The following is a 257,752-nucleotide window of genomic DNA, read 5'->3' on the forward strand; positions in this document are numbered from 1 at the left end:
TGCACCCATTTAAGACAGCAAACTAAAAAAACTAAATGTTGTGTATCTTCTGACTGCTCCACCTACCAGCTGTTCCCTGTCTCTCTCCCTCTCCTTGGGCCTCCCTATTCCGAGACACAACAATATTGAAATTAGACCAGTTAATAACCCTCCGGTGGCCTCTAAGTGTTCAAGTGAAAGGCAGAGTCACACATTTCTCACTTTAAATCAAAAGCTAGAAATGATTAAGTTTAGTGAGGAAGACATGTCAAAACCCAAGACAGGCTGAAGGCTGGGCCTCTTGTGCCAGTTAGCCAAGTTGTGAATGCAAAGGCAAAGCTCTTGAAGGAAATTGAAAGTGCTACTCCAGTGAACACACAAATGATAAGAAAGTGAAACATACTTATTCTGATATGGAGAAACTTTTAGTGGTCTGGATAGAAGATCAAACCAGCCACAACATTCCCTTAAGCCAAAGCCTAATCCAGAGCAAGGCCCTAACCGTCTTCAATTCTATGAAAGCTGAGAGAAGTGAGGAAGCTGCAGAAGAAAAGTTTGAAGCTAGCAGAGGTTGGTTCAGGAGGTTTAAGGAAAGAAATCATCTCCATAATATAAAAGTGCAAGGGGAAGCAGCAAGTGCTGATGTAGAAGCTACAGCAAGTTATCCAGATCTAGCTAATTCATGAAGGTGGCTACACCAAACAACAGATTTTCAATGTAAATGAAACAGTCTTATATTGGAAGAAGATGCCATTTAGGACTTCCATAGCTAGAGAGGAGAAATCAATGCCTAGTTTCAGAGCTCTCTTGCTGGGGCTAATGCATCTGGTGGCTTTATGGTGAAACCAATGTTCATTTACCATTCTGAAAATCCTAGGGTCCTTAAGAATTATGCTAGATCTACTCTGCCTGTGCTCTGCAAATGGAACAATAAAGCCTGGATGACAGCACAGCTACTTACTACATGGTTTCCTGAATATTTTAGGCCCACTGTTGAAATCAACTGCTATTAAAAAAAATAGATTCCTTTCAAAATATTATTATTCATTGACAATGCACGTGGTCACCCAAGAACTCTGAGGGAGATGTACAATGAGATTAATGCTTTTTTCATGCCTGCTAACACAACATCCATTCTGCAGTCCATGGATCAAGGGGTAATTTTGACTCTCAAGTGTTAGTACTTAAGAAATACATTTTGGATTTTGTTAGGCATAGTTGATTTTAACTAAACAAGAGAAACCTGGTAATATCTATTAAAATTAAAATTCAGATAGAAAAAGAGGATTACATTTTGTAAGGCTATAGCTGCCATAGATAGTGATTCCTCTGATGGATCTGGGCGAAGTCAGTTGAAAACCCTCTGAATTGGAAAGGATTCACCATTCTAGATGCCATTAAGAACATTCATGATTCATGGGAAGAGGTCAAACTATCAATATTAACGGGAGTTTGGAAGAAGTTGATCCCAACCCTCACAGGTGACTTTGAGGGGTTCAAGACTTTCATGGAGGAAACAAAAAAAAAAGGTGTGGGACTTCCCTGGCAGTCCAGTGGTTAAGACTCTGCGCTTCCAATGCAGGGGGCGGGGGTTCGAGCCCTGGTTGGGGAACTAAGATCCCACATCCCATGCAGGGCAGCCAAAAAAAAAAAAAAAATTAAGTTATATATGTTGTTCTTTCAGACATAATGCTATTGCACACTTACTATAGTATAACGTAAACATAACTTTTTTTTTTTTCATTTGTGCGGTACGCGGGCCTCTCACTGTTGTGGCCTCTCCCATTGCGGAGCACAGGCTCCGGATGCGCAGGCTCAGCGGCCATGGCTCACGGGCCCAGCCGCTCTGCGGCATGTGGGATCTTCTCGGACCGGGGCACGAACCCGTGTCCCCTGCATCAGCAGGCGGACTCTCAACCACTGCGCCACCAGGGAAGCCCCGTAAACATAACTTTTATATGCACTGGGAAACCAGAGAAATTCGTGTGACTTTATTATCATATTCGCTTTATTGCAGTGGTCTGGAACCAAACTTGCAATGTCTCCAGGGTATGCCTGTATACATCTTAGCACCTTTGGCATTTTTGTCCAAATAGACTTTGACAAATAAAGTATGAATATAACCCTTTTCATCTTCATTTCTCCAAATGCAGAATCACCTTCATTTTCCTCTATAACATACAATGTTTCTGCTTCAACTGCTGAAAGAATTCCTTCATTCTGACCTTCAAATATGTAGAGAATTTTACAAGTCCCTGTGGGGGGGAATATGTTCCTTGTCATCGAATTTATTATTAAAAGTCATGACCAGACCTGCACCTCACTCTCCTGACTTTGCTCCTCTGTGTAACTGGTGTCTGTATTCTTCCAGTCTTGTGCACAGTTATTTGGGACTGAGATTTTTATGCATTACACTCTGTTGTCAGGCCTCTTCACTTGGTGCTGAGAGCCTGCCTTCAACCTCAGCTAGCCAGACTTCAAGGTTCTGGGCCTCTCGTCACAGTTTTCCTACGTATATGTATATATGTATATGAAACTCTCTCTCTCTCTCTCTCTCTCTCTCTCTCTCTCTCTATATATATATATATATATATATAGTTAATTTGTGACCCAAACTGGCTGGATCTCCCATTTGAGGATTCATTAGACAGTCACTCTTCATCTTTGTTATACCATCTCTGATCCATTTCCATCTGGATTTCTTTATTTAATTCATTGACTTTCTTTATATAGCTTTTTCCTTCTTTGTTGAGATGAAAGATTGCTGAAACCCTCTGGTGTTGCCCCCCACCACCACGCTTTAGGTTTTTAAAGTGAATTTGGGGTTTGAAGATCATGAACTCATTGAAGCAATGAGTACCCTTTACTGTGTGGGAAACATTTATTTTTATGAACAGCCATAACTTTCCTTTGGATTTGCTATCAGATTTGACCTCTGTTTTGTCTACTCTGGAATTTTAAACACGATGATCAGACACAGTACACTTCATTGGCTGAGTGTCTTCCTCAGATGTCTCCAGGAGGCTCAAACTCTGACTTGAAAGTTTCTGTTACCAACTATGACATTTATCTGATCATTGATTCAGCTGACTTAACTATGGTATCCAAGCATTTCCCACTGATTACTATTGCCTGTTGATCAACATCTGCATGTCTTCATTGATCCTCCAATTCTCACTGTCCTTCTTTCTTCCATCTCTTGTATTTTCTGAAGGATGTTGGATATATGAGGATGGTAATATGCATGCAGGTCCTGGTCCAGTTTCTTGAAGACTTGGTGAGTAATCTGCTTTGCTGTCCTCTGCTATTGGTGATACTTTTGAGTTTGTTGGTGTGCCTTTTCAACACCTACCTTTTAAACACTCATGTCAGCGTGATTTTTTTTTTTCCAAAATACTGCTGTGTTCTGTCAGTCTTTTGGAATCTCACACATACCGTCGTTTACTTGATTTACGTTGCTTCCAGCAAGTGTCTATCGGTGGCTCTCTTTTGTGCATCACGAAAAGTGCGATATCCACTCCTGCTCTGGTCTTGAACACAGCCCGCTAACTCCACGGTGACCTGTGAGGTCAAGTTCTCCAAGGTAAATGCATGGTTGCCCAGCGTGACCGCTCATTTCGCTCACAGGGTGGGAAGGAACGCTTTACATGACGAATATACTTGTATTCTTCCTCCTTCCAGTTCTTTTTAGGTTGGTATTTCTTCAAAAGATTCCTGAGTTGCTTTGTAAAGCTGAGTTCAGTCTGTCGTTTCCCTGACAAATGTGATGTATTTCTCAAGAATACCAACTCCTCACTGCTTGTGTTTTCCTAAGTCGAACGGATCCCCGAGCTCGGTGCCCCAGTCCGGGCGCAGGGGCGGTTAGAGGCTCCCCGCGGCGGGCGCGTCGCCCGCATCCTGCTGGGTCTCCCCCACGGCCCCCCCGCCCCGCTCCGGGTAGATCCGCACTAAGATCGCTCCACCCACCGCCCGCCGTGGCCTCTTGTGTGCTTTAGCTTGTAAATGACCCGGATGTTCTCCCGAGTCCGGAAGCGCGCGCTCAAGCTTTGTCCGGGCGAATGGCGCACGGGCCCGGAGGGAAAGACCGAGGGGTACGGACGTCGCCTGTCAACGCTACCCTGGCCCTGGACCTAGCAGGATGGAGCGCTCCAGAGGGAGGTCCGACGAGTCTCTGGGATGCAGCATCCTGGGAGGAGCCCGGAGGTCCAAGAGGCCCTCTCATGTAAGAAAGGAGTTGGCCCGTGGGTGGTCCCAGAGCGCTTCTGGTAACAGGGCCCCTGGAACACTATTGGGTCTTCCCGCTGGCACCTCAAGCCAGACTTACCTCTGCCTCCTCATTCCATTCTCTCTCGACCACCCATAAACCAGACTGTACCGCCCAACCTGCTCGCCCTCTTCTGGTAGAGGTGGACCAAAGCCAAAGCCAAGCATAAAATGGAATGCCATCATCTGAGAATTAACTTCAGAGATAATTAACGTCAGTAATCTGATGTTTTATGGTTAAAAATTCAACTAAAAAACTTAAAATTATATACTGGGTTGTACAGACAACATCTCAGATGTGTCAGGCTTAGATCGTTCCTGTGGTCCTTATATTACACATTTGTGGAATGAAAAAAATGTTTATGTTCATGTCATGCTATTGCATCATTATCATTAACTTTAATTCACGACGGAGATTTTTCAGTAAAATTTTCTAGAAGGAACTTTGTTCCTAGGATTCATAGCTTGAATAGACATTTTAAAAACCCTTTGTTTTTTGCTAAAAATTAGTTGGCAGACTATAAGCTATCTTTTGTTTAAAATTTTAGCTTCCTCAAAAAGCCAGAAAAAGAACTACAAAATTAACCAAATAAAGAACACGGAAGGAAATGATAACCATAAAAGCATAAATTAATGAGGTAGGAAACAAAAGATAGTGAAAATAATAAATCAAAATGCTGGTTCTTTTGGAAAAAATTAACAAGATCAACAAACCAGTAGCTAAACTAATTGAGAAAAAAGGGAAGAAAGCACAAAAATACAAAATATAAAGGGGCATAGGGGAATTAACCATTGAAACAGAGGAAACTAAAAAAATATATGAGACTACTTTGTACAACTTTATGCAAATAAATTTCAAACTACAGATGAAATCAATAATTTCAGAGGAGAATACAGTTTCCCAAAATTGACCCTCATGGAGAGAGAAAACATTAACAGACCAATCTCCATAAAATAATAGAGAAATTTATCAAATAAATACACCATATATAGGAGAATTCTATCAAATCCTTAAACACCAGACAAGCCTAATACTACACAAATTATTCCAGGAACTAAAAGATGAAAGGAAATAGCCAAATCCTTTTGCAAAGCAAGTATATCAATTAATATAAATTAATTAATAAAATTAAACCTGTTTTAAAAATCCTAAGGGATCCACAAAGAACTATTAGAACTAGTAAATGAGTTCAGCAAGGTTGCAGGATACAAGATCAATATACAAAAATCAATTGTACTTCTATACACTGACAGTGAATAATCTGAAAATAAAATTAGAACAATTCCACATACAATAGCATAAAAAGAATAAAATACTTAAGAATAAATTTCCCAAAATGAGTTTAGGATTTGTACACTGAAAACCACAAAACATTATTGAAAGAAACTGAAGAAGTTCTAAACAAATGGAAAGACACCATGGATTAGAATATTGTTAAGATGGCAATACTCTCCAAATTGATCTATAGATGCAACACAATCTCTATCAGAATTCCAGCTGCCTTTTTTTGCAGAAATTGACGAGCTGATTCTAAAATTCATATGGAAATATAAGGGGCCTAGATTAGCCAAAACAGTATTGAAAAATAAGTTGGAGAATTTGTACTTCCCAATTTCAAAACTTACTACAAGGCTACAGTAATCAAGACAATGAGGTACTGGTATAAGGATAGAAATAGAGATTAATGGAATAGAATTGAAAGTTCAGAAACAAACCTTTACATTTATGGTCATTTGATTTTCAGCAAAGGTGCCAAGACAATTCAAGGTGGAAAGAATAGTCTTTTCAACAAATATCGCTGGGACAACTGGATATCCAGATGTACAATAATAAAGTTGGACCCCTTCCTCACCCTGTACAGAAAAATTAATTCAAAATCTATCATAGACCTAAGTGTAAGAGCTAAAATTATAAAACTCTTAGAAGAAAACATGGAAGTAAATTTCTGTGACCTTAGGTTAGACAAAGCCTTCTGATATATGACACTAAATGCAAGTGAGAAAAGAAAAATAAATTGGAATCCATCAAAATGAAAAACTTTTGTGCTTCAAAGACACCATCAAGAAAGTGAAAATACAATTCAAAAGTGGGAGAAAAAAGTTGTAAATAAAGGACCTGGACCTATGTCTCACACCATACACAAGAAAAATATGCAAACGATCAGAGGTCTAAATGTTAAAGATATAATCACACAAGTAGTAGAAGAAAGCTTATATAAAGAATTCATACAACCCAACAATAAATACAGATAACCCAATTTAAAACTAGGCAAAAGATTTGAATATCTCCAAAGAAGATACACAAATTGCCAAAAGCACATGAAAAGATTCTCAGCAGAATTAGCCATTAAGAAAATGAATATCAAAACTACCATGAAATTGCACTTCACACCCACTAGCATTGCTAGAATAAAAAACATGAACAATAACAAGTTTGGAGAGAATGTGGAGACATTGGAACTCTTATACATGCTGGTGGTGCAGCTGCTTTGGAAAACTGTCTGACAGTTTCTCAAACAGTTAAACATAGAGTTACCATATGACCCAGCAATTCCACTCCTAGGTATCTACCCAAGAGAAGTAAAAACATATGTGGACACAAAATCTTGTACATGAATGTTCATAGCTTTGTTCATAAGAGCTAAAAAGTAGAAACAATACAAATGTCCATCAACTGATGAATGGGTAAACAAAATGTGGTATATTTATACAATGGAATACTATTAAGCCATAAAAATGAATGAAGTACTAATACATGCGACAATGTGAATGAACCTTGAAATCATTCTATCAAGTGAAAGAAGCCAGACACACAGATTATATGATTCCATTTACATGAAAATTCCTGAGTAGACAAATTCTTAGAAAAAGAGAGTAGATAGGGTTAGGGATAAGATGTGACTGCTAATGGGTATGGAGTTTCTTTCTGAGGTGATGAAAATATTCTGGAATTATATACTGTTGATCCACACACACTTTATGAATATACTAAAAACCACTGAATTGTACACTTTAAAAGGGTGAGCCTTACTCTTTGTGAGTTATATCTCAGTAAAGCTGTTAACTTTTATAACCCATGTAAAAGTGGAGGTAAGGGAATAAGAAAGAAATCTATAAATTGATAAGGAATTATTTCCAGTTTATGTTGTTAAGATATAAAAGTGCAATCAACTGGAAGCAACCCAAATGTCCATGAACCAGTAGAGGGATAAACAAATTTTTCTAGCCACACAACAAAATAGTACACAACAATAATAAGGAAAAGAACAAGTAGTACTTTTAACAACAGTTATGAATCTCACTTTCATTATGCTAAGTGAAAGAGGCCAGATGATACAAAGGGCTAAATACTGTCTGATTCCATTTCTATGATAGTCTAGAAAAGGTAAAATAATAGAGAGAGGAATTAAATCTGTGTTTGCCAGAGGCTGGGAGTGGAAGAAGAAGATTGACTGCAAAGGGACAGGGAACTTATTGGGGTGCTGGACATGTTCTGTATCTTGATTTTGGTGGTGGTTACCTAGTTTGATAGCATCAATCAAACTGTACACTTAAAAGGAGTGAATATATCATACTTCAATAAACCTTCCTTTTAAAAAAACACAAAAGTTTGAAAGTATATTTCATATGCTGGCTTTTGTGTAAGTAAGGGAAATAAAAGTCTATATTGTGTCTGCTTATTTTTGTAAAAGGAAAGATTGGAAAGATAAACCAGAAATTTAATGAAACTGGCTTACCTAGAGGGGCTAGGTGGGAATGGAGAGAGAGGAAGAGAGAAAAGAATGAGACTTTTCTGAATACATCTTTTTCATATAGTGTTGACTTTTTAACTGTTAATATTTTACATATTCAAAAAATAAATCGATGAGGATGGGGAAAATACTTAACATTTAAAAATGAACCTAGTTGAAAGTCAAATTGATAACAAACTCATTTATACAGAAGAAAAAAATATGATTAGTTCAAGTAACTTTGAACACCGTCCTTTTAATTGGACATATTCTGAGAATAAGAAAAAATCTACAAAGAAATCTTGACTTTTACTTGATATTTTTGTTGTTGGTAGTGGTATAAGTGTAACAACTCTGAAACTATTTTGTGTGTATTGTAGGATTGAGCAAATGACTAAATACATCAATAATGTTGGGAGTGAATGTTTTCACTGTGGAAAAAGAGATATTGAGAGAGAGAATTAGCCCCTGACAGCTGGGAGCTGACCTGGCACCGGAGGTAGGCTGTGGTGTTTATTAAAAGTAAAAATTTCACAGAACACCAACGTCAGGGAAGGCCACTCTGTGATGGTGATGGATCCAAATAAAAAGAGGGCCACCTCATAATCGTGTCCAAACACAGACAAAAACTTGAACATTGTTTAAAACCACAAAAATGGCCTAACCCTGTGATTGGTAGCCTTGTTCCCATGCTTCTCTCTTTCTAGAAAAGAATTAAGATACCTGCCCATAGAGTTAGCCCTGCCTCCTTACAGCCATATCCAGAGCAATGTGCACTCCCTCAAACCTTCCTCCATAATCACCCAACACAAGCCCAAATCCTGCTAAGTCCTTTCTGACACCCTCCCCCTGGGACGTCGCATGGCTCCTCAAGTTGAGCAGTTTCCCTGTTGCAACAGGTCATAAATCTAACTTCGTTTAACTGTAGGTGTGCTCCTGGTGGCCTTTAGCTGATGAAGGAAATTTACAATACAGATGTGGAACACAGAATGGAGAGGAAAAGCCCTGTGGTGTTAGAGGGGAATTAGGGTTATCTATTTGAGCTCATGATTTTTTAAAAAAATCTGTTCATGTATCTCCTAAATCTGTCAACTGAAAGGGCTGGGAAGCGATACTCCAAGTAGCACTGGACATGACTATCTCGCAGATTTTGATTTCTAAATATTTTCCATTTTAAAAGAACCAGGGCTTCTTGGAGAAATGGCTGATTCCAGGACTGGGGCAGGGAAAGTGTGAGATAAGCCTGGAATATATTGTGTGACAGAAAACAAGAAAACACTTGAATGATGAGCACATATCAAAGGTCACAGGCATGAGCTTGAGGGGCTGCCACTGGTTAAAGTAGAGACAACTTGTGTATCAAAAATGAATAGTTTAAAAACATGCAATTATAAATAAGAATCTACGAGTTCATAGTACTACTAATATTACTATGAATAATACAAAAGGAGGGAGAAGGACAAGTGCTTTTTTAAAATAGAAGAATGCCAACCAATAAATGTAGGAATTATAACATTGGAAAATTACCATTTTTGTAACAACCATGGTTAATAGTTGATTCGCACAAGAATCAATGGAGGACTTCCCTGGTGGCACAGTGGTTAAGAATCCGCCTGCCAATGCAGAGGACACAGGTTCGAGCCCTGGTCCGGGAAGATCTCACATGCCGCAGAGCAACAAAGCCCATGTGCCCCAGCTACTGAGCCTGTGCTCTAGAGCCCACAAGCCACAACTACTGAGCCCGCGTGCCACAACTACTGAAGCCCGCGCGCCTAGAGTCCGTGCTCCACAACAAGAGAAGCCACCCCAATGAGAAGCCCGCGCACTGCAGCAAACAGTAGCCTCCGCTCACCACAACTAGAGAAAGCCTGCGTGCAGCAATGAAGACCCAACGCAGCCAAAAAAAAAAAAAAAAGGCAAAGTGCAGCAGAGATTCATAAAAGTGTCTTTTCACAATGAATTCCAGAAATTGCAATTATGTCTGTCTTTTTTTTTCAAGACTGATTCTAGTGGGTTTGATTTGTCTCCAAGTTAAAAGTTTTAAACATACAATTCAAAGTGGCCACACAGAATGATGGAATTGAAATAATATGTCTATTTCTTCATCCTTACATTTTATTGTGGGGACTGTATTTCAAATGTACAATTTAAAGCAGGGTATGGCGGGAGGGAGTAATTAGAGGCATTAAGGAGCTAAAAGCCAGAACCAAAGATTCAGAACCTTTACAAATTCACTCTTAAAACATGGCGGCTAATGAAATGTGAACTTAAAATATACAGTGGAATATTATTTGGCCTTAAAAAGCAGTGAAGGGCTTCCCTGGTGGTGCAGTGGTTGAGAGTCCGCCTGCCGATGCAGGGGACACGGGTTCGTGCTCCGGTCCGGGAAGATCCCACATGCCGCAGAGCGGCGGAGCCCGTGAGCCATGGCCGCTGAGCCTGCGCGTCCGGAGCCTGTGCTCCACAACGGGAGAGGCCACAACAGTGAGAGACCCGCGTACGGCGGAAAAAAAAAAAAAAAAAAAAGGAGTGAAATTTTGACACATTCTATTCCATGGATGGATCTTGAAGACATTAATGCAAAGTGAATTAAGCCAGACGCAGAAGGACAACTATTGTATGATTCCACTTCTATGAGGTACCTAGGTAGTCAAATTCATAGAGAGGGAAAGTAAAAAGATGGTTGCCAGGGGCCGGGAGGGGAGGATGAGGAGTTATTGCTTAGTGGGCACAGAGTTTTTGTTTGGGATGATGAAAAAGTTCTGGGGATGGATGGTGGAGACTGCACAACAATGTGAATGTAATTAATGACACTGAACTGTAAACGTGTAAATAGTTAAAATAGTAAACTTTATTTGATGTACATTTTACAATAAAAAATAAATTGGAAAAATTGCTAAGTAAACAGAAACCAAGGGGAAAACTCACTTTAACCCAAATAATAGTAATAATTAAAAAAAAAAAAAGCATGCTGCTGAGTCTGCGTGTCAGGGGCTGACTTGGTACTAATTTACCTGCAGAATGTAATGTTTATTAAAGAGTAATTTTTAAATGTGCTAATCTGCAGGGAGATCAGCTTGGTGCTTTGTGACCACCTAGAGGGGTGGGATAGGGAGATTGGGAGGGAGATGCAAGAGGGAAGAGATATGGGGATATATGTATATGTACAGCTGATTCACTTTGTTATACAGCAGAAACTGACACACCATTGTAAAGCAATTATACTCCAATAAAGATGTTAAAAAAAAACATGAAATGTTAACATCAAAAAAAATAATTTAAAAAAAAGTGCTAATCTGAAGGTTCTTTATTGTTAAAACAGTAACCACAACAACTGTTAGACCCACAACGTGGGCTCCTTGGGGAGGCCATCTGCAAGCGCCCGCTGAAAGCAAAGACCCAGCCTGGGGACTCCAGGCCGCCTATGACGTGAAGTTTCTCCACCGCGCTTCTCAGTGCTCACCCAGCAGACAAAACACACGTTAATGCAATTAAAGTGTCAATTCCAGCAATAAAAAGAAACGAGCTATCAAGCCACGAAAACACATGAGGAAACTCAAATGAATATTGTAAGTGAAAGAAGCCAATCCGAAAAGGCTGCACGCTGTGGGATTCCAACTATATGACATTCTGGAAAAGGCAGAACTATGGAGGCAGTGAAAAAAGATCAGTGTTGGCAGGGGTTGGAGGGGAGGAAGGGATGAACAAGGTGGCACACAGGATTTTTAAGGCAGTGAAACTATTCCGTAGGATGCTGCAATGGTGGATACATGTCATCACACGTTTGTTAAAACCCGTAGAGTGTACAATACAAAGAGTGATCCCTAATGTAAACTATAGACTTTGGTTCATTATTTTGTATCAATATTGACTCACCTATCATAACAAATGTACCACACTAATGCAAGATGTTAGTAATAGGGGAAATTGGGGAGGATGGGGTGGGTATAGGGGAACTCTCTACTTACTAATAAATTTTTCTGTAAACCTAAAACTGCCCTACAAATAAAGTTTATTAATTTAAAACAAAGCATTATTTCACTTTTCCTTTTTTGTACATTAATATTTACCTCATTTATTGCCTTAGCAATGACATTGTTTAGAATTGCCAATGCATAGGGACAGTAAAAACCAGCCGGACATTTTAGTCTCCAGTGAGGTCCTCTGCTCTGAACTGCTTGGATGTCTGGGCCTGGCGGTGTGTGCCCAGCACCCAGCACAGTAGTTGCTGAGAGCAAGGCGTTCGGTGCTGGCTATGGACTGAGTGGATCTGAGACTTGTGGGCTGTGGGCCTACAGCTTTTGCTCAGGGTTCCGAATGTAAACATGGCTGAAGAGTTGAAATGTTTTTGCAGAAGTGATTCCTCAGCCAATGAGGAGGAGGTTAATCTCCAGAACTTGGACTTCTTGATCAAATGAGCCTGCAATGCCTTGAAGGTAGCAATTCCACCTGACCTCATTCAGAACATTTTTCTTCCCATAGACCTTTTTTTTTTTTTGCGCGGTACGAGGGCCTCTCACTGTTGTGGCCTCTCCCGTTGCGGAGCACAGGCTCTGGACGCGCAGGCTCAGCGGCCATGGCTCACGGGCTCCGCCGCTCCGCGGCATGTGGGATCTTCCCGGACCTGGGCACGAACCTGTGTCCCCTGCATCGGCAGGCGGACTCTCAACCACTGCGCCACCAGGGAAGCCCTTCCCATAGACCTTTGATTACTGATTCAGAACCGTTTATTCTGTGTCCTTTATTGGGAACTCCGTATTTTTTTTTTTTACATCTTTATTGGGGTATAATTGCTTTATAATGGTATGTTAGTTTCTGCTTTATAACAAAATGAATCAGTTATACATATACATATGTTCCCATATCTCTTCCCTCTTGCGTCTCCCTCCCTCCCACCCTCCCTATCCCACCCCTCCAGGCGGTCACAAAGCACCGAGCTGATCTCCCTGTGCTATGCGGCTGCTTCCCACTAGCTATCTATTTTACGTTTGGTAGTGTATATATGTCCATGCCTCTCTCTCGCTTTGTCACAGCTTACCCTTCCCCCTCTCCACATCCTCAAGTCCATTCTCTAGTAGGACTGTGTCTTTATTCCTGTCTTACCCCTAGGTTCTTCATGACATTTTTTTTTCTTAAATTCCATATATATGCGTTAGCATACGGTATTTGTCTTTCTCTTTCTGACTTACTTCACTCTGTATGACAAACTCTAGGTCTACTCACCTCATTACAAATAGCTCAATTTCATTTCTTTTTATGGTTGAGTAATATTCCATTGTATATATGTGCCACATCTTCTCTATCCATTCATCTGTGGATGGACACTTAGGTTGCTTCCATGTCCTGGCTATTGTAAATAGAGCTGCAGTGAACATTTTGATACATAACTCTTTTTGAATTATGGTTTTCTCAGGGTATATGCCCAATAGTGGGATTGCTGGGTCATATGGTAGTTCTATTTGTAGTTTTTTAAGGAACCTCCATACTGTTCTCCATAGTGGCTGTACCAATTCACATTCCTACCAGTAGTGCAAGAGTGTTCCCTTTTCTCTACACCCTCTCCAGCATTTATTGTTTCTAGATTTTTTGATGATGGTCATTCTGACTGGTGTGAGATGAATGTAGTTTTGATTTGCATTTCTCTAATGATTAATGATGTTGGGAATTCTGTATTTTCAAGAGGCATTTCATTGCTCTGTTCTCATAGTCTTTTATGGGCTTGTGCATCTCCCTATGTAATCTTTTGTGTTAAATAGCTGTTTCCTGATATACCTTAGTTATTCTGTTCTCAGCATATCAGTCGTGCTTTCAGCATCGATACTATTTAGTCTATTATCGAGGAATCTTGCTTTTGTTGAGTGAGATATTCTTTTTATTTATCTATTCATTTATTTATTTATTATTGAAGTGTAGTTGATGTACAATATTATATAAGTTACAGGTTACAGTACAGTGATTCACAATTTTTAAAGGTTATACTCCATTTATAGCTATTATAAAATATTGGCTATATTCCTTGTGTTGTACAATATACACTTGTAGCTTTTTTCTTTTGAGAACAGATTGCAATCACTGTCTAACCTTCTGTATTTCTTGCAAAGGATTCATTGCTAGTCTCTGAATTAATGTTTGAGGTTCTTTGTGCAGTAAAAGTTTTTCTTTGGTTTCAGAAAACTCGACTTCCTGTTTATTCATACTTCCTTGTTGATCTTTTTGTTCTTATTGATAATTTATTTGGAGTAGTTTTATAGTTTATGTAAATATTTTAATGGATTTTAAAAGGAGTGAGTTCTTGGGGGTATTATTTGCACTACCATTAGCCTGAGAGCACTTTCATATGTGAGAAGCCACCTGGCCGGGGTGGGGGAAGGCACTGAGGAGATCATAGGACAAGGACACCGAATGGGCTGTGAACTGGGGCCATGTCCTGCAGGGCCTTCGGACGGAGTTAGGGAGTTGCACCTTACCCTGTGAGCTGTGCCAAATGGAGAGCAGTGAGGAGTATTACCGGGAAATAGTATCATCCTCTTTGGTTTAAGGAAGATTATCTAGGTAAGGAGATCAGCTTTGGTGAGGTGAGCAGAGAGACAAAATGGGGGCTAGAATGCAGACTTTCCAATATTGTTACTTTTGAAAAGCTCTAAAAAGCACAAGTCTTCCTGCAGAGTCTTGTACTCATAGACCTGCAGGCTGCCAGCCATACCTTAAGCTCAGCTTGTGGGTAGATTCCTGCCAGTGAGAACAATGTGTATCCCTTGGATGCATGGCTCTTAAGGTGCAGAAGAAGCAGGGGTATATTTGGACAGGGCTCAGGCTTCGGTGTCAGACACACCTGGTTTGAGTCCGGATTCTGCCACTTCCTAGATGATGGTCATAGGCAAGTCACTTAATCTTTCAGAAAGTTCTCATTTTTAGACCAAAGTATGAGAGGCCTCTTCCCTGGGCCCCTGGCTTTAGAAGGTCCTGCTGTGGTCCTCTCCTGCCCACAGGGAATCTATGCCAATGATCAAGGCCCACATGTTAGTCTATGTGAATGGTGCCCCCCAGACTTGTGCAGTGCACATCCTGTGCAACTGCCCAGTGTGGACTGCTAATAATAGTGAAAAGAGGAGACAGGATTGAGGACACTAAGGGGGTAAAATCCAGCCTTGGCTGGTGTCAGGATGTGACCAGTAGAATGATTGGGCCATCAACAGCCAGAGGAAAATACGGCAGAGACTTGAGAGGTCAATTTTAGGTGTGTTAAGACTTTGGCCCTGCCAAACAGCCATCCAGAGCTATCCAGCAGCCCAAACTCATGAGGGTCTCAGGGCTTGACACAGCTTTGGAAATCACTGGCATCAGGGTCATGGTTGAGGCCTGGTGGCTGAGCAAGGCCTCTGAGGGAAAGCCTATAGGTCATGGTGAGGATTGAGCCTATTCTCCTGGGGGGCATATGTGTTTAATGGACATGAGGGCAAAAAGGGGCCATGAGAAGAGCAGAGGGCTTTAAGGTTCTGGGATAATGGGACGTCACTGGTGGTACATCCCAGGAGTAGAGGGTTTTGAGAGATCAGTGAAGACAGAATCATTTGCCTAGAAGACAGTTCTTTCTGGAGGAACAAAGACACAGTGAGTGAGTAGTGTGGATGTTGAAGCCAGGAGGTTGTCTACACCTGCAGAAACGTGGTGGTGATAGGAAGCAGGGAGAAAGGCGGTGAGCTTGAGGGCAGAGCAGGATCAGGCCGACAGTCCTGAGAGCACGGTGAGGGGAGGAGCTGCAGAAAGAGGATAGTTGATGAGGCATGTCAGAGGGGAAGCAAAGGGTGCAAATCAAGAGAAAATGTCCGGGGGGAGGGGAGTAGTCCCAAGGAGTAGGAGTCAATGTGTGCGAAGAAAAGAGACAAAATAGGGAAGATGTTTGAAGGGTAGGGAAGGGGTATTGGGCCTGGGTTTGGGCTTGCTGGCAGAGGAAGAGAGCAGGTATCTGTCAAGGCTTCTGCAGGTGGGAGTCAGGGTAGCATTGGAAGCATCTAGATTTTTTTTTTTTTTAAGGAGATGTTGGGGGTAGGAGTTTATTAATTCATTCATTTTTGGCTGTGTTGGGTCTTCGTTTCTGTGCGAGGGCTTTCTCTAGTTGCGGCAAGCGGGGGCCACTCTTCATCGCGGCGCGCGGGCCTCTCACTATCGCGGCCTCTCTTGTTGCGGAGCACAGGCTCCAGACACGCAGGCTCAGTAGTTGTGGCTCACGGGCCTAGTTGCTCCGTGGCATGTGGGATCTTCCCAGACCAGGGCTCAAACCTGTGTCCCTTGCATTGGCAGGCAGACTCCCAACCACTGCGCCACCAGGGAAGCCCTGGATCTAGATTTTGATGAAGCTTTGATTATGTCTTCTATGGTGTCTTCTATGTGTGGTCCTCTTGTGTCTTCTGTGGTGTGCTTGTATCTCTGACGGGAACGTGCACTGTTACATGTGTTTAATGTATTTCAGCTGATCCCCCGCTCCCTAAGGGTATCAATTCATTTCTTCTTACAGGACAATGAGTGCCTGTTATTTTCAGAGTACAATGGGAGACATAAAATGACTAACAGCTCTCCTAGGTTAAGCAGCCTACAAGAGCATCAGCAGAACTTGTGATAAGGTTGTTGAACAAGTTTGCATAGCTAGCTATGTAGGGTTAAACAATATGGACAAAATTAAGATTCAACACTGGCAGGGAGGATGGGTTCAACAGCCCATTTAGGATGGTTAAGGTTCAAGTGCCGTGTGTAGAAGTAAAAACACAAGATGAATTGCATAAAGGCTGGAGCTCGGGAGCCTGACTTGGCAGTCGTTCACATAAGAGGTCGCTCTGTGGTCCATAACTGAGTCTTGGACTCTTTAGTGACTTAAAGCTTTGTATATGCCCAGAGTGATAACGATAGCTTCTATACCTGCCACATCTCAGATGGCTGGTACTTTTACTCCTCTAGTATTTCTTCTTGATCCTCATATCCATATTATGTGGTGTTATTAGCCTGCTTTACAGACAAAGAAAAGGACACAGGGAGATGAAACAGCTCATCTCACGTCACACAACTGGGAAGTGAGGGAGCCATGTTCTTTCCACTGAGCCACACAGCCCTCAGCGTAACTCAGCTGCTTAAAAAGCTAATAAACTTTGGTGTGTGTTAATAAAAATGGCGTGTCCAGGTTGTGGGACTCCGTGGTGTCTGTGTGCTTGGTTTAGGCCAGCCAGATCCCATCTGGGACATTGGTCATTTCTAGAGATCCCACTGTAATGAAGGATGCTCTAGGTGTGAACAGGGATATGGTGGGGGTAGTATAGGGTCACAAGAAGGTTCAGGGAATTAAGGGTGCAGTCATGTGGCTCAGAGGGATGAATTGAGATGCTTCTTGGAGTACAAAGAAATTTAGTGGAAATATGATGGAGGCAGATTTAGATTAGTTCAGTTTATAACTGCAACAAGTTGGAATCTTAGAGTTCAATAGTAATGTGTGAATGAGTAAATCCACACAATGAAATACTAGGCAACTCTTTAAAAAGATGTACAGTTGACCCTTGAACAACACGGGTTTGAGCTGCACAGGTTCACTTATACGCCGATTTTTTTTTTTTTAATCTTTAAAAATTTATTTTTGGCTGCACTGGGTCTTCGTTGCTGCACATGGGCTTTCTCTAGTTGGGGCGAGTGGGGGCTACTCTTCATTGCAGTGCTCCGGCTTCTCATTTCGGTGGCTTCTCTTGTTGCAGAGCACGGGCTCTCGGCACGTGGCCTCAGTAGTTGTGGCACCCAGGCTTAGTTGCTCTGTGGTATGTGGGATCCTCCCGGACCAGGGATCGAACGCATGTCCCCTGCATTGGCAGGTGGATTCTTAACCACTGCACCATCAGGGAAGTCCCAATGCAGATCGTTTTCAATAGTAGATACTACAGTCCTACAGGATCCAAGTTGGTTGAGTGGGTAGACGTGGAACCTCAGATACCAAGGAGCTGCAGATACAGAGGGTGGACTAGTAATTAATCTGGGGCTCTTTGTGCAGAGGGTTGGTGCGCCTAACCACCGCGTTGTTCAAGCGTCAACTATAGTTCTGTATTAGTTCTGTATTACTGATACTTGAAGATATGTTCAGTGAAAAAAGATCACAACATGGTATTATTGTTTTATTCCATTAAAAATATATATATATATACACACACATATGGTTATATTTAAATAGTCAGAAAATGTTTGTGACCAATAATATGTGGTTCTCTTGTAGTGGGATTTCAAATAATTTTTTATAACTCCTGTCTTCTAATTTTTCTATATTTAATACGGAATTTGTATAAGAAGAGATGAAAGCATATTTATATTACCCAGTAGTGAGTCAGTCCCTGCCGAAGCAGTAATCTCCTAGCCCCTCACCTCAGGGTCTGGAAATGGGGCCAACACAACAGGGGCTGGGAAAGGGGACACTAGGTCTCTTTCAACTCAAAGATGTCAAGTGGAAAGCAGGTTACCAGACACAGTGTGACCCCGCTTTCATAAAACACACGAACATCTGTGAGAAGCTCTGGTGACCCTGGTGTGCCCAGGCATTTCCAGAGGGTTCCTTTGCAACTGAAACAGAGAAGAAAACCCCCAAGGCTGTCATCTGGCACCCCTATTGCAATGATGGGGTTTTCACGCAAATGTCCTCAGAGAGGAGCTTTCCTGTCTAGTGACCTAACGGGATACTGGCATCAACTGGAGAGAGTAATGGACTGCGGGGTTGGCTGTCCCTCAGAGATGCTGAATGCATTTTAGTCCGATGCTTCAAGCAGAAGGGATGGTTTCTCCTCCTCCCATTTGCCCTTCTGTCTTTTCCTTTCTTCAACTTATAGTTCCCTTTTCAGCCATCAACAGAATTGGCAATCTGAATGAAAAGGGGTAGCCCCAGGCATGGGACCTTATGGGAAAGCTCATCTCTCCAAAGATAGGCCCTTCATACTGGATGTGCTGCTGAGGCCATCAGAATGGAGCAGGATGCAACAATCCTTAGCAAACAGTACATCAGAAGTGAACAGTCTTAATGGGGGCGGGGGGTGGGAGTCTCCAAACTGAATGGAAAGAGGGGACAAAAAGATCAAAGGGGAAAAACAAACAAAAGGAGAAACAGATGAGTAAAAGGCCACATCTACTTTCCCCCTTTATAGCAGCTTTAACAGCTTCCAGTCTTTGAACATCACCTTATGCGGGAGGTGGAAGGGGAACAGGCTATTAGTCAGGGCTTCCTTTGTGTACCTACAACCTGCAGGGGGAGGGTGGGATTACAGGGAATCTTAAATACCGCAATCTGGGCCCAATTCAAGGGGGTGGGTGGGGTGGGGGAAGAAGCCACACAGAATTTGAGTGCAAAAAATAAATATAAAATTTATTAAAACACCCACAATATTTTAAAGATACCAGGAGTAATACAGTTCACAAACCCAGTTGTTTGTGTAAATTATAATAAAATACAAATCAAAAAAGGATACATACTTGCAATTTCTAGGCACCCTAAATTAAATCTGCTGAAACACTGGGGGAGAAGGGAAGGCAAGGAGGGTAGCTCAGGAGGCAAACCAATAAAGTGGGAGGAAAAAATATTAACAAAAAAGTAAAAATTATACAAAATAAAATTATCAGCATAAATTTACTGTACTAAGAATATCTACAGTTTAATAATACACATCCTATTGCCTTGAGACATTGCAAAAATCTACCATTCATCCATCAACCCCAGATAAACTTCATTTCAAGTAGCCACAGTTACAAAGTCAAGACGGAATATTCAAGTATGGTTGTTAAGTTCACCTCCATTGGAAGCCAAGTAACCAAACAGGAATTCAAAGAGAGAAGAAATAAAACACACCAAAAAGCTACAGGGGTTCTAAATGAAGTCTAATGCATTAATATGCCACAATATGACCTGTCCTTGTTTCTTTTTTTTAAAAATTAGAATACGTGAAAAAGAAATTACATCGCTCCTGTTTTTCTCCTCCTTTTTCCCCTCAAAAGAAAAAAAAGTACTGGAACCAAGAAAATTTGGATGTTCAAATGAGCCAAACAGTATTTTTTAAATCCTCACGTGAATAATGATGAGTTATCCCTGAATGACAGGTAGTCAAAATGAGAAAAGAGCGCAAACAATACCACTACAAAAAGCATCCCTGATATCAGAATAGAAGCAAACAAGGAAGTAGGCCAATTCTCACTGATTCTTAGGCAAAAAGCAACTTTAGACTTTGCATTTCTGTGCTGCAGTCTCTGCTCAGGGAAGAAGCCTATTGCTTTGCTCTTGTCGGCAGCTCTGCAGAAGGAAGGGCTGGGAGTGCCAAGACAGGGGCCTCACACATGGAAAAACTCTTTGCACATGTGGGTGTGGGACTGTATAACCTATGTTGGGGGTATGCACCCCCAAAAATGTTCATTTTGGTCCAGGGTATGTTGAAGCTGGCCATGTACTACAGCAGATGCAACTGGCTAATAAAACTAGGTTTTGAGGGAGTCATTTCAAATGACAGCAACGATGACTGAAAAAGCTCAATGAGATGGGCATGGGAAATTCACATTTTATTCAAAAGCAAAAAAAGGAAATGAAATAAAGTCAACCACAGTCCTTCCTTTAGGCATTCTGCCATTTTAACTGAAGAATGAAACACAAAATGACCCCAGATTCTTCAAGGTCAGGTATGTCACCAAATGGACCACCTGTATGTATCAGACCCTCACGGAATCTACTTTACCAAAGTTGTCACGATGTCCCGTTGTTGAGGTATTTAAAAAAATTATTGTGACAGTGGATGACACAAAATGGAGCTTCCTGTTGAGTTTTTAAAATATCAACTTTTGTGGACCCAAGAAGAAATTTAGAATAGCACCAACTAAAAAGAGCCTCAGTGGCACTGAGTGAGCAAAGAAAGCTCCTTCCTTTAAGTTTGAACATGAGGGGTTCCCAATGAGAAGCAGAAGCATTGCTGGGGCAAAGGCTGTGGGGAGCAAAGGAATGAGACCCCCGCCCACCATGGTCCTGGCCAGTGCTAGGTGAGGAAGGAGGCCCATCTGGCCCACCTTGGTATGCAGAGCACCTTTGGAACCCTCAGAGACATCTACTTGGCACCCTGGACTGCAGGAGGAAAACGTGTGTTGGCTATGAGAATGCCTGCCACGTTAGAAGAGGCAGGAGTACCCAACTCCCCTTCCTCCAAAAAAAAAAAAAGAAAAAAGAAAAGCCCTTCACACCTCCTTTCTTATCAGGCCTAAGAGGACAGATGTGAAACGAGAGCACCCCGCCACCTCCAAGCCAGGAAGGCCCATTCCCCTGTCGTAGTAAGGGGGCTGGCTGCCTTCGAGACTTGCCTTTCTATTTGGCCAGCAAGGGAAGAATAAAACAAAACAGAAAAACTGCTCAGAGCAGGTTCTAGCACGTAAACAGAGGTCTAAGGAGACAGCACCAAAAGGGGGGAGGGGGGGAGAAGCCAAGAGAGACTGGAGCCCACCTTGTTTTTGGTTGGTTGTGGTTTCAGAACCTTGATAGCACCTCAGCAGGACAGGATCAGGGACAGTCACATTAAAACACCATAGCACCATTTTATTTATACTATTTCAATTCATAAAAATGCTTCCTAGTCCATAAAACACACTTCAGTAACAAAAGGAAAGAGAGATTGGTTGAGGCACGTCAGGGCTATCATTTTAATTTTCCACAGCACTGCCTTGGTGTGAGATCTGGCGGTGGTTAACTTCATGAAGCCTGGCCGGGTTCTCTCAGTGGAATCAGGTTACCATCTACTTACTCACTGTCACCCGTCCTCGCACACCCACTGCTGTCTGGTACAAAGCAATTAAGATCTGCTCTTTCTTTCCTTACTTTAGCACTTTAAAAGTCCCTTGTTCTGCAAACTACTGTTTCCAAAAGAGGCTGGTGAAAGGACCAAGAGGGGTGGGTATGATCTCTTTCCATGCATACCTGTCATCTCAGTGAGACAGCAAAGCAGTACCCACGAAGCCAGAGCGTGGGAAACCTAGGCCCTGCCAAAAAACACACCAAACAACAACAAAAACAAGAAACCTCAAAATCCATGAAACACCTTACTCAAGATTTCTGATGGTTAGATAACGGTTTCTTGAGCTAGCACCAGTTATTTTGCGAGAACCTGCCGCAAAGCGATTTTTATTTTAAAAACCTCTTAGCACAAAACTTTGCAAGTACTTTCCTTGCAAGCAAAAGGCAGGGAAAACAGAAGAAAAGAAGAACCAAATGTCTGCACTGCATGTGGATGGCGTCTGTGGACAGGGCACACTGGGGGATGACTCTTAAGACTCCATCATTTCCGCTGCTATACTATTATTAAAACTTGATCATGTTGTTAGGTTCTTTAGTTGCAATGGCTTTATTTTTCTTCTCATGATAAAAATGTCTGTTAATCATCTTTAGGACTTAAAAAATGATAGTGCCAGTAAAAAATAAAAATTTGATTTTTCTCTTTAAGAAACCTTCAGCAGCAAGGGGGGGCGATAAAGAGCTGTGCATAGTTACTTTTTAAACATACGTCTAAAGCATGCTAATTTAATGACTGAGATTTGAGGTAGGTTATACATGTAGTGTGTAAAAATCAGCATGGGCTTGAGCATGGCAACAGCACCACCTAATTTCTGAAACACCGTTCTGAAGGGCATGGGGACGTCCAATGGAGACTGCCTCTTGACTCGCTTCTCAGCAGTCTATTTGCTGATCTAGAATTTATGAACCGAAGGCTGTTTGGGCTGGGGGGACAGACATCACATGCTTTTAGCTTGTATTGGTTTCTTCTTTCATCTAATGGCTTTGCTACCAAAGGGGGATGAGGGGAAGAGTCTATTTAACACACATCAAGGAGATTCATACATGCCAAGCATCAGAATCACCTGGGTTACACTCAGGACCTTCCAAACCAACAGCCAACCTGGGGCTTTCCCGGGTCATACAGACGGTCACATTCTCCAAATGTTTTGTAAAATATTGTATTTCTTGCTTAAGATAATTTAAAATGAAGTTTTCAAGGCACCCCCGCATCTACCTAAGCACGGAGTCAAATGAGACCTGCATAAAAGTACTGATGCGATAAGCAAAATAGCATTTAAAGGACCCAACTTTTCCTCAAAACTAGAAAATCAGCATGCTCATTAAAGACTCTGCTTCCTTTAGCTTGTCAAACTGAAGGTCAGAGGTTTTCCTATAAATCTGAGTTCTGAATAATTCGAAATCCTGATAAGCTCTTGGGTATTTATTTCAAAAGCAATAATATTTCATTTTTGTCCTGTAAAATAAATGCAACTTTACAGAATATGGTAAAAGTGAAGGATAGACAAAGCACGTTAAATATTCAGCTACTATTTACAATTTCTCCCACAATTACATGTTAAAACATACTTTTTTTCAAGTTGCTGTTTAAATCTAGGCAAAAGTGCTTAAAAAAATTTTTTTTTTTCACTATTTACAGTTAAAACCAGACCACATAAATGCTCAGGACATCTCACAGCGACTCTCCGCCAGTGCTTCTGGAACAGTTACAGTAAACACCCAGCGGGTCAATTCTCAGCTCTTACACAAGGCACCTGGAAGCTCAGGAACTTGCCTTTAGCATCATCATCTGATTGTTAAACTCATTTTATGAAGACCCACATCTGAATAAAACTGCTCAATAAATATCTGATGTTTATCTCAGGGCTTGGCTGTCATTCACTGTGGGGCCACATTCCCCTCTGTGTCCTTAGGAAGCCTCCCACTCACCACACACATCCACATGGGTAGCTGGATATAATTTCTGCTAATACCACAGGAAAAACAGACACTCCAAGAAGTCTGACTTGCTGTCAACGCATGTTGCTTCCACCCGTCAGGCCCAACCTCTCTCAACGATGTTGAAAAAATTAAGCACCACATTCTCATTTCAAAGAACTGAATGAATGCACCAGAATTTTAGAACGGGCATGTTCGAGTGGGTGGAGAGGGGAGGAAGGAAAGGAGAAAATGACCAAATAGAGAAATGGCACCAATTAGGGAGGACAATCATAGCGACCTGCTGAAAACGTTTGACTCTTGCATTTTAAAATCATTAAGTGTAGGCCCCACTCCCCAGATGATAGCATGGAGGGGGTGGGCTCAGGTATGAGGCATGCACCATTGTCCGATGTGAAATCCAGGGATAAGGAGATGCGTTACTGCTGTCACACTGCTGTGCGGAGCTCCTGCAGACACAGCCTGCCCGAGTCAAGGAAGTCCCAGCACAACACTACAGCACCGCTGGCTTTTCACAGCTTGGGTTCAACTTCCTGTTTTTAAAGATACAGTAGCCCTTTTCGGTATCAGCACAGACTTTGGGGCATTTTTTAAAACAAAAATCTGCCACTAAGACGAATTCCTTCGGCCAGTATTCGTTGGCTAGTCAGCTCGGCGGAAGAGGCTCCTGAGAGCCTCTGGATTCCAGCGCCATCCCGAGGTGCTGCCGAGGGGACCACGGTATCACGTGACTTGATAGCTAAGGGACAGAGAGGATTCAGTGTGGAGACTAGCAAGCTTGAAGCTGTCTACTTCCAACCTGGTTTCTGGGAAAATCTATGCCAGCATCTCAGGTGCCTGGCCTGGGGTGCACCTGCCCCCATCCCTGACTCCAAGCCGGGGACTGGAAAAGGGACCCCAGCTGTTTTCCTACAGATTCTCCCATCCTACCGGAGAGGACAGAAGCTGTCCTGAGGGCTCCCTCCCCTGAAGGGAAGGCATGTCTGTCAGGAGGGATGCAGTGGGTGGCTACAACCTGCACTTGGCTCATGAGGGGCCGATGGCTGAGAGAACCTTGTCAGCTCCCAAGAGGGCCAGGCTCACCAGGCCCAGCACAACTGGGCAGGAATGAGTGCTTCTGGCCTTTCCTGCCGATCCTTTACCATTACAATTGTCACTTTTAAAAAAATCCAATAAATACACATTTTAAATGGAATTTAAAACTACTCCTTTGTGAAAGGACACTATAAACTTTCTTTCCATTATTGTGATATACAAGGATAGAGTTTTAAAAACAAGAGAAAATAAAAGGTCCCCCCAAACAAGGGAGGAAAAAAACCAACGTGGAGATATAAATATTAAGATCACGAAAAAATCACCCGACAGCCGTAGTTTCTTCTTCAAAGTGCTGGGGAATTGGGGGGAAGGGAGGGGCGGGTCAGTTCTGAGGTTTGGACCATAAATACATATATATGCGTATCTATATATGTATATATAGATAAAAAGACTTCTGCACCCCCAACCCGCCCCCAGGTGTGAGGGCGAAAGCACCACAGAGGCAGCTCGGGCCTGGCCCGACGCTGAGGTACGCTGGCTCCCTGGCACCCTGGCGCCTAGATCCAGCGGCTGTAGGGGCCCGTGACCTTCGTGTAGGCGTACGAGGACACGGTGACTGCTGAGTCCGTGGGCACGGCCAGCGCCTGCCGGGTGGGGACAAGCCCCTTCTTTTCCTTATGTTGGGGCTCGGGGACCATGGCACCCCCCCACTTGCGCTTCTTCCCATACAGCTTGGCCTCCTGCTGGCCCAGGCCCAGCCGGGCGGCCTCCTCCTGTCTCGCCCGCGCCCTCTCGGCCAGCTGCTTCATCTTGGCCTCCCAGAGGGCCAGCCCGTGATTGGGCTGGTTGAGGTTCTTGTGCTGGTAGAAGACCAGCGAAATGCGGGTGGGGTGGCAGCGGTTGGGTTTCTTGAGGGGTGTGGTGGCGTGCAGCTCCCGCCGGGCACACTCGATGAGGATGGAGCCGTGAGCGGGGGCCACGGCCACGCCGCCGATATTCTCGTCCAGGAAGTTGTGTTCACTGTCGGACCACAGCTCCTCCTCTGCCTCCTCTGCCCCAGCAGCGCCGCCGCCTCCGCCGCCCTTCTCCTCCTTGACTGTGCCCTTGCTGGGGGGCTCCTCCGCCGTCCCCTCCTCCAGGCCGAAGGGATCCCACAGCTTCTCCTCGGTCTTCAGGGCCCCAAATAGCTTCTCAGTGGGGCCCAGGGGCATGCCAAAGGACTGCCAGGCTTTGTCCAGCTGGCTCACCCCCGGGGTTGGAATCCTTCCCTCCTCCCCTTTCAGGGGGCTCCACAGCTTGTCTTGGAATCTGGGACCACCTTTCAGGGCAGAGTTGAAATCCCCGGCTCCTACCGCCCATGGCTTCTCAGTTAGGCTGGGCCCAGCCAAGGCCGAGGCGCTGTTCGCAAACTTGCAGTGGCTCCACGGCTTGCCCCGCAGCCGTCCTCCGGGCTGCGGGGCTGGCTGCTGTCCCTCGCCAGGGAATAACCCCCATTGATGCTGTCCATCTGGGAAGTGGGAAGGGGCCAGGCAGCCAGCCCCCAAAGAACCAAGCTTATCGGGGACAACAGCAGGGCTCTCTGCAGGAGGGAACACACCCCAGCTGCCACCCACACTGTGAGTCCTCTTGGGGGACACGCTCGGGCCTCCTGAGTACTGTCCCCATAGGTGATTGGGTCCCCCATTCTGAGACGCCTCAGGCAAAGGCATTTTGCCCATCTTGCCGGGCTCTCTGGGTACAGATTCGGTGTGGACCAGTGGATCTACTGGCTCTTGCTTGATGGATCTGTTGTAGCAACTGGAGCTCTGTACAAAGGGAGAGGGGTCCCTGGACACTGGGTGGAGCTGGGGGGCCTTTGGAAGCAGGTACTCCTTGGGGCCTGGGTAAGCAGGCTGCTGGTGGTGTGGAGCAGGGTGGTGGGTGTCTGTGGGAACAGCCTGGCCAGGCAGCTCGGCAAACTCAGCACCACCGTAGGCTGGGCTCAGGCTGTTGTGCAGAGCGTGGAGGTCTGGCTTCTTCTCAAAACTGCTGTTGCTGCCACTGTGCCCCCAGGTGCTAGGACCCAGGAACTGAGAGGGGAAGACGGGGTTACTGGATGGAAAGCCATAGTAGCCAAATGATGGAAGCGCGTACTTGGAGTGGAAGCCGTTGACGGAGGCCAGGCCGGGCTGTGCATAGTAGGAGTGGTAGGAGTACACGCTGTTCACGCTGTACGGGTCGGAGGGCCGGCAACTGCCCAGCACCGAGTAGCTCTCCACCACTGCGTTGCCGCTGTACTTGAAGGAGCTGAAGTGGTTCTGTGGCTCTACCTTGAGGGAGGGCTTCAGGCTTTGCCGGGACAATCCACCCTTCAGAGACAGGCCTGAGGAAGACAGGAGGCAAGACAGAGAAGAAGCACAGAGAAGCACAGAGACGGACGCTCCCTCTTGCCAAGAGGTTTCCTCCGCTGGGCGGGCGAGACGAGTGAGGCTGGACTTGCTCCCAGTGCAGCGCAGCGTGGCCCGGCCCCACGGAAGCCCCAGAAGAGCAGCCGGCAGTGCCCAGGGCTCCGGTGTTGTCATTCTTCCCGACTCTAGCGAACTCAACCCGGCCTCACTGAAGCCCCCTTGTGCCAGCCACTGCAGGGACGAGGGCCGCCCCACACCCGAAAACCCTGCTGCAGACCACACGCCTGCCGCCTCGGTACTTTCCGCAGCGAGGAGAGCCGGTGAGCCGGGGGGACGCCCAGCTGCCCTCTGGGAAGACAGGGAGACCGCCTTCATTTGGCTCCCAGGTGCCTCCCATCTGGCCTGGTTTCCCGGGGCTGCTGCAGCTATGGCGCTGACTGACAAAATTAAGACAATTGATGGTCCAGGTGGCTGAGAGACCCCAGTACTTTTCTGTATGGAATTCTACCTCAAGGCAGGAAGAGTGGTGGTAAGGGAGCCGTCCAGGGCCCCCCACCCAACAGTGCCCGTGCCACCCCCGCCGGGCACCCTCTCCCCACACACCTGGGTCAGTGGGGATGCCAGCCAGCTCCAGGGCCTCCTGCTTGATCTTCTCAGGAGTGCTCAGCTTCTCCTTCTGAACCTTCTTCTTCTCGGCTGCCGCCTTCCTGGCTTCCAGCTGCCGCTGGCGGCAGGACTTGGCGGGCTCCGGCAGGCGCCGGACCTCGCGGGGGAAGGCGGTGAGCACCTGGATGGCCCCGCTGCCCACCTTGGCGTTCTGGTTCTCCTCACTGCCAAACTCATCCGTGTTGGCCATCTTGTACAAGGGGAGTACGTGCAGCTGCTCATCCTCGGGAATCTTGCCCACGCAGCGATTGTCTTCCTTGGTCAGGGTGCAGACCTGCCCCAAACATAGAGACGGGGAGGGTGCTTGGGCTTGGGGTAGCCAGACACTGCGCGGGAGGGGCTGAGCGTCCCGCACACAAGGCCGCCCCTTCCCCACGCCGTCCCAGCCCCAGCTATCCACTATTACTTTCCGGAGCATCTAAAAAGCGCATTTGTCTAGCTTTACAGAGTAACGGTATCACCAGCGTTTAGAGTCTGCTCGACAGTTTTCAAAGCACATCCGTTCACTTTGTCTAACAAGGCTCTGGGGGGATAAGATGACCGGCTCAGGGTCACAAGGCCAGAAAGGGGCCAGGTCACGACTGGGAGATGTGCTCTGCCCTCCACTGCCATCATTGCCATTACATGTCAGCACACAGATCTCGGACCTTCCACCATTACCCTCCTTGCCTTCAACACTCAGCCTCCTTTTGCCCTTAAAATTGAAAATTATATATGCTGGTTGTAGAAAATTTAGGCCAGCACAAAGGACATAAAAATTATCTCCATAATCCCACCAACTAGAAATAACCCTTGCATATACTTGGTCATATACACACTCACTTTTTTTTTTTTAGACTTTAATGTTATTTATTTAATGTTATTAAGAACACACTCACTTTTTAATAATTAAATAGGATCATTTATATTATGCATACAGTTTTAGAATAACTTTTTTTTCTTAACACAGTATATTTTCTTACATGTTAAGTATGCTTCCCCAATATGATTTAAGAGCCACACAATATTATTCCACTGTATCAATGTGTTAATTTAACTAATCCTTCATGACCACTTAAACCTGTTTCCCTATCATAAATAATACTTTTATCCTTTTCACTGGATTTTCTAAGATACTTAATTCCTTAGAATAAAAGCCGTAAGGGAGGACTGCCACATGTTGCCAAACTGCGCTCCAAAATGATGATCGCCAGTGTTTCGCTTACCCTGGCAGAATGAGTTTCAATTTTCCTATACTTTTGCTGATACTTTTGCTATTAATTTCTTTAAAACTTTCGCCTGTTATCAAAATGTACCTCGTCGTTGGTATGTGTTTCTCTGATTATTAATAAGGTTTGATTGATTTTTTTTCTCATTTACGTTTTACTCTTATATTGACTATATTTTATTTTCTGTATTCCTGATGTTCTGGCATTTGGGGCCTTGATCCTGGAGGGACCGTCCCTCCCCTAAGACTAGCTAATTCCTATAGATAGCAAATGATCCCCTGCCAGTGCAACTCTGATACACAAACCAACCAACCCAGAGTTCCCACCCCCAACCATCTCCTTTATAAAACTCTCACACACCAGGCAAATATTCTCTCTGCCTTAAATCACCCCAGGGCTAGGTATTGACAACTAGGGACCACCTCTATAGCCCAGAGCCCGCAGAAATTATTCAAACTCTCCACCCTCAACTTATTCAGCTTACTTATCCTACCTTGCCCATTCCTTTCCACGAAATCCCCAGGAAAGCTCTGGGCTATTCTCTCCCCTCTCTGCCTCCTGACAAACCCTGCTGCTGCCCAGTGAGCTGCCAAATGAGGACTCCAGGGCTGTAAGTGTCCTCATCCTGGGGCCACTGCACAAAGCTGTGCTGAGGACGCCCTCCCTGTGGTCTCTAGAGGAGTCCAAAAGCACTGACTGCCATCCACAGGAGACTGGTCGATAAGTGGCGGCACAGCCACACACACAGCCTTAGAACGTGCTGCCTATATCCACTGACCAGCAAGCTGTCCACCACATATTCTTGGGTTCAGAAAAGCAAGATCATGGAACAGCACATACACATAGTGTGTAAGATGTATACAACTGTGCACACACACACATTCAGGTGTCTGAATGGACGGCCATCACGATGCTAACACAGGTTACCTATGAGATAACAGGCGTTTTTGCTTTATACTTGCTCGTAGTATTAAAATTATTTTTTACAATAAATAATTGTTTAATTAGAACAAAAAATATTATTCATTTTTGGAAAAAACTTATTTTTCACTCCAAACTCCGGAAGCTCTGGGATCCAAATAACCTCACTGTGCTCCTACCTCTTGGTGCCCCACCCTCCTTCCTTGCCCCCTCTCCTAATCCTGGAGGGCCCTTCCTTCTTTCTCTGTATTTTAGCTAGAAACCCTCACAATACAGTGTAGACAGAAGCCTGCCCCATCTTGCTTCTCAGTCTTGGACATGGAAAAGGAGGACAAGGTGGAGAAATGAAATCCTAGGGTTGGGCCATTCATCCCCTTGGGGACACAAGCTATACCGACTCTGGGAGCCCCCTTTCAGTTGAATATGCCCGTGCCCTTGCCTCTTCCACAGCCCCCCTGGGAGCCCTGTCTCCTAGGACCTAGTTAAAAAGCAGAGAAGACAGCCACATTACCCCTTCCAGGGTGCCCCCACCCAAGCCCAAACCTCCTCTCTTTTCCATCTGCACTCACTCTTCTGGGGCCAGCATCCAGGCTCATGGCCCTAACTATAAACTCAGTGCTCTCCACTGGCTATGAACTCAGTGCTCCCCAGTCTCAAATTCATTTCTCCAGACCCTCCCTCTCCCCTGCCTACTCTACATCTCCACCTGGACATCTAGCAGGCATCTCAAAATAGAATTATTGTTTTTCACCCCAAAACTGGTCTCTCCTGGTATTCTACATCTCAGTAAACACCAACACTTGCCTAGTTGCTCAAGCAACTCACACATCCTAGGTCCACCCCAACAGCAATTACTCTCAGCTACGCCTTCAAAATCAACCCACAACCTGTCCAAGTACTCCCCACACCCCATCCTCACTCCTGCCCAAGCCCTGTCACCTCTGGCCTGGACAAGTGTCCCAGCCTCCTACCTGGCCTGCTTGCTCTGATTCTCCCCCACCCACCCCTACCCCAACATATTTTATTCTCCATCTGCAGGAGCAAGAGAGTGCTTCTGACTTTATAAATGAGATCTCAGGGCTTCCCATCACACTTAGAGCACAACCCACAGCCCTCCCAGCCTCCCATGCTCCCTGCGACCTCACCCCTGCCTGCCCCTCTAATCTCACTCCTCCGAGCCTTTGCCTGCGCTGGTCCTTCGGCCTGGAGCACCCCACCCTCACGCATTCAGTCCCTTACTTCCGCATCTCTGCTCAGGTGCCCCTCCTCATACAGGCCTCTCTCCATGTCATCTAAAATAGCATGTGCTGTCATTTCATCCCTTACCCTACTTCATCTTCTCCTCACAGCCTTCCTTGCTACTGGACATTATATCACATTTTTAGGCAGCACTCTGTCCGGTTTATTCCCCGGCATCTAGAGCAGTACCTGAGGCACAATAAACATTTGCTCAATGCATGAATCAAAAGGTTGTTTGGACTTAAATCCTAGTGCTCAGAGAGACCTGGAGCACACTTTAGAGAACTGGGAGACACTGGGTGCCCAAGAGGCTGCATTCTGCAGCACCCAAGCCAGCCTTGCCCCTGCATTTCCCAGAAAAGTGGGCAGGAGCAGGTAGTCTGGCAGGGACCCTCCCTGCCTTGAGCCCACCTATCTGCAGAGAACAGGTGTGCGCCCTCCCAGGATCGTCTCTCAGGTGGGGCTGTGACAGGTCACAGGCTTCCTTACCACCGTGCACCCGTTGTAGAGGTTATGCTGGTCCTTGTGGGCGTGGGCACAGAAGTCCATGCAGGCCGTGACCCCTGAGAAGGGCCGCCCTTCCTTCAGCCCCAGGCGGCAGTCAATCGCTATTTCCTCATTGGTCACCTGTGTGGATGGCCAAGGACAGCTGCTCGAGTGACCTGAGGTGAGTGGCCCTGATTCGGCATGGGGGAGGCCAGGTCTTAGAGGGAAGGAGGGAGGAAGGAGGTTAAGGACCACAGCCATCTTGTACTTGGGCTGTAGGAGGGAGGTTTTCTGGCTGAAGTCCCTATAAGGGGTTACTTCCTTCTGGGTTATCTCAAGTCCCTCTCACCTCGTCTATGGGGTGCAGCAGTGACAGGTGAGAGAAACTCAAGCCTCCCCAGTAGAAACCAGAGCAGAGGAGGTGGAGGATTATTAAGGGGAGAGAGACAAAGACCAAGGATACAGGAGAGACAGCCTGGGATGTGGTCGGCTTGGTGTAAACAAGGGATCTTAACAAAGACCTTAACAAAGATCACTGCTCTAGCTCTGGCTGGGCTTTTCCCGTAAGGAACCCACTCCGCTGTTCCCCCACTTCAGGGAGCCTGGGCAGAGATGTGGGTGACATGTGGGCACAGAACAGCCCAAGACTCAGTACCTGGTTCTGATAGGCCTGGGGGGCCAGCCGCTTATACAGGGGAGCAACTTCGGTGGCCAGGTCCTGGAAACTCTTCCGGAGCACTTCTTCCTGTGGACAGAAGAACAGTCACACACCTCCAGGGCAGCCCTGCCTGGCAAACTCTGCACATGGGAAATTGACCTCCATTCTAGAACCACTGTCGGGGTGCCACTGGGAAGGCAGGAAGTAAGGTGCTATCAGGTATCTTTATGGTGTTCCCTCTGGGAGGGGTGCCAGGTCTGTTTTAATGCTGGAGACGCTGAAGCTCACCAGGAAAGACACTGCCTGAGGGTCTGGTCACCCTGACTACTAAGCACCTGTTCTGCCAGGCTCCAGCCCAGTGCTGCTCAGAACACCTAGAACAGGTTCCTGCTCTTGCTAAGCACTTGCTCAACACCCTAGGTCAGAGGTGCGGGATGGCAGGCACGTACAAGCACGAGCGGCAGGCGTGGGTCCTTCTTGCAGTGGTCCAGACAGGTAAATAAAGGCAGGGAGAGGTGGGTGAGGCCCGTGCTAGAAATCCCACAGCCAGCTAGGCTCAGCGCCCATCACCAGCCAGGTACACGGCCAGACCACAATGTTCTGTCCTTTAGACCCGCACCATCTCATGTGTTTAGCCACAAGCCATGTGTGGCTATTGAAATATAAATTCATTTTAATTAAAATTAAATAAAATTTTTTTTAAAATTAAGAAGTTTCAATTAATTTTTTTAAATTTAAAAATTTAAAAAAATTCAGCCCCTCCACTGCACTGGCCACGTTTCAAATGCTCAGTGGCTACATGTGGCTCCCGTGGCTGTGTTTTCTACAGAGAACATTTCCATCATCACAGAACGTTCCACTGGATAGCGCTGCCCTCGACAGAGCAGCAGCCCTCAGACTGGCAGAGAGTTTAAGGTATCTGCAGCCTCTCTCTGGCTCTCTGAGGGTAACAAGTTGGGCTATGGGGGCTCCTAGCCAGCCTTGAGCACAGGCATGGAGAGTTTATGGAGAAGAAAGAAGAGGAAGAGGGAAGAAAAAAGGTACCAAACTCACAGAATTAGAAATGGAAGGGTGAGACCAATGGCTCAGCTGTCTGTCCAGCAGGGCGGCCAGAGTTGCCAGCCAGCCTCACTGCACCTCCCTGGCTGCCTTCCAGACGCTGCCACCAGCATAGTGGGCCGGAAGCCAGCACAACACGGGGGTGAGGCTTGTGAGCTCTGGGGAAACACAGGCCAGGGTTTAAATGCTGACTTCATCATCACTGTCACATGGCCCTGGGCAAACCATTTGCCTCACGTGTAAAGGGAGCAGTAACAGGGCCTAGATCCTCAGGCTGTCATGAGATTAACTGAGACACCTGTGAGGTGCTGGGCGGAGTACCCAGCACTTAGTGCACAGGAAATGGTAGCTGATGGAACAGGGAAAGTATTTGTGAGAAATTAAAGCCATTATTTTCATTCATGGTAATTCCTAGTTCCTGGTGGCACTGGGACTCCTCCATTCATTGAAGCAACTGCATTTGCTGCTTCTGGGGGAGGCCAGGCACTGCCATAAGTAAAAGTCTAGTGTCAAATCAGACTCTTAGACTAGGTCGTGTAATAGTCAGAAAGCTGGGCTTTGAGGGGAAAAAAGGGGTTCTAAATTTGGACGTGCTTCCTTTTATTTCTGAAAAGCAAAGCTTGGAAGTCTGAGCATAGAAATTTACATGTGGTGTAAAAAAAATGTGCCCCAGGAGAGTCCCTGTCTCCTGGAAAATGGGGAAGCCCTTCTGGTAAAAGGAGCTTGGAGAGGTTTGGAAGGTAGAGGCTGGGATCAAGGTATTGCCTGGATCCAGTACCCCTCTCACAGTAGCAGAGGCAGAAGGCAGGGAGGCTGGAGGAGACATGACAGAGAGACCACTCAGGCCTATGCCTGCTTTGCATCTGGACTCCAAGTGGAGACCCCCTTGGGATGGCCCTCATAACCAGGGCAACAGAGAAGTGGCAGAGTGGGAGGTGACCTGACCTGACGCTTCTGGTTCCCAGCCTAAGCTCGGCCTGCAGAGGAGACCCTGAGGCCCCTTGTGCTGCTGTCACTGGGTTGGGGAGGAGCTCTGGTGGGCGGGAGGAGGCCTCAGGCCTAGTGGCCATACCATGTGGATGCCAGACCAGTGCCCGAGGACCGTGCCAGGCCCCCAGCAAGGAGACACCAAGGACCTAGACAACTGGACAAGTGCACAGAGATGTGGGCCCAGCAGCCAGGCAGGATGAGGGACACCTCGGGACATCCAGCATCGGCCAGAAGGTGGCCTGAGGGCCAGTGGCCCCTCTTTGTGCCACACGTCACACCCAGAAAGATGTCTTGAGAAGAATGGAGGGGAGAAATAACCCTTTAAGCGGGTCAAGTTCTAATGAGGAATCTGAACATTTACCTTAAAGAGACTTTTCTAAACTGCAAGAGTCTGAGGTACCTGTAATTGGTAAGTCTAATTTTTCACTCATCGTATTCCTCCACACTACACCCCACATACCTTATTTCACTGCAAGATAAGGTCAGTTCAAAAAAAAGAAAGGAAGTTCCATTTTCTACACATCTGAGTCACAGTATGCTAATCCTACATCCCACCGGGACTACTAAAGGCAGTAGGTGGAACAGGGTGAGTGGGAGGGTCTCATGCTCCCTGTGGGGCTGTGCTCACCTCTTTGGGGTTGTCCCCCGCGAGGCGGAACTTGCGAGGAGTCTTGCTCCGAGCATATTTGCAGCCATTGAAGTACATGCTCCAGGAACAACCGAAGGAGAACGAGGCACCACAGGTATTTGGGTCTTTGCCTTGGCAAGCGCAGGTACGGCTGCAACATATATCACATGTTAGGCATACGAGGCACATTTTTAGTTCTGGAATTTTCCCCCTTCCTCGGGGGGAGGCCCTGTTGAGGCCTGGCATCCACTGGCCTCCCAGTGACGGCCATGACATCCTTCCCTGACCTCAGCTCCTTTCCCAAATCTCTACCCTTGTGGGCAGGGAATCAGCTCCGAGCAGCCTGTTTGGCTCCCACCCGAGCCTGAAGTCTGAGAGTGTGCTGCGGGGAGAAGCACACGGGCTGTTTGAGATGGCTGGGGAGGATCTAATCAAAAACCCAATAACGTTTACACTTTGCCTTAACTTTAATATCCTGACCAGCTCCAACACAGACCACACAAACGGGAAGAATGTGAACCACAGAGTTTGAACATGCCTGCTTCTTGCAGGCCCAGGTGCTGACAGGCCTTTAAACCAATGAACACTGACTTTACCATCCAACACTTAATAAAATCCAGAAACAACCCAAATGCCCTCCAACTGGGGAATGAATAAACAAATCGTGACACACCCACACAGTGGAATACTGCTCAGTGGTGAAAAGGAACGAGCTACTGATACACACATCCATAGATGAAACTCAGAACACTGTGCTCAGGGCAAGAAGCAAGACTCAGGAGGCTACATGATGTATGGTTCCATTCATATGACATTCTCGTAAAGGCAACCCTACAGGGACAGGAAATAAGATTTTTTTTTTTTCCCCCTTCGGTACGCGGGCCTCTCACTGTTGTGGCCTCTCCCGTTGTGGAGCACAGGGTCTGGACGCACAGGCCCAGGGGCCATGGCTCATGGGCCCAGCCGCTCCGCGGCATGTGGGATCCTCCCGGACCGGGGCACGAACCCGTGTCCCCTGCATCGGCAGGCGGACTCCCAACCACTGCACCACCAGGGAAGCCCCAGGAAATAAGATTTGTGTTTGCCAGGGGTGGGGAGAAGCGCCTGGCTATAAAAGGGCACGGTGGAGTCTGAGGGGTGATGCAACTCTTCTATATCTTCATTGTGGCAGTGGCTACATGACCGTAAACATCTGTCAAATTCTTCAAACTGTACACCTCAAAGGATGAATTTTACTCTAAGTAAAAATATCTTAATTTAAAAAATGGGGGAGGGGACCCTATAAGGGTAGGTCTTGTGAGTACCACTGATGCCTTATATTAGCGGGGCACTCACACTTTTCCACACTTGTTACCACTATTAGAGCCTCAGAGTCAACCTGGGGCGGAAAGCAAAGCTAAGCTGAGTCAAGAGAGCCTCCCCAGCCAGGGCCAGACCCCAGGCCAGATCCGTAGGTAAGCATTCTTTCCACCACAGTCCTAACTTGGCAGGACACACAGGGCCCTGACCCCACTGCCCCACCCCTGCCCACTGGGACCGTCCACATACTCATCGTTGAGGCCACATCTCCGGCTGGTGGGGTTCCCGTACTTCCGGAGGGTATCGGTGAGCTCCTGGTAGAGGGTGTCTCCGAGGCTTCGGGGGATGCCCTCCCAGGCCAGGATGAGGATGACGATCACGGCATTCTGGCAGTGGTGGCCTGCCCGGTGCCGCACCAGGCAGAGCAGCTTCTCTTCCAGCGTGTGCCTGCGGATCACCTGCAGGGAGGTGGGGCGGGGGTGCTGTGAATCACAGGAGCCGGGCACCCATGATCCTCTGCATGGATGCCACACCCCCTCACCTCTGCCCAACAGACCTGCGGGCGCAGATCTTTAGGGCAGTGTACCAGGGGCGTCACGCCTCGGCGACAGCAACCACACAGGCTAAAGGACCATTATAATTAGGGAAAGAAAAACATTAAATAGCAAAATAAAAAAACAATTACTACAAAACCTGAGTCATTGGTGATGTATATAGACTTAGGGATAAGAATATCAAGTTGGCCAAAAAGTTCCTTCGGGTTTTAAGTAAAAATAAAAGACATTTTTTATTTTCACCAAGAACTTTATTGAACCATATATTCACCCTTTTGTTCCACTACCTTCTGCCATTTTTCAGGCAACTTCATAATTCCATCTTCCTGAAACTTTTTCTTTTTGAGCAAAGAACTGTTCCAGGTGCCTTTTACAGTCTTCCAGGGAACTGAAATTGTTTCCATTAAGAGAATTTTGTAAAGACCTAAATAAATGGAAATCCGAAGGTGCCATGTCTGGTGAATATGGCAGATGAACCAGAACTTCACAGCCAAGCTGTAACAGGTTTTGCCTGGTCATCAAAGAAACACGCGGTCTTTCATTACCCGTATGGAAGATTATGCGTTTTCTGTTAACTAATTCTGGTCGCTTTTCATCAAGCGCTGCTTTCAGTCGGTCTAATTGGGAGCAGTACTTGGAATTAATCGTTTGGTTTTCAAGAAGGAGCTCATAAGAGAGGACTCCCTTCCAATCCCACCACATACACAACATCACCTTCCTTGGATGAAGACTGGCCTTTGGTGTGGTTGGTGGTGATTCACTTCGCTTGCCCCACGATCTCGTCCATTCCACATTATTGTACAGTATCCACTTTTCATCGCCCGTCACAATTTGTTTTGAAAACAGAATGTTTTCATTAAGTTTGAGTAGAGAATCGCACGTGGAAATACGGTCAGGAAGGTTTTTTTCGCTTAACTTACGTGGGATCCAAACATCAAAGCGATTCACGTAACCAAGCTGGTGCAGATGATTTTCAGCGCTTGATTTGGACATTCTGAGTATGTCGGCTATCTCCCGCGTGGTATAACGTTGATTGTTCTCAATTAATATCTCGATTTGATTCGCTATCAACTTCCACAGGTCCACCCGACTGTGGAGCACTGTCCAGCAAGAAATCTGCACGGAACTTCACAAGCCACTTTTGACACATGCGATCAGTCACACCACCTTCTCCATACACCACACAAATCATTTTTTGCGTTTTTACCTTTCTTGAAATAATAAATCATAATATGCCAAAAATGTTGTTTTTCCTTCCATCTTCAATATTAAAATGTCTACACAAAAATTCACCAATTTTGATGTTTTTTTTTTAATGCACTCTGATATGACAGCTGTCACAATCCAATCCAATTGTTTCGAATGAAGTTAAAGACAACTAAACGCTACTAGAGCCAACTGACGGAAAAAGCCGAACGAACCTTTTGGCCAACCCAAAACATAGATAAAATTATAAGCCAAAACATATTCAGAGATTTTTTATGTTGTCCTAAAACATCTGCAGAGAAAACGGTGCATATCTGTATGTTTTTAGTTAAAAAGCAAGGGTCTTGATGCTGTGGAAACCAGTTTTTGGTAGTTCCTCAAAAATTTAAACAAATATAACCAGGCACAACTAAGAATACACCCAAGGGAATTGAGAGTAGGGATTTGGACAGGTACTTGTACCCCCATGGCCAGAGCAGCATTACCTAGCAATAGCCAAAAGGCAGAAACAGCCCAAATGTCCGTCAACTGACGAATGGATGAACAAAACGTGGCACGTCCATTCAATGGAATATTACTCAACCTTAAACAGGAACGAAGGTCTGACTCATGCTACAACATGAGTGAACCCTGAGAACACTATGCTAAGTGAAGCAAGCCAGACACAAAAGGACAAATACTGTATGATTCCACTTACGTGAGGTACCTGTACGTGTTAAATTCATAGAGACAGAAAGTAGAATGGTGGTTACCAGGGGCTGGGATGGCGGAGAGAGAGGGTTTGGGGAGTTATTGTTTAATGGGTATAGAGTTTCAGTATGGGATGATGAAAAAGTTTTGGAAATAGACTGTGGTGATGGTTGCATAACAATGTGAATGTAATTGATGCCACTGAATTGTACACTTAAAAATGGTTAAAATGCCAAATTTTATGTTATGTATATTTTAACACAATTTAAAAAAAATAATAATACCAAAACCCATTGAACTATATACTTTAAATGAGTGAATTGTATGGTGTGTGAATTATATCTCAATAAGGCTATTTAAAAACAAAAAAGCGGGCTTCCCTGGTGGCGCAGTGGTTGGGAGTCCACCTGCCGATGCAGGGGACATGGGTTCATGCCCCGGTCTGGGAGGATCACACATGCTGCGGAGCGGCTGGGCCCGTGAGCCATGGCCACTAAGCCTGTGCGTCCGGAGCCTGTGCTCCGCAACGAGAGAGGCCACAACAGTGAGAGGCCCGCGTACCGCAAAAAAAAAATTAAAATAAAAACAAAACAAAACAAAAAAGCACAGGCCTTGGGCATTGCTCTCCTCTTCACTCATTCCCTAAACACCGTCCTGGCTCACACAAAGATGTGTCAAGGCAAAGGGTCCAGGAGTGGGGGATGAGGTGGCTGAATCTCCCCCCAAAATCCCAGGGAATTCTGTGACTCGATAAGATGTGGGGACCTGTGAAGAGGGGAGACTGGGAAGGGCTCTGAGTAGCAGGAGGAGGGACAACGACTCGAGGCGGGGCTTCTACAAAGGACTATAAGCAGGGGGCTCACTTATATACATAACTACATGTTTTAGCAAGGGGCGCAGATAGTCGGGAGAGGGGTGAAATGGGGAGACCACTGACGTAACACAAGCAAAACAGATGAAGTCGGAACTAGAACAATGGGGGGAATGAAACAGGAAAAGGAATGGATTCTAGAGACCTTTAGAAGAAAGGGAACTTTGGGACCACCTGACTATAGGAGCTGAGGGACAGGGAAAAGTCTTAAATCACTTCCACATTTCGTGGCGCAGAAAAGTGGGTGAGTGTGGGCCGTGTTTCCTGGCAGGTTAGCAGGGAGCATGCTGAGGCCAGAGGCACTCTGGAACACTGGAGTGGCTATTCTAAGCAGCCCCAACAGAATGGGTGTGGACCTCAGGAGATGTCTGGGCTGGAGACAGACTTGGTCATGAGTACGTCAGTGCAGGGAGATGCTGAGAGAGCCACCGGGCAGGAAATACCAATAAGGAAAGCAGGCCAGATGTACAACTGAAGAGTTGGGGGTGGGGGTGGGGGTGGGAAGCCAGACCTCTCTCCATCAACCATTGCCTGGTGGGAACTCCAGCCGAGTGTACCTACCTCTTCCAGTTTTGCAAGAAGAAAACAGAAATCCAGATTTTCACATGAACTCTCTCCTTTTAAACACAGGAACACCAAATTCAATTTTTAAAATTGTAGTAAAATATATGTAACTTAGAATTTAGCATTTTAAGTGTACAGCTCAGTAGCATTAAGTATATTCACGCTGTTGTGCAAAGTATCACCAGAACTTTTTCCATCTCCAGAACTTTTTATTTTCCCAAACAGAAACTCTACACCCATTTAACCCTAACTCTCCATTCTCCCCTGCCCACAGCCCATGGTAACAACCATCCTGCTTTCTGACTCTATTAACCTGACTACTCTGGGTACCTCACAGAAGTGGAATCATACAGCATTTGTCCTTTAATAACTGGCTTTATTTCACTTAGCATAATGTCCTTAAGTTTCATCCATGATGCAGCACGTATCAGAATTTGCTTCAAAAATTTAAAGGACACCTTGTATGCTACACAAAACATATAACTGGGCCAAGAGTTCCTGTTTTGAGCCACAGCAATAATGGTGTCCCCCACCCTCACCCTTTGTGGAAGCACTGATTACATCATTATTTATAAAATTGTTTTTGTGGCTCAGTAAATACATGAACATGCCATTAATCATATCCCTGTGTGACTGGCCTACTGCAGACTGAGCCGGGCATTTCATGGGCATCTGCACACATCGTAGGTACTAGGGTTTCTGAGACACTACTGTCCACCTCTGCTCACTGCCTGGGCAGTGCATCGACTAATTGCACTCATGTGCAACACACGTTCAGAGCACACAGAGACACCCGACCTGTCAAAGTCGAGATTGAGGTCACGCCCTTTGGGTTTCCCAAGTGACAAACACATAAAGGTGCCTAGGCATGAGCAGACAGCCCTGTGGCACCCTCACAGGTCTCTGGGTACACTCAAAAAAGCTATAACAAAGCGGAGCTCCCTATCCACACTCTAGGAAGGAACCCAGCAGGGTGAAATACACAAAGTGCGAAAGTCAAAGGCCAACGTAAGGTGTGAACAAACCAACACTCGAGCACGGCAACGCAGACTGTTCACACGCCATCACAGGACTGTAAACAGATCACCTAGACTCTGGGCAGGAATTCCCTGAGCGCTGAACCTAGAACAGCACCAGGCAGAAACTCAAGTCTATTCCCCCATAACTCTCACCCTCGGTACTTAGTTCCAACTACTGGGGTTCCCCAGCAAGTCTATTCTACCATGCCCCTGAAGGGTCTTCAAATATCCGCCTTCTGACCTGTTACCTTTACAGGCTGGCGAAGCAGTATCTCTATGATTCTTCTACCGAAAGCCCATTTTTCCCATGTGCAGTGTTTGCTTCTGGCTGCCTCTGTTTATTCTGAGCCTTTGGAATGCTCCGTGGGTCACCCCCTTACTCCCATGCTTGGTGACTTCCATACTTTGTACAGGCCACCTTAAAATCAGAGACTACCAGCAGGCTCTCTGGGTAGTCCCCATTGCCTTCTTAGATCATTCTCTCAACACACATTTGCTGGACATCCATGAGGCACCTCAGCTTTGTCCCCCAAGATCCTAGCCGGTTAAGTCTAGAGCTTGTCGGGTACACTGCTTGTAATGAAGGTATTGGTTGGGGGTTCAGGCTGCAAACACAGACATGAACCCCAGTTGGAAAGAAGACCCAGGCTCTAGACATGGGACAGGGGAAGTGGGGAGAGCCACAGAAGGCACTGTCCACCACAGGCAGCTGGATGCTCCCAGTCCCCCGTGGCCAGGGACCACTTCCTGCACTCTTGATGCCATGCCGCCACCAAGGATAATCTGTCCTTCTTAGCATTTGTGGGTCACTTCCCCAGGGGTGGGGGGCAGGGAAAGGGAACACCTGCCTCTCCTCTAACTTCCAAGGAGGTGGAACTCTAGATGAGCTCTACAACCAAAATACATAGGGTATTTGGTGGCTGTGTAGGCAAAAAATAAGAGAAGTCCACCACACTATGAGAGATGGTTATAAAAGAGGAAAAAAAAAAACCCCACAACTCAGCACGGCCTTTTTCTTGCCACTGTAACAGTTCTATGATCTACCACTCTTCTCATAAAAAAATTTTCTTTCCTCTCTCCTTTTATCTTCACTCATCAGATACAGAATTTCCTCACCTCTCTGTCACTATGTATTCCCTTCTATCTAAGCTTTTCTTTCAAAGCTGGCATCCCCCACCAGACTTGGTGATACCCACAAGTTATTCCAACCTTTGGACAAAGCACTGTGCTACATGTGTCCCGCTCTGGGCATTTGTCCACAGACTCTGGAGGACCAAAGTTCTGAGGACCAAGTTCCTCCCCCATCATTCTGCTTTCCTCTCACAGCCCCAGAAACTGATCTCACGCTTTACCTGGGCAACTGCCTCCTCAGCCCTCAGCAGAGACATACAAGTGCTGGTCAAGAGCTAAAGCTTGACCATGGGTGTCCGGGGACTGGAAATGCATGTTCTCATCCTCAACACCATCCACATAGCCAGGTGTTTTCTTTCTTTAAGGTGCTGTTTCTGAAGCCGAGAAGTCCCTCTCTCTACCTGCGCCCCAAGGATCTTCAGTTTCTTGCCCAAGACTTTGGAATTCCTCAACAACTGCCTGAATTAGCAGGAGAGAGGGACAATGCCATTTCTCTGACAGGTTCTCTGGGGGGTAACACCCCACCCTGCTCAGCCGCAGACATAGTCAACCTCCCACTGTAATGACCGTCTTTCACAAGGGTGGGGACAACATGCTTCTACATACCTGTGAATACTCTTTAAGTATTCCAAATTTTTCCAGATAATTCTTCACTGTCTGAAAACGGCTACAAACGGATATGTGGTAGTTCAGGTTCAGACACCTTTTATTTTCGTTAAACATAAAGGTGCAAAGGCATGTGGTACAGACCAGATAAAAACAGGCATGTGTGCAGACGGACAGAGGATGACAAAGGTCATCTTACCACCATCCCTCACCCAAAGTGAGCCGTGTGTATGTTCACCCAGCCTTTTTGCCTTTGTCAACATGATTCTCCTCACCAGGAATGCTGCTACCTTCTCCTGGCCCATTTAGTATGGCCCCACGCATATCCACCTTCTCTGGGAAACTGCCTGAACACTCCTCCTGCCAGTCATGTCCCTTTTGCCCCTGAACTCTACAGCACCAAGTCTGCCTCTCAGTGTTAAAGCTCGATTATTCAAGTCTCCATGATCTTACTTCCTGTGTCTCTACATCATAAGCAGCTTGAACACAGGGATGGAGCCTTCTATGTTCCATGCGTATTCTCCCTACCAAGCACTGAGCAAACAGCTACCTGATAACCTTGCTGCTGCTCTGGGCACTGGTTCCACAGGGCTCTATGAGGACTGGAAGGGCAAGGTCAGAAAACTTTGGGTGAAACTGGGGTCTGAGTCATTGACCTCCCCTCTGCCAAGACACACAGGCTGCCTTATAGCAAACAGTGGCTCAGAAGTAAAACAGAAGCAACGCTGTCCCTGCCCCTGCCCAGAGGCTTAGTTCTTGTGGACAGGAGACAGGAACACCTGCAGCTCCAGGGCACACAAAGCGGGCAGAGGAGTCACAGGGACCGTGGTGGGGCTCAGCCTTGAGCAAGATGACATCTCCAGCTTCCGCTTCTCCTCCCTCCCTCTGCAGCCCTGAACCACAGGGGCAGTACGAGCTGAGCGTAATGACCAGAGCAGTTCCAAGGCCAGCCTTGGACATCAGAGGCTGGCATTTAAACAAAGTGAGGACTAACAGCTGAGGCTGGGGGAAGATGACCCTAACCAGCACCAGATGCTGGCTCACAGCTCCCTGGACAGTGCACACGCCTGCCCTCCACTCCCCGGCCCAGCTTGGGCTGTGGAGCTTTGATACGTACCCACTTTGCGATGGGACAGCCACGTGAGCTCTTCCCTTCCTTCCCCGTGTAGATGACCTTCTCGATACGGATGGCTTTCCCCTTCTCTCCGTACCTGGAGAGGGAGACAGAAGGCACCATTAGCACAGCTGAAGCCCAAAGGAGAGCAAGTCTTGGTAAGAAGGCAAGCCTCAGTGTGTTTCAGCTAGGGTTTCTAGTTACTGTGGGGCAATAGAGAAGGAAGAGAAAGATTTAAATGTTTATTCCGTGTGAAAGCCTCTGCGGACACAACTCCACTTACAGACTCCCAGGGCCTCTGGTCCACCCGGCTCCGCTCTGTCCCAGGGCAGAAGGTCTCTGATTATTACCTCTGAGCACTCAAACCCAAGGCTCAACACAGGCATTTGTATCCAGCCCTGTTAGCAGAGTTAGTTATTTATAAATTCAGTAAAATGCAACAGACAAAACAAATGGGGAAACCTTATTATTCTCTTTCAACAATCCCCGACTGACATTTGAACAGATGAGGGCAAGATAGCTGAGGCCAGGGGGAAGTGACCCTACCCAGTACAAACTGGCTCTGAGATTCCCTTGGACAGTAAACACGTCTGGTTCCTGCATACACCCCTGCCCTGGCCCATACATGTGTGCACACACTCAGGGATTCACCACATTCAGAGGTGATGAAACTGTGGCCCCCAGAGCTGAACTGACCTGCCCAAGACCACACAGCTACCTGGGGGCAGTGGTGGTTAAAGTGCAGCCTTGGAGGTCAGAGAGCTGGGGCTTGAGTGCCAGCGCAGCACTTCCTTGTTACAGGACCATGGCCAAATGACTGAACTTCTCTAAGCCTCAGTTTCCTCATCTGTAAAATGGATATAAAAATGGTTCCTGTCTCCTAGGCTTGGGAAAAGATCAAATGAGATAATCCACAGGGAGTGCCTTAAAGTACTCTGAAGTTCCTGGCATGAGGGAAGAGCCCAGTAAATATTAATTATTCTTAATACTGTAAACATCCATCTTGCTGAATTGTCTTATTTTTAATAGCTTTTTAGTTTCAAGTACAATAATATTATCGTCTACAAGTACTGGTTATTTGCCACCTCCTCCTTTCCACTTTCCATGCCTCTATTTCCATCTCTTTTGTGTCTGTACTGGCCAGCCCCTTCCAAAGCACTAGCAGGCATCTTTGCTTATTTCTTGACTTTACTGGAAATGTTTCTAACTACTCATCCCTGGGCATGAAGCTCGCTGACTTTGGGACAGAGATAGAGACTCCCTTACTTTGAAGGGCTCTACTAAGGGTTTCCTGTTCTAAGGATTTTTTTCTTTTCTTTTCGTTTTTTTTGCTGCATTGGGTCTTCGTTGCTGCGCGCGGGCTTTGTCTAGTTGCGGTGAGCGGGGGCTACTCTTTGTTGCGGTGTGCCGGCTTCTCGTTGCGGTGGCTTCTCTTCTTGCAGAGCACGGGCTCTAGGCACGCGGGCTTCAGTAGTTGTGGCACGTGGCTCAGTAGTTGTGCACGGGCTTAGTTACTCCGCGGCATGTGGGATCTTCCCGGACCAGGGCTAGAACCCATGTCCCCTGCAATGGCAGGCGGATTCTTAACCACTGCACCACCAGGGAAGTCCTTGTTCTAAGGATTTTTAATCAAGAATCGATCAATTTTATCAAATACATTTTTAGCAACTAAGGACACAGATGATTGAATGGTTTTTTTCCTTTGGTCAATTAACAAGGTATGCTATTTTAACAGACTGTCTAAAGCAAACAATCCTTATATTTCTGTAATAAATCCAATTTGGTCACAGCATATTTTAATATACTATTTAATAGAGGATAATGTTATCATAGCTACTACATATTCTGTTTTACATATTCTTTATATAAATACATATATAGTTACACATAATTCTTTATCTCATCCACTCTACTTCTAGGAATCTCTACCTCAGACATAACTGTACAAATACACCAAGATTTAGGAAAAAGATATTCATTGTTGCATCTACAAGAGAAAATTTAGAAAGAACTTAAATATCCAGTATAGGACTGGCTAAATAAAACATAATAAAACAAATGTCCATGCAATGGAAAACCATGTAGTTGTCAAAAAGGATTCTACAGAACTGTATGTACTGACACGAAAGAAATTAAGTGGGGTGGGGGGTAATAGCTACAAACATGGGGATAGTATGCTTGACCCCATTTTGTTCAAAATTTCTCTATATACATATGTGTCTCTTCACAAATGCTTAGAAAAAATAGTAACGTATGCGTCAAACTTTAAAAAAATTTTTTTTCTTCTAAGAAGGATAATTATTAGAGAGCTTTATTCACTCTAGACTTTTAAAAAACAGACTTTTATAGACATGTTTTATTTTTGTAATTGGAAAAGAAAACAAATATTTAAAAAAATGCTTCTGGGCTTCCCTGGTGGCACAGTGGTTGAGAGTCCGCCTGCCGATGCAGGGGACACGGGTTCGTGCCCCGGTCCGGGAGGATCCCACATGCTGCGGAGTGGCTGGGCCCGTGAGCCATGGCCGCTGAGCCCGTGCGTCCGGAGCCTGTGCTCTGCAACGGGAGAGGCCACAACAGTGAGAGGCCCTTGTACCGAAAAAAAAAAAAAAAAAAAAAAAAAAAAGTGCTGATCTAAGGTTTCTCTGAGTTCAATGTTCTCTATTTCACTCAAGACCTCAGGAATGAGGTGAAAAGCTGATAAGTGCCACATTAAAATTCTAAGGCTACGTTAGTCCCTTATAGAATGTGTTTGGAGACAGGACTCTGGGGAGTTTATATAGCGTGGTCTGGCTCAAGAGGAAAAGACCAGATAGTGCTGCTTTTGTTTGGTTCCTGGAGAACTTTCAGCTCCACAAGCATCTATCAGGAGCGCAGAGCCTGGACACTCAGTGTGTCCTGGGGTCGCTGTGGGAAGAACCACCTGAGGTGACCATACTGTTCGCACTGGAACGGACAGGATATCGTGTTCCCCACAGGAGGGTGAGCTGAGGACACAGACCAGGGCTTTCTGACCAAGACCTTTCCCACCGTCTCATCCTTGTGAGAAATGCTTCCTGTAGTGAACTTCATATTTGAGAGCAAATAAAAGGGCCAAGCACTGTCTGATCAGTTAGAATTTTTTTTTTTTTTTTTTTAACCAGAACCATCTCTGTGTTTAAAGACAACCAACCAACTCTGGATTTAGTTCTTTTTTCTTAAATGTCTTACTTTCCGGCCTATCATTAAGAGGCTAGGATACAGGTGAACTCCTAGACCCTACACTAAGTCTGGAAGGGTAGGCTGAAACCTTATTCTAAAGGGTAACTTCATCGTCTTAGCCAGTGATTCTCAAAGGTGGTGCTGGGACCAGCATCCCCTGGGAACTTGGGAGGAATGCAGACTCTCGGGTCCCATCCCAGACCTGCTGGGTCAGAAGCCCTGGGGTGGGGCCCAGCGATCTGCGCTTTCACAAGTCCTCCAGAGACCTGAAGCATGCTCAAGCTTGATAACCGCTGATCTAAAGTTGTGATTCTTCAGGGTTACCTTTATCACACATTAATAAGACCAGTTCCCCCCACACTCAGAGGATTTGCTGGCACGGTGTTGGTGCTTTCATTCCTAGCATGAACATTTAATGAACTCCTAGGCTGCAGAGAATCCCCTTTCCAGTTAGAGGACACGTGGCCCTGTGCAGCAGGCCATTCTCAGATATGGGTTTGAACACCTGACTCCAATTATTTATGACAACAAGGACCTGGGTACCCAGGAGGTATGGAACCCATTAACAAATCTGATAATATTTTAGGACTTGCTTTCAACCTCCTCCTTTCACAGTCTTTCCCAGATAAACTAAAAGCACCAACATCCCCTGGATTTCAGTTTTCTTCCCTCTTTGCCTTGGCCAACTCCTGGCAGTGGAGTGGTCCTGCAGAGTAAGGGTTGGGCGGGAAGTCTAGAGAAAGAGACAGCCTGGACCATTCACAAACTAGACCCCCCTCCAGGTGATTTTCAGCAATCATTCATTCCCCTCCTGTTCCAGAAGGAGCTTAAAAAGATGTCTATGTGATAAAAATAACAGGTGATGAAATCAGAGTAAAGGGGGAAACAGATAGACATGATGTTGTTATGCAAAATGCAGATGGTGGGATCTTGTGCATATTTTTAAGAGATGAGCCTAGAACATTTCATCACATGAGAAATCAAGGAAGCTAATGAAGACTCCTTAGGGTCATGTCAAAAGGACTCAGGAGTGAACCTGAATAGGCTCCCACAGGCCAAAGATGAGAAATTACGTTCCTCCTAATGAGGATACACAAATCTGGCTCTAAGCTTACAAGCAGCCAACATAAAGATGGAAACACAATCTGTTCCATGATTTACAAGGCCCTTAAGATAAAAATAAACCAGTTGCTGAGGAAAAACACAAGTATTCCTGGTCTTGAGAGGAATTCCTCCCTTGGATCAGTTTCTGGAGAATCTACACTTGGCTGTTATTTTTAAAGCAATGACAAAAAAAAAAAAAAAGGACAAATCTCAACTTTATCATTATCTCTTAATCCTTATTTCAAAACATACTCTTCTATAACTAAAAGTTATTGAGAGAGCTGTCTAGAAATCTTGCAAAATTGCTACCAAAAAACAAACACACATAAAAACTATCCCAGATCAAACCTGTACATTTGACTCCCCTGCAGCCCTCAACCTGTAAACAATAGTGTCAAGATTCCTCACAAAAATCGCTGGCCAAAAAGAATGCTCAACATCATTAATCATTAGAGAAGTGCAAACCAAAACTACAATGAGGTATCATCTCACACTAGTCAGAATGGCCATCATCAAAAAACCTAGAAACAATAAATGCTGGAGAGGCTGTGGAGAAAAGGGAACCCTCTTGCACTGCTGGTGGGAACGTAAATTGATACAGCCACTATGGAGAACAGTACGGAGGTTCCTTAAAAAACTACAAATAGAATGACCATACGACCCAGCAATCCCACTACTGGGCATACACCCTGAGAAACCCATAATTCAAAGAGTCATGTACCACAATGTTCATTGCAGCTCTATTTACAATAGCCAGGACGTGGAAGCAACCTAAGTGTCCATCCACAGATGAATGGATAGAGAAGATGTGGTACATATATACAATGGAATATTACTCAGCCATAAAAAGAAACAAAATTGAGTCACTTGTAGTGAGGTGGATGGACCTAGAGTCTGTCATACAGAGTGAAGTAAGTCAGAAAGAGAAAAACAAATACCGTATGCTAACACATATATGGAATCTAAAAAAAAAAAAAAAAAAGGTAATGAAGAACCTAGGGGCAAGACGGGAATAGACACAGACCTACTAGAGAATGGACTTGAGGACACAGGGAGGGGGAAGGGTAAGCTGTGACAAAGTGAGAGAGTGGCATGGACATATATACACTACCAAACGTAAAATAGATAGCTAGTGGGAAGTAGCCGCATAGCACAGGGAGATCAGCTCGGTGCTTTGTGACCACCTAGAGGGGTGGGAGAGGGAAGAGGGAGAGGGAGGGAGACGCAAGAGGGAAGAGACATGGGGATATATGTATATGTATAGCTGATTCACTTTGTTATAAAGCAGAAAGTAACACACCACTGTAAAGCAATTATACTCCAATAAAGATGTTAAAAAAAAAAAAAAACTCGCTGGCCAAAATAATGCCCGCTCCAACCTCGAAGCTGTAACACATACACATGTGGGCACATGCAGGCGTGCGTGAATAACCCACACACTGTTGTAAATGTTTCATTCTCACCAACAATGTACTAGGGTTCCCTTTTCTCTACATCCTTGCCAACATTTGTTATTTGTAGACTTTTTGATGATTCTTATGGACTCAGAGGTGCTCTTTCAATCAGTCTTGAATTTACAGATTGGGTCCTGGATCAAATGCTTTTCTGATGGGCTTCTATGAACATAAATGTTTCCAGATGGTACACGATAAGTGTTTACAGCAGATCACTGTGCTCCATCCATCTTACCTTTTATTCATTCAGGGATATCACTACAGTTATTTAGTTCAAAATCATGTTCCCTGCTATATTAATGACAGTATTAGTTACCCTGGTCAGACAAAATCTGGTCCCCAAATCTGTAGAAATTCTAAGCTATAATTCTCAGCCCCCAGCCTTCCACACATCTGTATGTCTACGTATATGTATGAGCAAACATGTTTATGTCTTACATAATTTACGCCTTTGCTATTAAAATACTAATGTTTGTTATAAAAATGCAGTCAGTAAATGCAGATATGATGTAGACACCCTGTATGTAATATTTACTAGTAAGCACTATGTGCTTTCCAGACATCAATTCAGTTTATCCTCATAACTCTCCTCCAGTGTATGTACTTTTATTTTCTCCATTTTGCAGATAAGAAAACCGAGTCACAGAGAAGAAAAGCAACTTACCAAAGAACTCATCAGTAAGTGGAAGGGCCAGGACTGGACCTTAGTCTAGCTCCAGTGTCCATGTGCTCTCAATCACCAAGCTATTTTTACCTCTCTACACACTGGAACTCACAGTATTTAATAGCTACTGTGGACACGTACATAGATTTTAAAGTTTCTATCGGTACAAAACTGCTTAAAAAAGCAAAACAGAGCTGTCAAGTAAAAGCCCTATAGTCTTGAGTTCGAATTGGAAGTGTATATAAACTCAGTGTATGTATTTAATCACTAAACAGTAGCAAAACTAAAAAACCTACACATACCTCTTGGCTCTTTCTACTGAAATGGCCTAGAAAAATGAGCACCCCAGCACCCAGAGTCTGTTTTCTAAATATTTCTTCCCCCAATAAAAATACGAGAAATCAAGAACTAGGATCATGTCAAAAGGACTCAGGAGACAATGTGAATAGGTGCCCACTGGCCAAAGACGAGGCATACATTTCTCCTCTTGGTGGTACAAAACACCACCTAGGAAGTAATTTTGAAAGAAAGAAACAATCTGATTCTGATCAAGCCTTTAGATCTAACCAATTTACACGACACAGGGCAGAAGAACCTGTTAAACAATACCACAGGAAAGGTAGCAGCAAACTTCAGACCATGAGAAACTCTACAGGACATACAACTATTTAACCCCATTTCTTTAATAAAAACTGTTTCAAGAAAGAGTGAGATAAAAGGGGGTTATGGGGATCTGTAAAGGGCAGACCTATAGAAAAAAGAAACCCTGGGCCCTGGGGGTGAAAATCCCACATTCAACTTTTCAGTCTGTGTATCAGGGATTCCTTTCTGTAGGCTGTCTAGTATAAGGCAATGAAAACGAGAGGTGCTTAAAAGCCATATTCTGTTAACAACTTGCCCACTTCTCCTTGGACATCTGTGCATCACTCACCGCTCCTCCATGAGTTCCCGGATGGAGGCTACCGTGGGGCCAGATCCCAGATGAGTGTAATACGGACCTTCATCTTTCTCCACTATTTGTTCTGCAGAAATACAAAGTAAACATTATTTGGAGACATCAATTCATTAATATTAATTTAGGAAGGCAAACCATCAATAGGAAAATTAATGGCATAGTACAAAACAGGAAATTCAATGGCTTATACACATGTGGAAATATGTTCACCCCCATTAGAAATCAGGAAATACAAATTAAAATCACAATGAAACACCATTACACACAGACCAAATTGGCAAAAATTTAGAAATCTGATAAAACTATGCATTATCAAGACTGAGGCTTAACCACTCTGGAATTTAGTTTATCATTATACATAATCTAGACCAGAGGTCAGCAAACCACTCCACTCCTAGATACAGACCCAAACCAGCTGAAAACAAGGACTCAAACAACACCTGTATGCAGTGTTCATTGCAGCATTATTACAAGAGCCAAAAGGTGAAAACAACACAAGTGTCCATCAACAGATGAACAAAATGTGGTATATCCATACAGCAGAATATTATTCGACCATAAGAAGGATTTATTCTGATACGTGCTATAACACGGATGAACCTGGAAAATGTTAGGCTAAGTGAAATAAGCCAGACACAAGAGGACAAATATTGTATGATTCCACTTACAGGATATATCTAGAATAGGTAAATTCATAGAGGTAAAAATTAGATTAGAGGTTACCAACCGCTGGGAGGAGTGGGGAATGGGGACTTATTACTTAATAGGTAGAGTTTCTGTTTAGTGTTGAAACAGTTTTAGAAATAGTGGTGATGGCTGCACAATTGTGAATGTAATTAATGCCACTAAACTATACACTAAATAATGGTTAAAATGGCAAATTTTATATTATGTATGTTTTACCACAATTCAAAAAAGAGAAAGGAATAAGTACTGATACATGCTACAATGTGGGCGAACCTTCAAAAACATTACAATAAGTGAAAAAGTCAGACACAAAATATCACATATATCGCGTTATTCCATTCATATGAAATAATCCAGGATAGGTAAAGCCATAGAAGCAGAAAGCAGAATGATGGTTGCCAGAGGCTGGGAGGAGGGAGGAATGGAGAGTTACTACTTAATGGGTATAGGATTTTATTTTAGAATGATGAAAGTGTTTTGGAACTAGATAGAGGTGATTATTTCACAATATTGTGAATGTACTAAATGTCAGTGAATTGTACACTTTAAAATGATTAATTTGGGGGGGGGGACCTTCAAGATGGCAGATGAGTAAGACATGGAGATCACTTTCCTCCCAACAAATACATCAGAAATACATCTACACGTGGAACAACTCCTACAGAACACCTACTGAACGCTGGCAGAAGACCTCAGACCCCCCAAAAGGCAGGAAACTCCCCACATACCTGGGTAGGGCAAAAGGAAAAAGAAAAAACGAAGACAAAAGAATAGGGACAAAAGAACGTGCACCTCTGGGAGGGAGCTGGGAAGGAGGAAAAGTTTCCACACACTAGGAAGCCCCTTCACTGGAGGAGACAGGGTTAGGCGGAGGGAAGCTTTGGAGCCACGGAGGAAAGCGCAGTCACCGGGGTGCGGAGGGCAAAGCGGAGAGATTCCCGCACAGAGGATCGGTGCCGACCAGCACTCACCAGCCTGAGAGGCTTGTCTGCTCACCCGCAGGGGTGGGCGGGGGCTGGGAGCTGAGGCTCGGGGCTTCGGAGGTCAGACCCCAGGGAGAGGACTTGGTTGGGTTGGCTGCATGAACACAGCCTGAAGGGGGCTAGTGCGCCACAGTTAGCCGGGAGGGAGTTCGGGAAAAAGTCTGGACCTGCTGAAGAGGCAAGAGATCATCCTTTCAGCGTGCACGAGGAGAGAGCATTCCTCCCCAGTGTGCCCACAGAAAGGCAGAGCACCGCCTAAGCAAGCTCCAGAGACGGGCATGAGCCGCGGCTATCAGCTCAGACCCCACAGACAGGCATGAAACACTAAGGCTGCTGTTGCAGCCACCAAGAATCCCGTGTGCGAGCACAGGTCACTATCCACACACCCCCAGGAGCCTGTGCAGCCCGCCACTGCCAGGGTCCCGAGATACAGGGACAACTTCCCTGGGAGAACAGACGGCGCACCTCAGGCTGTTGCAATGTCACGCCGGTCTCTGCCGCTGGAGGCTCACCCTGCATTCCAGTTATGACTACTGTACCCCTCCCTCCCCCCGACCTGAGTGAGCAAGAGTGCCCTAATCAGCTGCTACTTTAACCCCCTCCTGTCTGGCCGGGAACAGATGCCTGAGCGTGACCTATACAGAGAGGTGGGCCAAAACCAAAGCTGAACCCCAGCAGCTGTGTGAACAAAGAAGAGAAAGGGAAATCTCTCTATGCAGCCCAAGGAGCAGCATATTAAATCCCCACAATCAACTTGATGAACCATGCCTCTGTGGAATACCTGACTAGACAACGAATGTTCCCAAAATCGAGGGAGCGGACTTTGGGAGCAACAGTAGACTTGGGGATTGCTGTTTGCAACTGATTTGTTTCTGATTTTTTTTTTTTTTTTTTTGCGGTGCACGGGCCTCTCACTGTTGTGGCCTCTGCCGTTGTGGAGCACAGGCTCCGGGTGCGCAGGCTCAGCGGCCATGGCTCACGGGCCCAGCCGCTCCATGGCATGTGGGATCTTCCCGGACCGGGGCACGAACCCGTGTCCCCTGCATCGGCGGGCGGACTCTTAACCACTGCGCCACCAGGGAAGCCCTGTTTCTGATTTTTATATTTATTTTAGTTTTTAGTGCTTGTTATCATTGGTGGATTTATTAGTTTGGTTGCTCTCTTCTTTTATTTTTATTAATTATTTTTTCATTTTATTATTGTATTAATTTATTTTTTTTTCTTCCTTTTTTCTTCTTCCTTTTCTTCTGAGCCGTGTGGCTGACAGGGTCTTGGTGCTCCAGCCGGGTGCCAAGCCTGAGCCACCGAGGTGGGAGAGCTAAGTCCAGGACATTGGACCACCAGAGACCTCTCGGCCCCATGTAATATCAATTGGTGAGAGCTCTCACAGAGATCTCCAGCTCAACACTAAGACCCAGCTCCACCCAACGGCCAGCAAGCTCCAGTGCTGGACGCCCCATACCAAACAACTAGCAAGAGAGGAACACAACCCCACCCATTAGCAGAGAGGCTGCCTAAAATCATACTAGGGTCACAGACACCCCAAAACGCACCACCAGACACAGCCCTGCCCACCAGAAAGACAAGATCCAGCCCCACCCACCAGAACACAGGCACCAGTCCCCACTACCAGGAAGCCTACACAAGCCACTGACCAAACCTCACTCACTGGGGGCAGACACCAAAAACAACGGGAACTACAAACTTGCAGCCTGCGAAAAGGAGACCCCAAACCCAGTAAGTTTAAAAAAATGAGAAGACAGAGAAATATGCAGATCAAGGAGCAAGGTAAAAACCCACCAGACCAAACAAATGAAGAGGAAATAGGCAGTCTACCTGAAAAAGAATTCAGAGTAATGATAGTAAAGATGATCCAAAATCTTGGAAATAGAATGGAGAAAATACAAGAAACGTTTAACAAGGACCTAGGAGAACTAAAAAGCAAACAAACAATGATGACCAACACAATAAATGCAATTTAAAATTCTCCAGAAGGCATCAATAGCAGAATAACTGAGGCAGAAAAACAGGTAAGTGACCTGGAAGATAAAACAGTGGAAATAACTACCACAGAGCAGAATAAAGAAAAAAGAATTGAGGACCGTCTCTGAGACCTCTGGGACATTAAATGTACCAACATTTGAATTACAGGGGTCCCAGAAGAAGAAGAGAAAAAGAAAGGGACTGAGAAAATATTTGAAGAGATTATAGTTGAAAACTTCCCTAATAGGGGAAAGGAAATAGTCAATCAAGTCCAAGAAGCACAGAGAGTCCCATATGGGATAAATCCAAGGAGAAACATGCCAAGACACATATTAATCAAAAACTAAAAACAAAGTTATTTAATTTAACAAAAATTAAATACAAAGAAAAACATTAAAACCAGCAAAAATATTAAAAGCAACAAATAACATACAAAGGAATCCCCATAAGGTTAACAGCTGATCTTTCAGCAGAAACTCTGCAAGCCAGAAGGGAGTGGCAGGACATATTTAAAGTGATGAAAGGGAAAAACCTACAACCAAGATTACTCTAGCCAGTAAGGATCTCATTCAGATTTGACAGAGAAATTAAAACCCTTACAGACAAGCAAAAGTTAAGAGAATTCAGCACCACCAAAGCAGCTTTACAACAAATGCTAAAGGAACTTCTCTAGGCAGGAAACACAAGAGAAGGAAAAGACCTACAAAAACAAACCAAACCAATTAAGAAAATGGTAATAGGAACATATATATCAATAATTACCTTAAATGTAAATGGATTAAATGCTCCAACAAAAGACACAAACTGGCTGAATGGATACAAAAACAAGACCCATATATATGCTGTCTACAAGAAACCCACGTCAGACCTAGGGACACATACAGACTGAAAGTGAGGGGATGGAAAAAGATACTCCATGCAAATGAAAAACAAAAGAAAGTTGGAGCAGCAATTCTTATATCAGACAAAATAGACTTTAAAATAAAGATTATCACAAGAGACAAAGAAGGACACTACATAATGATCAAGGGACCAATCCAAGAAGAAGATATAACAATTTTAAGTATTTATGCACCCAGCATAGGAGCACCTCAATACATAAGGCAAATGCTAACAGACATAAAAGGGGAACTCGACAGTAACACAATAATAGTATGGGACTTTAACACCCCACTTTCACCAAAAGACAGATCATCCAAAATGAAAATGAATAAGGAAACACAAGCTTTAAATGACACATTAGACGAGATGGATTTATCTGATATTTATAGGACATTCCATCCAAAAACAACAGAATACACTTTCTTCTCAAGTGCTCATGGAACATTTGCCAGGATAGGTCATATCTTGCGTCACAATCAAGCCTCAGTAAATTTAAGAAAATTGAAATTGTATCAAGTATCTTTTCCGATCACAACACTATGACACTAGATATCAATTACAGGAAAAAACTGTAAAAAATAAAAACACATGGAGGCTAAACAATACATTACTAAATAACCAAGAGATCACTGAAGAAATCAAAGAGGAAATCAAAAAATACCTAAAAAAAATGATAATAAAAACACGACGACTCAGAAAGAGAAAAACAAGTACCATATGCTAACACATATATATGGAATCTAAAAAAAAAAAAGGTTCTGAAGAACCCAGGGGCAGGACAGGAATAAAGATGCAGACCTACTAGAGAATGGACTTGAGGACACAGGGAGGGGGAAGGGTACGCTGGGACGAAGTGAGAGAATGGCATGAACATATATACACTACCAAATGTAAAATAGCTAGCTAGTGGGAAGCAGCTGCATAGCACAGGGAGATCAGCTCGGTGCTTTGTGACTACCTAGAGGGGAGGGATAGGGAGGGTGGGAGGGAGACGTAGAGGGAGGAGATATGGGGATATATGTATATGTATAGTTGATTCACTTTGTTATAGGGCAGAAACTAACACACCACTGTAAAGCAATTATACTCCAATAAAGGTGTTAAAAAACAAAACACGATGACCCAAAACGTATAGGATGCAGCAAAAGCAGTTCTAAGAGGAACTTTACAGCAATACAATCATATCTCAAGAAACAAGAAAAATCTCAAATAAACAACCTAACCTTACCCCTAAAGCAATCAGAGAAAGAAGAACAAAAATACCCCAAAGTTAGCAGAAGGAAAGAAATCATAAAGATCAGATCAAAAATAAATGAAAAAGAAATGAAGGAAACAATAGCAAAGATCAATAAAACTAAAAGCTGGTTCTTGGAGAAGATAAAATTGATAAACCATTAGCCAGACTCATCAAGAAAAAATGGGAGAAGACTCAAATCAATAGAATTAGAGGGGCTTCCGTGGTGGCACAGTGGTTGAGAGTCTGCCTGCCGACGCAGGGGACACAGGTTTGTGCCCCGGTCCAGGAAAATCCCACATGCCACGGAGCGGCTGGGCCCGTGAGCCATGGTTGCTGAGGCTGCGTGTCCAGAGCCTGTGCTCCGCAGCAGGAGAGGCCACAACAGTGAGAGGCCGGCGTACAGCAAAAAAAAAAAAAAAAAAAAAAAAGAATTAGAAAGCAAAAAGGAGAAGTAACAACTAACACTGCAGAAATACAAAGGATCATGAGCGATTATTACAAGCAACTATATATGCCAATAAAATGGACAACCTGGATGAAATGCACAAATTCTTAGAAAAGAACAACCTTCCGAGACTGAACCAGGAAGAAATAGAAAATGTAAACAGACCAATCACAAGCACTGAAATTGACACTGTGATTAAAAATCTGCCAAAAAGCAAAAGCCCAGGACCAGATGGCTTCACAGGTGAATTCTATCAAACATTTAGAGAAGAGCTAACACCTATCTTTCTCAAACTCTTCCAAAACATAGCAGAGAAACACTCCCAAACTCATTCTATGAGGCCACCATCACCCTGATACCAAAACCAGACAAAGATGTCACAAAGAAAGAAAACTAGAGGCCAGTATCACTGATGAACGTAAGATGAAAAAATCCTCAACAGATTATAGCAAACAGAATCCAAGAGCACATTAAAAATATCATACACCATGATGAAGTGGAGTTTACCCCAGGAATGCAAGGATTCTTCAATATACACAAATGAATGTGATACACCATATTAACAAACTGAAGGATAAAAACCATATGATCATCTTAATAGATGCAGAGAAAGCTTTCGACAAAGTTCAACACTGATTTATGATATAAACCCTGCAGAAAGTAGGCATGGAGGGAACTTACCTCAACATAATAAAGGCCATATATGACAAACCCACAGCCAACATCATTCTCAATAGTGAAAAACTGAAACCATTTCCTCTAAGATCAGGAACAAGACAAGGTTGTCCACTCTCACCACTATTATTCAACATAGTTTTGGAAGTTCTAGCCACAGCAATCAGAGAAGAAAAAGAAATAAAAGGAATCCAAATCGGAAAAGAAGTAAAGCTGTCACTGTTTGCAGATGACATGACACTGTACATAGAGAATCCTAAAGATGTTACCAGAAAACTACTAGAGCTAATCAATGAATTTGGTAAAGTAGCAGGATAGAAAATTAATGCACAGAAATCTCTGGCATTCCTATACACTAATGATGAAAAATCTGAAAGAGAAATTAAGAAAACATTCCCATTTACCACTGTAACAAAAAGAATAAAATACCTAGGAATAAACCTACCTAAGGAGACAAAAGACCTGTATACAGACAACTATAAGACACTGATGAAAGAAATTAAAGATGAAACAAACAGATGGAGAGATATACCATGTTCTTGGATTGGAAGAATCAACATTGTGAAAATGACTATACTACACAAAGCAATCTATAGGTTCAATGCAATCCCTACCAAACTACCAATGGCATTTTTCACAGAACGAGAAGAAAAAGTTTCACAATTTGTATGGAAACACAAAAGACCCTGAATAGCAAAGCAATCTTGAGAAAGAAAAACGGAGCTGGGGGAATCAGCCTCCCAGACTTCAGACTATACTACAAAGCAACAGTAATCAAGACAGTGTGGTACTGGCACAAAAACAGAAATATAGATCAAGGGAACAGGATAGAAAGCCCAGACATAAACCCACATACATATGGTCACCTTATCTTTGATAACGGAGGCAAGAATATACAATGGAGAAAAGACAGTGTCTTCAATAAGTGGTGCTGGGAAAACTGGACAGCTACATGTAAAAGAATGAAATTAGAACACTCCCTAATACCATACACAAAAATAAACTCAAAATGGATTAAAGACCTAATATAAGGTCAGACACTATCAAACTCTTAGAGGAAAACATAGGCAGGACACTCCTTGACATAAATCATAGCTAGGTCCCTTTTGATCCACCTCCTAGAGAAATGGAAATAAAAACAAACAAATGGGACCTAATGAAACTTAAAAGCTTTTGCACAGCAAAGGAAACCATAAATAAGACAAAAAGACAACCCTCAGAATGGGAGAAAATATTTGCAAACGAAGTGACTGACAAAGGATTAATCTCCAAAATATACAAGCAGCTCATGCAGCTCAATATCGAAAAAACAAACAACTCAATCCAAAACTGGTCAGAAGACCTAAATAGACATTTCTCCAAAGAAGATATACAGATTGCCAACAAACACATGAAAGGATGCTCAATATCACTAATCACTAGAGAAATGCAAATCAAAACCACAGTGAGGGGCCTGACTTCACTGGTGGCACGGTGGTTAAGAATCCACCTGCCAGTGCAGGGGACATGGGTTCAAACCCTGGTCCGGGAAGATCTCCCATGTCGTGGAGAGGCTATGCCCATGTGCTGCAACTACTGAAGCCGTGTGCCCTAGAGCCCGCAAGCTACAACTACTGAGCCCATGCACCGCAACTACTGAAGCCCGCACAACTAGAGCCTGTGCTCCACAACAAGAGAAGCCACTGCAATGAGAAGCCTGTGCGCCGCAACGAGTAGCCCCCACTCAATGCAACTAGAGAAAGCCTGTACGCAGCAACGAAGACCCAATGCAGCCAAAAATAAATAAATACATTTATAAAAACAAACACACAAACCACCATGAGGTATCACCTCACACCAGTCAGAATGGCCATCATCAAAAAATCTACAAACAATAATTGCTGGAGAGGGTGTGGAGAAAAGGGAACCCTCTTGCACTGTTGGTGGGAATGTAAATTGATACAGCCACTATGGAAAACAGTATGGAGGTTCCTTAAAGAAACTACAAATAGAACTACCATATGACCCAGCAATCCCACTACTGGGAACATACCCTGAGAAAACCATAATTCAAAACGAGTCATGTAACACAATTTTGACTGCAGCACTATTTACAATAGCCAGGACATGGAAGCAACTTAAGTGTCCATCCACAGATGAATGGATAAAGAAGATGTGGCAATATATACAATGGAATATTACTCAGCCATAAAAAGAAACAAAATTGAGTTATTTGTAGTGAGGTAGATGGACCTAGAGTCTGTCATACAGAGTGAAGTAAGTCAGAATGAGAAAAACAAATACCGTATGCTAACACATATATATGGAATCTAAGAAAAAAATCGTTCTGATGAACCTAGGGGCAGGACAGGAATAAAGACGCAGACGTAGAGAATGGACTTGAGGACACGGGGAGGGGGAAGGGTAAGCTGGGACAAAGTGACAGAGTGGCATGGACATATATACACTACCAAATGTAAAATAGATAGCTAGTGGGAAGCAGCCGCATAGCAGAGGGAGATCAGTTCGGTGCTTTGTGACCACCTAGAGGGGAGGAATAGGGAGGGTGGGAGGGAGACGCAAGAGGGAGGGGATATGGGGATATATGTATACATATAGCTGATTCACTTTGTTACAGAGCAGAAACTAAGACAACATTGTAAAGCAATTATACTCCAATAAAGATGTTAAAAATAAATAAATTTTATGTTATGTGAAGTTCTCCACAATTAAAAGAAACTATTGACTCACACAACAACATGGATGATTTTTAAATGAGTTTTTCTAAGTGAAAGAAATGAGACTCAAAAGACGATGTAATAGTAACTCTGGAAAATACTACATTAACTGGATACTATAAGGCTGCAAACGAAAAGAACTTTACACAAATACTGTACTACAGTGCGTAAATTTGTTTCATGTCTAGGGAGACATACAACTAAACGCGATGTGTTATCCTGCAATGGGTCCTATAACAGAAAAAGGACTTTAGTGGAAAAACCGACGAAATCCAAAGTCTATAGTTAATAGTATTGTGCCAACATTAACGTCTGTTTTAAATGCACCATAAATATGTAAGATGTTTATATTATGGGATGCTGGATAAAGGGCATACAGGGACTCTCTGTGCCAACTCTGCAAATCCTCTATAAATGTAAAATTATTTCATAGTAAAAAGTTAATAAAACGAACAAGCAAAAACAAGAAACTATGCAGGGGACCCTAATTTGCTGATCCTGTCCTAGAGGAAATCTTGGCCACATGCATCAAAAAATGTACAAGGATTTTCACAGCAACATATTTGCAGTAGTCAAAATGGGAAACAACCCATAATCCAGCAACAGTGGAATGGATAAATAAAACACAGTAGAATCATATAATGGCATATATCCAGCAATGAGAATTGACAAACTGCAACAAAATGGTTGAATACCATACCACCATAGTTAGTGAAAGAAGCACAGCACAGAATACAGTAAGATTATATCTAAATGACATTCAAAACCAGGTTCAACCAAACTATACTGTTTAGAGATCCATACATAGGTGGTAAAATTATTAAATTGAAATATAAAATATAAAAATATGATTTTTTGCCTACAGAAATGGCAATTTCATACAGCTCAATCTTTAAGAAATACAAGGAAATCATTGTCACAAGTCAAGAGAGTGGTCGCCTCTGGGGGACAGGAGAGGAATGTGATTGGGAAAGGTATACAGGGGACTTCTGGGGAACTGGAAAGGGCCTACTTTTTGATTTAGGTGATGGTTACACAGGTGTTCATTTTATAAATTTTCATTAAACTGTACATGAATGCTTTGTGTACTTGCCTATATACGGAGTTCACAATTTTTAAAAGGTAAAAAATTAATGTCATACCTGTTCTATGCAGAACATCATGCTCAGTTTTATGGGGAAAGCGAGAAGGACAAAACTAATTGGGGCTTTAAAAAGTGTATGGTCTAGTTGGGTAGATAAGACCCATATATAAGAAGATACCTTATAGCATTTCCAGTCAATGGGGAAAGATTAATTTTTCAATGCATGGTGTTGGAACAACTGAGGAAAAAATTTTGCTCCACACTTAATAACTTACCCCAAAATACATTCCAAGTGGTTGAAAGATTTAAATACAAAAAATTAAACTATACAAGTTCTAGAAGAAAAACAATGGATGAGTTTTTAAAAATAATCATAGAAGTGGGAAGGTCTTCTCTAAGTATAACATGAAATTCTGAAGCCAACACACACACACCAAAAACTCTGATAAATATAACTAGAGAAAAATTTATAGTAATAACTACCAAAAGTCAAGCCAAAAGACAAATACTGGGGAGAAATATCTGGAACTCACACCAGACAAACACTGTTTTCTTTAACAGATCAAGAACTCCTACAGCTAAATAAGGTCAATAATACAAGAGATAAATGAAAAAAAGATAAAACTGGTTCTTTGAAAGGGAATGAAAATGGGTCAAACATATGTAAAGGTACAATAAAGTACCAGTTTTACCCTTCAGATGAGTCACCATCAAAGTCTGATAACTCCTCCTGTTGGTGAGGGTACAGGAAAACAGGCAGTATGGAAAGTAATTTAGCAATATACTAAAATTACAAATGCCCAATCTGTTTGACTCAGTAATTTCAAAGAATGTCAAATTCTTCTAAGAATTTATTTTTAGGAATTTGGATATACTTGCATATGTACAAAGTGATATTGTATATACAAGAATACTCACTGCATCTTTTTTAAAATAAATTTATTTATTTAGTTTTGGCTGTGTTGGGTCTTCATTGCAGTGCACGGGCTTTCTCTAGTTGCGTCGAGCGGGGGCTACTCTTTGTTACGGTGCGCAGGCTTCTCATTGCGGTGGCTTCTCTTTGTTGTGGAGCACGGGCACTAGGCGCGCGGGCTTCAGTAGTTGTGGCACGCGGGCTCAGTAGCTGTGGCTCGCGGGCTTAGTTGCTCCTCGACACGTGGGATCTTCCTGGACCAGGGCTCAAACCCGTGTCCCCTGCATTGGCAGGCGGATTCTTAACCACTGCGCCACCAGGGAAGTCCCTCACTGCATCATTTTTAATGGCAAAATATCAGAAACTTAAATGTCCATAATACATTATGTATTATAAATACATTATAGCACAACCATATAATGGAATACTAAGCAGCTATCAAAAGGAGTTAGGCAGCTTCAGATATACTGACCAAAAAATAACCTCCGAGATATTTTAAGTGAGGAAACAAGCAAATTTCAGTATAGCATGTGTAATATGCTATAGTTAGTATACACACACAATCACATATACATTAGTATATACACACACATATGCAAGCCTAAAGGTGTATATGTCATTACCCACACTAAGAATAAGGGTAAGAGTAAGACTCATGTTGTGAAAATGAGTTCAGCTGTATTCCTAGTTTAAAACAAGCAAACAAAAGGTTGGCAATGGTATGTGCATCCCAGTAGATGAACTGATGCAAGTTGTCTATCACTTATGGTTTCTGCTCATGGAGACTCTTCATCCCCCCTTGTATTATTGTCATGGTCTCCTAACTGGTCTCAGCCCTCTGAGGTCATCCTACCTAATACCACCAGTTATACTTCCAAAACAGAAATCTGATCAGACCAGTTCCCACTGATGACTCCATGCTAGACAGAAGACAGAACCCAAATTCCAGAACACAGTCCACAAGGCCCCCGAGGAGCCATCTCTGCACACTGCCCAGCCTTGCATCCTGCGACAGCTACCACAGCTTCTTTTACACAGCCATGCAATACTCCTGTGTCTTGAAACACGTTTTCTCATTGACCACAGTGCTTTCATTTCTTTCCTTCTTTGGAAAAACTCATGTCATAAGGCCTAGTTTAAATGCCACCTTTTCTGTGAAACCCCACTGGACTTCTCCTTTTCCCTCTGGACTCCCACAGCACCTTTCATACAACAAAAATATCACATTTTTATTGTTACCATGTATCACATTTTTATTGTTACCATGTCACAGCAGAATGAACACAGATTTTACAGAGACCTGGGCAACTGTGATGAGTTACCTTCCCAGCCTCTCTAATCCTCACACCTTCTTGTGTAAAATACATAAAGGGCCAAGTGCAGTATTTGGTGTATAATATGAACTCAGTATGTAGCTGCTGTCTAGGCTCTGCCAAACAAATTGTATGATTGTGACCAAGTTACACAGCCCTTATGAGCTTTAGAGCAGTGAAAGTAATGTTTCTATATTTTAGATTTGTTGAGGATTAGATGATATGTAAGGTACCTAGCACAGTCCTCAACCTATCCATGCTTAAATGTTTTCATCCTTTTCAACTAAATGATTAAAAATTACTTGCTCCAAATATGCACTGTTTTGAACCATAAGACAGAGAGGATTATAGAAGGATGTATGTGAAGTGGGGGAGGGAAAGAGACCAAGGTTTGGGTAGGGAGAGAGAACGTAAGAATATGGGTGTTGGAAGTAGTGGTCTGAAATCTCTTTACAGGTGCTAGAATACTACAGCCTATATGGAAAATAGAACACAGGAATATGCCAGAGCTTCTGGGCTTTTTTCTAGTTTCTACCGTCTGGAGAAAAGTCAAAGTAATGGACTGACTGTAGGGTGTCACACTGGAACTAGAATATAATGTAGTTTTTGGTGATTACCTTCTGTCCCAAATCAGAAAAACTCAAAATTACAGTTAAAGGCAGAGAAAGGAGATTTTCAGAAGAAAATCTTGGCAACTCTATCCTAGCAGCTAGGGGAAAAGATATGAAGCTCCAAAACCAAGCTAACCTGAAAATTATAATAGATGGTCAAGCTCCTCTGGGAAGGCCACTAACACACAAAGGGCAGACACAGCTCCAAGTGTCAAGCAATACCAAAGTCATTCTCTCCCTTTTGCTGTTTACAAGGCATCCCAAGTAGTTGTTTAGAAGTCTTGTTTTTCTTAATTACATCCCTTTCCCTGATTATACATATATATATATACACACATATACACGCATTTCCCTTTCCTTGATTAGATGTCTGTACGGGGGAGAAGATATTCTATGGGAAGAAACTGGACTTACAGCCTAATATGCTTAGTTATAAAACTAGTAGACATTCCCAAATTTAATTCTCCTAATTTGTATATATATTTACATATATATGAGGATATATATCATTATATATATATCCTCATTTTATATATATATCTTTAGCGTGGCAATGGGCTTGTAGTTAGTTACAGTGCCAGACAGGTGACAATACTCTGCAAGGTTGGGGTAAGGTTCTATAGAATATAGTATATGCTCTGAATCAGTGACAAATATATGCTTCTGTTTTCCCATAGTAAAATGAGGTTTATTAACATTCTTAGTGCTGTCTAGTGCTATTAATCAAATCCAGTAGATGAGTTTACCCTATTTATACTTATTACTGTAACATGTACATGGTCTTCTGTCATTTTATATTTTCCATGTTTATGTTTCCTTGTTTTCTTTCCTTTTTTTTTTTTTTTTTTTTTTGCAGTATGCGGGCCTCTCACTGTTGCAGCCTCTCCCGTTGCGGAGCACAGGCTCCGGATGCGCAGGCTCAGCGGCCATGGCTCACGGGCCCAGCCGCTCCGCGGCATGTGGGATCTTCCCAGACCGGGGCACGAACCCGTGTCCCCTGCATCGGCAGGCGGACTCTCAACCACTGCGCCACCAGGGAAAGCCCTCTTTCCTATCTTTTTAAATAGATTTTGTATTTTCTTTTACTTCCCCCTGCCCCACCAATCTATAGTATGCTTTTAGTAATGCTAATGGTACTGTGGGAAAGAAAGAAGTCAGCTCCCTTATACAATTTCTCACACCTCTTCCCTCACTTTACCTCCTGCTTTTTGTTGGTATCCTTGTGAACATATTTCACCCCCCATTATAAAAGAGATATTTAATATAAAACAAAGTTCTAGTATAAATAAATACATTACCTTTTGTTTCAGAAAAATAATACATTTAGTGTTCACTGCCAGCCCCTTCACAGTACAGCTTCCCCGATCTGTTACTTATTTGATTCACCTCCAGAAAATTTAAGTTCTAATATATTTGGAAATGTTTTTATGAGGTCTTTACACATGGATGGCAACTTTATTGGGCATAGAATTCTTAAGCCAAACATTTTATCTCAATATCCCGAGAACTGCAATTCATATATCCAACAAAGAACTCACATTACTGATCAATAAGAAAAAGACAGAAACACAACAGAGAAATGGGAAAATGGCTTGAACTCTACCAAAGAGGACATATATTAGTGATCAGGGAAAGGTAAATTAAAGCCACAATGAGGTGTGATGATATACCTACCACAATGGCAGAAAGTCTTTTGATACCATTTGCTGGTTTAGATGTGGAGTACTGCTGGTGGGAGTTTAAACAGCTACAACCACTTTGGAAAACGGGCAGTACCTACTAAAAGCTGAACACATACAATTTCAGTCCTAGGTATACACCCAATAGAAGTATATAAGTGTGTACATACATGTACCAAGGGATGTATATAAGAACGTCTTATAGCAGCATGCTTCATAATAACCCCAAATTGGAAACGATCCAAAAGACCATCAACAATCTAATGGATAAATGGTGGTATATTCATATTATGAAATGGAATACTATATAGCAATGAGAATGCATGAACTACAAATATTGCTACACAACACAGATGAACCTCACAAATACAACACTGAACAAAAGAAGCCAGAATATAAAATACGTACATGTGAAGTTCAAGAACAGCCCAAACTGATCAACGTGGTTAGAAATTAGAATAGTACTTACCTTAGGACAGGAGTCAGTAGACTTTTTATGTTAAGGGCCAGATGACAAACGTTTAAGGCTTTGCAGGGAATGCAGTGTCTGTGGCAACTGTTCCTCTTTGCTAATGTAGAGCAAAAGCAGCCACAGACAGTACGTAAACAAATGAGGGTGATTGTGTTTCACTGAAACTTCGACATTGAAATCTGAACATCATATAATTTTCATGAGTCATGAAATACTATTCTTCTTTTGATTTTTAAAAACAATTTAAAAACCTAACAAACTTGTTTTTAGCTCACAGATGTTAACCAGACTTGGTCTGCAGGCCATACTTGGCTTTAGGGAGTCAGGTGTAAGTGACTGGGTGGGGGCATATGGAGGTTTCTGATGTGATGGTAAAGTTCTGTTTCTTGATCTAGATGTGGTTACACAAGTACATGCTTTTTGTAAAACTGTACAGGCATACGTCATTTTATCGTGTTTTGCAGATACTATGTTTTTTACAAACTGAAGGTTTCTGACAAACCTGCGATAAGCAAGTCTATCAGTGCAATTTTTCCAATAGCATTTGCTTCTCTTCGTGTCCCTGTGTCACGTTTTGGTAATTCTCACAATATTTCAAACTTTTTCATTATTATTGTATTTGTTATGGTACTCTGCGATCTTTGATGTTACTATTGCAAAAAAAACTACAACTCGCTGAAGTCTCAGATGATAGTTAGCATTTTTTAGCAATAAAGTATTTAAATTAAGGTACTTTTTTATTTTTTTTAAGATATAGTGCTATTATACCCCTAACAGACTACAGTATAGTGCAAACATAACTTTTACAAGCACTGGGAAACCAAAAATTCCATGGGACTCGCTTTAATGTGATATTCACTTTATTGCAGTGGTCTGGAACCAAACCCACAATATCTCCGAGGTATGCTTACAATTTATATACCTTCCAATATGTGTTTCAATTAAGAGAATGCTTTTAAAAAATTAAACATTAAAAATGTTTTTTTTAATTAATTTATTTATTTAGGCTGCGCCAGGCCTTAGCTGCAGCAGCTGTGGGATCTTCGTTGCGGCAGGCATGCGGGATCCAGCTTCCCAACCAGGGATTGAACCCAGGCCCCTGCAGTGGGAGCTCGGAGTCTTACCCACTGGACCATGAGGGAAGTCCCTAAGAGAATGTTTTTGAAAAGTATATCTTAAATGGTAAAAAAAAATAAAAAAAAAATTTAAAAATCCAAGTATGTATGACCAACTTAATTTTTGGTTAATTTATTTGTAGGGAATTCTTCATCCTTGGAATTCATCTTGAAGTTCATCCAGATTATTTGTCAATTTTTATTCATTTTCTTTCATTTAAAAAACATTTTCTATTTTATCTTTGACTCTTGCCTGTGTTCAATTTGTTTCATGATCTTTGCTGGAAACACCAGCAAATGTTCCCAATATTCCCGACAGAATGAATCTGTGGAGGATCCCTCCTGCCTCTCTTCTGTATCCCTTATCTCCACTCTGATTATGTTCATTTCTATTTTCTTCTTCTACTTTGGAGCAGTCTTTCAAGCCTGTCCTTCTTCCTCACTGATTGGCTTTTTCTGTAACTCTGATTCTGCTTTTTGCAGCTTCTAGTGCACTGTAAGTGCTTTGTGAAGTGGCACATTTCTGCAGTTTAATCCATACCTCTTGTGACTTCTTTGTCACTTTAATCTAGGACCTCATCTTTCATTTCTGGTTTCACAATGAACATTTTAGTCAACTTTCTTGAAGGTATAAATTAGTTGTTCAAACTCTTCTTGTATTTCCTAATGTAAGTCTTCACTTGAATATCCTATTTAATCCCTCTACTTTTCCCCACAGAATCTGAATGGGTTGCACGTTGAATTTTTTGTTTGTTTGCTTGTTAATTGGTCTTTCAATGGAGTTTAGCTCCCGGCTTTCTCCCCCTTGGCACTATTGACACTTTGGACTAGATAATTCTTTATTGGGGTGGTGGGGGGGGGCCCGGGGGGGCCGTCCTGTGCATTGTAGAATGTTTAACAGCATCCCTGGCCTCTGTCCACTAGATGCCAGTAGAACCACACTGGTGTGATAACCAAAAATGTCCTCAGACATTGCCAAATGTCTCCTGGGGTGAAGAGGGGTAAAAGAGCACTCAGTTGAAAGCCACGGGTCTAGACTCATTTGCCCAAAAGCAGAATGCGTAGAATCTCCCTATTCTTCTGTATTTACCTGGATACTACTCAAATTCTTCCCTTAGAAATTAAGCTTAGAGAATTAGATGTTGTGGAGGTTTCAATTATTAGTTCAAAAGTTCAGTGGCCTATGAGGATCTGGGGCTGGCTGTGGACAGCTGCAGCTGGGAAATGTCATCTCTACATGCCCTCTGTTTCTTGGAGCCAATGCCTCTCAATGTGTATGTACGTTCGTGTGTGGAGGCTTGGGCTGTGCTCTGTCCTGATGCTAAGATTTTGGTTTATTTCCTCATATGGGAGTGGGCTGGTCACTCTGACAAGACATCAAGTTGAAATAAAGCCCCATGGTTTGCAGAATTTTTGTTTGGTAGTTCAGCAAATATTTTCCTCTACACAATGGCCTTTGTTTGGTGCTGTTGGCCCTTGGCTGCAAAGCTGGCTCCTAAGATGGCTTCTCATATTCTCCAGCCAACCATCCTCACCCCAGACCTTAACCCCATCAGAAACTGGAGAAGAGCAGGAAAAGGAGACTTTCCAAAGTGCATGCTTGCTAGATGTGTGGTCTCCAGCCCACCTCTCCAAGTTGGGGAGTCCTTTTGAGCCTCCACTGTTGTTTTTCCTAACCCTGGGAGTTGTATATACCTCATGTCATCACTGTTTTCAATTCAAATTCATCTTTAGTTGGCAGACAGCACTTGGAATTCATAGTTTAAGACTGGGGCCATTTTCAAATTTCAGTTGATGAAATTTCCTCTTACATTTTTGTTTGTCTTGGTCCCTTTCACCAGGTTTCAGAAAAGGAGTATTTTGCTATCTTACTGTTAAGTCATCATTTTTCCTTTTAGTCCCCAGTGTACTATTTCTTCCTTTTCCACAGAGGTTAAGTGACAGGGCAAGGAAATGGCTTAACTCTTCCTAAAGTAAAATCTCTTTTACGTCTCTCTTTGAGCAGTGAGGGAAGTGACGTTTTTTTCCTAAAATACATAGTAGAAAGCTCTGGGGTAGAGCTCAGGAGAACAAGATCCAATTTTTGAGGAAATGCTGGTTATGTGGCTCTAGGTGCTTTTTTTTTCCCTGTGCACTTAATTTTATACTCAAAATAGAAAAATATGATCTGTTCCACTTTTGCACTAGGCTGGGGAGAGAATGAAATGTATCCTTTGTGCTATCAGCAAGAGATATTAAACACAAGAAACTACTCATTACTACCTAGCAGAAAGAGGGGTCCTTAATTTCTAAATGAACCTTCCACCTTCTCTACCACCTTTCTACACAGAGACTAGGGCACCCACACTTTCCCAGTGGGGAACCTCACAGCCAGGTATAGGTATAGGCTGAGGCATTTCTTTTCTTTATGACATTGATAAAAAGAGACGGTTGATAACTGGTGTACAGTTAATGCATAGGTGTCAAAATCACACAAAAGGTTTTACTGTACCCATCTTCTTTTTCCTATATAATGCTCCAGTTTCCTGATGTAATTTTAGTGGACGTAAAGCCAAACACCTTAAGTTTATATAACTAATTCCACTTGCATGAAAGTCAATAACTGACGGCTAGAACTTTGCCTCCTGGCAATCACAAATCCACACCCTGGGCAGGCAGATGGTTGGGCCCCACCCTGGATCAGGTGTGCCAGGTGAACTTTTTTAAAACTAAAATCTCAGGTCATCTGCCTGTGAGTTCATGGGCAGCATGCTGGGTCTGCTGGTAGCAGAAAGACTTTCATAACAATGGGCACACTCGGGCTTCCCTGGTGGCACAGTGGTGAAGAATCCGCCTGCCAATGCAGGGGACACAGGTTCGAGCCCTGGTCCAGGAAGATCCCACATGCCGCTGAGCACCTAAGCCCGTGCGCCACAACTACTGAGCCTGTGCTCTAGAGCCCGTGAGCCACAAGTACTGAGCCCGCGCACCACAACTACTGAGCCCACACACAATTACTGAAGCCCGCATGCCTAGAGCCTGTGCTCTGCAACAAGAGAAACCACCACAATGAGAAGCCTGCCCACCGCAATGAAGAGCGGCCCCCACTCGCCGCAACTAGAGAAAGCCCGCAAGCAGCAACGAAGTCCCAACGCAGCCAAAAATAAATAAATAAATAAGTTAATTAAAATAATAAAAAAAAAACAATGGGCACACTCACTGATGACAAAGATTAAAGGTAAGGAGATCATGCCCAAACCTATCTGACGTCTTTGTAGAATTTAATATGGAGGTAGAATAAGGCTGACCAGTTGACCAAAAAATATGTAGAGCACCACCATATGATCGGCACCAGTTTAGATGTTTTAGAAATACAACACTGAGTCCCTGTTCTTAAGGAACCTGGGATTTAACTGAAAAGACTAGTATGCATATAATAACAAATCACATGAGACCTTAAATATTGACCCTTCTTCAGTAGTGATGTTGTTGGCTCTCCCAAACTATCTCTTTGTTCTAACCTATCCTCTCCTCAGTTTCTTCCCACATCTCTTCCATACTTCCCTCATGGCCTCCTGTTTGAGATTCTCTACCCTAAAAGACAGTATCCTCCATTCTTTTTTTTTTTTTAATATTTATTTATTTGGTTGCACCGGGTCTTAGTTGCTGCAGGCAGGCTCCTTAGTTGCGGCATGCGAACTCCTAGTTGCAGCATGGGTGTGGGATCTAGTTCCCTGACCAGGGATCGAACCTGGGCCCCTTGCATTGGAGTACCATCCACTGCGCCACCAGGGAAGTCCCAGTATCCTCCATTCTTGATCTACATAGTCAGCCTGGTGAACTGTCTATAACTGAGACTTCAACTACCATCAGTTTGCTGAAGAACCTCCGATTCGCAGATCCAACTGGATGCACACCTGCTGGTCCCCCAGACATGTCAAAGTCATACACCCAAACCTGCTTCCCCGCCAGTATTTCAAATCTTGGTGAATGGCGCCACCATCTACCCAGTCATCCAACCTGGAACCTCAGGAGTCATCTGTGACTGCTTCTCCTTTACTCCTCCATTCAACAGGTCACTGAACCAGTTAGTTCTTTCTCTCATTCTTTCTTTTATCCACTCCTCCTCTCCTTCCTCCTACTCAATGTCATTCTTACTTCAGGCACACATAATTTCTTGCCTGTGCTTGCAAACTCTCTGCCTTTGGTATCATCCTCTCATGCCCTGAAACTCTCCTCTCCAGCCACTCCCAATCTTTCATCTAACACACCAGTCATACCAGAACTACTTGTATTTCTCCATGTTTTCTCGCCTACACGTCTTCATGTGGTTTTTCGTGTATTTTTCATCTCTATAATCTTCATGTCCCTTTGCCTAGAACACTCTACTTTCTCCCTATTAATCTATTAAACTTCTACTTATCCTTTAAAACTCACATAAGACATCGCTTCATCCAGGAAGTTCTTTCTGATACCCTCCTACCCAGAGTCTTATTCCCCACTTTATACTGGTATACAAATACTCTATTGCCAAAACAATATTTTAAAGACACGAAGTTCCTATTCATCTCAAACTGCATACAAAGGAGGAAAACACATTCTCATAAAAACTACAGGAAACAGACTTTACTGTAAACAGAGGTCAGTCTCTGTGTCCCCCTGTTCAGAACTGTGGCTCATACTGAAGTCACCCAGTGGGTGCTGCTATCAGCCACGTCTGCTGGGCAACATCCCTCCCTCACCCAAACTTTTACCATGCTTCAGGCAGGCAAAGGAGATGTTTTTCTTGTATTCACCTTTGGCTACTTCTTTAGGGCAGGATGAGCAACTGGATAAAAATACAGCATTCCTATGAAAACAACCTCTAAGATCTATGTCTCAGTTTATTGCTTCTGCTATGGTTAAATGTCTCCAGCTACCTGTGGACTGCTCCTCAGAGACATCAGGACAAGACTTGAAAGTTAACACAGACCTGTTTCCTTATCTATAAAATGATGAGCAGATGATCTCAAAGGATGCTCTTCCCACTAAAACATCATCTGGACTCATTCCCTGTCCTAAGCTGGCTCTCCCTGTGAATGTCCCCATTTCTGAGAATAGATAAAGTACATAAAGGGCGTAGCCAACAGGCATTGCAGTTCATCATCCTGCCTCTGACAGAAGTGTTACAGGAAGGCTAAGTGGTGGTTAGGGGAATCTCCAATGTGTGCCCCTACATATTAGGAATGTGCCAATACTCTCTTCTCCCAATAATTCAATGCAGAACTTCAACTTGTGCTGTTTTCTCAAGCCTGTACCTATCATACTACCTTTTGGAGTACAGCATTTCCTTTCATGTCTTTTAAATTTATTTCTTTGAAGCCTCAAGGGGTACCTTTAATTCTAGTATTTCAAGATTCAGAGAACAAGTAGATATGGATCCCATCCATACCTTCAGAACACCTGTAATCTTCATACAAGTGTAAGACAATGCTCTTGGTGTTTGGCAGTTTTTGGTTACCTGGTGATGCCCACATTGGCCAAAATTGCTTATTTGCCAAAAATCACCATGGAGCTTGAATATTAGGTTTCTTTTGCTATAAGACCTTTCCATGTTTTTATAAAGTTGTTTCCATACTTAAATTGCCTGTTATGAGCGCTTAATGGCATCTCCAAATTTCACTGTCGCTTCTACGGAAAATTCTTCATTATAGTGACCTACAATCTGCACCTTTCTATCTACCACTGTTGAGGGGCTGAGTTTCTGGAATATGAGATGGTTCCTAGCTAACATTAATCCCAGAGTGAACAAGCTTCGTTCCTAACCCTTGTCCCGCCCGAGCCTGAGTTCGCAAAGACAAGTTCATCAAACCAGTTGATGAAAGCACCTGTCCAGACGTGGAGGCTTTCCCTAACACAACCTCAACACCTCCAGAAACTGTTTCCAAGTGAATGCTTTCTTCTTTGGCCCTCTTCATGCCTAATACCACTGTTTTAGAAGGACTCATTTCTCAGCTAAACAACTTTAATCACAGTATGACATGGTGGTCCAGCTGCCTAGATTCAAATCTCACTTCTACCATCCGCTAGCTCTATGACTTGGGTAAATCACTGAATCTAATTTTGCTTTCTTCATCACTCAAATGGAACTACTGACAGTACCCGCCTCATATAGATGTTATAGAGGATTAAATGAGGTAGTGACTACAAAGCACTTGGTACAGTGCCTGGAATAGGGCAAGTGTTTCATATTCTATTACTATTGTTGTGGTGGTTATTGCTATTCTCAGTAGCTTCCTAAGTGGTCTGCCACAAGATTATCACTCTTCACTCTTCTGTGCTACTTCTAGGAGGAGGTACTTTCAAAAATATTTCTTGATTATAAAATACATATGTCATTAGAGAAAATTCAGAAAACGTAATGAGGGAAAAGTCACCCACAGTCTGAACAGTGATACAACCACTGGTGGTATATTTCCTTCTAGTCTTTTCTCTATTTTTTTTAACCTAGGTGAGCTGATCATTTAACTACTCTTTGTGTCTGCTGTTTTCACTTCAGTGTTTTCCCATAATTTAACATTTAACAACACAAGGGGGGTTTGCTTCTAATTCTTTGTTTACATTAGATAGCATACAAATATTTTATCTGTATTACATATAAATAAACTACAAATGGGAGCAACAGATGATTGGTGGTGGTGGCTCACCTTACCTCTTGCCCACTGTTCCCGCCATCCACCTGCCTGCCAAGGCAACAGGTTGCCAGCATGGCCACACTGGGTTTCTCTGATGCTGACAGTCTACTGCCTGTGCTTTTTGCTCACTAGCTGAGACTTGTCCCCTCTGCTAGGGGGCTCCTCTGGCCTAAGGAATTCAGGAGAACACTGAGGGTTTGGGTCCACTGTGTGCTAGTGGCCTTACCTCATGCGAGGTTGCTCATGTATGCTCCTAGACGGTGCTCATAAATTCCTCAGTCTGGAGTGGCTACCTACTCACCTCTCCCCATCTGTGTTCATTACAGTTTTCAAAACCCAGCTCTGAATAGTTTCCTAAGTAAAGCATTACCCTCCATGATGACAGCCAAGCCTGGTATTTCAGAGCACTCTGACAGTTCAACCACTTCCGTATGACAGCACAGACACCTGGCAGATACCCGCTGATTGGGCGACTGGATATTTCATTGTTTGTGTTGTCTCTTCAAGCAAACCACAAAGTCCTTCAAAGATGAACCGTTTCTCTTAATTTTTATCTTATTGGTCACTAGGACTGGGCTAGGTAAACAATAAATGACTGATGAATAAAGTAACAGCCAACACTTTTCTCCCTTCATAATACATATGTTTTTACACCTTTCTCTTGCTTTTTTGCACTTGATAGGCTTGGTAACAGCTAAGCACACTTACAGTTCTTCCTACATGCCAGTCACAGTCCTAAGGGCTTTATACATATTAACTAATTTAATCCTCAGATGAACCCTGGTGAAAGGGTACTATTAGCACTTTCATTTTAGGCATGAGGAAGTGATGGGATTAAAATTCAAATTAAATAAAAAAACTAGCTTGACCAAACATAATATCTATATAATTGAATTCCACAATTAAAATATTTATTACGCATCAACTATGTCCTCAGCCCTATAAAAGAATATTTCCTACCCCGGAGGGGGAGAAAGAGCAAATGAGGCCCTAAACACAGGAAGATAGGCCAGACACATAAAAACACAAAGAGAGAAAGTGGGGCCCCAATTCCTATGATCAGAACAAGTCTCTCCCAAATGGTGGGAAATTAGGGGCATTCAAAGTCACATCATTATTAAACCCGGTAACGAAGAGGGTCAGCCCTCGGTGGAAACCACAATCTCAGAGCATGTCTGTGAGCCTTTGGCAGGATGCTGCACATCTGTTCCCCCCAGAGAGAAGCACTGGGGCCAACTTTTCCTTGTTCCCCAAGTGATTCTTTGTCACTGGCCCCACTGTCTTGTACCCCAGGATTCTGGGGTAGCTGGAGCGGACAGGACAGCCCAGCTTCTCCTTACTGACTGGGGTACAACATCCCAACAAATCACACAATTGACCGGATATTAGTGTATTTAAACAAGCAGAGAAGACAGGCTTTTCATAAGACCTATTTGTGTGTCATAAAATCACAAGAATTCAACATGCTCAGCATCAGCATCGTGTGTTTTGCCAACATCTGCAACACACACATCTTTTATGGAATGCTTGGTAAGTAGCAGAGGACCACAGCTTAGAGTGGACCTGGAGTTTCCTGAGGCATCCACAACCTCCCTGGAGAGAGCTGACATCCCCAGGAACAGTCCTCAGAGGCCCGGGGCCCTACTTCTATTCCAGAAGACAAGGCTCAGAAACAGACCCAATTCCTCAGTGCTCTTACCCACACCATGGCTTCAACCATCACCTGAATGCTAACTACATCTAAACCCGTTAACTCAGAGCCCGACCTCCAATCTCTCAGCCCCTTCAAACTCAGTCGGTCCGAACAGAACTCGCCACTTCTCCACACGCGTGTTCTCAGTGCCCCCCACCACCAAGGCGGAGACCTGAGCGGTCTGCATCCCCATAGCCCCCCTCCTCAGAGGCCACTCACTCTGCAGCCTCTGCCCACCTACTCTTTCAGTACAGGCCCTTGTTATTTCTTGCCTGGCTCACAACAATACCTTTCTTACAGGCTCCCCCGCCAACCTTTCCTCCCCACCACAAGCCGGAATAGTCTTTCAGAAGCACAAGGTGATGACTGGTCATCACTTGCTTTAAAACCCTCAGGAGCTCACGATGTATTACCAGAGATCAAGTCAAACTCCCGACTGTGGCTCGCTGGGCCCCGCAAGATCTGGCCCCTGCCTGCCGCTCTAGCCACCTTTTGCTCATCTCCACACAGACTCCTCCCCTTTCGCTCCCCCAGAGCATAAGCCCTCTAAATTAGCATGACCCTGTCACAGCCACCAAGCCGTTGCCCAAGCTATTCCCTCTTCTCAGTATGTCTTCTTTCTACCCGACAGCCCCACCGGCCTCAGCACAAGCACCACCTCCCACGGGAAGGCTTCCACGATGCCTTCACCTCAATCTGTATGACAAAGCACCTCCACCGACACACAATACACCACACGGCATCACCATCAGTTTCCTTCAATGTCTTCTCCACTAGCCTGGAGCTCAATTCTGTGCCCATAGGCCCCGGTGCGGTGTCTGGCCCACAGTGAATGTTTTCCAGATAAAAAACAGTGCCTAGAAATCCAAGCCTGCCAGGTCACATCCCCTTGCCCTTCCCTGACACCCAGGAGGACTTACCTACGCAATCACAGGTGGGGAACTCGGCCTGGGCTCTCTTGGCAGGTGTGTCCAGCAGACTCTTGGTGGGTGTGTCCAGGTACTTAAGAGGTGACTCCAGGAAGCCACTGAGGGTGGGTGTGAGTGGGTTCTCGGCCTTGGTGGGTGTGGCCTCCTGGCCTCCCTCCTCTGAATGGAAGCAGGTGGTTGAGAGCACAGTCACAGCCCCTGAAGATTCGATCTTGATTTGCTTGGGAGAGCGGGTAGCAAAAGGGCTCTCGGGGGCTGGGAGACAGGTTGGCTGGTTCTCGGGGTCCTGAATGGGCACAGACTGGGGGCCAGGAAGCCCAAAGTTATCCCCAAATTCAGCCTCAAACTGCCGGATGAGCTCTTCCAGCTTGTCATCGGCAGGGGGAAGAGGGCCAGCGGAGCCTGGCTGCAGGGTTGCCATGGGGCTGGGAGACCTCATTTCCTGAGTAGGGGCCAGCAGGCTGTCCCCGGAGGGACTAGGTGCAAATAGCGCAAGAGAAGGTTCTGGGGGCAGGGGGACAGCAGAGCCCTGTGAGGCAGGAACGGGGGCAGGTGGATGTGCCTGCACGTCCTCAGAGGCTGGGGACCTCAGCCCTTCCAGGATGATTTGCCGCAGAGGTGGGAAGAGGGGCTGTGCTTCCCGTGGCCTGGACTTCTTGATGTGAATGGACTTCCGGACACTGGGCTTGATCCCAGGGCCAGCTTTGTCTGTTCCCACGAGACCTCCAGCTGGTGCCAGGGGCTTCCTTTTCTTCTCCTTGGGTGGTCTGTCGGATGGCTGTGAGGCAGGTGAGCTGGGTGGTGCCCACCAGCCGGGAGGAGGCTCTGAGGGAGGGGGGAGGGAGGCATCGTGGGCCTGTTCCAGGAAGAGACTGCGCTTATGGTGGAGGTGCTGCTGCAGGGCCGTCTGGGCCTTCTGGTGGGAATCGGGCTCTGAGGACGGTGTGGGGGCCTCCCTTTGGAGAATGGGGGATGGGGAGGAAGAGGGGACCTCGACCTTGACCTTGGGCTTGCTGGGCAGGGCCTCGGGCCGCTTGAATACTGACTGGATGTAATCACTGGCGCTGCCCAACAACTGCTCCAGTTCAGCCATGGGATCAGGGCTTGGGCGGGGCATGGGCCAAGAGCTCCGGGGAGTTGCTGGTGGGGTGTCAGTGCCCCAGGCTTCAGGAAACTCTGTTCTAGGAGTTGCTGTAGGGAAGGCAGGGCTATCAGGAGCAAAGGATGGGTGCTCTTCAGGAGGGACCACAGGCCATGACGGAGCCCGGAGGTAGGACTGGGGAGATCTGAAAGGGGCAGGAGGGGACAAGGCCTCAGGAAGGGGGCAAGAAGCCTGGGAGGTGGCATGAGAAGGTTGGGGGAGGGCAGAGGAGAGTTGTGTGAGGGCCTCAATGGCAATGGCGGTCTGCAGGCTGATGTTTTTTTCCTTGGCGATACTCAGGGCACTCTGGGACAGGGGCAGGCCCTCCGGAGGAGGAGGTATATGAGGGACCTCAGAGCTGAGGAGTGGCCTGGTGATTGGCACCAGAAGACCAGCCTCACCAGAAGGCAGAGTCCCTGGGAGCCTGGGCCGTTCCTCCCCTCCCTCCACAACCACAGACTTGATCTTCCCCTCCAGCCACTCGAGGTAGTCAGGGCATTCTGGGCCATCGCAGTTGCAGTTGGGTGGTTTCATGCCATGCCGAGCGAGGGCCAGGGCCGTCTGCAGCGTGTCAAGGTCTTCGCTGCCAGCAGAGCAGCTCTCGGGCCCTGACCGGGGTCCCCTGCTGTTGTTCCCAGCTTCGCGACTCATCTCACGGTTGAAGGTTTCATAGAGCCGGGTGCTAAGGGCTCCATAAGAGGACACAGCTTCGGCCACAGCCGAAAAGGCCACCAGATCGTGGGCATCTTCCAGGCGAGCAGTATGAGCTGGTCCTGGGGTCACGTCCCAGTCGGGCTTCTGCTCTGCTCGCCAAGGACCCCCAGTGCCCAGCAAACTGGGTCCAGCAGGTTCTCTAGCACCATTGACTGGCGCCCCTGAGGCGCTTAGCTGCCGTGAGTCCCCATCGTACACTGGCCCTGAGTCCATCTGACCTGGAACAGGTCCATCAACTGGGCTGAGCTCTGAGCCTGTCTGAAGAGAGAGAGAGGAGGAGGAACAAAAGGGGAAAAGATGAGCCACAGTATTTGAAAAGCACTGTCCTGCACCACACCACTCAGAGGCACAACTAACCCTGCTTTCCTTGCAAACCCTCCCTGTCTCTGATAGAGCTTGAACCTCAGCTCATCTTCTCGCACCTCATGGCTCAGCTGGCTGCACTGCAGAAACAGAGAGCAGGTCTTTAAGAGCTCCTAACGCAGAATTCTGAATGTTGCTCAGACCCTTTTTGAGCCGATGAAACTCCCCTGAAACCAGGCATTTGTTGAGGACACACAAAGAGGGCTTTAACTCACAATGACCAAAGTGACACCAGAACCTTTGTTTTTTGTCAGGAGGAAAAGAAAGCTAACTAAGCATCCGTGTAACAATGCACCAGAAGTGCGAAGGCTGTGTGTGAACGGGCAGGGAAGGAGCAGCTTGGACTAACGAATTCAGCCTGGACAAGGAATCAGTCATGGCTTCTCAGGGGAAGGAACCCACAGTTCTTTTCTCTGCCCATTACTGTCCTCGCTTAAGCTCAGAGAGCTGACAAGACAACATTCCCACCCAGCCCTAGGCCTGAGGAAACTCTGATCATCCAATACAGTGTGTGTTTAGCCCCACGCCAAGCCAGTCACGCCAATGACAAGTGAGGTGCTGCTTGGAAGAAGAGCCAAGCTTCCCAGGAACCACCATTATTCATCTAATGTCCACCCAAAGCACACTGAAGGGGGAGAGCACAAGAGGAAGTGGGCCCAGAGTCCAGTCCAGCAAGTTAAAAGGTAATACGAGGCAGATCTGAGTTTGCAAGAATTCATCCCACCGGAAAGGAAAGACCTTCCTTACAGTAGAATGCCAATGAAAAATACAGAAGGACATAGAAGGATTTAGAAACTCATCATGGATGCTACGAATAGCAGGTGAAAGCTTGATGAAGCACAGGATATATACATGGCCTCAAAACATCTCTTCAGGGCTTCCCTGGTGGCGCAGTGGTTGAGAGTCCGCCTGCTGATGCAGGGGACACGGGTTCGTGCCCTGGTCCGGGAAGATCCCACATGCCGCGGAGCGGCTGGGCCCGTGAGCCATGGCCGCTGGGCCTGCGCATCTGGAGCCTGTGCTTCGCAACGGGAGAGGCCACAACAGTGAGAGGCCCGCGTACCGCAAAAAAAAACCCAAAAAAACAACACGAAAGACATCTCTTCAAAAATAACTTAAATACAACAGCAACTTTATAGTGGAGAAATAAATCTGGCTGACACCACCTTTACCAAATGATCAAAGTTATCATCATCACCAATATTGGGAAAAAACCAACATCATGTGTCTCTTGATATGATAACATTGAGAAGGAGAATATAACATCACTCACACAGACGTGCAGCCAGAACATATAACCTTAAATCTAATCATAGGAAACGTCAGATAAACTGAAACTAAAGGGTATGCTAGAAAACACCTGGATTGTTCTCTCCAAAAATTTCAAAGACAAGAAAAACAAACATCTCTCCCAGCTGACACGAGACTAAAGAGACAGCAAAATGCATGCTCATGGGTTAGATCTTGGAGTGGGGGGAAATAGCTATAAAGTACATCATTGGGACAACTGATGAAATTTGAATATGGATGTGGATAAGATCATATCACATCAATCTCTGTGTTCTGGACATGGATGACTATACTATGGTTATGTAAAAGAATGTCCTTGTCCTTAGAACACATACACTGAAGCATTTAAGGATAAAGGGTATCTCCAACTTAATCTCAAATGGTTCAGGAAAAAAGTATATGCATATATAAAAATATATTCACATAGAGAAAATGATAAAGCAAATACGGCAAAATGTAAACAATTTTGGGTATACAGGAGTCCCAGGTACTCTTCTTTAACCTTTTCTATAAGTTTTTAAATTCTATCAAAATAAAAAGTTAAAAGAGAAATTAGGGGACTTCCCTGGTGGCACAGTGGTTAAGAATACGCCTGCCAATGCAGCAGACGTGGGTTCGATCCCTGGTCCGGAAAGATCCCACATGCAGCGGAGCAACTAAGCCCATGCGCCACAACTACTGAGCCTGCGCTCTAGAGCCTGCGAGCCACAACTACTGAAGCCCGCGCACCTAGAGCCCATGCTCCGCAACAAGAGAAGCCACTGCGATGAGAAGCCCGTGCACTGCAACTAAGAGTAGCCCCCGCTGGCCACAACTAGAGAAAGCCCGCGTGCAGCAACAAAGACCCAATGCAGCCAAAAATAAATAAACAAAACAAATAAATTTTTTAAAAAGACCTGTAAAAAAGAAATTAGCCCCTCAGGTAGAATATACAGTATATTAAACAGATGGTTAAATGATACTAGTCCCCAGATTGTCAAACGTGGCCATCATGGGCTCCAAAGCGGTAGCGGGGAGCTGGGATTTGGGACAGGCCTCTGGGAGATGAGCAGAGGCCCCAGCCTGTGGTTCCCATCTCATTCTCATCACTGCAATTCTGGCCACTAAGGACCCTCATGCTTTTCCAACATGCTTTTCTGAGCTTTGCACACGCAGTTCTCATTGCCTGGAATGCCCTTCCCAGCTTCTGTGAGGTCTCTTTGGCTTATCCCCTCAAGCATCAGCTCAATGTCACCTCCTCTCTGACCTGGTTCGCAGATTGACCGATGCTCCTTCCCCTAGGCTCCCACAGCACCTTAAACGTGCCTCTATTAGCACTTATCACCTGCCAAGCAGCTGCCTCCCCCCACCAGATGGTAGTTCCTTCAGCACAAGAGCCCAATCATAATGACTTCTGTGCCTCCTGCCCAGTCCACCGTCCGTCTGCCCCACAGGCCATGGAATACGCCAGCCTCTCCCTGATGCCGGTGGAAGACTACTATCTTTCAGAACTAGAAACTAGGAACAAACACCTTTCCTCCAGGAATGTGGCTGATCACCCAGTTCTCCCTTCCTTCCTTCTTCGAAACCTAAACTAACGTGGCTGCAAAGGCTACAAAATCTGAAGTGATCAAATTTTACATGTTTACATGTTTATGTATAAAAGACAGAAGAAGCAGGCATAAACAAGAAGAAACATGAGAGAGTAGCATGGATTTACAAAAACAGTGTCAGGAAGACTAATGCTGCATGAGCTGAGGCTTCCCCAAATGGTCAAGACAACTAAAAGGATTTTTTTTTTTTTCCTGCGGTACGCGGGCCTCTCACTGTTGCGGCCTCTCCCGTTACGGAGCACAGGCTCTGGACGCGCAGGCTCAGCGGCCATGGCTCACGGGCCCAGCCGCTCCGCGGCACGTGGGATCTTCCCGGACCGGGGCACGAACCCGTGTCCCCTGCATCGGCAGGCGGACTCTCAACCACTGCACCACCAGGGAAGCCCTAAAAGGATTTTTAAAAGTTATTTTTGGTGTGTGAGTAAGAAGAACAAGGAAGGGCTAGGCCCGCTCTTGTGCCTGTGAATCCCCTGGGAAGGAAAATGCTCTTCAGACCAAAGAGAAAAGAAAAGGAAGAGTAGATACAGATAAGAGGAAAGTGAAACCAAGCTGGGTGGGAGACTTTAAGAAACTCTAAATTCCAGTTTTCCCAGCCAAGGGATCCCACTGACACATTCCTCACACCTACCAGTGATCCTGGAAGAAACTTGCCGTCAGGAGAAGGTGCCAACAACAGGTGAGAAAAGAGCAAGTATCACCCCCAACTTTCGGAACACTGGGTGAGTTCAGTCCGTGTGAGAGCCCTGAGTGGGTAACCAAAGGGACCTCAAGGAGTCAGGTTCAATGAAGGCCATCAACCCATCAACACGCAACTAATCTTAGTGCTTTGTGTTGTGTGGTCACGGGACCAGGAGGTAAGGATGTCACAAACTCAAGGGCTGCAGGTCAAATCTGCCACAAAACAAATCTGTTTTGTTTGGCTTTTATGTTTGTTTTGCCAATGTTAAAAAAAAAAAATCAAATTTCACATGAAACCCAGATTTTCTTGAAGGTCCACACTCCTGCCCGGCAACCTCGTCTACAACTGAGCACTGACTACTGCTCCAGCTCACCCCCCGCCACATCATTTGCACTGCCTTCTTGAAACCCAGGCCAGGAGTCAGGGATTATTTATTAATTGCCTGAATTAATTATCACTTCATTCATTTGTATTCCTTGCCAAGGCCCTGGGTTTGCGAATCAGGTTGCAGACACTGAAGTTCCACAAGGCTGGCTGTGACCCCTTTGAGGGACAGCTATGGAAAATGACAGGCTGAATGGGCTGGCTCACCAATGGCTGAATGGCCATGCCCCGCTCAGAGTAAGAGTGGTGTATCGACTGCGGGGCGGGGGGGGGGGGGGTCTGTAGTGGCCTGCCACAGGGCTCTGTCCTCGGAACTGTCCTGTTCAACAGATTTATTAATAATGATAGTGAAGGCACACTTATTAAATAGAGAGATGTTGAAAACAGGAGGGATAAAACTACGTTAAGTGAAAGGACCAGGTGCCAAAAGGTCAAGAGGCAGGAGAGAAAAAGATCTAACAGGGTAAATAGGGTCCTAAGCCACATCTGTGCAAATTAAAGATGGAAGAAGCACATAACAATGGCAGCAGTGCACATGAAAATGTCTTAGAAATCAGGAGGGATAAAAGACTTACTGATGGGGGACTTCCCTGGTGGCACGGTGGTTAAGAATCTGCCTGCCAAGGCAGGGGACACGGGTTCGAGCCCTGGTCCGGGAAGATCCCACATGCCGCAGAGTAACTAAGCCCCGTGCACCACAACTGCTGAGCCTGTGCTCTGGAGTCCGCGTGCCACAGCTACTGAAGCCTGCGTGCCTAGAGCCCGTGCTCCGCAACGAGAAGCCACCACAATGAGAAGTCTGCGCGCAGCAACAAAGAGTAGCCCCTGCTCACCGCAACTAGAAAAAGCCCACGTGTAGCAACAAAGACCCAACACAGCCAGAAATTTAAAAAAAAAAAAACGACTTATTGATGGTATACGCAATATGATGTGATCTGACAGCTTCAAAAGGTCTTATTACTCAAGGTTTCTTCAAACTTTTTTTACTACAAACCACAGTAAGAAATACATTTTACACTGTGATCCATTATATTCTTATATATATGACAAGTTTGTAAAATAGTATTTCCCCTTACTAGATACACAAACCCCTCCCTCCCTCTTTCTTGCAGGTTGCAACAATGTAAGTTGATTTCACAGTCTACTAACAGGTCCCAACCCATTTGCAGTTGGACACACACAGATAGGAACTGACCGGAACAGGACAGGCAGCACAGGCAGCAACAGCCCTGCTCTGCCTGGCCAGTCCCTACCTGAACTTCCCTCTGGCAAAAAACTTCCCAGGCTTCCCTCTGGTGAAAAAGGAAGCAGGACAGTTCAAAACCATAAGAGGAACAGGTCCCTTTTGGTTCTGAAGAAGACAAAACTCAAGAAGACCTTTAAACATCTGAGGGCCTATCATTTGGGGAAAAAATTAAACTTGTTTCAGGTGGCCCCAAGAAGTGGAAGAAGAGAAGACTTAGGCTCAATTTAGGAAAAGTTTTAATACTGAGAGATACTAAAAAATACACTGAAATCCTGTCCCCCTACCAAGCAGGGGGTATTGAAAAGGAAACCGAGCAGTTATTTGATGATTACTGGCAAGGCGCAGGACGATGCTGGCGGAGGATGGAGGCTAGTCTAGGTGCTTGCAAAGTCCCAGCTAGACATGCCCCAACCCTAAAGCCCTCCACACTTTATATCCCTTACTTCTCACTCCCCTCTGGGCTGCAGCAAGCACCGCTCTGAGGGTGCTCCTTGAAGTTTGGTCTCCAGCTGCCTCTAGCCCCTGGAACACGCTACAGGCCCACTGAGAGCAGCCTGGATAAAACAGACCAAACTCCCCATCCCACCTCCAACAGCTCCGTCCCCGACTCCTATTCCCACGAGTGTCCCCAACCCCGACATCCTCCACGTCCTTCTAATGTGACCAGTCACCAGGTCCAAACAATTCTAAACGTGAGTGCCTCTCTGTTCTATCTCCTCCCTTTCCCTTCCTGCCCTCCTAATTGGGACCTTGGTGTGCGTACACACTTTTTAATTGTCCAACTTGACAGGAGCTCCCCAGCCCCCCACAGTCTTTTCTCCACCCTACGATCTGCCTGTGGATCACATCCCTCCCTCGAGACTCCCAGCGCCAACTTCACAACACTTCCTCATACGCCACCCTTGCTCAGCCTTCAGAATTTAATAAGAGTGCCCTCTGCACGCCCCCACTACTTGGCAGGTGTGGCAGAGTTTACTTTCCAAAGATGGACACCACAACCCCTCCACCCACATGCACTTCTCCCATGGAGAGGTGGGGTCTACGTTCCCTCCCTTTAAATCAGGGTGAGCTCGTCACAACGGTCAAAGTGCCATTGTCATGATTTTCAAAGCTAGATCATAAAAGATAATACAGCTTCTGCCTGATTCTTGGGGACACCCACTCTTGGTGCCCAGCTACCACACTGTGAGGAAACACAGGCCATGTGGAAAGGCCACGTGAAGGTGTCCGTGGACCTTTTCAGCTGAGGTGCCAGGCAACAGTGGGCATCAACCTGCCACACGAGTGAAGGAGCTCTGCAAGGATTCCAGCCCAGCTGTCCAGTTACCTCTAGCTTTTGAGACTTCCCAGCTGAGGCCCTACACATCAAGGAGCTGACACCAGCTACCCACACTATTTCCTTCCTGACTTCCAGGGCCAAAGACTCAATGAACATAATAAAATGATAGCTGTTTCATGCCACTAAATTTTGTGGTGGTTTCTTACCCTACAACAGACCAGACTGTATATTTCAGGAGCATCAAGAAGTTTATAAAGCAAAAGGCAAGAGACAGACCCATAAACAAACAAATGCCCTGGAGCATACTGGCACCATGAGAGCAGTCTACCCAGGGCCTGGGGCACAGGGGCCGCTTCTCTCTGGGAAGGTGGACGTGTCTGTCAAGAAAGGTTTCACCTTGAAGAAACCTTCAGGACGAGCCTTGGAAGATGGGTAGGTATTTTGGAGGAGGGGAAGGAGGAGGAATTCTAGATGGAGGGACTCACATAGGCAAAGGCACAGAATCATGAGAAGGCCCGGTAGGCCGGGGGAAGGGTGAGCTGCTGGGCACATCCTGAGCGTGAAGCGTGGGGAAGGCAGATGTGTGGCTCAGAGCATGAACACACAGGAGCAAATTTACGTTTCAGGAGGGGCGCTCAAATGACTTCACAGAGCACTGACTGCAGACTTCAAGGCTGGTGGCGTGAAGACCAGTTAGGAGGCTAATGCCACTGTCCAGATCAGTGATAATAAGGGCCTGAACTAAAACAACATCAGAGAGATGGGAATGAAGTGTGATTATGGAAGCAAATGATTAGATGTAGGGGGTGAGACAAGGAACAAAATAACCGCCTCCTGATAAAGTCCTCCTGGACCAGTCCTGCTCACCACAGGTCTGAACCAGATCCTACACGGTCACCACATACAGCCACCTTCAGCTGGGGAAACTTTTCTAAGAGAGGATGACCAGTTACACTATAAAAACTCCTAAGGGACAAGGCTTCCATCACATCTTCTGACAGAATCTGACAGAGGGCTCAGTATGTGCTCAAAATGGTCTGCTGCTTCTTCCTCTGGGGACCTACTGGTACAAGCCTCTTCACCCCTGGACTGTGAGAGGCTGCCAGCTGAAGCTCTGGGCAGAGTTTGCAGTCCTCCTCTCTAAGGCGCCTGTCACGGTGCACACACGTAGAGGTCTGCAAAGCTGCCAATGCCATCAGCAACTGATCTTGAACGACCTGCACCCCCATCTGCCTCCACAGAGAGGCCCACCAAAGGTGTCGGTGCCGCCCCTTCTCAGAGCCCCCTTCCAGGCACAGAACCCCACCCTGCCCTCACTGGGACCTGCACACTCAGTCTTACCAGGTCTCTTCTCTGCTTTCACTAGGAAAGCTCCAGCCCATCCCAGGCTTGGTGTGGACAGGTTGGGGGTATGCTCCCCTCACCAAGCGGTGGGCAGCAGGGGTTTGTCACTGGAAGACAGGCAGAGTAGATGCCCTTCTACAGCCAAGAGACCTAACCCCTCACCTACTTCATGAAGGGTTGGCATGTATGTACAGCATCGCCATCTGCAGAAGACTCCAGGTCTTCCTCCAGGGGCCCAGGAACCCTTCTGGAATTCGTCCCTGTACCCTGCTTGGTCAGGACTCCCAAGGTCCCACATCCCTCCTCCTCTACAGGCTGCTCCTTTCTAAGCTCCCCATCCCCACAGCTGGTCCCTCAGACAATCTGCAGTACCCAACAACAGCAACCGCCTGCCTCCCCACCCCAGGGGCTCCAGAGCCCCCTGGATGTCAGGCAAGGCTGAAGAAGTGTGGAACTCCACCCCCAAACACCTCATTTTATCCACAACACAATGAGAGGCGTGGAACTAACACCAGGTTTTCCGAGTCTTTCCTGACTCTCAGAATGCCAACACATGAAACCAGATCAGCAATCCTCTATGAAAGGGAAATGGAAGGAAGGCCGGAAGATAAAGGCTACTACTGTGAGAGATCAAAGTCCTCATTCACCATCCTTCTTAGGGCCTCTGGGAAAGGGGATATTAGAAGAGGCAGAGTCCCAGGGTCTGTCCTGCTGTTCAGCAGTTATACACCGTGTTGGAAGAAACATGTCCAAGAAGGTGTTTTTAGCCAGGATGAATAAGCCTGCAGGCAGGCTCCACAAAGGCCAGTGGCCAGGAGGCAGGGCCAATCTGCGGCACATCCTCTACAGAGGCATCTCCAAGAATGAATTCTCATGGGACTCCAGGATAAGAGTGGCTGCTCCCCAGCCGGCTGGCCAGCAAATCCCAACCCCGCACTTTCCCAGCTGCCCGCACCACCACCTCAGCTCCTCTGCTCCTCCAGCAGCTGTTCATCGGCTGCTTTCCAGCTCCATCCTTTTCCCCAGCCCTAGAGTTCAGCAGCCACCTCCGCATAAAACCAATTCCTTCCTTCCCTCCCCGAAATGGATGGCCCCACTCCACCCCCCAGTAGCACGGGGGTTGTATTTATGGCATTTTCTGTCTAGAGTTGATCAATTATTCATCTCTTCAGAGAATTCTCCCCTCCTGGGATTTATTGATGATACAAATCTATTAAGTAGGGAAAGAGACCTTTTTAGGGGAACCCTTTCAGAGGATGCACACATCTGCTTGTTTTTGCAGGAGTGAATGTGAGAGAGAGAGTGTGTGTGAGTGTGAGTGTGTATGTGTGTGTGTGTGAGTACACACGTTGGCTAACCCAGTCCCTTGTCTACACTCTCCACATCTGAGCTCTCTCTGTAGACGGCAAATCTCAGAAAGTTATACCTAACTTCTAGAGACTGTCATGTGTAGCAGTGGGTGTCCTTGTGTGAGTGGCAGGAGGTAATGTTTCATGTGGTTACTACGTACATACCAATAACATATTTTAAAATCTAACTTTTTTCCTACTACAGAATGAACAGATACAGCAAAGCTCAATGGTTGGGGTGATGCTCAGGAAGAAGCTGAAGCAAGGCCTAATTCCCTGAGGTCATCGTATCTGGCGGAAGCACAGGACTGTGACTGTTCATGCCCCCGATCTAAGAGTAATTAATGTGGTTTCGGGGAAGAAAGGAAAAGAAGAGAAGCGACTCGGAAAAGTCTCTACGTAACTATGATGCAGTATTCTTATGATAGGCCGAGTATCATGCTAATCACGGTACACTCATTAACCTTCTCCGGTCTCATAAACTCCCAGAAGGCAGAGGCTCACCTCCACAGATGAGGACACAGTATCAGATAGCAATCCAAAAGAGCAGACATTTTTAACCGCTCTCAATCTCACTTACGGAAACGCAAACAAAATAAATAAGACAACAGAAGAAATATTAAAATTATATGTGCCAAGGATTCTCCCCGAAGCATTCATGGTAAAGAATTACAAATAACCTAAGTGCCCCAACAATAGGTGAATGGTTTTAAAATGTTTCTTTTCATGAAAAGAGAATGCGGAATAAACGTAAGTAAAAAAATACTCAACTTCATTAGTAAACAGAAATATAAAATAAGACAGCTGTGAGAGTCCATTTTATATCCATTACAGAGAATTTAAGAGCAAGTATGTTTAGTGGAAATCTTGCCGCCACCACTTACTAGCTGTGTGACCTTGAACAAGTTAATTAACCTCTCTGTTCTTCATTTTTTAATCTGTATATCTGGGGTTAAAAGTTGACCTCTCTATGCCTCTGTTTCCTCATCTGTAAATCGAGGATTAATAACAGTACCTAACTTCACAGATGGTCATGAGGATTAAACAAATTAACATATGAAGAACACTTACAGGTACAAGCACCAAGAAAGGGTATTTTAGTTTGATACCAAGTGCTAGTGGGATTTAGCAGGAACTTTTTCTTATGAACCACTGGCAGAGGGCAAAACAACCATTTTGGAAAGGTCTGTGGTGCTATCTTTTAATGGTAAACATGCACATACCCTATGATTCTAGTCCTAGAGACACGCTGCATATGTGCATCAGGAAATGTGTACACAAATGTTCATAGCAGCATTACTCATAAAAACCAAATTGTGGAAATATTCTAAGTGCTTACCAACCACAGAATGGACAATGGAATATTATACAGCAGTGCAAATGAATGAACCATAGGAACATGAATGAATCTCAGAAACTACACTGAGTAAAAAAAAAAAGCAAGCCTCAAAAGACTGTATATAGTTGACCAATTCTAAAAAGCTCAAAAAAAAAAGCATATATAAAAGTATTGTGTAAGAATACAAACACATGTAATTAAAACTTTTTTAAAAAGGAAGGGAATGATAAACACAAAAGTCAAGGTAGTGGTTGCCTCTGGAGGTGAAGAAGGGGGACAGGGTTGGGGAAACATCCAGGGAGTTTCAGTGATGTTAGCAACATCCTAGCTGTTAATGCAGGTAGGGAGTTTACATGTGTTTATTATTATGCTTTATATTGCAGTATGTTTAACATATATGAAACACTACGTCAAGTATATGTTTCAAATAATACATAAGAAAAATTATAATATTCCATCAGTAGATATATGACTACTTAAAATGATAAAGAATGAAAACACAGGGAAATGTCTTCAATAAAAAAAGAAACTCAAGAATGTACTTACACTCATAAATAGATGCTTTCTGAGGGTTTTTATGACAGAGGAAGTGTTTACACTACTTGAAGTGGAAAAAAACAGGATTTGAATTATTGCCCAATTTAAGAATCCAATTCTGTTAACAATGCATGTCTGTGCACACAAAACAACAGGAGGAATTATGCAGAAATGTTAACAGTGCTCATCTCTGGGTAGCAGAGAATGGGTATATTCTCGTGTTCACAGTCTCCAGAATTTATTGTAGGTATTACATTTTTATTTAGGGGGGAAAGCTTAAGAATAGAGTACCTACAACACACCTGAAAACCCTGCACAAACTATACAGGCCTCTGAAGAAAAACTGGAGCCTCACGGAGAGGAATTCGTGGGTGCATTTTCTTCTTGCTATTTCTGTTGCGAGAGAGAGAGAGAGAGAGAGAGAGAGAGAGAGAGAGAGAGAGAGCGCGAGCGCGCGCGAGAGAGAGAGCGAGAAAGAGAGCGAGAGAGCGAGAGAGCGAGAGAGCAAGAGAGAGAGAGAGAGAGAGAGAGAGAGAGAGAGGGAGAGAGAGAGAGAGAGCGCGCGCTGAGCAGCCCTCTGGGAGGGAGACTGGGTCTGGCTGAGGCGGGGTGCCAAGCCCGAGATTCCCCACCCATGAGAAGTCCTCTGTAAGTCACTGTGCCCAGCACAGCCCTACCAGGCCGACCCCTGCAGCAACCCCTCGCCCCCCAAGCAGCTTGCTCCTCCCCACAGCGACCCCGGCGGGGGCGGGGTGGAGCCGAGCCCAGCCGGCTCTCCAGACGGAAGCCCCTGCCTCAAGCAGCAGCCCAGCACGAGGCCAGCGGGAGGAAATGGAGCCGACCACATCTGAGGCCTGGCGAAAGGAGCGGCAGCTGCCTCGGAGGCCGCCAGCGCACGAGAACCAGAGAACCAGAGAACCAGGTCAGGATGCAGAGGCGGCCCTTCAGCCAGACAGCGAGACAGCCCGTCTTCCCCAGCGCGCGCGCGCGCGCACACACACACACACACACACACACCCTGCACACACCCCCCACACACAGCGCCACAGCCACCGAGACCATCGCCCAAGCCACGCAGCGCGTGTCCCACAGCCAGAAAAGCCCCCATCAGTCCCCACCCCGGCCGCGCAAGCCCCCGGCTCCACCCACCCAGCTGCTCGTACTCAGTTCTTACCACCCACCTCCTACCCCCAAAGTCTGAAAAACTAAGGAAGTGAGAAACTTTGCCAACATCACAGTCCACTGACAGAGAGCCAATCCTTGACTAATAGCTCCATGCACTCTCCCTAAAGGTGCCCCAAACCCCATAAAACCTACGGGCAGTTCCGGTGTGTCAAAAGGACCAGCGCTAGAGGACGATGATGAGAGCACAGCTAACAGTTCTGAGTGCTGGGTACTGTCCTCTGCATTAAGAAAGCACTTTCATGTTTAAACAGAACCTTTTCAAGTCTTCCAACAACCCAACCCCCATTTTAGTGGATGAGCAACTGAGGCATGGAGAGGTTAACTAACTTACTCCAAAGGCTGGAAATGGGTGAGTGGCAAAGGCTAAATCTAACATGGGGCCGACAGTGGATGCCCATGGCCTCCTAGCTACCAGGGTTCTAGTCTTTCAGAGAATGAGTTCCCACATTTGCAGGAGAGTCTCAGTAACTATGGATTTCAGCCTCCTACTTGAACCCCTGTTGAGTGAGTTTGCCCTCATCCATTCCTTTCTCAAAGACTCGAGAGGACTTAAGTTTTTCTCATTCAAAGAAATGAATCTTTAAGCCAACACCCAAAAATCTGTAGGAAAAGTAACTTTTGACAGAGGAGGCTGGTGGAGGCCAGTCGTAAGACAGTCTTCACATAGTGGGCTAGGAAATGGAAAAAGGGGGAAGCTGACATTTAGGGAAGCCAGAAGGCAGGAAATTGGGGAGTGCAAACAAGTTCTATTTATCCTAAACCCCTGGAAAAAAATCACACAATACATCTCAGTGTAAAGTCTTGTTATCTGCAGTCACTGCAGGTCTGTTAGCCCAGATAACTGAAAGATGCCAGTAACCTGGGTTCTTGTACATGTTCATCTGAAAGTCCTGTCTTCAATGTTGGGAAAAAAGGGAAACAGGAACCTCAGCCTTTCCTCGTCCATTTTCTCCTTCCTGAGGTCAGGGGTGATGAGGAAGTCGGTAGGAATCCCCCTCCCTCTCTGTGGCAGACCCCCATTCTCCCACCCACCCCCACACCTCCTTCCCTAGGTTTTTGTGACGCTGCTGGATCCTGGTCCTCCTTTGTCCCCTCCACAGAGCTGCTCTCCACCCTTCCGCACTCACCCTCTCAGCCCTCCTGGAAACCTCACCTACACCCAAGGTTCCACTGCTCAGCCTGCACCAATAACCCAAAAGCTTCCTTTCTCCTGGACTGTTCCGCAAGCTCCTGCCCTGCTCTCCAAGCAGCACATGTTTCCACTTGGGTGCAACTTAAGTCCAACACACTTAAAACCTAATCCAGCACCTGTCCCCCTTTTCCAGCAACTCTTCCTCTGGACTTTCCTTTCTTAAAACTCATGTAAAGAGTCATTCTCTTGGGTATCCTGGCTCAAACCTTCGGTCACCTTTGAAGTCCTCCTCTTTGTTTCCCTATGCAAGCAGACCCTAGTCCTGTCAACTGCTCCTCTGGACAGTACTGCAGATCTGCCTTCTTTCAGTTCTCTCCTTACTTATCTCTCACAGGGACAATCAATCGTAGGAGGCTCCTTGACTGGCCAACCCACCTCTGCTTTTGCCCCAGCACATCACCCTCAGAATCAGATTCAATCCACTAAACCTTGAGCCCACATCCCCCAACTCCCAGGCCAGGGTGCCCACTAATTCACTACTTCAATCTTCTCTTTTGATACGACAGAAATAAACGAGTACATAAGCAAATAAATAGACAGATAAATGTATCAAGGGCAATAAAGACCTTTGCATCTCATAGTGCTGCTCCTGGAAACTTAAGTTTATAAATTTGCACTTCAAAAAATATTTTCTACACTTTAGTGAAAACTGAAAACTCAGGATGAGGGGAACAGTTTAGTAAATTATGATACAACTCAGTGGAATATCATACACCCATGAAAACCCAAAAATTATGAACACCAGGGAAAATATTGGGTGAAGTGGCAAGTAAACACCATACTGTATGGACTATGTAAAACCATGCATGCAAATGATAAAAGAGGGAAAGCAGGGTTTTTAAAGTGAAAATAGCTATAGTAGCCCCGAAGAACTATGAAATTTCACCTGCAGATGCTATCAGCACATTTTAACAATCATACATTTCATATATGAATATATAAAATTATGCATTCATTTATTTATCCCTCCAACAAATATGTACTGAGCACTTACTATCTGAGTGTCAGTTTTAGGCACTGCGGATACAGCAGTGACCGAGCAGTCCCTGCCTCATGGACAGACTTTTTAGATGTTTGGATTTGTCTTGGGTTCCATTCAAAGGTAAGTTCCTTCAGGGCAGAACACGTACCACTATCTCTAAAATGTGTGTAGCAGTATAAATCTGTCACGTACTCTGTGACTTTGAGTATGTGATGAAAGCAATGAAAACTGATATTAACTGTAAGTTTATCTCTAAGTGAAGCTGCCCTTGGTGTAATTACTGATAGAATATCAAAGGCATACTAAAACTCATTATAGAGCCAGGGAAAACCCTGGTAGATGACCCAAGAGAATACAGAAAGATCATAATAGAACGACAAGGACAGTAAAGAACAGTTGTAGAAGATACTGAGAGAGATGGAAGAAAAGAAACTTCTGTCATTGCAAAGTGAAAAATGAAGAGGTAGGGACCTCCAGGGTGGCGCAGTGGTTAAGAATCCGCCTGCCAATGCAGGGGACACGGGTTCGATCCCTGGTCCGGGAATATCCCACATGCTGTGGAGCAACTAAGCCCATGCACCACAACTATTGAGCCTGTGCTCTAGAGCCCGTGAGCCACAACTACTGAGCCCGCAAGCCACAACTACGGGGCCCGTGTGCCACAACTGCTGAAGCCCGCACGCCTAGAGCCCATGCTCTGCAACGAGAAGCCACCACAATGAGAAGCCTGCACAGCACAATGAAGAGTAGCCCCCACTCACCACAACTAGAGAAAGCCCGCGCACAGCAACAAAGACCCAACGCAGCCAAAAATAAATAAGTAAATTAATTTTTTTTAAAAAATGAAGAGGTAAAAACAAGAAATTCAAAACAAAACCAGAAACTCCCACTTCCCAGAGATGACCATAGTTTACATCTGGCACCTTTTTTCTCCTATGCAATGTACACAAAGTTGGGGTCACTGAGTATATCTGGGTTTTTTAAAATGATAACTTCTTCCCTACTGTATCATAAGTATTTTCCCATAGCGTTAACTCTTCTTCAAGAATTTCATTTCTAATAATCTTACTGCTTTCCCTGGCACATATATAGCACATGTACAGCCCCTGATGTTGAATATCTAGTTCTCTCACATTTTGCTACATTCCCATGACACATACTAACTGTCAGAGTAGTTTCTTTCCTCCTTCTCCCACCTCTATTTGGGCCTGTGATTCCTCTGAGGACAGGGATGGAATACTGGGCACTAAGTCAGGGCTCTGGTCCGCTAAATGGATGGATTCTAACAGCCCCAGAGGCTGTATATGTAACAACCTTGATAAGAACGGTAGGATTTCACTCACATTAGCACAAGGGTTTCATCTCATTTGGGTGACAACTTAGAAGGTATCTCTAGTCTGCCTTTGGGGAGGAATATTATGCAGCGATGAAATGGAATGAAGTACTGATACATGCTACAACATGGATGAACCCTGAAAACATTATGTTAAAGGAAAGAAGCCAGACACAAAAGGCCACATGTTATATGATTCCACTTACATGAAATGTCTAGGGACTTCCCTGGTGGTCCAGTGGTTAATAATCCGCCTTCCAATGCAGGGGACACAGGTTCAATCCCTGGTCGGGGAACTAAGATCGCACATGCCACGGGGCAACTAAACCCGTGTGCCACAACTAGAAAGAAGCCCGCACACCACAACTGCTGAGCCCACGTGCTCTAGAGCCTGTGCGCCACAACTGGAGAAGCCTGCATGCCACAACTAGAGAGTAGCCCTCAATGAAGAGCCTGCACACTGCAACGAAGACCCAGCATAGCCAAAATTTAAAAAAAACAACAACAATGTCCAAATTAGTCAAATTCATAGAGACAAAAACATTAGTGGTCGCCTAAGACTGAGGGGATTGGGGGAAACAAAAAGGGCGTGAATGCTAGTGGGTAAAGTTTCTTTTGGGGATAACAGAAATGTTCTTAAATAGGTAGTGCTGACAGTTGACCAACTCTGTGAATATACTAAAACCACTGAATTGTACACTTTAAATGGAGAAATTGTATGTTATGTGAATTAAATCTCAATAAAACTGAAATTTAAAAAAAAACCTTTAGAGAAAACCTTCATTTCTATCTCTGTAAGAAGCTTCAAGACAAAAGCAGAAAATGAATACTTGCTCCAGGAGGGGAGAGCTGAGCTGGTGAGCCCACCCCAAAGGTGGAGGGAAAAGGATGGAGGAATGACAGGAATATCGTAAAAAAACTCTTCTTAGTAACTCCCTCACATAAGTGTTTATCACTCCTCTTATTTCCTCATTGGGTTACAAATGAAAGTGAAAACAAGAGGCCTTATCTCAGGGAAAATAGTGGTAGTCAAGATGGGGAGACCACCTCCCACTCCACTGCCAAGTTTTGAAGGGAAAGACCCCTTAGGACAGCAGGGTTATAACTTCTGAGAGGAATGGCAATCAAGCTGGTGTGGCCATGAGCTCTGGGTTGAGGAAGAAAGAGATGAGCTCTGAAAATGCATATGCCAAGGTCCCCCAAACCAAGAACCATTGACATAAAACCTGCTGAGCAGCTGAACAGAGTCACAGATGAGTCAGACAAGAAATGTAGGATTGTTCAAAAGGTCCTTATTATTCTAAAAAAGGGCGGGGGAGAAGTTTGCAAGAGATTCAGTAAAATAACAAATAAGATAGAGAGTATGTATTAAGCAATTAGTATGCCCTTAAAAAGCTAAGTTTTTTAGTTGTTTTTGTTTGTTTGTTTTTGCGGTATGCGGGCCTCTCACTGTTGTGGCCTCTCCCGTTGCGGAGCACAGGCTCCGGACGCGCAGGCTCAGCGGCCATGGCTCACGGGCCCAGCCGCTCCGCGGCATGTGGGATCTTCCCGGACTGGGGCACGAACCCATGTCCCCTGCATTGGCAGGCGGATTCTTAACCACTGCGCCACCAGGGAAGCCCCAAAATATTTTTTAGAAGAGTTATGTTACTAGATGATCTCTAAGACTCTTCCAGTTTCTGTGAAAAGGTAACATTATCCGCATCTTACAGACGAGGAAGAGGAAACAGGGTGAGCACAGCTCCTCGGCAGCAGGAGGAAGGCTCTAGAACTCAGGTCTCTGATCAAGTCCTGCCCCGCCACCAGACCCCAAGTTCTCCCCACCGCTGAAGGACAGTGAGCCCCACACGCTACCCCAGGCACTGGATGAGAACTGCAGAGCAGAAGGCAAGTAAGAAATAGGACACCTGGGCAGTGTCAGGCTGGCTGTCGGGAGAATTGGAGAGCCTCAGGATGTGGGCTATTCCACTCCCCACCTAGACCCCTTCCCCCTACATGTACAGAGCACACCCCAGAGGGCTAACCTGAAGCTTTAGCAACACACACAAGCTCCAACAGAACACACAGGCTCATGTGGAGCACAGAATCACAGCCTGAGCTGACAAGCAGTACAGCCCTGGGAGGGCGGCCTTTGGCCCTCTCTGACCAAAAAGAACACAGCATCTGGAAATCTTAAGTCTCCTAAATAACTCTAGGGTCAAGAGGAAAAAAAAAATCAAAATCACAGTTACATTTATTTCCAATCTGTTTATGCTAGTTGTACTTGTTATGGTAAGTATGTACTTTAAACATCATTAATATATAATCTGATATGAATATAAAAATAGAGTTGTTTCTGTGGGAAAAAGGTCACAATCACAGATTTGAAGATTAATTAATACCAATGAAAACATCAGTTATTAACAGAGAAAAATTCATGCTTCTATAATACTTTTGTTAAGTAAGAAGGTAAACAGAGATTTCAATCCAAGAAGCTAGAAAATAAGAACTAAATAAAAGGCAGGAAAGAGAAATCAGTAAAGACAGAAACAGCTGATTAGAAAACAAAATGTAGTGGTATTTATAAATGACTCTAATAGATGGTTCACCAAAAGGCCAATAAAATAAGCAAACTTCTGTTGATGATTCTTAAAAGAAAACATAATAATTTACATTAGAAATGTAAAAAGAATATAACCATCATCAGTGATTAAGACATGAAGTACTTTACTAAAAAGTTTGAAAACATGGATGAAAGAATGATTTTCTAGGAAAGAGGTGGGAATATTAAAAATATTAATCAGGAAACAAGTAGAAATCTGTCAGAGAGCTACCCTCGAAAAAAGGCACCAGGCCCGGTACTTGTTTATTACATTATTTTTCTAGCTCATAAAAAATGCTGATCTTTCTTATTCTTTTTTCTTTTTTTAACATCTTTATTGGAGTATAATTGCTTTACAATGGTGTGTTAGTTTCTGCTTTATAACAAAGTGAATCAGCTATACATATACATATACCCCATATCTCCTCCTTCTTTGATCTTTCTTATTCTTTAATTATCCCACATCCCTGTGAGGTAAGCGCTATCTCTCTGTTTTATAGACAAGAACTCCAAGGGCTCAGAAGGGTCAAGGCACTGTCTCTCAATCACCCAGCCAGATGTGGCCACAGCCTGACATCTCCAGGAGAAGGCCCAGAAAATTCAGTGTTTTAAAATGCTCCTTAAGAACCTCTGTGATCAGCCAGGTTTGGAAACTTCTGGCCCTTACTACTTAAAGTGTGGTCCAGGGAATTCCCTGGCGGTCCAGTGGTTAGGACTCTGCGCTTTCACTGCCGAGGCCTGGGTTCAGTCCCTGGTCGGGGAACTAAGATCCTGCAAACCTCGCAGCAGGGCCAAATAAATAAATAATAAAGTGTGGTTCAATGAACATCAGCAGTAACATCACTAGAGAGCTTGTTAGAAATGCAGAATCTCAGGCCCCACTCCAGACCTGCTGAATTAGAAAATGTATTGTACAGAAATTTCCAGGTGATTTGGATGAACATTAAAATGTGAGACGCATAGGTCAGGCCTATATCTGTCTGACCTTGTCCAATTCCTTTTAAAATATGCAAAAGCAGTGATTGTTCTTCTTGGAAAAACCAAAAACCAAAAAAACTGATAAACTACTAGAACTAGATTTAATCATACAAACATGTAAAAAAAAAAAGTTTGGCAAAGTAAAACAAAAACATTAAAAAAGTAACACACACACACACAAAAAAAGTAACAGACATTTGTAATATTTGCCAAGGTACAACAAAGCATTAATACCACTAACACAAATATAAAGCTCTCTTATGAATTCATAAGAAAAATCACACAAAAGAAAAACAGGCAAAGCAAAACAATATATTCACAAAGAAGTGCAGATCACAACTAAATATAGCAATAAAAATTTTGCAAATCAAAACATTTTACACCAATTTTTATACCAATTAAACATAGCTTAGGGCTTCCCTGGTGGTGCAGTGGTTAAGAATCTGCCTGCCAAGGCAGGGGACCCGAGTTTGACCTCTGGTCCAGGAAGATAGCACATGCCGAGGAGCAACTAAGCCCGTGCGCCACAACTACTGAGCCTGCACTCTAGAGCCCATGAGCCACAACTACTGAGCCCACATGCCACAACTACTGAAGCCTGCACGCCTAGAGCCCCTGCTCCGCAACAAGAGAAGCCACCGCAATGAGAAGCCCACGCACTGCAACGAAGAGTAGCCCCCGCTCGACGCAACTAGAGAAAGCCCGTGCGCAGCAACAAAGACCCAACGCAGCCAAAAATAAATAAATTTATTTTAAAAAATAGCTTATAATAAACATGCATTATTTTTATAATCGGGGGTAAAAATCAATAAAGACTTTTAAATTTTAAAAAATATGACTGCTATAAAAAGATTATAAAATTTTAAAAGCTATAAAAATATTAACAGGAGTTCTGAGTGGTAAAATCACAGATGTTTTATTTTCTCTATTTGCATACCTGAACTTCCTGATTTTTCTACAATGAACTTGCATTCTTCGTAATAAACAACAAAAAAGTTAACAATTTCCTAGAGTTTGATATTATCTGAAATTTAATAGCTTTTACACTTAGTCTCTCTTGGTTTTTCACAAGTGTTTGCATAATGCCTTTCCACAAACCATCAGAGCACTTAAAGGCATGTCTTTTCTGTCCTCATCAAGCACTGGGAGCCCCAAATAAACAGAGCCCCTTTTACATTACTCCATAGACTGGCAGGTTTTCAAACGCCTGTGGACAGAGGAATTACCTGTAGGAAGCTGGCCGCAGATGCAGATTCCCAGGTCCCACCCCCAGATAGCAACGCTGTGTGTCTATGGAGGGGATTCAGACACAGTGGTCCTCAAACTACCCTTTGAGAATCCCCCTCCAATAACCCTATGGGAGTGAGGGTGAGTGCAGAAAAGCAGGAGGTCCCAGCTAGTTCAGAAACTGGGTGAACTGAGTGTCTTCCTGGTTGGCAGGGAACATCAGTCTCTTTCCACCCACCATGTGCACACGCAGGCTCCACCTGTCAGGGGTCAGTGGCCCTACTCCTGGAAGAGGGCGACAAGCAGGTATGGGTCGGGCCTAGGAAAAGGCTTTCTCCAACAGGTGAGCCAAAGCCCTGAGCAGCCCCACGTTGCAGCGTAACTGCCAGAATGCACTCTGCTCTGGGAGAAGCACTTGGACCAACTCCATGGGTTCACGGAGGCCCATCTGTCAAGAGTTTCTGCTCAGCACCCTGAGAAGGCAGCTCCTCCAGAGCTGGCAGAGATGCAGCTGGGGCTGCCACAAGGAGCTGGAGGACTCGTCATGGCCCCAGCAGGGCCCATGGCGACCTCCTCCACCCCAGCTGGGCACTGGAAGAAGGAGTAAGACTCGGATGGGGCAGGGGCCCAGAGCAGTGCTCCCGCCTCCTCCTTGGCCTCATGGGGGTACCCTGGGTTCCACCGTTTCCAGGGGTTTAAATGAACTAGCAGAAGAGCCAGAGAAAGAATTTCTATCTCTCCTCTGCCGCCCTGAGCATTGAAGGAGAGGGCGAGCACAGACCACAGGCTAAATGAGAACCATTCACTGCTGCAGTAAAACGCAACGCGGTGACACACTGAACCAGATGCACAAGGGTTGGGAAGTGGCTCACAGCCCACCTGTAATTGCTATTTTTTCACATGCACGAGCCAAGCTGGTTCCCTCCCCCACACCTTTTTTTTTTTTTTTTTTTTTTTGCTGGCTGCTTGGAGTTTATTTTCTACTTGGTGCAAGGCACAGGTTAGAGGGTGGTGCCGGGAAGGCTCTCCTGTGGCTTGGCCCCACCTTCTTTTTACACAGGCCAAGAGGCAGAAATCCCAACCTCTGCTTAACGGCAGCGGGGATTCTCGTGTCTCCAGGTCTGTAGACCCCATGCCCCAGGGATGAGGAGTCCCTCATTCATGGGTCCTGGTGGGTCCAGCCTTCCTAGGCAGCAGCAATCAGGGACCTGTGGTTATGGTAAGACCGGCAGGGCAGCAAGGCAGAGTGGCTTGCACTGGACAGTTCCACCAAGAAAATGTGCCTTCCATTCCCCAGTTACAAGTAAAAACTTAAAATGAAAACACAATGAGAAGGATTAGCACATTGACAGGAATAAACTTCACCTAGAAAGCCTGGCCGGGGGGGTGGGGGGGGGCGGGGGGCGGTCATAGACTCTGGAAGAGAACAGTAGAGAGAAGACACTACATTTGAGAAAGGAGACCAGCCACACAGACGCGGAGCCAATTTCACCAGTGGTCTTACAAGCTCTGCTTCCAGCCTTGATGAATCCTCATCCCCAAAGAGCAGTTGCAGATAAGTTTGTTTTATGCCGTCCTCAGGTATCTGGAAACCACGAGGGCAGCTCTCCCTATTACTTAGTGCTAATGAGGGTTAATGACCAGTGGGCATCAGCCCCAGGGTAATTATGAGGTATGGGTTCAGAGGGCTCCTCCCTGATATCGGCCTGTGGGAAAATGGCCCAGGACCTTCTTTTTACTGTGGGGACAGGGCAGGTGCCCCGTCTCTGTTACCCGCCTCACAGCTCCCAGGCTTGGCTGCCAGGGCTGCTTTAGATTCTGCTCCTCACGTTGGCCTAGGTTGTCACACTTTGAGGAGGTGAAGCTCATTGTCTCTGTCATCAATTTGATTCCACAGCATTTATTAAAAGGATTTACTGCATGCCAGGCTTTGTGCCAGGTACTAGGGAACGAAATTGAGCAAGATGAGCACCTCACCACGAGGAATTCATACCAGGCACTAAAGTATCACTGCATTGGTACAGACAGTGCATACAGGGAGTGAGGGAACAAGGGGCTGCTTGGCCATCACAGAGGAGCCGACAAAAACCAGAGCATTTCTCATATACCTGCAATAGCCGGCTAGAAAGTATAAAGGCAAAAACAACAACAGAATCTACAGTATCCAAGGAATAAGCTTAATGAGAAATGTATAAGACCATATGAAGAAAACTTTAAAAAACTTTGATGCACACAAAAAGACTAGAATAAACAGATACACTTCCTATTCCCTGGATAGGAAGACTCATTATAAAGCTGTCCATTCTCCCCCAAGTAATCTATAAATTCCATGTAATCCCAATTGAAAAATCCCAACATTTTTCACAGAACTTGACAAATTGTTTGTAAGCATATTTGGAAAAGGAAATCATTTGGCAAAAGAAAAGCCAAAGAAATGTTGTGGGAAAAAATGAGTTTGTTTTTGTTTAAACCAAATTGTTACATAAAAATTGCAGTAATTAAAACAATGAAATACTGACACAGAATCAGACAAATAATTCAATGGAACTGAAGAGAGGCCCTAAAACATTTGCTCATGAATATATGGGTATTTATAAAATGCTTAAGGTAGAATTATAAACCATTTGGGAAACTATAAATATTTAATAAACAGACTGGAGATAACAGTCTTTCTATTTGGGAAAAATCAATCCTTATCTTATTCCATATACAAAAATAAATCTCAGCTTAAAGAGATCTAAATATGTAAAATAAGACTATACTATAAAGTAAAAACTTGGGACTTCCCTGGTGGCGCAGTGGTTAAGAATCCACCTGCCAATGCAGGGACACGGGTTCCATCCCTGGTCCAGGAAGATCCCACATGCCTCGGAGGAACTAAGCCTGTGCACCACAGCTACTGAGCCTGCGCTCTAGAGCCCGTGCGCCACAACTGCTGAGCCCATGCACCACAACTACTTAAGCCCGCTCGCCTAAAGCCCGTGCTCCACAACAAGAGAAGCCACCGCAATGAGAAGCCCGCACACCGCAAGGAAGAGTAGCCCCCGCTCGCCAGCAACTAGAAAAAGCCCACGGACAGCAGTGAAGACCCACCGCAGACAAAAATTAATTAATTAACTTAAAAAACAAAGAGTTGCATGGTTCTCTTCTAAAAAAAAGTAAAAACTTGGATGTCAAAATACTGATGAATTCCAATTGTACAAAAATCAAATTCCATTTGACAGACACAGTGAAAGACAAATGAGAAGCCAAATTTTTTTTTCAAAATATAATAGAGGTTAATGCTGATAATATATTAAGAACTTTAATGGATCAATAAAAAGACAATCTAATTAAAGTAGGTAATGGACATAACAGGTAATACACAGAATAAGTGCAAAATGGTTAACATTTAAAACACTCTCAGGAATTCCCTGGTGGTCCAGTGGTTAAGACTCAGCACTTTCACTGTGGTGGCCTGGGTTCAATCCCTGGTCAGGGAACTAAGATCCCGCAAGCCGCACAGTGCAGCCAAAATAAATAAATACATAAAACATTCTCAAGTTCACTAATTAAATACACTAATATGATATATCTTTTTTCACCTACCAAATTGGCAAAAATTAAAAACTGGTAATTCCTCATTCAGTGTTAGTAGGAGAGCAAATTTGATAGATATTATCAAATTACCTTTTGGAGGGTAATTTGGTGGTGTCAATTAAAACTCCATTCATATGATTTTGCCCTATACAAACACCTGAACAAAGAACCCCCAAATATATGTACAAATATGTAAACTACTGCATCATTTATAATTGCAAGAAATTGTAACTATAAGTGTCCATCAATAAGGAAACAATTACAATTAACCCATAAAATGAAAGACTCCACAGCCATTTAGAAGGCTAAGATAAGTGTACCAACACTGAAAGATAGCCTCAACATATTATGAGCAAATAAAAGATTGCCCGATATGTATATGTATAACTGATTCACTTTGCTGTACAGCAGAAACTAACATTTTAAATCAACTATCCTCCAATAAACATTTTAAAAACAAATAAAACATACTGTATTTAAAAAAAAAAAAAAGATTACCCCAAAAAAGGTATGGTATGAACACATTACTGCAGGAAAGGCATTACGTTCATGTGCTCATTTTGGGGTCATGTACTCATTTTGGATTGTTAATAGAGATTATACTGGGATGGAGAAGATAAACGGATTTTCAGTTTTCAGTTTACATACTTTGATATTATTTTATTTCTTTAAATGGGCTTGTACTACTTTTATTTAAAGTCCCAAAATTTCTTTTCCACTTTGGAGAAAAATAGAAAACGAAAGAATAAAAATAATTTTGTCATCGGTCTCTAGGTTGAATTCGAAGTTCATCCCTTCTCTGTCCCCTGCCCATACCCTCCCCCTGGCCTTTAGTGTCCTCTAGGGAGTCAAGATAAAGGGTGAGAAACTCTACCCAGCAAGGTGCTGCACTGTCTTCCCTTAGTGTGACCCCTGGGCCAAGTCCTTCTCTGCTGGCTTGAACAAGTTCAGGCTGGCTACAGAGGCCTCCCCACACCACACCAGGCCCTGCTGCACCCAGAGAGGGGAGACTCTGCCTTCCTAATTGGAACCATTGTTGCCAGCACTCCGAGTTCTAGGAGGGAACACAGAAACGGATTTTCAGCGGAGCACAGGAGGAGATCGATGCCCACCCTGTTTCTTCTAGCACTATGGATCCCTCACTTGTCTTCTACTGTCCTCTCCATCTTAGGACATTATTCACAGCCTCAAGGACACCAACTGGGCCATAGCTTCTAGAGGTGCATGAAAGAACAGGGAGCAAGACTTGAACCTGCAGCCTAGGCCAGCTCAGCTGGGCCATGAGCTCTAGGTCAAATGTTTCTTTCTCTCTATCCTTAGCTTCTAGCTTCATTTTCTCCGGTGCTAATGTGTGAGGCTTTTCTAAATACTACTAAAACTTCAATTTGGGCTTAGGATATGCTCTGGTCCTAGTAATTCAAATTGATTTTGCTTGTTGGGTTTAAAAAAAAAGTTTTCCACAGGTCCCGTCTGCTAAGCTGGTAAGCTATTACTAGATCCCTTCCTAGGGGTTTGGAGACAAAGCCCCCAAAAGTAAGCAGGCACTGCATTGTCTGGCCTTGACATTTTTCCACATACAGGGATTCTCTACTAGGCCTGTGTTAGGAGGAATGGAGTCAGGCTACATCAGGACGTGGTATTTTCAGGTTGGGTAAGCCATCGGCATCTCCCCAAGAACTCCAACAGACATAAAATATCAAAACCTGGAGAAGGAGGCCACAGTATAACTTAGAGAAAAAGTCATATTTTTAAATGTGTTTGTGATCAAAGAAGAAAAAAGCAGACAAAGATAGAAAAAATAGAGTGTCCTGAGGATCCAACTGAGAATCTAGAAAAAGCACATACTGGGGACTTCCCTGGTGGCACAGTGGATAAGACTCTCTGCTCCCAATTTAGGGGGCCTGGGTTTGATCCCTTGTCGGGGAACTAGATACCACATGCATGCTGAAACTAAGAGTTAGCATGCCACAACTAAGGAGCCCAAATGCCGCAACTAAGGAGCTGGTGAGCCGCAACTAAGACCCAGTGCAACCAAATAAATAAATAAATAAATATTTTAAAGAAAGAAAAAGTACGCACCAAATAAACCTAAGAAAAAGACAATTAATAAAGATGAAAGCAGAAATTAATGCTTTAGAAAACAGAAAGCACAACTGACAAATCTGCTTTTATATCACATAAAACTGGCAAAGCTAAGGAAGGAAAAGAGACAAAATTAATATACAACATTAGAAATTAAGAAAGTGAAAAAATCAGATACTGAGGAAACTGAAAACCAATAACCATATATGCATTATGCTATCAATAATAAATCTGAAAACAGATCTCATGGAAAAGGCAAAGTAAGTGTTTTGTACCAACAGCCACAGGGGGAAAAACATCTGAAAGCTGCAAAGACCCATCCATCAAAAAAGGTACCAGGCTCAGACAGTTTCACCAGCAGATTTTTTTTTTTTCCCAAATCCTTAAGGAATAAAATGACTATTTAAACTGTTCCAGAGCATAAAGAAAGAATAAAAGTTTCACAATGCATTATATGGAGTTACCATTACTCTAATACCAACATCTGACAATAAAAACACAAAATGAAAATTATAGATCAATCTCACTCACAAATATAGATGCTAAACTCCCACATTAATAAATCAAATCAAAACAGCATGTTTAAAAAAATTCCCCATTACCGGGCTTCCCTGGTGGCACAGTGGTTGAGAGTCCGCCTGCCGATGCAGGGGACACGGGTTCGTGCCCCGGTCCGGGAAGATCCCACATGCCGCGGAGCAGCTGGGCCCGTGAGCCATGGCCACTGAGCCTGCGCGTCCGGAGCCTGTGCTCCGCAACGGGAGAGGCCACAACAGTGAGAGGCCCTTGTACCGCAAAAAAAAAAAAAAAAAAAAACTCCCCATTACCAACCATGGTATATTCCAGGAATGCAAAGATAGTTCAGTATTAAGAGTTGTATTAACACAGTTCACCTTATCAGTAGGTGAAGGAGAAATATCTTTTATCTTCAAACCATGTTAAAAAGACATCCCTGGCCTTGATTCCAGCTCCACCCCCTTATGAAACATGGGCCCTTGGTCATACTACTGTCCTGAATCTCAGTTTTCTTATCTGAAAGGTGGGGCTACCACCATCTGACTTGGAGCTGTCATGAGAACTATGAGAGAGAGAACTATGAAAACTTTGCCCCATGAGACACACACATGGTAAGTGCTCAACAGATAGCACTGCAGTGAGTTATTATGTAGGGAAAAGTGGGCTATAATGCAGCATGACTCCAATTTTATAAAGAACACGGAACAAGCATCCAGTGTGCATAGAATCGAGTGCAGAGGGATATTCCAGTTAAAAATGGTTAAACAGGTTGTGAGTTATGGACAAATTTCTTCCCTTCTATTTATTTCTATTTTCTAATTTTTCCAAGGAACATGTAGTATCTATACAATCAAAAAAGAGATTAAAAAGCCAAAAGATGTTACAGACTTTTGGATTTAGCCAAGATTGAGGACTGGCAAGCCTAAAGGCCAAGGTGGAAAAGGAAGTAAAGGGTAGACAGAATAGAGGGTAACACCAGGGAGGGGCTTGCAGGACTCCTCTGCCTTGCGCCCTATCACCTCGAAATCCACTCAGTTTCAGGAACACCCACACAGGCATGTAAAGGTGTTCCTGAGAGAGGACCAGCTGAAGTCCTCCAGGCCCAAAGCAAGCAAACACTGCTATACTAAGCATAGCTTCACCTACTTTGCCCAAATGCCTCAGAAATTCTGAACAATGGCAATGGGGTGAGGGTACTCATTTCTTGATCCAGGTGCTGGTTACACAGGTGTACTTACTTTGTGAAAACTCACCAAGCTGTACACAGTATGTGCTTTTATGGTGTGGATGCTATCCTTCAATGAAAGTTTTTTAAAATTAAAAGCTGAGAGGAGAACACTGAGTTTCTGTCATCAGCTACAGAATTTCCCTCTTAAATTCTGGTTTGAATATGAACTTATGGATCAGAACACTCAATCCAGTATTTTGCCTGACATGTCTCATTGTCTTAATAAATACAGGATCTGGAAAGATTTTCACTATAATTATCAATAGATGAGAAAAAAAATTCCAGGGCAAGCCAGGGATATAGGAGACACAGGGAAAGCCAAAATGAATGAGGGCAGTGGCTCTCAACCCTGAGTGCACATTTAAGTCACCTAGGGAGCTGTGAAAAATGCTGGGGCCTGGGCTCCACCCCAGACCAGTTACATCAGATTCTCTGGGTCTGAGGCCTAGACATTGATATTTTCTTTTTCAAAAGCTCCACAGACGATTCTAATATGCACTAAACTAGTTGAACCAGAGGGCCCGGCCGCTGGCAACTCTGGAGGCAAGCTGAAGCGTGGCCCCTGCGCATCCTGGTGGAGGCTGTGGAGGGGAGCAAGTATTTAGGGCTGAAGCGCCCTGCCACCCGCCCAGGTCTCCCTCCACATGCCGCTTCCCCAGACCTCAGCAGAGACCCCCACATGGAGGAGGCAGCCTCTGGAAAGTAAGGGGGAGGGGCTTCCCAGGGGCTGGACACCGAACCCTGGGCTCTGGCTCCCAGCTGGGTGTTCAGACTGCTCCAGATCACTTGTCAATACAGCCCCAAGGCATATACCACTCCAACCACACAACCCCAGAACTAAGCCCTAACTACTACCCAGGGTCCAAATGACACCACTGGGAACCCACAGCTGGAAAACAGGAACCAAGGAGAAGTAACAGTGGAAAAAAGGGCCACAGGGCAGAGGTCAGTGTATAGCTCAATCATCAGGTAGGACCTGACTCAGGGACAAGCGGTAGGGGCAGTGAAAAGGGGATGCCACGCAACCCACCTGCTGAGAGGTTCCAACACTCACCTCTGGGGCTCCCACACCCAGTCATCCTGCATCCATTCTACCTAGTTATGTGACTGGAACCCACAGGAGTGACCCCAACAGATGGCTCTCTCGGCCTGGCAGCCCTGCAGCGTTTTTACAAGCTCCTAGATAACTCTGACACAAGGAGTCCTTTGCCCATGCCCTGCAAAGCAGTGCTCTTGGAGGCCCTCTCTCTGCTCAGTCTACTTAGGGCTGAGCTCAAAGCACGAGGGGTGAGAATGGGGATGGGCTGAGGCTGTGAGAAGAGCATGTTAGGATGGAGAGCACAGGTGGAGAAGAGAAAGGAATCTGCAGTGCCAGGGAAAACAGGGTAGGCATCTCTTGAGCACAGCCTCCAGCACTCCACTGGAAATCCATTTCTGTATTCTCCCACTAGAGTTCTGGTACAGGGCAACAATGATCCTAACTGGGAAGGCACGGTCTCCTGGCTCTGGCTCCAGCACAGCCTGGTACAGTCAGGCAGCACCCTCTTCACACAGCCTGAACTTGTTCAAGCCACCAAATGGAGAAAGCTCAGAAGTCAAGGTACCCTGCCCAAGGCAATGGAACTTTAGTGTCTGGCAGGGCCCAAGTTCACTCTGGCAACTACAGGGGCCTGGCCTCTGCCTTAACTGTTCTCTTCCTCTAAGTCATGCAGCACACAAACACATACACACACACACACACACACACACACACAGTCCTGCCCCACAGGTTCTGACGATCCACCATGAGAACCTGAGACTTGCAGATATAAAAGGACAGACAGGAGGCATCCTTATCTACAGAGGCTGAGATGCAAGTAAAATCTTTTGAGGTATTCCAAGAGAATTCGGGGGCAGCAAGATCTCTACTCTTCCAAGTGGTGGCTCTGTCCCCAAGATTGAGACTACGGAAGACAGGGGTCAAAACAGAGACCCTCTGCTCTCCCAGAAGCAAAGTTCTAAAGTAATGCTGTTCAGGGAATGGCCCATAAACTGTTTATCACCAGTTCACCACAACATAAACACAGGAACCAAGAATAAGCCTTTAGAAACCAGCACTGCAAGTTGAACCTGCTGCTCTGTCCAAGTATACATTCGCTGGACCATCTCATCCAATGGCTAACAGATTGGTCTAGATGGTGCTGAACTCCTGAGGGGAGCCACACGTGGCTAGAGCTGCCAACTAGTTGTACAAAGTAGGACCTGTTTTGGTCTGCAATATTTTGGGAATTAGGAAAAAGGTCCTTCCCCCCTTTTAGTTTGAGAAAAACTAACTCTGGAGGCAACCCCTTCATTTTACAGAGGAGACTAAAGTCCAGGGACTGCCGCATGGCTAATGAAAGAACCCAAGAGTAGGAGAGTTGGGATTAGACAGGAAAAGAAACTGGACAACTGCACTTCTCATCCTCCTCTTCCCAGCCAGTAGCCTCATGGGCGCTCCTTAAAGCAGTAAGGGCTCCAGGACCCACACACTTCAAATGAGTAGAAGACAATTTCAGGTTCAAGGTAAACTGCCCAGGCACAGTATTTTCTTCCAGCTTTTCCTGAATCTCAAACCCAACACATCTAAAGCCAACACCTTCCTTTCAAAATTAAGCTATCAGGACTTCCCTGGTGGCGCAGTGGTTAAGAATCCGCCTGCCAATGCAGGGGACACGGGTTCGATCCCTGGTCCTGGAGGATCCCACATGCCGCGGAGCAACTAAGCCCGTGCGCCACAACCACTGAGCCTGCGCTCTGGAGCCCACGAGCCACAACTACTGAAGCCCGCGCGCCTAGAGCCTGTGCTCCGCAACAAAGAGAAGCCCCCACAATGAGAAGCCCACGCACCGCGACCAAGAGTAGCCCCCGCTCGCCTCAACTAGAGAAAGCCCGCGCGGAGCCACGAAGATCCAGTGCAGCCAAAAAAATTAAAATAAAATTTAAAAATTAAAACAAAACAAAGTTAAGCTATCGTCTCAGCAGGTCCATTTCTGACCCCCACTACGCTAATCTGTACTCGCCAGATCCTGGAAACACTAACTTATTGAACATACGGTTGGCATGTTGATGCTTCCTTCAAAGTCCTAGGAGGTCCACTAAGTCGACGATGAAAGCAGATGTAAAGAGCAGGGCTGGCTGGGGGTGAGAGGCTTGGTCTGCCCCGTGCCAGTTCACAACCACAGCACAAAGATCAAAAGCATTTACTGTATTTAAAAACAACAACGACAACACCTGCCAGTGATGGTTTTCGCGCTCAGTGTTACAGTTTTAGGCAACTTGGTCGATGTCTCTTACTTCTAGTGATATTGTGAACATCAAATCATAATTTCTCTTATTTTTCAGGACCTAGTACTATACCTGGAACGTGGTAAACACTCAGTAAATGCAGAAAGACAAAGGGAGGAAGAAAGGGAGATAAAGTGAATGGGAAGAGGATCACAGTTCTGGATAGCGTGATAATCTGTGGATTTTAACTGTCTCAGCCACCTCATCTCTATTTGCCCAAAGGCTTCCTAAACTAATCGATAAGGAAGCTATCTCCTCCTCAGAAGCTCCAGACAGGCTGGTAATGAGGGGGAGTCCTCAGCTGACTGCCAGATGCCAGAGTAGGAGAGAAAATGAGGCCAAAAGCCCAGGAGGTCAGGGTGGGAAAGACAAGATACCCAAAAGCTGAGCCAAACCAAGGCCTCCCAATACTCCCTGCCCCCATCCCCAGCCAGCCAAACCATCTGCTACAGCCTCGGGGGCATGGGAGGGGACTTGGCAAGACCACAATGATGGTTTCTAGCAGAAATGTCCATCTACAGCTGGAGGGAGCCCAGCACCTAGGTCCCTCCTCAGCCAGCCCAGCAAGGGGGCTAAGGAGCCATCACAGTGACCCCTGCAGGTAGCTCCAGGGCCTGCACCGTGGTGGGCAGGAAGGCTCTCCCTTCGGCTCACTCACCTACCTGTACTACAAAGTCTTCCCGCTCTCCCACAACATTAAAAAATGGCTGGGGTCACCAAGGAGGTGGAGCTGAGCTCTGGGACTCTAACTCTACCACTTCTTGTGCATGGTGAAGCCCTCTCTTTCCATTCTCAAACTCAACTCTGAAATCCTCTTGGTTGGTTCCTTTCCTACCATCGTCTGATATGCTCACCTGCTTCCATATCTCCCCAAGTTCACTACTGCTTGTAAACATACCTCAGAGAGAAAAGACTTCCTGCTGGACCCACACAGAGGGCTGGAGAGTGGGAAGAGCAGGCGAGAAAGAACTAGTAGGAGTGACCCACGGTGTGTGGCAAGTTGAGGATCACAGATCCTTGACAAAAGGAGCAGTGGCCCAAAGGAGAGACAGAAGGCAGAGATCCTGGGCACAGTTCCAAAACAGTTTCCACACATCCTCAGCCAGTGGAGGGTTCCCATGGGGCAGAGTATGGGAGCAGTGTGGGAGCCCAAGAGCAGGGCAGCCTGGTACTCTCGGCACTGGGCACTCACTCCTGTCCAGGCTGCGAAGAGGGAGGCAGTGGCAACAGCGTATGCTATGGCATGTTCCTCGGGGTATCGTGAGTAGACATGTAACACGCTAGACAGTAAATGACCACGTGCGTTCATCAAGCTCAACTCTATGCCTGTGACAGGCATGACGCACACCCTACATCATGAATATTCTTGAAACCCTGGCAGGACTCAGCACACAGTAGATGAGCACATTCCCGTTGGTTGCTGGATACCCTTCACCCAGGGGGCTTACCCATCCTGTGCCCATCCTGTGGGAACACAGACTGGGAGACCCCTTTGTCCTGTGTCCCAGAGTCTTTGCCTGATCTGAATGAGCTCACACGCCACACACATCTTCCTACACCACCACTTCCTGACGGAAGAGGATCTAGCAAAACTGCTCCACCAGAGTATGTGGGACACCACACTCAACTGGCCACCTAAGAAAACTATCTGGGGGGAAGGTGGCACCAGGAACAGGGGCTCAGATCCAAGTGCTTGCTGGCAGTGGCAACCTGGACCAAGAGGAGGCTAGGCTTTTCCAACAGACAACGATGAAAACGAGCACAAACACCTCAGAGCTTTAAAAACGCTGCCCGGGACTTCCCTGGTGGTCCAGTGGTTAGCAATCCACCTTCCAATGCAGGGGACGCAGGAACTGTGATCCCACATGCTGCGGGGCAACTAAGCCCGCGCTCTAGGGCCTGTGAGCTCTAGGGCCTACGCATCACAACTAGAGAGCCCGCGCACTGCAACGAAAGATCCCACGTGCCACAATGAAGATCCCGCGTGCCACAACTAAGACCTGACGCAGCCAAAATAAATACATTTTATAAAATAAATAAATAATAAAAACGCCACCAGCTCAGGCCCCACTCTGAGAAGGGGGAAGGAGGAAGACATGTTTGAAGGGCGTCCTCTGTTTTTCCAGGCAGCCCTGCTCCATGCCCACAACACTAAGGGTGGTGGTATTAAGCTGGGAGCTTCCATCAGGACGGCAGGGACAGCAGAATGCAGGCAGGGAGGAAAGGAGAACACACTTGGAAAGACCTGAAGAGAAGCCATCATTAGGCAGGAGGGGGTGCTTTCCGGAGTAAACAAACCTGCCAGCAGTCCTTCCTCCCAGCAGAGAGAGAAGCTCTGGCTGACAAGGCCAAAGACACAGAGGAGGGAGGGAGCTGCCCCTTCCCTGAGCCTACCTGTCCTCATCCCCTTGTCCTGCTTTCCCCAGGGTGGGGGGCAGAACAGGTGTACTCCATGATCTCCGTGTCCACAGCCCTCAACAGCACACAGGTGATTACAGCAGTGGGCGGCCAGAGGTGGAAGTGGAGGTGACACCTGGGGGTTTCACCGGAGAAGGGGTGTGGAGTGAGCTCACAGCTCTCTCCTCCCCACGCACAGCATCGCCAGTATCAACCACCTCTGCTTGCCTCAGGGGCCTACCACGGTCTTGTCCCAGGTGGTCACCCACTACTAGCGTCCTCATCAAGGTTTGCCCAGCTCCCCAGGAGAGCCAATGCCACCTGGCCCTTCTCCTTCTCCCAGAAGCAAATTTCTTGCCCTCCCCCAAGTACTTCCTTGATGTAAGTTCCTTTGGGAGGAAGCCAGGGAACCACCCCAGCTCCTGATCCACCCCGCAGCCTCACCCAGTAGCCCCCATCCCCTCTGGGAAGGCAGAGCCCCTCCCTGACAGCGTCCCCACCCAGGCAGTGAGGGTGGTACTTCCAGCGCCTCCAGGGAGCTTCCCGCAGTTTTCCCAGGAAGCCAGAGGAGGATTCCCAGGGAGAAAAATCTCAGAGCATCTGGGGACATGAGCAGCTCACCCACCTGCTACCCAAGCAACCAGATTCCCCCAGCTCCTCACAGGCTCCAGGGGCTGAAGGAGAAGACAGAGCTGAGGCAGGGGCAGGAATGGGCTCCCTCCTCCTAGAAGTCCCATCCAGTCCTGCCTTGCCTACCTGTCCCTACACTCCTTCCCCAGCCTCTCTTCTCTTGACTTGAGAGGCAGCCACACTGAGCTGCCTCTTGCTCTGTTTTCTCCACCCTGGGCCAGCAGAGGATACTGCTGAGTAATCCCAAACTCACGGCGGATCCCCAGCCCTGAAAACAGGGCAAAGCCCAAGGAAACCTACTGATCCTGGTCCTTGCCAACCAGGGAGGAACATCTGTGTTTCCTCGTAATGGCTTATATTCCACAGACTCTGCCCTGCCCCAAATACCCCAGCCCTGGCCCCGAGACAACCACACGGAGAAGCTCAGTGCCCCCTTCTCCACTTCCCACGCACCTGGTAACATTCCCTTCCAGTCCCCCAGACACCAAGCTGCACAGAGTAACAGCAGTCGACCGCCTGCAGGATTCCCAGTCATGATGTTGCATCAGCCCCCACCCTACCCAAAATATCCTCACCCCCACCACCTCCTCTCCTCCAGCCATCTCCATGGTGACAGCAGCATGACTAATGACACCCTATCAGCTTCAGACTCAGGAGCACAATTCCCCCTCCCCCTTAACCTCTCCCCCCCCCCCCCCCCCCCCCCGCCCCAGGATTTCTGCAGATTGGATGCAAACCAACAGTGGCAGGGACATTCTCGAGAGATTTCCAGAGGCAAGGATGGGAGTGGGTTGCATGTCTTAAAAAAAAAAAAAAACCAGTTCAACAAACCCAATCCCAACTGCACCCAAACCATCCAGCTGAGAAAGCAAAAAGAATCCAAACAAAACCCACACAGGCCTGAGAATTCATTGGCCGCCCACACCCCCGCCGCCCCTCCCCCTCAGCTGCTGCTACACACACAGTGGGAGATTAAGGGATCACCAGAGGAGACCCTTTATTTTTATCCAATCCCATCAAACACTTCACCTCTACCACACACACACACACACACACACACACACACACACATACACACACACACAAGGTACCTTGACAGCAGCCCCTTGCCCCCACGGCCCGGCTCCTTCACCAGCCTTTATTTCCACCTGCAAAAGAAGCCGGAGAGACTGATGAGCCAGGCTGACACCAGGAAAGCAGCAAAGTCCTTCTGCTGCACCCCCAGCACCGCTGCAGGGAAAGGGGGAGAAGGGGAGGCACGGGGCCTCGGAAAGAAAGGATAGCAGGGACCATCTTCCTGCCTCCAGCTGCCACCCAGACGCGCGGTGGAAGGGCTCATTCGCCTTCCAGAGTGTTTTTGTTTTCATTTCTCCTTTTTCCACCCTCCCAAGATCCAGGAGGGCTCTGCCCCTCCTCCTGCGTCCGGTCTAGCCTCGTCCCTCCCCGCCCTGCCCGCTCTACCTCGGCCGGCCTCCTCTGGTGCATCGGCCGGCGGGCCTCCCATTATCCCCGCCGGAGCGCACGGAGGGAGGCACTGCAGAGGCGGCGGCGGCCAGCTGCCGGCTTGGCTCCCCTCCCCGCCGCCGGCGAGGCTGGTGTGGAGGGGGCGGCGCGCTCGCCAGCCAATCCCCGCCGCCGGCCGAGCGGGGGCAGGGCCGCCGGGGGTTGGACCTGCCCAGCCGGGAGGCGGGGGCACAGCCAAGGGTGCCGGAGCCTAGCTGGCTGTGGCCCAGGCCCGCCGCCGCTCCCCGATAGGCGGGGAATCCCGGGACACCCTCAACAACTCCCGAGTCGGGGACCAGAAGGTAATACCCAGAGGCATCCTCTGCATCTACAGGGTCAAAGGCAGACTGCGTCGGGGTCGAGCAGATGCTGGCAGGCTTCCCCCTCAGGCCACTCTCTAGCCCTAGGACACCAGCAACTGCCTCATCCTAGCAGCAGCTAGGACAGTGCTAGGCGCTATAAAAGCAATAGCCCCTGCAATCTTAGAAGAAAAAAATAAAGCCTTGGCAGTATGAACCTTTACCCCATTTTGCAGATGAGGAAACAAGGCAAGACAAGTGAAGTAACTTACCCAAGGTGACACAGCTAGAAAACGGCAGCACTGGGACTCCAAGGCAGGTCTATCCGGCTCTACAGACCAGACTCTCAACCATTATGCAGTCCTACTCCTCCCTCCCTCCAGCAGATTTCCTCTTGAAGCCAACATTGCCTGTGGCTCAAAGCCTCACCAAGTCAGACTTGCCCTCCCTTGCACACGAACACCACCTCACCCTAGGAATACTCATCCCTAGTGCCTGAACATAGGCCACCCCCTCCAGACAGCCTCACCACCACCACCACCCTCAATGTTTCCTCCTCTTTTAGAAAGGCCACAGGAGGAGGCGCCTCCAGACTTCAGGGCTTCCCATCCCCTGGAAAGGCTGAGGAGGGGAAGCAGCCCAGACTCTGAGCCTCTGAAGGCTGCAGCACCCAGGAGACTGAAGGAGAAAGAACAGAATGGGGAGAGGAAAGCCCTGCAGTTCCTAGGCAACCCAGAGACATCCTGCTTCACCCCATCCCCTCCCTGTAGCTGAACACCCCAGAGCTTCTGTCTTCTAGGAGGGGGACCCTTATATGGTCTCTGGTACTCATGTATCTGGTTCAGTTTCCTGGCTCCACTATCTAGCTGCAGGACCTTGGTGGTGGTACCTTACCTCCCTTAGCCTACTTTGCAGTTCTATTTTACAGAAGCAGCTACCTCATACAAAGGTGTGAGGATTCTGTGAAAAAATGCAACACAGTGCCTGCCACACTGCAGGTGCTGCTAGCTACCACTCAATTTCTGAGAGAGTTCATTGTGTGCTACTTTTCAACTCACAGATGTGACTTGTAGGACTAGTTAGGATGTGGGAGAGCTCATTTCAGTGATGTGCTCTGCTACCAACTCCACCACACCTGCCCAATTACTGCCCCCTCCCTGAAGCTCCAAGGGGGTACTCAGAATGGGACGAGCTGCCTCATGAGAGACAGCAAAGCTGGGCTCTGGTGAGGAGACTCCAGAAGGCACCAGGACCCACACCTGCCTCACCTCTGGGGGCAAAGAGCAGCCCTACTGGGCTCCTCCCCAGGGCAGGGAGGAAGGCAGGTGACAAGGCAGGGCAAGGAGCACTGTCCTGAGCCATGGGCTTCTGCACCCCTTGGCTCTTACCTCGGCCAGGCCAAGTGAAGTCCCTCCTTTATCCTAGTCCCCAAAACCCCTGCCCCACCCACCCTCATACAGTCTGCTGCTGGATAAGAGCAACTAACACTGCTTGGACAGTAACAATCAATACCGTTGCTGCTGTGGCTGCCACAGTTTATCAAGCCCCTGCTAGGTACCAGGCCCTGTGCCAACCATGCTGTGGGAGCATCTCATTTGACTTGTCCACACACAACCTTATGGGAAAATGGGCTTAGAGATGTTGTTACTTGCCCATCAACACACAGCTGGTGAGTGGTGAGCTAGAATTCCAACCCAGGTGTTTCTCATTCCAGTTCTTTAAGCCCTCTCTCCCAGCCAACCTCAGGGAAACTTAAAGAGGGATAGGGTCTCTTGAACCAGACCACTTCCCTTTAAGCTATGGGTCTAAGAACAGTAATATTTTCATGCCTCAGAGACTTGGCGATGCTGCTCCTTGCCTAGGTTCCCTTCCCTCTCCCCCACCTGGCAAGCTAATATGGTACAAGGCTTAATCCAAATGTCACCTGCCACTGCTACCTTCCCAGCTCATCTAGCCCTCAGGAGCTTCACCCACTCCTCCTGGGGCCTCCTCTAGAGCCGTCACTACCAAGTGCAGTTATTTATTTACACGGCCGTCTTCCCCACGTGGGCAGGGGCCCCGTCTTCCCTACTCACTAGGCTCTGCACAGAGCTGGAATGTGCTGAGCTGAGTTTCTACACAAGGAGGGTGGAGAGGCAGGGGGTTGGGCACTGAGACGTAGAGGACACTCTCCTGGTCGACCTGTTCTCTGAGGTCCCCAGGGATCAGAGGAATACTTGCTCTCCTGGGAGGGCACGACCTGCCATCTGAACTATAGCCGAGGCCGAGCCTTGTTCAGCCAGCACACGTCTTCCTCACAAGGCTGCAAGAGCCACCCTGACTCTCTGCTTGAACCACAGGTCCCGCCTCACCCCCCGCAGACTGCAGACACCCTAGCAGAGCCCGTGGTCCCCAAGGCAGGGCACCTGCAACCATCTCTATCCCACCCTGGCCTCCTGCCCTTTTCTGAAGCACCTGGAACGCTACAGCTCCAAGGAGACACAGAGGCGCATGCTGGGGCCACTCTGCCTCCAGCGGGGACATTCTCCACACCTCACACCTGACCCCCTCCCCTATCTGCCCCTCTTTCTACACTTGGGGCTTCACAGTGACCAACCCAGAGGTGCCTGGGACCCCTCTGCATAGGAGCTGGAGGTCCCTCCCCACCTTCCATCATGACCCCTAGACACCACTGCACTCCCAGCAGGAGGAATGGGGCCACAGCCCTCCCCACTAGGGAGAGGTGAATGGATTAACTCACTCTCAGAACCCACAAAATACCCCAACACAGAGAACCTCAGAAACACAGTTACCTACAGGCCAGAACCTACACAGATATATAAAGACTAGGAAATGGGGATGCATCCAGAGACAGATTTGGGGGGGGGTTTATAGGAGGATCAACCAAGCAGCAACGCCACGCCAAGCCCCATAACTGGACCATGATGTACTGTATCTTATTTAACCCTCAAAACAAACCAATGAGACAGGAATTATTAATGCCCATTCTACAGATTGAAAAATTGGGAGACTGAGCAGGGCTCTCGCCTCCCCCCGCCCCCGCCACTTGTAGCAATACAGCTGGTGCTGCTCTGTGTAGCTCTATGATTTTCTTATCAACCTACCTTTTCTAGAGTTGGCAGGGGGCAGATGACAACTTCTCCTCTCTTGCCATGCCTGTGTCCTAAAGGAGGTCACTCCCCACAGGGCTTTACTTCAAAGCTCAGTTCAAGCCCCACTTCCTCCAGGAAGCCTTCTCAGGTTACCCTAGACCTCTGCCAGCTGACAGCACTTCCAATGTTTCTCATTTGACACTTGGTACTGCTATCTGTCTCTGTGTGTCCTGCCTCTCCAACCAGAATGGCTAGAGTCGTGCCTCTTCAAAGCCCCGGGGTTTTTTTTGTTTTGTTTTGTTTTGTTTTCCCAGCATTCCACACACTGAAGGCACTTGGAATCGACTGTGGGGGAAATCTGTGACCTTCCCTTCCCTCTCCATCACACAAAGGATCTGCCAAAGAAACCCAACATCCTCTCCACCTTCAGAACCTATGTTTGAAGTCACCAGTGTCCACACATCAATTTCCACCCAAGTAATTGCAGCCCATCACACACACATCATCCCCTATATTTCAAACTCTTTGCAGTTGTCATGGGAACTGCCTTTGCCTTCATTCACAGATCAGGCCTCACAATTAGCTTTGGCAGCGGAAGTCTGTATCAACGGCAATCTCGGGGAGGAGAAAGACAAGGAGGTGAAAGAACAGCAGCAAAGGAAGAAAAGGTGCTCCTCCTTGGAGATGCAATAGAACCAGACTGAACTCAGGCACCCAGTGATGTCAGAGGGAAAGCAGAGCCAGCCAGCAACTCCACCTGCATATTTCCATACCAACAAACAGAATGCACCCAGACCCCCCCAGGCTGACAAGCAGCAGCTGTGGCTCTGCCCACACCCCACAAGCCATCCTAAATGCTTGTAAGAAGGTCTTATATTCTATGAACCTCATCACGGTCTCCCCACCCCAAATTCAATAGCCTTGGACCACCAAATGTTCCAGGATCCAAGCAAATAACACAGAACCTTCATTGAGAAGCTGAGACAGGAATACTGAGTGGTTTAGAAACCTGGGGGCAGCCCCAGGGGAAGACTACCAAGAATAATTAACACAAAGCATCTTACCTTCCACCTTGAGGACCCATGAACACCCTCAGCTGGTGCCCTGTGGTCTGTCCGCGTCCTTCCACACCACTGCCACCAGCCGTGAGCATTCGAGTAGCATCTCTGCACAGCTCAGTTTCAGGGGAGATGCCTCCCTCCTCCTAGAAGTACCCCCCCTCATCTTTCACATATCCCTACGCTGAAACTCTCAAAACAGGTCCCTTCCCTTCCACGATGGTCTCTCTTCACCTAACAGTGACTAAGGCTGGTCTCTGCCCTCAAGGCATCCCTCCCTTGTAGCCCTACCAGACTAATAGTTTGTTGCCACGCTTGCCTCCCTCCCCAGACTGTGAGCTCATTAAGGACATAGTAAATGCTGCTTCCCCTTTACCGATGGCTCAGGCTCAGCGCAGCGCCTCGCACACAGCCAGTCCCAGGCAAGATGTGCTGAAGGAGGCTGGGAAGGCAACTTGCAGGTATACCAGTCAAAGCAGATGACGTCCTGTCTCTGGAAACTTAAGCGACGCCAGAGAGAGAAGCTGCCCTCCCCCGGCACAGGGGACACTGGAGGTCCTGGGACTGAGGAAGCATTCCAGGAAGGTGCCTCTCCTCCGTATCCTCCTAGCACCAGCTCTTCTCCTCTCACTGGCTCCCAACACCCCCACCGCATCCTGCAGCGTCAACCATCCAGACAGGACCCAGGCTCATGGTGAGAGGATGCCATTCCCTCTCTCTTCTGGGGCTCCAGGATCATTCCCAGCATCAACCAGGGAACTGGGGTACCCAGAACTTACTCTTAAAGGGCAGAGAAATCAAGAAAAAGACAGGACAAAATGAGACCAGAGAGAGCCACCCAGTGTCCTTCCCACAAGAAAGGCTCAGAAGGGAACAGACTCTATGGTCCGGTACCTTGCTACTTGTTTTTGACCCAGCATCTCCACACCCCTTCCTGAGGCTTCCTCTGGCAGTAATTAAATGGGGTGGGGGACTATGGGACACGTGCATTCTGGCAAACGCTCCCAAATGACTCTACCTAATGCAACTCCCTTTCCATTTGGAGCATCTAGAGTTGCTGCTCTACTAGTAGTGGGAGGTGCATTATTCTGTCCACGAATTCCCTGGCTGGGTGTGGGGAGACAGGGCACAAGGGAGTTAGAACATGTACAGGTCAGAGCCAGCAGCGCAGGAACAGAGCTTGTGCGACCTGAAGCAAGCAAGCAACCCCCCGTGGTCACCGGAAGGCTGGCCAGTTACCCCACACTGGGGCGCCGGCTTTTTTTTTTCCCTCCCTCAGTGACTAATAAAAACTTAGGTTATCAGATTTCTTAAGCAAATGACAGGAGACAAGGCCACAGAGGGGTGTGTCCACTCCAGGTGTGCCAGCAGCCTGGGCCCTGCACAGACACACTCAGGCAGAGGCCCAAAGCAACCCTAAAGGACTCTCCCAGCCAAAGTGCAGCAGGGCTCAAGGTAGATAAAGGGGTCGTATTCCTCTCCAACACCTTCTCTCTTCCTGAGCATCCTGCCCTCAGTCCACAAGGGAACGATAAAGAAGTGATGGGAGGGGGAGGAGGAATCAGTGACAACTCCCGAGACCCCTGATGTGGTCTTTCAACTCACCCAGCCACCACACTCCCTTCTCCAGGATGAGAGGCCCAAGGCAGAGAGGTGACTGCTGACTTGGGGTGGGGCATGTGCCCGAGTAAGAGCCCTCAGGCAAGGTTCACCGGGGCTGCTGGGTACGAGTGAGGGTGGGAGAAGCCACTTTCCCCCAGGCAGCTTCAGAGAGCACCTTCAGATGGGGAGCCACACCGCATTCCTATTGTTTTTCCCCACAGCAGATAATTAAAACATGGCCCATGCCTTCAAGGGAAGCAATAAATAAAGAGAGCATGCTCAGTTAAACAAAAAAAAAAAAAAAAAAAGCAATAAGCTTTGCCGTGGGTTGTTTAGAACCCAGGAAAGCATTGCCCCCTCCATACCCCTCACCACTTACCTTGGGGTGGGAACAGGAACCCTATCCCAGAATATCCTTCCAGGAATAACCAACTGGGACAGCTATGTCTCCAACCCAGAAACAGTCTTCAGTGAGGGTTCAGAGACCCCGCAGGGAAACTCCATGTCCAGTAGAACTACTCATATTGATAAAAAATCGAACACACAAACCACCTGAAAGGCAGCTAGTGTGCCTGAGTTTCTGAATTTAATTTTCATTAATTTTAATTTTTGTAGCCACACATGGCTAATGGCTATCATATTGGACAGCTCAGGTAGAGCATGCTTCTTAAATTTGGGAGGTCAAGAATACTCTTGAGAATTTGCTGAAAACCACAGCCCCTCTCCCCTGAGAAAATATACCCCTGCACATTCACACACTTGGCTGAAATTTTCAGAGAGTTTACAGACCATATTCCAACCCAGGTCTGAGATCAATCAGGTCTAGAAATTGACCAAAAACGTTATGGCCTAAGAGCGATGTTTCTTCTGCAATGTAGTTGTCTAAGGAATATGTTATACTTTACACAGTTTGAGCAAGAGACCACCACATGTGGAAGACCCCGCCTGACAGAGGACGTCCTTGTAACATCCCAGCCAGAACATCCAGCCTCTACGCAGACCCACGCAGGCACAGGGCTGGTTCTTCAGTCTTGGAACAGCTATAAATGTTAGAAAATTCTTGTTTTCAAACATGGATTCAGGGAGATCAGCTCAGTGCTTTCTGATGACCTAGAGGGATGGGATAGGGAGGGTGGAAGGGAGATGCAAGAGGGAGGGGATATGGGGATATATGTATACATATAGCTGATTCACTTTGTTGTACAGCAGAAGCTAACACACCATTGTAAAGCAATTATACTCCAATAAAGATGTTAAACAAACAAACAAACAAACATGGATTCAGTCTACCTGCTAACTTCTACCCTCGAATAAAAGTTCCACACATTCCCCTACACAAAGGAACTGACTCCCTCTTCCACACAGGACTCGTCTTAGCCTGCGTTCCTCCACTCATGTCCAAGCTGAACAACTCATCTTCTTCAGTTGTCCTGCATGTGACTACTCTGACAGAGCTCCTAGAGACAGGCTGTCAACACACCTTTCAGAGTTTCAGCTATTCCTACCTGCTATTTCTTTCTTTGTTTAAAAACAAGTGCAGAGCTTTGGATTTACCCTGATTAAATTCCATTGAGTTTGGCTGAAGCCCATTGTTCCAGACTGCCCCCAATCTTCTTAACCCCTGTTCTATCATTCAACTTAAATATCTGCATCACCACTACTACCGCTGCCACCACCCACCTACCCACTGATCACACCTGCTCCTACCTACATCTTAGGAAGAGGGGGCACACATCCCTTCAGCTCCTAAGCCTCCAGACCCTTCCATGAGACCCCGGTTTCTATGGGTGTGCTCCTCCTGTTCACAACTACCACCAGCTAATACTCTCTCGTGGGGCTCCCATGTTCCAAGTCAGACTGCTGAGCAGCAGACGTCTTCTGAGAACCCTTTCCCAACTGTTCTCAGAACACACACACAAGTTCTTAAAGGGCTTATTTTATTGATAACTCACTAGACTAGAAAGAAATGGACTCCAGAAAAACAAGAATAAACATGAAGTAAATCTCAAGATGTTCTTGTCTCCCTGGCATACAGGGTAAATGGGTTGGATCACCCTCCTTACCCTTGTTGACAACTGGAGTTCTTTTTTTTTAAGTGTAATATATCAAATTTTTATTCCCATTACGTCTTTTTTCTTTAAAGATTTTTTTGATATGGACCATTTTTAAAGTCTTTATTGAATTTGTTACAATATTGCTTCTGTTTTATGTTTTGATTTTTTGGTCACGAGGCATGTGGGATCTTAGCTCCCCGACCAGGGATCGAACCCACACCCCCTGCACCGGAAGGCTAAGTCTTAACCACTGGACCACCAGGGAAGTCCCTGCAATTGGAGTTCTTTACCTCTGTTCATCAAGACTTACTTCTGTCCCCTTCTCCACTCACAGAAATGCCATAGACCAGCTCCGCAAATTCTCATGGACATACAAATCACCTGGGAATGTGGTTAAAGTGCAGATTCTCATTCAGTCATTCTGATGTAAAGCCTGAGATTCTGCATTTCTAACAACCTCCCAGATGATGCGATGCTGCTGGGCCACTGATTAGCAAGGAGGAAGTATGGCTGTAAACCATTCGGGTGCCCTAAGACTCAGGTGAGCAATTTGCAGTAAAGAGTCCAGGTGGGTGCCCATCATTCAGCTCTCACCTGTGTCAGAGGAGTTCCACTGTAACTACACATTAGATACACCTGGGGAGCCCCAGCCCAGTAGAGATCCACCCAAGACCAATCAAACTAGAATCCCTGGGGGTGGGATCCAGGCGATCCCAACATGGAATCCCTGATCCACACTGGTTGATTAAAAGTTTGAACAAGGCAGTTATACCTGTGCCCTCTTCAGGATGACTTTAAATAAAAACTGGTCCTCTGATCTGTCCACGAAGCTGGCAGGAAATAACATTTATCTGCAGAAATCCAGGCCCATTGGTTTGACTGAGTTTCTTTGTAAAGAACCACAGGGACCCTCAAAGCTCACCACTGTCTTTCTAAATCTCACGAACCACCTTTTAAAAAATCTGCTCTAGAACTGTCAAAAACTGACATTGGTTTACAATTTCCAAAATCTCTTTGAAAAATGGAACTTTCTGCCTGTCTCTGGTCTTTTGGCCCTCTTCCAACCATCAGAATTCCATAACGATATCATTCCATGAGTATATCTGAAGGTGTGCAGTAGGGAGTGAATGACTCAGATTCAGGTAGGGTAGCTGGCTCTCCTTTCCTAACCACACATGCTGTGGTCTCTCCCCAGTTTATACTCCCTGGCATGACAGGGATCTAGTGGCTTCTCTCTCTCTGTCACTAGTTCTGCTCCAAAGCTGTAAGACTGTCTCTTCCTTCTATGCTCTTGCTGGGAATATATAAAAGCCTTTTATTGTCTTGAGCATTTTCCACCACCTCAGCACATTCTGGCCACTGGACTCTCTTATGTCCCTCTTAAAGCGTCAGACTACACTTGAAGCGCACCCCTTTCCATGTAAAAAGCACGGTCTTTTACTATCTGCACTCATAGACAGCAGCCCAAGCAGCCACATGGACGGTTCAGATCTTCCCCAGTCCCACCACCTTCCTCCTTAGGGCACCATTTAGGACAGTTAAGTCAGCATTTCCTTTTTCAAAAGCAATCTTACCCCTCCAGCTAACTTCCCTTTTAGAGTCTGTAGCCATGGGGTTAAAACTGTTTACAACCGAAAAACTATTTTCTAAAGTCTATGGTAAACACCTCTCCTTGCCCAAGCTTCTCACTGGATTCAGAAATGCTGAGATGGGGTCCCTTTCTCTAAAGAGTCTCATCACTTCTACTTTACCAATCAATTCTTCCTTTGCTGGTGGGAACTGGTGCCGCCTGACAGCATCCCTCCTCATAGCCTCCATCTTCAGGAAGCCAGAGCTACTAGCAGGTGAGGCAAGAAGTGGTCAGGTTCTGATATTGTTGAGAGATCCCCGATTCCAAGGTATCCTGTCTCAAAACTGGCATAGAACTTTGTTTCAGCCACTAAATTCAACTGGCTGAGGGCTAGACACACCATATATATTTCTATTTCCCTTCATTTCTCACCCATTCTCGGTCATGCTTCCAGCCTTATGTATACATACTTCTAGGGAAGTTTTTCTCACAAAGGGGTTTTCTCCTACCCTTTTTATCAGACATTTACGTCCCTCACCATGAGCAACTTTTCAGTCAGGCCCTGGGCCACAGCGGCTCCTTGCTCCTGGGTGTCCAGCCTCCTCCCCCAGCAAAGAGGTCGGCAAATGTCTCCCTCCCTTTGCCTGGCCCCACAGTTCTATGAGCAAGTAGGGATGTCTTGAAACAAACATTTAATAAACAATTAAAGCTCAGAGACTAACAGACACAATTTTTATGCATAAAGATTAATTCTTTTCTAGATGTTCTAGGAATGTGTTGTCACCGTGCACTGATTACCTACCATGTGCTAGACGTTCTGCATATTTTATCTCAATTAATCCTCACAAAGAAGGGTTATCCCATCTGACATATGAAAAAACCAATGCTCAAGAGAGTCAGCGGCACAGCCCTTACTTTGGGTTCTGTATCTTCACACTCACCAAATCCTACTTTTCTAATCAGCCGTCTTCACTGTGCTACAAGCCACCACTCAGGTAAAAAGAATGTGGAAGTCAAATAGCCTCCGACATCAGCCTAGGATCTCAATCCTCCCTGGAACTAGGAAGGAAGACCTCAGTTACAGGAATGAACACCTTCAGGTGTGTTACCTCTCTTTAGGGCCCAGAGAAGTAAGTAGTCACCTACATCTGTGGTGGACAGGACCAGCCCTGGGAGCTGCCTCTACTACTAAAATGCTGAACTTTTCTGAGTAGATGGGCTCTGCTGCACCACCTACCCGCACTGGGTAAAAAATTGAGGAGCAGGGAAGGAAGACAAGATAGTCAAGGTAATGTTCCCCCCTCACAGGATGACACAAAGCAGCTGTCAGCAGATAGCTCAGAAGAAGCCCCAAAGGAAGCTGGAGGACGTAGAGACAGGATGGAAGTAAAGAAAGGTGCCCAGAAGAGGAGACGCTGAGAAGCACAGGTGCAAAGAGAGGGTCTGATTCCCAAGAGGCTCCTGGGATGCTGTGTCTTGTCCCACCTGAAGAGCAGGGGCCAAGTTCTAAAGTTCTATGGGTCTCACAGATGTAGAGAACAAACGTACGGACACATGGACACCAAGGAGGGAAAGTGGCTGGGACGGGGGTGGGTGGTGGTGGGGGGATGAATTGGGAGATTGGTATTGACATGTATACACTAACATGTATAAAATGGATAACTAATGAGAACCTGCTGTATAAAAAAATAAATAAAATTTAAAAAAGTAAAATAATAAACAGCATATACAGCTTGAAAAACAATAAAGTTCTACGGGTCTCCTCCTTTGCTGACCTCCCAAATCCTGGGACAGGTCCCCTCTGCTACATGGCTGCTCAGACCTAGTGAAGGTCTCAGCAGTCCCCTGGGGGCTGTAAACGCTGGGCTGGTTCCCTGGGCTCCCTCACTCAGGCACAGCCTCTCGGGCCTGTCAACTCTGCCAGAGATACATGCGTCAAATGCAGTGTAGCCTGGACAGTGGTTCCCACAGTTTCAGCCTTCAAGGACCAATTTAAAAAAATTGTGGAGACAGACACTAGTTACCATTTTGTATTTTGCCAAGTAAAGATTTTAAAAAAAATAGATCTAATTTTTATCAACACCTCCATTTCATTTAAAAAAAGCACACTTTTAAACATCAAGAAATAGAAAGTATCTATCCTTAAAACAAAGTACTGCTCTTTAAGTCAAAGAAAGTTAACTTTAAGACAAAGCTCACTCCATTGTCCCCTTTCCATTGTTTCTCCAGAAACTGGGAGAACTCTGTCATGGGACAGCACAGGTGCACAGATCAGCACGTGGACCCTCTGTCCAGGGGGGATCACAGGACACCAGCCACATCTTCCTGACCCTGGGGGCCTAGAGGGGCGGCCGGCCACGGCAAGGTCCACAGGGATGCAGACATCTCTCCGCCGGGTTGTCTCTAAGCCTGAGCCAAGCCAGATCCCCGGTCTCTTAACCACGACCACCGGAAGCCCAGGCCAGCAGCTTACACGCAAGGATGACAGGCCCCTGGCTTCACTCCCAGCCCCTTTCACTCAGGTATGCCTCATTTTTGCCGAAAGAAGAGCTTAAACACAGTTCACAAGAGCCACGTGTTCCAGTCCAGAAAGCTGAGCCCGCTTCATCCCCCAGGGTTTGAGAGGAACGGAGTGAGAGAAAGGTGGAAGAGAAGGAGGTAAACCCTACCAGGAAGCAAGCAAAGGAATCAAGCTTCACAAGGTAGCCGAGGCAGGTCCTACTTATACCAAAACACGAGATCTCATGCCCAGGAGTGAAGCCTACCCCTGATCCCACCCCCCTTTCAGAAATGACTCACAGAGCACTGGGCCAGCAGGATGCCAACTCCCCCAAACACCAGCAACATAAAGGAGCTGGACACGGTCTCCCAGGCTGGGCTGGGGAGCTGCAGATGTGATCCAGATGTCTGCTTTAACCTGAGACCGGGGAAATACAGCATCAGTCCGCCGTCCCTGGACCGTGATATGCAGCTTCCACAGGGAGTGGGCGAGACAAGGTGAGAAGGGGCAGAAACATCCCAGCAACACCCACTTTCCTGACCAAAACACTTGGATCTTTCTTCCCAGCCACGGGACCACAGCCCCACCAAGCTGGCGGCACAGCTCTGAACTCAGCAGTCAGGGAAATCCCGAGTGCAAGCCGCCAGCCCATGGAAGCCACAGGTACCCCGGCTCTCAGAAGTACAGCGGTTTCCAGCCCAGCTAGAGAGGGCTTCAAAGGCCATCAAGCACAACCCCTGCATCTCCCCAGGCAGAAGACAGACCCAGAGAGGGGACCTGAGTTGTCCGAGCCCTCGGACAAATCAGTGGCAGAGCGGGGGAGTCCCACAGACTGTGCAGGCCTCCGTCTCTGTCCAGCGCCAGTTCCGCTGCCTGGAGCAACCTCGGCCGCTACACTGCTCCTCCCAAGCTGCTCAACTTCACTCGTCCCTACCTCTGCCAACTCTCCGCTGTTACAGCTGCTACCAACCTCATGCTGGCAGCCCACCACCAGAATGGAAAGGAAAGATGGCCAGTGCAGGGTCACTGCCTCTCCACTTCCTCCTCTGCTCTCATTCCAACTCCTTCCCTCTCTCTGCCTCCCTGCTCATAATTAAGGAAGTACTCCTTCCTGGGGTTGACAGTGTCTCAAAAACAATCATTCATTCATTCAATTAGTATCTGAGTGCTTACTACACACCAAGGAACTGAGCCAGGCCCTGAGAACACAGAGATAAATGGTCCTTGACCTCAAGAAGTACTGTTTAGTAGGGGAACCCAAATCATGGGTTTCTCATTAAGTTCCCAAACACTTTTAGGTATCATCCCAAAAATGATGGTACCCAAAAAGATTTAGGGAAAGAAACATCCCACTCCATCAGGGAAGCATAAAAAACACCGTGTCACTCCAAATTTTCATTTCCAAACCCATCAGCCTCCAACCCTTACCTGACACCATCACTCCCCACATCACCCAAGCATTGGTGTGACCTTGAAACACATCTGAGGCTTCAAGCAGGACAAGAAACTTCTAGAGATAAAGCTGGATATCATTGTCCTGCATCAAATGCAAACATCAGAGATGAGACTGCTAGCTCAGAGCCCTCTACAACCCGGTTCCTCTCCCATCAACTGTCGGCCCGGCAAAGGAGCCTAAAGCAGCTTCCAAAGACAGCAACACTCCTATTTATGGCCCCACTCAAAGCTGGACCAGGAGGATCAAAGCGGGAGAACGGGCTTAACTGGCTTTAGCAAGACCCCTGTGAACACAGCACCCTCAAGGAAGGGTCAGGGCAGCCACGCAAGATCCATCTTACCTCCTTGAGAAGGCCCACTTTTTTCTTCAGCACCTCACACTTGCGCAGTTTGCAGATCTGATGTGTGCGGCGGTTGGTACAGCTGGTGCAAGCCCCACAGTTTTCTAGCCGCCGGCAGGGCTCGCAAGTACCACACCGTTTCCTTTTCTTCCGCCCATCTCCACTCCCTCGGAGTTGCGGTTCACTCCCAGCCATTGGGAGCCCAGGCCCCTGGAAGCCCCCTACCATCACCTGGCCCTGAGGGAAGTCATAAAGGCCTGGCAGGTCTGGCTGCACTGCCAGGGGCACCTGAAACTGACTCATGACGCTGCCAGAGGTGGGGGCATAGGTGCTGGGACAGAGCCACAGTCCAGCTTCCTGCCTCCAAAGGCCACCAACAGGTCCTTCTCTCCTAAAGCAGTCAAAATCTACAGGGTGAAGGCAAGTAGCTCCAGGCTCCGGGATGGGTGCCTCTTCTCAACCCCTCTTCACCTCCTCTGCAGCAGTCTGATAGGACTCAGTTGGGGGCCACTCTCCCACCTGATGGGGCCCGGGATCTGGGGGAGGACACCAGCGGCAGTCCCCAGAGACGGGATCATCTTGGATGGGTGGGTTCTTCACCCTCACCCACTCTGGACCCAGGCATGAGGTGTGCCAGTAGGTGTGTGATGGGGGCAGGGCAGGGTGAGGAGTTTCTCCTCCTGTATTTCTTCTCCCGGGTCAGGATGATGGAGAAGGCAGCGCTGCCTGCAAAAGAGACAGAAAGGGGAAGCGCATCACTCGGGGCTCGGGGACAACTTTCACATGTTACCTCTTCCTGCTTCTGGGAAAAGGGAAGATGGGGGAAGAGAATGGGCTTGCTCTCATGAAGTTCTGCCCAGAACCTCTGGCAGGGCACACTAGCACCCGCTCCCTGAGGGAGAAGGCCTAGGGCCTGACGAGGTGGTAAGGAAACCTGGACGGCGAATTTAATGGGGTGGTCAAGGTGAGATTTCTAAGAAAGTTGTCCTCCGCCCCACCCCCATGGGCTTGGGAGAGTTTTGCCAAAATTCCCACACACCCCTCACTGGAGGTCGCTAGGCCCTCCCCAAGGGAGCACAGCTTTCAAAATAAAGTTTGCAGAGAGCTTCACTCGGCGGGGCTGCCCGGGCGCCCCCTGCACGGAAGCGGCCGGGAGAGGGGCGCGCCCGGGGTAGCCCGCGCCGGCCGCCCAGCCGCGCTCCCCGCCCGACGGCCGGACCCGTGAGGGCGGCCCGCTCCGACGAGGGGGCGCTAGGAGGGGGGCGCGCTCCGGCTCAGGCCCGGCGCGCGCGCGCAGCCTCTCGGGCTCCTTTGTTCTGGGGCCTCGGCCGCTCGGCTCTGGCGGCTCCGCAGCCCCCGCCCCGCCCCGCCCCGCCGCCCCCGCCCGGCTCCGCTACACTGTGATCCACAGCACCCCCGCCTAGTCTCCCGCAACAAAGTAGCGGCCCCCCGGCCGGCCCCCGGGCCGTCCCCTCCCTCGCGGGCCGGGCCCCCCCCCCACGCCTCCCCTCCCCCACCCCGGAGCCGGAAAGGCACCGACTGCACCGACCTGCCCGCCGCCTCCGGGGCGGAGCGCACAAAGGGGCAAAGTTTCCCGGCCCGCGCCGCCGCCACCACCGTCGCGGCCGCCGCCGCCGCCTGGGGCGCCCGCCTCCTGGAGCGCCTGGCCCGGCCGAGCTCGGCGCACGGAGCCCCCCGCCCGGGCCGAGGAGGGGACGGCGCAGGAGGAAGGAAGAGGCAGCGGCGGCCGCGGCGGCAGCAGCAGCAGCAGCAATGAAGGCGTCCGCGGGACTCCCCGCCCCCCGCGCGCCGCGGCACGTGCTCGCCCGGGGACTCCCCCGCCCGGGAGGGCGCGCACGTGCGGCCCCGCCGAGCCCCGCCGAGCCCCGCCGGCCCCGCCGCCGCCCTCTCCGCCGGGCTGGGGGCTACGCGAGGGGGGAGTTCCGCGGAGGGGGAGGGGACGGCGCGGGCAGTCCTCGAGCGGGTGGGGGCAGGGCCCGGCCCGGACGCCGCGCCTTTGCACCTGCAGTACTTCCCCTCCCCAGCGGTCGGTCCTCCCGGGACCCGGCCGCCCTCCTCCGGTTGGCCGCCACCGCCCTCCGGCGCTTCTGCAGCCCGGGCGGGCGCGGCGGGCGGCGCGGGGTGGGGCACGCGGACCTCCCAGTCTAGGCCCTCGGCGGAGCTGGCCTCGGTGTCCCCACTTCCTGCCACTCCCTGCGGGCCGAGCGGCCTGGGACGGCCCCGGCGCCCCCGGGAGTCCTGAGCTCCGGGCCCGACTGACCCCCCTCTCCTGGCAGCCGCTCGCTCGCTCATTCCGAGGCAGGACAATGGGGGTACATCGCGCGTTTGCGTACCGAGTCAGCCTGGCCGGCTAGGAGGGGATACCCGCGAGAAGAGGCCGAGGGCCAGCCGGGAGGCACCCTCGCGGGGGTGACGACCGAGCGCCCTACCCAGGCGGACCCCGGGCCCCTACCATCGCGAGCCTCCCCCGCGCCGCTCTCGGCTCTTTCGCTTCGAAAACAAAGACTAATCCGATACCCCCGCCCTGCCTCCCAGAGGAGGGGAAACGGGCGCGTCGCGGAGGGTAACCGAGGAGGACAGCGTTCAGGAGGGGCTCGGACAGCCACCGAGGGGGCCGTGGCGCAACCGAGCCCTATAACCCAGCGCAGACACTTTGAAAAGTCACCCCGGGCTATTTTCCAGCCAAGGGGCAAGGCGTCAGAATATTTTCCAGTTGCCAAACTGCCGGTTCTCTCTGCTGCTTTTTTTCCCCTCACCTGTTGTTCAGGCCAAGTTGAAATTCCAGGTTAGATTAATTCAGCTCCACCCATCGGGCCTGACTGCCAGGCTGGTCCCCGAAGCTTCCTTCCACCTACCTGGGTTGCTGGGGAGAAGGGTGGGTCTCTAACACACACACACACACACCCCACACACACCCAAACACGGGCAAGTCCTGGCAGAAACAACCACGGGCGGACTGGCCTGACCAGTTTGGGCGGTGTTCAAGGAACCAGGTATCTGGCAGGCGTCGCCACCGGGATGAAGCTAACAACTCAGCCAAAACTGGAAAAAGAGCATTCGGCCGGTTATTTAAAAGAAGAAGAAAAAAAAGTAATTGATCTCAAGTAGCGCTGTCCAGAAAGCCCTAGGCAGTAGGAGAAGCCCGGGTTCCGTCTGGAACTTCCCTCCCCACAGGCCTGATTTTGACAGCCTGCTCCAGTGGCCAGGTTGTCAGCTGTGGGAGGGCGGTGAACATGGCTGCAATACCTACTTCCTACTCTGGCCTTTGAGAGTAGGAAAGAATTTCTGTTCAGGGAAGTAAGACTAGAACTGAGAAGAGATACCAATAGAGTGCAGTTTTCAGTCAAACATGAGAACAGTTTGTGGACTTTGTTTTTTATGTAATGAATGTTTAACATTTTAAGTATTTTATTTTTAGCAAAAATTATGTATATTAAAGAAAACAGGCAATAGAAAATTAGAAGACAAAAATAACCCCAATACAACATTTAACCTTTTGCTATATTTCCTTCTAGCCTTTTCTATTGTAGATTATTTCCTTTTTTAAAATAATAACATGGCTGTACTCACACTGGTTATGCAGCTTGCTGTCCACTTTTTACTTAACATTATATTGCAAGTATTTCCCTATTTGATAGACAATCTCCAGATAGTGTGACAATGAAGAGGGTGGCTTAGGAGTCAGGGAACTGTGGGTTCCAGGCCTGGCTCTGCCACTTGGTAGCAGAGTGACCTTGGACAAGGTACTCATCATCTCCAAAGGAATCCAAGTAAAGTACTTAACATAGTGCTTAGTATGTAACAATTATTGTTTAATCCACATAAAAACCCTGTGAGGTACATACTATCTTTAAACCCACTTTACAGATAAGGAAATAGATTAAGTAATTTGCCCAAGATTACTCAGCTAGTGAACTGTAGACTCAGAATTTGAGCCCGGCATCTTTCCTCCTGTTTTCTGTCTTGGTGAATGGCACCAGCAATTTGCTGTGCCAGTTTACTCTTCACCAGCTATCTATGAAAGGGTCATTTTACTAAATCCTCTGGCTTAGGTAACAAGATGGATGCTGGTGCCATTCACCAAGGCAGAGTACAGGAGGAAAGATGCCTGGGGACATCTGCGTGGAGCTGAGTGTGGAGCTGAGGAGGTGAGGCTGGGGCTGTGGGCCCCAACAGGGAGCAGCTCGTGAGGCCTCAGGTGTGGAGGACCTCACTAGGAGTGGACATGGAGAGTGAGAAGAAAAGGCAGCCAGGCCAGAGCCCTGGCGAACACCAGCTCATGAGGAACAGCAGCTGACAAGGGGCCAGCAAAGGAGACAGAAGGAGCGGCCAGAGAGGTAGGAGGGAAAACCAGTCCCAGGTCTGAGATGTGCTGTCAGTCTCTCTCTGGAGCCTTGTATTTCAGCAGTCTTGTCATTCATTCCTTCTACCCAAGGAAACCCCTTCCCACTTCAACCCCTTCCCAGTTACTCCTTCTACCCGCCAAGTTCCCATTCATCCTGCAGGTCTCGGCTTAAATGCCATGAAACCTCTTCCAGCTCTTCAGACAGATTCCAGAGTCCCACACACTCTCCCTCCCCAGAAGTTTGACGCTGCCTCCCTAGGAAAATCTTATCAGTATCGTAATCATTTGCACATTTCCCTCCCAGTTACTATGAGCCCTTGGAGGGCTGGGACCCTGTCTTTTCACCTTTGTAACTCTAAAGCTAAGCACCCAATCAATACGTGTTCAATGCAGACACGAGGTCAGTAGAGCCTGATAAATGAAATATCCCAGTAACGCCAAGCACCCACAGGCTTCCAAGGTTTATTCCTGCTTGCTTTCCTACCTGCACGAACCCTTCAGGGGCCCTCAAAATGCACTCCAAACTCCTCAGGCCCTGCCTTCCTAGGTCTGCAGCCTCCTGTGCCGCCGGGTTATCCCTACTGGAGGAGCGCTCAGGGCAGGAGAACAGCTGGGACCGGCGTGGAGGTGGCGAGCGAGCCTCTCTATCTGAAAGCAGCCTGAAACCAGAGGCAGTGAGTGGTTCACTAAGTGTGGTCCCAGGTCCGCAGCGTCACCAACACCTGGGGAACTTGTTAGAAATGCAAGCTCTCGGACCCCACCCTAAACCTACTCAAGCAGAAACTCTGGGGGTGGGGCCCAGCGTTCTGTTTTAACAAGCCCTTCAGGCGTTGCACTCTCAAGTTTGAGAAGCGGGCGAGAAGCAAGTTCAGCACCTAGGCGCCGGCCAAGATCATGCCGGAGGCGCTTAGAGGAGGCAGACCCCGGGAGGCTCCTTTTATAAATCGGCTTGGCGGGCCCCACCCCCAGTGGCCGAGGGCAGAGCCTTTTAGGCAATTGCTCCGGTGAGGTTAGGACCTGGCTGCGCTGCTGCCTCAGGGACTAGAAAGGGAAATCCCGTCTCGAGAAGGAAGAGCCCAAGGGACTGCAGGCGCTACAGAATTGGCAGGGGGCGTTTCGCTGGATGGGGACGGAGGTGGGGCTGGGGAATAAGTAGGGCTTCCATTGATGAACTGAAGTTAATTCCGCACTGGGCAAAGGACACAAGAAGTGTAATTGGATGTGCGCGCGTGTGGTTCTTCAGGAAGCCACTGCGTGGAGCCGCCACTGCTGGGTGTTTGCCCAACCTGCAAATGACTGAACGTGACTGACCTCCTCTGAGGCACTTGGCTTCACTCCTTCCCTTTAGCTAATAAGCAATTTGTCCTATTTGAAGAATGAGCTTTGTATTACGGGACCTTTTGCAGAAACGTAAATATACTCCAATGTCCACACTTGAGCTTCGTGTTAAAGACTGAAGGCATTGGGACGTTCATTTGATTTTTGTTGTGTTCTTCTTTGGTCATGTGTTGGTTAAAAATATTATCACCTTACATCTGCATAGAGCTTTCCCTTTACAAAGCACTTCCACACCCTTTCCAGTTCTGTCTGCAGAGTGGCTTGTACACCAAATGTGCAAATGTTACTTTCCTTTTCTTTCTATGACATAATTATTATTGTTATTATAACCGTTTTACAGATAGGGGAACTGGGACTCAGAGGGGTAATTTTTCCAAGGTCATTCACTACTAAGTGTCAGAATCAGGCCTTCAATCCAGGACCTCTGAAATTAGCCTACCAGTGCCAGGGCTGTTCTGGGGGAAGAAACTGGCATTTTGCTTTTGGTGAAAGGGAGATTCGTTAGTGCATTGCTTTTGGACATGCCCTGGTTAGTGCGACACATGTAGGGTATCTAGATTATGCTTTTGGATAACTCAGCAAATGCTTTCATGTCTTATAGCTATTTCTGTGACTTCAGTTTGAATTTAGGTTCAATAAAATAGGTACATAACTTACAAGGAGCATGCAAGTGTCCCCTTCATAATGGGAAAGAGATTGAATAACCTGGAAATCTTCCAGCCTAAGGGGGCCGGGCAGGAGGATGGGAGCTTCAATTGACTCGGAGACTCAAGATGCTGAATACCCAACAGGAATAAAGGCCTTGGTGCCCCCCAAACCTTGATTTGACTGGGTGTATCAGTCAGGATCAGTTAAGTTGTGCTAGAGTGAGAAGCAATCCCCAGGTCTCAGTGGTTTGACAAAACTTTATTTCTCCATCATGAAATATGTCTACTGGGGACCAACAGGAGCTCTGTTTTCCATAGCCACTTAAGGACTCAGGCTGCTGCAACTAGCATGTTGCCTCCTCAACCCTGAAGGCAGGAAATGAGGGTGGGGCCAATAGAGCACTAACTCTTAAAGCATTTACCTGGAAGTAACACACATCACTTTTGTTCTGACTTCATTGGCCAAAGCAAGTCATAAGGGAGCAGGGGAATGCCATAGGTGCAATGCTCCCATGTGCCTGGAAGGAGAAGCAAAAATATTTGGTTAACAGCACTAATAATTAATACACAGGGAATAGTATGTGTGCATATGTGTGCGGTGGATGTGTGTGTGTGTGTGTATTTGAGGCATGTGTTAATGCAATCAATTCTGCCCATTTCAAGAGCATTTCTCCCTCCTGGGGACATATATTTGAGATCTCCACTCTAATGGGTGTCATTCCTCCCACTATGCATGTTCAGAGATTTAGATTAGTAGAAAGAAACCTGAGTTGAGGGAAGCATGGTGGGAGAGGAGAGTGACAGTGGAGCAAACTCAGTAGAAATTAATGTGTAAACTAAAAAAGAATCCAGAAAAGGAAGGGACTCGGTATATATGTCACTAGGGGCCTGCCTAGTAAAGAAACTACTAAAACAGCATAGCTGTGGCAGAAGCATTTCCTGCCTTCTTGCCATTCACTCCCACTCATCCTTCCTGGCTAAACCCAGGTGACACCCTGGGAAGCCTTTGATGATCTCTCGAGACTGGGCCCACCAATCATATCATAAGAATGAGTCAGTCTGTCCCATCCACTGTGTAGTGGATGGGGACCATATCTTGTCCAGTGCCAGCTTCAGTCTGGGGTCTTGGAACAGAGGCAGAGAAACCAGTTGGAAGGCTGTTGCAGGAACCCAGGTGGGAAAAAAATGATGGCCTCCTTTAGGGCAGTGGTGGTGGGGATAAAGAAAAGTACGTATTGGAGAGATTTAGGGAATCAAATAACAGGAAGGGGCTGACTGGATGAGGGGTGGGGAGGAGATTTCTGGAAGAGCAGCAGGGTGGATGGTAGCACCAAGGGGCCTAGAGGCGGAGCAGTTTGCTAAACGAGGTCAGCAAGGACATGTTCCATTTGAGGCGCCTGTGGGACCGGCCCACAGAGAGACCCAGGAAGCAGCGCATAGAAGGGCCTGGGGTTCAGGAGGGGAAAGTGGCTGCACTCAGATCCTAGATCTACCTCTTGGTTAAATTTCAACATCAAATCCTCAAACGAGGTCATCATTTTTAAAAGGAACTTTAAAAAAAGAAAAAAAGTGGGGAGTTAGGGGGAGGAAGCCACAGAAAATACGTGAAAATAAAAATTGTGAAATTCCTGAACTACAAATCCTGAGAATCCAGTTAGAGGAGTGCAAAGGCTTCATGGAAAGAGCTGAGCTTCCCTAAAAGATTGGTTCAACTTCAACCAGTTTGTCTCAATAACCTATTTCCGTATGTTGTTTCCATCCCATCTCCTGCTGAGCAGGGGCCTACTTGTCCCACCTGAGACCTGAACTTGATATCAACCCCTATCATCCTTGAGGCTCCCCTTCCCCATACCCTTTTATAGGTGAGGGTCAAGTCCCATTTGCAGGAACAGTGCAGTGCAGGGGGACAAATCTTCAGAACCCCTACCAGAGACCCCTTTCTTCCCACTCAGCCATTGTGATACATAGGTGCCCTAAAGATTGAGAAGCTCTGCTTTAGGAGTCTACAGGGGCTAGGGATAAGAAGGCTAGAGATAAAAAGGACACCGGTGTCCCCCATGGACCTGGGAGAGAGGTTCTTGGAAATACCTGCACTAATGGATCCAGTCATTCAAGGTCGCTCTAGCCTCGTTCCTGGAGAGGTATTCTGTGTTCCCAACATTGTACTATTTATCTGCTAAACCAGGGAGGGGATTATCAGGTTATGTCTCAGTCTACTCGCCAATTTCTAGGATGGTCCTAATGGTGGCATGACTAGGCCATTACCCACATCCACCTGATATTCAGCCATCTCAAACCACAGTAAAACTTGAATTTGAACATTGAGCCTTTGGGAAACAATCTAATTATTTATAGTGAATCAAAAGCCTGTAAGACAGAAAATGGGTGTTCAGGCAGAAAGAGGCCACAGTGAACAAAAAGATTGGCCGTTCAAACAGGGATATAGGGATTTCCCTGGTGGCACAGTGGTTAAGAATCCGCCTGCCAATGCAGGGGACACAGGTTCAAGCCCTGGTCCAGGAAGATCCCACATGCCGCGGAGCAACTAATCCTGTGTGCCACAACTACTGAGCCTGCGCTCTAGGGCCTGTGAACCACAGCTACTGAAGCCTACACACCTAGAGCCCATGCTCTGCAACAAAAGAAGCCACTGCAATGAGAAACCCACGCACCGCAATGAAGAGTAGCCCCCGCTCGCCGCAACTAGAGAAAGCCTGCGCACAGCAACGAAGACCCAACGCAGCCAAAAATAAATAAATAAATTTATAAAAAAACAAAACAAAACAAAAAACAGGGATGTGTGTGGGCTAAGGGCACCTGAGTGAAGCAGTGGTGAGCACTCGACAGGGCCTGCCCAGGTCCACAGGCTCAAGAGGAGCCTCACAGCTGCTGGAAAAAGAAAGAAGAAGAACAATGAAGTACAGGAAGTCTAGAAGCACCCCCCACACACACGCTGAGAGACCTGGAGAAGAGCTCAGGTTTACAAGCACATGCTGATCTCTGTAGAAAAGTCAGTGAGTAGGGTTTTTTTCAAAATATCTCTGGGGCCTCTTGGCTGCGAGAGCCCTCTTTGGAGGAAGGCAGGTAAATTCCTTCATGTGGTATGCCAGAGGTGCCAGGTCTATCTACTGTTGTCTGTGGGCACTCCTGGGATGTGGCCTCCAACATCAACACTGAAAGAAAACCTCAGGATTAAGGTTGCCAGATTTAGCAAATAAAAATACAGAGCATCCAGTTAAATTCAAAAGTCAGAGAAACAACAAATAATATTTTAGTGTCCATATGTCCCATATATTACATGCCAGAGCAACCCTACTCAGGATTAGAGTTTGTACCCAAGGCATGGGGCCAGGGCGGTGGGCGGAGGGCGTGCAGGGGTTGACCTGAGAGGAAGTTTCTACCTGAGGCCCAGTAGTACCATCCTAAGACCCACCCTGTTTTTGAATACAGAGTGGAAACGTGCTTTTGTTAGTTTGAGGGTGGGCAGTCTTTTGTGAGAGACTATGTCATCTAGTTTGCTTTTTAAACGTTTTTCCCTACAAAGGTGGGAACTACCAACATGTTTTTTTACATGTATCGAGTGGGGTAGTTCAAGGAACGTATACAATAAAAGTATCGTCGTTTTGATAATTCCAAGTCTGGTTCCTATAGGAGATGGACTGTTTCTTAGTTCAGACCATTAAAATCCTGCTTAACCAGAAAAAGTTTTCTTACTTAAGCAGGCATTTATTCATTGAGACCTGTAGAAGAAAAATGGTAACTATTTACCTAATCAAGCAATCGAAAAGTATTTCTAAGCATAAAATCACTAAATCCTTCTGCATGTCAACAACCCAACTTAAATCATAAATTCAGGGGAAATATTTACAAAACAAATGAAAAGGAAAAGTGTTATGTAAGAAAAAAGTCACCCACAAGGGGACAAAAAGGCAAAGAATGTGAACACTCACAAATACAAATGACCAAAAAAGATATAAAAAGTCCAACCTCATTCATAATCATAGCAAGCTGACAGATCACAAAATGAAAATACAGTTGACTCTTGAATAATACAGGTCTGAACTGCGTGGGTCCACTGAACCTGGATTTTTTTCAATAGTAAATACTACAGTATTACACCACCTGCAGTTGGTCGAATCTGAGGATGCAGAACTAGGGATACAGAGCAACCAAGGCTACAAAGGGCTGACTACATTATACGGGGATTTTGGACTTCCCAGAGTGTCAGTGCCCTAACCCCCGTGTTGTTCAAAGATCAAATGTACTCAGTTTTGCAAATACTATTAACGGTTTTCTTTGCCAAGATATGCCGCTGATGAGACCATAAACTCACATACCCTTTTGGCAAGCAATTTCACATGCTTGTCAATACCTTCAAAATGTTTATACCCTCTCAATAATCTCACTGCTAGGAGAGCGGTGCACAAAAATCAAGGTACAAGGGTCTTCATGGAAGGCTTATTTATAACAACAAAATTAGAAACAACCTAAATGTCCAACATTAAAGAATGATTAATTCATAAGATGTAAGCACAGCAGAACATGATGCAGCCATTATAATAATTTCATTAATTTAAAAAGTAAACAAACACAAGTTAATTATAAAAAATGAGTACACAAATGAGCAAAAAGAAAAATCTGAAAAGAATCTGCAGTCCAGTGTTAATCACTATTAATGTTGTGGACCATATCTTTAAAATTTTTTTATGTCTTAATATTAAAATAGTGCTTTTGAGGGCTTCCCTGGTGGCGCAGTGGTTGGGAGTCCGCCTGCCGATGCAGGGGATACGGGTTCGTGCCCTGGTCCGGGAGGATCCCGCATGCCGCGGAGCGGCTGGGCCCGTGAGCCATGGCTGCTGAGCCTGCGTGTCCGGAGCCTGTGCTCTGCAACGGGAGAGGCCGCAACAGTGAGAGGCCCGCGTACCGCAAAAAAAGAAAAAAAAAATGTTTCTGTTCTTAAAATAGTGCTTTTGAAAAATATTTGGTAATATTGGAAAATATTTACCATATGAATTCAAAAGAAAATAATCAGTATATATTGTATTATCAAGAATTTGTAAGTCAATATGCACAAAGATTGGAAGGGAATACATAAAAATACTAATAATGGGTCTGTGGATGATTTTTGTTCTTTATACCTTTCTTCTAAAATTTCTACAATAAATGGATATAATTCTTATAATTGAGAAATAGAAACTTATTTTTGAAAACAGGCAAGTGGAACATTTATGCCTTAAATCAGGTCCTCGAGAGAGCAGGAACCAAGTAATAATGATTAACAGAATGGTTTTGACTTTGCACACTGTAGCCACCCTAAAGGACTTAAAGAAGCCATTGCCTGGGCCCTACCCTTGGAGATTCGTGCTGAGCAGGGGCCAGGGCATTATGCCCTTGGCAATATCTAGGCACTCTTGGGTGGGGGTATAATGTGCAGCTAGGCTGGGATGTGTCTGCACGAGCCATCACACGTTTCCCCAGGAGTCTAGGCCATTGTGGCCTGGCAGAGGAGGAACTGCAGGACCTGATTTCAAGCCCCAAGGGGCCTCTCTAGCTGTGTGCTTCAGGTGAGTCATTTAACTGCACGTCAGTCTATCTGTAAAATGGGAATATGTAATGCAAGATTTGGGGTGTGGCTTCAAGGAGAGGATGAACGAGAAAGCGCTGTGTGAAATAGAAAGCATACAGAATGCGCTGCGGTTTTTTGCGGTACACGGGCCTCTCACTGTTGTGGCCTCTCCGGTTGTGGAGCACAGGCTCCAGATGCACAGGCTCAGCGGCCATGGCTCACGGGCCCAGCCGCTCCGCGGCAGGTGGGATCTTCCCGGACCGGGGCACGAAGCCGTGTCCCCTGCATCAGCAGACGGACTCTCAACCACTGCGCCACCAGGGAAGCCTTGAATGTGCTGTTTTTGAGAACCTGGAAACTTAGATGATAGCAACTGTCTTTGATCAATGAAATATCCTTGGCAACTTGGGAACCCATGCAAATAAACAGGTTTGTTTCTAAGCTGTGTCAGTCTTGTAATTTGATTTGATTCGGAGATACTGTAGGCAGGTGCTGTCAAATGTAGATGCCTGGGGCAGTCCTAGCCTGAGGGCTCATGGGCAGTGGACAGCAGCCGATAGATCTGAGTTGGTTCAGACCACTCGGTCATCCTGCTTTGAACGGTGTCTGGCCTCTGGAAGCCAAAACTTTGTTCTCATGAAAATGTGCCTTTGCATGCTACACAAACACCCCAGAATGTCTACTTCTTCTTTTTTTAAAAAAAAACAAAAACAACAACAAAAATATTTATTTATTTGGCTGCGCTGGGTATTAGTTGTGGCACGCGGGATCTAGTTCCCTGACCAGGGATCGAACTCAGGCCCCCTGCATTGAGAGTGTGGAGTCTTAACCACTGGACCACCAGGGAAGTCCCCAGAGTGTCTACTTCTAAATAAATGTTCTTATGTAAATCATCTCCTTGGGAGATTATGTGGCCATTGCTTAAAATGTCTTAGTAATTGTTCTTTTGAGATTGCCTTTGTCTAAGCTACATTATTTTCTGAGTATTTTCGATCGGTGAATTCATTCTCCATCCTTTGAAGAGAAGCTTAATTTTAGAAAGCAGCCAGAAATATCTTTCAGAAACAAACCTGACAAGTTAGATGGTATTCAAGCCTAGGTTAGACGTTTTATTTTGTAAGCGAAGCGGTCCTTTATAAGGTACACATGTGTGTCTGTCTTGCTACCCAGTGTATTCCCAGCACCCTGCACAGCACCTGGGGCCTTGAGTGGTGAACAGAACCTGGTTCTCTACTGGGACCCAGATACTGGCTCAAAAGGTAAGTGTGGAAGAGTCTTTGAACAAAGCAGCCTGTTTGGGAGTAATAATTTCTAGCTTGTATGTTGACCAGAAATCTGTCTCTTTCTTTTGATAAGTATGCTGTGGGTACACCTTGTGCATTTGACTACGGAGAAAATGATGCAGTTCCTTCCCCTTATTGGGGCTAATACTGGATTTAGTCTCCTAAGACAACACTAATCAGCAACACTGGACAAATCCAGGCATTTCTGGAATTATTTTTCATGCCAACCCAATCCACAAAACATGCAAACATGGTATTGTCAACAAGGACAATACCCAAAACATAATTCACTTTTTCACACAAGAATTTCAAGACACTGACATTAATCCAAGTTAAGACTTGCAAATGAGCCAAGGTCCACAGCTCTGGGCACTGATGAATTTGAGGGTACACAGTTAAGCAGCTCCTAGCCAGGACTGAGAGCATCGACATGCGAGTCAGACTCCTGGGTTGATTCTGCTCAGCTGTTAACTAGCTGTGTGTCTGAGGCGCCGGGGCCGGGGGGTGGGGGGGGGGTGGGGGCGGGATTTCACACCTCTCCCCTTGTTCTTTATCCATACAGTGATCTCACACTCTTAAAGCCATCAGTCTTAAGAACAATGAAGGTGGACAGGAAGCAAGGAGAGCAGGTTGTTAACAGAAGGCATCCCGCTGGCGACCGTGGAGGGAAAGCAAGGTGCTGCTGAAGGAGCGGAGACTCGGGGGGGGCAGCAGGAACCAGTCTCAGCTGAGACGAGATCCCTGCTCTGAAGGAAAAAGAAAGCCAAAGACAGAGCTCAACTGCTCCTGGCAATGGAACCGTTTCCAAGAAGGGAACACAGAGGTCATCTGAGGTCAAGTTCAGGGCACGCAGCCAGCAGCCAGGCGGGAAGGAAGTTGCAGCGAATGCCCGCCTGCTCTCCCAGCCCTTCGCCTTCTGAGCACAAGTCCCGCGCCAGCCCCTTTGCCAGGGCGCCCCGGGGAATTCAGAGGCTCCTTCCAGACCCCGGCCTTCTGGCTCTGGCCTCGCGGACGCAACCCGCGTGGAGGCGCCGCGGAGAAGCAGGTAGAGTCAGCGAGTCGTTGTGAGCGCTGGGTCGGCGCCGGCCCGGCGTGTCTTGGCCGCTCCGAGCGCTCAACTGCAAACCTTCGAGCCTTCTTCGTCCACTGCCGCCCCCCTCTAACGTCACGGCCTCGCCTGCCTTAGGCACACAGGACTTTTTCTTAGCTCCCTGCCTTTGCTCTTGGTGTTTACCCCAAAGCTCTGGAAATCCTGCTATCATTTAATGCCCAGCTCGAATGCCATGTGACCCATGAAGCTCCCGTAGGCGGAAGTAGCACCTGTTACCATGTGTCCTGCGTCACACTTAGGGTCATTTTGTCTCTCTCCATTTGGGACCACATTGTATCCATTCGTAACCATCGCATCATGTCTCTTCCTTCCTTGGTCCGTGCTGCCCAACTGCCTGCGCGTCCTTGCCGTTCTGCCGCCATCACACCCCTCACCTCGTCCTTCAAGGCTCAGCTCAGAGACAGACTGTGAAGGACTTTCCCACTCTTACCACCGCTCCACCCACACAGACATGCTGGCTCCAGTTTCTGATCAGCTACTTCTGTGCCCAGAAGTTTCTCTCCAGTATTTCTAATCCTTGGAACACCCTTGCAAAGTAGGTGCAGAGTTTATTTCACTTTCAGAGGTAAGAGTAGAAGCTCAGAGAGGTTAAGAGTGCCCGGGTTGCACCGCTGGCTAGTGTGGCGCAGCCAGGATTGGAACCTAGGCTTGTCTTACACCAAACCCAAGCCTTCCATCCCTTCCATGTGACTTCTTCATTCATAGGGCAAATATTTTGAACATAAGACTGTAAGGACCTTGAAGATTATCTTTGTTGTCAATGCAAGAAACCGAAGGTATCAAGACTTGCCCAAGGTGACACAGTTTCTCCCTACATGCTTTTATCATTCCTCATCTGTCAACTTCAGGTGGTCCCTAGTACCAGGTAACATTCCCTGGGGTTCCCATTTGCAAGCCATCTGACACAACTGCCCTGTAACAGGGCCCCAAACTGGCAAGAGAGAATGTTGCAATACCCTCAGAGCCACAGCTGTACGTAATGATAAAATCCCCAACGACAGTCACTTTGAGTTTCTTTCTTGCGTAAGAGAAGTCTGAGGAGGGCAATCCACAGCTGCTAATGCAGTTTTACCAAGTCAAGCCCCGGGCTGCTGCTTTCTTCTGCAATTCCCTCCTCAAGGGGCACTCATGGTCCCCAGTGGCTCCAGGTTCACCCGGGGCAGGGGCGCTGCCAGCAGAATCCAAGGGCTCACTGCCCATCTTCTATTTCTGCCATTTACTCTACGGGTCACACAATCACATAATCTAGTCCAGAGGTAGATAAGCTGCTCAGAGCCTAGCTGGGAGCTGGCCTGGGACTTGGCAAGTACGTAGCATGTAGCTGCGAGCATAAGGGGTAAGGGTGTAGGGGACGTTTCATTGCTTAGTCCAAGGGGCCCTTCTTTTTCTTTTTAAAAAAAATTTATTTATTTATATTTATTTTTGGCTGCGTTGGGTCTTTGTTTCTGTATGAGGGCTTTCTCTAGTTGTGGCAAGCAGGGGCCACTCTTCATCGCGGTGCGTGGGCCTCTCACTATCGTGGCCTCTCTTGTTGCAGAGCACAGGCTCCAGACGCGCAGGCTCAGTAGTTGTGGCTCACAGGCCTAGTTGTTCCGCGGCATGTGGGATCTTCCCAGACCAGGGCTCGAACGCCTGTCCTCTGCATTGGCAGGCAGATTCTCAACCACTGCGCCACCAGGGAAGCCCCAAGGGGCCCTTCTTAAGCTCAGCCTACTTCTTTCCATTTGTTTAGTATTTATCGAGCTCCTCACTCGTATGTGCCAGACACTGGAGAGACAAAGAGGAATAAGACTCATTCTGAGTCTAATAAAGAGACAAAGAAATAGATCGTTTTCATGCTATGTGGCAAGTGCAACAATAAGATATATGCCAAAGGCACTCAACAGGAACACAATGACGGGCACCTGACCCAGCTGTGGGGGCGAGGCAGTCAGCAAAGGCTTCTTGAATAGGGTGCTTGCTGATGAAACAGATATGAGACATATTAGGAGGGCTGTTACTGGCCTCAGATGATTGCCTGGATATTGGGGATGAGTGAGAGGAGGAATCAGACGCTCCCGGTGGCTGCAGGAATGATAGGAGAACATTGAACGCTGGATCTTCTCGCAGATGCCCAGTGCTTTCTTGCCTCAGAGCAGGTGGTCGCTTCCCCAGTGTTGCCTTTTCCATCGCTGCTCACAAAGATGTGAATTTGGGCCCTTCTCACTTTCAGGGTTTTAACCCAGGTACTCTCAGGAGGTGAAGTCCCCCTGACTCTGACCTAGTGAATCAAATACAGGAGCACGGTCTGCACCATGCAACCTCCAGGCCAGACCCAGCTGGAGTTTCCCAAGTGTCACCTGAGCCCGATGGTGACTCGTGGAAACTTTGGCTCTAGAAAATCCATCTGTAGTGAACATCTCCCACTGTGTGAAGGACCACTGTGTTGGCAGTAGAGCCCACCTCCCACAGTGAAGATGAACTCAGATACTGTTTTTCCCAGACTCCCTTGCAGCTACTTGGCATGTCAAGGGCACATGGCCTAGATTCTAGGAGTCAGCTATCCCTACCAGAGTCAGGTCCCTGAGAACTTTCTGTGACAGCAATAGTTGCAGGGGGGTCACATTCTCACCACAACTGTGGTGGACCCTTTGGGGCCTTGCAGATGACGGGCCCTGGGGCTTCATCACGTTCACAGGAACTTGCTTCTCATTGCAGTTTCGGACCATGATGGAGTCTTTGGCTGTCATCAGTCCAGCAGGGGGTGAGGCTAGGGTAAATGTGGGGACCAGGAGAGCACTGCTTGGTTCAGAAGACAGCGAGTTCAGAGGACCGTTGAGCTGGAACAGAGGGTTCTTTCACAGGGGCAGGGGAAGATGAGGCTGGAGGACCCCAAAAGCCCAGTTAAGGAACCTAGTCATCATCTTGCAAGAGGCACTGACATTTTTGAAAAATGAACTTTTATTTGGGAATAATTTTGGATTTACAGAAAAGTTTCAAAAATGGCACAGAGAGTTTCCATATATCCCTCACCCAGTTTTCCCTAGTGCTAACATCTTAACATTATATGGTACATTTGTTAAAACTAAGAAGCTGACATTGGTACATTACTGTTACCCAAACTCCAGACTTGAGTTGGATTTCACTAGTTTTTCCACTAATATCTTTTTTCTATTCCAGGATCCAATCCAGGATACCACTCTGCATGTAGACAGCAACCTTTTTAAAGGAGAATATTAACATTATTAAGGGTGTTTTAGGAGAACCACCTGATCCCAATGGACAGGTTGGTCCAGGAACTGGGATAGGAAGGCACTTGTAAAGGCATTCCAGAACCTTCGAACTTCCAAATACACCCCACTGCCCAGCATCTGAAGGGGCTCACCACCTTGAAGATGCAGGGCCTGCTCAGGGCCCCAGGGGGCCAAAGGTATATTTAGGATACACCTGGGAGCCAAAAAAAAGAAAAATTCCTTCCTCTGGAATTCTCTGGGGGTCCAGTGGTTAGGACTCTGCACTTTCACTGCCAAGGGCCCAGTTTCAATCCCTGGTTGGGGAACTAAGATCCTGCAAGCTGCGTGGTGTGGCAAAAAAAAAAAAAAAAAAAAGATACACCTGAGAGCCTCCACCCAGCAGTGCTGGTAAGCTAGAAGGTCTTCCTACCCAGGCAACAAAAGCAGGCTGGTAAACCCAGACAGGCAGCCAAAGAAGTACGTGCTTGCCCTCTTTTCTGAAAGTCTAGACTCATCTCCCTTACAAGTCAGTTTGATGTGGAAAGAGAACAGGCTCTACAGGGGGTCAGGATGGACCAGGGTTTAAGTCCTGGCTCCATCGCTTACTGATAGACCATGTGTGAGTTACTGAACTTCTCTGAGCTGCAGTTTCCTCACTGATAAAAACTGGAATATTACACTTCCTTCATAAGATTATTGAGAGGATTGATTAACATTTACACAGTGTTCGGGAGGGGCTGGCACACACACAGTAGACAGTCAATAATCGGCTCCCTTTGATGACACGCGGAGGAGGGGGGGGTCTGGACCTATAATTTTCTTGCATATCCTCAAAGTGCTTAACATTTGGAAAGTAATTCATACATTGATGATTGTGATATGGAGCTCTCACACCCAGTGACCTGAGAAAGGGCAGATCATGACTCCGGTTACAACATTCATTTATTTAGCAAGTCTCTGTTAGTCACTCACTAAATATCAATAAATAGATACATGTCAGGCACTGTGCTAAGTGACTAAGATGGTCTGCGTTGAGGATGGCAAAGCCCAGGAGGGAGAGGTACCTCCAGACAACTTTATTCAGGTCTGATGCATAGTTTAATAAGCAGAGGGTCCAAGGCACAAAGCCTGGATGCTTGTGTGAGGGGAGAGGGAAGAGCCTCACACAGAGAGGAGGAGCACTCTTGGGACTGGCAGAATAAGTAGGTCTTCCAGTTAAAAAAGAGTGGGGAAAAGGTGAGAGGGAGGGAGAGAAAAGCATCCCATTATGCGGGAAACACAGGTTGTATTCTGGAACCTAGGTTAGTCTTGTGGGTTTATGGAATGAGTGGTGGGAGGTGAGGTTATAAAAACATGGCAGCTGGGATACTTCCACACGGGAAGGGCTGAGGGGCAGCTATCTGGTGGCAGGGGTGGGTCTTGAGACCCGACCTGAAGCTGTTCTTTTGCAAAGCAACCACAGGTCTTTAATTCATGGTTTATTTGAGGCATCTCAGGAAAGAGACGATTAGTGGTAATAGTGATGGGCGGGCTTTGGCCGGGGATTTGGCCGGGGCTTGGCCGGTGAGTGGGCGTTCCAGCCACTCCTGGCTTTGGCCGCCCATACCGGGAAGGGAGCCCTGTGAGCGCCCTGACACAGCAGGTAGAGTGAATGAATGCTGGCGAGTCAACCACAATATCCACTACACCTGCAACTAGAGAAACAAAGTGAGGTGCAGAGAAGATTTGAGAGATTTCAGAGATGAAAAGGTAGACTTTGGTGAAAAAGGAGGGGACAATGAGAGCTGGAGGGGCAAAGATGACTCCAAAGCTTCTAGTGAGTCAACTGGGTAAATGGAGAAGCAGGAGAAACGGATTTTGCTGGCTGAGGTGGGGGTGGGGTTGAGAACTCTGTCTTGTACACACTGAGCATAAGGGATGCCCAGGTAATGACATCCAGAGGTCAATATAGCTGTAGCTTTAAAAGTCATCTTCCTGTCTGTGATTTGCTTCAAAATCATCTGAGAATGGTGGGTAGGCTATAGATGAAACAAAATTGGCTATGAGTAGATAACTGAAGTGGGTGAGAAAGTAAAAATTAGCTCATGTTCAGGGGAAGAAAAAGCTGCCCTGCCATTCGTCAGGCTGGGAGGACAGACATAGGTTAGGCTAGCTACAAAGTTACTATGAAACAATATTCCTCCTAAGGGCACACTGCAACTAAAGTATCATAACCACCCTCTTTTTTGTGTGACTACTGCTTTCCGACTCACTGGGAGACCTTGTTCTCTAAAATCATAGACCATCAGAAACTTTGCTGTTTGAAATTTTATCAGTAAAAATGCATCACCCTTCTGTTGCCAGGAGGATCTAAGTCACCTTGACACAGGGAAGCAGTCGTTTTTTTTTTTTTCTTTTCTTTTCTTTTTTGGCCTTACCACATGGCTTGCGGGATTTTAGTTCCCCAACCAGGAATCGTACCCATGCCCCCAGCAGTGAAAGCGCGGAGTCCTAACCACTGGACTGCCAGGGAATTCCCAGGGAAGCAGTCTTGATTTGCAAACCAGGTTCAGAGCTTCAGATAAGGGGCTTCTGAGCACAACATTCCATGTTTATCTTAACTTTGCACTTCCTAAGGAAATGAACCTTTCCTTAGTGCAGTTCAGACCAGATGTTGACTCCTGCTTTGCGTTGAGCCTATCAAAACATTGCTTCATTTAAATTTTACCAAAATTCTATCCTTACCCTAAGTCCTATAACTCTCTCTTTGCCTGTTTGGTGAGACACCCATAGCTTCTCTGGTATGTGGTCTCCTTCATTTCAATGAGTTAATAAATCTGATTTTTGTCAAAATACAGGTCTGTTCCCAGTGATCTTAGGCTGATTGATTATGACATGAGCAATAGGGATATGGGAGTTCTCTGTACTATTCTCTACGCTATTGCAAATGATCCACATTTTCCATAACATCTCCAAGTTTTTAAAAGTCCTCACCCCATGTTAATAGTGCACACCTTGACAGTGTTTGAGATTTGTGCAAGGCAAAATGCTTGCCCCACGCCAGAAAAAGTCCACAACCTAATCCCTGGCACCTGTGAATGTTACTTTACTAGCAAAAGGGACTTTGCAGATGTAGTTAAGGCTAAAGACCTTGAAATGGGAGAGTATTCTGGATTCTCCAGATGAGCCCAATGTAATCAAGTGGGCCCTTAAAAGCAAAGAACCTTTCCTGGCTGTGGTCAGAGAGAGATGTGATGATGAAAGAGTCAGAGATGCAACATTGAAGAGGAAGGGACCACAAGCCAAGGAATGTGGGCAGCATCTAGAAGACAAAAAAGGTAAGGGAACAAATTTTCCTCTAGAACCCCCAGAAAGGAACACAGCCATGTTGATAATTTGATTTTAACCCAGTAAGACCCATGGTAGAGTTCTGACTTACAAAACTGTGAGATAATAAGTCTGTACTGCTTTAAGTCACCTTTATGGTAATTTGATACGGCAACAATAGAAAACAAATACAAGACCACAAACAAGAGGAGTGAGTAAAGACAGAAGTGAGCCAAGGGTGCCTGGGGCAACACCAACACTTTAGAGGAGAGGAAACAAAGGTGAGTCAGCCAAGGAGACAGAAAGGGAGACACCAAGTAGTGGAAAAGCCAGAAGAGACCAACAAAGGAAAGAGTTCCAAGAAGGAGAAAGTAGGGACTTCCCTGGTGGTCCAGTGGCTAAGACTCCATGCTCCCAATGCAGGGGGCTGGGTACAATCCCTGGTCTGGGAACTAGATCTCACATGCTGCAACTAAGAGTTCGCATTCCGCAACTAAAGATCCCGCATGCCACAACGAAGATCCCGTGTGCCGCAACTAATGCCCGGCACAGCTAAATAAATAAACACTAAAATAAAAAAATTTATAAAAAAAAAAGGAGAAAGTGGTCCGGAGATTTAAACTGCCTACTCTTTAAAGTGAGGGCTGAAGAAGCTTAGTCTTTCAATTTTAAAATACATGTTATTTTATTGCTTCATTTTCCCAGTGATTCTCGCATTTGTATATAAAACAGCCTCTTTCACCTGAAACTTCACCTTCTCCTTTCATGTTAAAAGCCTGAGAGTTTGAGAACTTTCACAGCCTCAATCCACGTTATAAACCCATTAAGGTAATTATTCTGGTTCTAGAACAGCAGGTTTTACCACATCGTAAGCCGGAAAGAAATGTAGCTGTTTTAATGTGTTAATCCCAGTTATTTGACTCTGGGGGACCGTCTAATCCAAGAGTGAGAACAGCCCACCCAGACTGGCCTGCCAGTGCAGACCTAATCTCCATATTTAAACACTTCACCCAGACCTACCTCCACCCCCATCCTTAAAGTCCCAAACTACGTCTCATTAAATATGTACTCTCTCTTGCCAGACCAGCTCAGCTACCAATTTGGAAAATGGCAAATTATTTCACCCAGGTGAGACTGTTGATGGCTTTGACTATCTTAGAGAACAGTTACATTCTAAAGGCAATGTTTACAAATGGAAAGAAACGCTGAATTTGTAGATTTTCAGACTTTAGAAGACTAAGTGAAGAATGTGGAGAGGAGGATATTCTTAAATGATAAGCTCATTAACCTCATCAAGTTTTGACAGTCTGGGCCTAATGCCTCATTCTCACATGAAGGCCTTGGCACACAACATTTTTCTCTGCCTAAATACCCCACTCATTCTTCAGAATTCAGAATAGATGTCACTTTTGCAAGGGGACTATCCCAGATTATGTTGGCTCTTCCTGTTATAGGCCCCCACGGTACACCTGTACATCTTTTGAAACAGTCACTACACCTGCAATACTTGTTCAGTGTCTATCACCCTCTCCATTAGATGACAAGTTCTGTGAGGTGAGGACAAGGTCTGCCTTCTGTTGTGTTCACTGTTATCTCCTTGGTCCCTAGCATATGGCAGAGAGTGAAATATTTGTTGATGATTGAATAAATGAATGAAGGGTGGGGACCTAGTGCTCTTACTCTGGGTTTACAGGTGATTTCTACATTAGTGGTTCCTGGAAACTTAAATGGGAATGAAACATTCAGGCCCCTCAAAGCTAAAGGACCAAAACCATTGAGTTTCCAAAACACACCGAATACCCTGTGTTCATCCCTGGTCTTGTCCAAAGCCTGAAGCAGCAAATAAACACAAGAACAAGTGGGACAGATTTTCACCATGTCTTTTCTACAAATGGTGTTGGAATAACTGGATATACACATGCAAAAGAATGACGTTGAATCCCTTCCTTACACTCTACACAAAAATTAACTCAAAATGGATCACATAGAGCTTCCCTGGTGGCGCAGTGGTTGAGAGTCCACCTGCCGATGCAGGGGACACGGGTTCGTGCCCCGGTCCGGGAAGATCCCACATGCCGTGGAGTGGCTGGGCCTGTGAGCCATGGCCGCTGAGCCTGCGCGTCTGGAACCTGTGCTCCGCAACGGGAGAGGCCACAACAGTGAGAGGCCCGCGTACCGCAAAAAAAAAGACAAAAAAGGTATCACAGACCTAATGTAAGAGCTAAAACTATACAAATCTCAGAAGAAAACATAGGAGATGTTTGTGACCCTGGGTTATTCAAAACTTTCTTAGACATGGTGCCAAGATAAGTGACAAGAATAAATTTGATGTCATCAAGATAAAAAACTTTTGTGCTTCAAAGGACACTATCAAAATGAAAATACAACCCACAGAATGGGAGAAAACATGTGTATATCATATACATAATAAGGACTTGTATCCAGAATATATACCCTTACAACTCAACAATAAAAAGCCAAATAACAGAATTGGAAAAAATGGACAAAGGATTTGAGTAGACATTTTTTTCCAAAGAAGATATACAAATGACCAATAAGCACATGAAAAGTTTTGCTCAACATAGTTAGCCATTAAGGGAATGTAAATCAAAGCCACAATGAGATACGCCTTCACTCCTCCTATTAGGATGGTTATAATCAAAATGATAGGTGGCAAGGATGTGGAGAAAGTGGAACACTCATACATTGCTGGAGGGAATGTAACATGGAATTCTGGAAGTTTAGCAGTTCCTCAAACAGTTAACGTGGAGTTATCATTTGACCCAATAATTCCGTTCCTCGGTATATACCCAAGAGCAATGAAAACATACGTCCACACAAAAACCTGTATATGAATTTTCATAGCAGTGTTATTCTTAATAGTCAAAAAATGGAATCTACATGTGCCTCAATGGATGAATAGATAAACAAAATGTGGTATAGTCACAAAACGAAATATTTAGTCATAAAAAGGAATGAAGTACTGATACGTGTTACAACTTGGATGAAGCCTGAAAACCTTAAAATGAAAGAAGCCAGTCACAAAAGGCCACATAGTATGTGATTCCATTTATATGAAATGTCCAGAATAGGCCAATCAGTAGAGATAGAAAGTAGACTGGTGATTGCCCAGGGCGGGGCGCATGTGGGTGGGGATTGTGGGGGAGTGACAGCAGCTGGTGTGGCATTTCTTCTGAGGGTGATGAAAACATTCTAGAACTGATTGTGGCGATGGTTGCATGACCCTATGACTATACTAAAAACTACTGAATTGTACACTTTAAATGGGTGAATTGTATGGTATGTGAATTACATCTCAGTAAAGCTGTTAACATTTTCTTAAGCAGGATAGGGGCTTCCCTGGTGGTGCAGTGGCTAAGAATCCACCTGCCAATGCAGGGGACACGGGTTCGAGCCCTGGTCCGGGAAGATCCCACATGCTGCGGAGCAACTAAGCCCGTGCGCCACAACTACTTAGCCTGCTCTCTAGAGCCCGTGCGCCGTAACTACTGAGTCCATGCTCTAGAGAGCCCGCGAGCCACAACTACTGAAGCCCGCACACCTACAGCCTGTGCTCCGCAACAAGAGAAGCCACCACAAGGAGAAGTCCGCGCACCACAACAAAGAGTAGCCCCCGCGCACAGCAATGAAGACCCAAGGCAGCCAAAAATAAATTAAAAAAAAAATTTTTTTTAAAGTAGGATAAAGAAATGCCGTGCGATTTCAAAACATCCCACAGTTGTTAGAAACCAGTCTCACACTCGTTTTCCCAAGCATGAAGGGAAACCCAGGTTTCTGTCTCCTAGGACACTCTGGGTCCCAAGCTCATTCATTTTCCTGCGGGCCTGTGCAACTGTCAAGGGCTCAGAGCAGGAATTCCGATCCCGGTGAATCGTGGATCTGCAGTCTTCTTTCAATGAAGCACTTCCATTCTATAGAGCCATGTATTTTTCTCTCTTAACAATAAACTGTCCTTGAAGTTTGAAGTGCAGCACAAAAAATTATTTTCTTTCTTTCCAGCATAGACAGATTCACTCCATTAAGGTCAACTGAAACTCACTGGGTCAGGTGTTTGGAGCAGGCCAGAGTGCCAGGATGACCGAACCCTAAATATCAGATGCTGAACTTTTAGGCTCATGATTTGTTCTCTCCCTCCTTCCCTCCCTTTCTTTCATCCAGGTTCTTCAGCTCTAAGACAAAGGTCTAAATCCCCACCCCATCCCCCAAACCAAGAGTGCTGGATGGGAAGAGACAGAGGAGCTTCCTGGAGTTTGGGCTCCATTTCCTGGCTCTGGGGACTCACACTTGAGCATCCACCCACTCCTGAGTCACTTTACTTCCCTTCTTCATGACTAAGGCAGAGCTTGGTTAGGGGTCCTAGAAGCAGTTCCCACCCTGGCATGTCAGAAGGAGCCAGTGAACACACAGGGAAGTCTGGCTGGTGAAGGATTCAAGAAGAAGAAAAGCAAAGACTTTTCTCACGTGAAAATGGCCAGTCTAGAGGGGAGCTCAGAGCAGGCACCAGTAGACACACGCTGAAATAAATGAACAACTGGATAGCAAAATCCACAAAAATGTAGACTTTATTTAAGAAGTCCTTGAGATATAAAGGAAGACAAAGGCAGGGTCCAAGGGTAATAGAAACCTAACCCCTGAGTGTCAGAGCACTCTAGGTGTAAAAGGAGATTGGAGTGGGGATGGGAAGGTGGGTGACTTGGTATTCTTCTGGCTTCAAAAAGTCAGACAGCCCAGATCACAGCTAGAACATCCTGGTACTGGTTATAGATTCTTTACAAAGGTGTTTACCTGTGGGAAAGAGAAAAACCAAAAGTTAATTTCACATTTTCAGGAGACTACACAATAGTCCATCCATAATGCATATGTAGCCAAGCCCATGAGTTTTTGTGAGGAAGGGAAAATAGGTATGGAAAGGAAATGTGACCTGCCCAGGGTCCTACAGTATCAAGTGGCAGAGCTGGATAGAATCCAGAAGTCTCATTTCCCTAGTTCTAGAATACCTTAGAGGAGGGAGTCAGCTGGAAAGCACATATTACAAGTCAAGTATTTAACAGTTATTGGCCCAAAATATTAGAGAACAGGGATTATGTTACTAACTTCTACAAGGCCCCACAGGCTTTGGAGTGTGAAATGCAATGTGAGGCACAATGCACAGGGCCCATACTGAAGTCTGAAGCAATAAAAGCGCAAAAAAGGAAATCTACTAGAAAGCAGGAGTTAAGGTCTTCCCCACCCTCTTCAGGAGCGCTTCTTGTTTGGTTACTTCTTCAGAAAAATCATCATTGACATCCAATACCAGCACTGGAATGTTCAGCAGAGCCTCAGAGCAGAGCCTATAAGAAGCATGAACATTTAGGGAACAGAAAAAAGATGGCAGGTTTCACATACTCACCAGTCTTAATAATTCAGAACAGATCTAAGGTCACATACCTTCTTAAGGAAATTTCATGTAAACAGTAGTTTAGAAAAAGAATTCCATAAAGTTGGCTGGGAAGATGAGGCTGAAATTCCTCTTTAGTCTTGAGACTGATACTGAAGGTCGGAGCCTCAAACATTTTAAATGGACACCACACCAAGCCTGAAGGGAGGAAAGGCTGAAACTAGGAATGTCAACTTAGTACATTGACAATTTCTCTACAGTTTTTCAGCCCTTTACCCTGAGCCAACTATGTCATCATAATCAATCACCACGGTCAGTCAGGGAATGTCAAAAAACAAAAGAGCTGGAGAAACAGAATCTAATCAAAAGTTTACTGGAATATATAGATTATATCCAATATTAAATTTCTGATTTGGATAATGCTTGACAATTCCAACCACTTCCAGCACATTCTGAACCTGCTTAAGGGGCTGCATGTTGAACTTCCTGTACTTTAATGACTGGCTGCAGGAAGGCAGGCCTCTGTCCACTGCTGCTCTCTTCTCCACTTACGGGGTTGTTTTGCGGACAAGCCAGGCTTCATGCTGAGCATGCAGCTGCTCAAGATACGCCAACTCAATTCCTTTCTCCTCTTCCCTGGCCCTCAGGTGTAGCCTCTTCAGACAAACCTGAAAGACAATCCCCAGGATCTGCTGAGCTCTTTGGTTATTTCAGCTGTTACAGAAGCTGGGGTGCTCTCAGACCCACTTGCCATGTCTATCCTGGGCACTAGCACTAAGACTTTGCTTCTGCTGCCTTGTTTTTTTATTCAATCACAGGTTAATAACAAACATCATCTACCCTGGGAACCTGGAATTAACCTTTTTTTCCTCCTCCCAGCCACATCCAGGAAGTCACCGAATTCTCTTTAATCTCTCTTCAGCTGGCTCTCACCTTGCCTCTCTCACCTCTGCCCTGGTCAGGCCTCATCATCTCTCACCTGGACTACGAGCAAGCGCCTTCTGGCTCCCTGCCTCCCGGAAGCGGTGAAGCATGTGGAAAGAGCACAGGCCCTAAAGTCTCAAAGTCCAGGGTTAAATTCCCGTCTTCACCAGGCAGCAGCGGGGCAAGCTTTGTGGGCTTCCATTTCCTCCCCCTTCATCAATCCCACGGGTTGCTGTGAAGATTTACAGAGGGAGCCCATCAAGTTCCTGGCAAATGCTGTCTTTCCTCCCAGTTTTCCTGCTCAGTCCACCCTTCCAGAGTATCGCAATATACAGTTGTCCCTCGGTATCTGTGGTAAGGGGGGGTTGGTTCCAGGACCCCCTGAGGATACAAATATCCAAGGCTGCTCAAGTCCCTTATGTGTATGAAATGACAGTGGGCTCTCCACATCAGTGGGGTCTGTGTCTGCAGATATGGAGGGTTGACTGTAACGGTATCACTCTCCTTGCTTAAAATACCTCACAGGGTCCTTATCGTCTTCAGCCCGGATTCAAGGAAGTATGAGGAACATCATATTTACCAAAGGGTAAGTAATTTGAAACATCTCTTTCGTATCATATCAAACACTCACTCCGGGGCACAATGCAAATTCTGCATAGGTCAAAGGTAAAGAAGTAAAAAAAGTGAGGCTTGAGACGAACTCTCCATCCTCCACTCCTTCCAGAGTGTGCATAATTTCACTCTGATCAGAAAGTTTGAAGCACAATGGCTCAGGGAATGTCAGCTTCTCCTTTACTGGCCATACAAGGCCATTTCCAGAGTCTGGCCACCCCTCCTAACTCTCCACTTTCAACTTCCTTAGCTCCTTCCTCCCCTGGACCCATGGCTTCAGCCAGATTTGGCCTCCTGACTGCGGTACAGATCAAGCTCTTGCACATCTCAAAACTTTTGCTCTGAATGTTTGCTTTGCCTGAATTGCCTTCCTTCCTCTCTCTCCCTGGCAAATGCTTTATTATTCAATGTCATCTGTCCTGGGAAGAACAAGTAGATTAACTCACTGATTTAGGACTTCTCTCTTTCAAACATTTAAACTTTATTCCCAATGTAAACTTTATCCCCAAACGTAGGATACAATAGCCCTAAAGATGCAGAGTCTTTGCTGTTTCCCTCTTGTCCCATCTTTCCTCTAAGGAAAGAAAATCATATAAACACATTTCATTTATGATCTTATGTCCAACTTTTCAAACTGATTAACACAGATCTAACATGTTAATACTTTTAGCACTTACCCCTTTTCATCTCTTTCCCCTGAATTAAGAACTGCTCTAAACTTAGTTGAAGTCCTTGTCCTAGGGATTCTATAATCTAGTTAGATAACAAGTAAAACGACATACACAAAATAGCAAATCAAGTGCTGAACTGGGAGGTTTGGATCTTAAGTGTGGCGGTCAGATAAGGGAGGCAGCAGTTGGGCTTAGGCAGTCAGAGGTGCTTCCCGGAAGAGGCACGGCTCTGCCTTTATCTCTGGTACCAGCTTACTCAGCACCACTCTGCGAGCCAGGTGCTACGCTAGGCCCTGGACAAACACAGACCCCCAGTGGCATTTCAGCTGTATCAGGTGACAGAGGGAGGTCTGCACAGGGTGCTCTAAGGGCACAGTGACTGGGGGAGACCCAGGAGGCAGGCCAGAGTCCGTCTGGTTCAGGGCTGAGCGCAGGGCCTGGTAGAGCAGGTGGTCAATAAATATTTGTTGCACATACTCACTGAACATTTTCATTTCTGACCTAGACTATCTCTATCAGCCTTTTGCTCCTACTTGACTCTTTTCCATTTCTGCTTTCCTTGGCTCTGAACCTCCTCTTTCTCCTTCGGTCATCCTGCCCCTACTGGCATCCTCATCACTGACTGCTTCCAGACGTCTCCCCTTGTTCCCCTGCCTGCCCATCACACAGCTTTACACCACTGACTTCCTGATACCCAGTCTCCACCCCACTGATGACAGGTGTTAGTGACTTGTTGTATACTTTCAGAGAGATTCACGCATTTCACATTCTTAACCCCACCTTTAAAAAAAAAACCCATACATATAAAAGGTCTCCTACCACGCACTTAGTTCTTATTTTTCTTTACTTAACAATATGTCTTGAAGATTGTCACATGTCAGCATAGTACTTTCTAGTTCTTTTTCATGACTTCAGAATTGATCAGTGCATGGATGGAGCATAATCTATTCAACCGGTCCCTACTGATGACTACTGGGCTGTTTACAATAACTTGCTATTGTAAACAATGTTGCCTTGCACATGAACCATTTTGCCCATGTGGGAGCATATTTATGGAGTAAATTCCAAGGAGCATGATTAATAGGTCAAAAGTATGTGCACTGCTGGTACAGGCTGCCAAGCTGCCTCCTTAGAGGCTGACCAATTCACATTCCTGCCAGCAAGGTAGCTTCAGGATTTCTAAATATAGCAAAGCTACCTAGTTTTCCTGAGAGAAAAATATTATCAGAATTAATGAAAATGCGTATTTTTTAGAATGTGGCTTTATGGTTTCAATTATACACAGGGCAGAGCAATTCTTTTTATAAAAGCTATAATTATTCATTCATTGCTGGCAGGCAAACATTGATGCTAAAGTCTCGCCTGCTAAACTGGGCTATCATTTCCCTTTGCACTGTTAATTTGCTTAATAGAGCAAACTTTTCTTCCCTCCAGAAGCCTAGGTAAACTTCTATTTTGAGCATTTGGCATAATTGTTGCTTTACTGATATGGTTACAACAAGTTCTTTAAAAAAAAAAAACCTGTGCAGACAGTGCTTTAGTCTGGTACCTCTTTACCTCAGTCCTCATGGGGAGGACATACTGAATGTGAATAGGAAAGACAGTGCAGCTGGAAATGGCAGCTGCCCCTTCATTCCCCTGCCCGCTGCATCCTCACCGCCGGAAGAGCTGCTGTTCGGACTGCTTGAAGTCAGAGACAGCAACTGGACAGTGACTGCTAGTGGGTCTGGCCGCTGTGCTTCTCAAGCCCAGCATCCAGGTGCCACTTGTTCCCAGGCCTTTGCAGCACGCTGTGTCCAGACTGCAAACACGGCCTGGCTCTTGGAGGCACACTGGCCAGCTGCACTCTCTCTTCCCGATTCCATGGGGCACTGAGGCCCAGCCATTTCTCTTCTGATTTTTTACTGTTGGCTCGCTTGCTTTTTACAATTTAGGGGAGAGTAGGTGGGAAGGAGCAAAAGGCCCTACTTGAGCCCATCCCTCGAGCTCTAAACGTAGCATCTGCCAGGGGATTGAGCACTTGCACAGCTTTCTACACAGAGGTGTTTTCACTTCTGTTCTGCTCTCTCTTAGATATAGTTCCCTTTGGGTCTCACAGAAGAGGTCAGTGGTGACTTCAGGGGAAGGATATCGACATTCCTGGTTCCTGGCTCTAATGCCATCAAAATAGCACCAAAATCCCCATTCAATATCAAAATGAATAAGCAATTTTTTTCTAACATCAAGTTGCAGTAATCCTTCAACCCTTATTCTACCCCAGCTGAAATACCCCAATTCGTCTCTCCAAAAAGATGTATCAGCCACACCATAAAAATAACAGTCACCACCACCACTGTCATCATCATTGTCTCTTCTCACAAAGTCATTCCAAGTACACAAAGAAGTGAGGAAGACGTTCTTCCTTCCCTTGCTGGGTCCCAGTGTCCCAGCAGGTTAGGTTAGGTTAGGTTAGGAACCAGGAAAAGGCTAGGTCAGTACTTTCAATTCTTCTCTTAATGCTTAGCCCCTCAATCTACTTCTGCTTTCAACTATCCATCCCATGAACTCCTACTGGAAACCTGTCACCTCTTCAAAATCCAACCACAATCTTCACTCAGTTCAAGTCCACAATGCTCTTACTCATCCATGAGCCCTCCTGGGGGCCAGGATTTTCCTCTCACTCTGAACCCTACACTCAGCTACTTCAAACCATCCTTTTGGCAGGGGTCTCCTTTTCCCCTAATCACTGACACCAATCCCTGCCCCTACAGTACAATCACCCTCATAATTGGCCTCTTCTATTCCTGCTCCCAGGCAATGAAGACTACTGTGCAAGAAGTCATAAATACGCAAGGCAGCTACTTTCAGCTTCATTATTTTCACAGAAGGTTCTCAGCCCTCTGGCTTCACTGCATCTCTAGCTAAGTTTCACTTTAAACCTGAGACTCTATTTACTTCCGTGTAATCTCTTTATTTCCTCCTATGATCTAGCTTCTGCCTCACAATCTTCAGAAGCTCCTGACACAAAGAGCCCCAATACCTGGTCCCTGTCACACCCAAGGCATTCAAACTGGTCAGGCCCTTCCATCCGGTCCTGTCGTCTCTGGCTCCTGTGAGCCTGTGCAACTGGGGCTCTCCCACCCATTTTCTGATCAGTCAATCTGCTCTCAGCCTTCCCCCTTCCACAAGACTCAGTCCTGTCTCTAAGAGCACGGCCTCTAGCCTGAAGGGAGCTTTCCCTCCTAAGATAATGTGGTATATCTGGCATTTGACTGTATGTCAGATATTTGTCTAAAAAGGTGAGAACAACACATCCCTCAAAAAATAACCCCTGCCTTGACTCCCACTCCAGAAGAGCCCTTAGAAATCACTAGCCTGAGACACTGGATTTGACAGACAAGGACTCCTCTGGGGAAAGGTTTCCAGGGCCTGCGCACGGTCACTGCCTGTTGGCAGAGCTAAGGACCACTGCTGTCTCCAGAGACTCCAGTGCTGCTGCCATAACATCACCCTACTGTGTGCTGGGCTGGCTCCAAGGTCCAAGTCAGAGGGTCATGGGATGCAACTTCCACAGTCCATCTTGCCTTACCAGTGGCACCCTTAAGGTTCAAAAGGAGACTATAAATTAGGATGGTATCAGGATGAGGTGAGGAAACACTTTTCCTCCTCCTGACATGCTATCCAGGAAACCACCAAGACCATCACAGACTCTGATGACCCAGTTAGAGGGAAGGAAAAGCTGAGGCAACTGGCTACAGGTTAGCTGATCAGAGGGTCAAACCTGCAGACCCTGGTGATAAACATAAAGCCCAATTTTCTCTGTGTGGTTGCTACAGCAAGAAGGACACTTTCTACGCACAGGCATTGGCTTTAGCACTCTGCTTCAGAAAGCCTGTGGGTGCTCACGCTAGGATGGGAGGCTACTCATCCATTGCTCTCCGTGCTCCAGGTAATACCCACAATCGACCTTCTCCAACTGGAAAATCAGGGGCTCAGAGAACATCACCTCTTAAGTTTCATATGGCCCTAAAGTCTAAGGCTTTAAATTCTGTGTTACCTGGGGAGCAGCCTGGAGGTAGATGAAGCCATGTAATCTGAGCCGGCTGGCAAACTCCTGCAGGAGAAAATAATGCCAGTCCTGATAGATATGCCATTCGATGTCACTGAGGGAACCATTTTCAAAAAGAGTCTTTGCAAAGATATACCTGATTGGAAATGTAAGTAGGATGGGGAGAGGGGAGGAGAATGGGAAAGGGAATGAAAGGCCAAAGAAAGAGAGAAGCAAAAAAAAAAAAATCAATAACCAACTTGTTCCATGTCTGTCCAAACCACTTAACCTTTCTAGCTCCTCATCAATCTTTTTTTTTCTTTTTCTGTTTTAACTGAAGTATAGTTGACACTTAACCTTTCTAGTTCCTCACCCATCTTTAAGAAATCTGAATTCTTCACCTATGTCTCTCCCTCCTTGCTCAACACTAAGATGAGAATAGAATTTAGACTTCAGAGGCCAAAATCACAGCTCTCTGGATGGATTAATCCACTGGAAGAAAAGGAACACTGAAAGAGAATATCATTGGTCGCTAACAATTTTCCCTGCTGGAAACCAGTCAAAACATATAGCAAATGGTGCATGTAAACTCAAACTTGCATGTAAGCTCAAACTTTTAAGATTTCCTTATTATTACTGCAAGTAAACCCCCAAACAAAAAGCCAATCTAGTATAAAGCACCCACCACTTTTAATTTAAGGACTCAAGCCTTCTGAGTCTCCAGGCTACTGAGCCAACTTTTTGCCTACTTGAGAAGTAGAGCAGGAACTGTATTTAAACGGTGTCACCTATGGAGCAGTAAATGCACTTCCTACTAACTGCAGTATTACCAAGAAAGCAGACTCTCCTCCAAAGCAAGCACATATAAGCTCTTGCTTCCTCCGCTTCTGAGCTTCTAATCCAGATACAAGAAAGCTAAATCTAAAAACCAAACTAGTTTTGCCCCTTGCTTACTTCCATAACTAAAGGAGGATCTGGTGAATAGGAAATAAGAGTTAACTAGAAACCATCATGTCAGGAGGGTCAGTTCTGCTTTCAAACCTCAGGCATCTTGATACAAAACACAATTTACATCCTGAACAATGAACTCCAGTTTCTAAGGCAACGCTCAGCAACTGGCTACTTCTGGGAAAATGAAATTCAGAATCCTTATCTATGAATGGCTCAGGGAAGTATACACCGCAAGGCTGCGAGTGTTGCAATAAGAGAATGGCTTGCAGAGTCACACTCCTGAGTCTGGCCTGGCTTCAAAATTCACTAGCTGTGTCACCAGGGGCAAGACATCAAACTCTCAGCCTGCTTCTTCCTCTGTACAAAGGTAACAGTTGAACGCAACTCACAGAGTTGTGAGGACTGTATGTAATACTTACAAGGTGCTTACAAGAGTGACTGGCACATAGTACTCAAGACACCTTAGCTGTCACTGTAACTACTTCATCATTAGGCTATGAAGGCACTAATTTGGGAGCTCCAGAAGTCAACTCTTCCAGTCTGGAATGGCTTAGCTAAAGCCTAGCTGAAGGCAACAAAGAAAAGAGGCGAATTTCTAATTCAGTATCTGAAAAATGTTTTCAGCTTCTTCACAGGTAACATGGAAATTAAGATCTTATAAAGAGAAAGTAAATATCTGTTAATAAGTCCTATAAAAGGGCCCTCGCCTTTTTTGAAGATGAGCACTTCTTTATTTCTCCAGAGCTGGTGGTGAAGGGGCAAGAGGGCATAGAAGGCCGTGGTGCTGACTGCTGAGGGGAGGGAACCCTGCAGCCCGAATGCAGGGGCTGCAGGGAAGAACCAGCTTAAGGACCTAGGCATAAAGGTCCCTGCTCTAAAACCACATGCTATTATTTTCTTTCAACTCAAACAGAAAAGATTTCGATTTCTCCCTCCCTGTCATCCACTCTCCCAAACAAGCCATGTTCCTCCTTTGGAACACATATAACACACATAAGCACACGTGCAGTCTCAAAGTTCCCCGTTAGACTAAGGTCACCGTGAAGGCAACGACTGGGTCTGCTCTGCTTACTGCTGCTGTCCAGTGCCTAAACATAGGCGGCATTCAACAAATCTGTGCTGAGCAAATGAATAAATGGATAAATGTTTAAAGGAGTGGAAGTCCCAAGGTTTTGTACCTTCTAAACAAAGTATTCTATTTCTAAGGGGTCTCTCACATGTCTATCTCACTAAAGGGCTGGAAATCAAAAGACTGATGGTAGGGACTTCCCTGGCGGTCCAGTGGTTAAGACTCAGAGCTTCCACTGCAGGGGACACGGGTTCGATCCCTGGTCAGGGAATTAAGATCCCACATGCTGCACAGCGAGGCCAAAAAAAAAAAAGATGGTGAATGTTTCCAAGCAGGTAGTAATATGTAATGCATCTTCCTAATTCAAGAGGCATGGCTTGGGAGAGGGGAAAGGAAAATAGGTAGTAGGATATCCAACAGTTGAAAAAGAACTAAAATCTATAGCCCAACCATTTAAAATTCACATATTTCGCTTTTATAAAGAGTAGGCTCTCTCTTGGGGTCCACAGAGAAGGAATGCCTAGTCTATAGGGTTTGTTTTATGTATCTTGAATGATTTTTAAGTAATGTCTAAAAAAAAAAAATCACAATACATTTACAAATGTATTCTTATTTTTTTCCCTCCAGGAGGCTTTATGGGAGCACTAAGGAGCAGAGCTAGTTTTTCTAATTTGGAATTAAATGGGTAACCAATCTAGTGTTTTCAGAAGTGAGTGGACAATAAAAATGCAACATTTTCCATTTTGATAACTCAAGGGGCTTAAGATAGACCATCATGCCACCATTTCACACTGACAGAGGTCATTCATAACCTTCAGATAAAAAACCCTCAGTGATGTCCAGATTAAGGCACCCTCACTTCATCTTCAAATGGCTTATACACAAGTCACAGACTGGTTTTGTGGCAGAACCAGGAATTCCAGAGCATAGATGGACTAGCTCCTCTAGAACAGACGGGCTGAATTCCCAAGTTATCTGCGAGCTTTCATTAAAAGTGACTCCTCATCTCACTCCCTCAGGTGGTCAGGATGATGCTCTTCGTCTGACCTGTAAGAGATTGGATGTCTCTTACAGATTCTGGCCAACAATAAGCCCTGCCACACAACAAAGGGTCAAAAAAGGTTAAATCCAAGATAGAAGCCAATTTTACAAGTCTGCTATTTCTACTCAGAAATCCTTTCTTGAAGAATTTAAAAAAAGGATAAATTTATTTCTCCTATCATTTTAGGAACACATTTTAATTCCGACTGCTTTTTTCTCCCAGGTGATAACCAACCACTGATTCATTTGGTTTCCTAGAACATATGCTGCTACTTAAGTGTCTATTCTGTGCCTTTTAGCATGTAATGGTTATACTAGGTAGCTACCCGCCTGCTTCTATGCTAGAAAAGAATAAGGAAACATAATCAGTGCCAATGTGAGAAATTAAATGCATTCAGATTATGAAAAACACAGTCTCCTTTCTTGACATATATGGTAACTGTGAAATTATAAGTCTGAACAAATCTGTATAGTGTTGTCTTTAAAAAGACAATTTTTTCAAGTGTCATTTTCAATGACAAGAGCAGTGCAGAGTCTGAGCAAGAGGAGAAAACATGCAGCGCTAAGCACAGAGCTTGTGACTGCTGGAGGGCTCAGGGTCTTACCTGTCGCTGTATACAGACCTCTCAAAGATCTGTACTGCCTGCTTGGCCTCTAAGAGTTTCTCAGGGAAGGGCTCCAACTGTACTTTCAGGCGGCTCATAAAAGAAAATGTCTGGAATGTGTAGCACCATCGTGCTGGCTCCTGGTACATCATATCCAGCAAGTTTCCAAGACTGGGGGCAGTGCAGGCCTAGAGGTAAATTATGAAAGAGGAGAATTTCCTAGAAGGCATATTTACTTCACAGTGTTTACCGCCCTTCTACCCATCCGCCCACAAGTGTAATAATCAATGAGATGCAATTACAAAAGTTTCCTTCCACTAAAAAGATATAATCACATCCCTCAGCTTAGTCAAAGCTACATAATCAAGGAAGAGATTTTCCTACCTTACTAGACAAGAATCTGACAGAGGGAGATGACATGCCACCTTCAGCATACCAAAGAACAGCAGAGGAAGAACCACCCATAGAATTAGCACATTCGCTGATTGGTGGGTTTGTGGAGCATGTTGGAGGAGGACTTAACAATCAACAACCATCTGAAACTCTACTTGGAATCAGATGTTTCCACCGTAACACTATGTTGCTTCTCTTTTGAGCTTCCATTTGTGGCTATTTCTTTCTAAAACTTCAACCCAGACAAGAAAGTAACTGATTATTTGAAAATCCAACCAACCAAACCGAGTTCTCTCTCCCTTATAGCAAGGCTACAGTTTGTTAAACAAACAAATGAACAAACAAAAACAAACAAATCCCTCCTCCTCGATTCTAGACACTTTATGAAAGGCATGTGAAGACCCACTTACTCAGCAGGTGCAGGTGGGAACGTGTCTAAGATACTCAGGAACCCCGGATTCTTTCCTGGGCTCTGCCACTGACTCAACCCAAAAGTGAGTTTTGCGAAAAGCACTCTGATCTGCGTTCATTCAGTCACCATGAACTGAAGGCCTGTGTGGATAAGATGCTACGTGAGCTAGGTGCTGTAAGGGGTACAGAAACAAAACTAAGATTTATCTCAATGTTCACTGTGCTATGTTATCTCATTTAATCTTCAAAACCGCATCATGAGGTAGGTACTACTGTTATGCCCATTTTCTTGAGGAGAACATCCACTCAGAAAGGTTAAGGAACTTACTTGTCCAAAGTTTCATGGTAAGTGTTGAATGGGGACTCAAACCTGGCTTCCTCTAACTTCTTCATTCTAATATTTCTCCATATAAAGGCAAGCAAGACATGGTTCCCAAACTCAAGTAGCTCATAATGCATATGGAAAGGGGGTGACAAAGATATGGAGAGCTAGACTATAAAGCAGAACATACAACAAAGGGGTGATCACGGTATGGTGGAGGGAATCTGAGAAAGTTTCTGGAAAAAAGTGGCATTAAGCTGGGAAGTAAATGATACATAGAATCTCCACAGATGGAAATGGGGATTAAGAAGAAAGTATTTCAGGTAGAGACAAAAATACACGGGGTGGGGGGAAAGGTTAGACAACCACAAGTGGTCCAGTTTGGCTAAATATCACCCCTGGATTCCAAAGAGGGGTCCTATGCTTTGGAAGCCTTCAGCAGAGTATGTGTGTAGAGCAGAGTGGATCACAAAACAACTTCCCTGCTTTCAATTCTGCAACCCACAAACACAAACCAGCCTCACAAATGGCCCCTGGCCGAGAGCTGGAGGTTGAAGCAGGAGGACAAATTTGAATCTACTCGAGTCTCCCGTGGTGTCACTAGAGACTGGAGGCAGCCCATGGTTACAGCATAGCTCTGAGACTGCAGGGAAGCCTGCTGAGTGGAGTAGGGCACTGCGATGGCAGATGCACTAGGTTGACTGGGTGGGGATTCTACCAGCAGGCTTTGGGTTACCAAAGGGAGCCTGTTCCAGAATAAAAAACTGTACAGAGGCCTACACAATTTCTAAAGAACCTATTTCAGCTACAGAACGTATGCAAATATCCCTTCAAACATATACACAATAGAGGGACAATCACTGGATATAAAAATATCCAGCAATTCAAAAGGAGTGGACCCATCCGTGTGTTCAGGACAAGCAGCCTCTCAGGAGACAGAGCTATTGCCACAAACAGGAGAAAACAAAAAAATCTCAATGGGACTTGAGACTGCCACGTTGATGAGAACAGGCTATCATAAAAGAGGAACAACTGACTTTCCTGGCAGTCCAGTGGTTAAGACTCTGCACTTCCACTGCAGGGGGCATGGGTTTGATCCCTGGTCGGGGAACTAAGATCCCACATGCAGCGTGGCGTGGTCAGAAAACAAACAAAACGGAGCAATATGAAAAGAACATTCTTAGAGGAGAAAAACGCAATTGCCAAAACAAAACTCCCAATGAAGATAGTAACCAGCAGACGGTAAACTGCAGTAAACCTAACTAGTGAATATCATACAGAATATCAACTCAAGAAATTTCCCCTAAACTAAGAGAAAAAAAGCAGAAAATTATGAAAGAAATAAAAAGAAATACAGTTTAGGAGATCCAATATACATTGTTATACAGTGGTAGGGTATTTTTTGTTTTTTCTTTCTTTTCTCTGGAAAGATACATCAAGATGTAATGTCACGTGTGTCCTACCTGACAGCAGTGAATACAATTTTGTATCAAACAACTTTTCAAACAAAGGCTAAAATGATGTGCAACTTCACAGTACCCATATCTCAGACAAAGCTACCTAACCAAAGCAAACGATTTTCCTTCTCATGAGATAAAATTCCAATATAGAATGGTGAAATGCCACGCCCAATAAAAAAAGAGATCAGCAGAGGAAGATCACTACTCATAAGGTCTCCTTCTCATCAAATTTCACCATCACTGAGAATCACTGTCTAGTAGAAACATGACATATCTCTAGGTATTTTAGAACAGAAAGGAAGTTTAAAACCATGCTACAACTAGGAGTTATAGTCAGGGGGAACTGATCAGATGAAAAAGAAGCCAAAATCAAAGAAAAAAATTGAAGAAAATCTCTGAAGATGTGAGACTTTCCACCAGAGAAACTCACTAAGTACCAGAAAGGATTTAATATAGATTTACATACACAGCTTTCACACACACACACACCCAGACCTAACCTAGCAAGATGTCAACAATTCATGAAAGCAAAACAAAACAAAAACTTAATGAGGGGGAAAACATTAATTACTTATTAAAAAAAAAAGATCAGAGCCATATAACACTTCCCTACAACAGAAACTAAAGACATTTTAAGACAAGAAATCACTCAGAAATTATACCAACCACATTCTGAAAAAAAAATGCTCTAAAATATATTTCAACCAATTGGAAAATGAATCAAAATAAAGAATTAAGAAATGGGAAGAAGTAATAAGAAGACAGTGGTCAGTGAATGACCAGTAGAACAGTTAAGTATAAAGTAATTATTATGAATGTGGTGAAGAAGTTTACTGCCAATTTCTATAGTTAAAAGAGAAATTTCAGGGAATTTCCTGGTGGTCCAGTGGACTTGGTAGGACTTGGTACTTTCACTGCTGGTATCCAGGTTCAATCCCTGGTCAGGAAACTAAGATCCCACAAGCCTTGTGGCATGGCCAGAAAAAAAAAAAAGAGAGAGAGAGAGAGAGAGAGAAATGTCACTACGTAAAAACATTCTGGATCTATAAAGCTATAGATTTCTATACCTGGGGGATGGAGTCTGGAGAAGAAAGTAATAAAAAAAAAGTAGTAAAATTTATTTTTTTCTTTCATAGAGACCCCATTAACATTGATAAATAGGTTTAAACATTTATATATATATATATATTTTATTGAAGTATAGTTGTTTTACAATGTTATATTAGTTTCAGGTGTACAGCATAATGATTCTGTATTTTTGCAATTTATACTCCATTATAGTTTATTACAAGATAATGGCTATAATTCTCTGTGCTGTACAGTATACCCTTGTTGCCTCATCTATTTTATACATGGTAGTTTATACCTGTTAATCCTACATCCCTAATTTGTTCCTCCCCCTTCCCTCTCTCCTTTGGTAACCACAAGTTTGTTTTCTATATGTGTGAGTCTTAAACATGTATATTTTTAATTTAAACGTTTCCACTAGTAGAGTAAAAATAGTAAAATTTCCATACGAATGAAGGGGAGATAAATGAAAGAAATATTCAAATACAGCAAAAAGGAAAAAAAGGAGATGAAAGCACAAAATAAGGTGGCAGGAATAAATTAAACATAATCATGATAAAAGAGAAAAATTCCCAGGAAAGGCAAACCCTAAGATTGGGTAAAAGCTAAAAATCCTGTTCATAAGTGAAACGCCTAAAACAAGATGACATACATTAGCTGAAAGTAGAGGGGCAGCAAAATCCACCAGGTAGATGCAAATAAAACGAATGCAGATGTGGCAAAGCTGTATTAAGAAAAAAAAAGCACTGGGACTTCCCTGGTGGTCCAGTGGTTAAGACGCCACGTTCCCAATGCAGGGGGCCCGGGTTCGATCCCTGGTCATGGAACTAGATACCGCATGCCACCAATAAGAGCCCACATGCCAAATAAATTAATTTAATTAATTTTTTTAAAAAGCATTAAATTCTACAAGACTAGTAAAGCAATAAAGACGCCACAAAAAAGTCATGAACCTTTTTACATGGAATAATAAAGCACTGAAATACAAAAATATAAAGTCAATTAAAACTACAAGGAGAAATAGACAAAACACAATAAAAGAACAAAACTTTAGTACACTTCTCTCAGAATTTAATAAAAACAGTAGACTCTCAGAATAAGAATTTGGAGGATAAGACTCTTAATCACTATTTTTTCCCACATATCTGAAACTGGGATACATCTTATAATGCTTACTAAACGTAATAGACATTTTAATTATTCCTTAGAAGTGTCACTAAATTGATAATGTCTTATAATCAATGACATCTTGGAATTTATAAAATATGTCACATCAAACTACATATACCTTACAGATAATACATATTCTTCTTAAAAGTCCATGGCACACTTATCAAAATTGATCATAGATAGTCAATGAAGAAAATCTCAGTAAGTTTCCTCAGTGAGAAACTGGATAAGCCACATTGATCATAACAAAATAAACTCAGAATTAACAAAATAATAAACATACAAAATCTACTCAGAATATGCAAAACACTAAAAATAAATCTTAGGCAAAAAATAAATTAAAACTACAATTACAAACTCTTCAGAAATTTCAGTTAAATTCTCATATGTCAAAATCTAGAAGACAGGGCCAAAGCTTATCCCATGAAAAAAATTTCCTGTTGCAAATGTTTTTATTATTAAGGCAGAAAAAAGGGAAAAATACACAAATTAATCATTCACACTAAAGAGCTTTAAAAATGCAAAGAAATTCTGAGAAATAAATAAATTTAAAAGCAAAAATTAATGAATCAGAATGCAAGCCCCAATAGAATTAAAAATTAAAATCCATTAATTGGGTCTTTTTTTTTTTTTTTTTTTTGTGGTACGCGGGCCTCTCACTGTTGTGGCCCCTCCCGTTGTGGAGCACAGGCTCCAGACGCGCAGGCTCAGCGGCCACGGCTCATGGGCCCAGCCGCTCCGCGGCACGTGGGATCCCCCCGGACCGGGGCACGAACCCACGTCCCCTGCATCGGCAGGCGGACCCTCAACCACTGCGCCACCAGGGAAGCCCTAATTGGGTCTTTTAAAAAAGGACAAATAAATAGACAATCATCTATCAAACCTATTCCTCCCAAAATATTCACACAGATAAGCAACATCAGACAAAAGATACAAAAACTCTTGATACAGAAGAATTTAAAGTATAAAAGAATACATGTAATAATTTTACATTATTAAATTTGAAAATCTCAATAAAAGGGCAATTTTCTAGAAAACAAAATTATCAAAACTGATTAAAAACCCTGAATAATAACTGAGGAAGAAACAGTTGTCTAATAACTATTCCCCCCAAACAGCACTGAATCCATGTAATTTTAAAACTGATTTCTGTCATACCTTCAAGGAATAGATAATTTCTATGCTAAAAATAATACAAAGCTTCCAATTCACTTTCATAACCCTGATGGTAAAACCTGTCAAAAACTGTACACATAAATATAATACCAATTAAATTTATTAATACACACAAAATTCCAAACATATTAGCAAATTAATGCAACAGTACACCATGACCAAAAGGGTTTATTCTAGGAATGTGAGGATGACATCATTACCCAATCTATGACTAAAACTAAAAGGAAGAAAGAAAAATCCCACGGTTAACTCACTAGATGCTAAAAAAGGCTTTTGATGAAAACTCAACATCTGTTACTGATAAAAAGTTAATATCCTAGTAATAGAAGTACCTCCTCCACATGGTCTATTGAAATGAATGACAAGCACAGATCTTAACAATGATACATTAGAGGTACTTTCGCTAAACACAGAAAACATAAAAGTGACTACCATCACTGCTATTATTCAATATTGTTCTGGAACTTCTATCCAACAAAAGAAAACAGAAATGAGGTTTGGATATTGGAAAACTCTTACAACTGATTAGAATTTAGAGAAGACTATTATTTTCTAAAATCTCAAGCAAATAAAGCAAAAAAAAAATTAATGTGAGAATTAAGTCACACAAGACATACAACAATCAACTGCTTTTCTTTCAAATAGCAATAACCAGTTTGAAACAGATGAAGGGAAAACAGATCCCAGTCACAATAACAACAAAATATATAATCACTCAGGAATAAACTAAACAAGACTATTACTGGGGAGTCAGATAAAAACATGGGGAAAATCAGACTCCTGTAACTTTTAAAGTCACACAAAGAATAAAACCTTAAAAGCAAGAGAAAAAAAAACAAGTGCCTGTTTTTATAATCTTGGCTTGTAAGAGGTCTTTTTAAACTTTCACGTCAAAGGCAGTAACTAAGAAGAAAACAATAGACTTGACCACATAAAAACTTAAAAGCATTATATTGCAAAATACATCATACAGAAAAGGAAAGAAAAGATGACAAACTGGTGAGAGTATCGACAATATATGACAGAGTTAAGATATATTTTTTAACATCTTTATTGGAGGATAATTGCTTTACAATGGTGTGTTTCTGCTTTATAACAAAGTTATACATATACATATATCCCCATAACTCTTCCCTCTTGAGTCTCCCTCCCTCCCTCCCACTCTCCCTATCCCACCCCTCTAGGTGGTCACAAAGCACTGAGCTGATCTCCCTGTGTTATGCGGCTGCTTCCCACTAGCTAGCTATTTTACATTTGGTAGTGTATATATGTCCATGACACTCTCTCACTTTGTCACAGCTTACTCTTCCCCCTCCCCATATCCTCAAGTCCATTCTCTAGTAGGTCTGCGTCTTTATTCCCGTCTTGCTCCTAGGTTCTTCATGACCTTTTTTTTTTTTTAGATTCCATATATATGTGTTAGCATACGGTATTTGTTTTTCTGTTTCTGACTTACTTCACTCTGTATGACAGACTCTAGGTCCATCCACCTCACTACAAATAACTCAATTTCATCTCTTTTTATGGCTGAGTAAAAACTGTATATGTATATATGTGCCACATCTTCTTTATCCATTCATCTGTTGATGGACACTTAGGTTGCTTCCATGTCCTGGCTATTGTAAATAAAGCTGCAATGAACATTGTGGTACATGACTCTTTTTGAATTATGGTTTTCTCAGGGTATATGCCCAGTAGTGGGATTGCTGGGTCGTATGGTAGTTCTATTTGTAGTTTTTTAAGGAACCTCCAGACTGTTCTCCATAGTGGCTGTATCAATTTACATTCCCACCAACAGTGCAAGAGGGTTCCCCTTTCTCTACACCCTCTCCAGCATTTATTGTTTGTAGATTTTTTGATGATACCCATTCTGACCAGGTGAGATGATATCTCATTGTAGTCTTGATTTGCCTTTCTCTAATGATTAATGATGTTGAGCATTCTTTCATGTGTTTGTTGGCAATCTGTATATCTTCTTTGGAGAAATGTCTATTTAGGTCTTCTGCCCATTTTTGGACTGGGTTGTTTTTTATTTTGATATTGAGCTGCACGAGCTGCTTGTAAATTTTGGAGATTAATCCTTTGTCAGTTGCTTTATTTGCAAATATTTTCTCCCATTCTGAGGGTTGTCTTTTGGTCTTGTTTATGGTTTCCTTTGCTGTGCAAAAGCTTTGAAGTTTCATTAGGTCCCATTTGTTTATTTTTGTTTTTATTTCTATTTCTCTAGGAGATGGGTCAAAAAGGATCTTGCTGTGATTTATGTCATAGTGTTCTGCCTATGTTTTCCTCTAAGAGTTTGATAGTTTCTGGCCTTACATTTAGGTCTTTAATACATTTGGAGTTTATTTTTATGTATAGTGTTAGGGAGTGTTCTAATTTCATACATTTACATGTACCTGTCCAATTTTCCCAGCACCACTTACTGAAGAGGCTGTCTTTTCTCCATTGTATATTCTTGCCTCCTTTATCAAAAATAAGGTGACCATATGTGCATGGGTTAATCTCTGGGCTTTCTATCCTGTTCCATTGATCTATATTTGTTTTTGTGCCAGTACCATACTGTCTTGATTACTGTAGCTCTGTAGTATAGTCTGAAGTCAGGGAGCCTGATTCCTCCAGGCCCGCTTTTATTTCTCAAGATTGCTTTGGCTATTCGGGGTCTTTTGTGTTTCCGTACAAATTGTGAAATTTTTTGTTCTAGTTCTGTGAAAAATGCCATTGGTAGTTTGATAGGGAATGCACTGAATCTGTAGATTGCTTTGGGTAGTAGAGTCATTTTCATAATGTTGATTCTTCCAATCCAAGAACACGGTATATCTCTCCATCTATTTGTATCATCTTTAATTTCTTTCATCAGTGTCTTATAATCTTCTGCATATAGGTCTTTTGTCTCCTTAGGTAAGTTTATTCCTAGATATTTTATTCTTTTTGTTGCAATGGTAAGTGGAAGTGCTTTCTTTCACTTTCAGATTTTTCATCATTGGTGTATAGGAATGCAAAAGATTTCTGTGCATTAATTTTGTATCCTGCTACTTTACCAAATTCATTGATTAGCTCTAGTAGTTTTCTGGTAGCATCTTTAGGATTCTCTATGTATAGTATCATGTCTCCTGCAAACAATGACAGCTTTACTTCTTCTTTTCCCATTTGGATTCCTTTTATTTCTTTTTCTTCCCTGATTGCTGTGGCTAATACTTCCAAAACTATGTTGAATAAGAGTGGTGAGAGTGGGCAACCTTGTCTTGTTCCTGATCTTAGTGGAAATGGTTTCAGTTTTTCACCACTGAGGATGAGGTTGGCTGTGGGTTTGTCATATATGGCCTTTATTATGTTGAGGAAAGTTCCCTCTATGCCTACTTTCTGCAGGGTTTTTATCATGTATGGGTGTTGAATTTTGTCAAAAGCTTTCTCTGCATCTATTGAGATGATCATATGGTTTTTCTCCTTCAATTTGTTAATATGGTGTATCACGTAGATTGATTTGCATATATTGAAGAATCCTTGCATTCCTGGGATAAACCCCACTTGATCACAGTGTATGATCTTTTTAATGTGCTGTTGGATTCTGTTTGCTAGTATTTTGTTGAGGATTTTTGCATCTATGTTCATTAGTGATATTGACCTGTAGTTTTCTTTCTTTGTGACATCCTTGTCTGGTTTTGGTATCAGGGTGATGGTGGCCTTGTAGAATGAGTTTGGGAGTGTTCCTCCCTCTGCTATATTTTGGAAGAGTTTGAGAAGGATAGGTGTTAGCTCTTCTCTAAATGTTTGATATAATTCGCCTGTGAAGCCATCTGGTCCTGGGTTTTTGTTTGTTGGAAGATTTTTAATCAGTTTTAATTTCAGTGCTTGTGATTGGTCTGTTCATATTTTCTATTTCTTCCTGGTTCAGTCTCAGCAGGTTGTGCATTTCTAAGAATTTGTCCATTTCTTCCAGGTTGTCCATTTTATTGGCATAGAGTTGCTTGTAGTAATCTCTCATGATCCTTTTGTATTTCTGCAGTGTCAGTTGTTACTTTTCCTTTTTCATTTCTAATTCTATTGATTTGAGTCTTCTCCCTTTTTTTCTTGATGAGTCTGGCTAATGGTTTATCAATTTTGTTTATCTTCTCAAAGAACCAGCTTTTAGTTTGATTGATCTTTGCTATCGTTTCCTTCATTTCTTTTTCATTTATTTCTCATCTGATCTTTATGATTCCTTTCCTTCTGCTAACTTTGGGGTTTTTTTTGTTTTCTTTCTCTAATTGCTTTAGGTGTAAGGTTAGGTTGTTTATTTGAGATGTTTCTTGTTTCTTAGGGTAGGATTGTATTGCTATAAACTTCCCTCTTAGAACTGCTTTTGCTGCATCCCATAGGTTTTGGGTCGTTGTGTTTTCGTTGTTTTCTGTTTCTACGTATTTTTTAATTTCCTCTTTGATTTCTTCAGTGATCTCTTGGTTATTAAGTAGTGTATTGTTTAGCCCCCATGTGTTTTTTTTTTTTTCGGTACGCGGGCCTCTCACTGTTGTGGCCTCTCCCGTTGCAGAGCACAGGCTCCAGATGCGCAGGCTCAGCAGCCATGGCTCACGGGCCCAATTGCTCCACGGCACGTGGGAGCCTCCCGGACTGGGGCAAGAACCCGCGTCCCCTGCATCGCCAGGCAGACTCTCAACCACTGCGCCACCAGGGAAGCCCGTGTTTGTATTTTTTATAGATTTTTTTCTGTAATTGATGTCTATGATATTTAACATACGAGTTTTTATGAAGCCATTACAAAAACCTGCAGATCTCAATAGAGAAAAAAAAAAAGCAAGAGGTTTGAATAGGCATTTCACTAAAGAATACTAATAAATGGCCAATAAACATTAAAAAGTTCAATTCACTGGTAATCAAAGAAATGTAAAATAAAATAACACACCATTCATTTTCTTGCCTCTCAAATCAGAAAGGATGAAAAAAAAATAACACCCAGTGTTGCTGAAAATATGAGAAAAATAGTACAACTTTTCTGAAGGAAAATTTTATAAAATATAACAAAAGTCTCAACAAAACATGTTGTTTTTCGACATCAAATTCCAGTTCTAGATTACCCTCAAAATTAGCTATTAAAAAGAAAAAAGATATAGTGACAAAAATATTCATCATTGTGACATTGTTTATAATAGGGAGAAATTAGAAAACTAAGTATTCAAAATAAAAGACTGAATAACTAAATGATAGTACACCATATTATGCAGTATACAGCAACCATTAAAGTGACATTACCTTGTAAAGGTAAAAGGAAGAAGACCTTGGATATCAAGTGACACGCAAGTGACAATCACAATTTTGTTTTAAAAGAGGAAATGTATATATGTTCTATACATTTATATAAGTGTATGTAAATATATACATTTTCTCCTTTGTAGATAGAAATCTAAAAGGACAAAAATGTTAACTGTTTTACCACTGGATAATGGGATTATGGGAGTAATAGTTATCTAAGTTTTGACAAAATTTAGTGGTTTAAACAAAAAACATTCATTAAATCCATTTCTGTTGGAAAGGAATTTGGGACACAGCTTAGCTGGGTGGTTCTGCCTCAAGGTTTTCCATGAGATTTCAGTCACGACATTGGCTGAGGCTACAGTCATCTGATGACCTGACTGGGGACTGAAGGATCTGCTTGCAAGACTCACAAGGCTGCTGGCAGGAGGACTCAGCTCCTTGCTGCATGGGCCTCTTCACAGACAGGTATGCTGCATTATATGGCAGCTGGCAACACCAGAGCCAAATGATCAAAACAGAACAAAATGGAAGATACGATGTCTTTTATGACCTACCATAAAAAGTCACACACTGTTAAACCTGCTACACTGTATTCATTAGAAGCAAGTCACTAAGTCCAGGTCACACTCAAGGGGAGAATTAAGGTCCACTTCTTGAAGGAAAGAGTATCAAACCATTTGTGGATATATTTTTTAAATCCCCAAAACAGGTGACCTGTGGCATACTCAGAAAAAGATAATTTATTTTCTAAATGGAAAAGTTAATTCACAAATACACACACGCATGCACACATATACATATAGACATATGGAGACAGTTTAAAAAACAAATATCCTCAATAAGTATTTTATTTGTCTGCCAAAAAAGGTAACACAATCCTAAGTTGGAATAACACATAAATGGCACCCAGAACAAGTTCTATGATATTCTATACCATTTAGACTACATCCAGAATGTCCTGTTCAGCTCTGAGTACCACTCTTACTAAAATCTAGGTGGAAAACTAACAAACTGGAGCACATCTCCTAGACAAAGTTACTTCAGCATGAGAAATAGTCTGGAGGAAAACGGTATTTGGTTTCAAAGAGAGAAGACTTCAGGGGGAGAAAAAGCAGGCAAATCATTGCCTTAGAAATGTACGAAGGGTTGCCATATGGAAAAGTTACAAGACTTCACAGGCAGAATTTGAACCAATGAGTCAGAGTCACAGGTATGCAAAGTGGCTCATACAAGAACTTTCTAACAATAGGTTGTAAAAACAAGAATGATGCACTCAGTGAATGTTCCCAGGACTGCAGGAGTCTGTGGAGACTGAGGCATGGTGCTGCTACTCCCTCAGCTACCTCTAGTGTCCACGTTCAAATTGGTTCTTCCCTACTCACACTGATGTGGCTGGTGGTTTGGTGCTCTCCCAAAGCAACATACCTGACACTAGGGCTTAAGCCACGAGGCATACATGGAACGTACAGTGCTTGGGATAGCATTGTACATAGTATGCACTTTATATAAACGTTAGCTATTATTTCTGCATTGACTCAAAATGTGACAAGATGCTCTCTAAGGTCCCTTTCAATTTCTAAGACTTCATCAATTAAGTTAAAATCATTATAATTAACTACTAATCCTTATGGTCAGTTTCAGTAATATACTTAAAGGTAGGAATGACAAAATTAATCTTCAAAGCCAGGATGGCTGGACATGCTTTGGGAAACCACAAAGAACAGAGACAGTCACTTATATAGACATGTAAAAACCACGAAAATCAAAACTAAACATATTCAAACAAGTCATATCCTCTCTGGTGTACATGGTCGCTTTAGGCAATGAAGGTGCTGATATTTTAAAAAGGAGATTCCAACTGGACTACTTCACCTACTCAGAGCAAATTAGATTATTACAATTAGTTTATTCACCTATGCCTGCCAACTACCCACCACAACTGAAAACTTACGTTTTGGGTGCCAGCAGCCTGGACATTCTGCCATGTTGCTACAGGTTCTGTAGCTACGTGCCACTCTGGGTGAGTTTTCGTGAGTAACTTCACAAAGGTGGATTTTCCCACAGCTGCAATGCAAACAGCATGTATTGGGATGCATCTCAAATCAGGGTTGCAGGAGAAGGCTGCTATTAAACTCTGTCACAAATGCCCAACTCAAGGGAACAAGTACCAGTTTTTCCAATTTCAAAACTCAGCAGCCACATCACTGTCAGACTAACCAGTCACCATAATGAATGCAGGCAACAGGGAGGAAAAATACCCTTAAGATTTGATTTGTAATTTTAATGTCCCAACCTCTCAGAGGAAAAGAGAATTTAATAACAGTTAAAAATGGAATAGACTCTCAAAAGTAGATGAAATCAGCTACATGTGTTGTAAAGCTTGAATCGCACAGTCCTATTTATTCGGTTACAGTATAAAAATTACAAGTTTTTCAAGATAGAAAATGAAGACAATGACCCTCATTCATTCAACAAATCTAACCAATATTCAGGGAGTGCTATTATGTGCTCAGACTGTCCGGCACTGGAGGTACAATGGTAAACAAAACACAGGATGGATTTTGCCCTCACAGAGCTTGTACGAGAGACGGATACCAAATAAACACATGAGTAACTAATAACAAATTGTATTAAGTGCTAGGAAAGAAAAATGCAGGATGGCTCTAATGTAGCTCAGGAGATCAAGGAAGGTTCCTCTGAAAAATGTTACCTGAGGTGAGACCTGAAAGACAAGGACTGGTCAGGCCAAGAGTGGGGGAAAGGTTGGGAAAAGAGAAAAACGGCGTACAAGAAGACAGAAGAGGTATCTGTGGCCCTGAAGTGACAGTGTGGTCAAACGAGGGAGAAGAATGGCTCAAAATGAGTGTGGAGAGGCTGGTAGGCAGGCCAGGGCCAGGTCACATGGGGGGCCCTGTACCATGGTAAAAAGTTTGAATTCTATTCTAAGGGCAATGGGATATCAGTGATGATGGGTTTTAAGCAGGGAAATGACCATGTCATTTTTAAAAGACCAGCTCATTTTTAAAAGACCACTCCACCTGCTGTTGCACTGATGCAGAATTAGGCAGACCAGTTAGAAGATAACAGTAGCTTCAACCAAGGAGAGAGCAGAAGAGGTAGAAAGCAGTGATTGCTTTGAGAAATATTTTGGAGATGAAATTAACCTAGTACCACAACATTCAAGTTCTCTTTTCCCATTTACACCAACATCTAGCCCATACCTTCCTGAATTCCAGACTCACTATCTAAGAGCCCTCCAGACATTTCCACTTGGATGTCCTAGAAACAACTCAAAGTCAATATATTCCATAAATGAACTCATCATCTTCCCCACCAAACTGAGCTTTCTCCCATATCCCAACCGCAGGGTAAGACAGCACTATCCACTCAGTCAGGACTTCTTCCTTCTCTGCCAAACCTCAAGTGGCCACAAACTGCTTTTGAACCTGCCTTCTAAAATTTCCACATCTGTCCTTTTCTCTCTATTCCCACCTCCTGCTCAAGACCAGGCTTTCATTTCTTGCCTCTCCAACTCTGGCCTTGCCCTCTTCAATCCATCATTCATACTGCAGCCACACTGAACACAAAGTAACACTGCTTAAAATCCTCTGGCAGCTCCCTATTGCCTTCACAACAAAATTCAAACCCTTTAGCATGGCCTATAAAACACATCAAAATCTGGCCCCTGCAAAGACCTCTCTGCCTCACTTCCCTTCAGGCATCCTGAGCTCCCAACGGACCAAACTCTTTGCAACTCTAATCATGCCATGCTGTCTGCTGCAAATGTGACTTTGCATATGCTTTCTCCTCACCTGGCCAACTCCTACTCAATCTTCAGATTCTGCTCAGATACACCTCCTGTGTGAAGGCTTTCAGGACCCTGATGCCTCTAAGTTGGATTAGCTCCTTTGTGCTTGGCCTGGCAATCTGGGTAAGACTCCATCACTGCCATTGTAATTCTGTTTCTCTAAGTAGAAGATGGGGTTCCTTCAGGGCAGGAACCAAAGCCCAGACTAATGACCTAGCTGAATGAATAAAACAAGTAATACATTATTAATTCCACTTCCCTACGAAACCCACATTTGTTGAAAATCAAAACATGAACCATAACAATGTGCTTGGAGCTCAATCTCCCCTATGAGAGGTGATCTTTCTCAAGTGAGTTCTACCCTTAGGAGGAACCCAAATGGAAGGAAGAGAAGGAAGGGGGAGGCACCCTTCCAGTCAATTCTATCAGCCACTCATAGTTACTGATCAGGAGCAAAGAGACATCTCAGCAGAACAGCCCACACATCCAATATCTGACATTTATTACACACCACTCCAACTCCTCTCTGAACACACAGGGTAAAGAACAAACACATAAATCTGTACATCTTGTACAGTCACACTCATCTCTCAGTCCCACCTCCACCCAACTCCTGTGTGCCTTTGCACATGTGCTCAGCCTCTGCTCCTCCCACACTTCAGTGAACAAATGCCTTCCCCTGCTCTGCTCAGCCTGTGTCTAAATCCCTTCCCCCACTAAGCATAAGGCCCACCTCTTCCGCAAAGTTCAGGACATCTCCAGCTCACACCAAATTCCTACCACATTGGGCAGCTGAATCAAACAAGCAATATTTATTAACTGCCTCTGATACATTTAGCATTTAATTGTTTTGATTGTTTCATGAGCCTCAATTTTGGTTTCCTAACAGGATCTGAATCTCTGAGGTTGGATCACAGGAATCCACATTTTTAAAGCATGCCCCAAGTGATCGTGAGGCAGACTTATACTGGAGATTGCTATCTAGAACAATCTGATCACAATCAACAGAGGTGGTTTTTTAAAAATATGGGTTCCAAAACCACATCCCAGACTACTAAATAAAACCCTTTGGGCTTGTCATGGAGTGCCCAACAGAGTTGCAGGAAATACAAATTGGTTGAATTTGTTTATTATCAGATACCTACCTGTCCTGAATAGTCCCTACTTTAAAATATTTGGCACAGATAGTCAATATTTAGATTGCAGGTTGGTGATTAAGCCTAAAACATGGTCTCTGGCTATGGGCTGAAAAATTATTTTAATTAATATGAAAAGATGAAGGTAACTGATTTGTGAGATGGGTGGGGTTGAATGGTTGTTAGAATTACTTAAATTTTTTAAAAGTTAAAAACAACTACCCAAGGAACGATTGCAGATGGAAAGGAAGGGCGCTGAGGGTTAGGGCGTACCAACTTCACCTCTGAGATCAGAAGGGCAGTCAGCACTCTGAGAAACCGACTTATGCCATTTAAACACACAAAACCCGGAATGCCAATAAATGAGATGTAATGGGAAATATACAGTTCCAATTAGAAACAGTCACACCAGGGCAACACCCCCACCTTGCACACCATCCCCCATTTCAAAGCTTTTGGAAATCCAGTTTAGCAATGAGAAGCCAGAGTTTCAGCAAAGAACGACAGTAAATCGTGGTGGAAGGTCCTAGGAGCTTTGCCATCCATGATGCTGTAGGGCTCGGAGAGCCTGGGTAATTTTCCATAGGGCGGCATTTCTTAAAACTGCATTCCAAGGGAACTCAGCTGCGCCAGGCACCACCCACAGATATGGAATAATTATTTTAAAAAATAATTCAAAAGTATGTATTTATATTAAAACTAGACATAACTTTTTTAAAGCTATGATACCTGACTGTAATAGTTTTTTTCTTCCTTTTAAGAAGTTTTGTAAAACAGAAATATAGATCAATGGAACAGGATAGAAAGCCCAGAGATAAACCCATGCACATATGGTCACCTTATCTTTGATAAAGGAGGCAAGAATATACAGTGGAGAAAAGACAGCCTCTTCAATAAGTGGTGCTGGGAAAACTGGACAGATACATGTAAAAGTATGAGACTAGATCACTCCCTAACACCATACACAAAAATAAGCTCAAAATGGATTAAAGACCTAAATGTAAGGCCAGAAACTATCAAACTCTTAGAGGAAAACATAGGCAGAACACTCTGTGACATAAATCACAGCAAGATTCTTTTTGGCCCACCTCCTAGAGAAATGGAAATAAAAACAAAAATAAACAAATGGGACCTAATGAAACTTCAAAGCTTTTGCACAGCAAAGGAAACCATAAACAAGACCAAAAGACAACCCTCAGAATGGGAGAAAATAGTTGCAAATGAAGCAACTGACAAAGAATTAACCTCCAAAATTTATAAGCAGCTCATGCAGCTCAATAACAAAAAACCAAACAACCCAATCCAAAAATGGGCAGAAGACCTAAATAGACATTTCTCCAAAGAAGATATACAGACTGCCAACAAACACATGAAAGAATGCTCAACATCATTAATCATTAGAGAAATGCAAATCAAAACTACAATGAGATATCATCTCACACCAGTCAGAATGGCCATCATCAAAAAATCTAGAAACAATAAATGCTGGAGAGAGTGTGGAGAAAAGGGAACCCTCTTGCACTGCTGGTGGGAATGTGAATTGGTACAGCCACTATGGAGAACAGTATGGAGGTTCCTTAAAAAACTACAAATAGAACTACCATACGACCCAGCAATCCCACTACTGGGCATATACCCTGAGAAAACCATAATTCAAAAAGAGTCATGTACCAAAATGTTCATTGCAGCTCTATTTACAGTAGCCCAGAGATGGAAACAACCTAAGTGTCCATCATCAGATGAATGCATAAAGAAGATGTGGCACATATATACAATGGAATATTACTCAGCCATAAAAAGAAACGAAATTGAGTTATTTGTAGTGAGGTGGATGGACCAAGAGTCTGTCATACAGAGTGAAGTAAGTCAGAAAGAGAAAGACAAATACCATATGCTAACACATATATATGGAATCTAAGAAAAAAAAAAAAAGGTCATGAAGAACCTAGGGGTAAGACGGGAATAAAGACACAGACCTACTAGAGCATGGACTTGAGGATATGGAGAGGGGGAAGGGTAAGCTGTGACAAACTGAGAGAGTGGCATGGACATATATACACTACCAAACGTAAAACAGATAGCTGGGGGAAGCAGCCGCATAGCACAGGGAAATCAGCTCAGTGCTTTGTGACCACCTAGAGGGGTGGGATCGGGAGGGTGGGAGGGAGGGAGACGCAAGAGGGAAGAGATATGGGAACATATGTATATGTATAACTGATTCACTTCGTTATAAAGCAGAAACTAACACACCATTGTAAAGCAATTATACTCCAATAAAGATGTTAAAATAATTAAAAAGTAAAAAAATAAAATGTATATAAAAAAGAAGTTTTGTATTTTTTTTAAGACAAATTTTTTAAAGTATTCCCAGGGGTCTCATAAGAAAGGCGTTCTCTGCTTTTCCACTGCTACGCTGGCCTCCTCCTAATGAGCAGAACATCTGTATGCACTAAAGTCTCTCTTCTTCAGGCAGGGCCAAATGACAAATGCCTCCCTCTGTCTCTATGCTGAGCACTAGCCTCTTTTGATATCATTATCTCAGACTTATCACAATTAAGTTAGATCCCAGCTTAACTGTTCTCTTTCAATATACGTTTTAATATCATGAAATTTGGGAGGTATCAGATGTCATAAGCAGCATTAAATCTTCCTTTAGGGCCTTGGCTATCACTGTACTTTATTATGTGTGCCATGACTTGAGAAAGGGTGGGAGGTACTTTGTTAGAGTACATTATATCAACATGTTGATTTTTATTAGCACCAGGATCGTCATTCCACTGGCTGGATCAAAGAGTTCTGTTGTTAACATTCATCTCTTCCTAAATAATAGTTCTTTTCTCCTACAAATTTTTCTATAAACTACAATGTCTGTTATAGCTACATTATACTAAAAGCTAGTAGTAAGATAATAGTATCTGATGTAACACTCAAAATGATGTATTATTTTAAATTTAATATAGTTGTAGTTCATGGCAGCCTCTTTAAATATACCATCATCTTCAGGCATTTTCTTCTGAACAAGATGTAAAACCCTGTACCAAAAAGCAAACAAAAGCAGTAAATATAAAGCTGCCTATCTTTAAACAAAAAAATTCTTCCAAAGAAAATTTAAAGCCTTTATTTCAGGAACTACATTTGATGCTGCATTCATTCATTCAACCAACAGATGTTTACAGAGTAGCCACTAATGGTGGGTACTATAACTAAAATGATGAAGTGAGCTGAGGTGCTGCCCTCAAGGAACTTATATCAAGGCTAAGCACCCAGGATCAAACAGGCTCTGAGCCTAAAAGCATTCTGGGAAAAAAAAATCACTCAGCTGACTTAAAAGAAACTTGATATATTTCAGCCCTGATTACTTTTATCTTCTTTTCATGAGAAAAAAAAATTTGTTGTTAAAAAAAAAAGTTCCTCACAGCTTCCAGAGTACAACTCAAACTTCTGCGTTTAGCATGAGACCCTTGCTGATCTGGAATGCCCTCACCACCTCTGCCCACCAGCTGATTCATCCTTTCACTGTCACCTTCTCAGTGAGGTCTCCTTGAACTCTCTCCAGCTCCACTTTATCCTTGGGCAGAGTTAATTACTGCCTGCTCTGGTCTACAGAGGCATCACACTGTAATTATTTGTTGACTCACCACTCTCTCCCTCTAGACTGGGAGCTCACTTTCTGAAGACAGGGACTAACCTTATTTCCTTTGCATCCTGAGTATCCGGCCAGGTGCTAAGAATGGAGATGGATGGATGGAATGAGGTGAATCACAGAAACAGAGAATCCAACTTATTCCAAACACTGTATATTGGATACAATGTTTGGATTAAATAGGTCTTTTTTTCCCCTAGAATTCTTGCCCAAATGTTTATACTTAATGAGAGTAAAAGATGACATTAGTGATGTTAAATCACTAATTTTGAATGCTGGAGGATATGTTATTTAGGGAAGCTCTCCACTGCTTTACATACAAGTCTCTAGATGGCAAAAGTGAGGTTTCTTCTCTGTTGGGTCTTTGAAAATCAAAATGAAAAAAACAAAAAGAAAAACAAAATAAAACAAAGTGAGACTAGTCTGAGTTGACTCACTGACAGTATTTCCTGCGGCGATCCTTTCTTCAATTTAGGTCTGTAATCATAAAATAACTGGCTTTGGAAGGCGATAATACACTTTAGTGATGAACACACTTAATAGATAGGCTAGGTATTTTATTTTTCAGATTTTAAGGGATTCTAGGTTCCAAGCTTTTGACTCTTAATCACACATGGCATATGGCTCATAACACAGGCTAGATGCCCTTACTTGCTACTTCACTGATCCATTTTCCTTACATGCTGCCATCTGCATCCACAGGATCAGATTAAGATGTAGAGCAGCAGGACTACAAGAAAAGCATATCTAACTCTATGATAAACATATCTAACTTCAGCTGGGACAGGGGTTCACCTTCCCCTGTTCAGGTTTCCTGAATGGATGCTCTCATTTGGGGGGATGCCACCTGTGGTTAGAGAACAAGATAACTATTTGATCTGATAGTAAAAGCAGTTTACCGTATTTCCTCTGTGGAAACCAATGACTAACTTCCACATGGATATCACAGCACAGGATTCAAGTATCTGGTAAACACTGAATGAGTACAATGGGCCAGGTGTGGGTTAGGTGCTGGTGACACAAAGATGAACAAGACACTACGTGGCTAACCCAGGGAAGGTACTGAAGGTGCAGACAATCTCAACAGAACTCAAGTGCTTGCAGCAGTTGAGGGTACAAAATGTTATGTGAGCACACAGAGGAGGAGGTGCCCCATTCTGTCCAGGGAGAGTCATCACAGTGTGTGGGGTGATGGAGAATAATAGGAGACAAAACTAGAAAGAGCCAGATTAAGGTCCCCAGTCCACTTCTCATCAGTCACACTTTCTTTAGGCAACTGCATTCACTTCCAAGGCTGCAACAACTACCCCCACAAGTCAACAACTTCCATAGCTGAGATCTCAGCTCCAATCTGTCTCTTCACTGCAGGCACGTACCCTAATCTACCTCAGAACATCTACCTCTGTTTGTCTCAGAGGCACCTCCTCCAAGCATCACTCTTACCTCCCCAGACTTCCTCTTCCTTTATTCCCATCCTCAGTTTTCAGAGTCACTGTCCAAATTAAACCTCCTTATCCCTCACCTCCAAGTGGCCACCAAGTCCTGTCAATCCCACTTCCAAACTCTTTCTCAAACCATCATGTCTTCTCTGTTCCACCATTCTCTCTGTTCAGGCCTACATCTTCCCTCCCTCCAACGACTACAATAGCCACAAAACCTAGTCTGTCTACTCCAAACTCTATTCCTATTCATACATTCAACAAATTGGATGCAAGGTACGATGGGTACTATAGCAAACGAGACATACAAAGTGCCTGCTTTGTGAAGCTTTCTTTTTATTTATTCATTCTAGCCAATTCCCTTTTAAAAATCAATGTGGCCATGGCACATACTGGCCTTAAGTCTTCAGTATCCTCCCACAGCCTACATGAGAAACTCCTAGCTGTTCAACGTCTGGCATATCCTACCCTTCCAAACTCTTGTTCTGCTGTCCTCTCACAGGCCCTTTAAACTTCAGGCACAAGCCTGATATTAAAACTGCATGTTTCTTCAGGCTCTGCGTTGGCAAGTGTTACTTCCTGTGCCTGGAACACTCTTTCCTCTAGGGTAGGAATTCCTACCCCAGAGATTCTGAGTTTCCATGTCCAAACATAGCACTCATCACACAGCACAGAAATTATGTTTAGAAGTCTGCTCCTCCCACTTAGTTGTGAGTTCCTTAAAGGACTGCATGAGAACGCAAGAAGGATGCATAGAAATCTGGAAAGGTGAAGAAGAAAAGGTCAGGAAAATTGGGAGAGGCAGCTCAAACCTCACCTGATGGTCTGTCCAAACCACTTACTTTGTGAAATACTCTGTACCTCTCTGGGCTCTGAGGACAGAGCTTCCTTTAGGGGCATGTTTCCCAAAGTACGGGACAGAACATCTTTAAATAACACCATGAGGCAGGCAGCCCTTCTCATTCCTTTCAATGTTTCTGATTTGGCTGGAGAAAAACACACAGCTGTGGTGACTGGTCTCACTTTAAATTCAAGACCACTAAGTCCAAATGGGTCCTTAATGCCGCCCAGCAATTCTATATTTCTTCTGCTCACTCACCAGACTAGTTGTTTTTTTTTTTTTGCGGTACACGGGCCTCTCACTGTTGTGGCCTCTCCCGTTGCGGAGCACAGGCTCTGGACGTGCAGGCTCAGTGGCCATGGCTCACAGGCCCAGCCGCTCCGCGGCATGTGGGATCCCCCCGGACCGGGGCATGAACCCATGTCCCCTGCATCAGCAGGCGGACTCTCAACCACTGCGCCACCAGGGATGCCCTCACCAGACTATTTCATGTCTTTCCTCTCTCCTCACACTCACTCTTGGCTGATCTTTCTTCTTATTTCACCGAGAAAACAGACACAACCAGAACACCTTCACCAAGTTCCTGCCACTCCTGCTAGAGTCAGTAATCATTTATGTTGCCATTCATCCCGTTATTAGGGATAAACTGTGCTCCTAGGTAAAGCCAACCTCTCTCCACTTGGGCAAGAAATTCCATTCCTTCTTGCTTACTAAAATCACTCTGGAAAGTCTATCCTCTCTCCTGTTTCACCAATCTTTTCCCTCTCTACCAGCTTATAAATATCATCTAATTCCTCTTACAAAAAGAAAAAAAAAATGAAAAAAAACACCTTTTCAACCCTCTTCCCATTTCAGCTACCACCCCACGTCTCCCCTTTCTAGGAAAACTTGCAAATAGTTGTCTTAACCCACTGTCTCCAATGCCTCACCTCCCATTCTTCTGGAACTTATGCAACCAGACTTTCACCCCCCCCCAACTCCTATAAATTGCTCAAGTTCACCAAAGAGCTCCATTACTTAAACAGCATTACACAGTCAATCATTCCTTCCCTGAACACCTTCGCTTGGTTTCCAGCATATCATTCTTTTGGCTTTCCTATTTCAGTGGTCATTCCTTCTCAGTCTCTTTTGCTGGTTCCTTCCTATTGCTTCAATCTCTCTAACATTTGCGTGCCCAGGACGTGGTCCTTTTCATCAACACACACAGGCTCCTGGCTTTAAATACCACCTACATGTATAACTCCAGTCCAGGGAGACTCTCAACTCTGGACTCATATATCCAACTGACTATTCAACAATCCTACTTACATATCTAGTAAGCATATAAAAACCTAACATGCCTAAAACCAAAAACTTGACCCTCTTCCCCCAGGCTGTTCTTCCCACACTTCTCCATCTAAGAAAACTGGAACTCTTGTCTTTCAAGTTGCTCAGGCCAAAATGATTAGAGTTATCACTGACCCCTCTTTATCTTATACTCCACATCCTCCTGTTACCAAATCCAGTGTACCCTACCTTAAATGAAAGTAGAATCTAATCACTCCTCACCACCTCCACTGTTACCATCCTGGTCCAACACATCATAACTCATCATTGCAACAACTTCCTGACACCTTCTATTTTCAACATATCAGCCAGAGTGATCTTTTTATAATCTAAGTCATATCATGTCACTTGACTGCTCAAACCTTCCAACAGTTTCCCATCTCAACCAGAGTAAAAATCCATAATGGACTATACAGTCTATACAATCTAGCCACCTCTTACCAACTGACCTCATCTCCCCCCACCTTCCCCCTTGCACACTCCACTCCAGCCACAACGACTTTCCGCCTGTTCCCTGAACACGCTTCCCACCTCAGGGCCTTTGCACTTGGTCTTCCCTTTGCCTGGAAGATTCTTCTCCCCATTATCCACATGGTTCACTCCTTCACCTTCTGCAGGTTTTTGCTCAAATGTCACTTTCTCAGTGAGGCCTGTCTTGATCATTCAATTTAAAACTGCAACTTCCCTCAATCCCTCATCCCTGAATTTTCTCCATCACACTCATTATCTAACATACTGTTTACTTTGCTTACTTTATATTGTTTATAGTCTGTCTCTCTCTACTAGGGTTCCCTGAGAGCAGAGACTTTTATTTGTTCTGTTCACTGCTGCATCCTCAGTGCCACGAACAGTGCTGGAATATGGAAGTTGTTCAAAGGGCTATATGTTTAATTTGTAAACTGAGAAATTCTCAGTTTGCTGCTAGAATGTCTTCAATACTTAACACTTGCTAATCCCTTTTTAGGGCTCAGCACTTTAGCAGGTAAAAGCCTCAAGTAAGAATTTAGTAACATTAGAAACATTTAGTAACACTGAAATGTTTTTATTTTATTTTAATATTATTTTTATTTAAGGTACTGGACTTCTCTTCTCTCTTATAACAGTTATTTTTAATTTAACACACGTTTTTAAGTTTAAAAAGTGAGCTGCTTCTAAGAAAAATGCTAAGAAATTATAGTGGGAACAGCAAAGAGACATGGCAAAAATAGTGAAAGTGGTATTTGAATGACTGGAGTTTAGGAACTCTCTTGGGGTAGGGTTGCCAGATAAAATAAGGACACCCACTTAAATTTGAATTTTAGGTTTTTTTGTTTTAGTGTATGTTCCAAATATTGCATAGGACACACACTAAAATATTATTCGTTATCGGAACTGCTATTTTAAATGGGCATCCTCTTTTTCTCCCCTAAATCTGGCAACCTTACCTTAGGAGAACAAAGAAATTGCACCCTGCTCCTTGTCGCTTCCATTTTTCTCTACCAAAACAAGCTAGCTCTTGTCCTATCTACGGACTGCGTGGCTTTTATGCCTCAATAAACCTGTCCCTGTGGGAGAGTACTGAGGCCTGACGTCTGAAAAATCCAACTGGCAAAGGCCCACAGCGCACCTTGAGAGGGGAAAGGTTTGGCAGCTCAGAACAAGCAGTCCGGCCGCATCTGCTCGAGAGGGAGGGGGTTCCAGGCCCCCTTTCCCAACCTCTCAGGCACCTGCTCTGCGGAGGCCGAGGCTTGGCAGCTACTTTCCGGCCCTTACCAATGTTGCCTTCGATGGAGAGCCTTCTGGGCCCGCGCCCCGCGTGTAGACCCCTGGAGGGGGGCACACCCTCGAGTGGGCGCTTAGCCATGGACTTGGAGGATGCTCGCAGCAGCCTTAGATAGAGCCGGCCGGCGATCATCCCACCGATGATTCACGAAGCGATCACTTCCGCCGAGAGCACTTCCTCCCACGGTGTTCACGCGCTCCGGCGCGCCGCTGACGTCAGGGGAGAAGTGGGTGGGTTGAGTTGGCTTGAGGGGAGGGGCCAAAGGGACTACTCTGTTCTCGCGATGTTTGTAATAAAGAGTTGCAAAAAGGAAGACTCCTAATGTGGGGTTACGGGAGAGTTTAATGACAATTGGAGTTGGTACTGTGAGGTTCGCCCCCTCCGTTTCTGCGCACTGGACAAACAACGTTTAAAACGACACATAAGTCAAGAATTCCATCACCTTTGCATTTTTGTATCGCTTTAGAATAAATTTCATAACTAAAGACAAATAAAAATAATTGTAATTTTAAACGAGTTTTTTCCCCCAAGTGTTTGTTGTCTGGCTCTTATTCTAACATGGGAAAAAAATTGGACAGTTTTAAGTAGGAAAATGATGCAATCTGATGATTTACACAAATTAACTTTTTCCCATTCCCTGTAACTTGCACCACAATGCTGGCACCTTATTGAATAAATTAACAAATTAGTTTGTCAATTACACCCCCACCTCTTATTTTGCCTCTTGAATAAAGTTCACTCAATCTATTTGCATAGTAGCCAAAAATTCCGTAAGAATAAAGAGGGTGGAGGCTTAGGGACTATGTGTGGAACTCATTTAAACCAGATAGATTGGGTTCTGTGGGGTTGAACCATGGCGGGGTGAGGAGGGAGGCGGGGCGGCTGGTGGGGATTCAGAATAGGGTTTGTAAAAGCTTGAGAAGAGCAAGGGTAGAGAGAGATTTGCTGGTGTATAGAACTGGAGTCTAGCTGTTGGTGGAGAATTGTGTTCTGCAGAGGGACAGGGACAATTCTGAGCTGCTGCCAGACTGGCTTTTTCCTGCCACACTCCATGGTCATAATGACTTCAGAACTAAGGATTTATGAAATATTGTCAGAGGGTGCGTCCACCTTCCCCGCTTGACTTCCACAAGAGTCAAACCAGGAGTTAACAGGCAATCTGGCATTCGGGCAGCACTCTTAGACATGGGAGTTTTTAGGAAACCAATCTGATTGCCAGAAGGTTTGGGGAGGGGCTGGTGGCTGGAACTGTTGTAGGAAAAATGGGGCACGAGAGGATGGTCATATCCCAGGTCTCGGGTGAGTCCCTGGGACAGGCTGCCAAGTGAGCGTCCTTGACTTCTCGCTGGAAAGAATTCAAGAGCGAGATATAGTAAAGTGAAAGGTTTATTTAGGGAGATACCCACTCCGTAGAGCGTGGGCCATCTCAGAAGGCAAGAGCACCAGAGGTGTGGAGGTGGTTAGTTTTTAAGGGCTGGGTAATTTCATAGGCTAACAAGTGAGAGGAATATTCTAACTTCTTGGAGAAGGGGTGGGGATTTCCAGGAATTGGGGCACCACCCACTTCTGTGCCTTTTTTGGTTGGCCTTGGAACTGTCATGGCACCTGTGGGTGTCATTTAACCTGCTAATGTATTACAGTGAGTGTGTAATGAGTCTCTAGGTCTCCTGGAAGTCAACTCTTCTGCCATCTTGGGCCTAGTAGGGTCTAATCGGCTTTTGTGGTATCCTATTCTTCTTAATGGTTGTGCCATTCTTTTAATGACTGTGCCCTGCCCCCTTCCTTCCTGTCTCAGGGTAACTGTTTGCAGAGCAGGCACAGGACCTTTTTCCTATATTGTTGTTTATATGGGATGGCTGAAGTGACATTTGTATATCATATTAAGCACAATCTATTAAAAAATAGATTGCAAATTTAGGATAAGCTGGGTGGAGCGCTAAAGGATATTGGAGCAGCTAAAGTCTGTCCCATCCCCCACTCCCTCCCCTGCAGCCACCTCTCTGTAGAAATACTACTTACATTTCTTTATCTATGGAAACTCTGACTTGGGAAAATATCCATCGAAAAAAGTTTGAGAGGCTGTCTGCACCCTTATGGTTTCCCTTGCCTTCATTGCCCTCAGGGTCACTGTGAAGGGTAAATATGGAAGTTGTTGGCAGGTTTAGGTGCAGACAGGAAACTAATCTGTTCCTAAAAGTTAGAGCACCTAAAAGTCATTTAAAAAAATTTTTACAGTGAAGTACAATATATAGTGAAGAAAAGAGCGTGTATTGTAAGCGTATAGTTTAGTGCAATTTTCACAAACTGAGCACACTCTATTACCCAGATTCGGATCAAGAAACAGCATTACCAGCATCCCCAGAATCCATTTCCCCTACCAGTTACTACCCCCAAAGGTAACCAATAACCTGACTTCTAACAGCAGACATTAGTTTTGCCTGTTCTTTACATAACTGAAATCATGTAAGTACTTCTTTCATTCAACATAATATCTGTGAGATTTATATATGTTATATATGTAGTTGTAGTTCATTCGTTCTCACTGCTGTATGGTATTCCACTATGCTGTTATACCACAATGTGTTTTATCCATTCTACTCTTTTCTTTTCTTAAAAAAAATTATTTATTTATTTGGCTGCGCTGGGTCTTAGTTGCGGCATGCGGGCTCTTCGTCGTGATGTGTGGGATCTTCTAGTTGCAGCATGCGCGATATAGTTCCCTGACCAGGGATCAAACCCGGGCCCCCTGCGTTGGGAGCATGGAGTCTTAACCACTCGACCATGAGGGAAGTCCCCTTATCCATTCTACTCTTGATGGACATTTGAGAGTTTCTAGATTAAAGCTATTATAGATACCATTGCTATGAATATTCTTTTTTCTTTTATATAAATTTATTTATTTGTTTGGTTGGTTTTGGCTGTGTTGGGTCTTTGTTTTTGTGTGCGGGCTTTCTCTATTTGCGGCAAGTGGGGGCTACTCTTTGTTGCGGGGTGCAGGCTTCTCATTGTGGTGGCTTCTCTTTGTTGTGGAGCACGGGCTCCAGGTGCGTGGGCTTCAGTAGTTGTGGTGCGTGGGCTCAGTAGCTGTGGCTCGCTGGCTCTAGAGAGCAGGCTCAGTAGTTGCAGTGCACGGGCTTAATTGCTCCACGGCATGTGGGATCTTCCCGGACCAAGGCTCAAACCCGCATCCCCTGCATTGGCAGGCGGATTCTTAACCACTGTGCCACCAGGGAAGTCCTGCTACGAATATTCTTGAATATGTCTTTGGTAAAGTTAAGTACACATTTCTCTTGGGCATATGCCTACAAGTGGAATTGACGTATGCTGGGCTTCAGTAGACATCCCCAAAGAGTATGCAGTTCCACAGTGTTTGACTGTACCAACAGGCAGTGTCACCGTCAGTGCGTGAGAGCTCTGGTTGTTCCACATTCTTGCCAACAATTGGTACCATCAGCTTTCTTCATTTTATTCATTCTGCTGTAGAATGGTGTCTTGCAGTTTTAATCTGCATTTTCCTGATGATCAATGAAATGGAACATTTTTTCGTATGTTTATCAACCATTTCAGTAACCTCTCTTGGGAAGGACCTGTTTAAGTCCTGTGCCCATTTTTCTATTGGCTATCTGTCTTTTACTTACTGTTATTGTTCTTTGTATATTCTGGATACGAGTCCTTTGTGAATATTTTCTCTCACTCTGATCCTTGCTTCTAAAAGCTTTTACATTTGGGGGATGTATAGTGTAAAGTAAGAAACTAAAATGTCTTTTGCCTTTTAGTTATCCCACTATTATTGATGATCCTTCTACTCCTCTGTATTTCTTTATGCTTGTTTTATTATGTTTACCATGCATCAAAGTTCAATATCTTTCTTGATCTTAATTCCAAATTTCCAGGAGAGAGACTCTGATTGGCCCAGCGGTGGCCAAAAGGTAAGTTTTCAAGGAACAAATGTGAGTGTTGGAGCCCCACCCCAATGTGCACGAGGAAGGAGGGCGATTAAAGGAATTGTCCGGAGCAAGGGAGAAAATAAGGTGGTGATCAGTTCTTCCTGGAAAACAGCGGTATGTTGGTGAGCAGAATTACGTCCCACTTGCCTGGAGGAATAATGTCACTTCCTGCTCCTGCAGGATTGTCAGATATCTGCTGGAGTTTATGAGTAAAGAGTTGATGTTGCCCCACGGGGACTCTAGTCCTTCAGCATCCATTCCTTCATCCAATATTTGCTGAGCATCTGCTATGTACTAGACACTCTGCTTAGTCCTTAGAGAGAGCTCTGAAGTGCTGCTGACAAGTAAACTGATCCGTGTTACCAAAACGCTATGCAACCATTAAAAATGGGGAGATAAACATACGCAAATGTGACCCTGACTTTCTTCTGCAGCTTGGTGTCTGGTCAGTTATATTCTCATCTACATCAAAGATATTCTAATGTACTGGATTGTGCTAACTCAGTTTGGTTAAGCTGGGAAGTACGCTTCCAGAATCTTCTTCCTGACAGGGCTCTGAGTTCGAGTTGGTCAAAAGAGGACCTGGTGGAGATTTGGAAAGTAGAATGGGAGCCTCAGCTGCTCTGAGGAGATCTCTGTTGTCAGACACTGTGACAGACAGATGTGCCCATAGATAGATCCCAGCAAGTTCTCAAGGCCTAGTGACTCCTCTCTGATCATCCCACAGCTCCCTTCAGACCTTCACTTCCCCAGCTTGTCCCACTTTTGGGCAGCCTCATTCCTGTAATAACCCCCTTATCCCCGTAATATGCATGGTGGCTCTGCTCACCTGAATGAACTCTGACTGATAGACCTAATCATAAAAGGAGGCACATAGGGAATGGTTAAGAGTGTGGGCTCTGGATTCAGACAGCCAGAGGTGAGGATTAAGAAAGGTAATCCACGTGCAGCATTTAACACACCTGCCACACCGTTACCAACCAATAGGTATTACGTAATAAGTAAGGTAATGCTAACATTACTCAGTGCCTGGGATGTTATTTCTATTTGGTTGACTTCCTATTGAATTTACACTCTCCTCAAGCCACTGTAACCCATCCATGCTCTCCTCTCTACTAGCATATAACTTGACTTCCCCTGCAGAATTCTAGGACAGCACTTATTGAAGTGAGGTAAGATCAGGTGGGGTAGGGAGGGGAAAGACGGGTCATCCTCCCCTTCTTGCCCCACATGGAGATTCTGCCGTGCCCCTCCACAGCAGGGAGGGTCAGCTCTCCACACTGCCCTAGTGGCATCTCTGTGCCTGGGCATCCTACCGCCTCTTCCCTGTGCTTTCTCTCCCAATAGCCTGTGCCTGTGGCTCTTCTTTGCAGGACTGCCCTCAACCTACTGGAACATTTTTCCTGCACAGGAGGAAATCCTGGGACTTTCTGTCCCGCAGGAAGTACCTTCACTTATCACTGATATGTGACCATGAAAGCCTGGCTCATTGCCTGCAGTAAGGTTTATACTCCAGGGCTCTCAGGGAACCAGGCAGAAGCCACCATTTTCTGTCCTGCCTCTCCCACTCTACTCACTGATTTCTACCGAGAGCACTTCCTTAATAAATCTCTTGCATGTGAGTCCTCATTTCAGGGTCTGCTTCTGGGAAACCTGTCCCAAGACATAAATCCTCTAGGGGTTTTTGAAAGTATGCTTCTTGGGGCTTCCCTTGTGGTGCAGTGGTTAAGAATCCGCCTGCCAGTGCAGGGGACACAGGTTCGAGCCCTGGTCTGGGAAGATCCCACATGCCGTGGAGCAACTAAGCCTGTGCACCACAACTACTGAACCTGCGTGCCACAACTACTGAAGCCTGTGTGCCTAGAGCCTGTGCTCCGCAGCAAGAGAAGCCACCACGATGAGAAGCCCGCGCACTGCAATGAAGAGTAGCTCCCACTCGCCGCAGCTAGAGAAAGCCCGCGTGCAGCAACGAAGATCCAATGCATCCAGAAGTAAATAAATACATTTATTAAAAAAAAGAAAAAGAAAATACGCTTCTCTACTGCACCCCAGAGGGCAAGTGCAGGGATGGTGGAGGAAGAATGTCTGACATTGAGGTCTGTGTGCTTCCACTGGGCTCCACTGTCTCCAAATGGGTGTGTCTGGGAAGACCAGGTGGGTTCTGTTCAGGAATATCAAGGATGGGACCTGGCCAGGTGGCAGGAGCAAAGGGCACACCAGGCAGAAGTAAGGACTTAGTTCTGCCAATAACTAGCTGGGAAATCTAGTTAACTAGTGAACTAGCTATAAAATGAGAATGACACTAGTACCTGCCTCATAGGGCTGTGGTGAGGATTAAATGAGAAAATCCATGGAAGCTCTTAACCTAGTGCCTGGCATATTATAAGCATTCAGTCAATGTTAGCTGTTATTATTATCCCGTATTTTCTCATAGTATTTTGTGAGGGCTTCTATTTCACCTCAAATCATTGTCTTATATGTATGTGTCTGTCTCCCCCTTTATGCAGTGTGACCTTGATGGGCAGGAATCATCTTTGTGGGGTACATAAATCCCATTTGGCCTCATCCAGTAATTGCAGATGCCAAAAATTCAGTAAATACTTGTGAAATTAAACAGACTTGACCAAGGGCAGGGAGTGGGTAGCAAGTAATGAGAGAGAGACAGAGACAGAGAGAAAAGGAGAAGAGAGAGGGGGAACAGGAGTGCAGGAAGAGAAAATATTCTTCCTTGGGATGCTGCTCCTTTCTTGATTAGCTTTTGGGACAAAATACAACTTAGTCCTCAATGACAAAGGACCTCATAGAGATCTTAAGCCCACTACGACCATCCTTCACCTAAGTTTAAATAACATTGTGTTTGAACCACTCACATGTTACAGCTTATAAGCCCTGCGTTTCCCTTTCTGTTCACAGTCTCTAGTGTATCACCCTTGAGTACAAGGACTTACATCTATGAAAGCCCTTGTTTCTTTCTTTCTTTTCTATTTTTTTTTTTTTTTTTTTTTTTGCGGTACGCGGGCCTCTCACTGCCGCGGCCTCTCCCGTCGCGGAGCACAGGCTCCGGACGCGCAGGCTCAGCGGCCATGGCTCACGGGCCCACCCGCTCCGCGGTATGCGGGATCTTGCCGGACCGGGGCACGAACCCGTGTCCCCTGCATCAGCAGGCGGACTCTCAACCACTGCGCCACCAGGGAAGCCCAAAGCCCTTGTTTCTTAACCCTCCTCCCTCCAAGAGTCATCTAGTCCTCATTCTTACTAATGTTCAAGATAAAGGAAATAAGGTGGTATAGCAGAAGAAGCACTAGGTTTTAGCATCACATACACTTGGATTTCAACCCTGGCTCTGTGTGATCTTCAGCAAGGTGTTAACTTCTATAAGCCTCAATTTCCTCATCTGTAATAATAGATCCTACCTCTCAGGGTCATTGTGTGGACTAGAAATAGGTGTGAAAAGCCTTTAGCATTGTGTGTGAGAGTCAGCCCAGGAAAATAAAGAGTCCCACACAGAGAAGTAAGGCTTGTAGGTTTTACTGTTTCATGATTGTTAACAGAGCAGTCTCAAGGAGACCCCCAGAGAATCTGTTCTGACTTTAGAAGCACTTCCTGTGGACGATGGAGGGCCCTGCCTCATCATACTCTGGCTTGCTGATCCACATCTGCTGGAAGGTGGAGAGAGAGGCCAGGATGGAGCCTCCGATCCAGACTGAGTACTTCCGCTCTGGGGGAGCAATAATCTGCAAAGAGCAAATGTGGTGAATCATGATCGGTCGCCAAGGAATAGGGAAGGTGGTCCAGGAATCATCTCACCACACTGCCAGACTGTCCTGGAAAAGAACAGCCTCTGTGGTCAGAGAGGAACAGGAGAAACCTTGTGGTAGATTAGACTATTGCTCAGATTGTCACTCTTCCTCCCACCCCATCCCCCTGCCCCTCCATGAGAAGAGTTCAGTGTTCCACCCTGTGACTTCGGGCTGGGCCCTGTATTTGCTTTGGCCAGTGGGATGTCAGCAGACTTGACACAGGGGCTAGAAATGTGTTTCAGGCATGCAGGTAGGCACACTCTCTTGTGTCTCTGCCATCTTCATGAGAAGAATTTCCCTTGAAGAGCTACTGGACCTTCAGCCTGGGCCCCACAGTGAGAGATGTGCCCCTGACCTGAGTTGGCTGGGCCTGCAGAGCTATCTAGCCAAGCTTGACCTAGATCAGCTGACTCCCAGCTGACCTGCAGATACATGAGCAATAAATGCTTATTATTACGTGCCCTGAAATTTCATAGTTGCTGTTACCCAGCAATAGCTAACCAATACAAACATCTGTAAGGGGAGTGCTGTTCTGTTCTTGCCTAGAGTTTGGATGCGTGGGCAGCTTGGGCTGGGATTCCTCCATCCCTGAGTCTAAGCCAGTCTACTCAATAGTCTCTTGTATCTGAGAAGTTCTCAAATTCATACATGCCACTGGGATTCCTGAGCTTGGCCTTTAGAAATTGGTTGTCATGTCAGACAACTTTGAACTCCACCTAAAAGTATATCTCAAAGGACCATGACTCTTCAACTAATTCCTGTTTCTGAAGGGACTAAGAATTTAGTGCTAGAACAAACCAGACATGAAATAGATTTTTTTGTCTCCTAAGAATCTCCCTACATATTTCCTAAATTGCAGAGATCATGGAATAGCTAAACAAGTAGGGTCTTTAGAAGTTATCTTATTCAGGCAGACAAAAGTCACCCCATTGCTCCTTTGACAGATACCTCAGGGACTGGCACAGCCATTAAGCAGGTAACAGATTTTACTGCTGGGCAGTTCTAGTTGTGAGAAAACTCTGGGTTGTCTTGGGCTGGAGGCCCTAAATCTCAGCCCCATTCCCACCGTACTCCATATCCTTCCACACTTGCATATCCTGGAACTTGCCTCACCTCCCCCAGTCCAATGTGGCTGGGGTGTTTGTACCTGCACACATCCCCGGCCATCTTTGCTTACTCACTCTGTTTCCCCTGCCTGCAGTGTGCTTTCCCCTCCTCTGGTCTTATTTAAGCTGTTCTTCCATTGATCATGTCTACAGATCAGATCTTAAACTCCTGGGAGGCCGGCAATGTTATTGAACTCAGGGCAGTGGCTCATAAATTGGAATATGCATCAAATCATTGGTGTCCATTTGTAAGTGTAAGTGGTGGGGGCACCCCAGACCTGCTGAATCAGAATCAGGTGTGGTATCCTGACACGTCGTCCTAGTAAAAAGCCGCTGCCCCGGGCCTGGCACGTTGCCCCCCATGCGGCAGACCTCGGTAAGCGTGGCTGCTCCAATGGGCTCTGGGTGAGAAGAGCCCGCTGCTCACCTGTTTTCTGGTGGCCTGCTCTGCTTCCCTGTGCCAAGCACCATCTGCTAGGCAGGGGGAAAGCCTTTGTGAAGAAGGTTCTTAGAATACTGACATAGAGAACACACTTCCTCAGATCAGGCCTACTCCCCAGAGACCAACTTTATTGTGACTTTATTGTGACTTTCAACCTATCTGTTATCTCTATTTTACTCCTAACTCTAATCCTGTAGTAGCAAAGTTCCTAGAAGCCCTAAAAGTGTCTGTCTGATTGCTTGGGGACCAGAGGCTGGGGAGAAGTGGTAAGACAGGTGGGCTCCCGTTCTGTTGAGGCCTATGCAGTGAGAAGCATTGTGTGGGAGGACTGTGACCAAGATGAGACAGCACATCAGAGGCTGTCCAGGAATCAAGGAATGTTCCTGTGAGTTTGAACCAGCAGCCTGTCCTATAGCCAACATTCTCTCTTTGGAACTTTCACCCTCCTCTGGGGTGACACCCAAGTCCTTTTTTTTTTTTTTGGACGCGCAGGCTCAACGGCCATGGCTCACGGGCCCAGCCGCTCCGCGGCATGTGGGATCTTCCCGGACCGGGGCACGAACCCGCGTCCCCTGAATCGGCAGGCGGACTCTCAACCACTGCGCCACCAGGGAAGCCCCACCCAAGTCCTTTTTAAAGTTTAAAGTTTAAAGATGGTGTGGCGTTGTCTCCTTCTTTTCTTTCCCTCTTTCCCTCCTCATTTCCTCCTCAAGCCCCTCAACTTCTCTCCATTCCAAATTCTTTCACCTCCTTCTCATATGGGGTCCATGAAATTGTGTTTGAGAGCCCAGGCTAAATGTGTCTCCCGCTTATGAGGGCCCAAAGAACATAATCCCCCAAGGTGAAATCTGTCTCGGGCCAGAATGATGGAGCACCCAGGAGGCCACCAAGCTGTAAGCCTGGCAGCCCGACTCGGAGCATCTCCCAAGTACACAGGTCTTTGTACAAAGAACAGGATGGAGGGAGCCAGGGCAGGACCCACCTTGATCTTCATGGTACTGGGGGCCAGGGCTGTGATCTCCTTCTGCATTCTGTCAGCAATGCCGGGGTACATGGTTGTACCCCCAGAGAGGACATTGTTGGCGTATAAATCCTTGCGGATGTCAATGTCACACTTCATGATGGAATTGTAGGTTGTTTCATGAATTCCAGCTGACTCCATGCCTAGTAGAGATCGCAGTAGCTAGTCAGCATCCACCATGTCACACCTACAGCTCCTCAGGTGACCTTTCTGTTGATGCAGCTACCCTGGTTCGCCTCAGTCACCCCCCTAATGGATTATAAGATCAGACTCTCTAACTGGTCATCGCCCTGCCTTGAGTTTCCCCCAGTTCTGACTGATCTTTCACACTGTTCCCTGATGAATATTTCTAAAGGAATACTTTCATTGTATCACTTTTTTCACAGATTTATTGAGATATAATTCATGTACCATAATATTCACCCCTTTAAAGTGTATAGTTCACTAGTTTTTAGTGTATTCACAGAGTTGTGCAACCATCACCACAATCTAATTTTAGAACATGTTTAATCCTCCCCAAATAAACTCCATGCCCATCAGCAGACACTCTCCATTTTCCCCTGCACTCCTTCCCCAGCCTTAGGCAACCACTAATCTATTTTCTGTCTCTATAGATTTGCCTATTCTGGACATCTCATATAAATGGAACCATACAATATTTGTTCTTTTGTGTCTGGCTCCTTTCACGTAGCATAAGGTTTGCAAGGCCCATCCATGTTACAGTCTGTTATAGCCAAGTAATATTCCATTGTATGGATATACCCATCATATCATCTTTGCCTATTGGTTGACATCTAGCTACCTTAGTCTGGAACCAAGATCTTCCAGAGTAAAAGGCCCTGCCTGCCATACCAGCTCATGCCCACTTACCTGGGGTCCCCCATCTCCAGTCTTTTTTCCATGTGATATAATTCCACACTGTAGATAGAGGAATCTTCCTAAAGTGAAATACTGACTTTGCTACTCTGTTGTCTAAAAACTTCCAGGGGCTCTACATTGCTGATATGATTAACCCCCATGCTCTTTGTGTGGTCCAGTGGCTCTCTTGTTTCCTCTGTGTGCAAACACACAGACACACAGACACACACACCTCACCCATCATGTCCCAAATAGAATATGACTTGTCACTCCTCCACACTTTGCACATACCTTTCCATTTGCCTTGCACGCCATTCCCTACTCTGCACTCCTTCCATTCCCAGATACCATAAAATGACACTCATTCTTCAAGGTTCTATTCAAATATTCACCTTCTCTGAGAAGCCTTCCCTGATTTCTTAGGCCTATAGCGCTTTGTCCAGTTTGCTATTTACCACTACACTATATGTCAACATTTGCTTACAGGCCTTTCTCTTCTCTTTCTCTCTTCTCAAGAAAGTAGTTATCCTTGTATTAAATATTATCTTATTTCATCCTTGTGGCAACCCTATCTAGTAGGTACTATCATAATTTCCACTTTATAGATAAGAAAACTGAGTTTTGAAGAAGGTAACATGTCCAAGGTACAGCACTTGAACGAGCAGAATCAGGATTTAAAACCAGGTCTGATCCCCAAACTCACCCTGTTTACTGCTATAGGTTTCAGACCCCATGATTTAAATGTTGAGGGATCCAAGAAATATTTTATGTTTTAATCTCATTCTTAGTTTCATGTTTATATTCCCATCCCACTTTTCCTTTATTTTGATTTCCTTACCCTTATATTTAAAATTAGATTTTAATCTAGTTGTATTGTTTATGTATTTTTGGTCCTTCCTGGAAAAATATAGGCTAAGTATAAACAATAAACAGTGTGAGTGACTCCTGGTGTTTCTCTTTCCATCCCTGCCCTCCTAATTGGCCAGGACGACAGGCCGAGCCTCACCAATGAAGGAGGGCTGGAAGAGGGTCTCGGGGCAGCGGAAGCGCTCATTGCCAATAGTGATGACCTGCCCATCTGGCAGCTCGTAGCTCTTCTCCAGGGAGGAAGAGGAGGCTGCCGTGGCCATCTCATTCTCAAAGTCCAGGGCCACATAGCACAGCTTCTCCTTGATGTCTCGCACGATTTCTCGCTCGGCTAGAAAGAGTAGAAATGACGGAGAGTAGATACTCAGCTCTGTTAGTTTGGTTGTCCTATTTTGATCTCCATGAAAACTTCTTCCTTCTCTCTTGGGTTCAGTCTCAAGATGAATGTTAATGTTTTCATTCCTCTTTCTAAAGTGAAAGTTCAAAATCTCGATTCCCAAGCAAAACTTTTTATGTGCTTTTGTCTTGCTCTCATCACTCAGCCCTGACAAAGCTGCAGGCCTTCCTGAGGGCCTTTCAGGACACATTTCCCATCTAGATGGAGGCTTATATGCTGGGAGTGTACAGAATCTAGGAAGACTCCTACCCAAAACTTCTTCCTGCCCAGGGGGCCACTTTCCCTTAGAAATTCAGACCTTACTTATTCCATTTGTCCTCAGACAAACCATAAACCCCCTAGGTAATGAAATGTGCCACCAGATTCTTACCAACATTCTGCCGAATAAAAACTAGCTCTGATCCTGGTGTGGACATGGACAGAGGTAGCAGGTCCCTGGGGAGCGAAGGAGTGCTGTGAAAGCACACTTAAAAGAGGGAAAAGCCAAGCGCTTCTTAGGATGAGTAGGTCTAAGCCTTGTCTCCCTCTCCAAGGTGTCTTGGTTGGGAACATTCCTCCTTAAATAAGGCTGCCCTGACTATCTGGTCTGGTCTAGGGGCCCAGCCCCAGCCTAGGGCCTCCCCGTTTACCCTAAAAGAGTTTGAGGACACAGGGCCACTGACTTCTCATTAGTCATGAGAATTTCTGGTCCTAGATCAGATTTGGTTCTGAGCTCAAGTCAAGTCCAGAAAGAGGCTGGGTACCTGTGGTCACAAAAGAATAGCCTCTCTCTGTGAGGATCTTCATGAGGTAGTCTGTGAGGTCGCGGCCAGCCAGATCAAGGCGCATGATGGCGTGGGGCAGTGCATAGCCCTCGTAGATCGGGACATTGTGGGTGACACCGTCCCCTGAATCCAGGACAATGCCTAAGGACAGAGAGGATAAGACCTATGAAAACCTTTAGTATTTTCTTTCATCTGTCTCTTTCTGGGACCTGTTACCAAAAGATCTTCAACTACCATATTTTTCTTTAGCAGCTAGAAAATTCACCCATGGTGAGAATTATCAATCATATGTTTTGTGTACATCAATTTTTGTGTATGTCGGTTTGTTTTCCCAAATGAGACTAGAAGGCAAGTAAAATGTCTCCTCTTCTTATATTCTTTGAAACACTTTCGCAAAAATGCACACGTCAATTAGCATCTAGGCTGCACGTTCTTTAGTGAGACTGGATAATGTGCATATCCTTCAGGCATCAAACTAACACATGTGTAGTGCTAAAAGGACTATAGAAACCAGCTTGAAAAAAAATAACGTCCTCTACTGATGAAACTTTTAGTAAACCATGAAAGGAAATAAGTTTTCTCAATGTGATAAGAAATCTCTCCTGATCCAACAGCCACATAATTGATGGGGAAACATTACAATATTGTTACTATATTATTATTATTTAATATTGTCCTGGATGCTCTAGCCAATGCAGTATGACAGAAAATACACATAAGAGGTACTATCATCAAAAGGGAACAGAATCATCATTATTTGCAGATAACGTGGTTGTATACTTAGAAGACCTAAGAGAACCAACTGAGAAATGACTAGAGTTAATCAGATGATTCAGTAAGAGCCAGATCCAAAATAAATATCCAGGGATCAGCAGCTTACTCTTATACAAGGAGGTTGGTCACAACATATTTTATAATAAAAAATAAAAATTGGAGACAACCTAAAGGTCCTGCAATAGAGAAATGGTAAAATCAAGCAATCAATCATGGAACCATCACACAATGACTACCGTGTGGCCACTGAACATGACGTTCACAGCATAAAACCAAGCACAAAGCACGGGATACAGAACTGCATATACCTATATTTCCCCATCACCATCCTTATCACCCGCAGTGAAATTATCCTTTACTTTTATCTCTCCTCCACTAGGCTGTTAGCTCCATAATGGCTGGTCTGTCTTGTTTGACAGTGTGTGCCCATGGCCTGTAGTGTTTGGCACATGGTAGGGAGTAATGGAAAATATTTGAATGAATGAATAAATGGACAAATCAATGAATACATGAATGAATGTTTGAAAGATGTTCAGAAGCAACTGACAAAGGATTAATCTCCAAAATTTACAAGCAGCTCATGCAGCTCAATAACAAAAAAACAAACAACCCAATCCAAAAATGGGCAGAAGACCTAAATAGACATTTCTGCAAAGAAGATATGCAGACTGCCAACAAACACATGAAAGAATGCTCAACATCATTAATCATTAGAGAAAGGCAAATCAAAACTACAATGAGATATCATCTCACACCAGTCAGAATGGCCATCATCAAAAAATCTAGAAACAATAAATGCTGGAGAGGGTGTGGAGAAAAGGGAACCCTCTTGCACTGCTGGTGGGAATGTGAATTGGTACAGCCACTATGGAGAACAGTATGGAGGTTCCTTAAAAAACTACAAATAGAACTACCATATGACCCAGCAATCCCACTACTGGGTATATACCCTGAGAAAACCATAATTCAAAAAGAGTCATGTACCAAAATGTTCATTGCAGCGCTATTTACAATAGCCCAGAGATGGAAACAACCTAAGTGTCCATCATCGGATGAATGCATAAAGAAGATGTGGCACATATATACAATGGAATATTACTCAGCCATACAAAGAAACGAAATTGAGCTATTTGTAATGAGGTGAATAGACCTAGAGTCTGTCATGCAGAGTGAAGTAAGTCAGAAAGAGAAAGACAAATACTGTATGCTAACACATATATATGGAATTTAAGAAAAAAAATGTCATGAAGAACCTAGGGGTAAGACGGGAATAAAGACACAGACCTACTAGAGAATGGACTTGAGGATATGGGGAGGGGGAAGGGTAAGCTGTGACAAAGTGAGAGAGAGGCATGGACATATATACACTACCAAACGTAAGGTAGATAGCTAGTGGGAAGCAGCTGCATAGCACAGGGAGATCAGCTCAGTGCTTTGTGACCACCTGGAGGGGTGGGATCGGGAGGGTGGGAGGGAGGGAGACGCAAGAGGGAAGAGATATGGGAACATATGTATATGTATAACTGATTCACTTTGTTATAAAGCAGAAACTAACACACCATTGTAAAGCAATTATACCCCAATAAAGATGTAAAAAAAGAAAGATGTTCATGCAAGCTGTCAAGCCCCTATTAAAAATCACTTTATTTTGAAGTTCCCTCTGTTTCCCTGAGCTCCTTTCTATACCAAGGCCACATCGTACTTACACATCCAACATCATTGGTTCTGCCATTGCTGCTTCATGAGCAGAAACATTCTAGCATTGTTGGAAAGGGTGTACAAGCTCCCAGACTAACTACTGGTGAGGGAAATGGCCCTTGCAGGTTGTACTAGTCATGGTTTGTTCATGTAAATTCTTTCCAGCTATACTGGGTAGACTCGCATCTGCATTTTACATGCGCTTCCCTTCTGTTATCCCCAACCAAGGTTTTCCTTGGACTTTGACTGTCCCACTGATTCTTCTGAACAGGAATCTCTGCAAGAGCCCAGCTTTCCCTTCCTCCCTCTCAAGTCAGAAAGGGAACGGGTTACAGGGCTACTCACCTGTCGTGCGGCCAGAAGCATAGAGGGAGAGCACAGCTTGAATGGCGACGTACATGGCAGGGACATTGAAGGTTTCAAACATGATCTGAAAGAACAATGCAGAATAGAAGACTATCTGGCAGAAATCACAGCACCTCTTGGTCCACAAAATGGTTTGTAATATTATTAAGGGTAGGAACTGTGATATTTACCCCACTCCCACCTCCCTTACGTTCTGGCATGGACTACAAACAGAGCAATTCTCAAAAAAATTCTGTTGCCACTCTCACCACTGTTATTCAACATAGTTTTGGAAGTTTTAGCCACAGCAATCAGAGAAGAAAAGGAAATAAAAGGAATCCAAATCGGAAAAGAAGAAGTAAAGCTGTCACTGTTTGCAGATGACATGATACTATACATAGAGAATACTAAAGATGGTACCAGAAAACTACTAGAGCTAATCAAAGAATTTGGTAAAGTAGCAGGGTACAAAATCAATTCACAGAAATCTCTGGCATTCCTATACACTAATGATGAAAAATCTGAAATTGAAATCAAGAAAACATTCCCATTTACCATTGCAACAAAAAGAATAAAATATCTAGGAATAAACCTACCTAAGGAGACAAAAGACCTGTAAGCAGAAAATTATAAGACACTGATGAAAGAAATTAAAGATGATACAAATAGATGGAGAGATATACCATGTTCTTGGATTGGAAGAATCAACATTGTGAAAATGACTATACTACCCAAAGCAATCTACAGATTCAGTGCATTCCCTATCAAACTACCACTGGCATTTTTCACAGAACTAGAACAAAAAATTTTGCAAAAAAAAAAAAATTTTGCAATTTGTATGGAAACACAAAAGACCCCGAATAGCCAAAGCAATCTTGAGAACGAAAAAAGGAGCTGGAGGAATCAGGCTCCCTGACTTCAGACTATACGACAAAGCTACAGTAATCAAGACAGTATGGTACTGGCACAAAAACAGAAAGATAGATCAATGGAACAGGATAGAAAGCCCAGAGATAAAGCCACGCACATATGGACACCTTATCTTTGATAAAGGAGGCAGGAATGTACAGTGGAGAAAGGACAGCCTCTTCAATAAGTGGTGCTGGGAAAACTGGACAGGTACATGTAAAAGTATGAGATTAGATCACTCCCTAACACCATACACAAAAATAAGCTCAAAATGGATTAAAGACCTAAATGTAAGGCCAGAAACTATCAAACTCTTAGAGGAAAACATAGGCAGAACACTCTATGACATAAATCACAGCAAGATCCTTTCTGACCCACCTCCTAGAGTAATGGAAATAAAAACAAAAATAAACAAATGGGACCTAATGAAACTTCAAAGCTTTTGCACAGCAAAGGAAACCATAAACAAGACCAAAAGACAACCCTCAGAATGGGAGAAAATAGTTGCAAATGAAGCAACTGACAAAGGATTAACCTCCAAAATTTATAAGCAGCTCATGCAGCTCAATAACAAAAAACCAAACAACCCAATCCAAAAATGGGCAGAAGACCTAAATAGACATTTCTCCAAAGAAGATATACAGACTGCCAACAAACACATGAAAGAATGCTCAACATCATTAATCATTAGAGAAATGCAAATCAAAACTACAATGAGATATCATCTCACACCAGTCAGAATGGCCATCATCAAAAAATCTAGAAACAATAAATGCTGGAGAGGGTGTGGAGAAAAGGGAACCCTCTTGCACTGCTGGTGGGAATGTGAATTGGTACAGCCACTATGGAGAACAGTATGGAGGTTCCTTAAAAAACTACAAATAGAACTACCATATGACCCAGCAATCCCACTACTGGGTATATACCCTGAGAAAACCATAATTCAAAAAGAGTCATGTACCAAAATGTTCATTGTAGCTCTATTTACAATAGTCCGGAGATGGAAACAACCTAAGTGTCCATCATCGGATGAATGGATAAAGAAGATGTGGCACATATATACAATGGAATATTACTCAGCCATAAAAAGAAACATAATTGAGCTATTTGTAATGAGGTGGATGGACCTACAGTCTGTCATACAGAGTGAAGTAAGTCAGAAAGAAAAAGACAAAAATCGTATGCTAACACATATATATGGAATTTAAGAAGAAAAAAAATGTCATGAAGAACCTAGGGGTAAGACTGGAATAAAGACACAGTCCTACTGGAGAATGGACTTGAGGATATGGGGAGGGGGAAGGATGAGCTGTGACAGGGTGAGAGAGAGTCATGGACATATACACACTAACAAACATAAGGTAGATAGCTAGTGGGAAGCAGCCACGTGGCACAGGGATATCGACTCGGTGCTTTGTGACCACCTGGAGGGGTGGGATAGGGAGGGTGGGAGGGAGAGAGACGCAAGAGGGAAGAGATATGGGAACATATGTATATGTATAACTGATTCACTTTGTTATAAAGCAGAAACTAACACACCATTGTAAAGCAATTATACCCCAATAAAGATGTTAAAAAAAAAAAATCTGTTGCATTGATGCATGAATGGGAGAAAGAATCTGGCCAAGCAGCCATGTTGTGTTCTTGTGCCAGTGCTCAAGTCTTCCTGGCCTCTTACCTGGGTCATCTTCTCCCTGTTGGCCTTGGGATTTAGCGGGGCCTCCGTGAGCAGGGTGGGGTGCTCCTCAGGTGCTACCCGCAGCTCATTGTAGAAGGAGTGGTGCCAGATCTGGTTGGGACAAAAGTCAGATGAGTCCAGCAGACTCCCAGTGGGCTGGAGACTTCCTATGGACATGCCCGTGCTGGGGGAGGATGGCACAATGTTCTCAGAATGGACTGGATCTGGAGGCCTGTCAGCCATGGGAATTGATTGCTCTTTAGAGGTTATATTCCCTCTCAATAAGGCCCCAGACAGGACTCAGACCTGGGGCCAATATACTTAGTGTGTTGATTATTTCTGTCTGACCTTGGCTCCTATTTACACCTCTCCCTTGTCTCCCCTGCTTTGTGCCCTGAGGGACAAGGCCCTCTGCAGCTCTCTGGCTTCTGGCTGTGCTTGGCTGAGAGAAGATACCAGCAAGAGGTTGGAGACTGGGAGGGGGGAGAAGGGCAGGGTGATTTTCCGGCAACACTGTGGCCTCCCTGAGCACAGCTCCTGTTGCGCAGCCCCTCCTCAGGCTCCAGCTCTCACTGAGCTCTAGTCACGCTGCTCTTGCTCTTCAGCCTTCCATCTGGAAGAGCTTCCCTCTGTTGCTGGTACTTGAACGCCTCTGCATCCCTTTCCGGTTCCCTAACCCTGCTCATATCTGTAAGTAGTCCTTCCTTAAATTAATTTCAGAACCCCAGCTGAGTGTATACTGTCTCCTGCTGAAGCCTGACAGATATGCATTAACTGTCAATGTCTATTATTGACCAGGCTGTTCTTTAAAGCAGGGTTTCTCAACCTCAGCGCTTTGACATTTTAAGTTCAATAATTCTTTATTGTGGGGGGCTGAAGTTTAGCAGCATCTCCGTGTTCCACCCACTAGATGCCAGTAGCACTTCTCCAGCTGTGAGGGGCAAAAATGTCTCCAGACATTGCCAAATGCCCCTGGGAGACAAAATCGCCCCGGTTGAGAATCACTGATTTAGAGGAAGTTACTTCTTCCCGCTGTGCACTGTTCCCTCTTTAGTGATCCAGGACAGCAAACAGGAGGCTTTATTTCAGAGGAATTTGGCAAAGAGTGGCAGGGACACAGGGCTTTGATTTCTTCAGAGGTGAGGCACAGGGTCCTCTGATTCCATTGTACCCATGTATTTAGGGACCCCTGGCTTTGTACTAGGATGGTGCTAAATGTGATCTTAGTTTCAAAGTCTGGAAGGGAGAAAGGCAGTCAAAAAGACAAAATACAAGACACGTCCATATTTTAATGAAGGAAGAGGCAGGAGAAGTTCGTTTTCCAGGAGATTTGAGAAGGCCCTGAAAGCAAAGGAAGGTCTCCAGAGACTGAGCAGGGCATCTGAGGCAGAGCAAATGGCACAAGCAGAGGCCCTGGGCTGTGGAGGTGTCACAGGAGACATGAAGGAGATGGCAATTAGGCTTAATAATGTGATGTCAGTATTTCCTCAAATGTGGGCCCCGGATGCTTTGGGATAATTGTTATAGGTGCAGGTTCCTAGGCTGTATCCCAGGCTCACACGTCAGAATCTTTGGGTGAGAAGGGAAAGCTGGGAAGAAGTGAGAGAGTGGCATGGACATATATACACTACCAAATGTAAAATAGATAGCTAGTGGGAAGCAGCCACATAGCACAGGGAGATCAGCTCGGTGCTTTGTGACCACCGAGAGGGGTAAGATAGGGAGGGTGGGAGGGAGACTCAAAAGGGAGGGGATATGGGGCTATATGTATATTTATAGCTGCTTCAGTTTGGTGTACAGCAGAAACTAACACACCATTGTAAAGCAATTATACTCCAATAAATATGTAAAAAAAAAAAAAGAATCTTTGGGTGTTGGGCCCAAGCATCTGCACTTCATCTTACTTCATTTTCGGAAGCTTTTATAAAGTACTTTAAAAGTTAAGGATGTTGACAATTTTTAAATTAGGAAAATATTTTTGAGAGAAATTAAAATTTCTCATATTTCCATTACTTAATAATAAATAGTTAACACTTTGGCTTTTTTCTTCTCCCTGATCTTTCATATTTATGTATTTTAAATTTTATTACTACTACCATTTATTTACTTCATACGCTTTCATTTATTTATTATTTACTACTCTTACACTTCTATGTTCAATTTTGTTTCCTGTCACTTTTCAGTTAATGTAACATAAATAATTTTCTTTTCCATAGTAAACATTTATTTTCAATAAATTGAACTAAAATATTTTTAATGTTTACACAACATTTCATCATATACCATCATCATCATATATTTAATCACATTACTATTCATGGTATCTTTGATTTTTGTTTATAAATAATCTTGTGAAAACTATCTTTGTACATATTACATTTTATTTTTTCTATTCAGGATGTTTTCCAAAGAAAAAAATTCTAAGAATGGAATTACTGAACTAAAGAGTATGGCAATTGGAAAACTTTTTGGTTTCTATCACCCACAAAGAGGCTAAGTTTGTCTTTACTTCAGAATAGAAATTGCCTGTTTCACTCTTAAGTGCATTCAGTGTTCTCACTCTTAATATGAAATAATTTGATAGATAAAATTAATACCTAGTTGTTTTACTTTGAATTTTTAAATAAGTTTTTAAATAATTTTTCAAATATGTTTAAACTTCTTCAGATTTTCAACTTTTGATAATTTCTATTTGGCCAATTATCTGGTCATGTCCCTTGATTATTTGTCTGGTGGAGACTGTGTTTTTAATTATCAATTTACATTAGTTGTTTGTATTAATACTCTTTTGCACTTGTGAATATTTTTTGCAATTTGTTGTTTGCCTTTTAAATTTGGTTTTGTTTTTCACACACTAGAAGTTATGATTTTTAAGAAGTCACATTTGTCACTCTTGGGATTTTTTTTTTTTTTTTTTTTTTTTTTTGCGGTACGCGGGCCTCTCACTGTTGTGGCCTCTCCCGTTGTGGAGCACAGGCTCCAGAGGCGCAGGCTCAGCGGCCATGGCTCACGGGCCTAGCCACTCCACGGCATGTGGGATCTTCCCAGACCTGGGCACGAACCCGTGTCCCCAGCATCAGCAGGCGGACTCTCAACCACTGCGCCACCAGGGAAGCCCTTACATTTGTCGTTCTTTTTCTCTTCTTTCACCAGAAATTTGATAAATACTCACACTTACTATACTGTATTTTTTATCATTTGAATTTTTATATTTAACTTTCATATTCAATTGATATGTGTTTGATGAAATTGTATGAAGTAATGGCCATAAACAGATTCCCTATGCCCCAAATAATGAATTGGTTGTCACAGAATAATTCATTGAATTATTGAATCCTTCTCTACCCTCTGGTCTTGGAAGTTTCATTTACCATGTATTTCTTTTTTACCTCTGTATTGGTACCAAATTGTTTTAATTTTTATAACTTTATATTATATTTTACTATTTGGATATAGCAAGTCTCCTCTCATAGTTTTTCTTATTCATTTTATTCTCATAAATTTTGTCTTATTTATTTTTCCACACTTTATGATCTTGCATAATTAAAACTCGTGATATTTCTAGCCAAACTCATAGAAGCAGAGAGTAAAACGGTAGCTACTAGGAGCTGGGGGAAGGGAAAAGAGAGGCTATCTTAGTCAAGGCATACGAAGTGTCAATTATGTGGGATGAGTAAATTCTGGAGATCTAACTTAATATATTAGCATGGTGACTAAAGATAGCAATGCTGTCCTGTATACTTGGAATTTGCTAAGAGGGTAAATCCTAAGTGTTCTCACTGCAAGGGAAAAAAAAAAAACACAAACTATGTGAGGTAGTAGATATGTTAATTAGCTTGAATATGGTGACTATTACATAATGTATACACATATCAAATCATCAAGTTGTATACCTTAAATATATACAATTTTTAAAATTGTGAGATTTTTGTTAGAATGGCAATGAGCCTATAAATTAATTTGAGATTTGACAGCTTTATCCTATTCAGTTTTTCTTTTAAGGCACAGAATATATTTTAGGGGTTTCTTTAAAGAGTTCATATTACTACTGTGAATAAAATATTTTGTCTATTATGTTTTCAAATTAGATATCATTAGAAATATAATAATATGTGCCACGTATGGAGCATTAAGTATGTTCCATGCCTTGGGATTATACTAAATATTTGCCTAGTTCAACCTCCAAAGCAACCTAATGAAGAAAGTATTTTTATTTCCACAAATAAGGAAGTTGAGGCTTAGAGGGAGGGATTTGCTCCTAGATCTCCCTGCCACTGACTCCAGTGTCTGTGCTCTTAACCATCCCACGGAGTGAAGCAAGAGCTATTGTATTTTTATCTATTTATGTCACATTCAGAGTGACTGAATCTAGGGTTTAGAGAAATTGAATCTAGGGTTTAGAGAAAAGTATATGTGTACTACAGATTTCAAATCAGCTTTCTTTATTCCCAGTTGCAGTCTGCTCAATAAGCCCTCTATTACATTTCAAAAGACAGTCATTGCAGAAACAAGAATTCTCAGACAACTGTCAGTGGAATTTATCAAAAGAATATTCGAAATATTGTACAGCAACTATACTTCAATTAAAAAAAGAATATTAGAAAGGCTCTATTAGCATTTTGCACGTGATTTTGTGGAACACAAACTACCATTTAAAAATTACCCCCCGGGCTTCCCTGGTGGCACAGTGGTTGGGAATCCGCCTGCCGATGCAGGGGACACAGGTTTGTGCCCCGGTCCAGGAGGATCCCGCATGCCGCAGAGCGGCTAGACCCGTGAGCCATGGCTGCTGAGCCTGCACGTCCGGAGCCTGTGCTCCGCAACGGGAGAGGCCACAACAGTGAGAGGCCCATGTACCGCAAAAAAAAAAAAAAAAAATTACCCCCCACGTCTTCTTTTTTTAAAGTGTTTTATTTTCATTTATCATTTACAGGTGGTTTGTTCCTGATATTAATATTTCCTAGGTATCTAGTGAGAGTTTGATCTTTTTTTGGGGGGGGGCACATGGCACGCGGGATCTTAGTTCCCAGACCAGGGATCGAACTCCCGTCCCCTGCAGCAGAAGTGCGGAGTCCTAACCGCTGGGCTGCCAGGGAAGGCGACCCCTCAACATCTTCTGACATGAAAAAAACTTCTAGAAACCGGTAGAGATTCCTATTTAAATTTTTCACGAGAGAAGCATCATACTAATATAGCATCAATGCACCTATCTGAGGTCATGACGGAAAATAAAGGGGAGAAAGCTATTTGCCTTTCTGGAAGCAGCAACGCATTTTAAAGAAGGATAAGCACTGCGCTGGAGTGAAAGCTGAAAAGGATAAAGCTGGGACTTAGGCGGGACCAGGTCCTCAAACGCCAGACAGTGAGTTAGGAACCTACTGTTGGTTAGTGAAGAGTCTGAGGAGATGAGTGACATGATCTGGTCTGTTTTTAGAAAGACAAGCTTTGCAGAAGTGCAGAGAATGAATTAGGTGAGTGAGGCAGGAGACAAAGAAATCAGTCAGGAAGCCATTGGAATCGTCTAGTGAGAGATGTTGGCAGCTGAGGCTGGGGAATGCCCAGGGGGATGGACAGGAAGGAAAGAAGGATGTGAGAAACATTGCAGAGGAAGAGTTGACAGGGCAGAGGGTGGGTCTTGATGATGTTAAAATGAGCACACTAAAGGGGGTGTCCACCAATACCTTCTCCATGTCATCCCAGTTGGTGATGATGCCGTGTTCAATGGGGTATTTGAGAGTTAGGATCCCTCGCTTGCTCTGAGCCTCATCCCCCACGTAGCTGTCTTTCTGGCCCATTCCCACCATTACACCCTGCAATGCAAAAGAGAAGGAAGGAGAACAGAATTGGCCGAGAGCTCCACTTAGCGGAATCCAGGTATTGGAGGGTCTCTGAAGAAGGTTAAAGATAGGGAAAATGTCCTTCTTCCCCTGGAAACCGGACTGAAGGAGACAGGGTGAGGCAGATACCAATGAATGTGGAGATGGCAGGAGGGAAGGCAGAGGATTTCTTGTCTCTCTTCTCTGTCCTAAAACAATGTCATTTTCTGAGAGAACAGGGCCAATCCATACACGTCTTCCTCTTACCTTACCTTACTTAGCACACACACACACGCACACACACGTGCAGCTCAGCATAGACTCCACAGTGCAGTGCGTCCTCCTACTAACTCAAAGCCTTGGGTCCAGATGAACATATACCTGGTGGCGAGGACGACCCACAATGGAAGGAAAGACAGCCCGGGGGGCGTCATCTCCTGCAAAGCCAGCCTTGCACAGGCCAGAGCCGTTGTCACACACGAGCGCAGTGGTCTCCTCTTCACACATGGTGAGTCTGGCCGAGTGAACCAGGGGCTAGAGCACCTAGGGAACTGGGGAGAAGAGAGGTAATTGGCCACTTGTCAAAATCACGTTGGAGACAGTATTCTTGGCTGTCTTGGGGCCTGACCCCATCGGCAACCAGGACCTAGTTCCAGGAGGGAAGGTATGGACCTGGCCCCTTACTCTCTGGCATTTGGGCTTCTTCCCTCTACCCTACTGTTTTGGGCTGAACTGTTTACTCCCCAATTTCTATGTTGAAGTCCTAACCCTAGTACCTCAGAGTGTGACTGTATTTGGGGATAAGGCCTTTAAAGGGGTAATTAAAGTAAAATGAGGTCATTAATCCAATATGACTGGTGTCAGGTATGCCTAATTCAATAGAACAGGTATCTTTATAAGAGGAAATTGGAACACAGACACACACAGAGGGAAGATCATGTGAAGACACAGCAAGAAGACAAATCATCTACAAGCCAAGTTGAGAGGCCTCAGGAGAAACCAGCCCTGCTGATACCTTGACTTCAGACTTCTAACCTCCAGAACTGTGAAAAAATAAATTTCCCTTGTTTAAGCCAATCTGTGGTACTTTATTATGGCAGCCCTAGCAAATTAATCCACCTGCCTCTCGAAGACCTGAAATGACTACAAAGCATTAATCCAATGGAAAGAATCTCTAAAGACTTGAAGTTTAGAAAAGGAATTGAAAAAATTTGCAGTAAACATAATTAAGGGTTACTATTTGCTATATAAAAGAACTCCTACAAATCAATAAGAAAGAAGTAAATAGCCCAAAAGAGAAAAATAAAAAGACTATGAATAGATAATTGACAAAATGAAATGCAAACACCCAACAATTACATGAAAAGATGTTCCGCCTCACTAGCTATCAGGAAATGCAAATGAAATAAGACCATTTTCACCCATCGTATTGTTAAGATTCAAAGTTTTATTATAGGTGTTGGCAAAGTTGTGGGAACACTGGCACTCTTTAATCAGAGAAACACACCAACACACAATCTGGTACTATCCAAAAGTTCCTTGTGGGATACTGTACTGAGGTTAAGAGAAGGGCCAGGCAGATCGACGTGGACTAATGTGGATAGATTTCGAAACCATTCTGCTGAGTGAACAAAGCAAGTTGCAGAATAGAATGTCCAGCATAAAACCATTTATGAGTTCTTTTTAAGAGCACAAAACAGTATTGTGCATTTTCCATAATTTTCTTTTTGTGTGGATGTGAACACATAGCAAAAAGTTCTGGAAAAAAAAAGTCTAAGACTGATCATAGTGGTTACCTGGAAGTGGGAAGGGGACTGAGAGGAGAAGTGCTGTAATGTTTTAATTGTTAACAAGGAGACTGTATCCATGTATAGTTTATAATTAAAATCAATCATACATATCATTAAGGAAAAAAAGATGCAGGTGAAAATGTACAATCCTAAGGGTAGGAGCCCCTTGAGGAGGACAGGGCAACCTGAGAGGAGAGAGGAAAGTGAGAGAATTCGTGATGGGACCCACTGTCTCTGTTGCTTCAGATGGAGAAAAACAGAGAAGTCCTTCCTCCAATGCTGATATCTGAATTGGGACGACTGCAAAGTGATGAGGGAATGAATTTTTCTAATGTCTGTTGCAGGTTTTCTTTCTTTGGGTGAGGGGCAGTGTAAAAAGACCACACCTGACAAATTCTTGGCACTTGGTGAAGCAAGAGAAGAAATGGCAGCTCAGGAGATGGTGTGTGGATTGCCTTCCAGCCTGAGAAGCCCCTCAGTGGGGCAGAGTGGAAGTGGAGAGGGTCCCAGCTCCGGGGGAGGTGGGAGTCCAGAGAAGAGAGGCATGGAGAGAGAAGGTGGCTGCAGAGGAGAGCCCACCAAGCTTCATTTGGAACGAGCGGCAGGAGGGGAAGAAGAGAGCTGCCCTAGACACCTGGGATGCTGGTCCTCCAACACCCTTACGTGGAAGGAGGACAGCAAATACCATGACCAAAGCAAAGAGGAGACAGAATCACAGCCTGAGAACGGGAGGTCAGAAAGGCTACCTAGAGACTGAGCAGAAGCTTATTCACACAGTTTGCAGGCTAAAAGGAAGCCCTTGCCTGTTATATTCAAAGCAGCGTGCACACTAGGGGACAGGCCCACTGTGACTTCTTGAATCCAGCTCTGCTTGTCCTTGCTGATCCTCACGATCACCCATGTTCAAAGTGATAAAGTCCCAGTTCTCGCCCTTGGCCTACAAGGCCCAACAGGGTCTGGCCCCTGCCTATGTCTCCAGGCTTATCTCCCCCCGACCCCCCTTGGCCTTCTCACTCTGGCTATGTGGAGTTCCTTTCCATTCTCCGAATATGTCATCTTGTCTCCCTTCTGGCCCTTTAGACACAGGGTCTGGAACACCCTTCCCCCAACCTATTTGCTACTGACTCCCATCCCCTGTCAGGCCTCTGCATTAACACTGCATTTTCAGTCTCTCTGGCCCACCGGTCTCAGTTAGTGGCCCTTCTTCTTTGCCCCACAGCACCTTGAACTTGTCCCAGCAATGATCAACTCTGCACATCTGGGCTCATCTGTAGCTCTGTAAAGGCAGGAGCTGGGCCTGTCCTGTTCTCCAGCGATTCTTCTGTAAGCCTAGCACAATGTCTGGCACAGGGTGGGCTCTTAAACATTTTTTTACCCAGATGAATGAGTGAATGAATCAATGGATGTCAAGGAGAAGGATTTTCAGAATAACAAAGGTAGAACAAACACTGGTGAGAGGACACTGGTCTGAGATGAGGTGGAGATTGAAGGAAAGTACTTAGTTGTTCAAAACAATGTTGTCTCTGGTCTGAACAGTTTCTGGATTGCAGGGAAGATCCTTAACCTTCTGCCATGTTAGACCAATGGAGAAATGGAGAGATGTCAGGAGATGGAGATGGCAAATGTTGTTCCAATATTCAAAAAGGGAAAGAAGGCAGATATCTAAAACCTCAGATAATCTTGATATGCAAATTAGGCAGGTTTCCAGAAGGTGTTATTAAAGAAAGCACTATTAAAGAAGCAGTGGGCTTCCCTGGTGGCGCAGTGGTTAAGAATCTGCCTGCCCAGAAATAGAGACACAGATGTAGAGAACAAACATGTGGACACCAAGGGGGGAAAGTGGCGGGGGTGGGGGGGTGGGGATGGAGTGATGAATTGGGCTATTGGGATTGACATGTATACACTGATGGGTATAAAATTGATGACTAATAAGAACCTGCTGTATAAAAAATAAATAAAATAAAATTCAAAAAAAAAGTAAGCTTCTTCCAAGCAATTCAGAGGGAAATAGAATATAAAATTTTAGAATTTTAAAACATTTTTTCCCCCTTCTGTTGTTTTCAAAGGCTTTGGGGGTGGCGGGGGGAGGTGGTGGTAGTGGGATATTGGAGTTAGACTAGCCATAACATAAAAACAGTGAATTTTACTAAGGAAAGTGAATCCCAGGAATTTTGTTCAAATAGGATAGACTCTTGTTATGCTAGAGGTGTCCTGTGTTGAAGTTAGTAGGCTATATGGGAGTATTTGTCTAGAAAAGAAAAAAAATATTAATTGGTATTTTATTGATGACAATAAAGTTGGAATATGATAACTAAAAAAATTAAAGAAAAGAAGAATCCACCTGCCAATGCAGGGGACACAGGTTCAATCCCTGGTCCGGGAAGATCCCACATGCCGCGGAGCAACTAAGCCCGTGCGCCGCAACTACTGAGCCTGCGCTCTAGAACCCGCGAGCCACAACTACTGAAGCCCGTGCGACTAGAGCCCGTGCTCCTCAGTAAGCGAAGCCATCACAACGAGAAGCCCGCACACCGCAACGATGACCCAATACAGCCAAAACTAAATAAAATAAAAATAACTAAATTAAAAAACAGAAGCAGTGATTTCTTGAAATTGATTAGGGTTTACCAAGAACAAGTGTTGGCAGACTGCCAGCCTCCCTTTTTCTGCAGGACCCCCTGGCTGGAAATGCAGGAGAAGGCGGGAGACATTGAGCTTCACTTGATCTTGGCATCTGACAAATTCTCCCGTGATATCCCTATTGATAAAGCCATGTGGGCTGAACAATAAATCAGTTAGGCATATTTACAGCTGCCTGAGTTATTGTCGCTGAAAGGTGTTAATTGATAGGTCACTGTCAACCTGGAGGCAATGATATGCCTCAGAGCTCCACTCTTGATCCTTTCTCATGTGACATGTTTATAAATGAGTTGGATGAAAATATAGAGTACATGCTGATCAAATGTCCAGATAAAACACACACGTTGGCTGGAAGAATCGAAATCCGAAAGATCTCAAAAAGCAGAGAAAATGAACTGAGTCCACTAAGATTAAATTTAATAGGATAAATATGAGGGTGCGGATGTGAGTCTAGATAACCAAACTGTGAAAGCTCTCGTTCAGCCTCTGTGAGCAGGACCTGGGGTCTTGTCGACAGTCTGCAGTGTCCTGGAGCCATGATAAAAGCTAGCCCCACCTTCGGCCAGAGCGCTGTGTCCGGTTCTTAGGGCCACCCTTGCCAGCAGAGCTGTGGGAAGGTGGGCCCCCGTTCACGGCTGACAGGGCAAACTGTACTACTTTTCTAAAGGGGAATTCAAAACTACTTATCAAAAGCCTTAAAAGTGTACATATCTTTTAACTCCACAAAGACACTTCTAGGAATTTATCCTTGGGAAACACTCATGGGTGAGTGCAAAGATTTGGCCAACTTTAATGCGAAAAAAAGTTATTGAGTAATAAATAAAATGGTTTCTAAACTAGGTTCCAGAAACCTCCTTACGACAGAGAGAGCAGAATATTTAATATCCTGGGAAAAGTGCAAGCTGCTCTGTTAGGTGAAACACAACATGTTCTGTGCTTCCATTTTTGGTAAAAATGTATTTTTAATTTTTAAAAATTGGGAGCCTTTCACATACATTATCTATTTAATCCTCACAAAAGCCCTGAGGGAAGGTATTTTTAGTTCCATTTTACAGATAAGGAAACCAAGTCTCAGAGAAGTGAAAGGACTTAGCTCTCCGGCTCCTCACTGGGAGAGGCAGGGCTGGTGGCCTCAGCCCAGGACAGGCTTCGAAGCCTGGGCTTGCACCTTCCCCACCACCTCAGTGAAACCCTCACAACTTCTCCATGTTTGGTGTTTTTGCTTCTGCCTCTCTGTCTCTCTAGCACCGTTGGCAGCAAAAGCCCTAAAACAAAAGGGCCTGTGTTCTTTTCTCTCTCTGAGCCTCTGAGCCCCTCCTATGCCATGCCTAGGTCTAGATTTATGTTTACAGCCCCTGCATCGGTGTTTAGCACGTAGTAGGTGCTCAGTGTATGTTGGATGGCGATCCCACCACCTTCCTGGCCTTCCCCTGACGATCTGCTCTGCCCCTGTCCCTGCAAGCTGAGCTCGAGTCCCCACAGGCCAGTCTCAGGGCTGCTCGGTCATGTGGGCGTGATTTAGAACCACACTGGGACAGTCTTCTTCACAAGCTGGTCACAAAGAGTTGTGTTTCCTTGTTCTAGCAGGTGGTCCACCTTGAGGAGAAAACAACCTCGAAAGCTAGAAGGTGGCCAAGAGGCAAAGCTGCACCTCTGTGACTGTCTCCCTCTGGGTTCCCCTCTCTCTTGTGACTTATAGTTCAAGCCTGTCTGGCTTTTCAGTGAACCCTTTTGTCTCCCCTTGAAGTTCCCCACCCATAGTAAGAAAGAACGTTGGACTTTGTTTCCCAGCAGCTGAGACAGCTGGCCTGGAGTGGAGCTTGGCGTGGCCTGTGCTGTGCTGCCCGGGGAGAAGACTTGGGCCCTGGAGCCAGGCTCTCCTGGAATGTCTCTGCCAGGGGAAATTCTAAACTTCACTCAGCCACTTGCTGGTAATTTGTGGCTAGACTTGAGCGTGTCAATTGAACCAGAGCCAACGTCACTGTGGTTTCCTGGGTCACACCACTTCGCACTCGCAGAAAGCCGAGTGCACTGTTCTGGCTCTTTCAGCACGTACTACATCTGGGCTTCATTGAGGATTTCACAGAGTTAGAAACACAGCTCCCCGCTCCTCTCTGAAAACTGGCCAAAATCCAAAGACATAATGAGCACAAAGAATTTGCTCACCCACGCATCCCCCTGGCCACCCCCAAGCAAACATGAGGACAAGATGAGAGCCCCCTACCCTCACTCTGAAGGAGAAGGGTTTCGCTTCAGAGTTCTCTCCTGCCCTTCCTTCTTTGCTCTCCTCCCTCTGGGCACCCCTTCCCATGGCGAAGTCCCACGGCTCCCTCTTTGGCCTCCAGTTTCCTCAACTGTAAAATGGAATTGGTGACATTCGTTTCCCACGATAATGGATCAAATGAAATAATGGAAATGAAGTGCTTTATAAATTGGAAATCAATTTAAATCAGGGTCAGCAAACCAACGCCTGTTTTTGTGAGGTCCGCGAACTAAGAATGGTTTTGACATTTTTTAATGGTTGCAAAAAAGCCAAAGAATAAGATGCTATGACCCAAGAAAATTATATGAAAATCAAATAATAAATAAAGTTCTACTGGAACGCAGCCACACCCATTCACTACATACTGTCCATGGCTGCTCCGGTACAATGGCAGAGTTGAGTAGCTGTGACAGAGACCTTTAGACTCACAAAGTCTAAAATATTTACGATCTTGCCCTCTACAGAAAAAGTTTGCCAGCCCCTTTTGTAAAGGGCTGCAAAAATAATAATTCTTATGATCTCTCTTACTCTTCTCCATTAGAGCTTGCCCCCCGGATGAAGCCTACCATACCGGAAGGAGATGAATTGATCCACTTCACCAATCAATGATTATTGAAGGGAAGGTTGAATTTATGCCAGCTCCCAAGGACGTTTTCATTTTAGGGGAAAGTCTGAGTCCTAAAAGGAGGGCCTCTCAGATAGTGAGATTTCAAATATTAGTTGGGGAAACATCTTGGAGTGAGGGCTTCAAATGACAAGTAAGCGCTGCCTATTATAATCTGCAAACACATATATCCACACAATGACTTCACAAGAAACACTCCTATGGTGGAAAATTCTAGCAGCACATCTTATTAACTTCGGGGTATCTCGACTTGGTTAATATACACTAATTAAATTAAAAATGGCTTCTGGGGCTTCCCTGGTGGCGCAGTGGTTGGGAGTCCGCCTGCCGATGCGGGGGGCGCAGGTTCGTGCCCCGGTCCGGGAAGATCCCACATGCCGCGGACCGGCTGGGCCCGTGGGCCGTGGCCGCTGGGCCTGCGCGTCCGGAGCCTGTGCTCCGCGGCGGGGGAGGCCGCGGCAGTGAGAGGCCCGCGTACTGCAAAGAGCAAAAACAAATGGCTTTTGGCTAGCAATATTTCTGATCCTCAGGAATCTGCCGTTTGGAACTGCTCTTCTGCCTTTTACCTCGGCCACTCACTCTCTCCCCCTGCTCAGCTCTAGTCCCAACCCCTCTCCTGAGCTCCAGAGCCCATGGGGCATCTACACCCCATGCCCTGGCACCTCAACTCCACCTCTGAGACTGCTGTCCTCATCACCGTCCTTTGACTGGAATGGCCCCTCAGAGATCTGCACCACCCACCCGGGATGGAACCCAAGCCCAACACCCTGACTGCTTCCTCCTCTCTCCCAACCAATCCCCAGGCCCTCTTATTTCTGCCTCCATGCAGCTCCAGCCACCAACTTGGGGCCACTGCACTGCTGTAGCACTCTTGCCCTGCCCAGTCCACTCCCCTCACAGCTGCCCGAGCAGTCCCTTTAGAGGGCAGACCTCTTGCTATCATCCTTCTGTTGTGCCCCATTGCCCAATCCCTAGTAATCTGGCCCTGCCTGCCCCTCTGACCTTAGCTTTCCCTGCTTCCTGCCTTGAAATCTATATTCAGTGGAGTTGAGCTCCTTAAAAAGTCCCAAAGACCATGCTCCCTCTGTCCTGGAACTACCCCTACTTCAGGACCCAGCTCAGGTACCCCTTCCTCCAGAAAGCCTTCCCTGATAACTTCTGGGCTGGGTGAGGGACTCCTCCTGTGCTTTACCCCTTTCATATATTTATCTTCTCCATGGTTCTCATCTATCTCTCCCAGTGATTGCAGAAGCCCCTACACTGTCCCTAAGGAGCAGAGACAGTGCCTGGTACATAACAAGTGCTCAATAAATGTCAGAATGAACAAAGGGAAGGAAGAAAGAAATCTAGCTTCAAGGTCATGATATCATTCTGCCCATCTTGGTTTCCCAGGCGTAACATGTAGAATCTCTGCTCATTAGAGTTTCTCTAGTGCCCATGCATCTCTGTCACAGGAATCTCTGTCTTGCTGCAGCCCAAGGGCTAACCTCAAGGTCTAAACCCATTCAAATAATAAAAGCAAGTGCTACAGCTTCCCTATGCAAAGTGTGGTCCCAGACCAGCAGCCTTAGCATCCCCTGAAGTTTATCAGGAATGGAAATTATCAGGCCCCACCCCAGTCTACTGAGTCAAAATCTGGGGTGGGAGGCAACAAAGCAATCTGTGTTTTAACAAGTTGTCCAGGTGATTTTTAAAGTTTGAGCACTCAGGGCCAGGCCCTGATAGTGTTGACCTGAGCACTTTATACATATATTATCTCATTTAATCCTCACAACAGCACTGCCAGATAGGTATTATTACCATTACACCCATTTTACAGGTGAGGAAATTGAGGTAATTTTGGTAGCTGGGGAGTCTGCCTCCAAGGCCTGCATCACTACCCCAGCCAGCCTCAGCTGTAAAGAGATGTTAGCAGACTGTTTGCAAAAGCGGACACAGCCCCTTGGTCTATTTTCCTCTTAATTATTTATGCTCTTGTGTCTGTGTGTGTGTCGTTGGGGGAAGATGATGGCATTGATGGGTGGTTTCACAGCCAGGTGTGGGTCTTTTGTACAAGTTGCTTAACTTCTCTAAGGTCTCAGTGTCCTCATCAGAGAACGAATTAGATGGTTCCACTTCCTTCCAGCCCTAAAACCTCATGATGCCCCAGGACACTTACTCCACTCCACTCCACCTTTTGCATCCTCCAATGACCCTGGAGCTTTCAAGGGTGAGAAAACGCTTAGCCAATTATGAATCAGAGAGACCCGTGGGGGTCTGAAGAAAATACTCACCCATCCCCAGTAGACACAGACACAGGGGCCATAATTGGTTTGGATTTAAATGTCCCGAGCAGAAGTCATTTCTCTGAAAAGCGTCTGTTCCCCTAAAACAGCCTCCCAGACATTCTGAGCCACGACAAAGCACACCTCATGGGTGTAGATCTGCGCTGGCTCTGATGAGCAGTGAGAGCAGAGACCGCAGGTGACACATCCCACCCACCACCCAGTTAGGAGAGCAGGGAGTCCCGTTCCAGGCTGTTCCTGCCCCAGGATGCCCCATGGCCAGAAATACCTTTTCCTGGCAGGCAGCAGTGTGCTTGTAGGCAGAGTTGCACACCGAGGGTCTTGACGTGTGACCTGGGCCAGCGTCACAGAAGCCAGGCCAATCTGGAGGCGCCTCCTGCACCCAGGGGTCCGGCAGCCCCAGAAAGACAGAGACGGCAGAAGCTGTACAGTACTCACCGAGTGTATGAGAGGTCCTTCTCCCAGTGACTGAGGGCTGGTGTGTCTTTGGCATAAATACCAGAGCAATATAAAACCCCAGAGGCGGATCTTCTTTAAGCATAGTCCCTAAAAAGGCCAGCTGACGGTGTGTTAGCAGTATTACCATATAAGGTGCTTTTTTCAATAAATCGGCCTTGTGGGGGGGTGGGAAGGGGGTTGGGTAGAGTGAATTATCATTTGAAAAATGTATGCAAAAGGACTCGAGAGGCAGCAGCCTCGGTGCTGGCAGATTTGTTCCTTTTATGCTGCACTTGCATAAACAAAACTCACACCAGGCCTTATAAGCTGCCCAGAGTGAGGCCAGATGGAGCTCTGTTCCTGGAGAGAGAACCATACCAAGAATGGCAGTGGGCCTCCTCCCTCCACACCTCCCTACTCAGGCCCTGATGCCCGCCACCCCTTGGCAGTGTCCCCAAAATGGATACAATTGTGCCTGGTCTGGTGCAAGCCCAGGACAGCTAAAAGCCAAAGGGAAAAGCCATCCATACCTGGGAAAGCAATCCTGCGTGCCCTCCTCACCTGCTGCCTCCACCCACCGCGAGCTCCTAACCCCTGGGCTGAGTCACCTGGGGACCCAGGACAGCGGAAGCCTCCCCTGGAACCTCATTGTCTCCTTCCTTTCTCCTTTCCTTCCTGGATTCCCTCTGCCAGTCCCTGAACATTGGGAATACAGCCCAAGGTAGCTGCTTCAGTGTGGAGGCACACCTAATAAGACTCGCAAGCTTGTAGGCTTGTCCACAGTCCTGAGGTTCCTGCTCTTCTTCTCATGTCCTCTTCCTGAGTAGCTGCTTCATTTCCCAAGCTAGCCGCTACCAGCTCTATGGCAATTACTCTCACCTCCACATTCCCACAGTCCCAATGCCTCCTGCCTGATCCAGACTAAAATTACAGATTGCTTATTGGACATCCCCACCCAGATGACCCTCCAAAACAGAATCCTCGTCCCCTACCCTCGATGCTGCTGTGCCTCCTGGGTTCCCTACTTCAGAGTCCTTCCCCTCGGTCCTTCAAGCTAGAAATCTGAGTTGTCTAGACCCCTTGCTCTCCCTCATGCCCACACCCACCTGCACACCTTTCTGGTGCCCCTCCCCTCAGAAATGCTCTGCATCCTCCCTGCTATCCCTGCTGGCCCTGCTCTGCTTCTGGCTCTGGTCCTGTCCAGCACAGCTTCCTGACTGGTCTTCCTGACTCCACCCCATCTTCAAACCCAGCAGTTCCCAAAGTATGGTCCCCAGGCCAACTGGAAGGCAGCGACTGCATGATCTGGAACGTGTTAGAAATGCAGATCCTTAGGTTTCACCCAGATGGGCTGAATCAGAAACCCTGGGGGTAGGACTCAGCCGTCTGTGTTTTACAAACCTCTCCCCTCCCACCCAGGTGTCCAGGATACCTACCCTACCTACCCTTCACCAGAAGAATTGAATACCTGCTTACGCTGTCCTGGGCCCCCAGGTGACTCAGGCCAGGGGTTAGAAGCTTGTGTGAGGGGAAACAGGTGAGGAGGGCACATGGGATTGCTTTCCCAGGTATGGATGGCATTTCCCTTCGGCTTTTAGCTGTCCTGGACTTGCACCAGACCAGGCTCAACTGCACCCACTTTGGAGACACTGCATGGAGTTCTCAGTGGGCTTGGGTGTCATGACACAATGGCTCGGTGTAGGTCTGTCTTGCCCATTAACTAAGGACTGAGGCAGGCAAAGGTATGGGTAAGGAGCGGCCACTGCTTAGAGAACCCAGAGGAAAGAAGTAGGGAAGGCTTTTCATGGAGGCTTGTGACTGCCCCTGTAGAGAAGGGACACCGTAGCCATCATGAGGTATACTTACTAATCTTTTGACCATTGGCCTCAGTGCTCAGTACCAAGTCTAAATTCCAGGCTCCCTGGGAAGCTTCCCTGAGTCTTTCTGGTCCCTAAAAAAGCCCTCGCTGTGGATGGTGGGGGGCATGCAGGGCAACAGATGAGGTGGGAAATGTCCAGCAGGGACACAGTGCTGTCAGTCCTGACTGGGCGGGGTAGCTAAGAGCCAGTGCCCAGGTCGTGTGCTACCCGCTAGTCTCCCTCCTTGGGAGACTCCATTCTCTTCTAATCATTCTGCACTGTGGCCAGGGTGAATGTTCACACCTTGGTTGGCACAATCCGCTTATAAACAATAAAGAGCCTATAATCAAAGGGAACTGGTTGTGGTTCAGGGTCGAAACAGTCCAGAGATCACAGAGGAAAGCTATCTGAATTAACTGAAGCCCTTAGGAAATGCTTAGGGAGGTGGAGTCTGCCTTGACTTTGGTAGAGAGAAAAGAGGTGGAGGAGACCAGAGGTTAAACCAGGTGCCAGAGGTACTCAGTTTTTTATAGTATGAGGAATCCCACCCTTAAACAGTTATTTCTTTATTTTTTCTCCTGGTTTCAAAAATAATGCAAAAAATTCAAAGAATACAAAATTGTGTATCGTTTCCAACAATTTCATACAGACCTGAGTCAGAGATGGCTCAGACATGCTTTCAGTATGATGTGTATTCTTTCAGATTTTTCCTAGATTTTTTGAACTAATTTTTATATTATTTTATAAAAACAGGATTATGTTATAACATATGTTTTTACAACTGTTCTGAAACTTCCCATGTTCTCTTAATAATACTCTTGGATGGCTGTCCAAATCAGTTCATATAATTTTTTAAACCCTAACATAGTTTTCCATAGTAGGGATATACCATAATATATATTTTTTAACATAAAATTTTTAACCAATATTCTATTGATGGGCTCTTGAGTCATTTCCAATTTTTCACTTATGCAAACATTGCTGCAGTTAATAAAACTTTATAAATTGTGCCCTTCTGTGTGTGTGTGAGTATATCTACATGGTAACTTTCCAAAGTGGAATTGTCTGATCAAGCACGAACATTTGAAATATTGATGGAAATGGCCAAACTGTCCTCCAAAAAGGTTGTACTAGTTTACACTCTTGCCAATAGTGTATGAGAACATTTCCTTCTTCATACTCTTTCAGACCCTGAGTGTCAATGGTTTTTTTTGGTCCATTACATTTGTTTATTACCTTTGGAAACATGCTAATTTTCATGTGACTCACCACATAAGAATTGGTTTAGTTTTTTCTTCCCGATTATAAAAGAAATTCATTCAATGGTTTGTTTGTTTGTTTTTTTTAAAGGAAAATGTGGAAACAGGTGTTTGCATCTTAAGATGTTTGTTTTGGTGGACAGTTGGTCAACTGAGCATCTTTGCTTCTCTGGCTCTCTTTGTGCCCAAAAGAACCATGTGGTAATTAGCCATCTTTTAAACATTTCCTAATCCAAAAGGAGAAATTTAGCATCTTCTTGTTTTAAAATTAAAATTCTAAATTATTTGATAACTCATGAGAATGAACATGTTTGGCAGTTATTAAACCTTTTTGGGGTGGGGTCCTTCTCTGAGAATGGCTGGCTCATGTCTTTATTTTTCTATTGGATGTTTTGCCTTTATCTTCTTGAGTTTTAAGAGTTCTTGGTATATTTCATTAGTGATACCATTAACCTTTTGTTTATCACAAGGGTTGCAATTATTTTCCTGCCAGTTTAACATTTATTTGCCTTTTGGTTTTGTCTGGTAGCATTTGCCTTATTGGAGTTTAATCAAATGTTTTCCCTTTTTGGTGTCTGTGTTTCATAACATCTTTAGTTCTTTTATTTTCTATTTTATTTTTAATTGTGGTAAAATACACATAACATAAAATTTACCATTTTAACAATTTTAAGTGTTCATTTCAGTATTAATAAGTATATTCACTTTGTGTGCAATCTTCAGAACGATTTCATCTTGCAGAACTGAAACTCTGTACCCATTAAACTACAACTCCCTATTCCTCTTTACAGCCACCATTCTGCTTTCTGTCTGGATTTGACAATCCTGGGTACCTCATATAATTGGAATCATACAGTATATGTCTTTTTGTGACTGGCTTATTTCACTTAGCATAATGTCCTCAAGGTTCATCCATGGTGTAGCACATGTCAGAATGTCCTTTCTTTTAAAGGCTGAGTAATATTCCATTGTATGTATGTACCACATTTTGTATATCCATTCATCCGTTGAAAGACAGTTGGGTTTTTTCCACTTCTTGGCTACTGTGAATAATGCTGCCATAAACATGCATGTACGAACACCTCTTCAAGACCCTGCTTTCAATTCTTTTGGGTATATACTCAGAAGTGAAATTGCTGGACCACATGGTAATTCCATTTTTAACTTTTTCAGGAACTGCCACACCGTTTTCCACAGCGGCTGCGCCATTTTATATTCCCACCAACTGCTCACAAGTGTTCCAATTTCTCCACTTCCTTCACCAACACTTTTTGATAGTTGCCGTCCTAATGGATGTGAAGTGGCATATCATTGTGTGTGTGTTTTTTAAACTAAACAGACTTTATTTATTTTTATTTTTTTTTATTTTCCGGTACGCGGGCCTCTCACTGCTGTGGACCCTCCCGTTGCGGAGCACAGGCTCCGGACGCGCAGGCTCAGTGGCCATGGCTCACAGGCCCAGCTGCTCCCCGGCATGTGGGATCCCCCCAGACCGGGACATGAACCGGTGTCCCCTGCACCGGCAGGCAGACTCTCAACCACTGCGCCACCAGGGAAGCCCCAGACTTTATTTTTTAGAGTAGTTTAGGTTTACAGAAAAATTGAGCAGAATGTACAGAGGGTTCCGTATATCCCCTACAACTACTCATGCATAGCTTTCCCCGCTAGCACACTCCCAACTAGAGTGGCACACGTGTTAAAACTGATGAACCTATTGATACAATGACATATCATTAACCCCCAAGTTTACATTAGAGTTCACTTTTGGTGTTGTACGTTCTCTAAGTTTAGAAAATATATAATGTCGTGTATCCATCATTATAGTATCATACAGGACAGAATCATTGTCCTAAAAATCCTCTGTGCTCCACTTACTCATCCCTCCCCACTCTCCAAACCCTGCCAATCACTGATCTTTTTATTGCCCCCATAGTTTTGCCTTTTCCAGAATGTCATATAGTTTACATTGTATAGTATGTAACCTTTTAAAACTGGCTTCTTTCACTTAGTCACATGCATTTAAGGTTCCTTCATGTCTTTTTATGGTTTGATAGCTGATTTCTTCTTTTTTTAAATTAATTAATTAATTAATTTTTGGCTGCATTGGGTCTTCACTGCTGCGCGCGGGCTTTTCTCTAGTTGCGTCGAGCGGGGTCTACTCTTTGCTGCGGTGTGCAGGCTTCTCATTGCGGTGGCTTCTCTTGTTGTGAAGCACAGGCTCTAGGCACGTGGGCTTCAGCAGTTGTGGCACATGGGCTCTAGAGTGCAGGCTTAGTAGTTGTGGCACACGGGCTTAGGTGCTCCGCGGCATGTGGGATCTTCCCGGACCAGGGATCAAACCCATGTCCCCTGCACTGGCAGGCAGATTCTGAACCACTGTGCCACCAGGGAAGCCCCTGCTTTCTTTTTAGTAGTGAATAATATTCTTTGCTCTGGATGTACCACAGTTTATTTATCCATTCACCTACTGAAGGACATCTTGATGCTTCCAAGTTTTGTTAATTATGAATAAAGCTGCTCTAAACATCCTCGAGCAGGTTTTTGTGTGTACATAACATTTTCAACTCATTTGAGTAGATCCCAGGAGTGTGATTTCTGGATCATATGGTGAGAGTATGTTTAGTTTCGTAAGAAACTTCAAACTGCCTTCCAAAGTGGCTGTACCATTTTGCATTCTCACCAGCAATGAATGAGAGTTCCTACTGCTCTGCATCATTGTGGTTTCGATTTACATTTGAGCACTTATTATTTTTTTTTGATTTTATTTATTTATTTTTTACATCTTTATTGGAGTATAATTACTTTACAATGGTATGTTAGTTTCTGCTTTATAACAAAGTGAATCAGTTATACATATACATATGTTCCCATATCTCTTCCCTCTTGCGTCTCCCTCCCTCCCACCCTCCCTATCCCACCCCTCTAGGTGGTCAAAAAGCACCGAGCTGATCTCCCTGTGCTATGCGGCTGCTTCCCCCTAGCTATCTATTTTACGTTTGGTAGTGTATATATGTCCATGCCACTCTCTCGCTTTGTCACAGCTTACCCTTCCCCCTCTCCATATCCTCAAGTCCATGCTCTAGTAGGTCTGTGTCTTTATTCTCATCTTACCCCTAGCTTCTTCATGACCTTTTTTTTTTTTCTTAGATTCCATATATATGTGATAGCATACAGTATTTGTCTTTCTCTTTCTGACTTACTTCACTCTGTATGACAGACTCTAGGTCCATCCACCTCATTACAAATAGCTCAATTTCGTTTCTTTGTATGGCTGAGTAATATTCCATTGTATATATGTGCCACATCTTCTTTATCCATTCATCCGATGATGGACACTTAGGTTGTTTCCATCTCCAGGCTATTGTAAATAGAGCTGCAATGAACATTTTGGTACATGACTCTTTTTGAATTATGGTTTTCTCAGGGTATATGCCCAGTAGTGGGATTGCTGGGTCATATGGTAGTTCTATTTGTAGTTTTTTAAGGAACCTCCAAACTGTTCTCCATAGTGGCTGTACCAATTCACATTCCCACCAGCAGTGCAAGAGTGTTCCCTTTTCTCCACACCCTCTCCAGCATTTATTGTTTCTAGGTTTTTTGATGATGGCCATTCTGACTGGTGTGAGATGATATCTCATTGTAGTTTTGATTTGCATTTCTCTAATGATTAATGATGCTGAGCATTCTTTCATGTGTTTGTTGGCAATCTGTATATCTTCTTTGGAGAAATGTCTATTTAGGTCTTCAGCCCATTTTTGGATTGGGTTGTTTGTTCTTTCGATATTAGGCTGCATGAGTTGCTTGTATGTTTTGAAGATTAATCCTTTGTCAGTTGCATCATTTGCAAATATTTTCTCCCATTCTGAGGGTTGTCTTTTGGTCTTGTTTGTGGTTTCCTTTGCTATGCAAAAGCTTTGAATTTACATTAAGTCCCATTTGTTTATTTTTGTTTTTATTTCCATTTCTCTAGGAGGTGGATCAAAAAGGATCTTGCTGTGATTTATGTCACAGAATGTTCTGCCTATGTTTTCCTCTAAGAGTTTGATAGTTTCTGGCCTTACATTTAGGTCTTTAATCCATTTTGAGATTATTTTTGTGTTTGGTGTTAGGGAGTGATCTAATCTCATACTTTTACATGTACCTGTCCAGTTTTCCCAGCACCACTTATTGAAGAGGCTGTCCTTTCTCCACTGTACATTCCTGCCTCCTTTATCAAAGATAAGGTGACCATATGTATGTGGGTTTATGTCTGGGCTTTCTATCCTGTTCCATTGATCTATCTTTCTGTTTTTGTGCCAGTACCATAGTGTCTTGATTACTGTAGCCTTGAAGTATAGTCTGAAGTCAGGGAGCCTGAATCCTCCAGTTCCATTTTTCGTTCTCAAGATTACTTTGGCCATTCGGAGTCTTTTGTGTTTCCATACAAATTGTGAAATTTTTTTGTTCTAGTTCTGTGAAAAATGCCAGTGATAGTTTGATAGGGATTGCATTGAATCTGTAGATTGCTTTGGGTAGTAGAGTCATTTTCACAATGTTGATTCTTCCAACCCAAGAGCATGGTATATCTGTCCATCTATTTGTATCACCTTTAATTTCTTTCATCAGTGTTTTATAATTTTCTGCATACAGGTCTTTTGTCTCCTTAAGTAGGTTTATTCCTAGATATTTTATTCTTTTTGTTGCAATGGTAAACGGGAGTGTTTTCTTGATTTCACTTTCAGATTTTTCATCATTAGTGTATAGGAATGCCAGAGATTTCTGTTCATTAATTTTCTATCCTGATACTTTACCAAATTCATTGATTAGCTCTAGTAGTTTTCTGGTAGCATCTTTAGGATTCTCTATGTATAGTATCATGTCATCTGCAAACAGTGACAGCTTTACTTCTTCTTTTCCGATTTGGATTGCTTTTATTTCTTTTCCTTCTCTGATTGCTGTGGCTAAAACTTCCAAAACTATGTTGAATAAGAGGGGTGAGAGTGGGCAACCTTGTCATGTTCCTGATCTTAGAGGAAATGCTTTCAGCTTTTCACCATCGTGGACGATGTTGGCTGTGGGTTTGTCATATATGGCCTTTATTATGTGGAGGAAAGTTCCCCCTATGCCTACTTTCTGGAGGGTTTTTATCATAAATAGGTGTTGAATTTTGTCGAAAGCTTTCTCTGCATCTATTGAGATGATCACATGGTTTTTCTCCTTCAGTTTATTAATATGGTGTATCACGTAGATTGATTTGCGTATATTGAAGAATCCTTGCATTCCTGGAATAAACCCCACTTGATCATGGTGTATGATCCGTTTAATGTGCTGTTGGATTCTGTTTGCTAGTATTTTGTTGAGGATTTTTGCATCTATGTTCATCAGTGATATTGGCCTGTAGTTTTCTTTCTTTGTGACATCCTTGTCTGGTTTTGATATCAGGGTGATGGTGGCCTCGTAGAATGAGTTTGGGAGTGTTCCTCCCTCTGCTATATTTTGGAAGAGTTTGAGAAGGATAGGTGTTAGCTCTTCTCTAAATGTTTGATAGAATTCGCCTGTGAAGCCATCTGGTCCTGGGCTTTTGTTTGTTGGAAGATTTTTTTTTTTTTAACAATCTCAAATGTTTATTGCCTTCATAACAAAACAAAATATGAAGCTCAGAACTGGATCACTTGGCCCTTTCTCTTCTTATCTCCTCCCAGCTCAAAATGCTTGCATCTCTTAATAGCCAGCATTTTCTTAAATCTGCTGTTAGTATCAACACATTCAAGCCTCAGCACAATCTTCTTTGTAGTTTTAGCCTTTTTCCGGAAAATCGGCTTAGTCCGCCCACCATAGCCACTCTTCTTTCTGTCATAACGCCGCTTTCCCTGGGTATACAGAGAATCCTTGCCCTTCTTGTACTGTGTCACTTTGTGGGGTTGGTGCTTGCCACACTTCTTACAGAAAGTCCGGCGGGTTTTAGGAACGTTCACCATGTTTTCGACAGCGCTATCAGCACGGCTGTTGGAAGATTTTTAATCACAGTTTCAATTTCAGTGCTTGTGATTGGTCTGTTCATATTTTCTATTTCTTCCTGATTCAGTCTTGTCAGGTTGTGCATTTCTAAGAATTTGTCCATTTCTTCCAGGTGGTCCATTTTATTGGCATAGAGTTGCTAGTAGTAATCTCTCATGATCCTTTGTGTTTCTGCAGTGTCAGTTGTTACTTCTCCTTTTTCATTTCTAATTCTATTGATTTGAGTCTTCTCCCTTTTTTTCTTGATGAGTCTGGCTAATGGTTTATCAATTTGGTTTATCTTCTCAAAGAACCAGCTTTAGTTTTATTGATCTTTGCTATCCTTCATTTCTTTTTCATTTATTTCTGATCTGATCTTTATGATTTCTTTCCTTCTGCTAACTTTGGGGTTCTTCTTGTTCTTCTTTCTCTAATTGCTTTAGGTGCAAGGTTAGGTTGTTTATTCGAGATGTTTCCTGTTTCTTAAGGTACGATTGTATTGCTATAAACTTCCCTCTTAGAACTGCTTTTGCTGCATTCCATAGGTTTTGGGTTGTCGTGTCTCCATTGTCATTTGTTTCTAGGTATCTTTTTATTTCCTCTTTAATTTCTTCAGTGATCACTTCGTTATTAAGTAGTGTATTATTTAGCCTCCATGTGTTTGTATTTTGTAGAGATCTTTTCCTGTAATTGATATCTAGTCTCATAGCATTGTGGTCGGAAAAGATACTTGATACAATTTCAATTTTCTTAAATTTACCATGGCTTTATTTGTGACCCAAGATATGAACTATCCTGTGGAATGTTCCGTGAGCACTTGAGAAAAATGTGTATTCTGTTGTTTTTGATGGAATGTCCTATAAATATCAATTAAGTCCATCTTGTTTAATGTATCATTTAAAGCTTGTGTTTCCTTATTTATTTTCATTTTGGATGATCTGTCCATTGGTGAAAGTGGAGTGTTAAAGTCCCCTACTATGAATGTGTTACTGTCGATTTTCCCTTTTATGGCTGTTAGTATTTGCCTTATGTATTGAGGTGAGCACTTATTTATAATGTCAAAAAATTTCTCCCATTTCACAGTTGTTGATGTTTCAATTTCTCTGAAGGAAGGAAACAGCATATCTCATTTATCCAGACACTCTTTAAAATAAAATTTTGTCTTTTTATGTTTTGTCAAAATAGAAATTCATTGATGTCTTCTGCTTTAAAAGGAGTTCAAAACATTTCAAGAAAAAAAAAGAAAATGTATGAAATGGAAGATAAAAATCCCCACCATCCAGACAACCATTATGAACAGATATTTTTCAATACAAATACACATTTATAGTACTGTACACACTGCTTTATATGCCGCATAATTTATTTCACTTTTTATTATCTTTCATTTGCCACTAGAATATCAACTCTAGAAAGGCAACAAGTTCTTTGCTTTTTTGCTCATTGCTGTATCCTCCATGACTACAGGAGGACCTGACACATGTGGGCCCTCAAGAAACATCTGTTAAATGAAGAAATAAATAAATCCCACTTTTAATCACTAAACAAAATGTCTTGGAATTTCTTATTTTTTCTGTGTCCATAAACATAGATTTTCATCATTATCCACTTTATTAGCTGCATATATTTCAATGTATTTATCAAACTACCCTTTACTGATTGACTGTAATAAGTAGTTTCCACTTTGTCACTATTATAAACAATACTGTGATGAATATGCTTTTACTTATGTGTGGGTACCTATGGGATTATATCCTTAGATCATTCCAAAAGGAGAAATTTCTTGGTTAAGTAGAATACACATTTAAAAATGTATATGGGCTTCCCTGGTGGCGCTGTGGTTGAGAGTCTGCCTGCCAAGGAAGGGACACAGGTTCGAGCCCTGGTCTGGGAGGATCCCACATCCTGTGGAGCAACTGGGCCCGTGGGCCACGGTTGCTGAGCCTGCGCGTCTGGAGCCTGTGCTCTGCAACAAGAGAGGCCGCGATAGTGAGAGGCCCGCACACCGCGATGAAGAGTGACAAATTATACTAATGCCCTCACATTTTATTTCACCATTTTATTTTAATCATTAGTTTCTAGAATTAGTATTAAGGCCTCTTTGGGGACCAGAATTTGGTTTGCCACTTTTTATACTTGATATCTTTCTTCTACAAACATGTTATTGAATTTTTGTCACCACCCATTAGAGGATTTTACTGATTGTTGGGATGATTTTGTACTGACTGACATTCCCTCAATTTTTATTCCAAACTGCCATTTTTTTAGTGGTGCCAATATGGTGACTTCTGGGTTCTTAGAGCTCATTCTTACATCTACTCGGTTGTAGCCATAGGATCTCAGATAGGGAGGTATACTGGCTGCCCACCTTGGGCCTCTTGTAGGTGCTGTGAGGATCAAAATCCAGAATTCTGTCTACTCACACTGAATTGACTGGTTCGCTGATCACATTAGCAGTTGGGTGATTGATGTTCTGTTCCATGTATTACTTGGTAATAAGTATAAACTACTGTTGATATTGTTGATAAACCCAAATTCTCTTTAAAATGAAAGGAATATTGTTCCCCATCTAGACCACAGGTTGGCAAACTACAGCCCTCAGGCTGGCCACCTGTTTTTGCAAATAACGTCTTCTTGGAATTCTGCCATTCCCATGTTTATGCACTGTCTCTGGCTGCTTTGTGCTACAACAGTAGAGTTGATTGGCTGTGACAGAGACCAAGTGGCCTGCAAGCCTAGAATATTTACTATCTGGCCCTTTAAGAAACAGTTTGCCAACCAACCCTTGATCCAGACTATCAGAAGTTGCCAGATAATCATTGTTTCACAGCAAGGGGAGTTGGATGTGTTTAAGGGATAGTTTAATCAAACTATGCCTGAAACCTCCTTCACCACTTTAGAGTTATACCTGAATTCATTAGAATTCTTGAGTCCTGTTAGATCTTGGTTTGGAGCTCTCTTTTTTTAAAATCTTTTTATGGCCTTTGTTTTAAAGTCTGTTTTGTCTGATATGAGTATTGTGACCTCTGCTTCCTTGTCATTTCCACTTGCATGAAATATCTTTTTCCATCCCCTCACTTTCAATCTATGTGTGTCCTTTGCCCTAAAGTGGGTTTCTTGTAGGCAGCATACTGTAGGCTCTTGTTTTTTAATCCAATCTGCCACTCTGTGTCTTTTGATTGGAGTATTTAGTCCATTGACATTTAAGGTAATTATTGATAGATATGTATTTATTGTCATTTTAAACCTTGTTTTCCAGCTGATTTTTTATTTCTTCTTTGCTCCTTTCGTTATCTTTCTGTTTTTCCTTTTGGTTTGGTTTGATTTGGTTTTGGTTTGATGATTTTCTTTTGTATTATGCTTGCGTTCTCTTCTTTTTGGTTTTTGTGAATCTATTGTGTTTTTGATTTGTGGTTACCTTGTTTTTCAAGTATGTTAACCCACTACTATATCTACTTGCTTTAGACTGATAGTCATATAGGCTCAAACACATTCTAAAAAAAAAAAATCATCTACATTTTCTTACTGTCATCCCTTACATTTTATGATTTTGATGTCCTCTTTTACATTTTCATGTTTATCCTTTTGCTATTCATTTTGGTTATTGCTTTCACAAAAATTTATCTTATATATTTTTTTAATCTGTATACTGGCTTATTTAAGTGATTAACTTTCCAATTGTGATATTCTCTAACCTATAGACTCTTGCTTCTTTTCTATTTTTTTAAATAGATCTTTATTGGAGTATAATTGCTTCACAATACTGTGTTAGTTTCTGTTGCACAACAAAGCGAATCAGTCATATGCATACACATGTCCCCATATCCCCTCCCCCTTGAGCCTCCCTCCCACCCTCCCTATCCCACCCCTTTAGAAAACTTTTCATTACTTCTTTTATGATAGGTTTAGTATTGCTGTATTCTTTTAGTTTTTGCTTGTCTTAGAAATTCTTTATCTCTCCTTCTATTCTAAATGATAATCTTGCTGGGTAGAGTATCCTAGGTTGTAGATTTTTCCCTTTCAGGACTTTGAATATACCTTGCCACTCCCTTCTGGTCTGCCACATTTCTGTAGCGAAATCAGCTGATAGCTTTATGGGGGTTCCCCTGTAATTAACTCTTTGTTTTTCTCTTGCAGCCTTTAGAATCCTCTCTTTAACTTTGGCCATTTTAATTATAATATATCTTGGTAGGTCTGTTTAGGTTCATCTTGTTTGGGACCCTCTGTGCTTCCTGTACCTGAATATCTGTTTCCTTCTTTAGGTTTGGGAAGTTTTCAGCCATAATTCCTTCAAATACATTTTTGATCCCTTTCCTCTTTGTTCTCCTTTTGGGATCCCTATTACGCATAGTTTGTCACACTTTACATTATCCCATAGGTCTCTTAGACTGTTTTCATTTTTTTCTTTTGTCTTTGTGTTCTGATTGGTTGATTTCCATAATTCTATCTTCCAGATCACTTATTCATTCTTCTGCATTATTCAATCTGCTATTTATTGCCTTTAGCTCAGGTTTTGTCTTGGCAAATGAGTTTTCTACTTTTTTTGGCTCCTCTTTACAGTTTCTGGTTCCTTTTTTTACAGGAATCTGCATTTCTGTCAATAGCTTTTCTTAATTCCTTCAGTATTTTTATTATCTCCTTTTTGAACTCATGTCTATTAGACTGAAGAGGTCTGTTTCATTTTTTATTCTTTCAGGGAATTCTCTTGATCTTTTAATTGGGAGTGGTTCCTCTGCTTCTTCATTTTGCTTATATTTCTCTTATTCTATGAGTTTAGGAGAAACAATTATCTCCTGTGGTCTTGGAGGGCTATTTTTATGTGGGAGCATCCCTGTGTAGCCTGCGTGGGTTTTAATATTTTTGGTGAGAGGACTGTTTTATGGATAGCTGTTGCCTCTTTCTTCAGTGTGGAGCATCAAACCTTTTAACCTTCACAATCTAATAGGTGAAAAATAGTGCTGTACTGGGTTTAAATTTGCATTTATTTGGTTATTAGTGAGTTATACATATTTTCTTGTTTATTGTCAATTTGTATTTCTTCTTTTGTAAATTGCCTGTGAGGTTTTTTTGCATTTTTATTAGCGTGCCTAATTGTTTCTTATTGATTTATAATAATTCTTTATATACTTAAGATATTAATTAACATTTTGTATGCCGTGAATGTTACAAATAGTTATTCCTAGTTTGTCGTTTCTTTTAAAATTATTTTCATGGTATCTTTTTAAAAAAGGAAGTTTTACTTAAAGTGTTTTTAAATTGAAGGATAACATACATTTAGAAAAGTACACAAATTTTAAGTGCTCAGTGAGTCTTTATACCCGTATAATCATTACCCACATCAGGTTTCCATGTAACCTCTCCCAGTTGATAATCCTCCCAAGGTAGACGCTACTCTGATAAAGCTTTAACTTTTGATGTAATAATATCTGTTTATCCTTCATGGTATGTATCTTGGGGCCACGTTTAAAAAAATTCCTCTACTCATAATTATATATTCACCTACATTTTATTCTGGCACTTTCATTATTTCATTATTATATTGAAATCTTTATTTAATCCAGCTGAAATCTATTCTAATGTAAACAAGAGATAGGGATCAAACTCCCCTGTCTTCTCTCTTCCTTCAAAGCTATTACCAGCATTTTGTTAACTAGGCAACATCATTTATAAACTAGTCAACACCATCTCCATGATTTAAAATATTCTCTCTTTCTATATTCTACTGTCTTCCTTTATTTGCCCATTTCTGCATCAGTATCTCAGCATTTTAAATATAGCTCTAGGTTTTAATATCTGCTGAAGTAAATATTGCACTGTTATTCTCTTTCAAATATTTCTCTGTTATTATTGCTTATTTATTCTCCAGAAAAACTTTAAAGTCATTTTGTGAAATTCTCTCACCATATCCCCTGAAAGAGTTGAGATCCTAATTGGTTATATTGAATTTACATATTAATTAATTAATTAACGCATTTATGTATTTTTGGCTGCACAGCATGTGGGATCTTAATTCCCCGACAAGGGATTGGATTGAACCCATGCCCCCTGCTGTGGAAGCATGAAGCCTGAAGCCCTAACCAATGGACCACCAGGGAATTCCCTACATATTAATTTAGAAAACATCTATACCTTTACATAATTGTATGTATTTCCATTTATTCAAAACTTTCTTTATGTCCCTTAATAACATCTCAAGGTTTTCCTCATATAGACCTTGCACAGTTCTGTTTTTCAAACTAGGTTTTTATGTTTTTTGATGCTACTATATTAACATTTTTGTTATATTTTCTATCTGATTACTGACATATAGGAAACTTGCATTTTATTATATACATATATAATATATTATTATACACACATATCTAGTCATCTTGCTAAACTATCTCATTAGTTTGACGGGTTTTTTTTTTGAGTAGATAGCATATCATCTGAAAATCGTATTTATTTAAACCAATATTTCTACATTTTATTTAGGTTCTTATTTTTATTACACTATTTAGAACTTTCAGAACAATGTTTAATGTGTTGCTCTTACAACTGGCATCCTTGTCTTTAATGAGAATGCCTCTAGCTCAGTGTTCTTAACCATCCCTACAACCCTCACAAGTTCTAATTCATTAAATCTGAGGTGGCACCCAGGCAACTGTGTTCTGTTAATTACACAGGTAATACTGAAGCATGTTCCCAATGTGTCATTGAGGATCATGATCTAGCATTTCCCCATTAAATAGAATTCAATATAATATGCATTATTTTACATATTATGGAAGTATTGTTCCACCAAACGTTTATTAAGAGTTATTAATTGGGAGTTGGATTTAGTAAAATGTCTTCTCAGCATCTCAATGATCCTCCCCCTAGGATAAAACCTGAAAACACCTGTTTGAAGGCACCAGCCAACTACCAAAATAGGACATAAGAGGCCAGGTTTCTGGAGAGAGAAAACTCATTCTGGTGAACTTGATATTCTATGCCATTTTCCTCTTGAGATATCTTTCAGTGTTTAAGCAGCATAGGGCAGAGACCAAGAAGTTGAGCAAGAAGCAGTAACTGAGAGAATGGGAAGCTTATCAGTACTTTTGGCAGACTTATGAGGCTAGGGAGAAAAACACTGGAGTTCAGAGCCCACTGTGGAGGAGGGGCACTGTCAAACGCTCCAGGCTTTCCACTGGGACCTGTGATGGTTAACTTTATGTATTAACTAGGCTAGGCCACAGTACCCAGATAATTGGTCAAATATTAATTGAGGTATTTCCGTGAAGGTATATTTTAGATGAGATTAACATTTAAATCAGTAGATTTTGGGTAATGCAGATTATCCTCCACAATGTGGGTGGGTTTCATCCAATCAGTAGATGACCTTAATAGAAGAAGACTGATCTTCCTGGAAGAAGAAATTCTGTCAGCAGACCACCTTTGGACTCAAACTGCAATTCTTCCCTGGATCTGCAGCCTGCTGGCTGTATGCGCGCGCGCTCTCTCTCTCTCTCTCTCTCTCTCTCTCTTTTTGGTTCTATTTCTTTGGACAACCCTAACTAATACTGTCCCATAAAAAAACTATGCTCTAGAGAATAAGGGCAAGCCAGAAATAGACCAGGCCTCACAAAGACTGAACCCAGGTTAAAATAAGTTCAATTCCAGAGCTTCCCTGGTGGCACAGTGGTTGAGAGTCTGCCTGCCAATGCAGGGGACACGGGTTCGTGCCCCAGTCTGGGAAGATCCCACATGCCGTGGAGCAGCTGGGCCCGTGAGCCATGGCCGCTGAGCCTGCATGTCCAGAGCCTGTGCTCCGCAACGGGAGAGACCACAACAGTGAGAGGCCCACATACCGCAATAAATAAATAAATAAATAAGTTCAATTCCAGATTGGAATAAGGTGATTTCTAACTACCTGTGAAAATTTAGAGTAAATTCTCTTTAGAGGAAGATAATACTATTAAAGAGCCTGTACAAATATTTGTCCACAGTATCTGGCATTCAATTGAAAAATTATCAGGAATACCAGGAAGTAAGACTGAAACAGAAAAAGCAAACAATAGAAACAGATCACAGATGATCTATATTTTGGAAAAATACAAAAAAGAGAAATTTGGAATATGGTGAAAAGGTTTAACATGTGTAATTGCAGTCCTAGAAGGAGAGGAAAGAATGAGACAAGAAGAATATTTGAAAAATAATGGACAAGAAATTTCCAACAACACAGGTGAAATACATTAAGCTACAGATTCAAGAAGTACTGTGTATCCCAAGTAGGATAAATACAAAGAAAATCATTCCTAGACACATCATAGTGGAACCATGGTATGCAGGGTGGTGGTGGGGGTGGGGTGTGGAATATTAAGATAAAGAGAACAATTTAAAAGCAATTGGGTGGGGATTTCCCTGGTGGCGCAGTGGTTAAGAATACGCCTGCCAATGCAGGGGACACAGGTTCGAGCCGTGGTTAGGGAAGATCCCACATGCCGGGGAGCAACTAAGCCTGCGAGCCACAACTACTGAAGCCCGGGTGCCTAGAGCCCGAGCTCTGCAACGAGAAGCCACTGCAATGAGAAGCCTGCACACTGCAATGAAGAGTAGTCCCCCTTTGCTGCCACCAGAGAAAGCTCACATGCAGCAACAAAGACCCAATGCAGCCAAAAATAAATAAATAAAATAAAGATAAAAAAATTTTGGGGCTTCCCTGGTGGCGCAGTGGTTGAGAGTCCGCCCACCGATGCAGGGGACAAGGGTTCGTGCCCCGGTCCGGGAAGATCCGACATGCCGCGGAGCGGCGAGGCCCGTGAGCCATGGCCGCTGAGCCTGCGTGCCCGAAGCCTGTGCTCCGCAACGGGAGAGGCCACGGCAGTGAGAGGCCCGTGTACCGAAAAAAAAAATTTTTTTTGGACTGCATATTTGATGATATTAAATCAACAATAATCAACACTGCTTATAAGAGATATGCCTTAAATGCAAGGATTCAGTAAACTGAAAGCAGCACTAATCAAAAGAAAGTTGTACGCCTTAAATGCAAGGATTCAGTAAACTGAAAGCAGCACTAATCAAAAGAAAGTTGTACTAACATCAAAGGTTTTAAGGCAAGGAACAGTCCTAAAGATAAAGAAATGTTTTATAATAAAAAAGAGTCAGTCCACCAGAGGATATAGCAATTCCACATTTATATGCACCTAACACACACACACACACACACACAGCAAGGGCAAAAACTGACCAAACAAAAAAGAGAAAGACACAAATTTGCAATCACGTTGATAGATTTTTAACACTGAGAAAATTCTCAGTAACTGATAGGACAAGGAGGCAAAAAAATCAGGAAGGATTTAGAGGATCTGAACAACAGGATTAACTCTTATCTGTGTACAGAATGTTGAGTGAACATTTTTGTTTCCCTGAATCGTTGCTATGGCCCCAACTGCAAACAACAAGCTATAGGAGATGGCCAAAAAACGGAGCCTAATGCCTTCCCCAAGGCTTACGGAGGGGCAGCTTAACCCCCTACTTTCTGGGAGCAGCGTCCCTGCCCCCCACTTGGAGTCCCCAGACACCTATGTGAGAAAGCTAGAGAGAGAAGGAGACTGAGTCTTCCCAGTTGGAGCCCTCAGCCTTGGAAGGAGAGCAGTGTTATGGTGAGAGGGAATTTTCTCCTTTCTCTGTGGGGAGGGGAGGGCTTGCTAATAAGTAACCCCTGCCAAGTGAGTGGGGATTCCAAGAGGACCTTTGGAAGATCCAGGTGCAATAGTTCTCATTCTCCTTTTGGGTGTCTGCCAGTGCAGAGGCTGTATTGATCTGCCCTGAGCCCACCTGAAGGGGTTTGGAGGAAGGCAATGAGACAGGGCAGACAGTGGGGAAGTCTGTGGAGCAGACTGGACAACCCCATTTGGGGTGTCCTCACAGGTCCAGTGGACACAAGGAAGGTGGGTGGGCTTCAGCCTTCTTGCCAATATCTAAGCCAAGAGCAAGTCTGTGGGTGCACCCCTGGAGGGTGTATCCCTAGAGTGGGGCTAAGGGAGGGTAAAAGCGTTTGAACTAGACCAGATTTCCCATATCAAGGAAGTGTGCAGTTTAGGTGGGGGGCACTGTTTGCACAGAATATACCAAAAACCCCACGTGTGGTCGCTATGAGATAGCCAGCACTTGGACAGTCAGTGCTAAATGGAGAAGTGACAGCCAAAGGAAGAACTCTGAAACCTATCAGCCAGCTAACTAAAAAGACACATGCCCTTTTCCTGCCTGCCCTCAGGGATGACCCCAACTCTGGAGGAGCTCGAAATGGACATCACACCCCTTTCCTCTTTCTAGGAGTCCTGGGTCTTGGGCTGACCTGGAAGGTGTCCCAGGATCCCCGTTCCCTCCCTTACTTATTATCAGGCAGTTCCCTCCCCCATTCCTGCCTGCATCCTTCCTGGCAAGCCTTTGTTATGTAGTGCCCCAGGTGGCTATTTTCAGCCTGGGAGACCGGAGAAGCTAGAGGGGAGGGATGGGGGAAGGGGGACTAGAGGGCTTTAAAAGTAGGGTTGGTAGCCTCCCTGCTGGATGGTTCTTTTTTTTTTTTTTATAAATTTATTTATATTTTTATGTATTATTTTTGGTTGTGTTGGGTCTTCGTTGCTGTGCGCAGGCTTTCTCTAGTTGCAGTGAGCAGGGGCTACTCTTCTTCGTTGCGGTGCGCGGGCTTCTCATTGCGGTGGCTTCTCTTGTTGCAGAGCTCGGGCTCTAGGCGTACAGGCTTTAGTAGTTGTGGCGCACGGGCTTAGTTGCTCCGCGGTTATGTCTTCCTGGACCAGGGCTCGAACCCGTGTCCCCTGCATTGGCAGGCAGATTCTTAACCACTGCGCCACCAGGGAAGCCTTGCTGGATAGTCATCTAAAGGTAAAGCTTTATCTGACACTTCAGGCCTGCCCACAGAAGGGTGGCTTTTAATGAAAGGCACGCCCCCCCCCACCTTCATTTTGTGATTAAGTGCTCTGGTTTCCCTGGGAAAGGCCTCAGCGTATAGGGACTCAGCTGAGCCTGGGCTGTTAGGATCCTCTGTCCATCTCTCTAGAAAGGCAAGGATGCTCCTCTGAAAGACGAGAGCCCGCAAAGTGTGATTTGGAGCAAACTACTGGCCTTGGGCCTTATTATTATTGTTATTACTATTACTGATAGCTGCTACTTATTGACTTGGGTCTATGTGCTACAAACTGTATGCATTCCCTTATCTAAATGTGGTATTTTCCACATTTTAGAGAGTTGAGGACTTTGAAGCTGGGGAGGGTAAGGCACTTATTGAAGTGACACAGTCAGCCAGTGAGGGAGCCAGGAATCCACCCCAGGTCAGTTTAGCTTTGGAGCTGGCTCTTAACTGCAGCATTACGTCTTCCCCTAGCGCTGAGGGAAAAGATATATTTGCAATTTGGTATTAGCTGAGAACTAGTAGTGTTCTGAAAGTGAGGTTCTCCCATAACATAATGCAAATAACTTAGAATCAGCCTTAATTTTCAAAATGTTCTTGGGTAGCCAAAATAACCTTTAACAAGTCAAATGAAAAAGTTGTGAAAAATCAAAATAGTAAGAGACCACTCAGGACTTCACAAAAGTTAAGGTTTAGGATACATTTTTTCACTGTCTTAAAATATTTTACTTTGAAGGGGAGGAGAAAAATAGGTGAGGGAAGGTAGAGGTACAAACTTTCAGTTACAAAATAAGTGAGTCAAGGTATGAAATGTACAATGTGGGAAATATAGTCAATAATTATTTAATATCTTTGTATGGTGCCAGATGACAACTAGACTTATCATGGTGATCATTTTGAAATGTATAGAAATATCGAATCACTATGTTGTATACCAGGAACTGTTATAGGTCGCTTATTCTTCAAAAGTAAACAAATGAACAGACTCATAGAAAAAGAGATTAGATTTGAGGTTACCAGAGGGTGGGGAGGGGGGGAATCGAATGAAAGTGATCAGAAGGTACAGACTTCCAGTTATAAGATAAATAAGTACTGCAGAAGTAATGTACAACATAATAAAGATAATTAACACTGTTCTATGTTATAAATGAAAGCTGTTAAGAGTAACAACTCTCCAAAGTAACTCCTAAGAATTCTCATGACAAGGAAAAGAATTTTTTCTATTTCTTCAGTCTAACACTCTCCCAAGTGAGTTATTTCATCTGCCTATATGAGATGACGGATGTTCACTAAACCTACTGTGGTCATCTTTTCACGTACAAAAGTCAAATCATTATGTTATACACCTTAAACTTATATTGTGCCATACGTCAATTATATCTCAATAAAACAAAAACATATATTTTACTTCAATAATATCTTGTGGTGAGAATGGAATCTGGCAACAAGGGCAGACTCCAGAAGAGTTTTTTGAGTGGTTACCCTGGAAAGCGAGTTCGTGTGGGACGAAACGCTGAATAACACCTAGGAAGTTCATGGGCCAGAATGGGGGGAATTTCCTGAGGGCTGATCCAGGCTGAGTTCTGACACCAGTACTTTTCCACTCATTAAAAAAAAAAAAAAAAAAAACCTGATAGTATCTTTGGATGAGTTAGTTGCATAGCCCCTTGCTATAAAAAAAAGAAATGGAGATACCCTTTTTTATTCTGATGATATGGCTTTATATATTTTTTTGGAAAAGGAATGGTCTGTATACAAAACAGTCTTTATTAGTAAACTATGGACAGAAAAGGGCTACAGATCAAAATTATTACCTAGGTAGGTAGTCCCATGTTATTCCCAAGTTCATAAATGAGGAGACAACCATATTGTTCAAAATTTGATTCCCCAAATTTGCTGTACAAAATCCCTTTGCGGTTACTGCAAGTACCTTTTCTGCTGTAAAGTGGGAATCAATGTACTAAGTGGGCCCGTGGGCTCTCTTACTCCACCTTGGTGAGCTGTGTTAAAAAAAAAGTTTGAAAGTCAACAGCCTTGGATCTTACTTAGCTGCCAATAAAGAACAGCAGTTATGGGGGCTTCCCTGGTGGCGCAGTGGTTGAGAGTCTGCCTGCCGGTGCAGGGGACACGGGTTCGTGCCCCGGTCCGGGAGGATCCCACATGCCGCGGAACGGCTGGGCCCGTGAGCCATGGCCGTTGACCCTGCGCGTCCGGAGCCTGTGCTCCAGGAGAGGCCACAACAGTGAGAGGCCCGCGTACCGCAAAAAAAAAAAAAAAAAGAATGGCAGCTAAACTCCAGGTACTTGCCAAAGATTACAATTCCAAGTTCACTGTCACTAAATATTTATTAAAATGTCACCAAAGAGAAACTTGGAGTTGTTTAAAATCCATGCAGTCCACCCGAGCTCTCAGATATTACAAAATACATCCCTAGGTTAAACCAGATTTACAGAAGTTAGGTATCTGAGCTGAACTATACGGCCTGCCCCCACTCCCTGCATTCCAGAATTACTTTTACTACATATTGTGCTGTAGTGAGATGCCATCTTTTATATGGAAATACATAACCCTCTATGTGCTGTTTGGCTTTATTATACAAATGTTTATATTATTTATGACATCACATATCATGTGGCCTATCCATGGTGGGAATGGAAGTGATCATGGTTTACTTTTTTGCTCTATTACTGAATCTGCTTTGTTGTATCCTTGTATTCTATATACCTTTGCCTCTACATTCAATTTATTTTCTCTTTGTAGTATTTTACATATCCTGGAAAACGTTTCTACTAGGTATCCAGACTCTAGCATGGGGCTTGGCACTTAGTAGGTATACAGTTAATATTTGTTGAGAGAATTAAAAGTGGAATACAAAAAAATTACAGAGTATAAATTAAATTACCTAAGTAGAGTATAAATAAATTAAGAGTATAAATAAATTAAGATGAAAACATTCATTTCTCCTTAACTTGGGTTCCCTCAGTAATCACGAACAGATTTGGTGTTCATTCTGTGTACGAATCGATACGAAGAAATTGGTCTTGTGCTAATTCATGGGAGTATAGTTTATCTTATTCCATTATTTTCTCCCTGAAGACAGAGAGTATAACATTTACTTCCTGTGTATTTTAAAGAGGGCTCTGCACACAGTAGGTGTTCAATAAATGCAAATTAAATAAATGACCCATGGTCTGGATGTGTGACCCACCTTTTGGGAAGTGAAAGGGTTACTACCCCATAGTCCAGCTGCTGTTATCTAAAGCCAACAGCACTTGGTGTTTTCATTTGCGTTTTATTAGCTTGCTCACTTTGGGTCATTGTGCCCACAGTGGTGATGGTGCCCTAGCTTTTTCTTCTAGGCACTTATTGTAGATATCTGTTGCTTTTGCCTGCCCAACATCCATTCCTCCCTTTAATGCCATCAAGATTTTTCTTTGGAGAATGAATGTTCTCCCACTCCTAGTGCATATAGTTCAGATGGGGTATAAATATACAACACAGGCCTGGTCAATCAGAGCATTCCATCCCCTTGGCCACAGTGATTGGTCCAAGGATGAAGTCATGACCAAAGTCATGACCCAACGACTCAATGCCAGGACTTGTTGGAACTGTTGGACATAGAAATTCTCTTTTTCCTGCTGGATTTACCAAGACAATAGGTTATAAACCTATAGCTGTCAAAAGTACCATATTGGAAAAATGTAATTAAATGAACATATATTGAGTATGTAAGAGCTAAGAGAAGAACACAAAATGAGCCTTGATGACAATGGGCACTGGATTCAGCTGTGCCTGAACACCAGTTTGAATTGAGTTTTCTGTAAGCACAATGAAAAGAATTCAAACCAACACAGGATTCTGTTCTCATTATATGGTCTCTTCCTAGGCCACGTTGAAGCTCCTAGGGCCATATCAGAGGCCTTGTGCTTGCAGAGCAACACTGGGACTGGGAAGTAAAATATTTGTGTGAACTTATCCTGAGTCTACTATGGTTCAATTAAAAATAACTTAAAACTCCTAAGCCAATGGAAAGGTATAGAAGACTAAGCTGGGTGAAAGAAGTTCTAGACACAGATGTTTAAGCATGGTAGGCAGGGGTGTTAAGAGCTGTTCAAGGTGGCAAAGGGGTCAATGCTATAATGGCATGAACCATATCTTAATGGAATTGTGCTTTGGTATGTTGCTATTGGCTTTTTTTAAGGCAAAGGGAGATGAAGAGAGGAGACAGAGAGGTAGGGAAGCTAACTACAGGGAATGACTGAGGAATATCTAAGAATAGTCTCACTTCCTTTAGTTTAGGTGAGGTTTCCATTTCTTTCACCCATCAATAACCCATTACTATTTGTCCAGCACAAATAACATCCTATATTCTCACTCAGGCCCAGGAAAAAAAAAAAACAGAAATAACCCTTGGGCCTCTGTGGGAGTTCGTTTTTGGAGGAGGGCGAGGTGAGGTAAAGTAATCCTTCCTTAGGAACTGAGCACAGGGGAGATCTGCCAGTAAGCCCAGATGGATGCACAGGAGTTCTTCAGGACAAAGCCCGGAGGTTGTCTTCTTTAGGTCAATTCTTTCTTAGCTTTCCATCCTCCAGGTTTTGTCCAAAGATCTCTGCTGCTAGCCCTTGCAGCAAGGTTTATTTTGAATGGGTTCCAGTGGTGAGGTCACCCTCATGGAAGGTTTCCATATATGACATGCCTCTGCTGCTGTGCCCAAGAGCATTCCTAAGGCCCTTTCACTGATGCCGTCCAAGAATAAGGTCTTGGCTTGATTCTCACATTGAAGGGGCAGTGGAGCTTTGGTTTCTGAAAATAGTAGGCATTGTCCTTTCTGTCCAATATAAAAATGATTCATGTTCTCTGTAGAATATTTGGAAAACTCAAAAAAGTATAGAGGGAAAAAAAGAGAGCAATCATGCCATAATTCTATCACCTACAGAAAACTACTATTAATATTTTGGTGTATTTCTTTCCCATAGTTTTAATGAATGCATATATCTATACATATTTTAGGAAGGCAGTATCGCACCGTGGTTGAGTGTGGGTTGGGAAGTCTGACACCACTCATTTGCAGTTCTGTGGCCTTCGGCAACTCCAAAAAAGAACTCCCACAGTGGCCCACGGGTTATTTCTGTTCTTCTTCCTAGGCCTGAGTGAGAATATAGGAAGTTACTTGTGTTGGACAAATAGTAATGGGTTATTACTGGGTGAAAGAAGTGAAAACATCACCTAGACTAAAGAAAGTAAGACTATTCTTAGCTATTTCTCATTCATTCCCTGTAGTTAGCTTCTCTACCCCTCTGTCTCCTCTCTTCACCTCACTTTGCCTTGAAAAAAGCCACTGGCATCATACCAACACCAAATTCCATCAAGATATGGTCCATGCCATCTACAGCATTGTCTTATCTCCTTGAACAATAAAGTTTGCTAATTCTTAACCTATTCTTCCACCAGTATGCTATTACTTTAACTTATAAGTTTATTATAAGAATTACCTGGTAATAAAATTTCCCCCAACACTCTTCATCTTTCAATTTTGAAAAATGGTTATTTCACTTACTCCAGATTAATTTTATTTTTAAAATCATTTATTTATTTTTATTTATTTTGGTTGCCCTAGATCTTAGTTGCAGCAGCCAGGCTCCTTAGTTGCGGCTCACAGACTCCTTAGTTGTGGCATGCAAACTCTTAGTTGCAGCATGCACATGGGATCTAGTTCCCTGACCAGGGATCAATCCCACATCCCCTGCATTGGAAGGTGGATTCTTTTTTTTTTTTTTTTTTTTGTGGTACGCGGGCCTCTCACTGTTGTGGCCTCTCCCGTTGCGGAGCACAGGCTCCGGATGCGCAGGCTCAGCGGCCATGGCTCACGGGCCCAGCCGCTCCGCGGCACATGGGATCTTCCCGGACCGGGGCACGAACCCGTGTCCCCTGCATCGGCAGGCGGACTCTCAACCACTGCGCCACCAGGGAAGCCCAGGAAGGTGGATTCTTAACCACTGTGCCACCAGGGAAGTCCCAATTCCAGATTAATTTTAGAATAATCTTTTCAAGTTAAAAAATAAAATTTTTGTAGACTTTCATTTAAATTTATGGTTTAATTAAAGAATTAACATCTTTAAAGCATTAAATCTTCCCTTCATGGAATATAGAATATGTCTTTCCATTTATTTTCTTCATGTCCCTCTGTACAGCTTAGTTTTATGTAAGTCCTGAAGATTTTCTGCTAATTTTGTTCCAAGGTATTTCATAGTTTTGGTTGCAAGGGTGAATGAGAATTTTTTTTTCCCAATCACAACTGGCTATTGCCTGTACTAGAAAGCTACAAAGAAGTTTTATATATATATATATATATATATATCTTTTAGTGGACAATTTTGCTGCTCTTATTAGGCCTAACCATTTTTAATGATTGATTATCCTTAGGTTACTGCCGTGGCCTCTCCCGTTGCAGAGCACAGCCTCCGGACGTGCAGGCTCAGCGGCCATGGCTCATGGGCCCAGCCGCTCCGCGGCATGTGGGATCTTCCCGGACTGGGGCACGAACCCGTGTCCCCTGCATCGGCAGGTGGACTCTCAACCACTGCGCCACCAGGGAAGCCCTATCCTTAGGTTGTTAGGTAGATACTTAGTTTGCAGCCAAAAACTGTGTCTCTTTTCCAGTATACTCTTTATTCTGCTTCAGTACATTGGCTAGATTATCCTTTCAGAACACTGTTAGATAACAGTAGTTAGAAAGGGTTTGTCTTGTCCCTAACATTATTTCTTTATTAAGAATGATGCTGGGTGTTGTTTCAGAAGATATATTTTATCATGTTAACAAAGCTTCTTTCTTTCCTAATTTATTAGGGGAGTTTGAAAAATAAAGAATAAATGTTGATTCTCATGTCAAATACTTTATTATTATCTATGAAAGAGTCTTGGGTCTTTATTTTCTTTTGACCTTCTTCTGTGAGGTATTATATTAGTAGACTTCTTTTGTGGGGCCAACGTTACCTTCTCAACAAACTCATCAAATACATCATGGGCTCTAGGGTTGGGCAGACCTGGGCTGCCATCCTAGCCCACCACTTACTAGCTGGGGGGTCATGTACAAGTTCTAAATGAGGATGCACAACAAATGCTGGCAGTTATGATACATTATTCCTTCACTATATTGATGAATTTATTAATGCTTTTATTTAGGAAATTTGCATCTGTATTGTTGAGGTTGATGTGAAATATATGTGTATATGATTTATTAGGTTGTGTTCACAAAAATGAAATATGCTTGTTTTTTTATTTTCCTATGCTCTGCAGCAGTTAAAAACAGCAAGAGATATTTATATACTCATGTTCACAGAAGCACTGTTCACATTAGCTAAGAAGTAGAGGCAACCCAAGTGTCATCTGACAGATGAGTGGATAAACAAAATGTGGTATATACATACAATGGAATATTCAGCCTTAAAAAGGAAGGAAATTTTGACACATGCTACAACATGGATGAGCCTTGAGGACATTATGCTGAGTAAAATAAGCCAGTCACAAAAAGACAAATACTGTATGATTCCACTTATATAAGGTATCTAAAGAAGGCAAATTCATTGAGACAGAAAACAGAAGGGTGGTTGCCAGGGGCTCGGGGGAGGGGAAAAAGGAAAGTTGTGGTTTAATGGGTACAGAGTTCCAGCTTTGCAAGATGAAAAAGTTCTGGAGATCTGTTTCTTAACAATTTCATTGAGATGCAAATTCATTAGCTTAGTTATAATAGGACTTTCTTAAAATATGCATTCCTTGTATCCCTTTGTTCACTTCTAATTTTGTATATATATTTTTTCCTCTTTGTTTACTTTATTTTTTCAAAGAATAACATTGTGAATTTATCTACCAAGATTCCTATTTATAAATTCAGCAATATCTGCTATCCTTTCCTTCCTCCTGGCTTTCTTAGCATATTTTGTTATTCTTTTTCCTAATTTGAGTCAAATGCTTATTTCATACCTTTTGATTCTTTCTTATTAAATATTAAAGCATTTAAGGTTCTAAATTTCCTTCTCTGTATAATTTGTAGAAAGTTCAGATGTTTCAATTTGTGATACTGCATTATCACTCATCTCTAAATAAAGACAAATGGCTACATATGTAGTTTTTATTTTCTCATATGCTTTTCTTCTTTTACCTTCTAAGAGGTAACCTTCTATAATCATAAAAGGTTAAACAAATTAACTTTAATTTACTTAATTAAAATAAATTAAATTTGTTAAGTTTTAAATTAAATTTTAAATCTTTAAAATTATTATTCAAACTGTGTGCATATTTATTGCTCTGTTCCTTAAAAAACCAAAGCTGTCCCACTTATTAGCTGGTGACTTTGGATAAGTCTGTGCATTTATTCCTATCTTATGGTCAGGCACTGTTCTGGGAGCTGAGAATACAAGAGTGAACAGGACAAAAGTTGCTGTTTTCACAGAGTATTCTCTCTCTCTCTCTCTCTCTCTCTCTATATATATATGTATATATATATATGCTAGAAATAAACAGGATGATTTTAGCTAATGACAGTATGCAGACAGTAAAGAAGATGCGGTAGAATGATGGGGTGGAGACGGTTTTTTTGGTTTTGGTTTTAGATAGTTTTTTTTTTTTTTTAATTTGGCTGAATCAGGTCTTAGTTGTGGCATGCGGGATCTTCACTGAGGCATGTGGGATCTTCTGTTGTGGTGCGCGGGCTTCTCTCTAGTTGCGGTCCATGGGCTCCTGACCGCATGGGCTGAGTAGTTACGGTGCACAGGCTTAGCTGCCCTGCGGCATGTGGGATATTAGTTCCCCGACCAGGGATTGAACCCGTGTCTCCTGCATTGGAAGGTGGATTCTTAACCACTGGACTACCAGGGAAGTCCCGGGGTGGAGGTGTTTTAGATGGGGTTGTCAGGGAAGACCTCTGCTAACTGCTAGATCCCATGGACTCATCTTGGTCCTTAGCCCAGAAAACCTCTCCTGAGCCATTTGGTACCACTCACCTCCCCCTTTTTTAAACTGTTGCTTTCCTTGGTTTCTGTGACGAGATAGTAGTGACTTTGTCACCACTGTCTCTTGGTTTCCTCCTACGTCTCTGACCTCCGCCTTTCAGACTTTAGTCCAGGCACATCTTCCCCCGCCCACCCTGCTGGGTAGCACAGTCATCTGTCCTGGCAGCTGGAAGAGGAGCTTAAATGCTGGCTCCCTCTTCTGAGAGCTCTTGCTTGTATTCAGACCTTTGGCACAAGGTGACACTGGGGTGGCGGCACAGGTTCAGGATACAATGTCTGAGTCAAGGCAGTAAGATGGCTTCCCAAAGGCGGAGGTTAGGGCACAAGTCCACCTGGCTTTCTAACACACGGCTCAACACCACGGACATTATTTCAAGGAAGGGCTCAGCAAAAGAAAGTAAGGAAGTACTGTGCTGACCGAAAGGCACTCAACACAGTGCTAGAAAGCAAACATGGTCCTATCCTTACATGACATGAGGTTACATGACAGTTCAGTGACCTGACTCACATAAAACAATAAGAAAACACTGCAAAACAGCAAAAAAACACATACCAAATTGTGGGAAACAGGCCACAAGTGCCACTGGAGCTCAAAGAAGGAAGCCCTGAGTGAATTTATCAGTTCAAGAAGACACTGATGGTAGAACTTGAACCAAGCCCTCAGGGAAGCAGGTTTAATCACCAAAGGACACAAAAGTCCATGGTTATTCAGTGCGACAGGGCTGGATTCTGGATCCAACAGGCACAATGAATGATGCGGGGCTTATCCTGTAAGAGTAAGGCCCACTTCTAACCCCAAGTAGGCAAAGGTTAACAAAAAATTCAACCCTGGACTAAAGAATAAAGACTTCTGTGAAGAGGATCAAAGTTCTCTTCCAATTCTTTCACCTCAAGAAATAGTTGGAACAACAAAAGTGGGAGGTTCAAACAAGAGTGGGATGGAACCAAGGGTTAAAAGATACGGTGCAATCTCTTTAGGTCCTGGCTCTGCTCTGGATCTTAAGGGAAATGAGTAGAAATTTGGAATGTTTCTTCTGATTCTTGAGGTTCTCAGTTTTCCAGTTCAGAACATCAGGGCAGACCAGAAAAGATATTTGGAGCTGAGGCTCTGTTAGTGATAAAGAATGTGAATCTATCTGAGGAGTCCTCTAGCTGGAAGCTGGAGGAGGTAGAGGTCTCACAGGTGGAAGTAACGGCACCTCAACTCTAACACTTGCAGAGATACAAATAACAAGTAGCTTAAATCTTTATATTGAATAGCATCTTTACAACTCTCATAGTTGCATATGGAGTTCATTCTATCCTCATTCGAGGTAGGTATATTAGACTGATCCCACTTCACAGAATTTTAAAGAAGTTTGGGAAGTTCAGTGACTTCCTGGTGAATGAACAGTTGAGCCTAGAAGCAAAGTCTTTAATGTTCAGCCTGGCACTTCCTCTCAAGAGGATAATGCTCCAGTGTTCCAAACAGGCCTTCTCAGTGCCTCAAGCAAAGCTCCTCACAAAAAGAAAGAAGCCTTGCCTCTGAAGTTCCACTCCGGGCTCACACACTTGAAAGATCCTTGAACAAACTGGTCTCCAAACCCAGGTGGGGTTAATATACTGAGATACAGTGGGGAGGGGCTGGGAGGCACAATACAAACTGGACTGTTTTCTAGGGAACAACATCTGGTCTGATCTGAAAACTGTTCTCAAAATCCACTTGAAGCAGACCAAAGTCACAGGATTCACTGGGCCCTCATGTCATTGAGGCTTTGCTCCTAGCGGTCTCCAGTCCTGTCAACCCCCACATGAAAAGCTCTTTCCACTGGGGTAACTGAAACCCAGAGGTGACCAAAGTCAAAGGGGATAGGCATTATGATTTTAAACTCTGGGGTGCCAAATGGAAGTGGAAACCCTTGCTTCTCAAACAACAAGTATCCACCATGACACTAGGGAATGATCCCCCCCACTAGTGAATGCTTCCCACCATGGCTTTTAAGGTGTCTGGCACCCAAGAGAGCATTATAAGGCTTAAGTGGTTTTTTTCCTCCTCTTTGGTGGTATTCAATTAGGAGTACGTGGAAGTAATCAGCTGAAAAAACCCAGGCCTGCCCTGACCCCCAGCAGAGTCTTCACCAGCGTCTCTGCACCTGGCCCACGGCACTTTGGAGGGTCTGTGCCTCTGAGGCCAGCTGGGATGCAATCAGATACTGCTTCTCTCTCCCCACTCAGTCCAGACCAGTAAGTATCGCACTTGTGTGGCTTGGGAGAGTGGAAAGGCTTTCAGGAGCCCAGAAGTCAGTCTCTTTATCAAGTAGTTTTTACCCTTTCAATACAAGCTTCTTTCCTCAGGTTTTGTGGTCTGACTTCCTTTTATTCACAATATTCCTTTCCTCCTTTCCCTATAGTTCTGGCTCCTTTTCTCTCACTGCCCTATCCAGTCTCCCTGCTTCCTTGTGAGCTGGCTTGATAGCATGTCTCTTCCACAGATGTAGGGTGAAGTGAGACACTAAAGCTGGCCTGTGCAAAGTACCACTTTCGTGGCTAGACTGTAGCAGGTCTGAAGAGGACAACTGCAGACTGATTTCCCGCACCCATCCATTTACTGAGATTTCTTCTGCACAGGTGTGGAGGCAAGAAAATGTGGCGATCTGGTAAACAGTAAATGATCAATGTGGTTGCAATCTATGATACAGTTCACTTTGGTTCAACAAACATTTTCTGAATGTCTATGATGTGCAGAGACTGATGAATCAGTTCAAAACTCCCCAGTATAAATGACTAATACAGTGGTTTTCAACCCTGGCTGCACTTGAGAATCCTAGCAGCTTAAAAGACAAAAACAGAAACAAACAATGTCTGGGGTCCCTCTCCAGAGATTTGGATTTCACTGGTTGGGGGGTGGTGGAGTGTGAGTATCAGTATTTTTTAAAAAGCTCCCCAGGTGTTTGAATGTGTAGTCAGGGGTAAGAGCTTTATGTGGCCATATGTAGAAGGTTTGGAATAAGGGCTAAATTTAGATTTTAAGCAGTGGAAAGCTATTGTAGGTTTTTGAGCAAGTGAGGAAACATGAGGATGGCTGTAATGTGGGAAACTTCTCCTGACTGTACTGGGCAGAAAAGACTGGAGTCAAGAAACACTAAAAACAAAGAGACCTGGTAAAAAGTCTATTGCAATAGTTCAAGTAAGGGGTAATAAGATCCTAAACTAAGCAGCAGCCTTGAGAATGGAAAGAAGGGGTGAATTTCCTGGAAAGTGCAGGGCCAGGCAATTGTAGGACTGTTAAGGGCAAAGGGAGCAGTCCAGGCTGCCTCTGGGGCTACGGCAGGAAAGGAGGGCAGTGACCAGAGAGGTTCTCTTTCCCTTGCCCAGACCCACCTACCTCCACATTCCCACCTACTCTGAAACTGCAGAACAAAGAACTTCTAGTATCTTTGGAGTTAAGAACTTATGAGAAAAACAAGAATATAGACACTTGGCTTTTGGGGGAAAAGTTCAAGGGCTGCTAACCTAAGCAATAAA

At 44.5% G+C, this 257,752-nt stretch overlaps 4 protein-coding genes, 1 long non-coding RNA gene and 1 pseudogene across 21 annotated transcripts; 1 reads left to right on the plus strand and 5 right to left on the minus strand.

Moving 5' to 3' along the window:
- Positions 1–1,925: 1,925 nt before the first annotated feature.
- LOC137205747 (formin-binding protein 1-like) lies at positions 1,926–9,518 on the minus strand (annotated as a pseudogene).
- A 13,783-nt stretch (positions 9,519–23,301) lies between these two features.
- Positions 23,302–132,474, minus strand: TET3 (tet methylcytosine dioxygenase 3). Of its 5 annotated transcripts, none has more exons than XM_067704648.1 (12): positions 132,241–132,474; positions 129,464–130,189; positions 115,081–115,137; positions 77,508–79,629; positions 51,422–51,512; positions 44,074–44,167; positions 36,565–36,773; positions 35,017–35,167; positions 32,337–32,426; positions 31,685–31,822; positions 27,765–28,101; positions 23,302–27,136 (listed from the first exon to the last, which is right to left on the minus strand). In XM_067704648.1, exons 2-12 carry the CDS (start codon positions 129,764–129,766, stop codon positions 25,332–25,334), a joined length of 5,397 nt encoding a protein of 1,798 aa, XP_067560749.1. In that variant the 5' UTR covers positions 129,767–130,189; positions 132,241–132,474; the 3' UTR covers positions 23,302–25,331. The 5 variants fall into 5 exon arrangements, with proteins under 5 accessions (XP_067560749.1, XP_067560748.1, XP_067560750.1 ...); XM_067704647.1 differs by lacking the exon at positions 132,241–132,474 and adding an exon at positions 131,013–131,130; XM_067704649.1 differs by lacking the exons at positions 129,464–130,189; positions 132,241–132,474 and adding an exon at positions 115,451–115,578.
- On the plus strand, positions 131,473–135,796 carry LOC137206073 (uncharacterized). 2 transcript variants are annotated; one of them, XR_010934419.1, is made up of 3 exons: positions 131,473–132,574; positions 133,537–133,821; positions 134,385–135,796. It is a non-coding gene; the product is annotated as an uncharacterized lncRNA (long non-coding RNA). The 2 variants fall into 2 exon arrangements; XR_010934420.1 differs by having other exon boundaries at positions 131,473–132,180; positions 134,385–135,795.
- Positions 135,797–154,857: 19,061 nt separating this feature from the next.
- Positions 154,858–191,010, minus strand: DGUOK (deoxyguanosine kinase). 9 transcript variants are annotated; one of them, XM_067704655.1, is made up of 7 exons: positions 190,783–191,006; positions 178,789–178,901; positions 165,591–165,778; positions 161,934–162,081; positions 156,243–156,358; positions 155,544–155,643; positions 154,858–155,098 (listed from the first exon to the last, which is right to left on the minus strand). In XM_067704655.1, exons 1-7 carry the CDS (start codon positions 190,922–190,924, stop codon positions 155,072–155,074), a joined length of 834 nt encoding a protein of 277 aa, XP_067560756.1. In that variant the 5' UTR covers positions 190,925–191,006; the 3' UTR covers positions 154,858–155,071. The 9 variants fall into 9 exon arrangements, 8 of the variants coding, with proteins under 8 accessions (XP_067560756.1, XP_067560762.1, XP_067560761.1 ...); XM_067704661.1 differs by lacking the exon at positions 178,789–178,901 and adding an exon at positions 166,394–166,535 and having other exon boundaries at positions 190,783–190,921; XM_067704660.1 differs by lacking the exon at positions 190,783–191,006 and adding an exon at positions 166,394–166,535 and having other exon boundaries at positions 178,789–178,902.
- Positions 191,011–198,251: 7,241 nt separating this feature from the next.
- ACTG2 (actin gamma 2, smooth muscle) lies at positions 198,252–225,412 on the minus strand. 4 transcript variants are annotated; one of them, XM_067704670.1, is made up of 9 exons: positions 225,256–225,412; positions 215,596–215,765; positions 215,080–215,208; positions 209,399–209,509; positions 206,812–206,896; positions 203,974–204,135; positions 202,973–203,164; positions 201,070–201,251; positions 198,252–198,473 (listed from the first exon to the last, which is right to left on the minus strand). In XM_067704670.1, exons 2-9 carry the CDS (start codon positions 215,719–215,721, stop codon positions 198,330–198,332), a joined length of 1,131 nt encoding a protein of 376 aa, XP_067560771.1. In that variant the 5' UTR covers positions 215,722–215,765; positions 225,256–225,412; the 3' UTR covers positions 198,252–198,329. The 4 variants fall into 4 exon arrangements, with proteins under 4 accessions (XP_067560771.1, XP_067560772.1, XP_067560773.1 ...); XM_067704671.1 differs by lacking the exon at positions 225,256–225,412 and adding an exon at positions 225,086–225,249; XM_067704672.1 differs by lacking the exon at positions 215,080–215,208.
- An 8,536-nt stretch (positions 225,413–233,948) lies between these two features.
- Positions 233,949–234,349, minus strand: LOC137205615 (large ribosomal subunit protein eL42-like). Its single transcript, XM_067703894.1, has one exon. The coding sequence runs from the start codon at positions 234,328–234,330 to the stop codon at positions 234,010–234,012; it is 321 nt and encodes a 106-aa protein (XP_067559995.1). The 5' UTR covers positions 234,331–234,349; the 3' UTR covers positions 233,949–234,009.
- Between the last annotated feature and the right edge of the window lie 23,403 nt (positions 234,350–257,752).

Source organism: Pseudorca crassidens, chromosome 14, assembly GCF_039906515.1.
Source record: "Pseudorca crassidens isolate mPseCra1 chromosome 14, mPseCra1.hap1, whole genome shotgun sequence".
Taxonomy (NCBI): domain Eukaryota; kingdom Metazoa; phylum Chordata; class Mammalia; order Artiodactyla; family Delphinidae; genus Pseudorca; species Pseudorca crassidens.

Excerpts from the sequence above, each read along its gene's own strand:
- TET3 (XM_067704648.1), bottom strand. The coding sequence starts at position 129,766 with ATGAGTCAGTTTCAGGTGCCCCTGGCAGTGCAGCCAGACCTGCCAGGC. Across the intron at positions 115,138-129,463 it reads AAGTGGGCCTTCTCAAGGAG|GTGGAAATAAAGGCTGGTGA; the intron begins GTAAGATGGATC and ends CTTCTTTTGCAG. Across the intron at positions 28,102-31,684 it reads TCTACAACGGGTGCACGGTG|GTCTGCACCCTGACCAAGGA; the intron begins GTAAGGAAGCCT and ends TGTTTGGGGCAG.
- DGUOK (XM_067704654.1), bottom strand. The coding sequence starts at position 190,924 with ATGATCGCCGGCCGGCTCTATCTAAGGCTGCTGCGAGCATCCTCCAAG. Across the intron at positions 162,082-165,590 it reads AGGTCTGTATACAGCGACAG|GTATATCTTTGCAAAGACTC; the intron begins GTAAGACCCTGA and ends ATTTCCAATCAG. Across the intron at positions 155,644-156,242 it reads CTTGTCCGCAAAACAACCCC|GCTCTGCTCTGAGGCTCTGC; the intron begins GTAAGTGGAGAA and ends TGCTTCTTATAG.
- ACTG2 (XM_067704670.1), bottom strand. The coding sequence starts at position 215,721 with ATGTGTGAAGAGGAGACCACTGCGCTCGTGTGTGACAACGGCTCTGGC. Across the intron at positions 206,897-209,398 it reads ACAGGGAGAAGATGACCCAG|ATCATGTTTGAAACCTTCAA; the intron begins GTAAGAGGCCAG and ends TTGTTCTTTCAG. Across the intron at positions 203,165-203,973 it reads CTATTCTTTTGTGACCACAG|CCGAGCGAGAAATCGTGCGA; the intron begins GTACCCAGCCTC and ends TACTCTTTCTAG.
- LOC137205615 (XM_067703894.1), bottom strand. The coding sequence starts at position 234,330 with ATGGTGAACGTTCCTAAAACCCGCCGGACTTTCTGTAAGAAGTGTGGC.